Raw genomic sequence first — 259,820 nt, 5'->3', positions numbered from 1 at the left:
AAATGGAAGGTGTCGCTTAGTCCCGTGTGAATCTTATTATACACCTTCCCGTGTGAATCTTCCTATCTGTATGTAACCAGAATGGAATGTGTTTTTTAGCCTTGCTCTGCTGTTCACATGAATGTTTTATATCTGGAAAAGGAGTATATCAGCTGAAAAAAGTCTCCAGTTCGGTAGAGTCTGCTCCGGGTTGCGTTTAACCGCCAGCGTGGGTTGTTGGCAACCGCTCTACGAGAACTGACGGCTCCCAGTTCCGGTAACACGTAGAGTGAGTATAACCAGACCCGTTGTAAGTACGAGACTGGTTGTGGCGACACTGCGGGGAATAAACACTTATATTCTAGCAGACTCGCCTCTTGGCTGTTTGTTCTGTGTCAGACTACTTTCCTGCGAGCCTGGTCCTTGACCTTGAGAATTTTTTAAAACAGTGTGAGAGAGAGAGAGTGTGTGAGAGAGAGTGTGTGTGAGAGCGAGCGCGGGAGAGAGAGAGCGTGAGAGTGCGTGAGAGTGCGTGAGAGTGCGCGAGGAGAGCGAGCGCGCGAGAGAGAGTGTGTATATATGATCACCTCTCATTCATTTTAAATTTCAGTGAATACAGGCCCAACCTACTCAGCCTGGGCAGCACTTTAGTTCAGTGGTTAGCACTGTTGCCTCACAGCGCCAGGGACCCAGACTCGGTTCCAGCCTTGGGCAATTGTCCTGTGTGGAGTTTGCATATTCTCCTCGTCTCTACATGGGTTTCTTCCATGTGCTCCAGTTTCCTCCCACAGTCCAAAGATGTCCAAGTTAGGTGGATTAGCCATAGGATATGCAGGGTTACAGGGATAGGGTAGGGGGTGGGTCTGGGTGGGATGCTTTTCAGAGAGTTGGTGCAGACTTGATGGACCTGCTTGCACACTATAGGAATTCTATGTTAACCTTTCCACGTATCTGGGATCAGCTTAGTGAACCTTCTCTGGACTGCCTGCATTATAGCACTTCAGATTCCTCACAGCAGCTGGCAAGGTTCCACAAAGATCAATGAAATGGCTGGCCAGTGGATCTGAACCTTTGACAAAAGGAATGAGAGAGCAATATTGGCAGGAATCTTGGAAAATACTCTTCTTTGAGCAGTATCACTTGAAATTTTTATGTGCACCTACACAGGCACATTAGATTCAGTTCAAGGGCTTATCCAAAAGATTTCGCAGGGGATGGTGGTGTTGTGTAACATGATGAGTAATCCAGAAGCCCAGACTAAAGCTCTAGGGAACATGGGATCCAATCTTACCACAGTAGCTGGTGGAAATTAAACTTAATTCACTTTAAAAATCTGGAATTGAAAGCTCATTAATAATGACCATGAAACCACTGTCAATTGTGGTAAAAATTCATCTGGTTTACTAAATATCTTTTAAGGAAAGAAATCTGCAGTTTTTATCCAGTCTGGCCTAAGTGAAACTTTGATGGCACTATCCAAACCCACAACCTCTAACTTTTCACTGTACTCCTGTACTTGAGTACACATGACAATAAGCTTCACCTGCCAGTGGAAGCAACCTCCCTGCTTCTACCTTATCCATTCCTCCCTCATTCTTCTAAATTCCATTCCAATCCTTCCTGTTATCATTTATAATAAATCAGCAATGTGGTAGGAACAACATGCTTTGTGAAGCATAATGCATGAGGCTACTTCTAGAAAAAGTTTCATGCCGCTCTTTTAAGACCTTAAATTGGTGCAAAGAGGTAGACCTCTATGTTTTAAGAACAATACAAGAGGTAATTTCATACCTTGATACATCAATTCCAAAGAACAGAGGATTAAAACTAAGCTGTTAATCAGAGAGTCCAGCAATGAAGAATGTGCAGCTTCTGACTTGCAATGGACAAAGTTTAATTTCAGGAAATGCTATAAAATCCAGGGAAGAATGGAATGCAGTGGGGGGAAAAAATCAGCCTTGCTTAATGCTTTGAAGTCTGGAGATAACATTGTGGGATTTTTTTCTCACGAGCCAATCAACCTCACATTCCATCTGAAATGCAAGTTGAACATATAAACCTGGGTTAGTCTTTGGCTAAGGCAGCTTTAGTTTCGCAGCTTTGGTTCTTTTAGTAAAACCCAAATCAAAAGGTCATAGGTTCTATTCCACATCAGGACTCATGCACAAAAATCCAGATTGATTCTAGTCCAGTATGGATGGAGTGGCCCAATGTGGAGGCGTTGTCTTTTGGATGAGAAAATCTGTCTACCTTATGAGGTAGAGGTAAAAGATCCTGTGGCACTACTTTGAAGAGGAGCAGGTGAGTTCTACCTGGCATGATGGCCAAATATTTATCCTTTAATAAACACCAAAGAAACAGATTATCAAGTCAAATCACATTGCTGTTGGTGGGTGCTAGCTGTGCACAAATTTGCTACCATTTTTCCTACAACACAATAATGACTGCACCTCGAAAGTACAGGATTGTCTGTGAAGTGGTCGTCGACATCTTTGAAAAGGTGCTATATAAATTAAAGTCTTTCCTTTCTTTCTCTTTGGACAATGACCTCACCATGCTGGTAATTATTATAATGTAAAACCTGCAGTTTCAATCCACAAACCATTGATATTTGACATGAGCCTCCAGCCACCCTTCTTTAGCAAACTGCATCAATTTATCCCACATTCCTTGCTCTCTAATGTGTTTATCTAGCTTCTCATTAAAAACATTTGTCTTAACAATGTCATCTTGGTTCACATTATTGTCACTCAAACTGGGAAAGATTTTCTCCTGGAATTCACAATTGGGGTTATTACCTTAAACCCTCAAGTTTGGATTACCCCAAGATAGTAGCATTTTCTCTTATGTGTTCCCCAAAAAAACCCTCCTTAACAACTTCAACTTTTCTTTTCTGTAGAAAACTGCTTCAGTTTGTTCATGTATTCCAAATAAGTATAAGTGTTGTTTCTCAGTTCTGGCACCAACCTTGTAAATCTTATATACTTCCTCTTGTGTGCTTCTATATCCTTGTTATACCCCAAACATAGATTAACCAAGGTTGCAAGTTCAATATAATCTCTCTGCTTTTCAACTCTAACTCTCTAGAAATGAATTTCAGCTCTTGGTTTATTTACAAAAAGCCTAAATAAACAGTGTTCAGGTCACACTTTGAACATCCTTTCCATTTATCCTCACAGATCGCAGCCACGTTGCAATATTTTCTAAAATTATCTCCGATCATGAGCATATTCTTCCAGCCTCAAGATGGCAAGAGTTGCCTGTGACTTTCTGCGCTGCAATGTTGGCTAACAATATCCAGAAAACGAAATACTGACCACGGAAAAAACACATTCCAAAAAGTCATATCAGACTCGAAACATTAACCCTGCTTCTCTCCCTATGGATACTGCCAGTTTTGCTGAATTTCTCCAGCACTTTGTTTTTATTTCAAATATCCCAGCATCTACAGCTGCTAATTCATTGTCAGAGTGGAGTTTTTAAAACTTACCCGAGTCTCTGGGGTCAGTGCTTAAATCTACCACATTCTCCACTGTTTCATGTTTCGGGTTTGGATTGACTGCAGGAGTCTGGTCTAGCAGCATAGTGTCCAAGCAATTGTCTGCGTTGGTGGAACTGCAGTCTTTGGACAGCGAAGGATCTGGGCAGAGACATACATCATAGATCAGTCAATATGTGCATGATATTTGGAAATCGAGCTCTCTAAAAGCAGCTCAGGCTATCTCAGCTATAAAGAGAAGTATGCTATGTAGCTCCTTCTAGTCTGTTCTGCAATTCAATATGGTTGAACCTCCGCCTCAACTCCACTCTCCCCACCTCCTTTGCCTTCTCCCTCAGATCCCTAGGAGATCAAAAACTTTGACCCTGCCTTGAATATACTCAACAGAAGAGTAAGCACACAAAATAAATTACACAGTCAATGATAGGGCCTGGGGAGTGTTATAGAACAGACGTCAAGGAGTACAGGTTTATAGCTCCTTGAAAGTACAGTCACAGGTATACAAGGTGGTGAAGAAGGTTTTTGGCATGTTAGCTTTCATCGGTCAGAGCACTGAGTATAGCGGTTGGGGTGTCTTATTGCAGCTGTACATGACATTGGTGAGGTTGTATTTGGACTACGGGTTGCAGTTCTAGTCGCCCTAATATAGAAATTATTAAACTACAAAGAGTGCAGAAAAGATTTACTAAGATGCTACCTGGACTGGAAAGTTTGAGTTCTAAGGAGAGGTTTGATAGGCTGGGACATTTTTTTCACTGGAGTGTAGGAGACTGAGGGGTGACCTTCTGGAGGTCTGTAAAATCATGAGCAGCATAGATAATGTAGATAGCTAACAGCTTTTCCCCATGGCCGGGGAGTCTAAAACTAGAGGGGATGGGTTTAAGGTGAGAGGGGAGAGATGCAAAAAAAGTCCAGAGGAGCAATTTTTTTCACACAAAAGGTGGTGAATGTCTGGAACGGGCTGCCAGAGGTAGTGGTGGAGGAGAGTAACATTTTGTCATTTAGATAGGTACATGGATGGGATAGGTATAGAGGGAAATGGATCAAACATAGGCATATAGGACTAGTTTAAATTGTGAGAACTGGGCAGTATGGGGAAGTTGGGCCGAAGGGCCTTTTTCCATGCTTTAGATCTCTATGACACTAAATCAGAAAAATTATTTCTCGCTGTTTACAAATGTGTAAGCTTCAAAAGACAGTCAGTATGCAAAAAGGTTAAGGTGTTCCATTTTGTTTCTGGGGTGAGAAAGTTCCAAAGATTCATAACTCTCCGAGTGAGGAAATGTTTTCTAATTTCAGCCCTAAATAATTGGCCCCATTTCCTGAGGCTGTGTCCCCAAGTCCCAGGCTCCTAAGACAGGGGGAAACAAACTCACAACAAGCTTTTCAAAATCTTGTACAGTTTAATGAGATCATACTACTGAGGTCCAGAAGATATCAGATGTGGCTATTTAACCCCTCATCATAAGCCAAGCTCTAATTCCAGGAACCAATTTAGTGAATTTTCCGAATGTGATCGAGACCAAAACTGCACACTACTGCAAGTGTGGTCTCACCATCGTCCGATGTGATTATACCAAGATTATGTGCACGCACGTATATATGACTGAATGAATGAAAAGAGCTATTATAATCCACCTTTCACACCCTCAGCATTTCCCAAAATGCTTCAGAGCCAATGAAGTACTTTTTGAAATATGCACACACAAACAACAATGAGGTAAACAACACGTAATTCTTTTTTATTCATCGTGGCAAATGGGCATTGCTGCTGAGCCAATATTTGTTGCTCATCCCTCATTGCCCTTGAGAAGGTGGTGGTGAGCTGCTTTCTTGCACCACTGCGGTCTATGAATTGTAGGCAAATTCACAATGCTGTTGAGGAGGAGGATTTTGACTCTTTGACACTGAGGAACAGCAATATATTTCCAAGTCAGGATATTGAGTGATTTGGAGGGAACTTGCAAGTAGTGACAATCCCCATGTATGTATTACCACTTGTCCTTCTAGATGGTAGTGGTCATGTGCTTGGAAGATATGCTTAAGGAACTTGGTAAGTTTCTCCATCTTGTAGATGGCACATTCTGCTCTATCGAGCATTGATGATGGAGGGGGGGCGTGTACACTTTTGTGGATGTGTTGACAATCAAGTGGGCTGCTTTGTTCTGGATGGTATCAAGTTCTTGAGTGTTATTAGAGCTGCATTCATCTAGACAAATGGGGGGGTATTGTTTCACACTCCTGACATACACCTTGTATGATGGACAGACTTGGGGAAGTCAAGAGGTGAGTTATTCACTGGATATACTGGGGAGATAGAATTTTCATCTGATCTGTTCTTGCAACCACTGTATTTATGCGGCTATTCTGGTTCAGTTTCTGGTCAGTGATAATCTCCAGGGTGTTGCTAGTGGAGGACTTGCTGATGGCAAGGCCACTGAATGTCAAGGGTGATGGTGAGATGGTTTCTTATTGAGAGAGTCATTGCCTGGCATTTATGTGGTGCTAATGTTACTTGCCACTTGTCAGCCCCAAGTCTAGATCTTGTTGCATTTTGACACGTACTGTTTCAGCATTTGAGGAATCGCAAATGGTGCCAAACATTGTGCAATAATTAGAGAATGTGCCCACTTCTGACCTTATGATGGAGAGAAGCAGCTTAAGATTGAGGGTAGGACATTATTTCACTTGTCGGGGAAACCAGAAGTAGAGGCCATAATTGTAAAGACAGTCATTAATAATTTCAATGGGGAAGTCAAAAGGAATTTAATTTAGGGGCAGCACAGTGGCAGTGGTTAGCACTGCTGCCTCACAGCGCCAGAGACCCAGGTTCAATTCCCACCTCGGGCAACTGTCTGTGTGGAGTTTGCACATCCTTCCCCTGTCTGCGTGGGTTTCCTCCCAAAGTCCAAAGATGTGCAGGTTAGGTGAATTGGCCATGTTAAATTGTCCATCGTGTTAGATGAAGGGGTAAATGTAGGGGAATGGGTGTGGGTGAGTTGCACTTCCGAGGGTCGTTACGGATTTGTTGGGCCGAAGGGCCTGTTTCCACACTGTAAGTAAGTAAGTAATCTAATCTACCCAGCAATCGGAGGCAGCGAGGAACTTGCTACCATAGGGAGGAATAGAGTGCTCACGGGGAAGTCTGACGAGACAAAGAGACAGGAAGAATTAGAGGTTTACATGGATAAGGTAAGATAAAGTATGACTGGAGACAGCATGTGTGGAGGATAAACCACCAGATCTGGTGGCTTGACTTATCTCTCTGTACTGCATGCTCAGCATATTTGTGGGGAATGGTGGTGCACAGTTAACGTCATGGGACGAAACCAGGGGACAAGGAATCTTTGGAAACAAGGGTTCGTATTTCACTGGGCAGCTGGGTATATTGGGGAGACAGAATTTTCAGCCAGTTGGTCCGGTTGGAATCAGAAACATGTAACAATCTCCTTCTGATACCCAGCTTACTTGATACTTGTTTGAACAGTTCAAGGAGGCAGTTCACCACTTTATCAGGGATGATTAGGGATGAGCAATAAATGCTGCCCAGCCAGCAGCACCACACCTTGAGATGGAATTATTTAAAGATGCAATTGCTACTAAAAACAAAGCACGGATGTCACGAAGCGAACAATACTGCTGGGGGAGCCCTTCTTCTTCCGCTGTGGCACTTCAGCACCATTTAATCCCACTCTCAAACCCAACCTTTTAATTCCAAAGGCAGCCTTCCAAATCCCTAGACTGTGTACAGTCATATAGCACAGAAACAGACCCTTCAACTCCAACCAGCCTGTGCTGATCATGTTCCCAAATTAATCGAGTCCCACCTGACTGCATTTGATCCATATCCCTCCAAGCATTTCTTATTCACGTACTTATCTAAATGTCATTTAAACATTATAACTGTACCTGCATCCACCACTTCCTCTGGAATCATAGAATCCCTAAAGTGTGGAAACAGGCCCTTTGGCCCAACAAGTCCACATTGTCCCTCCGAAGAGGAATCCATCCAGACCCATTCCCCTACCCTATTATCCTATATTTACCCTTGTCTAATGCACTTAACCTACACACCCCTGAACACTATGGGCAATTTAGCAAATCCACCTAAGCTGCGCATCTTTGGATTGTGGAAGAAACCGGAGCACCCGGAGGAAACCCACGCAGACACAGGGAGAATGTGCAAACTCCACACAGACAGTCGCCAGGGGCTGGAATCGAATCCGGGTCCCTGGCGCTGTGAGGCAGTGAACGCCTCATCTTCCGCCTCGGAACACTTCAACCCCAGGGCATCAACGTGGACTTCACCAGTTTCCTCATTTCCCTCCCCCCCCACCCCCCCCACCTTACCTCAGTTCCAACCTTCCAGCTCAGCACTATCCTCATGACCTGTCCTACCTGCCAATCTCCCTTCCCACCTATCCGCTCCCCCCTCCCCTCTGACCTATCACCTCCATCCCCACCCCCATTCACCTATTGTATTCTTTTCCAGCACCACTGTGATCTAAACTCTGGTTCCCAGCATCTGCAGTCCTCACTTTTGCCTTAACCACCCTGTCTACACATGACGCAAACTTCAAAAGAATTGTGTACCTGAACCCTTAGGTCTCTCTGTTCCATACTTTGGAGTATGTTTTTGCACTACACCAACTTGTGCCTTTGGGGTCCAGTGAGTTCTCAGAGATTTTGACTCAAGCACTGGGAACCATTAAATCGTGTCCAAGGTTGTTGGAAATGGCACTGCCGGGACTGTTTACTTTGCATTATTCTTTGAAAAAGTATACACTCTTTCGAAGTCATTCTCGCAACAAATGTGCTTTCTGGGAGAGGGGGCATTTCAGTTTTGAAGGGCAGGTAGTTTAGAGCTCTCAGGGGGGCATCAACCAAGCCACGAATCCATTTTCTGACATAGCAATATAGAACATTACAAGACAAGGATAATATTTCAATTGATTCTTTAAATAGCACCACAACAGACTTAAAGTGGAATTAAAATCCAGCCAATTACAGGGAATTGGCTCCTGCAAGCACCAAACTGCTTGGGAAAATTCACACACCAAAGAAACACTACCCTTGTAGGTCGAATGGAAGAAGCAGTGAGGAGTCACAAGCTGCTTTGCTCCTGAACTTGCTGCTGAGCCTATTAACAGCAAATCAGAGAGGAACAGTCTGCAACTGGAGGCGCACTGAGGAAAGGCATCACAGAAGTCATTAGGTGTGTCAGTGTCTTTATTTGGAGGCTGGGAACTGAGGTTCCTGGAGGCGCTAGAGCTGGAGTGGGGAACGGAGAGCTTGCAGGGTACCAAACAGTCTAGAAGTTTACAGAGTGGAATCTGGGAATTTATGGAGAGGTGTCTGCGTATACGAGACAGACTGAGGTCATAGAGCTGCCGCTGGACAGGGCCACGCGGAGTTCCATCTGCTGGTCCCAGGAAGGAGTACAACCCCACCACCCTGTGGCCAACCACTTCAACTGCCCCAAGGACACAGGCCGCTTCCATCTTCAAATCAAAGCCATCTGCCAATGGGAGGAAGAATGCCTCAGGATCCTACAACCAAAAGGCATCAAAAATTGACTTCACCAGTTTCCAAATCCTCCATCCCCCCACCTCATCCCAGATCTAACCCTCCAATTCAGCATCGCTCTCTTGACCCGTCCTATCTTCCTTACCATCTCTCCTCTGCAACCTCCCCACCGAGCCATCACAATCACCTCCCACCTGCATCCAGCTACTGCCGCCCCACCTACCTACCCCTAGCCCTATCCCTACTCCCCTTTTTAATCTGAGTCCCCTTCCACATTCCTGATGAAGGGCTTTGCACAAAACGTTGACTCTCCTGTTCCTCAGATGCTGCCTGACCTGCTGTGCTTTTCCAGCACCACACTTTATGACTCTGACACTCCTACCTGGAGAAAGTGAGGACTGCAGATGCTGGCGAGTCAGTCAAAACAGGTGGGGCTATTGTAGGGTGGTTTGGGAAGGTCAGAGGCTGCTTTGGGTTGCAAGGAGGCGGCCAAGGGAAGGGGGAGGAAAACGGAGGAGGCTGCAAGATGTTTGAGAGGTCTGATTAGAACATCAAACTTTGGAGCAGGAGTAGGTCATTTGATAAGATTGTGGTTGATCTGGTCATGGTTTCAACTTCACTTTCCTCTCTCTCCCCTCATTTCCCCTTCCCCCACCTTACCTCAGTCCAGGCAGCATCCTGGTAAACCTCCTCTGAACCCTCTCCAAAGCATCCACATCTTTCCTATAATAGGGCGACCAGAACTGGACGCAGTATTCCAAGTGCGGTCTAACCAAAGTTTTATGGAGCTGCAACAAGATCTCACGATTCTGAAACTCAATCCCGCAGTTAATGAAAGCCAAAACACCATATGCTTTCTTAACAACTCTGTCCACTTGGGTGGCCACTTTAAGGGATTTATGTACCTGCACACCAAGATCCCTCTGTTCCTCCACACTGCCAAGAATCCTATCCTTAATCCTGTACTCAGCTTTCAAATTCGACCTTCCAAAATGCATCACCTCGCATTTATCCAGGTTGAACTCCATCTGCCACCTCTCAGCCCATCTCTGCATCCTGTCAATGTCCCGCTGCAGCCTACAACAGCCCTCTATATTGTCAACGACACCTCTAACTTTGTGTCGTCTGCAAACTTACTGACCCATCCTTCAATCCCCTCATCCAAGTCATTAATAAAAATTACAAATAGTAGAGGCCCAAGGACAGAGCCCTGTGGAACACCACTCACCAGGATGCTGCCTGAATTAGAGGGTATGAACTATAAGGAGAGGTTAGAAAGTCTAGGGTTTTCTTCTCTGGAGTGACAGAAGCTGAGGGGAGACCTGATAGAAGCTTATAAAATTATGAGCGGCATAGATAGGGTTGACAGTCAGAATAGCTTTCCCCCAGAGTTGAAAAACTAAGGGACGTGCATTTAAGAGGGGAAAGTTCAAACGAAATGTCAGGGGCAAGTGTTTTTTTTTTAAAACAGAGTGGTAGGAGCCTGTGGTGGTGACAGGGGCAGATATGATAGGGACATTTAATAAGCCTTTTTAATAAGAACACAAATAAGCAAGGAATGGAGAGATATGGACCATGGGCAGGAAAAAGGGTTTAGTTTAACTTTGCGTCATTTTCAGCACAACACTGTGGGCCAAAGGACCTGTTCCTGTCCTTGTTCTAAAGCACCCTAGCAAAACCCCAGGTGAGAGGTAAGATTAGCACTTTATCTGCGCTTTGGTCAATGTAATGCTTCCCAATACGTCACCAGCTCCATGAGCCTGGATCACGTCTCCGTCACAGGACGGAAGCTGCACCTTTCTGACTCAGATTAAGCCAGGTGGGTGAGCTACTAAACAACTCAACTAAAACCAGGGTAAGCTGATCATTACCATGCTGTCATGGGGACGGATGGTGCTGTGCAGAAACCAATTGCCACACTTGTGCAGTAAAACATTGACTATTGCAATTTTAAATAACTAATTGGCTTTGGAAGTCATAGGGTTATTCAATTTGGAATGGAGTCTGCTGAGAGTGTTATTTGCTTCTTCTGGGGCTCCGGTGTACGACGGGGAGTCAGAACAGGTCAGGGATAATGTGTGACCAACCTCCAGTGCCAGTCTCTTCAGTACAAAACCCATATGCATTTGTGGAGAGACAGAACCAACATGGTACTTTATAAAATAATGTCTCTCCACAGATGAGAGACTCAGTCATACAGCATAGAGACAGACCTTTTGGCCCAACTAGTCAATGCTGGCCATGTTCCCAAACCAAACTAATCCTACATGCCTGTGTATAGCCCATTCCCCATCAAATCTTGCCTATTGATGTACTTTTAAATGCCGCACCTGCAACGACATCCATCACTTCCTCTGGCAGTTCATTCCACACATGAACCACTGTGTAAAAACAAACTGCCCTCATGTCTTTAAAGCTTTCTCCACTCACTTTAAAAATATGTCCCCTAGTTTCGAACCTCTCCAACCTAGCGAAAATACCTTTGTTTTCACTTTATCTATCCCCCTTATAAACCTCAACTTCCTATACACCAGTGAACAAGTCCCAGACTACTTTTATAACTCAAACCCTGCATTCCTGCCAACATCCTGATAAATCTTTTCTGAACCCTCTCCTGCCTGGGAGACCAGAAGTGGACATGGTACTCCGGAAGAGGGCTCACCAACACCCTGTACAACCTCATCATGACATTCCAACACCTATACTTAAAAGGTTTGAGCAATGGAGGCAGACATGCTTCTTATACACCCTGTCTACCTATGATGCAAATTCCAAAGAATTACATACCTGAACCCAGAGGACTCTGTTCTACATCACTACCCAGAGCACTACCATTAATTGTATAAGTCCTGCCCTGGTTTGTGTTACCAAAATGCAAATTCTCTCATTTATCCAAAATAAACTCCACCTGCCACTTCTCAGGAATTTGATCAATTGGATCAATGGCAAGTGACAACAATGGCACAGTAGTATTATTGCTAGACTGTTAATCCAGAGACCCAAGTAATGTTTTTGGGACCATGTTCGAATCCCACTATGGGAAATGGTGTAATTTGAACTCTAAAATCTGGAATTAGAAGTCAAATGATGATCGTGAATCCATTGTTGATTGTTGGAAAAACCCATCTGGTTCACTAATATTTTTTCGGGAAGGAAATGGCTATCCATACCCGGTCTGGCCTGCAAGTGACTTCAGACTCATAGCAATGTGTTTGAATCTTTACTGTCCTCTGGGCAATTAGGGATGGGCAATAAACGTCAGCCTAGCCAGCACTGCTCTCATCCCATGAATGAATAAAAAAAGTGACAATAATAAAAATCAAGTTTACCAGGCGGCATTGGTGGCTCAGTAGTTAGCGCTGCTGCCTCACAGCGCCAGGGACCCAGGCTCAATTCCCACCTCCGTCAACTGTGTGTGGAGTTTGCACATTCTCCCAGTGTCTGTGTGGGCTTCCTCCCACAGTCCAAAGATGTGCAGGTTAGGTGAATTGGCCATGCTAAGTTGTGCATAGTGTTACGGGCATTAGTCAGGGGTAAATGTAGGGGAATGCGTCTAGGCGGATTGCTCTTTGGCAGGTCGGTGTGGACTTGAAGGGCCTGTTTCCACACTGTAGGGAATCTAATCTAATCAAGCTAATTGATCATTCAAAAAAACGTATCCAAAGCACTTGCAAATGGGGATCGTGAATATAAAATTGATCAAGTTCACTTTGTACTCTTAGATAACCATCTTCACTGTCTACTATACCCACCAACTTTGGCGTCATCTGCAAACTTACTAACCATGACTTCTTTATTCTCATTCAAATCATTTACGTAAATGACAAACAAAAAAAGTGGACCTAGTACTGATCCCAATGGAATATCACTGGTCATAGGCCTCCAATCTGAGAAACAACCCTCCACACCACCCTCTATCCCCTTCCCGTCAAGCCAATTGTGTGTCCAATTGGCAAACTCATCCTGAATCCTATGTGATCTAACTTTAAAACTTAGTCTACTATGATTTGTGACATTTAACTTATTAAAACATGGTATTCTTAGGGGCAAACAAAAACAAAAGCAATTCAGGATACTTAGGGGACTTGATTTGCCTTTGTGGAAATGTCTAGGACCAGAGGGCATCATCTCAACATAAGAGATCACCCATTTAAGTCTTCTCTTAAACAGTAAATTTATGGAAGTCTTTACCACAGGGGAGCTAGAGCCTGGAGCCTTGATAAATTTAAGGCTGAGATAGACTACTTACTGATTTAAAATTAAGTCTCTGGAAGTAAGACAGGAAAGTGGAATCAAGGATCATCAGATCAGCATTAATCTCAAATGAATGGTAGAGCAGACCTGAATGGCTTCAAGACCTATTTTTGCTCTACACATCTTACGGTCTAATTCAGCAAGTGAGGGTAGGATGCTTACTCCAAGGAATTTGCATTTGAAGAATCTGACGTGTTGTGCAAGAGCAGCATGGTGGCTCAGTGGTTAGCACTGCTGCCTCAAAAGCACCACAGACCCGGGTTTAATTCCAACAATCGGGCAACTGCCTGTGTGGAGTCTGCATTGTCCCAGCGTCTGCTTGGGTTTCCTCCGGGTGCTCCAGTTTCCTCCACGGTCCAAAAGACGTGCAGGTCAGGTCTTGGCCGTACTAAATTGCTCAGTGTTCAGGGGTGTGTAGGTTAAATGTAGAGTAATAGGGAAAGGGAATGGGTCTGGGTGGTTGACTCTTTGGAGATCGGTGTGGACTTGTTGGGTCAGATGGCCTGTTTCCACACTGTGGGGTTTCTATGATATAAAATCAATTGCCATACATGATTCTGGGGGTTAGGTGAGCAAAAAGGTATGGAGTGTTTGACCTGGTTTGATGGACTGACTGGCTTACTCCTGTACACAGGATTTTTTGGTTTAAGACTGATATTGACCAATATGGAGGAGAAAGTGAGGGCTGCAGATACTGGAGATCAGGTTGGGTGTTGCTGGGACAGCACGGCAGCACTCAAGGTACAGTAGAATCAACATCAGGAAGGGCTTATACCCGAAACGTCGATGCTCCTGATCTTCGGATGCTGCCTGACCTGCTGTGCTGTCCCAGCAACACACTCAATGCCCACAACCCTCCAGCTGCAGCAATGCATTTAACCCCGCCTACTGGAAATGCCCGCCACATTGGGCACGTTCCCCCGCCCACCGACACTTTACCGCCCGTCAGTCAACAACGCGCCCTTTCATTGGTTGTATGGGATATTCACTCATTCATCATCCCATGGATTGATTGGTCTCTCGAACTGCCCATCAAGCCGTTCACCACCTTGATTGGTCACCGGGGCTGTCATTTCTCTGACAGCCCATCCGTATTTGACCACCCTAGCTGTTCATCAATCCATCTGCTACCCGATTAGAGTACGGGCTGTCAATCAGACAACCCTCGTCCCCAATTGGCCATCTGGGCTGTCCATCTCCATTAGGGGCCGGTCAACCATCATGAACCCACCCTCAACACGTTCCCGGCTCTCCGCCGCTTCCCGGTCGCTCAGCAGCCGCGCTGACAATACCCCCCCGACAGGCCACCGCCAGCATTTCACCCTTACCTGAATGGCGCCCGGTCACCCTCCAGCGTCAGTGCGTCCCCGCTTGCAGCCGGGGAATGGACACCGCCCCCAACCGTTACTTTCCCCTCCCCTCACTTCCCTGGCTACCCGGCACACAGCGCGGCGGGCCCTCGCGCGCATGCGTGCCCCCTCAGCGCCTGTGGATGCTCCATCCAAACATGATGGGAGCAAGCACTCCCCCTAAGGTCGTAGCCGGTATTACATTCTCATTGAAAGGAAGAAAAAGACCCCAACATTACACCTTTTTAATAATATGTCATCTTGGTATCACTAGCCAAGCCAACATTTATTACCCACCCGTAATTACCTCGAAGAGCCAACACCATTGGATCTGGAGTCACATATAGCCCAGATTAGGTAAGAGAGATCACAGAACACAACCAGATTTTACCTGAAAGGAGCAGCGCGCAAAGCTTGTGATTTCAAATAAACCTGTTTATAGTATAAATTGGTACGATGTGACCTCTGACTTTGCGCCACCCCCAGTCCAAAACTAGCCCCTCACCTCAGATTAGGGAAGGACGAAAGATTTCCTTCCATACATAACATTAGTGAATCAGAGGAGAGTACGGAGACAAAAAGTGAATCAATTCTCCAGCATCAACTTAGTCTCCTTCAATTTGCATTCTATACTTAGAGTCATATACTGGAAATTATTGCTTTAAGGACTCCAGGTGTCCCTACTTCTGAGCCGGGGGGGTTAAATTGAAGTCCCACCTGTTTCGGAGGTATGTCGTGAGGTGACCCTTAGGATCGCACTTTTTCCTTACTTCTGGACTGAAAAAGGCTATTTAAAAAGAGGCAAATTTCTCATCTAGTCCGCTGGTACTTTTAAAGAAAGATCAGGCCATCCTCAAGGAGAATGTACAACCAATTTGTTGCTCCATTCATCTCCACAAAAACTGCTGGCCACAAGCTGGACAGTGGTTGCTGCTTTGGAATAGAGAACGGTCACCCTGTTTGTGTTAGTGACCTTTCTAAAGAACAGTTCAAGTGTACATCAAGGATCCTTATTTGGACTTTGACCCAGATTGGGTGAAAGGAACAATATCGGAGCAGTATTGCTTTAAAAAAAAACTCTAAAAACGTTTTATATTGCATTCATCAGGACACTTTGCATGACTACAAATTCAAGTGGCGAACCAATATTTATACTGCACAAGATTGTAGTGCTGATTGGTTGGCAAGTGGACTTTGATTAGTAGCAGTGCTACAGAGAATGCAGTAAATAGTATTGATTGACAATATTTTTAACAGCTTTGTTTAAATTTTGGGTGCATTCTTCATGGCATTGCTATGAACAATGCCAACCAATCAACATATTACTCAGTAGTATAAATAAATGTTTGTTTATTCTTTAAATTATTCTTATAAAACCTCCTGATGGGTACAAGATGAAAAGCTTCAAAGTCTCCATTTTCAAGTCGTCCTCAACTTCTGTACAACCAAAATGGCTATCAAAACACATTGAAGTCAAGCAAGTTCCTCCACTATTCTCTTATGTATAATGACAGACATGGGAGTATTTCAACATTTGCAGATGATACAAAAATAGAACTGTTGTGACTGTGAGAAGTCTAGAACTTCAAAATAACAGACAGGTTAGTGGAATGGGTGAAAAACAAAATGGGGCAAATGAAATTTGATGCAGAGAATTGTAAAACATGGCCATACGAAATAGAAACAGGAGTAAGCTGTCCAGTTTAAAATACAGCTTGATCCAATATTCAATAGGATTATGGCTGATCTGACATTCCTCATGTTCACTTCCCTCCACCTTTCCCCATAACCCGATCAAGATCTATCTCAGCCTTAAAGATACACAAGAACTCTGCCCCCATAGCTCTGTGGTAATGAGTTCCAACTCTCAACCCTCAAGAAATTCGTCATCTCAGTCTTAAACTGTTTTGGAAAATGTAGGGGGTGATGGACACTCAGGGGTATGTAGCACAAAACGGCCAAGTTTCTAATATTGACACTGGCTCTAATGCAACAAGGGGTACGTCGGGTTCCTACAAATTGATTGTGTTAGGGGTCGCTCCAGTCCGAGGTACAGACCAATGTTTCTGTGGCCAGCAGCGAAAAATCAGAATGGTGTGTTGCTTCCCTGGTGCCAGGATCAAGAATGTCTCAGAGGGTGCAGAATGTTCTCAAGGGGGAGAGGGACCATCAGGAGGTCATTGGTTCCAATGTTTACAACGACATAGGAAGGGAAAAGGTTGAGATTCTGAAGGGACATTACAGAGATTTAGGCAGGAATTTAAAAAGGAGGTCCTCGAGAGTAGTAATATGTGGATTATGTATGGTGCTACAAGCTAGTGAAGGCTGGAGTAGAAGAATAGAGCAGATGAATGCATGGCTGAGGAGCTGGCATACAGGAAAAGGATTCACATTTTTGGATCATTGAAAGCTGTTTCAGGGTAGACGTGGCCTGTGCAAGGACATATTGCACCTAAATTGGAAGGGGACTAATCTACTGGCAGGGAGATTTGCTACAGCTGCTCAGGAGGATTCAAACTAGTGAGGGGTGGGTGGGACTCAGATAGTGAGGAAAGATTTCAATCAGACTGGTACAATTGAGAACAAAAAGGCGAGTCAAACAGTCAGGGCAGGCAGGGACAAAGCAGAGAACGAGATAGGACTGACAAATTAAACTGCATTTATTTCAATGCAAGCAGCCTAACAGGGGAGGCAGATGAACTCAGGGCATGGTTAGGAAAATGGGACTGGGATATCATAGCAATTACAGAAACGTGGCTCGGGGATGGGCAGGACTGGCAGCTTAATGAACCAGGATACAAATACTATAGGAAGGACAGAAAGGGAGGAAAGAGTGGACAGGGAGTGGCATTTTTGATAAGAGATAACATTACAGCTGTACTTAGGGAGGATATTCCCAGAAATACATCCAGGAAAGTTATTTGGGTGGAACTGAGAAATAAGAAAGTGATGATCACCTACTGCAATTGTATTATAGACCCCCTAATAGTCAGAGGGAAATTGAGAAACAAATTTGTAAGGAGATCGCAGCTATCTGCAAGAATAATAGGGTGGTTATGGGAGACGATTTCCAAACATAGACTGGGACTGCCACATTGTAGGTCACCCCTCAGCCTCAGATGCTCCAGGGAAAACAGCCCTAGCCTATTCAACCTCTCCCTATAGCTCAAATCCTCCAATCCTGGCAACATGCTTGTAAATCTTTTCTGAACCCTTTCAAGTTTCACAACATCTTTCCGAAAGGAAGGAGACCAGAATTGCACACAATATTCCAAAAGTGGCCTAACCAATGTCCTGTACAGCCACAACATGACCTCCCAACTCCTCTACTCAATACACTGACCAATAAAGGAAAGCATACTAAATGCCACCTTCACGATCCTATCGACTTGCAATTCCACGTTAAAGGAGCTATGAACCTGCACTCCAAAGTTTCTTTGTTCAGCAACATTCCCTAGTGTAGAAGTCCTGCTAAGATTTGCTTTCCCAAAATACAGCACCTCACATTTATCTAAATTAAATTCAATTTGCCACTCCTCAGCTCATTGGCCTATCTGAGCTATGGGGAGCGTCAGAGGTTGAGGGGTGACCTTATAGAGGTTTACAAAATTATGAGGGGCACGGATAGGATAAATAGACAAACTCTTTTCCTTGGAGTGGGGAAGTCCAGAACTAGAGGGCATATGTTTAGGAAAGATACAAGAGACCTAAGCAGCAACTGTTTCACTCAGAGGGTGGTACGTGTATGGAATGAGCTGCCAGAGGAAGTGGTGGAGGCTGGTACAATTGCAGCATTTAAAAGGCATCTGGATGGGTTTATGAATAGGAAAGGTTTGGAGGGTTATGGACCAGGTGCTGGCAGATGGGACTAGATTGGGTTGGGATATCTGGTTAGCATGGACAAGTTGGACCGAAGGATCTGTTTCCATACTGTACATCTCTATGATGCCCCTTTATTCTAAGACTGTGCCCTCTGGTCCTAGACTGAGGGGAAACATCCTCAGCATTTACCTTGTCAAGCCCCTTAAAGAAAATCAAATTTTTTATGTTTGGGAGCAGACCATTCAGCCCATGGAGACCACTCCATGACCCTCCGAAGAGCATCCCAATCACACCCATCTCCCGACACTATCCCTGTAACCCTGAATTTCCCATGTCCAATCCACTTAACCTGCACATCCCTGGACTGAGAGGAAACCAGAACACCCAGAGGAAACCCACCAAAACATGGTCAGAACATGCAAACTGCACACAGACAGACACAGTCACATGGAATTGGTCCTTGGCACTGTGAGCAAGTAGTGCTAATCACAGCCACCATGCTACCCATAGAATCCTATATGTTCCCATGAGATCACCTCTCATTTCTTCTAAACTCGAGTGCAGTCCCAATAGCCTTTGCTCATAATACAATCCCTCAGGGATCATCCCAGTGAACCTTCTCTGAACTTCCTCCAATGAAATTATATCTTTCCTTTAGTGGGCAGCAGTTGTGCAGCGGATAGCACTGCTGCCTCACAGCGCTAGAGATCTGGGTTCAATCCCTGCCTCAGGCAACTGTGTGTGGAGTTTGCACGTTCTCCCAGTGTCTGCGTGGGTTACCTCCGGGTGTTCCAGTATGCTCCCACAGTCTAAAAATGTGCAGGTTAGGTGAATTGGCCATGCTAAATTGCCCGTAGTGATAGGTGAAGGGGTAAATGTGGGGGAATGGGTCTGGGTGGGTTGCTCTTCGGAGGTCGGTGTGGACTGGTTCGGCCGAAGGGGCCGTTTCCACACTGTGTAATCTAATCTAATCCTCAAACAAGGGGACAAAAACTGCTCACAGTACTCCCAATCTGGTCTCACCAGCACCTTGTACAGTTGCTGTAAGACTTCCCTACTCTTATACTTCACACCCCTTGAAATAAGAGCCAAAATTCTATTAGCCTTCCTCATTACCTGCTGGGATATAAACAAAGTGAAACAGTAGGTAAAGGTTACACAATTCTACAGTGTGCATAAATCACTGAAGATGGCAGGACAGTTAGAGAGTGTAGTTAAAATAAACTGAATCCCAGGCTCTATTATTAAGGGTATGGAGTACCAAAGGAACACAGGTTTGGAGAACTGTATTCAGTTCAGTGCCATACTGGGAAGGATGACAATGGCATTACCGTACAGTGTAGAAAGACTCCTGAGAATGGTTCTAGGGATGAAGAACTTCAGTAACTTGGATAAAATTGTGACAATTTTCTTTGAAATAAAAAAAGATTTTCTTGCTGTTCAAAATCACGAGGGGTCTGGACAATGTGATTAGGAAAAAATTAATCCCCTTAGTGGAAGGATCGAGAACAAGCAAGAATTGGGAAAAGTAGTGATGGAGACAAGGGAAAAAAAAAACAAAATGGTAGACGGAGATAAATTATTTCTGCTGGTTGGGTGTCTAAAATTAGGGGCAGTGTTTAAAAATTGCATAGAATTACAAATTAAATTTGGAAAACCTCTACACAGAAATGGTAGAAATCTGGAATCTTTGTACCATCTTCAAGATGCACTGTAGAAAGATGCTAAGGTTCCTTTGATAAAAACATTTCCAAGCACACTACCTCAGTCTAGAATGGTAAGGACAATAGATACATGGGAGCAAGATCCCCCTCAGCTTTACATCATGCTAACTTGGAAACATATTTTGTTCTTTCACAGTCACTGGCCCAAAATCCCAGATCTTGTCCTGTCTCTCGGTCAGAGAGACACAGACAGAGGTCAGAGTCACCTCTTCCCACCCCACCTCCTGCAAAAATGCCATCCCGTATTCCCAATTCCTCCGCCGTATCTGCTCTCAGGAGGACCAGTTCCACCACAGAACACACCAGATGGCCTCCTTTAGAGACCACAATTTCCCTTCCCACGTGGTTAAAGATGCCTTCCAACGCATCTCATCCACATCCCACACCTCTGCCCTCAGACCCCACCCCTCCAACCGTAACAAGGACAGAACGCCCCTGGTGCTCACCTTCCACCCTACCAACCTTCGCATAAACCAAATCATCCGCCGACATTTCAGCCACCTCCAAACAGACCCCACCACCAGGGATATATTTCCCTCCCCACCCCTTTCCGTCTTCTGCAAAGACCGTTCCCTCAGGTGACTACCTGGTCAGGTCCACGCCCCCATTCAACCCACCCTCCCATCCTGGCACCTTCCCCTGCCACCGCAGGAATTGCAAAACCTGCACCCACACCTCCTTCCTCACCTCCATCCAAGGCCCTAAAGGGGCCTTCCATATCCAAAGTTTTACCTACACATCCACCAATATCATTTATTGTATCAGTTGCTCCCGATGCCATCTGCTCTACATTGGGGAGACTGGATGCCTCCTAGCAGAGCGCTTTAGGGAACATCTCCGGGACACCCGCACCAATCAACCACACCGCCCTGTGGCCCAACATTTCAACTCCCCCTCCCACTCTGCCGAGGACATGGAGGTCCTGGGCCTCCTTCACCGCCACTCCCTCACCACCAGATGCCTGGAGGAAGAATGCCTCATCTTCCGCCTCGGAACATTTCAACTCCAGGGCATCAACGTGGACTTCAACAGTTTCCTCATTTCCCCTTCCCCACCTCACCTCACCGCAGTTCCCAACTTCTAGCTCAGCACTCCTACCTGTCTATCTTTTCCAACTATCCACTCCACCCCCCCCCCCGACCTATCACCTTCATCCCCTTCCTCACTCACCTATTGTACTCTATGCTACTTCCTCCGTACCCCCACCCTCCTCTCACTTATCTCTCCATGCTTCAGGCTCTCTGCCTGTATTCCTGATGAAGGGCTTTTGCCCGAAACGTCGATTTTACTGCTCCTCGGATGCTGCCTGAACTGCTGTGCTCTTCCAGCACCACTAATCCAGAATCTGGTTTCCAGCATCTGCAGTCATTGTTTTTACCAGAGTCATACAGTCACAGCATGGAAACAGACCTTTCAGTCCAACCAGTCCATGCCAACTATGATCCTAAACTAAACTAGACCCACGTACCTATTTGGCCCAAACCTTTCCTATTCATGTACTTCAAAACTGGTCATGGCCAGTAACTAGATCAACAACTGCATCAAGAGATAGATCTTAACTTTGAAGAAATCCTTCCTGCACAGTACAGCCAATAGCAATAATATTTGGCCTGGCTGGGGTATGTATGCATCACAGGAACACAGGATTACATTATTCATAATTACTCGATTATCCTTAAAGAGGGTAAGATTCATTGACATGTCCATATACAGAAGATGGCAATGGAAGGAGTCATGTTCCTATGTTTATTTATATTCCATAATTTCCAGTCAGTGTTTGAGTAGCAACCGAGCATGTAGTGTCATCAGTTACTTCTTGCCTCAGCTACTTGGGCTTTGCCTATAGTGTTCAGCTTGGTATTGAATAGATCAGTGAGCAACACACAATACTTTGAAAATCTAACATATAACATAACTGATCTAGATCAGTTTCAAAAATATAGTGAGACAGAGTCATAGAGTCAGAGATGTACAGCATGGAAACAGACCCTTCGTCCAACCCGTCCCACATGCCAGCAACCTGCCCATATCCCTCCAAACCCTTCTATTCATATACCCATCCAAATGCCTCAAATGTTGCAATTGTACCAGCCTCCACCACATCCTCGGGCAGCTCATTCCATACACGTACTACCCTCTGCATGAAAAGTTGCCCCTTAGGTCTCCTTTATATCTTTCCCCTTTCACCCTAAACCTATGTCCTCTAGTTCTGGACTCCCCAACCCCAGGGAAAAGACTTTGTCTATTTATCCTATCCATGCCCCTCAATTTTGTAAACCTCTATAAGGTCACTCCTCAGCCTCCGACACTCCAGGGAAAACAGCCCCAGCCTGTTCAGCCTCTCCTTATAGCTCAGATCCTCCAACCCTGGCAGCATCCTTTAAATCTTTTCTGAACCCTTTCAAGTTTCACAACATCTTTCCAATAGGAAGGAGACCAGAATTGCAAGCAATATTCCAACAGTGGCCTAACCAATGTCCTGTACAGCCGCAACATGACCTCCCAACTCCTGTACTCAATGCTCTGACCAATAAAGGAAAGCATACCAAACACCGCCTTCACTATCCTATCTTCTCGCGACTTCACTTTCAAGGATCTATGAACCTGCACTCCAAGGTCTCTTTGTTCAGCAACACTCCCTAGGATCTTACCATAAAGTATATAAGTCTTGCTAAGATTTGCTTTCCCAAAATGCAGCACTTCAGTTATCTGAATTAAACTCCATCTGCCATTTCTCAGCCCATTGGCCCATGTGGTCAAGATCCTGTTGTAATCTGAGGTAACCCTCTTCGCTGTCCACTACACCTCCAATGTTGGTGTCATCTGCAAACTTACTAACTGCACCTCTTATGCTCGCATCCAAATTATTTATGTAAATGACAAAGTAGAGGGCCCAGCACCGATCCTTGTGGCACTCCACTGGTCACAGGCCTCCAGTCTAAAAACAACCCTCCACCACCACCCTCGGTCTTCTACCTCTGAGCCAGTTCTGTATCCAAGTGGCTAGTTCTCCCTGTATTCCATGAGATCTAACCTTGCTAATCAGTCTCCCACGGGGAACCTTGTTGAACGCCTTACTGAAGTCCATATAGACCACATCTACTGCTCTGCCCTCATCAATCTTGTTACTTCTTCAAAAAAACTCCATCAAGTTTGTGAGACATGATTTCCCACACACAAAGCCATGTTGACTATCCCAAATCAGTCCTTGCCTTTCCAAATACATGTACATCCTGTCCCTCAGGATTCCCTCCAACAGCTTGCCCACCACTGAGGTCAGGCTCACCGGTCTATAGTTCCCTGGTTTGTCTTTACCCACCCTTCTTAAACAGTGGCATCACGTTTGCCAACCTCCAGTCTTCCGGTACCTCACCTGTGACTATCGATGGTGCAAATATCTCAGCAAGAGGCCCAGCAATCACTTCTCTAGCTTCCCACAGAGTTCTCGGGTACACCTGATCAGGTCCTGGGGATTTATCCACCTTTAACCGTTTCAAGACATCCAGCACTTCCTCCTCTGTAATCTGGACATTTTGCAAGATGTCACCATCTATTTCCCTACAGTCTATATCTTCCATATCCTTTTCCACAGTAAACACTGATGCAAAATATTCATTTAGTATCTTCCCCATTTTCTGTGGCTCCACACAAAGGCCACCTTACTGATCTTTGAGGGGCCCTATTCTCTCCCTAGTTACCCTTTTGTCCTTAATATATATTTGTAAAACCCCTTTGAATTCTCCTTAATTCTATTTGCCAAAGCTATGTCCCCATTTTGCCCTCCTGATTTCCCTCTTAAGGAGACTCCTACTTTCTTTATACTCGAAGGGTTCACTCGATCTATCCTGTCTGTACCTGACATATACTTCCTTTTTCTTAACCAAACCCTCAATTTCTTTAGTCATCCAGCATTCCATATAGTTACCAGCCTTCCCTTTCACCCTGACAAGAATATAATTTCTCTGAATTCTTGTTACCTCATTTCTGAAGGCTTCCCATTTTCTCGCTGTCCCTTTACCTGCAAACATCTGCCTCCAATCAGCTTTTAAAAGTTCTTGCCTAATACCAGCAAAATTGGCCTTTCTTCAATTTAGAACTTCAACTTTTAGATCTGGTCTATCCTTTTCCATCACTGTTTTAAAACAACTTAAGGCCTTTTATGAAGTCGATGGCCTCAGGAGTCTTAATGTTGGGACATCACTGGTCTCCAATGTTTAAAACTGTGATAGATCAAAGGGAATGGTCTCGGGCCCACCCCTTCAGGAGTTCCCATTCTCATGCTAGCCTAAATGAAGAATCTGGCAGATGAGAGTACATGGTAGGAAAACGTGAACTTGTCAACTTTGTCAGGAAGAACAGAAAAGTAAGATGTCCTTTAGAAGGAGATCGGCTGAAGAAGTGAGGTACAGGAAATCCTGGTGTCATGGAAAATGAATCTCAAAAGTTAAATCTGCAGACACATAACTGATTGTGAAGGCCATCAGAATGTTGTTTATTACAAGAGGAATGGAATATAAAAAAGGTAAGAAAGTTTATTGTAGCTGTAAAGGGCCTTGGTAACACTGTATCTGGGAGTACAGAGTAGAGTTTTGGCCTTCTTAGTTGAAAGACTGCAGTTCTGAGAAAGTTCACTTGACTCAACCTGAGATGAGCAGGATTAAACCTTTGAGGCTGCACCCATTGGAGTTAAGAATGAGGTGCAATTTTACTGAAATTGCAAAGATTGAGTGAACTGGATAGCTTCTGAGATGGAAGATGTATCTTCTTGGTGACTAGAGCAAGGGAACACAGTTTAATAATAAGATAAACAGAGGAGAAAAATGTCTTCTTTTAGAGGGTTGTTAGCCTGTGGGATTCTCTTTGTGAGAAACTAGTGGGACCAGTGGATCATTGAGTATATTCAAGGTCGAGTTGGGTTAATTTTTAATAGATAGGCAGCCAAGGGTTACAAGGTGGTGGTTCAGAGAGAATAGTACAGTTAAGACCCCAATCAGATCAGCCAAGCTTTTAAAATAGTGTGGTGGATTCAAAAGGCCAAAGAGCCTAATCCTTCTCCAAATTCTTCAGAAATTATAAAATCAGTGGTTAGAACTGTTGCCTCACTGCACCAGGCACGGATTCTATTCCGGCCTCGGAGGATTGTCTGTGCAGACATTCTCCTAGTGTCTGCGTGGGTTTACTCCAGGTGCTCCAGCTTTCTCCCACAATCCAAGGTTGTGCAGGTTAGGTGGATTGGCTATGCCAAATTGCCCAGGGACGTGTAGATTAAATGGATTGGCCTTGGGAAATGCGGGGTTTAAGGGTCAGGGTAGTATAGAATGAGCTGCTCTTCAGAGGGTTGGCCTGCTTCAACTCTGTAGGAATTCTGCGATTCTAAGTTCCCCAACAGACTGAAGACCAATGGGAACACTGTCGGGAGGAAGTCATCCTTTTGGATCAGTGGGGAAGCATGGAAAGGCACCCCTTGGAATATTGGAGATTTAGTGGAGGAATTGACTGGCTGATGGACTGATATCCATGGAGCTCCACATTAGGGTGCAAAGCAAGTGTTAAAGTGTTTCACCAAAGGTCAGGTTAATGGATATGGAGTGGAACAATTCCTACCTTCAGTCATTTTGGCTACTCCCTGCAGGCAGGTCAGCTGGTCACATTCATTGTGGTGTCTCTGAAAAGGAGAAATGTGTCAAAGCAGCTTAGCACCATCACTGCACAGAGGGAGCAGATCTTGTGTTTCCTTAGATACTCACATGAACCCAACCTCTGACACCTGTGGCTATTTCCCATTCACTAACCTGACTTCAATCCCCTTCGGTGTCGACAGTCTGACCCTACCCTCTTTGGACTCAAGGGCCATCTACAGGTTGGGAATTCTCGAGAGAGGAGGCAAAAATCAAGGCCACTTTGGAAGAGGCAGACAGAAGCGGAATGATCATGTTTCAGAGGAAAGGAACGATGGGCTCTCGTGCCTCACCAGCACCTAGTTACCCACATTCCCCTCCCCATAAAACTCCCATGCCTTCGTCTCCCACCTCCCCGAAACTGGAACACCTGTACCATTCACAATTCCCTCCTGTGTTCTATCCACCTGATCTATCTCTCCATCCATGCCATATATTCCCTCAACTCCCTCTCAAACGGCTCCATCCAGTGCTTTGCCCAAATGTCCATCTCATTTAGTGAACCGTCTCCTATGGGTGGACAGGGGTAAGCAGAATTATAGGAGATAGTGAAAAGATCCCACCATTCACTCCCAGCCAAGTTACAAGTGAATCACAAATCAGTGAACCGGTACTCACATCGTCCATCTGCTGTGACCCCTCACCGGAATCAGAGAGCTCAGGTCTCAGTTGTTCACTTGGCACAGGCTCAAGTTCGGATTCCCCTGTGACGTGAAAGGAAAGAAAACAAACGTAAGATGCAGAATGTGGACCCTTGGGTTTACAGCACAACCAAGTGTTGAAACGTGGCAACACGTGTTTCCAGGCACAGGAAGGTCAGTCAGGAACACACGAAGTGAATCAAATCTCGACTGCACAAGCCTGCGAGGGAGGAGGGTGGATCTTACATTATTTGGACTGTAGCGCTTTTTTTCCAAAACTTCCAGGGGAGTTCCACAGAACACTGTTGCCCTTCATTTTGTAAGGAGGTGGTTAGAGAGTTAGAATACTTCCAGATTGACAGGTCATTCAGCCCACATTAACCTTCTCCCACTTTAATTCACTTCATCCCCAAATCCTATTGTTTCCCCCTTCCCCAATATTGTTAAGGGTTGCATCATTTTATCACCCATCCCTAGCTTCCCTTCAGGTGATAGTGTGGAGTTGAGTTTTTTTTCAGTATTGCTGGGCCAAGATCCTAGAATTTCATTCTTAACAGCACAGTGTCCTATGGCACATGGACTTCAGCAATATAGTTTCAGGTCAGTAAGGAGCAGGGCTGGGAGGGAAACTATGTAGAATCCCAAGAGTATGGAAAGAAGTCATTCGACCCTCTATGGAGCACCTCAACCAGACCCAAACCTCTACCCTATTCCTGTAACCCTGCACTTCCTATGGTTAATCTGCACATCTTTGAAAAGTGGGATGAAACTGGATCACCTGGAAGAAACCCACACAGACACTGGGAGAGAATGTGCAATCTCCACATGGAGAGTTGCTGGAGAGTCATGGTCCCCTGATAAAAGGAAAAGGAACAGTGCTCCAAAAACTAGTGCTTCCAAATAAACCTGTTTGATTAGAACCTGGTGTTGTGCCATTTTTTAAAAACGTTGCTGGAGGGTGGAATAAAACCCAGATCACTGACACTGAGGCAACAGTGCTAACTACTGAGCCACTCTGCCACGCCATGACCTCAGGATGCCACAAACTATTTTACATAGTCAGCACTTGATTGAAATGTATTAATTACAGGGCAAACAGCAGTCAGTTTACATACAAGGTCTCTCAAATGGCAACAGCTAGTCTGTTTTACTATTGTTTAAGGGAGAAGTGTCAGCCAGGAAAATGGGCAGTATTCTCATAAGAAACAGCAGCAGACGACAGAGTTCTTTAAGCTTGCTAGGTCACTTAATAAAGATTGTAAAACCTCAGTAAGGACCTTAAAACTCAAAAAGGTTGTTCTGAGAAATTACCCTACACTCCTGGATAATTAATCTGAACTTCAAATGTATTTCCCAGTTGAGGCACATGGGTCTGGAATCAATGAGTTCCTGACCTATCCAATCTGCTGTTAATTCACTCATTTAAAAGCTTGACATGAAATGGGGGTTTAGGAGGTTGTAAGCCAAACAGCCGATTTAACAACAGGGTGTAAACTTTGTTCTGTTATTTAAAAATAAAACCTGTCTGGTTTTGCGAAGCTTGACAGCACTAACTCACTTTGCCGGCCATCCTGCCTTTAGCTATTGTAACCCCTACTATAAGGTATGTTAGAGTTCAAGTTCAGCAACTTGGTAGGCGGCACGGTGGCACAGTGGCACAGTGGTTAGCACTGCTGCCTCACAGCGCCAGAGACCCGGGTTCAATTCCCGCCTCAGACGACTGACTGTGTGGAGTTTGCATGTTCTCCCAGTGTCTGCATGGGTTTCCTCCGGGTGCTCCGGTTTCCTCCCACAGTCCAAAGATGTGCAGGGCCAGGTGAATTGGCCATACTAAATTGCCCGTAGTGTTAGGTAAGGGGTAAATGTAGGGGTATGGGTGGGTTGCGCTTCGGCGGGGCGGTGTGGACTTGTTGGGCCGAAGGGCCTGTTTCCACACAATCTAATCTAATCTAATCTAATCAAAATTTTGCACAGACACCAAGCCTGTGAGGGGCTCGGGGGAGGGAATCAGAAATTGGAGCAAGTAATTTGGCAGAATGCCTCATCGCCAGAACTTTCCGGTGAACACCATCCATTGCTTGGCTAGTGAGATTCTTCATCTCCGAGGCCTTTGCAAAAAGGAAGTCTGCGGAGAAATGCAGTGGTTTTTGTCAAGATTCACCCTGAACAGCTCCAGGATGCAGGACTCTGTGCTCTAAGAGCCATTTCTTTCAACACATACAGACAAACATCAGGGCAGCATGGTGGCTCAGTGGTTAGCACTACTGCCTCACAGTACCATGGACCAAGGTTCAATTCCAGCCTTTCGGCAACTGACTGGAGTTTGCACATTCTCCCTGTGTCTGTGTGGGTTCCCTCCGGGTGCTCCAGTTTCCTCCCACAGTCCAAAGATGTGCAGGTTAGGTGAATTGGCCACACTAAAATTGCCCATATAGTTTTCAGGGATGCGTAGGTCAGCTGCATTAGTCAGGGGAAATGTATCTTGAATCACAGAATCCCTATAGTGTGGAAACAGGCTATTTGGCCCAACAAATCCACACCGACCTTCTAAAGAGTAACCTGCACCGACGCACTCCTTTAGACTACAATTCCCCTGACTAATGCACCTAACCTACACGTCCCTGAACACTATGGGCAATTTAGCATAGCCAATTTACCTAATCTTTTGACTGTGGGGGGGGGGGGGAAAAACCAGAGCACCCAGAGGAAACCCATGCAGACACAGAATGTGCAAACTCCACAGTGTCTGCATGGGTTTCCTCTGGGTGCTCTGGTTTTTCCCCACCCCACAGTCAAAAGATGTACAGGTTAGGTAAATTGGCTATGCTAAATTGCCTATAGTGTTCAGGGAATATATCAGGGAATATTTGAAATCGATATACTTCAAATCTTAAATGACCGAGGTTCCACAGCCCAGTGAAGCACACAGAGTGAAGTTAGTCTCATATCTAGTCAGAGCACAGAAACAAACCTTTCAATCTAACCAGTCCACACCAGCCATAATCCCACCAGCTTAGGCATGGCCCATATCCCTCCAAACATTTCTTAGTCATGTACTTGCCCAAATATCTTTTAAATGTTGTAACTGTACTGGATCCACCACTTCCTCTGGAAGTTCATTCCACAGACAAACCACTAAATGTTGCCTATGACTTTTAAAAAAATTTTCTCCACTCACCTTAAAAAAAAAAAATACATGCCCCCTAGTTTTGAACTCCCTATCCTAGGGAAAGAACCATTGCTATTCATCTTATCTATACGCCACATGATTTTATAAACCTTTATGAGGTCACTCCTCAACCTCTTACACTTCAGCAAAAAAAAAGCCTCTGTTGATAACTCAAACCTTCCATTCCAGATAACATCTCCTCTGAACCCTCTCCAGCTAAAGAGGGCAACCAAAATTGGAGACAACTCCAGAAAAGGCCTCACCCGATGTTCTGTACAACCTCAATATGACATCCCAATTCCTCTGAGGCACAGTCAAGATTAGAGCAGTGCTTCATCAGCCTTTCATCAGGAATGGCCCTCCTATACTGAAGCATCTGAGCAATGGAAGGCAAGCATGCTAACCACCCTTTCTACCTGTAATGCAAACTTCAAAATCCAAGTGCTCTGCCTCTTACTCAGAGATTGCATTGTCATATTGCATCTGAACAATGTTAAGCCCAAGTTACATAGAACATAGAAGAATAGAACATAGAAGAATACAGCGCAGTACAGGCCCTTCGGCCCTCGATGTTGCGCCGATCCAAGCCCACCTAACCTACACTAGCCCACTATCCTCCATATGCCTATCCAATGCCCGCTTAAATGCCCATAATGAGGGAGAGTCCACCACTGCTACTGGCAGGGCATTCCATGAACTCACGACTCGCTGAGTAAAGAACCTACCCCTAACATCTGTCCTATACCTACCCCCCCTTAATTTAAAGCTATGCCCCCTTGTAATAGCTGACTCCATACGAGGAAAAAGATTCTCACTGTCGACCCTATCTAAACCCCTAATCATCTTATACACCTCTATCAAGTCACCCCTAAACCTTCTTTTCTCCAATGAAAACAACCCCAAGTGCCTCAGCCTTTCCTCATACGATCTTTCTACCATACCAGGCAACATCCTGGTAAACCTCCTCTGCACCCGTTCCAGTGCCTCCACATCCTTCCTATAGTATGGCGACCAAAACTGCACACAATACTCCAGATGTGGCCGCACCAGAGTCTTATACAACTGCAACATGACCTCAGTACTCCGGAACTCAATTCCTCTACAAATAAAAGCCAGTACACCATATGCCTTCTTCACCGCACTATTTACCTGGGTGGCAACTTTCAAAGATTTGTGTACATGGACACCAACATCCTTCTGCTCATCCACACTACCAAGTATCCGACCGTTAGCCCAGTACCCCATCTTATTATTACTCTTACCAAAGTGAATCACCTCACACATAGCTACATTGAACTCCATTTGCCAACTTTCTGCCCAGTTCTGCAGCTTATCTATATCCCGCTGTAACCTGCCACATCCTTCCTCACTGTCTACAACTCCTCCGACTTTCGTATCATCCGCAAACTTGCTCACCCAACTTTCTAACCCCTCCTCCAGGTCATTTATAAAAATGACAAACGGCAATGGTCCCAAAACAGATCCTTGCGGAACACCGCTAGTGACGGCACTCCAAGATGAACCTTTGCCATCAACTACTACCCTCTGTCTTCTTCCAGCCAGCCAACTCCTAATCCAAACCTCCAACTCACCCTCAATGCCATACCTCCATATTTTTTGCAGTAGTCTACCATGGGGAACCTTATCAAATGCCTTACTAAAATCCATATACACCACATCTACTGCTTTCCCCTCGTCCACCTCCTTAGTCACCTTCTCAAAGAATTCAATAAGGTTTGTGAGGCACGACCTGCCCTTCACAAAACCATGCTGACTATCCTTGATCACATTATTCCTATCCAGATGTTCATAAATCCTATCCCTTACAATTCTCTCTAAGATTTTGCCCACAACAGAAGTGAGACTCACCGGCCTATAGTTACTAGGGTTATCCCTACTCCCCTTCTTGAACAAGGGAACCACATTTGCTAGCCTCCAATCTTCTGGCACTACTCCTGTAGACAACGAGGACATAAAAATTAAGGCCAATGGCTCTGCAATCTCCTCCCTTGCTTCCCAGATAATCCTACGATAAATGCCATCAGGCCCAGGGGACTTATCTATTTTCACCCTTTCCAGAATTTCCAACACCTCTTCTCTACATACCTCAAAGCCATCCATTCTAATTAATTGTGACTCAGTACTCACATTGACAACAATGTCCTGTTCCTGATTGAATACTGACGAAAAGTATTCATTCAGTGTCTCCCCAATCTCTTCAGCCTCCACACGCAACTTCCCACTACTATCCTTGACTGGACCTATTCCTACCCTAGTCATTCTTTTATTCCTGACATACCTATAGAAAGCCTTAGGGTTTTCCCTAATCCTACCAACTAAGGACCTTTCATGTCCCCTCCTTGCTGCTCTTAGCTCTCTCTTCAGGTCCTTCCTGGCTACCTTATAACTCTCAATCACCCCAATTGAACCTTCACACCTCATCTTTACATAGGCCGCCCTCTTCCATTTAACAAGGGATTCCAATTCCTTATTAAACCACGGCTCCCTCACACGACCCTTTCCTCCCTGCCTGACGGGCACATACTTATCAAGGACACTCAATAGTTGCTCCTTGAACAAGCTCCACATATCAATTATCAATTACCTCGAATAGTGCAAGTTTCTTGGGAGCGTTCTTCACTGTAGTCCTCCTCTATAGCAGCTGGCTCTTCAGAAGACACAGTATCTCTGGCATCATCTGAAGAGAGTCGCTCTTGCATAGTCTTGAGATCCTCAGCATTGAGCATCATCTCAGCATCAATAACATCCTTGCACTCAATGGTGGGATGATACGAAGGGCTCCGCTCCACATCCAAAGAGGTTTCAGCCAGTTTGCCAGTGGACAGTTCCTCAGCGATCTCTTCAGTGGGACAACCTTGAGGCAATTTTTCAGGAGTCTCTTTGACATTATGGTCTTTGCTCACAGATTCCATGTTGGGACTATCAAAAGCTTGGTCCCAGAGTTCCTGATCCTCCACAGAAGCATCGTCATCGGTCCCTTCATCTGTCAAATCAGCTTCTTTTGATCTCCTGGTCTTCTGTTAAGATACAAAGCAACAAGCACTCAGAGGATTCAGTGAGGACACCCAATTCACTCTTCAATGCCTGTCACTGGATAGCCGGTGTGGCTTCAGTGACCTAATGATTAAAGAGTAATTTAAATTGGAGGTATGAGAGAGGATTGAAGGATTTGACAAGGCGGATGGGTGAAATATGATTTACTCTAATGGGAGTCCAGAATAAGAGGACATAAGTGCTAAAATTAGAGTCTTAGAGGGTATGTCAACAAGCACTTGGTCATACAAAGAACATTTACAGCTTAGGAACAAGCACTTCGGCCCTTCAAGCCTGTGTGGATCCAAATCCACTGTCTAAACTTATCGACCAATTCCTAATCATCTGTATCTCTCTGCTCCCCACCTACTCACGCATCTGTCCAGACGCACCTTAAATGAATCTACCGTGCCGGTCTCTACTATCTCTGCTGGCAATACGTTCCAGACACCTACTACCCTCTGTGTCAAGTACTTTCTGCACGTATCCCCCTTAAACATTTTGCCTCTCATTTTGAACGGGTGACCTCTCATTATTGAATCCCTGACCCTGGGAAAAAGCTTGTCTCTATCTACCCGGTCTATACCCTTCATGATTTTTTATAGACCTCAATCAGGTTCCCCCCTCAATCTCCTTTTTTCGAATGAAAACAATCCTAACTTCCTCAACTTCTTTTCGGAGCTAGCACCTTCCATCCCAGGCAATTACCTTCTCTGCACCCACATCCTTTAGGTAATGTGGTGACCAGAACCGTACACAGTATTCTAAATGTGGCTGAACCAGTGTCTTGTACAATTTTAACATGACCTTCCAGCTTTTATATTCAAGACCCCATCCGATGAAGGCAAGTATACCATATGCCTTCTTGACCACTCTATCCACCTGTGCAGCCACCTTCAGGGTACCTGAACCCCCAGATCTCTCTGCCCATCAACCTTTTCCAAGGCCGTTCTGTTTACAGTGTAGTTCACTCTAGAATTAGATCTTCCAAAATACATCACCTCACATTTGCCTGGATTGAACTCCATCTGCTACTTCTCCGCCCAACCCCCCAGTCTATATTCTCCTGTATTCTTTGACAATCCCCTATGCTTTCTGCTACTCCACCAATCTTTGTATCATCTGCAAACCTAACTGATAAGACCAATGCCCTCTTCCAGATCATTTATGTATATCACAAACAACAGTGGCCCCAGCACTGATCGCTGTAGAACACCACTGGTCACCTTTCTCCATCGAGAAACTCCCTTCAACTATTACTGTCTCCTGTTGCTCAACCAGTTCTATATCCACCTACCAGAACACCCTGCACACCATGTGACTTCACTTTTTCCATTAGCTTACCAAAGGGAACCTTATCAAACACCATACTAAAGTCCATGTAAGATGACAGTTACAGCCCTTCCTTTGTCTATCAACTTGGTCATTTCCAAAATTTCCTCAAAAGTCATCTATTAAGTTGGTAAGGCACGATCTCGCCCACACAAAACCATGTTGCCTATCACTGATAAGCCCATTCTCTTCCAAATGGAAAAAGATCCTATCCCTCAGTACCTTCTCCAGCAGCTTTCCCACCACTGATATCAGGCTTACCGGTCTGTATTTACCTGGAATATCCCTACTAAGCTTCTTGAAAAAGGGGGACAACATGCGCAACTCTCCAGTCCTCCAGCACTTCACCTGTGTTTAAGGATGCTACAAAGATATGTCAGGGCCTCAGCTATTTCCTCTCTCACCTCCGTCAGCAACTTATGATAGATCTCATCCAGTCCTGGGGATTCGTCCACCTTAATATCCTTTAGTCTACCTAACACATTCTCCCTCTTTATGTCAACAAGGTCCAGACTAAACAAACTTCTATCTCTAATCAACATTCATCATATCCCTTTCCTCCATGAACACTGATGCAAAGTATTCATTGAGAATCTCACCCATTCTTTCTATTTGTTCTTCTACCTTGCATTCATTGTTGGGAGGCCTGTAGTACAGCCCCAACACTAACTGCACCCTTATTTCTCAGTTCTATCCAGAATGCCTCACTGCACAAGCCCTCCATAGTGTCCTCCTTTAGCACAGCAATGATATTATCCCTGATCAGCAATGCAACTCCTCCTCCCACCCCCACCCCCCTACTTCCTCCCCACCTTTTGCTTCCCTCCCTGTCCTGTCTGAAGCATCTACATCCTGGAACATTTAGTTGCCAATCATGCCCTTCAACCAAGTCTCGGTGATTGCAATAACATCATACTCCCACGCATCAATCCAAGCCCTAAGTTCATTTGTCTTATCCACTATACTCCTTGCATTAAAGCATATGCACTTCAGACCACCAGTTCCTTTGTGTTCATCTGCTCTCTGCTTACTCTTCCCAAAGGGTCATGGAAATCTGGAACTCTCTTCTAAAAACCTGCTTGGGCAGTGATGGTGAAGGACCGGGTTGAGTGGGCCTTAAGTGAAAATTTCCAAATGTAGAGAGATACAGTTTTATTGGGTAAGGTGGTGAACCCAAGGAAGGTAGATAGATAGAAGATAGCCATGTTTTAAACTCCAGGCTTAAACAGGCTTGAATAGCCAATAGTTACTGCATTCATACAGAGAAGGACTCCTTAACAAAATTTAGCTGACCACTGACAACAAATCGATCCAAACTTAGTTAAAAATCACTTTTCTCATCGCCAGCCAATCACTATTAAAAGAAAAAAATTGCAGATGCTGGTGACCTGAAATAAAAGCTGGAAGCACTGGAGAAACTCAGGTCTGGTGGCTTCTGCGGAGAACGAAAGAGTTAATGTTTCAAATCCAGTAATCCAAAGAAGAGCCAAATATGTCTTACTTCCTTCCTCTTCTCTGAAACATAGTCACAGTATTAGAGTTGTACACCACAGAAACAGACCTTTCAGTCCAATTCATCCGTACTGACCAGATATTCTAGTCCCATACGGGCCAGCATTTGGCCCATATCCTTCTAAAACCTTCTTGTTCATAAACCCATCCAGATAACTTAAAATGTTTTAATTGTACCAGCCTCCACCACTTCCTCTGGCAGCTCATTCCATACATGCACCACATTCTGCGTGAAAAAGTTGCCCCTCAGGTCGCTTTTAAATCTTTCCCCTCACCTTAAACCCATGACCACTAGTTTTGGGTTCCCCTACCTGGAGAGAAAAAAAAAAGACATGTCTATTTACCTTATCCATGCTCCTCATGATTTTAGAAACCTCAAAAAGGTCACCCCTCAGTCTCTGACCTTCCAGGGAAACTAGCCCCAACCTATTCAGCCTCTTCCTATAGCTTAAACTCTCCAACTTCTGCAACATCCTAGTAAATATTTTCTGAGCCCTTTTAAGTTTCATAACATCTTTTCCACAACGGGGAGACCACAATTGAATGCAATATTCCAAAAGTGGCCTAACCAATGTCGTGCACAACCAGAACATGACATCCCAACTGCAATACTCGATGCACCAACCAATAAAGGCAAGTGTACCAAACACCTTCTTCAGTATCCTGTCTACCCACAATTCAACTTTCAAGGCAATATGAACCTAGGTCTCTTTGGTGAGCAATAGTGTCTTTGGTTAGTTCCACATCCACTTGAGGGGACAGACGAATTTATTGTCTTGCTAGATGGACACATCATGAGGCTTCATGGAATCAATCAGCAAACAAAATTCAACACCAAACCACACATGAAGATGCTGGAACAAGTGACAAAAAGCTTGATGAAACAGGTCAGTTTTAGGAACAGTCATAAAAAGGAGGAAGGAAAGGGAAAGATGATCTTAGGGCAGCAATTTCAAAGCCTGAGATACAGACACCATATCTTGATGGTGGCTAAGAGGGTTGTGTTTGGCTGAAGTTACGAAGGCAGTGAAAGTCCAGGCTAGGAAGGCATTTGATAAGAAGGATGAGCATTTCAAAAAACAAAATGTTGATGGCCTGAAGCCAATGCTGGTTGCTGTGCACAGGGACAACCAGGGGATGGAACTTAGTGAAAGCAAGGGCAAAGAGGAGAGATTTGGGCGAGTTCAAGTTTATGAAGGGTGCAGGGTAGCAGGCTGGCAAGGAAACAATTTGAATAAAACACATTGAAGGCTAAAAATAGCACGAAAGAGTTTCAACAGGAGGAAAGCTGAGGCGGAGTATCGAACTGCAATGACACACAAAGTAAAAAGGACAGTCTTTGTGATGAAACAAAAACAAATTGCTGGAAAAGCTCAGCTAATCTGGCAGCACACACAGAAATCAGAGTTAACATTTTGGGTCCAGTGATCTGAGGAAGGGTTACCAGACCCAAAAGGTTAATTCTGATTTCTCTTCACAGGTGCTGCCAGACCTGCTGAGATTTTGCAGCAGTTTCGGTTTCTGATTTCCAGCATCCACAGTTCTTTCAGTCTTTGTGGTGATTTCATCATAAGCTCAACTCAGAGACAAAGATGCCAGTTTGCAGACAGAGTCTTATTCTGCTTCAATGGCGAGGGAGTTATTGGTGGGGACTGAATGGAATATCTTTCATTGGACAAGCACATTTTTTAAAAATTCTTTCGTCAGATGTCATTGGTGTCCTTCCTTCATTGCCATTAAAAATGATTGGCTTCTAGGCCATTTCAGATGGCACACTCATGGGGATCTGGAGTCACATGTACCAGAGATCCAGATAAGCATGGCAAATGCCCAACTCTGAGTGAACCAAATGGGTTTTTACAACAATTGCTACATAAAGTCTCCATAATGGTTACCAGTCCTTTACATTCCAAATTCATTAGTTGAATTTAAATTCTACCAAGAGTATTTGTACCAATGTTCCTGTGATAGTAGGATTACTGGTTAGTTAATAGTTTGTCATAGACTTCGATAGACTCTTGCAGATACTAGTGGGCTATTTGAAGTCAAATCTTTACTTAGATACAGCCTTCCGTTACTAGCGAGCATGGTCTGGCACTAACCTTTAGTTAGCTAAAAATAGACACTATGGGGATCTAGCTAGTTAGTTGAACTGCAATATCTAATATGCTCAATGCAACATCAAATCTGTTCAATATAGTCTGGCATCAACCATTACTTAAATAACCATTAGCTTGCTAGGTTTAAAAAAAAGCAGCATTTTTCATTGTAGGCCACAGATTGGAGGTCATTTAAGAGATAATATTTATTAAAAATTTAAGTGCAGTAAGGACCTGAAATTTGGAAAACCCCACTATAGGGAATGGGTGGAGGGGATTAAAACAGGACAAACTGAATTGTTCTTACACTAGAAAGTCCAACACTAATCATTAGTTGAGCCCAAATGTTTAAACACAGTCTGCCAATGTCATAACGTCCCTCCTTTTCAGAGTCAGATTTGGCATCTGCTATTTGTTAGCTAGTCCTACATTGACTAGATGATATAGACTGGCACAAATCATGAGACATGGTCACACATTAATGAATGCAACACTTTGATGTTAATCAATAGGAGGTTTTGATAGTTTTGAGAAGGGATAGCATCACACCTGTAGGGAGGTAGGATATTCCCAGAAATGCATCCAGGGAAGTTATTTGGGTGGAACTGAGAAATAGGAAAGGATGATCACTTTAGTGGGATTGTATTATAGACCCCTTAATGTCAGAGGGAAATTGAGAAAGAAATTTGTAAGGAGATCTCAGTTATCTGTAAGAATAATAGGCTAGTTATGGTAGGGGATTTTAACTTTCCAAACATAAACTTTGACTGCCATAGTGTCAAGGGTTTAGATGGAGAGGAATTTCTAAAGTGTGTACAAGACAATTTTCTGATTCAGTATGTGGATGTACCTACTAGAGAAGGTGCAAAACTTGACTTACTCTTGGAAATAAGGCAGGGCAGGGGACTGAGGTGTCAGTGGGGGAGCACTTTGGGGCCAGCGACCATAATTCTATTAGCTTTAAAATAGTAATGGAAAAGAATAGACCAGATCTAAAAGTTGAAGTTCTAAATTGGAGAAAGGCCAATTTTGATGGTATTAGGCAAGAACTTTCAAAAACTGACCGTGGGCAGATGTTTGCAGGTAAAGGGACGGCTGAAAATGGGAAGCCTTTGGAAATGAGATAACAAGAATCCAGAGACAGTAAATTCCTGTTAGGGTGAAAGGAAAGGCTGGTAGGTGTAGTGAATGCTGGATGACTCAAGAAATGGAAGGTTTGGTTAAGAAAAAGAAGGAAGCATATGTCAGGTATAGAAAGGATAGATCGAGTGAATCCTTAGAAGAATATAAAGGGAGGAGGAGTATACTTAAGAGGGAAATCAGGAGGACAAAAAGGGAACATGAATTGGCAAATAGAATTAAGGAAATACATTAAAGACAAAAGGGTAACTGGGGAGAGAATAGGGCCCTTCAAAGATCAGCAAGGTGGCCTTTGTGTGGAGCTGCAGGAGATGGGGGGAGATACTATGTGAGTATTTTGCATCAGTGTTTTCTGTGGAAAAGGACACAGAAGATATAGAGTGTAGGGAAATAAATGGTGACATCTTGAAAAATGTCCATATTACGGAGGAGGAAGTGCTGGATGTCATGAAACACAAGAGTGGATAAATCCCCAGGACCTGATCAGGTGTACCCTAGAACTCTGTGGGAAGCTAGAGAAGGGATTGCTGAGCTTCTTACTAAGATATTTATATCATCGATAGTCCCAGGTGAGGTGCCGGAGGACTGGAGTTTGGCTAACGTGGTGCCACTGTTTAAGAAAGGTGGTAAGGACAAGCCAGGGAACTATAGACCAGTGAGCCTAACATTGCTGGTGGGCAAGTTGTCAGAGAGCATCCTGAGGGACGAGGCGTACATGTATTTGGAAAGGCAAGGATTAATTAGGAATAGTCAACATGGCTTTGTGTGTGGGAAATCATGTCCCATAAACTTGATGGAGTTTTTTGAAGTAGTAACAAAGATGATTGATGAGGGCAGAGCAGTAGATGTGATCTATATGGACTTCAGTAAGGCGTTCGACAAGGTTCCCCATGGGATACTGATTAGCAAGGTTAGATCTCATGGAACACAGGGAGGACTAGCCATTTGAATACAGAACTTGCTCAAAAAGGTAGAATTCAGACGGTGGTGGTAGAGGGCTGTTTTTCTGACTGGAGGCCTGTGACCAGTGGAGTGCCACATGGATTAGGTGCTGGACCCACTGCTTTCCATCATTTATATAAATGATTTGAATGTGAACATAAGAGGTATAGTTAGTAAATTTGCAGATGACACCAAAATTGGAGGCGTAGCGGACAGCGAAGAAGGTTACCTCAGATTACAATGGGATAATGATCAGATGGGCCAATGGACTGAGAAGTAGCAGATGGAGTTTAATTTAGCTAAATGTGAGGTGCTGCATTTTGGGAAAGCAAATCTTAGCAGGATTTATACACTTAATGGTAAGGTCCTCAGGAGTGTTGCTGAACAGAGACCTTGGAATGCAGGTTCATAGATCCTTGAAAGTAGAATTGCAGGTAGATAGGATAGTGAAGGCAGCGTTTGGTATGCTTTCTTTTATTAGTCAGAGTATTTAGTACAGGAGTTGGGAGGTTATGTTGCAGCTGTACAGGATATTGGTTAGGCCACTGTTGGAATATTGCATGCAATTCTGGTCTCCTTCCTATCGGAAAGATGTTGTGAAACTTGAAAGGGTTCAGAAAAGATTTACAAGGATGTTGCCAGGGTTGGACGATTTGAGCTATAGGGAGAGATTGAATAGATTAGATTACTTAGTGTGGAAACAGGCCCTTCGGCCCAACAAGTCCGCCGAAGCGTAAACCAACCAGACCCATTCTCCTACATTTACCCCTTCACTTAACACTACGGGCAATTTAGCACGGCCAATTCACCTAACCTGCACATTTTTGGATTTTGCGAGGAAACCGGAGCACCCGGAGGAAACCCACGCAGACACGGGGAGAAATGTGCAAACTCCACACAGAGAGTCGCCTGAGGCAGGAATTGAACCCGGGTCTCTGGCGCTGTGAGGCAGCAGTGCTAACCACTGTGCCACTGTGCCGCCCAATAGGCTAGGCTGTTTTCCCTGGAGCGTCAGAGGCTGAGGGGTGACCTCAGAAGTTTATAAAGTCATGAGGGGCATGAATAGTATAAATAGACAAAGTCTTTTCCCTAGGGGTGGAGGGAGGAAGTCCAGAACTAGAGGACATAGGTTTAAGAGTGAGAGGGGAAAGATATAAAAGAGACCTATGGGGCAACTTTCTCACGCAGAGGATGGTACATGTATGGAATAAGCTGCCAGAGGAAGTGGAGGAGGCTGGTACAATTGCAACATTTGAGGCATTTGGATGGGTATATGAATAGGAAGGGTTTGGAGGGATATGGGCAAGTGGCAGGTGGGACTAGATTGGGTTGGAATATCTGGTCGGCATGGACGGGTTGGACCGAAGGTCTGTTTCCATGCTGTACATCTCTATGACTATGACTCTAATAGTAAGGTTCCCTCCATCACTGACAGTCCAACACCAAGCTCTGAACAGATGCAGCATGATACTAACTGGTGCCATAATCCAGCTGGAACCAGTGTTTGGCTCGAATCCAACATTAATGATTCATTAAATATGGACTAATACAAACACGTAGAATCTGACATTAGCTAGTTTAGACACAGTGACATGCTAACTATCAGGTGAAGTACAACAATAACCATTCGTTATATATTGACTAATTGGCAGTGTCTGATACTGAACAACAGACACAATCTAATGTGTCCAACTGAACCACTGGTTAGACATATACCAACATTAACCATCTGGGTCCAGTATGGCACCAACCACTAGTTACAGTCTTACCACTACCCATAAAAGTAGATACAGTTCTGTCCTAGACATTACTTGGACACAGACTGACACTGACGATGGACAAAGTCTTTGACTAAGCCAGGATGATATGAACCATTATTTAGGCATGTACTGGCACGAATTAGACAATTGGGTCTAATGGATAGGTACAGATGGTCCTTTACTAATTAATGGGCCAATGCTAGACAGCGTCCAAATCTAATAGGACAGAGTCTAACACTAACCATTGATTAGGCACAGTCCTGCTCTAACCATTAGGTAAGTACAGCCAGAAATTAACCAACAATTTGTTATACATGGTCCGCGTACAAAATAGTTAGTATAAGTGCAGGGAATTGGGATTAACACACTTTTAGTGGTAGTTACGCCGGTGCAGAATTGATGGGCTGAATGGCCTTTTCTGCGCCGAATGAATCAATGTTCCAGTCTAACCAACAGTTAAAACACAGACCAACTGGAGGATATCCATCAACAGCCACCAGGAAACGTGCTCCAGTACCCACTTTCACACAAATCAGTAACAGGCTCCACTCTAAAAGCAACTGGAGGCCAGAATTTAATGTTACTGGTTATGGTTCTAAACTAGTGGGCATGGCCTGAACAATCCCTGACAAACTAATGGCCTAATCTAACTAGTTAACTGTCACACAACAGGCAGACACTCTTTGACACTAGTGGGCATTGTCAACTAGTTAATGTCAGACAATCCTTCACTCCTTGTGGGCAAGGACTGACTAACTTGTTGGCATTGTCAGACTAACCAGTATTCGTGTTGCAAAACCGACTAAAAGGCACTCACACTAGCATCAGGCTTAGCTTGAAATAAAGTAATGGTGCCCCACACTAACTAGTAGTCAATGGTATGACACGGAGCAGCTGGGAACACATGCCAGATAGCATTCCTGTAAAAAGGAAAATGGACTCAATATAACCTGAACCACCTGACATTCCCAGAGCAATCAGTGGGCATAGTCTGATGCCAACTGGCATTGACTAACCTGTGGGCATGTCTGACACTAACCAGCTGGTCCTTCAACACTATCTCTTAAGATCTGAAGCTATCCATATAGGAGTCCAATATTGACTGCTGACTGATGCTCACAAGCTGGCCTGGTACAACATTGGTGAGCATGGCACTGACCCTAACTATTTGGCACTCCTTGAGAAGCTGGCAAGTATGAGACAAGTAGGTGTACTCTGATGCTATCTACTGGCACTGCCACATTAATATTATTATTTGGAGATGCCAGTGTTGGACTGGGGTGTACAAAGTTAAAAATCACAACATCAGGTTATAGTCCAACAGGTTTAATTGGAACCACACTAGCTTTTGGAGTGACGCTCCTTCATCAGGTGATAGTGGAGGGCTCAATCCTAACAGAATTTATAGCAAACATTTAGTGATGTAACTGAAATTATACATTGAAAAATTGATTGTCTGTTAAACCTTTCATCTGTTAGAATACAGTGGTAGTTTCACTTCTTTCATATGTAAATCACAAAACCTTTTTTAAAAAGTTACATTCTCAGGTTAGCTGTTAACAATGGTGATAGCTAGACAATATGTTGAAGGTGTTGGCCCCCTGTGTTCTCTGTCTATGCCATGATGTTTAGATTGATTCTAATCCAAAAAGTGAGATAACGAAGTTTTACATGAATTCGTGCAGTTTTTGAGCAAAGTACAATGTAACCCTGCAAGTACAAATTCACCCCACAAAATATATGTATGTGAGTGCAGAGTGTCTTAAGTCTGTGAGGGGGTGCATTTGAGAGTGTGGGTGTCTGTGTGCGGGTATGTATAGGAGTGTGTGTGTGTGTGTGTGTGTGTGTGTGTGTGTGTGTGTGTGTGTGTGTGTGTGTGTGTGTGTGTGTATGTATGTATGTATAGGAGTATCTAAGTGTGTATAGTGCAATGGTGGTCACCTGTAATGTGACATGAACCCAAGGACCCGGCTGAGGCCCTCCCTATGGGTACCGAATATAGCTATCAGCCTCTGCTCGGCCACTTTTCGTTGCTGCCTGTCACACGTGCACTCCCTTACAGACTTAAGACACTCTGCACTCACTACACAAACTTTCTCACACTCTCAACCCCCAACCCAGACAGATGGACAGACACAAACACACAGACAAAGACCCACATGCACACATATTTTGTGAGGTGAATTTGTACTTGCAGGGTTACATTGTACTTTGCTCAAAAACTGCATGAATTCACGTAAAACTCCGTTATCTCACTTTTTGGATTAGAATCAATCTAAACATCATGGCATAGACAGAGAACACAGGGGGCCAACACCTTCAACATATTGTCTAGCTATCACCATTGTTAACAGCTAACCTGAGAATGTAACTTTTTCAAAAAGGTTTTGTGATTTACACATGAAAGAAGTGAAACTATCATGGTATTCTAACAGATGAAAGGCTTAATTTTTCAATGTATAATTTCAGTTACATCACTAAATTTTTGCTATAAATTCTGTGTGTTAGGATTGAGCCCTCCACTATCACCTGATGAAGGAGCGACGCTCCGAAAGCTAGTGTGGTTTCAATTAAACCTGTTGGACTATAACCTGGTGTTGTGTGATTTTTAACATTAATATTAGGCACAGTCTGACACTTCACTTTCACTCTCACACCAACTGGTGGGTACATTCTCTCACTACCCAAGTGAACACAGTTCTACAAAACTGGCACAGCCCAACACTAACTGGCTAAAACTAACTCAAGGCCATTAACCAGTCAGCTGTCCAACAAGCTATTGACATGATCCAGTATTCAGCAGATTGCAATCCCATGTTGACGAGTAAGCAAGATCTGACATTAACTTGCTGAAATTGGTCATTCGAGGGGTCAAAGACTACATTGCGGAAACAACCCAAAACTGAATAGATAGCATTTGCACATTAATTGGAGAGTGTGGTTTAGTGGGCAGCACAGTGGCTAGCGCTGCTACCACACAGTGCCAGAGATCCGGGTTCAATTCCCACCTCAGGTGACAGACTGTGTGGAGTCTTCCCAGTGTCTGTGCGGGTTTCCTCCGGGTGCTTCGGTTTCCTCCCACAGTCCAAGAATGTGCAGGTCAGGTGAATTGGCCATGCTCAATTGCCAGTGTTAGGTGAAGGGGTAAGTGTAGGGGAATGGGTCTGGGTGAGTTGCACTTCAGCGAGTCGGTGTGGACTTGTTGGGCTGAAGGGCCTGTTTCCACACTAAGTAATCTAATCTAATACAAATCACCCAACGGTAACTAGTTAAGACTCCCACACTATTGAGTGAGAATAATTCAACACTAACCAGACAGTACTCGACAGTCTGACAGTGAGGTCGTCCAGGTATTTAGTCCAATTTTAGTGGGAGCGTGTGGCACTATGTTTAATAATTAGTTTGGATTGCTGGTGTTGAACTGTCCCCTCTCTAGTTAGAGAGTATACAAACATATGCATATTACTTTGAGAGCGCTATCTATTTAGCTTCAGACAATACCAACTAGTAAGTCAGGGAGTGACACTAACTGGGCATTCTCATTCTAACTACTGTGCACAATATGATACTAACCAGCTGGCCCTGTTGCTTTAGCCAACAACACTAACCAGTCACTCCTTGGTTAACTACAGGGCATGTTCTAACATAAACTAGCTGGCATTCCCACTTTAACAGCGGAAGTTAAGCACAAAGCATCACACATTACAGTAACTAGTGAGCACAATCACAGTATTTTGTGATTTCCAAAGTAACTAGCTTTTTCCTCGCTGATTAACTAGCTGTCACACCCGAAATAATGAGTTATTACTCCCTGATCAACTAGTTGTCACTTCTAATGTGAAAGTTTAACTCACACAGTAACCGAGTGCAGTCTGACATTGTAACTCCATAGTAACTTATTGCTCGCTGATTAACCTGTTATACCCATGACTAGTTGTCATTCTGATTAACTCTCACAGTAACTAATTATTCCTTAATCAAGTATCACACCCAAGTAATTAGTTGTCACTCTCATAGAAACTTACTCCCATAACTAATTATCTCTATCAGTAATGAATAGTTATTATTCAGTGAATAACCAGCTGTAAGACCCACAGTAACTAGTCATTACTCAGTGATTAAGCAGTTGTCACTCCCATTGTAACCAGTTAACTTGCTATCACATTATCTAGTAATTACTCAGAGTAACCAATTATCAGGTTCACAATAACTAGTCATTATTCCATGATTGACCACTTGTCACTGACAGGAAGTAGTTATTAACTTTGTCACAGTAACTAGTCGTTACTGTAAATAACCAGTTGTCAGGCCCACAGTATGAAGTCACTCCCACTGGAACTAGTTATTAACCAGTGACACTCACTCACTAACATGATTAGCCAGTTGTCAGGCCCACAGTAACTAGACCACCCCAACAGTAAGTGGTTATTAACTCACTCCCACAGTAACTAGTCATTACTGCGATTAACCAGTTGTCAGGCCCACAGTAACTAGGTCACTGACAGTAACTGGTGATTATCTCCCTCAGTAAGTAAGGGAGACGCTCTGACAGTCCCTGGTTGTCACTAACTCGCCTTGCGCTCGGAGCTGGTGCCTGTGTCCGGGGCCACCCTCCTCCTGCCCGCGGGCTGGCGGAGCTGCTGCTGCTGCTGCTCACGGGCTCCCCGGAGCCGGGCTCGGGTCAGCACGGTGCGGGGCTGCGGCTGCTCCCGATCCCGCTCCCGCTCCCGGCTGTGCCCGGCCCCGGGCTGCCACTGCGCGGCGATGCGGTAAGAGTGGGAGCCCTTGTAGCTGACTCGGAGCACGGTGCGGGAGCGGAGCAGCCGCTCCAGCTGGCGCCGGGTGCGGCTCGGGGCCAGCCCGTGTCTCCGCTGCACCATCTTACAGATCCGTTCCAGGTCCGGCCGAGCCTTGCGGCTCCGCAGAGAGTCAATGGTGTCCAGGATCCACTGCCTGCACTCGGCCTCCGACATCCCCGGGGACGGACAGTCAGACAGAGAGAGAGAGACGGGGCTGCCTCCTCTCCGTCTCCCCCACACCCTTCACCGCCGTCTCACATAAAGGCGGAAGCGCCGCTCCCTGACAGCCGACCCGCCTGGAGCGGGCGGAGCTCCCCGCATGGGACAGTGTGGGGTAGGGGGTAGGAGGTGGAGGGGACAGATAACATCCTGTCCCGTGTTTTCCTATCTTCCTGGTGGTGGAATTTGAATAAAGATTCGTGCACTTTGTGTCTTTCACTGTGTCTCACACCTGCACAAAAATAAAGAAAAAAGAAAAAAAAAATAAAGATTCGTGCACTTTGTGTCTTTCACTGTGTCTCACACCTGCACACACACACACCATGGGTGCTGGGGGAAAAAATAAGCACTACCGCACTTAGGTGATAGTGTGGGGGTTAATATATAAAAAAAAGGAGAAAAAAATAAAGAGGAGAAAAAAAAACATCCTGTCCCAGAGCCCCGGCAGCAGCCAGCCGCCTCTTCCCCAGCACTGGGCAAATGTTCACCCCAAACAGGAGGAATATTAACCGCAGATGGCAAAATATCCGCCTCAAACGGAGGGATGTTAACTCCAAACACTGACCGGAAACAAGAAAACTATAAAACCCCCTAATATTGATCCTAAATCGGAGAAATATTAATTCCGGATATTGAACCCTAAATAGGCGAAGTACTAACCCCAAATATTTACCCTAAATGGGAAACCATTCTCTCAGCCGGGGGGGGGGGTGATTAACTCCAAATACAGACCCTAAATGACAAAGCATTCGAAACAAACAGGGGAAATGTTAACACCAATATAGACCCTAAATAGGAAACATTAGTCTCAAACTGGGATATATTAACCCCAAATATTGACCGAAATAATAAAACATTAGTCTTAAAAGGAGGAATATTAACCCTAAATAAGAAAATATTAATTTCAATATTAACTCCTAGATATTGACCCTACATAGGAAAACATAGGCATAGAGTCATACAGCATAGAAACAGACCCTTCAGTTCAAACAGTCCATTCCAATCATAATCCCATACTAAACCAGACCCACCTACCTGCTCTTGGCCCATAGTCTCGAATACTGGGAATGTTAACCCTAAATATTGATGATAACTAGCAGAAACATTCAAATAGAAATTGACTCAGTGATTAGTACTGCTGCCTCACAGTGCCATGGACCCAGGTTTGATTCCAGCCTCGGGCAACTGTCTGTGTAGAGTTTGGACATTCTCCCCGTGTCTGCATGGGTTTCCTCCAGGTGCTCTAGTCACCTCCCATAGTCGAAAGATGTGACTTGTCCATTCTAAATTGCCCATAATGTTAGGTGCATTAGTTAGAGGGAAATATGTTTGGGTGGGTTACTGATCAGAGGGTCGCTGTGGACTTGTTGGGCTGAAGGGCCTATTTACATACTGTAAGGAATCTAAAACAAAAATTAGGACCAGGAGTAGGCTAATCAGTCCTTCGAGCCTGCTCCGCCATTCAGTATGATCATGGCTGATCCTCTGTCTCACAGTCACATTCCCGCTTTCTCTCCACAACGCTTTATGTCTTTAAAATAGAAACATTTATTTATCTCTATTTGAATATATTCAATGACTTGACCTCCCCAGCCGTGTGTAGTAGAAAATTCCACAGGTTCATCACCCTGTGAATGAAAACAAGTTTCCACATCTCAGTCCTAAATGGCCTTCCCCAAGACAACATCACTTTTTCTAGACCCCTTAACCATGGGGAGCACCCTCCCCATATTTAGTAGGAGGGAACATTAACCCCAAACACATGAAATGTTAAAAGTGGCACCCCAAGCACAACTACTGAGCTCCAAATAGAAGAACCATTAGTTTCAGAAAAAGGAACCATTAACTGCAAAGATTGAACCTAAATGGGAGAAACATTAGTCTTGAATAGGGGGAAGCTATCAATCCCAAAATATTAATTCAGATTCTCTGTCCTCAGATGCTGCTAACTTTCTCCATTTCACTTTTCCACAGTATTTTCCTTTCAGTATTCTACTCCTAGTTGCCTGTTGTTGACCAGTGCTCCTCCTGTAATGACTTAACCTCCACCTTGTCATCTCAGAAATGCCCCTAAACTCAGTCCTTGGGCCATTCCCACACTTTAAACCTTGGGAATGGTATCCATTGAAATGAGGCTAGGTTCCAGGTCAATGGTAGGTTAAACCATGTGATTCCCTGACCACCACTGTGCAGTCTGGCAATAATTCAGGAATGAGTTATAACGTTACAAGATGATTAGGGGTTTAGATAGGGTCGACAGTGAGAATCTTTTTCCACGTATGGAGTCAGCTATTACAAGGGGGCATAGCTTTAAATTAAGGGGGGGGGGGGGGGGGGTAGGTATAGGACAGATGTTAGGGGTAGGTTCTTTACTCAGCGAGTCGTGAGTTCATGGAATGCCCTGCCAGTAGCAGTGGTGGACTCTCCCTCATTATGGGCATTTAAGTGGGCATTGGATAGGCATATGGAGGATAGTGGGCTAGTGTAGGTTAGGTGGGCTTGGATCGGCGCAACATCGAGGGCCGAAGGGCCTGTACTGCGCTGTATTCTTCTATGTTCTATGTTCTATAACCTTCCTCCACCTAATGTATCACTAGATAGATTGGTCATCTTTTTTGACACAAACCTTCGTGATAGTATGCAGGGATGACAGAGAAGTATGTACTGCTGCTGTTGTTTCCAATGTCTTGGATGATACCAGCTAGACACCACCCACGCCCTCCACCTCCTCCAGGATTTCCGCTTCCCCGGTCCCCAACGCCTCATCTTCATCATGGACATCCAGTCCCTGTACACCTCCATCCCCCATCACGAAGGACTCAAAGCACTCCGCTTCTTCCTTTCCCGCAGTACCACCCAGTACACTTCCACCGACACCCTCCTTCGACTGACCGAACTGGTCCTCACTCTGAACAACTTTTCTTTCCAATCCTCCCACTTTCTCCAAACAAAAGGAGTAGCCATGGGCACCCGCATGGGCCCCAGCTATGCCTGCCTCTTCGTAGGGTATGTGGAACAATCCATCTTCCGCAACTACACTGGCCCCACCCCCCATCTTTTCCTTCGCTACATTGATGACTGTATCGGCGCTACCTCGTGCTCCCACGAGGAGGTTGAACAGTTCATCCACTACACTAACACCTTCCACCCCAACCTCAAATTCACCTGGACAGTCTCGGACTCCTCCCTCCCCTTCCTAGACCTTTCTGTTTCTATCTCAGGCGACCGAATCAACACGGACATCTACTACAAACCAACCGACTCCCACAGCTACCTGGACTACACCTCCTCCCATCCTGCCCCCTGTAAAAACGCCATCCCATTCTCCCAATTCCTTCGTCTCCGCCGCATCTGCTCCCAGGAGGACCAGTTCAAAATACGTACAACACAGATGGCCTCCTTCTTCAAGGACCGCAATTTCCCCCCAACCTCCACTCCCGGCACCTTCCCTTGCAACCGCAGGAGGTGCAACACTTGCGCCCACACCTCCCCCCTCACTTCTCTCCAAGGCCCCAAAGGAAACTTCCATATCCGCCACAGATTCACCTGCACCTCCACCCACATCATCTACTGCATCCGCTGCAGCCGGTGTGGCCTCCTCTATATTGGGGAGACAGGCCGCCTACTTGCAGAGCGATTCAGAGAGCACCTCTGGGCCACCCGGACGAACCAACCCAACCAACCTGTAGCACAGCATTTCAACTCCCCCTCCCACTCCACCGAGGATATGCAGGTCATTGGACTCATCCACCGCCAAACCACAACAACCCGACGGTCGGAGGAGGAGCGTCTTATCTTCCGACTGGGAACCCTCCAACCGCAGGGGATGAACTTGGACTTCACCAGTTTCTTCATCCCCCCTCCCCCCACCTTGTCTCAGCCGGATCCCTCCAGCCCGGCACCGCCTTCCTGACCTGCAGTCTTCTTCTTGACCTCTCCGCCTCCATCCTACTCCGACCTATCACCCTCACCTTGACCTCTTTCCACCTATCACATTTCCAACGCCCCTCCTCCAAGTCCCTCCTCCCTACCTTTTATCTTCTCCTGCTGAACACTCTCTGCTCATTCCTGAAGAAGGGCCTGTGCCCGAAACGTCGAATCTCCTGTTCCCTGGATGCTGCCTGACCTGCTGTGCTGTTCCAGCAATAAAGTTTCAACTTTGATCTCCAGCATCTGCAGACCACACTTTCTCCTAGAACCATAAGACCCACTAGTGACCTCTGACTGATGCTGGTACAATACTAGTGATCATGACACTGACTAACTATTTGTCACTCCTTGACTAGATGGTGAATATGAGACAAGTAGGTGCGTTCTGATGCTGACAATTGGCACTCCAACACTAATATTAGGCACAGTCTGACACTTAACTGTCACTCTTACACCAACTGATGGGTACATTCCAACACTACCCTGGTGAACACAGTTCTACAAAACTGGCTAAAACTAACTCATGGCCATTAACTGGTCCGAAGTCCCACAAGCTGTACGCATGATCCAATATTTGGGCAGATTGCAATCCCACATTAACTAGTAAGCAAGTCTTACATTAACTAAGCGAAATTGGTAATTAGAGGGCTCAAAGACTAATTAGTGGGTACTGTCCTACACTGACTAGGTAGCACTTGCACATGAACTGGAGAGTGTGGTTCGAAACAAACTAGCCCAACAGTAACTAGTTAAGACTCCCATACCACCATATAAGAAGGACAGTTTGCACCTGAATTGCAAGCAGACCAATATCCTGGCAGAGAGATTTACTAGAGCTCCTAATGAGGCTTTAAACTAGATAAAGGGGGACATGGATGGGGAGCAAAGAGATAGTGAGAAAAGAGATCAGTCTGAGACTGGTGTAGTTGTGAAAAAGAGCAAGTCAAACAGTCAAGACAGGCAAGAGCAAGGCAGAGAATGAGATAGGACTGATAAACGAAACTGCGCTTATTTCAACGCAAGAGGCCTGACAGGTAAGACAGATGAATGCAGAACATTGTTGGGAACACGGAACTGGGATATTGTAGCTATTACAGAAATGTGGCTTGGGGAAGGGCAGGACTGACAGCCCAATGATCCAGGGTATAGAAAAAACGATGGTGAGTGATGTTTTTGGTTAGAGATAACATTATGACTGTGCTTATGGAGGATATTCCTGGGGATATGCCCAGGGATGATATTTGGGTGGAACTGAGAAATATGAAAAGGATGATCACCTTATTGGGATTGTGCTATAGTAGTCAGCAGGAAAGTGAGAAGCAAACTTGGAAGGAGATCTCAGAAACCTGTAAGAATGATAGGGTTGTCATTTTAACTTCCCAATCATAGACTGGGACTGCCAATGTGTTAAGGGCTTGGATGGACAGGAATTTGGTAAGTGTATACAAGAAAAGTTTCTTATTCAAAATGTGGATGTATCTACTAGAGAAGGAACAAAATTTGATCTTCTCTTGGGAAATAAAGCAGGGCAGGTGATTGAGATGTCAGTGGGGGAGCACTTTGGAGCCAATGACCATAAATCTGGTAGTTTTAAAATAGTGCTAGAAATGGATAGACCTGATCTAAAATGTAAAATTTTAAATTGGAGTAAGGCCAATTTTGACGCTATTATCCAAGAACTTTCCAAAATTGATTGGGAGAGGCTATTTGCATGAAAAAGACAGTTGGAAAGTGGTATGGAATAAGCTGCCAGAGGAAGTGGTGGAGGCTGGTACAATTACAACACTTAAAAGGCATCTCAGTGGATACATGAATAGGAAGTGTTTAGAGAGACATGGGCCAGACGTTGGCAAAAGGAATCAGATTAATTTAGGATATCTGGTTGGCATGGATGAGTGGTGAGGATTTCCTCTCTTCTTATCAGACTTTGTCATAGTATGTGGCTTCTTACTCTACTATGAGAATTCTTCCGCCGCCTTCGCCTCCGTGCCTACTTCTTCAACCAAGATTCTCGCCCACCCTCTGACGACCCCTTCTCCCGCCTCCAACACACCCCATCCACCTGGACACCCCGTGCTGGCCTCTTACCGGCTCTCGATCTCTTCATAGCCAACTGCCGCCGTGACATTAACATCCTTGAGCAAGGGCACAACATTTTGCAATCCTCCAGTCCTCTGGTACTAAACCTGTAGACAATGACGACTCAAATATCAAAGCCAAAGGCTCTACTATCTCCTCCCTAGCTTCCCAGAGAATCCTCGGATAGATCCCATCCGGCCCAGGGGACTTGTCTACTTTCACTCCTTCTAGCATTGATAACACTTGTCCCTCTAGTTGCTGTAAATGCTAACTGAATTGAAATTTCAATCTGAGACTGAGATGATTTTTATTAACTAAAGCTATATAGGGATAAGGATTGAGGGTGGGAAAAGGATGATTTGACTATGGGTTATCCATGATCTAAAAGAAGAGTGGAATGGCCTTGAGTGGCTGATTGGCCTCCTTCGCTTACTTGAGTTAAGGCACTGGAAATTCAACAAGCGACAACTGTTGAAGGAATCCGCCTCATAGATGAAGCAGCCCTCGGTGGTTACTTGGATAGAACCTACCTCCTGTGCAATCTTCTAACACTGAGACGGAACGTCATTGCCTGCAGCTTCTCCACCAAGCTGCTGTGTCATTATCTCTGGATCAAATCCTAAAATTCTCAACCTAATATCATCACCTCAAAGACTCAAGGAGTCACCAGTATCTCAGTGGCAGGTAATTAATGTCACTTTGCCATTGTCATCCCAATTCTGAGAATATTCATGGGTGGAGCAAATTGGTGCTTTTTCCTTCAATGGAGCATTACATTGAGAATATTATAAGTATCTGAATCATAGGAAATGCATAAAATATAACCAAGCAATAAAATAGGCCCTTTAGGAGCCAAGAAAGTACACTCTAAGTGAACCAAAGATACACTGTAACAAGTATAGATGGCCATAATTAGAGATTAACACAAGAACATAAGAACTAGTAGGCCATTCGGCCCCTCGAGCCTGCTCTGCCCTTCAATAAGATCATGGCTGATCTTTTCATGGACTCCGCTCCACTTACCGTCCGCTCCCCATAACCCTTAATTCCTTTACAGTTCGAAAACCTATCTATCTTTGCCTTAAAAACATTCAATGAAGTCGCCTCAGCTGCTTCACTGGGCAGGGAATTCCACAGATTCACAACCCTCTGGGTGAAGAAGTTCCTCCTCAATTCAGTCCTAAATCTGCTCCCCCTTATTTTGAGGCTGTGTCCCCTAGCTCTAATTTCACCCACCAGAAGAAACAACCTCCCTGCTTCTATCCTATCTATTCCATTCATAATTTTATATATTTCTATAATATCCCCCCCTCTTCTAAATTCCATTGAGTGTAGTCCCAGTCAACCCAAACTCTCCTCATAAGCCAGCCCTCTCAACTCCAGCATCAACCCAGTGAACCTCCTCTGCACTCCCTCCAGTGCCAGGAAATCCTTTCTCAAGTAAGGAGACCAAATCTGTACACAGCTGTGAGTTATTATTTTAGGTTTACATTAAATTAGGTTAGATTTCCTACTGTGTTGAAACAGGCCCTTCGGCCCAACTAGTCCACACCGACCCTCTGAAGAGCAACCCACCCAGACCCACCTCCCTCTGACTAATGCACCTAACACTATGGGCAATTTAACATGGCCAATTCACCTGACCTGCACATCTTTGGACTGTGGGAGGAAACCGGAGCACCCGGAGGAAACCCACGCAGGCATGAGGAGAATGTGCAAACTCCACACAGATAGTCGCCCGAGGCTTGAATCGAACCTGGGTCTCTGGCGCTGAGGTACAGGATGCTGAGACCTCAAAGGACATTGTCTGTATTCACAAGGGTGCTGCCTGTGGTATGACAAATTTAAAACCCACACAACAGGGGATCCAAGATGGCAGCGATCTAGGAAGATCACATTGCAGAGCTCAGCACCGCAGGACAAAGTCCCAGCCCGCCGTACCCAGACCACTGCAATATCCTGGGACTCAGGAGTCCCAGGAAATGGTTAGAGAGCAACTTACCTTGGTTTTCACCATCCAGGGATGCCGAAGAAGGGAGGAGGTACGTCCAAGGCCGGGCCTGCAGCCCAGTCTGTAGGATCCTCGGACTTAATTTCTTACCTGGTCCTGGTGAAGGAGCTCGCAAAATCTTGCGAGATGTTGGTCAAGCAGGTAGAGGAGAAGCTGGCCATGATCTCTATTATGCTACAGAAGCATGAACAGCAGCTGGGAGACTTGGAGAAAAGGACGGATGACGTAGAGGACAGAGTCACGGTGGTGGAAGCTAATATCGATTCATTCAAGGATAGGATCCAGGCCCTGGTGACACAGATCTGTAATTTGCTTGACCAGCTTGATGGCCTCAAGAACAGGGGCAGGAGAAAAAGTATTGACATCGTCGATCTGCCGGAGGGTAAGGAAAGTGACTGGCTGGTGGAACTTACTGAGGACTGGTTGCCAAAATTCCTTAACTTGCAGACTGGAATGTGAGGCTCGAAGATTGAGAAGATTCACCAGGTCATGGCGCAGAGGTCAAGTCTGGACCAGCGTCCTTGCCCTCTCTCGGTGCGGTTTCATCACTGTAGAGATAAGGAGAAAATCATGGAAAAGCTTCCAAAATCCAGGTGAAGGATCCAAAGGCCCTAGTTTACGAGGGCTCTAAGATCATGTTCTTCCAGGACTTTTCAGCGGCAGTGATCCGGAAAAGAAAATCCTATGATGGCATAAAGAGAAGACTGAAGGAGCTTGGGATCCAGTGCTCTCCGAGGTATCCAGTGGTGCTCCGATTCACCTTAGATGGATCTGTACATCTCTTTGACATGTCGGAGAAGGCAAGAGACTTTATGGACAAATTAACTTAATCTGAACAACTTTGTATGTACAAACAGTAATGTTGTTTGTGGATGTCTATGTTTCTCTTTACAAAAAAAAGAAGTCCAGTCAGGGCTTTCTTTTCCTTTTCTTTTATTGGTAATAATCCGGTCTAAACTATGCTCAGGGACAGTTAGGATGTGTACTTTCAATTTCTAAGTTAAGTTATACCAAAGGATGGGTGGCATACTTACCCTTTTTTTCAAAATTGTTTTGTTCACATGGTTATTTCATGGTGTATATTCTTTCTTTTCTGCTTTCATTTGTGGTGCGGCTCTAGCTAGAGACAGTAAAATGGTTGGGATGGCTCCATGCCTACTTACGGGCAGTTTATGCCAGGTTCAGGTATTTAAATGCCTTGGCGGCTGTATTGGCAGCGGGATGGGAAGTTGGGTCCTGGGATGTGTAGATGCCCCCTTTGGGCAGGGGGTGCATTCCCCTATTCAGCGCTACTGGTGTTTTATAGGTTGGTTTGTTTTTTGTTGTATATAGTCTTTGATAGCTTTATTGGTTTGTTAACTGTAGTGGGTTTAGTTTATGTAGTTTTAAAAAAATATTCAATGGATCATGTGACACTAAGGCTCAGCGATATGTAATTCGAGTTCCTCTTCTCTGGAATCTAAATGTTACCGCAGAAGGTTATGGCTAATGACTTGATTAAATGGTGTACCTGGAACATCAAGGGGAGTCACTTACCAATTAAGAAGAAGAAGGTACTTTTGTGTCTTAGAAAGGAAAACATGGATATTGGTTTGTTGTAGGAGACACACTTGGATGATAAGGAGCATTTGAAATTATAGCAGAATGGCTTTGTTCGGGTTTACTTTTCATCTTTTAACACCAGAAGTATGGGAGTGGCTATATTGGTCAGGAGGAATCTTCCTTTTAAGTTACTAGAGTTTGTTAAAGACACACATGGAAGGTTTGTAATTCTCAAAGCTCTGATAAACGGGGAAGAATATGGTGTTTTAAATGTCTCTTACCCTCTGGCCCATACCCTCAAATTTTTGGTAGATGTGTTCTAAAAACTGATCAGTCTTGAATCCCGGCATATCATTATAGGGGAAGATTTTAACTGTCTCATGGATCCCACAGTAGACAGGTTGCCAAAGGCCCCCTGATACCCTCGGTACAAACTAAGCAATTAGTGGATCTGCGTATGGAGTTAGGGTTGGTGGATGTCTGGAGGCGTCTCCACCCTACAGACGGGGATTTTACGTTTTTCTCAACTTCGCACAGATGTCACACCAGGATCGATTTTTTTCTGACCCCTGTGGCAACCCTGGAACTGGTAGCATCTTGTATGATTGGTTATTTACCATCTCTGATCATGCTCCAGTGTAAGATTAAGGACACTAAGTGGGCCTGAGGCACTGGATATCCTTTATCCTTAACGATAATAAGTTTATGGAGTACCTCTCTAAGTAATTTAGGGTGTTCCTAGACATTAACTCAGGCTTAGTTAGCAGTCCATCTGTCCTTTGGGAAACTGCCAAAGCCTGTGCGGGGGGTTAGTTATCGCCTACTCTGCCAGTTGGAAGAGGCAGAAGAGTGAGCAACAATGTCTCCTCAAAGCACGGTTGAAGGCAGCTGAGAAGGCTTACTTTGACAGGCCCTCGTTGGTCAAACTACAGAGGATTACGGTGCTATGGTCTGCATTGAAGTCCATGCTCATGCAGACAGTGAAGAAGGAACTTGCTTTTGCAAAGCAAAGGTTATATGAACATGGTGACAAGCCAGGCAAATACTTAGCATATCTCACTAGGAAAGGGAGCCACTGCGTCAATTAGGGAAGGGTCTGGGAACCTAACGTGATTCCAAAAAGATTAATGTGGCATTCCAGAGATCTTACTCTGAATTATACTAATCTTAGGGTTGTGAGGAGGGGCGGGCCAAGATGGAGTCCTTTTTGAAGGATCTGGAGCTCCTGGGTGTGACCCCCGAACAAGAGTCTTTTCGCAATGCCCCCTTATCAGAGCAAGAGGTGCAGGAGGTTGTGAAGCAGCTTCAGAGTGGAAAGGCGTCTGGTCCTGATGGATTTCCCAGCGAATTCTATAAGGAATTTATAAACATATTGTCAGGCCCGATGCTCAACACATTCAATGACTCGTACAGTCATCATTGTCTCCTGCCATCTCTAAGAGAGGCCAATATTTTGCTTATTCTTAATAAAGGGAAGGTCCTAAAGGACTGTGTTTCTTACAGGCCTATTTCACATTTAAATATGGACTTCAAAATCTTCTCTAAGACTCTTGTGTTAAGGCTGGAGACTGTTTTACCTTCTATTGTTAAAGAGGACTAGATGGGCTTCATAAAGAGCCATAAATCCTCCAATAATGTTAGGAGGCTGCTTAATGTAATTCAAGCGTGCCAACAACAGTCAATACAGGGATTGGTCATTTCCTTAGGTGCAGAGAAGGCATTTGACTGAGTTGAGCGGCTGTACCTTTTCTATACTCTAGAGCAATTTGGCTTGGGTGAAGCCTTTATAAGATGGGTAAAGGTTCTCTACAGTGACCCTCTCGCTGCTGTCATTCACCAATGGAGTATGATTAAGCAATTTTAATATTTTTAAGGGCAGCCGACAGGGCTGTCCCCTTTCACCATTGCTTTTAATGTTGGTGATTGAAGGAGGTCATTCATAGGGATCCTAATATATTAACTCCAAAAGTGGGCTCAAATTAAATAAGATTTCATTGTACGCGGACTATGTCCTCATTTTTTTTGTCAAATCTAACAGTTTTAGTGCCTCACCTGATATAATGTACCTGCTTGTTTGGCATTTTTTCGGGGTACAAGATTAATTTTTCAAAATCAGAGGCTATGCCTATGGGTGGTCTAATGAAGGTGCTTGGTCCTGAGGGTGAATATTGATTCCCATTTAAGTGATCACAGTGGGGTTTTATGCATTTGGGCATATCCATTACTCCAGTTCTTGATCAGTTGTTTCAAAATCAAACAAGACCTTAAAAGATGGGAGGCGCTTCCAGTCTCATGGTTAGGTCACATAGCGCTTATTAAGATGAATATTCTCCCCCGTTTGTTGTACTCTATACGGATGCTCCCCCTGATTACCGATAAGCAAACATTCAGGAGACTGAACGGCTGGCTCAGCTCATTTATTTGGCGTCGCAAGCTGCCCCTTATTAAATTAGCTAAACTGCAATTGCCTCACAGACTGGCAGGATGGGATCTCCTGGACATTAAAAACTATCAACTAAGCTCGCTTTTATCTTACGTGAGTGATTGGCCTTGTGGGGGACCCTCTTTCAATATGGTTAGATATCAAAACCTCTCAGGCAAGGTGACCCCTTAGTGGCTTGCTGGTTTTGGACAAATTGAGGGCAGTTAAGGAAGATTGCCATAACCCAATGGTTATCAATACTGTTAAAGCATGGAGGGCAATTTGGCAGGGGGAAAGCAACATTTATTTACATCTCTAGTGGGTATGCCCGGTTTTCAACCAGGGATGATGGATTCAGGATTCAAACATTGGGCAGCAAGGGGTGTGTCTTGCATGGGTGATTTATTTGAAGGAGACACAGTGATTTCCTTTGATCAGTTAGCACGGACATACGAGCTATCTAATAGGGATCTCTTTCACTTTTTTCAAATTAGGGATTTTATTAAAAAAAAGACTACACTTTTGACTGATCCCTACAAATCCGACATATAGAGGAGGGTACTCAGTGCTAAGAGTACATTTTCTATCAGCACTTTATATCATCAGTTGAGGGGGGCAGCCCCTCAGATGAGTTCGATTGATTCTGCAGGGTGTGGAGAGAGAGCTAGGTGTTGAGGTCTCCTCAGAGGCATGGGAAGATATTTGCGAAAACACAAAAAAGATATCAATTTGCAATGGGAACCATGCTTTACAGTTGAAGATTCTCCACAGAGTCCACTCGACTCCAGACCATTTGTCAAAATTTAAACCAAGGGTATCTTCAACATGCCCCAAGTATAAAGTTGGTACAGGCAATCTTAACCATTGTCTCTGGTCCTGAGATAGGCTTCAAACATACTGGGGTGCTGTGGTGGATGCAATAGAGGGGATTTTGGGTGGAGAAGGATCCAATCTCTCTGCTTCTTGGCTTGCCCATTGTGATCCCTGTAAATGCACATAAGAAAAAACTTTTCAATATCCTCACTTTCTGTGGAAGAAAGAATATCTTATTAGGTTGGATATCCGAAAATCCCTCAAGCCTGGCGGGTTGGCGGAAAATTATTAGGGAGCATATCCCCTTGGATTTTTCTCTCACGAGTATGGTACACCACAAAACTGAGAACTTTGATAAGACATGGCAGCCCCTTTTGGAATACCTGGACACAGATTTATCTGCCTAACTCATAAGGGATTTTATATAGCCATAACAATTGTGCTTTACAAGTCCAATATCCAGAGAGGGGAAACTGTGAACGTATGAATAGGTGAAAATTAATGCTCTCGATATTCGAGAGTTAGTGTTTTGTTTGGCTAGCTGTGTTATTATTATTTATTAGTTAGTTGTTAGTTATTATTTATTTAGTTAAGTAGCTGGATTTTTTATTATGTACATTTATATATATGTTTATACGTTTGTACATGAGGGTGGTTTGGTTTTTTAACTTTTTGGCGTTCTTTCTTTGAATTGTTTTGAATTGTATTGTTTTGTATTTGTTGTAACATTAAAAATCTATTTTTCAACAAAAATATACTTTTTAAAAATTGCACAACACCAGGTTAGAGTCCAGATTTATTTGGAAGCACTTGTTTTTAGAGCACTGCTCCTTCATCAGGTAGCTGTGGAGCAGGAGTGTTTCCTCCCAGTCCGGGAACACTTCAGCAGTCAGGGACATTCGGCCACGGATCTTCGGGTGTCCATCCTCCAAGCTGGACTTCAGGATACGCAACAATGCAGAGTGGCCGAGCAGAGGATGACAGCCAAGTTCGGAACCCATGAGAATGGCCTCAACTGGGACCTTGAGTTCATGTTGCACTACAGGTGACCCTACTACACTGTACACACTCTCACACACACACTCTTACATACTCACACACTCATGCAGACTCTCTCTCATACACATAATGTGTCTCATACACACACACACATGCACCCCCACACTTACACCCCTGCAACACACCCTCTCACAGGCTTATACTCCATTACACTCACACACACTTTACTAAGCATGCATACAGGTAGACACGCACTCTCTTATAGACACTCACAGTCACACACTCACACTCATGCACTCACATACAGATATAAGTCTATGGGGTGAATTTGCATTTGCAGAATTATATTTGCAGAGACATTCTATTTTACTCAAAAAACACACAATCTGCAGGCAGTCAATGCAGGCAGTTAATCCATGTAATATTTTATAAATTTCTACTTTGGAAATAGAACCAGTCTGACTCAAAATTGGGATACAAACAGACTCTAACCTCACACCTTTAATACATTGTCTGAGCTGAGATGTCTCTTGCTTTTTATAAAACCTTAAGTTATCTTGAGAATGTGACTTAAAACAAGTTCACAGGAATCCGATTCACTAGAGAGGAAGAAAAGGACAACCAACTTCCATTCCTAGGCGTGATGGTACAGAGAACACTGAACGGAGAATTCACCACAAAGGTATACAGGAAAGCCACACACACAGACCAAGTCCTGAACTACGAAAGCAACCACCCCAACACATACAAAAGAAGTTGCATCAAGACACTGTTCAAAAGGGCCACAACACACTGCAGTACACCAGAACTGCAAAAAGAGGAAGAAGAACGCCTATACAATGTATTCGCCAAAAACGGATACCCGCGCAATTTCATTAACAGATGCCTAAGGGAAAGACAATGGAATGAGGACATGCCGCAACCCAAAGGACTAGCCACATTACCATACATCAAGAGCATTTCCGAACTGACAGCCAGACTACTGCGACCACTAGGACTCATAACAGCACACAAACCAACAGCCACTCTCAGACAACAACTCACCAGAACGAAGGACCCAATACCCAGCATGAGCAAAACCCAATGTAGTGTACAAAATCCCATGCAAGGACTGCACAAAACACTACAGAGGACAAACAGGAAGACAGCTAACGATCCGCATCCATGAACACCAACTAGCCATGAAATGACACGACCAGCTATCCTTAGTAGCGACACACGCAGATGACAAGCAACATGAGTTCGACTGGGATAACACTACTATTATAGGACAAGCCAAACAGAGAACAGCCAGGGAATTCCTAGAGGCATGGCACTCATCCACAGATTCAATCAATAAGCACATCGACCCGGACCCAATATACCGACCACTGCAACGGACAGCTGGAACTGACAACCGGAAGCGGCAGATTCAAACCACTACAAATGCCGGAGGAAAGATCACAGAAGCGCTTCACAGGAGGCTCCCAAGCACTGACGATGTCACCTAGACAGGGGACGAAATGTCTGCAACACAAATTCCCAGCTCGGCGAACAGAACCACAACAACGAGCACCCGAGCTACAAATCTTCTCCCAAACTTTGAATCTGGGATTTACATATTAATGAACAAAAACCTGCAACCCATTCTAAAAGATGAAAGATTTAACAGTAATCTAGGTTTGTTCAATATATCATTTCAGCTATATGACACTGTAATCTTTTGCTATAAATTCTGTGTCTTATGGTCCTGCTCCACAACCACCTGATGAAGGAGCAGCGCTTCGAAGACTAATGTTTCCAAATAAACCTGTTGGACTATAACCTGGTGTTGTGTGATTTTTAACTTTGTACACCCCAGTCCAACATTGGCTCCTCCACATTGTGGTATAAATATAAAGAGATGTGAAAATTTGGGAGAGTTTTTGTTAATTGGGGTGTTTTAAGAAAGGCATTTCAAAGTATGAAATGAGAGGGAAAGATTGGCATCTTAAATGATTAAAGCAAGTTGAGGCAGGAATATTTACATAAAACAATAAGACAGCAGGTGAAAGGATTGTGAATGCACGATCAAAGTTAACAATTGAGATGGTGATCATGTCAGCAGTTATGAATATGTTAAGTGGACAACCATTTTTATGATTGTTTGTGATGTTGGCATCGCTGGCAAGGCCAATGTTTATTGCCCTTGGAAAGCAGCGAGGAGATGCCTTCTTCAATATAATCAAGAGCTTTCAGAAAATAGTTGAGAGTCAGCAACACCATTACAGCTTTGATGTGGAGTTGCCAGGGTTGGGCTGCGATGGACAAGGTCAAAAGTCACATCACACCAGGTTATAGGTCCAACAGGTTTATTTGAAATCACAAGCTTTCAGAGTATTCCCCCTTCATCAGGTGAAATGAAGAGAAGCACACAGGCACAGCCTTTATAATCAGAGAGATCAAAAGATCATACAAATGGTGTGAATGGAATATTGATAGGCCGAATAGGACTCTGTAGGTGATCAGACAGCGTGAGTAAAATGTCAACAGCTGAATAATAAGTGAAGGAATGACCCATAATCCGATTAATTGAGGCAGAGAGATAATTACAAAGAATTAAGAGAAAGGTGATGCTGGAGGCAAACTAAATGACTGGAATGATATGCTGGGTGTAAGAGTCACATGCCAAAGTAACAAGTAATCCAAAACTGTACAAATTAATTAAATTAGAGAGATCATAACAAATTATCAAGGTGATGGTGTCAAAACAGGACAGTAAGGAAGGTTTTATGGAACAGTTTGGTGGAATCACATATAGCACAACATGAACCCTGGACACACGTTTATGCCAGGTCAGGTAAAGATGGCCAATTTTCCTTCCCTTAAAGGCATTGTGAACTAGCTAGGATTTTTACTGCAATCTGGTAATTTAATGACCTCCATGACTGATACATTTTTTTTTAATTGCACATGAACAGAATTTAAATTCTCCAGGTACTGTGGTTGGACTTGAACTCACGTCTCCGGATCATTAGTCCAGAGCTCTGGATTACTGGTTCAGTAACACAACCAGAATAGTACTATACTCCCTTGAAGAGAAGGGACCTTGGAAAAGAGGAGACATTCTGGATGAGGCCTGCTGCTTATGGAACAATGGCTGCAAGGTAGTAACTTGTGGGCTTCTAATGCCACTCCAGTAATTCAGCATAAACATTGAAGCTGACACAGCAGTGAACTATGAAGGAAATTTCTATCAGATGAACATCAAGTGCAGGATGTTTGTCAGGCCTCTTCTGGAGTTCTATGTCCCATTCTGGTTGGCCTGCAATAGGAAGGATATTATTAACCTAGAGAGTGTTCAGAAGAGTGAAGAGTGTTCCCGACGTTGCCTGGAATGGAAGGTTTGAGTATAAGGAGGGGCTTGGTAGGCTGGGAGCTTTTTCACTGGAGTGTAAGACGTTGAGGGGTTACCTTATAGAGGTTTATAAAATCATGAGGGGTATTGGTAAGGTGTCTTTTCCCCGGGGTGTGGGGGAGGGGGGAGTCTCACTTTCTCACACTCACAACCCCCACCCCAGACAGACACACACACACAGACAGACAAAGACCCACATGCACACATATTTTGTGTGGTGAATTTGTACTTGCAGAGTTACATTGCACTTTGCTCAAAAACTGCATACATTCATGTAGAACTCTGAGCTCAAAAACTGCATGAATTTATGTAAAACTCCGTTATCTCACTTTTTAGATTAGAATCAATCTAAACATCAGGTCACAGACAGAGAACACAGGGGGCTAACACCTTCAACATATTGTCTAGCTATCACCATTGTTAACAGCTAACCCGAGAATGCAACTTTTAAAAAAAGGGTTTTGTGATTTACACATGAAAGAAGTGAAACTATCACTGTATTCTAACAGATGAAAGGCTTAACAGACAATCAATTTTTCAATGTATAATTTCAATTACATCACACTGCAAATTTTTGCTGTAAATTCTGTGTTACGATCGAGCCCTCCACAATCACCTGATGAAGGAGCATCGCTCCGAAAGCTAGTGTGCTTCCAATTAAACCTGTTGGACTATAACCTGGTGTTGTGTGATTTTTAAGTCCATATCTCAGTCTTCTCCTCTACAATATTCTCCTTTTTCTGAGTGAAAACTGGTGATAAATATTTGTTTAGCATCTCTCCGATCTCCATAGGGTGTAAACACAACTTCCCATTTCTGTCTTTTGATTGGCTCTATTCCTATCCTCATCATCCTTTTATTCCTCATATGCCGACAGAACGCGTTAGGGTTCTCCTTTATTCTACCTGCTAAAGACTACTCATGTCCCTTCCTTACTCTTCTTAACTGTCTTCTTTAAACTCATCCTAGCTAATCTATAACTATCGCCTCACCTGAACCATCTCGTCTCAACGTCACATAAGCCTCCATCTTCTGCTTAACAAGAGATACAATTTCTTTAATAAACCATGGTTCCCTCACTTTATCATTTCCTCCTTGCCTGACAGGGACAAACCTATCAAAGACATGCAACATCTGTTTCTTAAACCAGCTCTACATTTCGATTGTCCCCACCCCCTGAATTTTGCTACCCCATTCTATGCCTCCTAGGTCTTGCCCATTGCATTATAATTGCCCTTCCCCCATCTATAACTCTTGCCCTGTGGCATCTATCCCTTTTTATCGCTAAACTAAACATAACCGAATTATGGTCACTCTCCCCAAAGTGCTCACCTATCATTAAATCAAACACCTGGCCTGGTTCATAACCAAGCACCAGATCCAGTGTGGCCTCCCCTCTTGTCGGCCCTTTGACATATTGTGGTAGGAAACCCTCCTGCACACATTGGACAAAAACTGATCCAGGTGATATTATAGAGGTTTACAAAATTATGAGAGGCATGGATAGGATAAATAGACAATGTCTTTTTCCTGGGGTTGGGTAGTCCAGAACTAGAGGGCATAGGTTTAGGGTGAGAGGGGAAAGATATAAAAGAGACCTAAGTGGCAATTTTTTCATGCAGAGGGTGGTACGTGTATGGAATGAGCTGCCAGAGGATGTGGTGGAGGCTGGTACAATTGCAACATTTAAGAGGCATTTGGATGGGTATATGAATAGGAAGGGTTTGGAGGGATATGGGCCAGGTGCTGGCAGGTGGGACTAGATTGGGTTGGGATATCTGGTCAGCATGGACGGGTTGGACCAAAGGGTCTGTTTCCATGCTGTACATCTCTATGACTCTATGGCTAGAGTTAGAGCATTTTCAGTCAATGTTAAGGAAGTTAAAGTCCCCCATAATGACCACCTTGTTCCTTTCACTCCTGCCCAGAATAGTTTTGCTAATCCTCTCCTCCACATTCCTGGAATTTTGCGGAGGCCTATAAAAAACTCCCAGCAGTGTGACCTCTCCTCTCCTGTTTCTAACCTCAGCCAATACCATCTCAGTAGATTAGTGCTCTTCGAAGGTTCTTTCAGATACTGTTCTCCTGTCCTTGACTAATAAAGCCACACCACCCCCTCTTTTACTGCCTTCCCTGATCTTGATGTAGGTTTGTTCACTGAGCTGGAAGGTTCATTTTCAGACGTTTCATCACCATACTAGGTAACATTTTATGTGAGCCTCCGGACAAAGCACTGCTGTTGTTTCCTGATATCTATTTATATGTTTGGATTTCCTTGGGTTGATGATGTCATTTCCTGGGGTGATGTCATTTCCTGTTCTTTTTCTCAGGGGGTGGTAAATGGAGTACAAGTCAATGTGTTTGTTGATAGAGTTCCGGTTGGAATGCCATGTTTATAGGAATTCTTGTGCATGTCTCTGTTTGGCTTGTCCTAGGATGGATGTGTTGTCCCAATTGAAGTGGTGTTCTTCCTTATCTATATGTAAGGATACTAGTGAGAGAGGGTCATGTCATTTTGTGGCTAGTTGGTGTTCATGTATCCTGGTGGCTAATTTTCTGCTTGTTTGTCCAATGTAGTGTTTGTTACAGTCCTTGCACAGTATTTTGTAAATGACATTAGTTTTGCCCGTTGTCTGTATAGGGTCTTTCAAGTTCATTAGCTGCTGTTTTAGTGTGTTGGTGGGTTTGTGTGCTAGCATGATGCCAAGGGGTCTGAGTAGACCGGCAGTCATTTGCGATGTCTTTGATGTAGGGAAAAGTGGCTAGGGATTTTGGACACGTTTTGTCTGCTTGTTTGGGTTTGCTGCTGAGAAATTGGCAGAATGTGTTCATTGGATACCCATACAAATCTTCTCAAAACTTGCTTCCCTTATCTTAATGAAAGGTCTAAACCCTGGAAACTGCAACATCCATTCCTGACCCTGCTCTATCGATGTCTCAGAAACGGCCACAACATCAAAGTCCCAGGTAACTATCCATGTTGCAAGCTAGATTCTGGATACTCCTGGCGTTCAAGTAGATACACTTCAAACCAACTTGCTGGGTGCCAGCACACTCCTGTGACCATGAAATCCTATCCATGTCCTCCCTACTCCCATCCTGCTGCGTACTGGAAATACATCACAGGTTCCCATCCCCCAGCTGAGCTAGTTTAAACCCACCCGAATAGCACCAGCAAATTTCCCACAAAGGATATTAGTACCCCTCTGGTTCAAGTGAAGACCAACCTGTTTGTAGAGGTCCCACCTTCCCCAGAATGAGCCCCAATTATCCTTGTACCTGAAACCCTCGCTCCTGCACCATCCCTGCAGCCACGTGTTCAGCTGACATCTCTCCCTGTTCCTCGCCTCGCTATCACATGGCATGGGTAACAAACCAGAGATACAGCTCTGTTTGTTCTAGCTCTCAACTTCCACCCTAGCTCCCTGAAATCCTGCCCTACATCCCTATCCCTCCTTCTACCTATGTCGTTGGTACCAATGACCACAACTTGAGGCTGGTCACCCTCTCCCTTCAGGACTCCAAAGACACGATCTGAGACATCATGGACCCTGGCACCTGGCACCTGGCACCTGGGAGGGAACACACCAACTATGAGTCTGTTACGTTCCCAACAACCCTTCTATCTGACCCTCCAACTATTAAGTCCCCAATGACTAACACTCTCCTCCTTACCCCCCTTCTGTGAAACAGGGATAGACTCTGTGCCAGAGACCTGCACCCCACTGCATACCCCAAGTAAGTCATCCCCCCCAACAGTATCCAATACAGTATACTTGTTTTCCAAGGGAATGACCACAGAGGATCCCTGCACTGACTGCTTTCCCCCCTTTGAATAGTTATCCAGCTTTCTTCATGCCTTGGAGTAACTACTTCCCTGTAACTCTTATCTATCACAGCCTCTGCCTCCCGAATGATCCGAAGTTCATCCAGCTTTCGCTCCAGTTTCCTAACGTGGTCTTGGGGGAGCGAGAGTTCGGTGCACTACCTGCAGATGTACTTGGATGGGACACTGAAACATCCCTCACCTCAACCATCATGCAGGAGGAACATTCCTCTCCCTGGACTGCCATCCCTGCTAGTCCCCTTATCAGAAAGTAAAAAAGAAGAGAAATTTGCCTGATGTGTCCCTGGTGTATAAGGTCAGAGGAGGTGGTTGGGTGGGAGGCCCTACAAGGGTAGGGTCTCTGGTTTAGAAAACACTCAGTTGAGGGGAAAAACAAAGTCCCACCTTTCCCAGAAACCTCTGCTCTCTGAGGTAAGCTCTTAAAGATTTAAATTAGTGACTCACTTTTCCCAGCAGGTCCCTGGTCCAAGTTCCCACTCTTCCTGCTGCTGAAAACAGAAATGGAGGGCTCCGACGTTCGAGGTAAGCTTTTAAAGATTTCCGTTTTTGTTTCAGATCTCCAGCATCCAGAGTTCTTTGCAGGCTGTGTTTTGTGCCATTTTGAGGATGATTGCTTGACAAACTAATCGCTAAATAGATCACTAAAAAGAGACTCAAAGTTCAAGCTTTTTGTTCAGTACTCAGCAGTACAGGGACACAAGAAACGAAACTTTGAAAGGGAAAACCAACTTATACAACATGGGAAGAGGGTGCTGATTGGTTGGACCATGGCTGACAGGGAGATGAGAAGAAGGTCTAGGGGTTAGGAAGGCAACACCAATGAAGTGCTGTTGTCTGGTATTGAGCTCTTTTGTCCATGTTTGGACCAAGGTGACAATGAGGTCAGCAGCTGAATGGTCCTTCCAAAGCCCATATTGAATGCCAGTCAGTAGATTATTGTTAAACAAGTGCTGCTTGATAGTACTGTTGATGACCCCTTCTATTGTTCCACTGATGAAATGAGGAGACTGATAAGATGATCATTGGCCAGGGGAGCGACGTTGTAGCTCGACTAGCAGCTTAGCTAATTCTGGAGGACAAATCTTCCATACAATTGTCCGGAATGTTATCAGAGCTCATAACCAAGGCAACTTCCAGTGTATTAAGTCATTTACTGATATCACTTGGAGTGAAGATGATTGGCTGAAGGCTGGCATTTGTGAAGCCGGGCACCTGCAGAGGAGGCCAAGATGGAGTATCCACTTCTGGCTGAAGCTGGTTGCAAATGTTTCAGCTTTGTCTTTTGCTGTCGCAAAAGTCACATCAGACTTCGAACATTAACTTCCTTTCTCTCTCCTTGGTTGCTGCCAGATCAGCTGAGTATTTCTGGCATTTTCTGTTCCTATACCAAAACGTTGGTGTTAAATGTTTACTTGGTGCTGACTTCCATGTTTCTGCTTGAAAGCACCTGGATCTCATCTGACTCTGAAAAAAAGCAGATTAAATTTTGCCAAGATATTGATTTAAAGGTCTGTGATGGGTCTCTCTCTCGCTGTGTGGAATGGCAGTGTAGCCTGGAATATGTGCCTGTATTCCTCTACATCTCTCTCTATTAGCACTTTGAGGTTTTTTTGAGATGTTGGTAGTATTATTATTCAGTTGATTCAGTTTTTGTAGATCTTTGTTGCTTATTTTCATACTTTTAGCTTGATTGCATCATAAATATACGCCTCGTAGGTTGGCAGAACTGCTGGCAGGGGATTGGTTAGTTGACTGGGTGGCTGCTGTGTGATTGAGGCAATATTATGGCTTTTAGAGGTGTATTTTATCCTGTGTTTCTTAATGAGGAAAGGTTGAGATCAGAGGTACTGACTGGTCAGTTCCAAGTCAATAAAGTAAACAGCTTGGTATTTTTTAAAGTTGGAACAATAGAAGCAGCCCGAATGGGTGGGGTTAAACTCCCACAGACCCAGGATTTTGGTTTAACTTTAAGTAGTTGTTGGGGTTTGCAATCTGCTATGCATGTCTCCCTGCTACAGCAAAACACTTGGGTTCTCTCTTTCTCGGTGTCCCTTTCTCAGAGTTTTGGTATAGAATCCCACGGTGTACAAACAGGCCCTTCAACCCAACAAGTCTACATCAACCTTTTGAAGAGTATCTCACCCAAACCCCATTCCTCTATGCTACCCTATTACTCTACATTTAACCTGACTAATGCACCCAACATACACATTCCTGGACACTATGAACAATTTAGCATGGCCAATTCAACTAACCTGCATATCTTTGGATTATGGTAGGAAATCCACACAGACACGGGAAGAATGTGCAAACACACACACACAGTTGCTCAAGGCGGGAATTGAACCCAGGTCTCTGGCACTGTAAGGTAGCAGGGCTAACCACTGAGCCACTGTACCACCAGATGTTTTCTCTTGATGTTTTGTCCTCCTGGACTGGAGAATTGCCTGTGAGACAATTCATTTTACTGAATTTTCATTTGCCTAGGGTGTGTTTATGGGATGTTCTTCCAATTCTTCTTTCTTTGTTGTATTTTAACTATAGTGTAGAAATAAAATGTGTTTTGCTTCAAACCTGGTAGTTTGACCAGTTGAATTGCATGTGGTACATAACAACAACACTTGCCTTTTAAAAAAAGAAAACTTAGGGTCTAGGCTATCTTAATGTATTGAGAGGGTTTGTTCTGGTCCATAACATGTTGCAGAGTGATGCCAACAACATGGTTTGAGTCCAACAGTGTGGGTTCAATTCCTGCATCAGCTGAGGTTACCGTGAAGGATTCTCCTCCTCAACCCCCCCTGGCCTGAGGCATGGTGACCCTCGGAATAAACTCCCACAGTCATTGCTGTCTTATGAGACAGCAGAACTATGGCATCTTTACCTTTTTGGGTTGGTGATGGCCTTAAAAGAGCATTTGTGGTGCTTATTATTGCTGGGTGATTTAGCGTCAACCTTACTAATCAATTGCAATAAGCCTGTGCACCCAATGGAAGGATACAACCATCTTTAAAATTCCTCCATGGGCATCGCTGGCTAGGATTTTTGGCCCATCCTTAACTGCCCTCGAGCAGAGTCGCTCGTTAAGCCATTTCAGAGGGTAATTAAGGGTCAACAATATTGTTGTGAGTCTGGAGTCATATGTAAGCCAGACCAAGGAAGGGAGATGTAAAGATCACTTTATTTATATTTCTCTTATTTTGGACTGAACACTTAAAAAAAAAGGAATATTTCTTCTCTTTGTTTACTGCAAGAAAGACATGAAGATTTGGGAACTTGGGGAAGTTAGTGGTGATATCTTGGGGAGAGTCCATATCACAGTAGAGGAGGTGTTGGAGGTGGGCGGCACGGTGGCACAGTGGTTAGCACTGCTGCCTCACAGCGCCAGAGACCCGGGTTCATTTCCCGCCTCAGGCGACTGACTGTGTGGAGTTTGCACATTCTCCCCGTGTCTGCGTGGGTTTCCTCCGGGTGCTCCGGTTTCCTCCCGCAGTCACAAAGATGTGCGGGTCAGGTGAATTGGCCATGCTAAATTGCCCGTAGTGTTAGGTTAAAGGGGTAAATGTAGAGGTATGGGTGGGTTGCGCTTCGGCGGGTCGGTGTGGACTTGTTGGGCCGAAGGGCCTGTTTCCACACTGTAAGTAATCTAAACAAGGTCCCGATCGCAAGAGCATTTGTCAGTTTCCGGGAACTCAGTCTTGCACATGCGTTTAGGTTCTCGGCCATTTCTTTTCATGAATGACCCGGTAAAGTGACGGGAATACCCTGTACTGTAAAACACTTTTGCACAGGACTGTGTAACTCACCCTTACCTAAATAATATCCAGTTGCTGATGCTTGAGCTGCTTGTGTTTCTTTGTTTTTGCCAGTGTTTTCACATCTCCTTCAATACAGGCAAGTCGATTACACTTACCTCTTGGATGTAACACTTTTGCGGGAGCTTGAAATCTTCTTCAGATAATCCGAAATTCGGATAATCGATATTTGGAAAATTGAGGTCCGTCAGGAGACCAGTAACCTTGACATCTGTGATAGGTAAGTTTACTTGAGAAGATTCTGAGAGGTAAGATACTCATGCATTTGGAAAGACAGGGTTTGAATAGGAGTGGTCAGCATGGGGCTTTGTGCATGGGAAATCAAGCCTCACAAATTTGTTAAGAGTTCTTCGATAAAGTGACCCAGAGGATAGATGAAGGCAGGGCGGTAGATGTTTGTCTATATGGATTTCAGTAAGGCCTGTGATAAGGTTCCACATGGGTAGGCTGCTCTGGAATCCAAGGGGAGCTGGCAAATTGGATACACAATTGACCTGATGGTAGGAAGCAGTAGAGGAAGGATGCTCAGACTGGAGGCCTGTGACTAGTGGTGTACCTCAGAGATCGGTGCTGGGCCCATTGCTGTTTGTTATCTATATCAATGATTTGGATGAGAATGTACAAGGCATGATTAGTAGTTATGCTGATGGCACTAAAATAGGTGGTGTTGTGGACAGTGAGGAAGGTTCTCAGAAATTGCAGCAGGACTTGACCAGCTGGGGAAGTGGGCCGAGAAATGGCAAATGGAGTTTAATATAGATAAGTGTGAGGTTTTGCATTTTGGAAAGTCAAATCAAGGTAGGAGTTTCATGGTGAATGGTTGGGCCTTAAGGAGTGTAGTGGAACAGAGGGATTTCGGAGTTCAGGTGCATAGTATCTGAAAGTGGAGTCACAGGTAGAAAGGGCAGTGAAAAAGGTTTTTGGCCTTCATCAGTCAGGGCATTGATTATATAAGTTGGGGAGATATGTTGCAGTTGTACAGGATGTTGGTGAGACTGCACTTGGAGTATTGTTTTCAGTTTTGGTCACTTTGCTAAAAGAAGGATGTCATTAAACTATAAAAAGTGCAGAAGAAATTTACAAGGATGTTGCCAGGACTCGAGGTTCTGAATTATAGGGAGAGGTTGGACAGGGTAGGACATTTTTCTTTAGAGAAAGTGAGGACTGCAGATGTTGGAGACCAGAGTTGAAAAGTGTGGTGCTGGAAAAGCGCAGCAGGCCAGGCAGCATCCGAGGAGCAGGAGAATCAACGTTTCGGGCATAAGCCCTTCTTTAGGAATGAGGCTGGTGTGCCAAGTGGGCTGAGATAAAAGGTGGGGGGGGGGGGGGGGGGGGAATTTGGGGGAGGGGTGCTGGGAATACGATAGGTGGAAGGAGGTGAGGGTGAGGGTGATAAGCCGGAGAGGGGGTGGGGGCAGAGAGGTCGGGAAGAAGATTGCAGGTCAAGAGGGCGGTGCTGAATCCGGAGGTTGGGACTGAGATAAGGTGGGGGGAGGGGAAATGAGGAAGCTGGAGAAATCTACATTCATCCCGTGTGGTTAGAGGGTTCCTAGGGGGGAAGATGAGGCGCTCTTCCTCCAGGCGTCGTGTGGCCAGGGTCTGGCGATGGAGGCGGCCAAGGACCTGCATGTCCTTGGCGGAGTGGGAGGGGGAGTTAAAGTGTTCAGCCACAGGGCGGTTGGGTTGGTTGGTGCGGGTGTCCCAGAGGTGTTCCCTGAAACGTTCTGCAAGTAGGCAGCCTGTCTCCACAGTGTAGAGGAGACCACATCGGGTGCAGCGGATACAGTAAATGATGTGTGTGGAGGTGCAGGTGAATTTGCGACGGGTATGGAAGGATCCATTGGGGCCTGACTGGGCGACCATGGCTTGTATGGGGTCAGTTCAGCAGAAACCCAGCCAGTCTGCAAGGGAGGAAGCATCAAAACAAATCTCGCTGGATCTTTCTCTCTCTCTCTCTCTCTCTCTGTCTCTCATTTCTGGGCAGGGATATCAGGAATGCTTTCCACTCATCTTACTCTGCAAATTCCCTGTTGAAGGACAGATATAAGATCTCTGAAAATGATGAAAGGATAAATTCTGAAACCGTGTGTGTCAGTGTGCACACAACCTGTGGCAATAGCAAAGGAGTAAACATTGAAAGAGAGAAAACAACTCATTGAATGTTGTGGTGTTTTTGAACTATGCTTTCCTAAATTTCTGTCGCTATTTTCCCACCCACAATATTCATGCCTTGTCTGACTTTGTGCACCTATGTCTGAGAGGGGGAGATTTTTAAGAGGGTTGCATTTAAGTTGTAGAGAATTATAAGTTAGGAGATAATGAGAACTGTAGATGCTGGATAACTGTAGAGTGGATAAAGAGTCGAGTTGGAAAACACACAGCAGGTCAAGCAGTTGAAGGGGAGCTTACAACCTTACGGCTTTAACATAGAATTCGCCAGAGGAGAAGGGGAGTCAACGTTTCAGGTCAGAACCTTTCATCAAGATTGGGAGAGGGAAGGCGGGCTGCAAAATAAATAGAGGGAGGGGGTGGAGCTGGGGGAAAGGTGGGTCAGATGGCAATATGTGGATGCAGGTAGGAGGTGGTTGTGATTGGCCAGGAGGAAGGGTAGAGTGGATAGGTGGGAAAGAAGATAGACAGGTTAAGGGGCCAGGGTGGTGAGGGAGGTCTGGGCCTGGCCTGAGGTGGGGAGTGGGGAGATTTGGAAGATGGCAAATTCTATGTTGGCCGTATGGTTGTAAGCTTCCAAGCTGGAAGATGAGGTGGTCTTCCTCCAGTTTACATTTTGCCTTCTGTTGATGGTAGACAAGGCCCAGGATGTCATGGGGGGAGTCAGAGGAGGAGTTGAAATGGATGGCAACCAGGAGGTGACGTTGCTTGGAGCATATGGACCGTAAATGTACCTTGAACCAATTCCCGAGTTTGCGCTTGGTCTGTCCAATGTAGAGGAGGTCACATCGGGAGCAATGGATAGTTAGACGAAATGTACGTGAATCTCTGCCAGACTTAGAATAATTATTTGGGGCCTTGGACGGAGGTATGAGGGGAGGTGTGGGGGCAGGTAGGAGGGGAGGTGTAGGGGCAGGTATGAGGGGAGGTGTGAGGACAGGTATAAGGGGAGGTGTGGGGGCAGGTGTTGCACCACCTGCAGCCGCCAGGTGTGGAGGATGGGTTGTAGGGAGCTAATGAGGGAGTTGTGGAGGGAACGGTCCCTGCAGAAAATGGATAGGGAGCATGAGGCAGCGCCAACACAGTCAACAATGTAGAAGAGGAAAAGGTGGGGCATGGTACTGGTGTAGCTGTGGAAGATGGACTGAACCACACACCCTATGAAGAGGCAGGCATAGCTCAGACCCTGATGGGTACTCATGGCCACCCCTCTGGTTTGCATGAAGTGGGAAGATTGAAAGGAGAAGTTGTCAAGGGTGAGAACCAGTTCCACCAAGCGGATGAGATTAGTAGTTGAAGGGGACTGGTTGGGTCAGCAGGAGAGGAAGAAACAGAGGACCTTGAGGCCCTCCTCATGGGCGGATACAGGTGTCGAGAGACTGGATGTCCATGATGAAGATGAGGTGTTCGTGACCGGGAAACTGAAAGTCGTCAAGAAGATGGATGGTGTGGGTCGTGTCCTGAACGTAGGTGGAGAGTTCCTGGACCAAAGGGGACAGGACTGAGTCGAAATAAGAGGTGAGTTCCGTGGGGCAGGAGCAGGCGGAGATGATTAGTCAAACAGGGCAGTCAGTTTTTGAATTTTAGGGAGAAGATAGAACTGGGCGGTGGGGGCTTGGGGAACAATGAGGTTGGAGGCTGTGGATGGGAGATCTCCTGAGGCGATGAGATTGTGGATGGTCTGGGAGATAATGGTTTGGTATTGAGAGGTGGGGTCGTGATCGAGGTGGCGGTAGGAGGAAGGGTCAGCGAGTTGGCATGTGGCTTTGGCAAGGTAGAGGTTGGTGTGCCAAACTACCACAGCGCTTCCCTTGTCAGCTGATTTAAGGTTAAGGTTGGGGTTGGAGTTGAGGGAACGGAGAGCTGCGTGTTCAGATGGGGACAGGTTGGAGTAGGTGAGAGAGCTGGAGAGATTCAGGCAGTTGATGTCATAATGGCAGTTAGAGGTGAAGAGGTCAAGGGAAGGTCGGAGGGCAGGATGGGGTGTCCAGGAGGATGGAGATAGTTGGAAGCGGTAGAAGGGGTCTTTGGAGGGTGGGGGAGTTTCACATCTGAAGAAGTAGGCACAAGTCAGAGGTAGCAGAAAAAATGTTCAATATCTAGACGTGTGCAAAATTCATTGCTATGTGGGTGCAGTGGAATAAAGGTAAATCCTTTACGGTTAAAAATTCATATTTCCTAGTTATAATAATGTTCATAATTTTTTTTTCCTTCTTAAGCACAGAAACCTGTTGAACATTTCCTTTCACCCTAAATTAATAGTCAGGTGAATTAGGGACTTTGGAGGTGAATGAACGACTGGATGATTTTATTGCCATGTGTATTTTACATAGAGAGAAACAGGAAAATAGAGTGAAAATAACATGATCCGGCGTCATCTTGATGACTAGTTTGACCAATTCATATTTGTGGTGACTCTGGGAATAATGGGGCTTCATTTCTATCGTATTTCTCAATTGTGCCGTGGGTGGCACGGTGGCACAGTGGTTAGCACTGCTGCCTCACAGCGCCAGAGACCTGGGTTCAATTCCCGCCTCAGGCGACTGACTGTGTGGAGTTTGCACATTCTCCCCGTGTCTGCGTGGGTTTCCTCCGGGTGCTCCGGTTTCCTCCCACAGTCCAAAGATGTGCAGGTTAGGTGAATTGGCCATGCTAAATTGCCCGTAGTGTTAGGTAAGGGGTAAATGTAGGGGTATGGGTGGGTTGCGTTTCGGCGGGTCGGTGTGGACTTGTTGGGCCGAAGGGCCTATTTCCACGCTGTAATGTAATCTAATGTAATCTAATCTAAAGACGGATGAAATGATATTGATGAAATAATGGGCTTGTACAACAGTCATTGGTAGTTCCGTGGAGTGGAACCTTCATGGCACAGAACGACGTGGACACTGACAAAAAAGTTAGGAAAATCGGGTGAGATCAGCAGAAAGGAAATTCTCGACATCAAGCGCAAAGCATCTGATTCTCAGAGGCAAGTAAAGTTTCTGGCTGCTCATTTACTGCTCGCTTTGACTGCCTGCTAAGTAAATACAGCATAGAACATAGAACATTACAGAGGCCCTTCAGCTCTCGATGTCACGCCAACCTGTAAAACCAATCTGAAGCCCATCTAACCTACATTATTCCACTTTCACCCATATGCCTTTCCAATGACCATTTAAATGCCCTTAATGTTGATAAGTCTACTACTGTTGCAGGCAGGGTGTTCCATGCCCTTACTATTCTCTGAGTAAAGAACCTCCCTCTGACACCTGTCCTAGATCTATCACCCCTCAATTTAAAGTTATGTCCCCTCGTGCTAGCCATCACCATCTGAGGAAAAAGGTTCTCATTATCCACCCTCTCTAATCCTCTGGTCATTTTGTATGCCTCCATTAAGTCATCTCTTAACCTTCTTCTCTCTAATGAAAATAGCCTCAAGTCCCTCAGCCTTTCCTCATAAGACCTTCCTTCCATACCAGGCAACATCCTAGTAAATCTCCTCCACTCTTTCCAATGCTTCCACATCCTTCCTATAATGCAATGACCAGACCTGTACGCAATTTTACAAGTGCGGTCACACCAGAATTTTGTACAGCTGCAGCATGACCTCATTGCTCCAAAACTCAATCCCTCTATTAATAAAATCTAACACACTGTACTCCTTGTTAACAATCCTATCAACCTGGGTGGTAACTTTCAGGGATCTATGCACATGGACACCGAGATCTCTCTGCTCATCCACACTACCATCCACTATTGGCCCAGGAAACTGTATTCCTGTTACTCCTTCCAAAGTGAATCACCTCACAGTTTTCCGCATTAAACTTTATTTTCCACCTCTCAGCCTAGTTCTGCAGCTTATCTATGTCCCCCTGTAAACCCCAACATCCTTCCGCACTATCTATAACTCCACCAACTTTAGTGTCATCCACAAATTTACTAACCCATCCTTTGACGGCCTCATCCAGGTCATTAATGAAAATGACAAACAGCAGTGGACCCAAAACAAATCCTTGTGGTACACCACTACTAACTGAACTCCAGGATGAACATTTCCCATCAACCACAATCCTGTGTCTTCTTACAGCTAGCAAATTTCTGATCCAAGCCGCTAAATCACCCATGCTTCTGTATTTCCTGTAATAGCCTACCGTGGGGAACCTTATCAAATGTCTTACTGAAATTCATACACACCACATCAACCACTTTATTCTCAGCCACCTGTCTGGTCACCTTCTCAAAGAACTCAATAAGGTTTGTGAGGCACGACCTACTCTTCACAAAACTGTATTGACTATCCTTAATCAAATTATTCCATCCTAGGTGATTATAAATCATATCTCTTATAATCCTCTCCAACACTTTACCCACAACCAAAGTAAGGCTCACTGGTATATAATTACCAGGTTGTCTCTACTCTCCTTGAACAAGAGGACACAATTTGCTACCCTCCAGTCTTCTGGCACTATTCCTGTAGACAATGATGACATTAAGATCAAAGCCAAAGGCTCTGCAATCTCCTCCCTGGCTTCTCAGAGAATCCCAGGATCCCATGCAGCCGAGGGGACTTATCTATTTTCACATTTTCCAGAATTGCTAACACCTCCTCCTTATGAACTTCCATCCAGTCTAGTCTAATAGCCTGGATCTCAGTGTTCTCCTCGACAACACTGTCTTTTTCCTGTGTGAATACTGACAAAAAACTTCCCACTACTGTCCTTGACTGGCTCTAATCTTACTCTATCATTCTTTTGTTCCTGACACACCTGTAGAAAGCTTTAGGATTTTCCTTGATCCTACCCACCAACGACTTCTCATATGCTCCCTCCAGCTCTTCTTAGCTCTCACTTTAGGTCCTTCCTGGCTAAATTTTATTTCTCAAGCACCCTAGCTGAATCTTCATGCCTCATCCTTACATAAGCCCACATTTTCCTCTTGACAAGAGATTCAATTTCCTTAGTAAACCACAGCTCCCTTGCTTGACCACTTCCTCCCTGCCTGACAGGTACATACTTATCAAGGAAACACAGTAGCTATTCCTTGAACAAGCTCCACGTTTCAGTTTGCCCACCCCCTGCACTTTCCTTCCCCATCCTATGCATCCTAAACCTTACCTAATTGTAGCGGCGTGGAACACATTGCCTGCAACAGTAATAGATTCGCCAACTTTACGGGCATTTAAATGGTCATTGGAGACGCATTTGGACAAGAATGTAGGCTAGATGGGCTTCAGATTGGTTCCACAATTTGGCACAACATCGGGGCTGAAGGGCCTGTGCTGTGCTGTAATGTTCTATGTTCTATGCCTCATAATTGCCTTTCTCCCAGCTATAACTCTTGCCCTGTGGTATATACGTATCCCTTTCCATTGCTAAAGTAAACATAACCAAATTGTGGTCGCTATCACCAAAGAGCTCACCTACCTCCAAATCTAACACCTGGCCTGGTTCATTACCCAGTACCAAAACCAATGTGGCTTTGCCTCTTGTTGGCCTATGTTTATACTGTGTCAGGAAACCCTCCTGCACACATTGGAAACAGCTGACCCATCTAAAGTATTCGAAGTATAGCATTTCCAGTCAATATTTGGAAAGTTAAAGGCCTCCATAATAACTATCCTGTTACCTTCGTTCCCATTCAGAATTGTCTTTGTAATCCTTTCCTCTACATCGCTGGAACTTTTCGGAGACCTATAGAAAACTCCAAGCAGTGTGACCTCTCTTTTCCTGTTTTTAACCTCAGCCCATACTACCTCAGTAGACAAGTCCTTACCAAACATTCTTTCCGCCACCGTAATACTGTCCTTGACTAACAATGCCACACCTCCCTTTCTTTTACCTTCTTTGACCTTACTGAAACATCTAAACCCCAAACCTGCAACAACCATTCCTGTCCTTGCTCTATCCATGTCTCCAAAATAGTCTTCAAATATTGAATGTTTGAAGCGTTTCCTTTACCTGACAGTTTGCCATAGAATAATGGCAGGGTATAGGGCTGCACTGGACATTGTGGAGCCCTTAGACAGGGTTCAAAATTGGAATGAGGTTAAGGATGCATGAGCTGCCTGGCTCAGTTCTTAAACAGCTATAGATGTCTAAATGTATGTGCAATGAGTTGTCGGCCTCTATGCCCTGAGAAACAATGGTGTTTGGTTCCCCTCCTACCATTACCTACATGGTCAAGGGCAATAAATAGCATCACTTGACCTGGGGCACAGCTGAGTTTTTAAAATGAGGCTTTGGCAGTGGCTAGTACTTCAGCCTGAGGTAAGAGGAAAGATCAGAGAAACAGAGCACCGTCAGGCACAGTAATGAATTTCAGAAAGTGGTGTGAGAAAACCCACCAGGGTGCACCGAAAGAAAACCCTCCGAAGTGAATTTCTTGTAAAATTCACCGCATGGTTACCATCCCTGAGGTTAGTTTTCAATTCCAGATTTTCTCCCCCAGTTGTGTAGCATGGTGGCTCAGTAGTTAGCTCTGCTGCCTCACAGCACCAGGGACCCGGGTTCGATTTTAGCCTTGGGAGTCTGTGTGGAGTTTGCACATTCTCCCTGTGTCTGCGTGGGTTTCCTCCCACAATCCAAAGATGAGCAGGTCAGGTGAATTGGCCGTGCTAAATTGCCCATAGTGTTCAAGGATGATATAGTTCAAGGTAAATGTAAAGTAATTGGGTAGGGGAATGGGTTTGGGTGGGATACTGTTCGGAGGGTCAGTGTGGACTTGTTGGACTGAAGTGCCTTTCCACACTGTAGGGATTCTAATTCTAGTCGGTCAGGCAGCATCTGAGGAACAAGGGGAGAATCGGGCAAAAGCCCTTCATCAGGAGGTAGGAGGAGAACTTCTTTAAGGTGGGCATTCCAATGAAGGGCTTATGCCTGAAACATCGATCCTCCTGCTCCTCGCATGCCTCACCTCTTGTGCTTTTCCAGCACCATACATTTCGACTCTGATTTCTAGTATCTGCAGTCCTCACTTTCTTCATGCTAAATTGCCCATAGCGTCCAAGGATGTGTAGGTTAGGTGGGTTAGCCATAGGAAATGTAGGTTTGGGGTGAATGAGTGAGTGGGATGCTCTCGATGGGCTGAATGGCCTAATTTCGCATTGTATGACTGAATTCAAACTCCACCAGCTGCTGTGGTGTGGTTTGCCTAAGCATATGGATTAATAATTCGGTGATATTACCACTCAGCCACCATCTTTAGAGCTATGGGATTGAGTGGGTTTTTCACTTCCATACACACAATTAATAAACTTACTCTTGTTTACATTGTAATCTCTGTAATCTGACTCAATGACATCCCCAGATAAAGAGGCCAGGGTTTTGGGAGGCTAGGTGTGCTGTTCTCTACCTGAATCTATATGATGGTACTGGCAAAGGGCACATTGAGTATGAAAAGATCATTCATTATTCCTGCCTGTTTTATCAGTCGGATTTAGGACAGGGGAATTGGCCATTTAGGACTAAGGGGAGGAGAAATCTTTTCACTCATTGGTAGTAGGGTGATTTATGATGAAACTTCAATCATTTACTTCAGACTGAGATCAATGACGCTGTGGGATATGGAGAAAGTGCAGAGAAATTGGTTCGGCTACTTTTGGAATATTGCATGCAATCCTGGACTTCTTCCTATTGGAAAGATGTTGTGAAGCTTGAAAGGGTTCAGAAAGGATTTACAAGGATGTTGCCAGGGTTGGAGGATGAATAGGCTAGGGCTATTTTTTTTTTTTTAGATTAGATTACATTACAGTGTGGAAACAGGCCCTTCGGCCCAACAAGTCCACACCGACCCGCCGAAGCGAAACCCACCCATACCCCTACCCCTACATACCCCTTACCTAACACTACGGGCAATTTAGCATGGCCAATTCACCTGACCCTGCACATCTTTGGACTGTGGGAGGAAACCGGAGCACCCGGAGGAAACCCACGCAGACACGGGGAGAATGTGCAAACTCCACACAGTCAGTCGCCTGAGTCGGGAATTGAACCCGGGTCTCAGGCGCTGTGAGGCAGCAGTGCTAACCACTGTGCCACCGTGCCGCCCACAACCTGCCCATTTTCCCTGGAGTGTCGGAGGCTGAGGGGTGACCTTATAGAGGTTTACAAAATTATGAGGGGCATGGATGGGGTAATTAAATAAAGTCTTTTCCCTGGGGTGGTGGAGTCCTGTACTAGAGGGCATAGGTTTAGGGTGAGAGGGGAAAGATATAAAAGAGACCTAAGGGGCAACTTTTTCATGCAGAGGGTGGTGCGTGTATGGAAATGAGCTGCCAGAGGAAGTGGTGGAGGCTGGTACAATTACAACATTTTAAAGGCATCTGGATATGAATAGGAAGGGTTTGGAGGGATATGGGCAGGTTGCTGGCAGGTGGGACTATATTGGGTTGGAATATCTGGTCGACATGGACAAATTGGACCAAAGGGTCTGTTTCTGCTCTGTACATCTCTGTGACTCTCTGAATCTAAATGGAACTTAAAATTGAAGATCAACCAACATATGATTGAACAGCAGAGCAGTCTCGAGGGGCAGAATGGCCTTCTCCCACTCCTATGTTTCACATTTTTAATTCAATTTTTGTCTCTTACAACAGAAGAACCAACATCACTACGGTCTATCACTCTGTCTGCTGTTTATCCTCTCTGAAAATGAAAGGTACCAAGAAACATGATGTACCATCTCTACTAAGATTAGACTAGATTCCCTACAGTATAGAAACAAACCCTTCTGCCCAACAAGTCCACACTGACCCTCCGACGAGTAACTCATCCAGATCCATTCCCCTAACCTATATTTACACATGACTAATGCACTTAACATTATGGGCAATTTAGCAATTCACCTGACCTGCACATCTTTTGGATTGAGGGAGGAAACCGGAGCACCCGGAGGAAACCCGCAGAGCAAACTCCACACAGACAGTCAACTGAGGCAGGAATTGAACACAGGTCCCTGGGGCTGTGAGGCAGCAGTACTAACCACTCAGCCATCATGCTGTCCCAAAGCTCTTGACTGATATACTTCAGTTAAACTGATCTGGGCACTGAAATCACAATGTAAATGTAGGCTTTGACATTCAGCCTTTGTAAATCCAGATAGCTTCTCAAATTGGGTTTACAAAGCACTCAGTGTATAATGAACACCAAAGGCACCATTTACCTCACATAAACTGACAAAAAGTGCTTGTCTGTCCAATTTTGGGAGGTATGTGTGTGTGCATGCACATGTGTGGGACCAGCAAAACATGAAGCCCTCTACTAAATTTCTAGGCATGATCCTACCAATGCAATCCACCTTTGCACCAGCTACAACTGGATTGCAGCAGCTACAGACCTGTTGTGCAAAAATGCATTGCAGCCTGAAAAGCTTTGATGTTGTAATTGTCAGAAGCTTTTACTAGCTGCTGTTTTGGAAGCAATTCTCTACTTATATTTCTTGCATATTCCTCTATCATGTCTGAAAGCTCTAGATAATAGTGTCTGGAGCAGGATTCACAATCTTTGCTGTGGGGAGAGTGACTAGTCTTCGCTTGTCCTTTGTCTGTTTGTCTAATGTGAGTGAATTTGTACTTTCATTCTGCTATAATGAGCATTTTGTCAATGCGAATTCACTCTATCGCAATTGACAAAAGTGCGAACTTTTAAAACATGTGCTGGCTATAGCGCGATTGTATTGCCAACACTTTTTATGTTATTTGTATTGCGCGACTGTTGTGTACCATGGGCTCACACAGGAACAGGAGTATCGCGCTATACTAGTTAGGCCAAATGGCCCGTTTCCACACTGTAGGGATTCTATGACTTCCCAGTGAGCTGTGATGCCTGCTGTGGTGCAGAATGGCTCACAATCCGTGTAAAGTTCATCTCAATAATTTAATTTAGTTTTTTGAATAAGTAACAAAGAGGATTGATGAGGGCAGAGAGATGCATGTTGTCTATATGACATTTCAGTAAGGCATTTGATAAGATTCTTCATGGTAGGTTAGTTAGCAAGATTAGATCACTCAGAAAAAAGGGACTAGTAGCCATTGGATTAAAAACAGGCTTGAAGATAGAAGATGGTGGAGGGTTACTTTTCAGACTGGAGGCCTGTGACCAGTGGTGTGCCACAAGGATCAGTGCTGGGTCTGCTGCTTTACATCATTCATATAAATGATTTGGATGTGAGCATAGGAGGTATGGTTAGTTAGTTTGCAGATGACACCAAACTTTTGGTGTAGTGGACAGCCAAGAATGTTATCTCAGAGTACAATGGGACCTTGATCAGATGGGCCAAGAAGTGGCAGATGGAGTATAATTTAGATAAATGCGAGGTGCTGCATTTTGGAAAGGCAAATCAGGGCAGTACTTATACACTTAATGGTAAGGTCCTGGGGAGTGTTGCTGAACAGAGAGGTTCATAGTTCCTTGAAAGTAGAGTCGCAGGTAGACAGGATAGTGAAGAAGGCATTTGGTATACTTTCCTTTATTAGTCAGTGCATTGAGTATAGGAGGTGATGTTGTGGCTGTACAGGACATTGGTTAGGCCACTTTTGGAATACTGCATGAAATTCTGGTCTTCCTGCTATAGGAAGGAAGTTGTGAAACTTGAAAGGGTTCAGAAAAGATTTACAAGGATATTGCCAGGATTGGAAGATTTGATCTATAGGGAGAGGCTGGATAGACTCGAGCTATTTTCCCTGGAGTGTCAGAGTCTGAGGGGTCACTGTATAGAAGTTTATAAAACCATGAAGGTCATAGATAGGGTGAACAGCCAAGGTCTTTTCCCCAGGGTGGGGTGTCCAAAACTAAGGGACATAGGTTTAAAATGAGAGGGGCAAGCTTTAAAAGGACCTAAAGGGCAACTTTTTCATGCACAGGGCGGTACATGTATGGAAAGAGCTGACAGAGGATGTGGTAGGGGCTGGTCAATAACATCTTTTAAACAGCATTCTGGATGGGTATATGAATAAGAAGGATTTAGAGGAATATGGACAAGTGCTAGCAAATGGCACTACATTAATTTAGTATATCTGGTTGGTATGGACCTCCATAAGGTTCCCCCATCAGTCTCCTACACATCAAGAAAAAAATCCTAGCTTGTCCAACCTCTCCCTATAACCCAGACCATCGAGTCCAGACAATATCCTTGTAAATTTCTTCTGCACCTTTTCTAGTTTAATAACATTCTTCCTTTAACAAGGTGACCAAAACTGAAATCAATACTCCAAGTGCAGCCTGACTAACGTCCTGTATAACTAAAACATAACTTTCCAACTTCTGTACACAATGCCCTGACTGATGAAGGCCAGTGTGCCAAAAGCCTTCTTCACTGCCCTCCATTTTCAGAGAACCATGGACCTGAACTCCAAAGTCCCTCTGTTCCACTACACTCCTTAAGGCCCCACCATTCACCATGAAATTCTACATTAATTTGACTTTCCAAAATGCAAGACCTCACACTTATCTACATTAAACTCCTTTTGCCATTTCTTGGCCCACTTCCACAGCTGATCAAGGTCCTGCTGCAATTTTTGATCACTTTCCTCACTGTCCACAATACCGCCTATTTTAGTACCACCTGCAAACTTACTAATCATGCCTTGTGCATTCTCATCAAATCATTGATACAGATAACAAACAGTAATGGGTCCAGCACTGAACCCTGAGGCACTCCACTAGTCACAGGTCTCCAGTCCGACAAGCATTCTTCCATTATTACCCTCTGATTCCTACCATCAAGCTAATTGTGTGTCCAATTTACCATCTTACCCTGGATTCCATGCAATCTAACCTTCCAGAGCAGCCTACCATGTGGAACCTTATCACAGGCTTTACTGAAATCTATATACGTTACCTCTACTGCCTGGCCCTCATCAACCTTCCTGGTCACTTCATCATAGAACTCTAACAAATTTGTGAGGCATGACCTACCACCCACAAAACCATGTTGACTACTCCTAATCAAACCCTGTCTTTCCAAATACATGTATTTCTTATCTCTCAGAATCTTACCACAGATGTTAAGCTTACTGGCCATCATTCCTATGTTTTTCTTTTCAGCCCTACTTCAATAACGGCACATTCACTAAACTCCAGTCTTCTGGGACCTCACCCTTGCCAAACAATGATGGAAAAATATCAGCCAGAGCCCCCACAATTTCTTCTCCTCTTGCAGTGTTCCTGGATATGTCTGGTCAGGACCAGGAGATTTATCCACTTCATACATTCTAATACATCCAACACCTCCTCTACTGTGAAATGGACTGTCCCCAAGTTATCACCTCTAACTTCCTCAAGTTCCCAAGTCTTCACGTATTTCTCCACAGTAAACACAGAGGAGAAATATTCATTGAGAATGCTGCCCATCTCCTGGAAGATTACTATGAGTGCATCCACTATCTCTGTAGCTACTTCCTTTGTCGAGCTTCTTGAATGGAGCTGCACCCATCTAAGCAAGTATTCCAACACACTCATGACTTCTGCCTTGTAGATTGTTGACAGGCTTTTGGGAGTTGGGAGTGAGTTACTGGCTGCAGAATTCCTAGCCTCTGACACTTTCTTGTAGCCACTGTGTTTAGGTGGCTAATCCTCTTCAATTTCTGATCAACGGTAACCTCCATCATGTTGATAGCAGGGGTGATGGTTAGATTATTTCTTTTTGGTGATAGACATTGCCTGTCACTTGTGTGGCATGAATGTTATTTGCCACTTAACAACTCAAGCCTGCATATTATCTTGGTCCTGCTGTATTCAAGTGATGACTACTGCAGAGTCCCTATTAATCTCAGGTTGTATTCTATTGAATGAGATTTTTATGTAACAAATTAAGATCCAGAAGAATAAGAAATAAAAATTGCAAGAGGTCATTCGGTCCATTTGAGTCTGCTCTGCCATTCAACGCAATAATGGTTACCTTCAGAATCTAAACGAATCCAATGCTCTCACCCTTTGAAATCCTAGTTCTTGAGCCTGTGGAAAGAGCTTTCTTCAGTTCTCTCAGAATGTTGTCTTGAGGTCACATCTGTTGACATCACAACAGCAGAGGCTACGTTTTCTGAGAGGTTGATAATTGGGATGCAAATCAATATGTTTGTTAACAGAGTTCCAGTTTAAATGCCAGGCCTCTCGTAATTCCTGTGCATATCTTTGTTTAAGGAGAAAGTGAGGACTGCAGATGCTGGAATCAGAACTGAAAACGTGTTGCTGGAAAAGCGCAGCCGGTCAGGCAGCATCCAACGAACAGGAGAATCAACGTTTTGGGCATAAACCCTTCCATGTCTTTGTTTAGCCTGTCCCAGGATGGATGTATTGTCCCAGTTTATCTCTGTGTATAGGTACTGATGATAGTTGGTCATGTCTTTTGGTGGCTGGTTGGTTCACATGTACATGGAGGCTAGTTTCCTGCCCGTGTGCACAAACAAATCAATGGGACATCTACGGGATCACCAAAATCAGGACTCTTAGCAGAAGAAGTTATACAGTGGTTAGAACAAACAGCCCTTCCCACAATGCAATCCAAGCTTTGGGTCCGCTATGTGGATGATATCCTTGTCATCACGAAACACAACAAATTAGAAGAAACCCACAAACACATAAACAACATCCTTACCAGTATAAAGTTTACCGAAGAGGAAGAGAACAATAACAGAATCCCCTTCCTAGATGTCACAGTAGAATGAAAGGCAATGGAGAGCCTAAGACCAGCGTCTACAGTAAAGCCACACACACTGACCGGATACTTAACTACAGGAGCAATCATCCCACCACCCACATATGGAGCTGCATCAGGACATTATTTAAATGAGCCACAACACACTGCAGCACCCAGGAACTAAGAGAAGCTAAGGAAAAACACCTGTACAATGTATTCAGGATCGACGGGTACCCGATAAGCGCAATCTGCCAATTACTAAGCAACAGACTTAAACAAAAAGACAACATGCCTAGAGACTGTAACCACCCTGCCATACATTAAAGATATCTCCGAGATGACAACCAGACTACTCTGGCCCCTAACATTATGGTAACCCACAAACCTACCACCACACTGAAACAGCTCCTGATGAATTTATCAACAACTAGCAGAACGAATGTCATACATAACATACCTTGCACGGACTGAAATAAACATTATCTTGGACAGGCAGGAAACTAGCCACCGGATACATGAGCACCAACTAGTCACCAAAAGACATGACCAACTATCACTGGTATCCATACACAGAGAGGAAGAGGGTCACCAGTTTGACTGGGACAATACATCCATCCTGGGACAGGCTAAACAAAGATACGCATAGGAATTCCTTGATGCCTGGCATTCAAACTGGAACTCCATTAGCAAACATATCGATTTGGACCCCATTTACCAACCTCTCAGAAACAGAACCAGAAGTGATATCACCCACCACAACAGACCAAGACACATAAATAATAAGTGGGACAGAACACCAGCGCTTTATCGGAGGCTCACTGATGATGTTACCGAGCATGGTGACGAAATGTCTGAGAACAAACCGACCAGTTCAGTGAGCATCAACTTACAACCTGATCCACAACCTGAGCTACAAATGTTCTTTAAAATCACAATCTATGTTTGAATTTACCTTTTTGCCAAGGGGTGTGGGAAGTTACTATATTGGAACAGTTAATTAAGTTACTCTATCAAGTATTTGGTGATTTTTTTCCAATATTTGTTATTCTAAATCCTGTTTCCTTTTGTTTGTGTTTTAACTGTTGTGTTTTAATAAAATGTGCTTTGCTTAAAGCCAAATGGTTTGACCAGTTGCATCACAACTAGAACACCCACTTCACACCTACCTTTAAAATAAGAAAAAAGGTACGGTCTAGACTACTTTGTTAAAATATTTTGAGGGGGGGTCTGGCCTGGTCCATAACAGTAGATATTCAATTAGACATTTGCTATCTTTGTCTCATGAACACTAGCAGTGTGTTTTGCTTTACAAAGATCATTGTAAATGCGAACTTGCTACAACATGATTGACGAATTGGGGATATTGTTTCTAAAGTTTTAAAACATATATTGGTTATAATGCGATTCTGACCCCGTTAGTTTAAATGACGGTGCTATTATGTGATTTTCTTATAACATGGGATTGCATGAGAATGGAACTACTATGTTACAACAGAACTGACTGTACTCCTTCTAGATATCGTACAGATTGTAGATATTTAATCCTTCAGTTTTTGCATAATACTATTCATTAATTATGATATGCATCAAGGAATGTGCATCATTATGCAGCAACAGCATGACTTGTATTATTGCTGTTTGTTGTATATTGACCTTGCTGTGCAGAAATTGGTTACTACATTTTTCACAATACATCAGTGACTACACTTCAAAAGTGCTTTGGAATGCTCTTACCTTGTCAAAGGACTCTTTTTATAACACCTCACATGGAAAAACAAGAAAAAAGGCTAAAGGAAACCAAGGCTGCTCTTGGATCAGCTGAAAAAAAGCAGGAGAATTGGTTCAGACAATCTCCACTCTGAGTGAGATGGGACAGCTACTGCTAGAGAATCAAGCCTGTATCTTTGACAACTTGTGAGAATTTTGGGATTGGATGTAGCTTCAAATTTTTTCAGGGTATAGCACACAGCAAGCTTTCCCACAAGGTTGAAACCTCAAGTATTAATGGTAATATGCTGAGCTGGACTGAGAACTGGTTGAAGATCATAGGTCTGTTCTTCCAGAGGCTTTAAAACCCCTCTATGAGAACTGTGGAGGAGGGTTACAAAATCTGCTTCAACGAGTGGGGACTGTCTATTAATCCAAGACACAGTTGTTAAGAATATGTCAGAGCTCCATGGTGGCCATAGCTGCCTCAGGCTCCCAACCCACTTTGGGAAGCCCTGTCAGAGGCAGAAGTTAGTTATAAAGGGATTTGGATATATGAAAACCAATCAGTTATGTTCACCACAGGTGTTGGGGACCTTTGCTGTTTACTGTTTTAATAATTCATATCACAGCTTCCCAAAGTTGGGGGTGGGGTTTGGGCAGGACCCCAAGTGGAGCTATGAGCTCTGAGGTGGCCATGGCATCTGTGGAAGTCTGACCACACAGCCGTACCCTCACTCTAAGAGATTTTAAACTCCATTCTCTCAGTTCTCACTGAGGGGGTCTCAACAGTTTTGAAGTCCGGAAATGGGGTGACGGTAGGGAAAGATTATGGAAGCACTAATCCAGACAGTCATTAAAGGGTAGCACCCACAAGTTTGAGGGTCTGTGCTAGAGTCAGCATTGTGGAGGGTGTCTGAGTGTTGAATATATATTCGATCCTTTGGCAAAAGTCTCACAGTCAACAGAGAGAAAGAGTTAAAAGTAGGAGAGAGAGAGAGAGACAGAGAGATCAGCAAATTATATTGATTTCTAAAGGTACTTGAGCAATGCTGTAACAAGACAGCTGGTGTGACTTGGATGCAAGGGTGTATGACAATGTGTTTTAACTATTTTGTGCTTGTACTTGGCTTGGCCTCAATTAAAAAAATATGTACCATTTTAATCTCTTCCCATTGTGGATAACAGAGTGGATTCAGAAGGAGTCCAGAGGAGAATGAATGGATTAATCCCAAAGTTAAGGTAAAAGAGCTGAGATTCTGCACTTCAGAAAAGTACAGACGCAGGGTTTTAAAAGCATAACGTTATGGAGGTAACTATTTCAGTTTTCAGCAATATTTCAAAGGACACAAAAAAGACTTAGCAGATCTGTCAGTATCTGAGGAATGGAAAACAAGTTACCATTTCAGGTCAATGACCTTCCATCAGAATTAACCTATTTAAGATTACGTTTGTGTAAATTACCTTCTTTAAACTATATAAGTTATGAAAGGATACTAAACAAGGTTGGACATCAGGAGGTGAGCCCTTTTCCATTGAAGTAGTTGCATGGAGTAGATTACTAGCACGTGAAGTGAAAAATCAAACTGTTGGAAGTAGTTTACTCTCGGGTTGGACCAGTTTCTACTGGGGTGGATACTTATGTATTTGTTTAATTATAAGGCCCAGTACAGATTCCTGGGCTAGTTTTGATACTAAAGGAATGGAAGAGGAATTTTCCAAATTTTGGCTTGGGTTTTCTGGTTGGATTTTAATCTCTCCCAAATCACAGAGGTTCCGATGCTGCGAAGTGGTGTGGGAGAGGCTGGGTGCTGCAAGAGGGCCTTTTCCTTTCATTTATTGTCCTCAAGTACTCCTTCTCTTTGATTTATGTTTCAACTGCGAGTTGCTAAATCATTCCTTGTGGATATTTTGACTTTGCCAACCTTCTTTGTAGGTCAATTCTTGCAACACCTTGCGCACAGCCAATGAGTGTAATTCAAATGGGCAGTATTGCTGAACTCAAACAATCTGCTCTTTCATATACCCTCAGTTTTATCCTTTCACTCGTGTTTGCAAGTGATGTTAATATTCTGTTTGGCTGCAAGTCTAACCAATGGTCCTTTTTTCAGTGTTCATTTCTCAGTTGTCCCAAGGCATAGAATGTAACAAAAACAGAAATTGCTGGAAAAGCTCAGGAGATCTGGCAGCATCTATGGAAAGAAGTCAAAGTTAACATTTCGGGTCGAGTAACCCTGATGGTAGCTAGGAAAAAGCGTTTTTTTATACAGAAGATGGGATGGAGGGAAAGGGTAAAGCTTAAACAATAGGTGGAGATAGTGCCCATTCTCCCAATTCCTCTGTCTCCATTTCATCGATTGATGATGCTAACTTCAACAAGAGTCTCCGAAATGTTCAACTTCTTCCTCAACTGAGGATACCCCAGCACCATTATTGACACAGCCTTCCGGGTCCAATCCATCTCCCACACTTCGACCCTCATTACCTCTCTTCCCTCCCACAACAGTAGTCGGGTCCTCCTTATCCTTACCTACTACCCCCACCAGCATCCACATCCAGAGGATCCCTTGCCAGCCTTCCACAGGGACCATTCCCTCTGGGACACCTTGGGTCCTCTTCTCCTTTACTTCCAACAACTCCTCATGGCACCTTCCCCTGCAACGACAGAAGGTGTAACACTTGCATGTTTACTTTCTCCCTCCTCATTTTCCAACAGCCCAAACACACCTTCCAGGTGAAGCAGCACTTCACTGAATCTAGTCGACTGCATTTGCTGCTCACCGTGTGGTCTCCTCCATATTGGGGAAGCAAAGCATGGACTGGGTCACCGCTTCACAAACATTTATGTTCTACGTAAATATGGCCCTGAGCTTTCAATTGCCTGCCACTTCAACACACCACCTTGTTCCCGGGTCGACATCTCTGTCTCTGGCTTGCTGCAGTGCTCCACCGAAGCTCAGTGCAAGCTGGAAGTTCCCATGTTTCACTTGGGAACCCTACAGCCTTCTGGACTCAATAGCAAGTTCAACTATTTTAGGGCTTGAGGCAACTTCTCCCATGTCCTTACCCCAATCCCCACACACCAGGCCTGTTATCACAGGTTCTGCTATTATACATAGGGTGAAAGTGAGGACTGTAGATGCTGGAGATTAGAATGGTGTTGGAAATGCACAGCAGGTCAGGCAGCATCCAAGGAACAGGAAAAATGACGTTTTGGGCAGGAGCCCTTCATCACGAACGTCAATTTTCCTACTCCTCCGATGCTGCCTGACCTGCTGTGCATTTCCTGCTATTACACACAACCCATTGTTAGCCACTAATTGCCCCAACTAGCAGCTACTCATTCTCCCAGGCTGATCGCTATCCACTCCTTTGTCTGTCCAACTGTCTTCCTCTCTCTTTCGGTTCTATCTCCAGCTATCATTTACTCCTGACCCCCTTCCCTTATCCTATTTTTTGCATAAGAAACAATCTTTCTAGCTACAATCAGTTCTGAGGAAGGGTCAGTGGCCACAAAACTTTAACTCTGATTTCTCTCCACAGATGCTGCCAGACCGGTTGAGATTGTCCAGCAATTTGTGTTTGTTTCTGATTTCCAGCATCAGCAATTCTTTCAGTTTTTATTGAGCAAAAAAATTTATCTAACATGGTAAAGATCGTATGAGGAAAGGCTGAGGCACTTGGGGTTGTTTTCATTGGAGAAAAGAAGGTTTAGGGGTGACTTGATAGAGGTGTTCAAGATGATTAGGGGTTTAGATAGGGTCGACAGTGAGAATCTTTTTCCACGTATGGAGTCAGCTATTACAGGGGACATAGCTTTAAATTAAGGGGGGGTAGGTATAGGACAGATGTTAGGGGTAGGTTCTTTACTCAGCGAGTCGTGAGTTCATGGAATGCCCTGCCAGTAGCAGTGGTGGACTCTCCCTCATTATGGGCATTTAAGCGGGCATTGGATAGGCATATGGAGGATAGTGGGCTAGTGTAGGTTAGGTGGGCTTGGATCAGCGCAACATCGAGGGCCGAAGGGCCTGTACTGCGCTGTATTCTTCTATGTTCTATGGTACTGACTACATCAGTGAAAGCTGATGTCTCTATTTCCAAGACAATATCTCTTGCAGCTTTTAGAATTGGAAAAACGTTCCTGTAACATTGCATTCATTCATTTGAAGATTAAACATTGGCCAGGACCCTGCTGAGAACTCTTACCTTTTGATAAGGTAGTGACATGGAATCTTTTACCTTCACCAGGGGATTAATGAATCTGCATGAAAGCAAGTAGCAAGTAGGGCTCAAGATTGTTGGAAGCAAGAAGAAAGTCACATTATGAGGTGAGTACCCATTGTGCCTAAACACTATATTGCTACATAACCCACCCTGTTATCTGTTGCTCAGATTGAGACACTAAATGTGTTAAAAGAGTCTTTTAATTTACCAGTCTTGAATGAGCGCATAAAGGAATCAACTCCAGAGATGGTGCCCATCCAACAATACAGATTTGTTGCTGGGATGATCTTCTTTAGCATCAGGCAATAATTATGTTCAGCTTTTCAACAAATGACATACCTTTGGAGTACTGTGACATTACACAAACCTAATTTGATAACGCTTATTACATAAAATCATAAAACAAGAATATGATGATTTTTGCAACATTCTTCACAGGCGAGGGTTCTTGTTACTTTGAAGGAACTCAGACTAGACATCCAACGTGAACAACCCACAACTAAACATCGGCAAGGCCAGCAGGCTGAAGTATATGGATGTTTACAGAAGTATGACTTTCCATATAGCTGAAATGTTATTCTAATACAACTATGCAGAGAATACAATACCTTTGTTTGGCTGAGGAACAGTTTATCACAGATTATTAATCTGCAATGCTAAATGAATAATGTCTTAGAACAAACTTTAAGTAACAGCTGGTTCAGTCATCCTCTCATCCTATTTGTAGATGGGATTCATGACCTGTTCTAACACTAAGTTTCAGATACAGAGATTTATTTCTTCTTAAGAGATTACAATTTAAGAGCTGTCTATTTCTCATTTACACCTTTAGTTCAGTACATGAGTGAAGGTGAAATTTACAAGGGACAGCAATAGAGTCACTGCTCCTCTGAAAGAGGATCAGGCACTTGGGCCCAAAAATAAAAAAGTTAGTTTTTAATTCGGTTTACTATCACATTTACTCACATGAGTACAGTGAAAAGTTTACAAGTCACCACTTACAGCACCATCTTAGGTACAAAGGATACCCCTGTACAGAATCTTGGTACAAAACAGGAAAATAAAGAAAATAAAGTTAAGTAGTTAAACATTACAGTCTTTCTTACTAAAAAGTGGAAAAACAAAGAAACATAGTGAACAGTTCAACACCACAGTCCAAAAGCACCTCGCGATGCTGGGCGTGCACAAATCAAGGGCTCGATCTCAACTCCACCACTGCCCCGGACTGCCTGCCCTCGCTGCCTTGCAGACTGTTCCTGCTCCCGCCGGCTGTTATGAGCTGCCTTCTTCAGCTCTTGCCACTGGCTGCCCCAGGCTGCCTGTTCTCATTCTCACCACCGGCCACCTCAGGCTGCCTCCTCCTGCTCTTGCTCTCGCTGCCTTGTCTTGCGACATTGAGGTAGGAGAGAGAGGGAAAGAGCCAGTGTTGATATTTCCAAATGGCTTTTGTTGCTGGGCTCTTTATGTTAAATGGGGGTTTGGTACTAGGATACAAAATTGTTTATTCAACCCTTTGTTTAAAAAAAAACCTGTAATTCCATAGAATCTTGACAATCTCAGGAAGTCCCAAAGTGCTTTACAGCTGATGAAATACTTTTATTTTGAAGTGTAATGTTGCAATGTAATAAACATAGCAGCCAATTTACCCAAAGCAAGTTCCCACAAGCAGGAATGTGATAGTCAGGTAATCCGTACAGAAACATAAACATTGGCTGTGTCACTGTGGAGAACTCCACTATTCTGTTGAAATAATGCCAAGGGCCTGTCTGTCCCCACCAGTGGAATCTTAAAATAAAGCAAGCACTTCAACTTGGAGGTTACTGAAGAAATGTGAAAGCCACATAATTGGGCTGGCATGTACTGTGGCGAACACAATAGTACTACATCATCCATCTAATTCCGCGTTACTTAAATGTGAGATCCTAAAACAATACAGAAGCTAATCATTTCCCAGTCTTCAGTGAGTGCAGGGAATCAATTGCAGGGATGGTGCACAGTTAACAATACACCTGTGCATGCCAGCCCTGTAGCTGCTTGGAATGAGTGAGACAGGTGAGTAAACAGTTCAAGCTCCTAATTTAGTTACTCTGCAGTCAGATCAGGTATGGAAATGTAGTCCCTTCACTCGGAAATACATTTAAAAAAGAAAACTAAAGTTCTTTAATGTATAAGTAAAATATCTTTTAAAACACAGAACATATATAACATTCAGGCACAATGAGATACAAACGCTTATTGGAAGGCGGCAAAAAAAAGAGAAGTTTAGTGTGTCAATGGGAATAGTGACTGTCTGGAGAACCTCAGGATTTGCAGGAGCAGTCTGTGTAAGGGAAAGAGGGCCAGGCCCTTCGAAGTCACGGCAACGTAGGACTCCACCTGGTGGAATGCACAGACTCAACACAAAAGTTTTCAGTAAATACAACAGTTTGGGCTCCCCTCCAAACACTGCCTCCTTTCCTTTCCAGCCGTGTATCAAGTTTCCCAGTCATTTTACAGCTTTGTCTCATTCCCTTCTCTAGAAATCAGCAAATTCCTTTGAATATTTCTCTGTGAGAGATATGCGGATTGCCTCCTCTTCATACTCGTCAAAGTTACTCGTGTCCCCGGGGCCTCTAAACTTGGGTTTAAAAGGAGGCTCCTCCTGAGAAAAGGAACAGAAACTAAATTAAGTTGCTTTAGAGTTACAGAATCATTTTGACACGTATCCTGAGAGCTGCTCACCAAGTTTCTCTAGCATATTGCATTGCAGCGTCATGTCACAGCAAAAGGTCCCCCACTGTTCCAATGCTTGGACACTGCATATTGGCCGCAACATCACAATTTAAAACAAAAATTCTTGGGATGTTGCACAGACAGCATTTACTGCCCACCTCGAAATACTCAGATCAAGAGTGGCTCACTGGGCCATTTCAGAGGGTAGCTAAATGTCAGCCACATTGCTGTGGGCTTGATGTCACATGCAGGCCAGACCATGGAAGGATGGCAGATCTTCTCCCATAAAGGACATAAGTGAACCAGAACACTCCACAATCGCTGTCACAGTCACCATCCCCAAGATTTTAGTTCATATTTGTAAAAATATTTAATTGAATTTAAATTCCACCAGCTGCTGTGGTGGAATTTGAGATCATGTTCCAGAGAATTAGCCTGGATAACCAGTCAATGACATTATTGCTATGCCATCATCTCCCCCACCTTCCCACTGAGATGCAGCAAAACCCACAATCCATATTCTTTCCACCATAACAACCCTGACATTACAGCTCTGAATACAAACACTACTTGTTGCTCCCTTTCAACACAGAACCATCATTATCGCTTGAGCAGTACTGTAGCAAAGAAAACATTAGTCCTTCAGGTGCAGAATATAAATGTGACATTGGCTGCTTCTGGCTAGTTGAGGCTAACATGTAGGATAAATATGACAAATTGAAAATTCAATGCTAATTCTGCATTCTGAATATACAGGAGTTTATACTGGGACTTACTTCACTGAAACAAAGACCCAGTGCTGGCTGAGCCACATAAATGGGGTGTGTCTACATAGGGAGTTTATCCACACTTTATCATGCAGAACAGAAACTCCTATCCATTTTAAAAACAAGGGAACAGGCTCAATGTGCATTAGATACCCTCTTAAATAGAAACAAAAGCTTGTGCCTATATGTGTAGAGAAAAGAGTTTGAGGCTAATGGGTTGATGGGTATAGAGAGTGGTGAGAAGACTGAGTGGGAGAGATCACAAGAACATTTGTGTGTGTGTTGCTGTGGCTGAGCTGGTCACAGAAAGTCTCTCCTGGTACTACCCAGTAAACAGCTGCACCAAGTCCTCTCTTGGGAAATAGATTCTGACTGGCTGGAGTCACAGTACCTTTCTTTTGTAGATGGATAGCCAGTCTGTGTTGGCAAACCACTTATGGTTCTTGATGTCATTGACACCGTTTCGGAGATTACCAAACCGTTTGGTCAGATCAACCTGCAACAGGTTCCGGAGCAGATCTTTTAGGTCAGAGCTGAAATGAGATGGAAACCGCACCTGAAAAGAAACATTGATCTGTTACATAAGAGTGACTCAGGCTCATAAGACATGAGAGGTTCAGCAAAGTTTAAGTTTAGAGGTACAGCAAAGTTTAAGTTTAGAGGTAGAATTTCTGATTTGATAACTACACACAAATATACTATAAACTCAATAGATACAAAATTGCGTGCATCGTTTCTGCAACTTGGATATTTGTTTATGATGAGTACTGGGGAGTATCTTGTTGTGGTTGCGGATTCACAAACTACAATCTGCTTGGGGCCAGTGCTGCTTCAATGCCTTACCTTAACACTGTGTGTAGTTCCAAAGATTGGACATAAGCATAACAATGTGAGTATTTACTTTCAAGCCAGACTGTCGTTTATTATATAGAGGGGGTTGATGAGCTAATGGTAGCTCCCATCAGGGTGAGTTATCCAGTTTGGGGTAAATAGCATAGACCCAGTGGGCTGAACAGCCTCCTTCTGTATTGTGAACACTATGGCGAGAGCAGAGGATATTTTTTTGAAAAGGAGTGTGCAGCCTTCTCATTAGTTTCACGAAAACATACCACCTCACATTTATTCACATTGATGTTCATTTGCCATTACCTATTCTGCAAGCTTATAAAGATCTTTCTATGTTTTGGACAGTTCTTTTTCCAATTCTTCCAATCACATCTCCAATTTGGTACCACCCCTTGAACTTTGAAATTGGACATCCAAATCCCAATTCCAAACATTGATGTAACTGATGTATAGCTGTGGTCCTGGCACCAATCCTTATGGAACATTACTTCCTAGCTTCAAGCAGTCTGATTAATTCAACACAAGAGTGGACTACACAGTAGCTTATCAAAGGCTTTTGAAAATCTAAATATATTATGTTCACTGCATTACCTTTATCTACTCTTGCTGTTATTTCTTCAAATAATACGGTAAGATTAGTTAAGCATAATCTTCCTTTTAAAACTCTGTGCTGATTATCATAAGTTCTGTTTTTCAATGTTTTCCTATTACCTCTCTTCAGTAAGTGTAACATTATTTTTACTACCACTGATATGGAGTCATTACTGTATGCAGTTAGCTCAATGTATTAACACAGTTTCCTGGACTTGTTCCACCTCCCTTTTATAAGTATAGGAATCATGGCAATTATCTGTCAGCCCTCAAAAAAAAAATTTGTGTACATATGTAATGGTGCTTCTGCTAACTTTTCCTTAGTGTCTCCCAGTCTTAGCAAGGCATCTTCTATTACACCATGTGGGATTTGAGTTGTCTAAATCAAATATCCTAATGATTTTTATGAATGAGGTTGAGAATATATTAACAATTGATGCCAATTTACAGATAAGTCATTAAATTACTCTAAAAGAAAACACATTATGAATGCACAAACTCATCATACTCAGGTGAAAGACTGTAAAATTCAATCCCATCAAACAAAGCTCCCATATGTAAAAGGACAATGTTCATACTCCTTTTTCTCAGTCCTGAAGAGTAAGCATTCTGCAACATTTCCCCTAATAAGGGATTCAGCATTCAATGTTCTAACATACTGACAAGCAGCAGCAATTCATGCACACAACAGATACATGAGCAGAAATGTATTCCTGGACATGTGCCCAACCAGATGGACCTAACGCATTTTCTCACCTCTTGGAGGCAAAAAAATGACCCTTCAGGATAATGAAGTTCAGTTGACTATTAGGGTAACATCAGGTAGTCAGAGAGATTAAAGTGTCCGATTGTGTTTACCTCAAAGACCATTTCTTCCAATCGGGGTTATATAAGAATAAAATCATATTTATACTGTGCCAATCACATCCCCATAATGTCCCTAAGTACTTTGCTGCCAATGTTAGTCACTGCAGCCAACATGGCTCCACAAATAGCAATGAAATAACAGAGAAGTTAAATATACTTTAAACATAGTTTATGATCAAGGTGTAAATGTCAGCTAGGAGAACTACTCTGCTCTTCAAATCTTTTGGGTTCAAACACCACAAAATATTTAACTTCTACCTGAACAGACAAACAGGCTATTAGTTTAATGCTTCATTAGAAAATTGGTTCAAAAAACACTTAGGTAAGTATATGAAAAGGAAAGGTTTGGAGGGATATGGGCCAGGAGCAGGCAGGTGGGAGTAGTTTAGTTTGAGATTAAGCTAGCATGGAGTGGTTGGACCGAAGGGTCTGTTTCCATGCTGTATGACTCTATGAATCTATGGTGTGCCTGACATGAAATACTCCAAGGCACAAACTGTCCCTCACTATGACCATCTAACATTATTATCTTCCCTCCTTGTATATGATTTGTAATTAGGATATGACTGACTGTTGATTAGTCAAAGCCTCCAGTTGAGTCCTGAACAAAAACAGTGTCAATGTGGCTCAGATGATAGCTTTCTCCAATTAGAAGTTTTATACCAGAGCCCTAATCCATTGTCCAGACTTTTACTCCACATTGACACTGAAGGAGTTGTACATTATACCTTAGAAACATTAAGCCATGTAATATTCTACATGTCCCAGTAGTCTGAGTGAATATTAAGGATCACAAGATACTACTAAAAAAAAACGCAGAGTTCTGCCAGATTCTGGCCAACACTCCTCCTGTAAAACCATTTAACTCTGTCATCTTCTTGCTCTTTGTAAGATTTTGTGGTTGCCACATTTGCTCACATAACAGTCACTTGCGATTGTCAAGATGTTTCTATGATGGGAGGCGGTACTGGTTAAATTCAAATCTCTCTTTATTTAATCACACAGGATCAGAAAAACAATACTTCTTTGAGCTCAATGCTTACCTTCCCCGAGACTATTTTTTCATAAATCTGAATTGGCTGGTCTGCAAAAAATGGAGGATATCCAGCAGACATTTCATAGATTAGGACCCCTAACGCCCACCAATCCACAGCTTTGTTATAGCCCTGGAAGAACAAGAGACATGGATCAAAAGACAGATTCAGATCCATTTCTGTCAGGTTAGCTGAGCTTGTCGAAACAGTAATTTGGGTTTTACAATTGCTTCAATGAGGTATTTGTGGCAGAACAGTCAAAGAAAGCTGCTGGTTAAAACAATCCCTACTGGAAGAGTGCAAAGTGAGTGTAAGCTTTGACACATGATGGCAAAGCTATCTTTGTACATCAAGGTCCAATAATTCTCAGCTCTCTCGAGGGAGATGGTGGCCTCTTGGAAATGCCATTTGTATATTAGCTTTAAATTATTTCCAAATAGCTAGTCTAATACACCATTTAACCAGAAATCTGTAGCTGTCCCAGTACTTATCCAAATATATTTGACAGAGTCATTGTAGAACTCCTGTTGTTGCAGATCTGTGTAGACATCTGCCCACAGTGATCTAACAACTGAATCTCTAGATTTGTAAACCATAAAATTGCGTTGGTAACCTAACTGGGTAGTTTACGAAATGGTGACAGCATATTTAACGTGACAGCATTTCTAACATGCCAGCAAAATACTCCTATTGTGAACATTTAGGTATGTATACATTGACAACACTGAATACCAAAGAAACAAGGACAAGGGGAGAGAACATTTTGACACTAGATTTATAGGATATTAATAGATTGCATTTTTCATGAACTGGAAGGAGTTGAAAGGTGCTGCAGTCTGTAGGGAAAAAGCAGCAGTTTCATACCTTACTGAGGATGATCTCAGGAGCCAGGTATTCGGGAGTCCCACACAGTGTCCAAGTTCTACCCTTTACCCTCTTGGCAAATCCAAAATCTGTCACCTAGAGATGAACCAGATTTTAAAATCAATCGGAGATGAAACACATTGGAGAAATTGCATGTCTTTTTATCACTTTAATTCACCATTTTCATTTAACTTCAATTATTGTTTGATGAATTAGTCTATATAGGCTAGATGATCTTGAGTCTTCTCCTCTTTAAGGGGAACCATAAAAATCTGTAAGTTTTCATGTGCTGAGCCTCAGAATTTGAATTACCTATTTAACATAGGACCTGACTCCTCTGTTCTGTACAAGGTTCACACTTACTGTTTAACATTTGTTGCTTAACAGATATCTACATTAAATCCCACCTACCTCTCCTTAGCCATTTCTACTTCCTCTGTTCAAATGTCTTTTCTGCATGAAGGTTCCTTACATTTTTCACATAAGCAGAATCCTTTGCAACTGACAAATCTGATTAGTAATGTTTCCTCCCACCAAAACAACAAGTTAACACTATCAATGCAATCAATCCATACTATGAACACTACACAGGCATGAAGTGAAAATCAGTACCATTCTTCCACATCTATAATCTTGTAATCACAGCATCCAACTGTTTTCTGAGAAAAATAAGCTACAAATTGCTTACATCCTTTTTTTCAACCAAAACTATTTCCTGCATACACTTTAGCAAACTTTGGTGCTGGTTCATATGTTCGGACATTTTGTTTAAGTTTCATTTGTGGCCACATTAATAGATTTAAGTTACCTGGCCTTTCGGTGAATATTTGACCGAAATCCTTATTGCAAGGCTGCTAAAAGAGGTCTAAAGTTCTTCAAGTAGAGGGTGGTGATATGTAAGAGATGCTGTGAATTTGCCATCTTGGGCTCAAGAATGTTCAATCTATTTGTAAATAACCAAACACATTTTGGTTCCCATTTCAGAGATCAGGAATTGTTGGTGCTTGAACATTACTCCTTGGCCAGTGTCACTAGGTTAAGCATATTATGTGTCAGGAAATAGTGAGTTTCTTATGGGTAAGGCTGTTTACCATGCAGATATCCACATCAGTCAACTAAGGGATAAGACAAATGGAGTGCATACGTTTTAACCTGAATTAATATCCAGTTCACATAGAAAAAAAACAGTAAATAAGTACAGTATGCAGATACCTCAACATCATATGTTAGTTATTTTAAAGTATTATGAAAAGTAGTCCATTGGCTATGCCCATTCTGACTCTATGCCCAACACGTAACAGGATTGAGACATGAAATGGACATGATCATTGATCGGATTCCTAATATTGGTAGCTAAATGAAGAAGTTGCTGAAAAGAAAATTGGGAATCTGATTTCATCTGGAAAGTAGTGGATGCAAGTTTCAAATTGTAATTATGTTGTATGAATCACAGGCATCTAATCTTGGACTAAAGAATTCAGTTTGGTCACCTGACCTTAAAAACAGTAACTGATATATTTTGGAAAACTTCAGGAAAAGAATGAAGAGTGATTCTTCAGAATAGGCTCTCAAGTCTGGGAGGAACTGAATTGAATACTGCTGGAGAAAAAGATTAAAACATAAAATACTTCAAGGATAGTTGATGCTTTAACTCTTTTTCCTGATCATATCCTAATTCTTAATCAATTGACATTTTCAAAGAAAATTGACAGGAAAAGGAACTGAAGATTATTAACAAATCTATTTGGTTCACATTAGAATTCAGGAATGTGAAAGTAGTGGGCTTCATGGGATTAACAGTCTTTCAGCATTCCAGCCTTTTTTGCATTGGAAATGATGGACGTAGAGTTGGAGCTAGCGTACCTCTGTATTACTGAGTGGTACCTTAGTAAGGTAATAGCATATGCGGCATGGTGCTCAGTGCTTAGCACTGCTGCCTCACAGCACCAGGGACCCAGGTTCGATGGCAGCCTCGGCCAACTATCTGTGTGGAGTTTGCACATGCTGGTTTCGTCCAGTTGCTCTGGTTTCCTTCCACAATCCAAAGATGTGCAGGTTAGGTGAACTGGCCATGTTAAGTTGTCCAGTGTTCAGGGATGTGTAGGTTGAGTGCATTAGTCAGGGGGTAAACATAGGGGAATGGGTCTGGATAGGTTACTCTTTGGAGGGTCGGTGTGGACTTGTTGGGCCGAAGGGCCTGTTTCCACATGTGGGGATTCCATGATTTGCACGTCACACAGTGGAAAGACAGCAGGGACAATTGCAGGAAATGACGAGAAAGTATAATCTTTAGTTGCAGATGGAGAAAAACAACTTTGGTACAAAGTTGAGAGACAGTAGTAAAGTCAGGACTTAAGCAGCTTAGCAATAGAATTTCCTCAAATATAATTATTAATTGTAACTCTGCTTCAATCCACAGTGGAATTTATTTTCTCTTCAGTGATAGCATTGAGCCTTGGGCAGTGAAAGCAGGTATTCTCTAGAATGGGGGATAACTATGCAGCCCTTCCATTGCCCAATGTGTAATTATTGTTCCAAGTGCTTGCTCTGGATTGCCACAAATCCACATCCTTCAATCACCCTAACATTGCGCTAGTAGATCCAATATTATTTTTGCTGGTAAAACACTACTCCCTCACCTTTAAAAAAAACTCTTTCTAGTGCTGCACCTACTATATAGAACATTACCTCCTCCACCTAACCCTGTGCTCATACGCAAGTCATTTCACTTAACTGTGGCCAGTGCATATCTGTGGTATCCCCTGAATGGCTCCTCCCTGCCCCAAAATTGTGGTATTTGTTTGATGTACGAAGTAGTCACATAATCTGCCTGGAGTACGGCAGATACCCTTTTCTCAAGTACGCCCTCTAAGCCGGTACTTGATACTGAAAGATTTAGGCCATTCCTGGGGCAGTCCCCCATACCTGGATGTATCCATTCTGATCAATCAGTATATTTTCAGGCTTCAGGTCCCTGTAGACAAGGTCTAGTGAATGGAGGTATTCAAATGCGAGGACAATCTGTGCTGCATAAAATCGGGAGTGAGGTTCACTGGAAGGAAGAGATTTGTAATTAAATTCAGATTCAAAGGCAGAGAGATAACAAACACGTTATTCAATGTGGAGGAATTTCAGAAAGAAATGCAAAATTGGTTGTGCACTGGTGCCCAAACACCTTCACCTGAAAGAAAAGGGCTGGAAGACAGTAACAGAGGGCAAGAGAAAAGTGGTACACGCGAGGACATACAGAAATTTTATTTTGACCAGAAGCTCCTCCTTTGCAGCTGAAATAATCATCTAACAAGTGCCTGTTACAGAATGTCACAATTAAACAAGATCTGTCTGAATTGATAAAACAGCAAATCCCATTCATGATCTCTAACATGGAAACTACAGAGCACCTCAAACACAAAATTCATCAAAGATATGCTGTTTGTGCTTCAAGAAGAGCACAATCATCAACAATGAACTCTCCAGCTTTCAACAAGAGCATATTATTCCTACGCACCTATTAGCATTTAATCATACTGTCTGCCAAAGGAACTCTGTGACTTAGAATTGCTTTTCACAAGCTGTCTGGTGTTCATTGTTGCAGCATTGTGCCAGCTGGTGGAGCCCTCTGCATTTTCCTATTTCGTTCCATCAACTTGCACCCCATTATTTGCTAACTTCCAGCTTGCTCAACACCTGAGGCATTAGCAGGTAACATAGATTTTGTGCAAATTAATAAAGAAAGGTACAAGACTTGATTGTACAAAGGGAGGCACATGTGGCACAGTCAAAAGGGAGTTGACTTTTGAGTACTTGACTCTTGACTCTGAACCCCTGGCATCAGGTTAAACATGCACCAAGAGACGGCCTGCTAATTACCATCTACCACCCATCTCAGCTGATGAACTAGAACTCCTCCAGGTTGAACACCGAGAGTGGAAAGAGTACAGAATGTGATCTGGATGGGGAAACATTAAAACCAAGTCAGGGTTGGTAGCACCACAACTGATCACATTCCATGAGTCTCCAGTGACATATCTGCCTGACTGGCTTTGTGGCAAGCAGCATGGAGCCAAGAGGGAAAAACGTACGAGACCTCATCCTCACCAATCTATCTGTTGCAGAAGAATCTGTCCATGATAGTACTAGGAGGACATCGCCCTTACAAGTCAAAGTCTAGCCTTCACACTGAGCATACTATTCTGGAGTGTGGCAGCACCACCGCGCTAAACTGGAGATTTTCACAACACACTTAGCAGTTCAAAACTAGACATTCAGGGGGAGCTGTGGACAGCAGAATTGTATTCAATGTGGCATGTCCGCACTATACCATTAACATGAAGTCAGGAGATCAACCCCTGGAGAGTGCAGGAGAGCAAGTCAGGAGCAGCAACAGGCATACCTAGAAATGAGGTGCCAACCTGGTGAAGCTGCAACACAGGGCTACTTGCATTCTAAACAGCGGAAGCACCATGCAATGATGTTACCATCAGTGAATTCACCTACCATCAGCATCTTATGGGCTTTTATTAAACAGAAAATTAACTGGACAAGCTTAGATTAGATTACTTACAGTGTGGAAACAGGCCCTTCGGCCCAACAAGTCCACACCGACCCGCCGAAGCGTATACCACCCAGACCCATACTCCTACACTTACCGCTTCACCTAACACTACGGACAATTTTGCATGTTCAATTCACCTAACCTGCACATTTTTGGATTGTGGGAGGAAACCGGAGCACCCGGAGGAGAATGTGCACAGAGAGTCGCCTGAGGCGGGAATTGAACCCAGGTCTCTGGCGCTGTGAGGCAGCAGTGCTAACCACTGTGCCACCCGTATATCAATATTATATATCAATATTAAAGCTATAAAAACAGGACGGAGAATATCTATCCACAAGACACAATTTGGGAGTGTGGATGGAAGTGGCTCCAACAATAGTCAAGTTTAACATCACCCAGGTCAAAGGGGCTCATTTATACGCTATCCCAACCTCCAACGTAAACACTCAGTTCCTCACACTGATTGACAAAAACAGCAGGGTGCACAACGTCCAAGATTCACTGCAGCAATTCACCAAGGTTCCTTTAACAACATCTTCCAATCCCACAACCACCACTCTCTCAAAGGACTAGGGCAGTAGATGCATGGGATCAGGACTACTTACAAGTTCCCCTCCAATCTGCACACCATCCTCACTTTGAACTACTTCTCCAATTCCTTCACTATTTCTGGGTCAAGGTCCTGAACTTCCTTTGCAGTGGCATTGTGGATGTCCCTACACCACATGGACTTAAGCAGTCCAAGAAATTGGTTCACTAGCACGCACTGAAGGTTAACCGGCGATGGGCTATTTGCCAGCGATGCCCTCATCTTAAGAAAGAATAAAACATCATCCTGCCTTGCCCCTACTAATACACCAGTAAGGAGACATTGTAGCTCTGGCTCTGTATTAGTTCCAAAAACTCTTGTTTCAAACTGAGATGTCAAATGTGACTTTTCACAGACTAACATGTTTAACAACGCTCCTATGGGGCAAAACAAAGACAGAATAACATAGTTAACACAGATTGTTACTGTCTTCCAGCTAAGGGTTTGGCCATGTCTTCTATACTTTGTGCAGCCACGGTGTGTTTAACAGTGAGGCTTAATGCAATATTCAATCAGAATCCTTTGTCCTGAATATTTGTTGATCATTACTTCTTACAGCTTTAAGAGACTAACCTGAACCTTCCGCTTCTCCTTAAATGTGAAAACATTTCTCCACCTTGAATATATTCCATCACCATATACAAATTAGTGTTATCCTGGAAAGAAAGAAGAGAATGTAAGCACAAAAACAGTGGAGGAATTGTATTGTTTACCACTAATGATAAACAGAAAACATTGGTGTTATGAGCAGAAGGAAAATCTGTAAAAGGTAGTCCACAGGGTTGGCTGAAATGCTCCTTTTGCTTGTCAGAATTTGCTGTTGTTGATCTCTCACTCTCTAGCTCTTCAAGTGCTTTCCACCCCCTTGCAGAAGATGAAGTCTCTGACTTATTGGTTGAAAGCCTCAGCTTACAACAACTGGTGAGAGAAAATAAACTGGCTTCCTTCAGGCTTTTAGTACTTTATTTTTAAAACTGCAGAGAAAAGGAAATCATCTTCCCTTCCAGAGGTCCAAATGTTTCTGCCTATCTCATTCACACCCAACAGTGTGCAGCTACCTGTGAGCCAATTATGTTGTTGCTGGTAGGCAGAAGGCTTTTGTGATCAACAACTGGTCAGTCCTTCACAGGCAGCCAGCAGAATCACACTTTGTATACATTCCAATCATGCCAGTTTGACTTCCACAATCCTTTTTTAAAACTGTCAGCCCTTTACCCATTTCAGTCCACAATAACTAGTGGGCCTAGGTTTAAGGTGAAAGGGGAAACATTTAAATGGGACCTAAAGGGCAACTTTTTCATGAAGAGGGTGGTGCGGAATGAGCTGTCAGAGGAAGTGGTGGAGGCTGGTACAATTACAACATTTAAGAGGCATCTGGATGGGTATATGAATAGGAAGGGTTTAGAGGGAAATGGACTATATGCTGGCAAATGGGACTACATTAATTTAGGATATCTGGTCAGCATGATTGATTTGGACCAAAGGGTCTGTTTCTGTGCTGTACATCTCCATGACTCTATGACCTGTACTTTCAGCATACCTAACTGACAACCTTAAACAATAATCTTTCTTACAGTTTTAATAAAAGAGACATCTTTGCAACTGCTACTAAAACTGATCTTTAAAATCTTTAAAACTGATTTTTAGCCCATGGGTATGTGGATCTAACAGAATACCACCTCTTCTACTTCATTGGAAGTAGCAAGAGTGAATACACTAGATTGGCTGCCAAACTGATCACTGGTATGGCAGTAACGCATACTTGTTGATATATGTTGACACACTAAACAAGTATTGTGTCTTGTGCATTAAATCAAAAGAATTTGTCTCTTTGAGCAGTCTTTTAAGTTACTCTGCCCCTCCTTTGGCTCAGTGTTGGGGAGGTGACAGCATAGTGGTATGTCACGACACTGTTATGACACGGGGTAAACCTTGCAGCTCAGCGAGCAAACCTAGATCCAAAACCTCAACCTGAGCCACAAATCTTCTCAAAACTCACTAAGGTAAACCCCTCTGCTGACTTAAACAGAGAAGCTCACCCTGTACCATAATCTGTTAAATTTAACTTTAAATACTGACCTCCTATTTACAACTCCTTTCTCTTAAACCTATCTTTGACCTCTCACTCTATAATACTGGTCCGATAAAAACCCCGATTAAGTTTGTCGACTTTCCTTTGTAGCTTTTCCTCAGTAGATTTTTCTCGAGGTCGGTTTTGAAGTTTTGCTGCACAAACTTCTTCTAGACAGGTACCTTTCAGAGAGCTCTTCAGCTAGTCGTCTATATTTGTTGGTGTCCTTGGCAGTTCTCCATCTCTGTCACGTATGTTCACTGATTGTTATTACAATTGCATATCTTTTCCTTGAAGATTTTTGGCTGCCTGGTTGAATCTCTGTAACTTTAACTCTGATCCTAGATCTGTATTTGCATCTTTGCCAAAAACATCAGTTCTTCCTTGGCACATATTTCATCTGCCGAGCCAATTTTTCAAATGAAATAACATCTTTCTCATCAAAACGTAGCAGAGATTTGACGTATTTGTATATATCAGTACCTTCTCTTTTAATTTCCATGCTGTTAACTTGATTTTGCTGACTAAGTCGCAAATTCACAGTTCAAATCCTCTCTTTTTGCTCAGCTAAGAACTTTTTTTTTTCTTTCTAAACTGATAAATTTGGGAATCATCTTCAAACCCCAGAACCTCTTTAGCAATTTCAAGAGCCATTTTTCTCACTTTTAATTTAATCAACCACAAATAAACAAAATTAAACAAACTGTCTCACCTACGTTTTATTAAAGATCTAGGACACTAACCTGCAATTGTTTAAATCTACTGGGCTTTTTTGTATTCTATTTTATCTATTCAAAACTGGCCAAATCTCAGACTGGATATGTCTAAACCTGTTCAAATTGCAGATGAAAGCTCCCATATCCATAGCTGGGCTGTTAATCCAGAGACCCAACCCAGATAGTGCTCTGGGGATTCAGGTTTAAATCCTGCCATGGCAGGAGGTGGAATTTGAATTCAATATAATATTTGAAATTAAGATTCTGATGATGACCATGAATCCATTGTCAACTGTCGAAAAAACCCATTTGGTTCACAAATGTCTTTTAGGGAAGGAAACTGCCATTCTTACATGTGACTCCTGACCTGCAGCAATGTGGATGACTCTTAACTACACTCTGAGCAATTAGGGATGGGCAATAAATGCTGGTCTAGCCAGTGACACCCTCATCCTACCAATGAATAAAAAAAAATGCCTGATCATGCTACTCCAAAGTGCCTTGTAACTTGCAACATCAAAGCCTCCAATAAATACAGGCTGTTGTTGTATTAATAAAATAAAACAAAGTGGCATATTGGAATCCTTCTCAATCCTACTAAGGCTAAATGGAGAGTGATACTAAACTGTAACTATAATCCCATGACTAGTTAAGCTGTGACTGCATTTTAGAAAAATTAAATACTGTTTGTTTTGACTGTTTCAAAGCTGCCTTACTGGTTTCCCAACCATAGATCGAAAGTGTCTTATGGCTAAGTGATACAGTTCACAGAAAGCGAATTTTGCCTTCCCTGGGAAAAAAAAACATTAATAGACATCAAATTTGCAGTCGAATTAACTCTGGTCAGATTGGAATTATGTGCACTCAATACATAGCACCTGAAATACTCATATCAACTGTACATAAGCAGATGACTTCAAGACATCTATTGTATTCAAAGAGAACAATTCCCTTTTAAGAATTACTTTCTTTAAAGTCTTGGATGTGTAACTACACTGATAGCCTCAGCCTGTTACACACCCTGTATTACGCCTTTATATTTATTTTTCACATTCTACCTGGTATTCAATTTAGCTTCAGGATTGCACAACACATGAGAAGGTTAAAAAAAAGGCCTCTGTTTCAGTGCTTCATAATTCTGAACATTTTTTGAAATTTTCTCTCAACTTTCATTTTGGAGGACAACGCCAATCTATCTACGATCTATCCCCTTAATTGAAGTCCCTCATCCACTGAACCATTTTCATAACTATTTTCTGCACCGTCTCTAAAGTTTTCTCCTCCTTCCTAAAGTGCAGTGCCCAGAAGTGAATATAGTACGTCAACTGAAGGCGAACTAGTGTCTGGGAGAGGTTCATGGATGGAGGACTGGGAAAAAGAAACGTGGCTGTAAGAACTGCTCCTTTTTTAGAGATATTTTCAGTGTTGGAGCTGATTTCCATGAATTCTGGAAGCAGTAATTTACTGTTTTATAAGCTGTTATATTGTTTTGGAACTTTGGGAAAAAAAGATCAAAACAACGGCACTTTGAAAAGGAAGAAGAGGGACAAAGGCAATGACCACATGGGAAATGGTTCAAATGATCAGTAAACCTACAAAGCTGTCTGACCCAGCAGTCAAACCTGCACAGCTGACTGCCTCTGCTGTTTATTTAAGTGTCTCTGGACATTTGAGTTCATCTAAGAAAAATAAACAAACAAGAAAATTCACAGCCAATTGGAGCAATGTGTATTGTGGGAGCTCACAGCAGGGGGGCAGCTAAGTGGATAGTTCATAAAGTGTGGCTCTACTGTTTTATTTGTAACTCTACAATAGTGAGTAGAGTGGGCTTGATTTTGATTACATGTTTTTATTGAGGGTGGTCTCTTGATTAAACTTTAAAAATGTAAAAACATAGGTACTAAGTTAGCCAGGAGCAGTGTTTTTTGGGGAATGACTGGGCAATTTTCTGAGTGTGTAGGTTGTTAAAGTGCAAAGATGGTCTTTAGTAGAGTGATGTGCTCTTCCTGCTGGATGTGGGAGGTTAGGGAGAATTTCAATGTTACTGATGATTATGCCTGCAGCAAGTGTGTTTGGTTGCAAATCCTACCAGATTGCACGAATTGGTTGGAGCAGCAGATAGAGGTCATGAGGAATTTACGGGAGCTGGAGGGTGTGATGGATGGCAATTGCAGGAAGGGAGAAACCACAGATACAGTTTGGTCAATGGGTTATCTCCAGGAGAAGTAGGGGAGGAAGGAAGGTAGTGCAGGAATCTCCTGTGGTTATCCAAATCTCGAACAAGTAAGCTGTTTTGGAAAATATGGGAAGTGAAAGACTTTCAGGGGAATGTAGCACTAACAGCCAGGTTTCTCGAGCAAAAACTAATGTAATGATGAGTATGTCAGGTTCTAAGTGATCTATTGTGATAGGGGACTCTCCAGTCAGAGGCACAGACAGATATCGTTGCGGCCGACAGCGAAACATCAGAATAGCGTGTTACCCTTCCTGCTGTCAGGATCACGAATATTTCAGAAAGACCACAGAATATTCTCAAAGGGGACAGGGGCCAGCAGGAGGTTGTTGTACACATTGACATAGGAAGAGAAAAGGACAAGATTTTGAAGAGAGAATATAGGATGTTAGCAGGAATTTAAAAAGGAGACCCTTGAGGGTAGTAATATCTGGATTATTGCCGATGCCATGAGGGACAGAATTCACATGGATTTGGAAAGGCAAAGATCGATTAGGGATAGTCAACATGGCTTTATGCGTGGGAAATTGTGTCTCACTAACTTGATTTAGTTTTTTGAAGAAGTGAAGGCAGCATTTGGTATGCTTTCCTTTACTGTTCAGTGCATTGAGTATAGGAGTTGTGAGGTCATTTTGCAGCTCTACACATTATTGGTTCGGCCACTTTTGGAATAGTGTGTGTAATTCTGGTCTCCCTGCCACAGGAAGCATGTTGTGAAACTTGAAAGCATTCAGAAAAGATCTACATGGATGTTACCAGAGTTGGAGAGTTTGAGCATTAGAGAGAGGCTGGATAAGCTGAGACTAGAGGACTTAGGTTTAAGGTGAGCTAGAAAAGATTTAAAAGGGATATAAGGGTAAGCCTATTCACGCAGAGGATGGTGCATGTACGGACTGAGCTGCCAGAGGAAGCGGTGGAGGCTGATGGAATTACAACATTTAAAAGGCACCCGGATGGGTATATGAAGAGGAAGGGTTTAGAGGGATATGGATCAAATGCTGGTAACAGGGACTAGATTTATTTAGGATATCTGGTCAGCAGGGAAGAGTTGGACCGTCTGTTTCTGTGCTGTACGGCTCTCTGATTCTATTATAACTTGTTGCTTTCATACTCGGTGCTCTAATTATGATCCTAAATGTAGGATTTCTTCACTTGCCCGAACCACCTTCAACAATTTGTGTATATTTTCCATCATATGTCTCTGGTCTTGCACCACTTTAGAATTATACTTTTATAAAATATTGGTTCTCTTCAATCCTTTTACCAACATATCACTTTGTACTTCCCTGCATTAAATTTCATTTGCCATGTGTCCACCCAATCCCTCAGCCTTTTTTTGGGTTCTGCCCTCTTTAAATTTTTCCCTATGCCCTCTTGAAATCTATTATCACAGTCTTCATAGTATTCAATACGTCCACATTTTGTATCATCTGCAAATTTTATCAATGTGTCGTGTACACCCAATTGTTGACAATTAATATATATCAAGAAAAGCACTGTTGCAACAAACAACCCTGGGGGGTCCCACTGTAGGTCTTCTCCCTGTCCAAAAGTATCGTGTTCAGTGCTTCCTTCTGTCTCCTGTTGCTCAGTCAATTTCTTATTCATACTATCACTGTGCTTTTCACTCCATTAGCTTCAATTTTGCTGGCAAGCTGGTTAAGTTACAGTTATCAAATGCCTTTTGGACATCCACATACATATCAATTTCATTACCATCATCAATTCCCCTGGTTACTTCAACAAATTTGCAATCAGATTAGTTAAACACACATCAGTGTTGGCTTTCCTTATTTAACCCATACATGCCCAAATTGTTAAATTTGTTTGGAATCATTTTTCTCAAAAGCTTGCCTACTACTGTGTTTAAACTGACATGCCTGTTATTGCTAGGTTTATCACTATACCCTTTTTTAAACAAGGATGTAGCACTTGTCATCCTCCAGTCCTCTGGTACTACTCCTGAATCTATGGAGAAATGGATGATTATGGCCTGTGTCTCTACAATTTCCAATTTATTTTCCTTTGTACCTTTGGATACATTCCATTCAGTCCTGGAGGCATATTAACTCTAATTACAGCCACTATGTATCTAATACTGCCTTTATTAGTTGTTAACTCACCCATTATCACAACTACTTCCTCTTCCACTAGGACTTCTACAAGTGAACTATTCTCTTCCCAAGTTAGGTCTTCTCCAATTAAGTAGTTTTACCTAAATTTCTCCTTTTGCCTTTCCCACAACTAACTAAAATCTCATGATACTATGATCACTGTTCCCTAAATATTCATCTCCTGACACTTGGTCTACTGAACCCACCTCATTCCCTAGACTCAGTGATGTCTCCTCCCTCATTGAGTTGGAAAGATATTAATTCAGAAAGGGCCCCTTGAATACACTTCAGAAGTTCAAAGTTTGTGCGAAGATTTGTAGCTCGGGTGCTCGTTGCTGTGGTTCTGTTCGCCGAGCTGGAAGTTTTTGTTGCAAACGCTTCGTCCCCTGGCTAGGCGACATCATCAGTGCTTGGGAGCCTCCTGCGAAGCGCTTCTTTGATGTTTCCTCCGGTGTTTATAGTGGTCTGTCCCTGCCGCTTCCGGTTGTCAGTTTCAGCTGTCCGCTGTAGTGGTTGGTATATTGGGTCCAGGTCGATGTGTTTGTTGATGGAGTTTGTGGATGAATGCCATGCCTCTAGGAATTCCCTGGCTGTTCTCTGTCTGGCTTGCCCTATGATAGTAGTGTTGTCCCAGTCGAATTCATGTTGCTTGTTGTCTGTGTGTGTGGCTACTAAGGATAGCTGGTCGTGTCGTTTCGTGGCTAGTTGATGTTCATGTATGCGGATTCCTAGAGGCCAGGGAATTCCTAGAGGCATGGCATTCATCCACAAACTCCATCAACAAACACATCGACCTGGACCCAATATACCAACCACTACAGCGGACAGCTGAAACTGACAACCGGAAGCGGCAGGGACAGACCACTATAAACACCAGAGGAAACATCAAAGAAGCGCTTCGCAGGAGGCTCCCAAGCACTGATGATGTCGCCTAGCCAGGGGACGAAACGTTTGCAACAAAAACTTCCAGCTCGGCGAACAGAACCACAGCAACACTTCAGAAGGCCCTTCCCCTGCTCTGCTCTTTACACTGCTCTATAATTTTTGCACCTTTCTTTTTTCTTTTTATTGTCTCGTTCAGTATTTATCCTGGTTCTTTCTCTTACATATATAATGCAGAGAACAAACTGTATATTTGATCCTGTATCTACAGGATTTATTGTAGGGTCTGAATGCAACATAACTATTTATAATACTAACTTGCATGATTGTTCCTTCACATTTGGTTGGTCAAAGTTCAGAACTCTCTGCCTAACGTCATTCAACACAGAAACTGCAGCGGTTCAAGAAGGTGACCCATTACCATTTCCTCAAAGATTAACTAGAGATGGGAAACAAATGCTGTCCTTGTCAGCAATGTCCTCATTCCAAGAATGAATGTTTTTTGAAAAGAATAACAACAAGAGAAACGTTTCTGCTGTTCTGAGCTTCATGTAATGAACTTAGATTATAGGATCACCAAAATTCTTTACCTATTTCAATGCCCTCCTGTTCACTTCCCAACCATTAATGCATTGAAATTAATCTTTATTTTGAAACTTACTTTTTTTAAAATCCAAACTTTGCATGATATTCCCCCTTTTTTGATGTTATGCATGACACTTGCTTAGATCAGATCCACTGATGATTTGGCAAACAAGCAATAAAGCATTCCTTACACATAAAGTATTCCCAAAAGTAAAGATTCTCCTTTAATCTGTTTTATTCTAGATAATAACTTGGCATTGAAATTTCCTTTGATTCACATTTAGGCTTTTTAACCAGCTATTCAAGTTTATAAAATAGTTTACTTAGCCATCTATGGAATGATAGATTTGATGAGTCAATAGGTTTTTCTTATTCAAATCATTTTATGATCTGTTTAAAAAAATTTAAATTGTTCCATATATTTTTTTTTAAACAGTCCGTGGATCCTACTTACATCTGATTTCTTCAACTGCTAAACTGGAAGCCCACATATCCTTTTGATTGTCTCTTGAGAATGTCCACACCACACCTCTGGCTCATCCTCAACTCCTTGAATCAACCTTTCTATCTTCTCCTCAATATGCTAACCTATTGTTTTCTTGCAACATTTCATAGAGTTGTACGGTACAGAAACAGACCCTTCAGTCCAACTTGTCCAAGCTGCCCAGATATCCTAAATTAACCTCGTCCCATTTGCCCCTTCAGTCATGTACCAATCCAGATATCTTTTAAATGTTGTAATTGTACAAGCCTCCACCATTTCCTCTGGCAGCTCATTCCATACATGCACTACCTTTTGGGTGAAAACATTGCCCCTTAGATCCCTTCTAAATCTTTCCCCTCTCATCTTAAACCTATGCCCTCTAGTTTTGGACTCTCCCACCCTGGGAAATAGACCTTGGCTATTCACCCTACCCATGCCCCTCACGATTTTATAATACTACGTAAAGTTCCCCCTTCAGCCTTCAATGCTGCAGGGAAAACAGCCCCAGACTATTCAGCCTCTCCCTATATCACAAACCCTCTAATCTTTGCAACATCCTTGTAAATCTTTTCTGAATCCTTTCATGCTTACCACATCTTTTCCAAAGCAAGGAGACCAGAATTGAACCCAGTATTCCAAAAGTCGTCCTGTACAGCTGTAACATGACCTCCCAACTCATATATCCAATGTACTGATCATTGAAGGCAAGTGTACCAAATGGCTTCTTCACTACCATCTATCTGCTTTCAACAGAAAGAATTGTTCACATGATGCACAAGCAATTCTCCAAAAACACCACCTCTTCAACATTGGTTTTTCCTCATTTCTTTGTGCTGGGCTGTCTCATCATTGCAGGATCAACACAGAAGCTAGTTGGACACTTTAATGCAGTACTATGGGAATGTGAAATTGCTGAAGGTGCTTTCTTGCAGATGAGGCATTAAGCAGAGATCCGGTTTGTCTAATCTGATGACAAAGCAGGAACGTGCCAGATCAATGTGCTTTTAGAAGAAAAGCAGGAAATTCCGCAAGTGTCCTTGGGAACATTCCTCTGCCAACACCACTCTATCTTTTCATTCAATTAAAATCAGAATTTAGGAACAGAGTAAGGTCAACCACTCAACGAGATCATGACTGATCTGTGACCTAACAGACTTTGCCCCATATCCATTAATACCTTTGATTTTGTTTTAAACATTCTCAGAATTACAATCACTAACTAATCCAGTATAATTCACCATTTGTGGGAAAAAAAAATCCAAGCTTCTAATACTCTGTACTATTTTAAGGATAGTTTAAAAAAAGTCTGAAAAACATTGTGATCAGGTTCAAACAACATTTATAGGAAGCGATGTCACTTCAACTACATGTGCATTGAGTTATCTACAAAATTATTGCTAAGGTGTTTTATGAGTTGAATTTTATGACAGAGAGAAAGAGCAAGAGACAGAGTTTGAAATTAGTGGGAAGAAATCTTCAGAAGCAGGTGTCAAAGAGGAAACATCTTACAAGGCTGTTACTAGACATGCATCTAGACAACCCATGTAGATAGGATAGTGAAGAAGGTGTTTGGTATGCTTTCCTTTATTGGTCAGAGTATTGAGTACAGGAGTTACGAGGTCATGTTGCGGCTCTACAGTCAGAGGGGCATTGGGTTACTCTTCGGAACTTATTGGGCAGAAGAGCCTGCTTCCACACTGTAGGGGATCTAATCTAATCTAATCTAATCTACAGGACATTGGTTAGGCCACTTTTGGAATATTGCGTGCAATTCTGGTCTCCTTCCTATTGGAAAGGTGTTGTGAAACTCAAAAGGGTTCAGAAAAGATTTACAAGGATGTTGCCAGGGTTGGAGGATTTGAGCTATAGGGAGAGGTTGAATAGGCTGGGGCTGTTTTCCCTGGAGCATCAGAGGCTGAGGAGTGACCTTATAGAGGTTTATAAAATTATGAGGGGCATGGATAGGATAAATGGACACAGTCTTTTTCCTGGGGTTGGGGAGTCCAGAACTAGAGGGCATAGGTTTAGGGTGAGAGGGGAGAGATTTAAAAGAGACCTAAGAGGCAACTTTTTCATTCAGAGTACGTGTATGGAATGAGCTGCTAAAGGAAGGTGGAGGCTAGGACAATTGCAACATTTAAAATGGGTATATGAATAGGAAGGGTTTGGAGGGATATGGGCCAGGTGCTGGCAAGCGGGACTAGATTGGGTTGATATATCTGGTCGGCATGGACGAGTTGGACCGAAGAGTCTGTTTCTGTGCTATACATCTCTATGACTCTACGTTAAGCAGTAATAGCGAACTAAGTTAGCAGTTTGTTTTCAGTGTCTTCGAGAGAGAAGAAAATAGCATTGAGTAAATGCCCAGATGTTTGTCAAATGGAATTGGAATACAGCCATTCCAGCTGAGCAAGAAGCTTTATAGTGGAGACATGGGCGACTCCTCACTGAAGTTTGATTCTATGAAAAATTATTGCTGGATTAAAATGGATGAATTTTGATGACTCAAATGTGAGCTGGGCCTATAGGGAATCCCCTGGCAACACCATGTATTTGGGCACTCAGCATGTTGCTAAAACTGAACCCAAGTGCATGAATTGCTGAGTTCATAAGTTCAATGAATACTGATTCGTACAATGGTGGCAGGTCTTTTATATAGTGCTACAATGCAGATATCTATGGTTTTCCTTGAGTGGTACTCTAGTGAATAAACTAGCAATGTCAAATGAGCACATGGACACTTACATTGATATGCAAACCCTGTGTGGTCTTTGCAAATGTGAAAGGAAACCTTAAAAAAGTGTGGAAACCTTCTGAAAATTGATTGCAGGAATCTAGCTCATCATTTGAGCAGCTCATGTTGTGCAGAACCAGTCATACACGAGACAGGATGTAAAGGGACATCACTTTATTGGTTCCATGAGAAACATGTCTTAAATGAAATAACATCTAACCTACAACATCTCGATACATAGATGATATGTTTGCTATACTTGAATCTGTAGCTAGATGTATGACAAATGAGGACATTCTCAATGGGCTCCATCCTGTATTCAAATTTATCCTTGAAATGTGGCAGCCAAATGAGCTCTCTTTTCTTGATGTCCTAAGTGAGAAATCACCTTGGGGGTACTCTACTAGTGTCTACCACTAACCTACTTTCTTGGTCAAAACACATGTTGGGATTCTTATAGTTCCATGTGGTCCAAGATTGGCCTTAATGGCAATCTTTGAAATAGGCACCGAGCCACTTGTTCACGATGAAAGCTTGATGTTGTAGCCACCCTGCAGGATAATAACTAGCCTGATCAGATAACTTTTCACACAAAATATGACCAGGCCAATGGCTAGCACATTTGGTCCTGGTAAGTGCCCAGTAAACCTTAGATTGCCCTGGAAGTGCAAGATATCTGAGAAGTTTGAGCAAAAGGTTGCCACTAACAAAATGCTTCCCATCAAGCAAACAGGTTCTGCCTATCACACAAATGAATAAGGTGGGATATAAATTTCAGTATTGGTGTGATATTAGACCATATGTTCCAAAGACTAGCAGATGTTATCAAATAATACACCACTTTGGCTGTTCACAAAAAGCAATGTACTACATCTATCCAGTCCATGCTTGGAAAACTCTCAACACAGTGTCTAACATTAGGTGCAATTCTGCAATTAGACGGCATTTGCTACATAATCCTGAGTGCAAAGAGAATTATGCTGACAACCAGTTCAGGATTGCTCGTTGTGCTCTCCCTATGGTGCATGTGTGAGCACTGGAAGCTGCAAACATAGGGCCCTGTTCTTTCTGTATGCAACGAACATGTACATACACTACGTCTGTTTCAACATAAGAGAAAAGGTAACAGTCACTCTCCGGTTTTCTTCTGAGAGTAAAGCTTTGACCAATTAGGGTCAACCTATCTTGTTTAGGATGTCAACGAAGTCTGGCAAATAACTGTCTGTCACCATTAACTGGGACATTCTCCATGACAACACATGGACCAATCAGAATCCACTTGCAAATGCCTCTCATAAGGCATAAATTTGCTTTCCCTTTGCTTTGTTAATTCTTGTGAATTATCCTTAGGAGCACAAAATGAAAAAATTAAAATATGTAAATACTCATTCTGTACTACCAAATGACTATTTGTTTCAATCGTTCTTATATAACACAATGTAATACATTTTTTGTGTGCAATGTACTTTATGTTATAAGTACATTGGTTGCATTTTGTGAAGATGTTCAGTGATTGACCTCCGTGATAAACTAAAAAAGAAAATAAATAAAATTATGGTCTATTAAGCCATAAATCACTTTGGGATCAAAATGTTTCAGTTTTACCATTAGTTGGGATAACAACAGCTTTGATCAAATCACCCACAATTCTTTCATGTTCTCGATGATACCACCCTGTTATGATAGCAGCTGGTAGTAATTCTAGATGTCAGATCCCAGAACGTAACCTGTCTTGATAGACCATAACAAAGATCTTAACACGTGCATCAAAGCAAAGTTTCAAGCTATTCTGCAACGTATCCATTACAGAGACTCGATCCTAGAGAAACATTAGTTGTATTGCAGATTTTGAAAGATCATTATGCAGCTGACACTTTCCAGTTTCTTTCCCTTGGACAGTTGAGATCACTTTGTTTTTTTTTACCATTTCCCTGGCATATCCCTCTCGATTCTAAGATCGCTATCTGAACTCTTCTGTCTTGGATGCTTCACAGATTACAAAACTACTTATGATAAGGCTGTGCCAACGTATCCAGAACTAAGGGTCCACAGCATGATCCCACAGGGCAAAGATGCTCCAAGTAATTGCAAACCAACAACAGATCAAGAATAGATTCTTAGGAATGCCTAAAGGGTTTCAGGGCATTTAAGAAAATGGTCTAAGCTGGAGTAGATACTGAAGTGAGGGTCTGGGGAAATGCAGTGGACTGATTCTGCAGTGGATTAAGAAAGAAGGAAAGACAGGCATGAAACATGTAAGTGAGAGAAAGAGACAAAGAGAGAGAGAGATGTGCACAGACACAAAAGACTAAGTGTCAGTTCTGTCATTCACTTCAGGGAAAAACCTATACTATGACCATACAACTTGTCCATTTAAACAAGAGCTCATTTCTTGACATCACATTATACCAGAACAGGATTTCAAAATTGTAAATAGTGGAGGAGGAATTCCATAGTAGCAGTAACGTCATTGTTTTAGCATATTGATAAAATTACAAGTTAGAACTCTCCACATCGCTCTCTTTGCAGTTGAAGCTTACAGCAGCACCTCTTGTCGAAGCCAACAGGAAACATCTTCCATGTAGAATGAAGCAGCTTCCTTTCCAGGCTTTTCTCAATAATTAAGAAATCACCATCAAGTCTATGGCAGCATTTATGACTTTGGTTTTGTTTGAATATTAATTAGAGAGGAATAGGTAGCACCTTTCACAGATGAGCTCACTGCACTCTTTGGTGTGGCCCATCCTAAATTGATCCCCACCTTCGCTGAGTTCTCATTTGCAACTCCGTGTAGTTATTAACATACAACAGCAGCCACACCCCAGTAAAGAACTTCAATAGGTAGGGTACAACAGCTCTTCTACCCTCGTTGATTTAATGAATTGTTGATCCTGGTGTCCAAAGACAGATTCTAGTGGACTAGGTGTCTGAGCCTAAGCTGAAGTCCATTGGTCTTGAAGATGATCAGTAGTGGTGTTGTGGAATATGTAAAATTTGACAAGAAAGGGAACGATGTCCTCGCCACCCTCAGCATCTACATTCATCTCCAGCCACCTAGACTTGTCCAAGATTTGTTGGGACGAGAGAGTAAGGTCAATGATGCACAAGTTTCCTTCACAATAATCCAACTTACATGTACGTCATCTTTTGTAATGCATTATCTGATAGGATAATGTTGTCAGTGTTAGAAATGCAGACTCCTTTAAGGGCCAACCACAACATAGCCAGAGCTGATGCTCATTGGACTTTGTATTAGGGTGCTGGGCTCTTAGGGTCTTGTGGTGATGGTGATCCTAACGGAGTTAGGAGGCCTGGGTTCAGGTCCCACCTGCTCCAATGGTTTGCAATAACATCTCCGAACTGGCTTATTAGAAAATGTCTATAACAGAGATGGCTTGGTTCTAGCCTAGTGGTGATTTGATTTCTGGACAAGGAAACTGGTTTATAGAGTCATGCAGCAAGGAAACAGACCCTTCGGTCTAACCAGTCCAAGCAGACAATGTTCCCAAACTAAACTAGTCCCACCTGCCTGTTCTTGGTCCATATCCCTCCAAATATTTCTTAATCATTTATACATTTTTCAAATTTTGAAACTGTACCCGCATCCACCACTTCCTCTGGAAGCTCACTGTACTCCACACGAAGCACTCTATAAAAAGAATTTCCCCTCACCCTTTTTAAATCTTGCTCCTCTCTCCATAAAAATGTTCCCCATAGACTTGAAATTCTCCACCTCAGGGAAAGGACTCCTGCCATTCACCCTATCCATACTTACGATTTTATTAACCTCTATAAGGACACCCCTCAACATCCTGTCCCTAGATCAATTCTGAAGAATCATCGTACCGAACTCAAAATGTTAACACTGTTTCTCTCTCCACAGGGGCTGACAGACCCGCTGAGATTTTCCAGCACTTTCTCTTAGGATTTCAGATCTCCAGAATCTAAAGTAGTTTACTTCCATTCCCAGACAATTAACCATGGCCTAACAATCACCTGTCCATTGTGTTCCCTTCTCCCTGTTGCTCAGAGCAGGGTTGGGGTTAAAGGAGAACTAAAAGGTGTGAGATTTTCAGAAAGAGGTGACTGAGATCGAGACATAAGGTGCTGAGGATGAGAATTCAATCAGCTCAGAGGTAGAGGAGAATGACCGATCGCTTGTTATTGGGCATTTGGTGCTCATTACCAGTGAAGAGAGCTGAGAAAGCACCACTTGCAACTAGTTAATTGCAATAGGTATCTATGTGAAGTGCAGGAGGATGAAACTTTACCAATGTAATGCCCCTATAACAGAGGCATGTAACACTTATCGAATGCCTCCAGGCTTTCGAGCCAGACATTAAATGCAAGGACGACAGCAGAGCAATTATTCAGAGAAACCAAATCCATGATTTGGTATTTTATTGTCAACATCATTGAAGCAGTTTAACTGCTTGCCCCTTGTGGTAGACTTGACACATTAGCAGCACTATTCCCATTAATCAGTGCAGGAGACAGTCAGGAAACAGTGTGGTTTGAAATTGTAACTCGGTCACTGCTCTTTGTCCATCAAACAGATTTAGGCCTACTCTACCATTCAACAAGATCACGGCTGATCAGATTTTAACTTCAACTCTATATGCCTGCATTATCCTCAATAAGCTTTAATCAAAATCAGACGTGTGAGGCCAGTAACAGAAGTGTGAGGCAAGTTTTTTTTTAATGCAGAGGGTGGTAGGTGCTTTGAATGTGCTACGAGGAGAGGCGAGAGAAGCAGATACATTAGTAATGTTTAAGAGGCATTTAGACAGACGCATGATCAGGCAGGAAATACAGGAATACAGACCATGTGCAGGCAGATAGATTAGTTGAATGGAATCATGGTTGGCACAGACATGGTGGGCCGAAGGACCTGTTCCTGTGCTGTGCTGTGCTGTACTGCTTTATGTTCTAAAGTCATGCAAAAATTGAGGTGAAATGATATGACAATTTCTTTGGGTTTCTGAAGATTTTTTCATGAATACTGTAGTCAACAGACACAGAGTTACATCAAATTTACATCATAGAAATAGGCCATTCTGAACCAGGACGTGCAGGTTCAAATCCCACCTGTTCCCAAGGTATGTTGCAGCATGTTTGAACATCTCCTATCGAGAGCGGAGATAGTGACGTCGCGCTAATGTTGCTGTACTGGAGGTGCATCACCATCCAGAGAGCCAGGCTAATGCTTATTTGAGAGCTTGAATCAAGGCAATAGTGGCTCGGTGGTTAGCACTGCTGCCTCACAGAGCCAGGGGCCCGAGCTCAACTCGAACCTCAGGCGACTGTCTGTGCGGAGCCTGCACACTCTCCCCGCATCTGCGTGGGCCTCTATCTGTGCTCCGGCTTCCTCCCACAGTCCAATGACGTGCAGGCTAGGTGAACTGGCCATGCCAAATTGCCCACAGTGTTAAGGGATGTGTAGGTTAGGTGCATTAGTCAGGGGTAAATATAGGGTGGGGAACGGGTCACTCCTCAGAGGGTCAGTGTGGCCGAAGGGATTTTGAACTCAATTAATAAATCTGTAATTTAAGCCAGTCTCGGCAATGGCGGCCATGCCAGCTATCATTGAAGTCTTTTATAGAAACCTATCTGATTCACTAATGTAGAGAGAGAAAATCTGCCCTCCTTACCTGGTTTGGCCTGCACGTGATTCCAGACCCACAGCAATGTCACTTACTCTTAAGTGCCGTCTGAAATGGTCTCAAGGACGAATAGGCAGGGGCAACATGCAGATGCCAGTGATGCCTACATCCCCAACAAAGTCATACAGATCTACATTACAGAGAAAGGCCTTCTGGCCCATCCAGTCTGTGCCAGTCAAAAACAGCCACCTAATTCTAACCCCATCACTTTGCTCACAGTCTTGTATGCCTTGGCATCGCAAGCGCACATCTAAATACTTCTTAAATGTTGAGGTTTCTGCCTCTACCACCTTTACAGGCAGGGAGTTCCAGATTCCCACCAACCTCTCTGTGTAAATGCTTTTCCTCACATCTACTCTAAACATCCCACCTCTTAATTTAACTCTATGCTGACTGGTCATTGATCACTCACCAAGGGGTACAGTTCCTCCCTGTCTATCCTATCATGGGTATGTTAAACACGATGACCATGCCTACGAAATGTAATAGATATTCCGATATCCGTCCCACTTATCTTAAGATAAATGTCTAGCAATTTGTTAAATTCCCAGGCTATCATACCTTGAGAATAGGGCTTTCTATTTCAGAGCCAGGAGGCCTGTGTTCAAATCTCAACTGAGTGCAATAACATCTCTGAACAGGCTGAATAGAAAACCTCTCTCCTGAAAGAGTAAACAAAGTAAGATGCCTATTGTGTTTGGGTTAAACTATAGATTTGTCATGAAATTCTTGTAAATCTCGCTAACTTAACATTTGAACATCAGTCTGTTAAATGTGGTAGCAGAAGATTAATCTCAAATCTCTTCAGATGGAAGATCAGGAAAGCAGATGACATTGCGATGTGATGTCTGTATTGACTATCGGAAGATACCATTAACCGAGTTGCAAGTGTTCTTTTAGCCTGGGAATTTAACAAATTGCTAGACATTTATCTTAAGATAAGTGGGACAGAGATTAGAATATCTATCTTTTACATTCTGTAGGCATGGTGATTGAGTTTAGCATATCCATGATGATAAATGATAAGGACAAATGCACAATCGCGGACTAAGTTGGGGAAAATAGGATGGTAAAGCAAGAGGGTAAAGCAAAAGTTATAGCACAGTAAAGAATTAATAATATATTCAAAAGCTGATGGTGGAGATCCACCTGTTTTGTCACACAGGTGGATCTGTATGGAAAAGATTCGACCTGATGGGATCTGCAAGGCCAAGGATAGGTTGGCAGCTAGGGCCTTTGAGGAATATATTTCAGGGAAAGAAAGATTATGGTAATTTTGCTATGTCTGGCAAAATAACTTTGAATATCCTTTTAGCCATTTCAACAACCTTTTCTTGAAACTGTAACTCTATAAATATCTTCAACCTGCTGGAGAGAAAGTATTCTTACAGTCCCAATGGAAGGACCAGAAATAGAGAGAATATAGAACAGTGCAGCACAGTGCAGATCCTTTGGCCCTTAATGTTGGGCCAACCTTTTATCCTAATCTAAGATTAAACTAACCTACATGTTCACATTTTACTATCATTCATGTGTGTATCCAAGAATCACTTCAATGTCCCTAATGCAACTGACTCACCTATCACCGTTGGCAGTGCATTCCACACATCCACGCCTTTGTGAAAAGAACCTACTTCTGACATCTCCCCTTTTCCTTCCTTCAATCACCTTAAAATTAAGCCTTGTGATAGCCATTTCTGCCCTGGGGAAAAGTCTTTGACTTTTTGCTCTATCTATGCCTCTCATCATCTTGTAGACCTCTATTGAGTCACCTCTCATTCTTCTTTGCTCCAATGAGAAAAGCCCCAGCTCCCTCAACCTTTCTTCATAAGACAGCCCTCCACTTCAGGCAGTATCCTGGTAAATCTCCTGTGTACCCTCTCTAAACCTTCCATATCCTTCCTATAATGAGGTGACCAGAAGTGAACGCAATATTCCAAGTGTGGTCTAACCAGGGCTCTGTAGAACTGCAGCATAACCTTGCGGCACTTAAACTCACTCCCCCTGCTAATGAAAGCCAACACCCCATTCGCCTAACAACCCTATCAACTTGGGCGGCAACTTTGAAGATCTATGGACATGGACCCCAAGATCCCTCTGCTCCTCCACACTGCCATGGATCCGGTCTTGAACTCTGTATTCAAATTTTACTTTCCAAAATGAATCACTTCACACTTTTCCAGATTGAACTCCATCTGCAACTTCTCAGCCCAGTTCTGCATCCTGTCAATGTCCCATTGCAACCAACAACAGCCCTTCACACTATCCACAACTGCACCAACCTTCATGTCATTGACAAACTTACTAACCCACCCTTCCACTTCCTCATCAAAGCCATTTATAAAAATCATGAAGGGCAGAGGTACCAGAACAGATCCCTGCAGAACACCACTGGTCACTGAGTTCCAAGCTGAATACCTTCCATCTACCACCATCCTTTGTCTTTGATGGGGCAATCAATTCTGTATCCAGACAGCCAAATTTCCCTGTATCCCGTGCCTTCTTACGTTCTGAATGAGCGTCCCAGGGGGAACCTTATCAAACACCTTACTAAAATCCATGTACACCACATCCACTGCTCTACTTTCATTAATTTGTTTTGTCACAGGCTCAGAGAATTCAATAAGGCTTGTGATGCATGACCTGCCCCTCATAAAGCCATGCTGACTATCTCTAATCAAACAATGGTTTTCCAAGTAATCATAAATTCTGTCTCTCAGAATCCTCTCCAATAATTGTCCAACAACAAATGTAAGACTGAGTGGACTGCAATTCCCAAGATTATCCCTATTTCCTTTCTTGAACAAGGGATTAACATTTGCCACCCTCCAATCATCTGGCACTGCTCCAGTAGACAGTGAGGACGCAAAGATCATTGCCAAAGGCGCAGCAATCTCTTCCCTCACCTTGGGTATTTCCTGTCTGACCAAGGGAACCTACGTATCTTTATGTTTTTCAAAATTTTCATCACGTCCTCCTTCTTAACATCCACCTATTCGAGCATATCAGTTTGTTTCACACTGTCTTCACAAATGTCAAGGTCCATGTCAGTAGTGAATACTGAAGCAAAGTATTCAATTAAGGACCTCTCCTAACTCCTCTGATTCTAGGTACACGTTCCCTCCACTATCCCTGATCAGCCCTACCTTCACTCTGGTCATCCTGCTGTTCTTCACATAAGTGTAGAATGCCTTTGGATTTTCCTTAATTCTACCCGCCAAAGCTTTTTTCATGCTCCCTTCTAGCTCTCCTAAGTCCATTCTTCAGTTCCTTCCTGGCTACCTTGTAACCCTCTAGATCCCTGTGTGATCCTTGCCTCCTCAACCTGAACTAAACTTTCTTCCTCTTGACTAGATGTTCCACATCCCTTGTCACCCAAGGTTCCTTCAACCTACTATCCCTTCCTTGCCTCAGTGGGACAAACCTGTCCAGCACTATCAGCAAGTGCTTCCTAAACAACCTCCACAAACTGCATTTCCCTGGAACATCTGTTCCCAATTCAGGCATCCCAGTTCCTGCCAAATAGCATTGTAATTCCCCCTCCCACAACAAACACTTTCCCATGCCATCTGCTACTATCTATCCCCATGACTATAGTAAAGGTCCAGGGAGTTGTGATTACTATCACCGAAATGCTCTCCCACCGAGAGATCTCACACCTGGCCTGTTCGTTGCCAAGCACCAGATCCGATATGGCCTCCCCTCTAGTCGGCCCACCGACATATTAAGTCAGAAATCCTGCCTGGACACACCTGATAAAAACTGCTCCATCCAAACAATTTGAACTATGGAGGTACCAATCAATATTAGGAAAGTTAATATTAGGATGAACTACGGATCATTCGGGAGGCTGAGGGGGTAATTGAGAGGAGTTACCGGGAGTTGGTCACTCCTAAGGCTCAGGACAAGGATAAATGGGTTACAGTTAGGGGGAGGAAAGGGGACAGTCAGACAGTGCAGAGATCCCCTGTGGACATTCCCCTCAGCAATAAGTATACCGTTTTGGATACTGCTGGGGGGAATGACCTACCAGAGGAAAGCCATAGCAGTCAGTTCTCTGACACTGAGCCTGACACTGTGGCAAAGAAGGGAAGGGGGCAGAATAGAAAAGTACTGGTGGTATGGGACTCGATAGTTAGGGGAATCGACAGGAGATTTTGTGGTCAGGATCGGGATTCCCGGAAGATATGTTGCCTCCCTGGTGCCAGGGTCCGGGACGTCTCCGATCGGGTGTATAAGGTTCTAAAAGGGGAGGGCGAACAGCCAGAAATCTTGTTACATATTGGCACTAATGATATAGCCAGGAAAAGGATCGAAGATATAAAAAGTGATTTCAAGGAGTTAGGATGGAAGCTGCAAAGCAGGACGAACAGAGTAGTGTTCTCTAGTTTACTACTGGTGCCACGAGATAGCGAGGCGAGGAACGGGGAGCAGGCGCAGCTTAATACGTGGCTGCGCAGCTGGTGTAGGAGGGAGGGCTTTAGATATGTAGATAATTGGGATGCCTTCTGGGGAAGGTGGGACCTGTACAAGAAGGACGGGTTGCATCTGAACTGGAAGGGGACCAATGTTGTGGGTGGAAGGTTTGCTCGAGCAGTTCGAGAGGGTTTAAACTAGTATGTCAGGGGGGTGGGAACCTGAGCTGTATACCGGAGATGAGAGTTGATGCAGATGAGGCAGTAGCAAGAGGTAGACCAGCTAGTGGGAAGGATTTTCCTGGCAAGGAACCAAGGTATCAGTTAAAGTGTGTTTGCTTTAACGCAAGGAATATCAGGAATAAAAGTGACGAATTTAGAGCATGGATCAGTACCTGGTGCTATGATGTTGTGGCCATAACAGAGACATGGGTTTCTCAGGGGCAGGAATGGTTGTTGAATGTTCCAGGGTTTAGAGCATTTAAAAAGAATAGGGAGGGGGGAAAAAAGAGGAGGGGGTGTAGAACTACTAATCAGAGACGGTATCACAGCTACAGAAGCTTCCATTGTCGAGGAAGATCTGCCTACCGAGTCAGTATGGGTGGAAATTAGGAACAGTAAGGGAGCAGTCACCTCTTTAGGGGTTTACTACAGGCCCCCCAATAGCAGGAGGGAGATGGAAGAAAGCATAGCTCGGCAGATTTTGGAAAAGTGTGGACGTAGTAGGATTGTTGTAATGGGTGACTTTAACTTTCCCAATATTGATTGGAACCTCCTTTGAGCAGAAGATTTGAATGGAGCTGTTTTTGTAAGGAGTGTTCAGGAGGGTTTCCTAACTCAGTACGTTGACAAGCCGAGGGGTGGAGAGGCCATTCTAGACTTGGTGCTCGGCAATGAGCCAGGGCAGGTATCAGATCTTGTGGTGGGAGAGCATTTTTGGTGATAGTGACCACAACTGCCTCACATTCTACATAACTATGGAGAAGGAGAGGATTAGGCAAAATGGGAGGATATTTAATTGGGGAAGCGGAAACTATGATGTGATTAGACATGAGTTAGGAAGCATGGATTGGGAGCAATTGTTCCATGGTAAAGGCACTATAGACATGTGGAGACTGTTTAAGGAACAGTTGTTGCAAGTGATGAATAAATATGTCCCTCTGAGACAGGCAAGAAGTGGTAAGATAAAGGAACCTTGGATGACGAGAGCGGTGGAGCTTCTCGTCAAAAGGAAAAAGGCAGCTTACGTAAGGTGGAGGAGGCTAGGGTCAAGCTCAGCTCTAGAGGATTACAGGCAGGCAAGGAAGGAGCTTAAAAATGGTCTGAGGAGAGCCAGGAGGGGGCACGAGAAAGGCTTGGCAGAACGGATTAGGGAGAACACAAAGGCATTTTACACTTATGTGAGGAATAAGAGAATGGTCAAAGAGAGAGTAGGGCCAATCAGGGATAGCATAGGGATTTGTGTGTGGAGTCTGAGGAGGTAGGGGAAGCCCTAAATGAGTTTTTTGCTTCTGTCTTTATGAAAGAAACGAACTTTGTAGTGAATGAAACCTTTGAAGAGCAGGTGTGCATGCTGAAATGGATAGAGATAGAGGAAGCTGATGTGCTGAAAATTTTGTCAAACATTAAGATTGACAAGTCGCCAGGCCCAGACCAGATTTGTCCTCGGCTGCTTTGGGAAACGAGAAATGCAATTGCTTCGCCACTTGCGAAGATCTTTTCATCTTCGCTCTCCACTGGAGTCATACCTGAGGACTGGAGAGAGGCAAATGTAATTCCTCTCTTCAAGAAAGGAAATAGGGAAATCCCCGGCAATTACAGACCAGTAAGTCTCACGTCTGTCGTCTGCAAGGTGTTAGAAAGGATTCTGAGGGATAGGACTTAGGACCATCTGGAAGAGCATGGCTTAATGAAATGCAGTCAACACGGCTTTGTGAGGGGCAGGTCATGCCTCACAAACCTTATCGAGTTCTTTGAGGATGTGACTAGAAACGTTGATGAGGGTCGAGCTGTGGATGTAGTGTATATGGACTTTAGCAAGGCATTTGATAAGGTTCCCCATGGTAGGCTCATTCAGAAGGTCAGGAGGAATGGGATTCAGGGGAACATAGCTGTCTGGATACGGAATTGGCTGGCCAACAGAAGACAGCGAGTGGTAGTAGAAGGAAAATATTCTGCCTGGAAGTCTGTGGTGAGTGGTGTTCCCACAGGGCTCTGTCCTTGGGCCTCTGTTGTTTATAATTTTTATTAATGACTTGGATGAGGGGATTGAAGGATGGGTCAGCAAGTTTGCAGATGACACAAAATTGGAGGTGTCGTTGACAGTATACAGGGCTGTTGTAGGCTGCAGCGGGACATTGACAGGATGCAGAGATGGGCTGAGAGGTGGCAGATGGAGTTCAACTTGGATAAATGCGAGGTGATGCATTTTGGAAGGTCGAATTTGAAAGCTGAGTACAGGACTAAGGATAGGATTCTTGGTAGTATGGAGGAACAGAGGGATCTTGGGGTGCAGGTACAAAGATCCCTTAAAATGGTCACCCAAGTGGACAGGGTTGTTAAGAAAGCATATGGTGTTTTGGCTTTCATTAACAAGTCATGAGATCTTGTTGCAGCTCTATAAAACTTTGGTTAGACCACACTTGGAATACTGCGTCCAGTTCTGGTCGCCCTACTATAAGAAAGATGTGGATGCTTTGGAGCGGGTTCAGAGGAGGTTTACCAGGATGCTGCCTGGACTGGAGGGCCTATCTTATAAGGAGAGGTTGACTGAGCTCAGACTTTTTTCATTGGAGAAAAGAAGGAGAAGAGGGGACCTAATTGAGGTATACAAGGTAATGAGAGGCATAGATAGAATTGATAGCCAGAGACTATATCCCAGGGCAGAAATGACTAACACGAGAGGTCATAGTTTTAAGCTGGTTGGAGGAAAGTATAGAGGGGATGTCAGAGGCGGGTTCTTTACACAGAGAGTTGTGAGAGCATGGAATGCGTTGCCAGCAGCAGTTGTGGAGGCAGGGTCATTGGGGGCATTTAAGAGACTCCTCGACATGCATATGGTCACAGAAATTTGAGGGTGCATACATGAGGATCAGTGGTCGGCACAACATCGTGGGCTGAAGGGCCTGTTCTGTGCTGTACTGTTCTATGTTCTAAAGTCACCCATGAAACAACCCTGTTACTTCTGCACCTTTCCAAAATCTACCTCCCAATCTGCTCTTCTGTCTCTCTGTTGCATCTGGGGGCCTGTGGAAAACTCCAAACAAAGTGACTGCTCCGTTCCTGTTTCTGACTTCTACCCAAGCTGACGCTGCAGAGAAAGCCTGCACGATGACTTCCCCCATCTCTTTTACCTCCCACACTACTCTCTGAAAACTCTGGAAATGGCAGAGTGTTTGTGGGTTAAAAGATTGTTTCTGGTATATTTCAGCAAAAATTGAAGATGGACTTGGAGATGTTCTCTTGGGCATACTAATGGAAAATGTTCAGGCACCTTTATGACCCATGACAATGGCTTTTTCTGGGGTAGGCACCAATTACTTTGAAGAAAATGTTATCACTCAAATTAGAAAGGAATTCAAAATTTTCAGATAAATTCCTAGCGCTTTGAAATGTGAATCAAGCAAGACGGATCAAATTTAATTCCACATCAATGTCAATCCTATTGTATTCTATCTTATCAGATCTGGACAGAAAGATGAGGCTGCTATCAAGGATAAGATTGGACAAGTGAGGAATCTCAACAGACAACTTAATTGGTTGGGCACACAGACCAAATCAATTACACGTTTTGATGTGCTGGAACTTAGTCTGGCTGTGAAAAATCCAAAGGTAGAGAATATTTTGAGAACAAATAAAATTTTAAATGAAATTGCATGCTGAATTTCTCAGCTTTGGGCCATCCTGAGAATATGACTTTAATATATTTATTAATCATTTTTAATAATGAACAGTAGGTTTGGTGATAATCCTCAGGGAGAAAACAGAAAGGTTATCACTTAGCAAAGAAATAAAAAGAGTGGTGAAGAGCACATTAGCTACTGAAACTCTGGCTTTCATTTATGCTGTTGACATGCTGTTCTGTTGTTGAAGATCCTGGAAGAAATGCTATATGTAAAAGTTGCAAACAACAATAATACAAAAACAATATTATATGTCTTTTGTGGGATAATGTACATTCTACAAAGATATGAGAAAAGACTTAGCACAGATAAAATTAGCTTAAAGGAGAGGAAAGGAATCTCTAAGCTTAGGGGTGTGGATACTAGTCATCAATTATTAAATTGTTTCGCTTAGAAGAATGCCTCTGAAGAAAAACTGTTGAATATTCTAGAAGAAGGATATAGCGGGAAACAGTATACGTAATGGTGGGAAATTTGAAAGAGTGTCTTTTTTTTAAGGTGGAAACATTTATTTTCTTCTTCTTAAAAGTAGTAGTAGAAATGCGGGTTCCTTTAAGGGTCAGGCAGAACACCAGAGTTGATTGACAGTAAGGTGAAGGCAAAGTCGCCACAGACATACAACTGGTTTAACAGGAGGGTCACCACGTCTCAGGCTAGGAGTGAGGCTCAGAAAAGGTAACCTCAATCAGTATGAAAATTTAAACCACACCATTGGCTTTACTCTGCATCACAAACCAGCCATTCAGTCAACTGAGCTAACCGCTCAGTGAGTCGTCCTCACCAGAGCTGGTGTGACACGCACCACACGGTACTAAGACAAATACATCCAAGTGGAACTGGTAATATGAATAGAATGCTTGGGACTTGCTTGTCAAAGTGACACTTCTATGGAGAGTTTGTATCTAGGGTGCACTCTCATAGCATTCAGAGGAGGGGATGTCAGAACACTAAAAACCTTAGCTTAAGGGTTCTGATATCAATTTTGAGTTCTGGAAGAAACTTGATCAGCATCACTGCACCTGGCAGATCCAAATTAAAGAAAACATATAGCCTACTTCAAAAACACATCAGAAACAGAGAACACGCTGTACCAACAATCCTTGCAGTGTTCTGTCCTATTCCACTGTACCTGAAGAAGGTGCTCAGAAAGCTTGTGTGATTTCAAATAAACCTGTTGAACTTCTGTTGTGTGACTTCTGACTTTGTCCTTTTTGCAGCAGAACATCAGCCTCAGCGGTTACCCTTGCACTCACCGTAATCTTATTGAACAACATGGAAAATGACATTGTATTTTTATTTCTAATAATGACCAGGAGCTACAGGAGGAAATAGACATGTTGCTGCTCTGTTTATCACAGGAAATTATCTCCCACGCCACATGTTTCAAGTTTCCCAACACAAATGAGAACTAGGAATGTGAGCTCGAGTGGCACTGAACACTCACCTTGAACGAGAATACTAGCCGCACCAGAAAAGGGAACCTGACAGCCTGAAGAATCTTTTTCTCATTCAGTGTGTGCTCAATCTGTTTCAGCTTGACTACCTGGGTAGGAAAGACAAGTACTAAATCAGCTGAAAACACAACTGCTTTTTAACATAGTTTAGATCAGAGTGGTGCTGGAAAAGCACAGCAGGTCAGGCAGCATCCGAGGAGCAGGAAAATCAATGTTTCGGGCAAAAGGCCTTCATCAGGAATGAAGGGCTTTTGCCCAAAACGTCGATTTTCCAGCTCCTCGGATGCTGCCTGATCTGCTGTGCTTTTCCAGCACCACTCTGATCTAAACTCTGGTTTCCAGCATCTGCAGTCCTCACGTTTGTCTTGCTTTTTTAACATATCAAGACTGATGTATCAAGTTCATGAAAGAAAACATGTTCCTCTTATCAATCTATTACACCTCTTTATCCATCAGTCAACAGTGGTTGGGAGCTGTTCAAATGGCTAAAGTCTTATATATGTGACTGTACTTGACTTAACAAATTCACATGACTTGTTGCAAGATCTTAATTTATGCTGCTTCTATTAAGGACCAAACTCTAGTCACACCAAACCTTGGTTGTCTCAATATTTATAAAGTCAAGCACTTCAATTACATAGTCAATAACATCCTGCTGTCTGATACGCGTCTTCCTTCCTCAGAGAGGGGTTTCCATTATTGAAGCAACTACTTTACTGCTTCCCATTGTGGTCAATGCAACTTAGAAAGAAAGTGGAGGGCAAATCCTTTTTTTTAAAAACAGCAAGTGGTTAGGGTCTAGAATGCACTGCCTCAGAGAATGGTGCAGGCAGCTTCAATCGAGGTTTTCAAAAGAGAATTGGATAATTATCTGAAGAGAAATAAGTAAGGGAAAAATGCAGGGGAGTGCAACTAGGTAAGTTGTTCTTGCATTGAGCCAGTAAAGTTATGAGAGGTTACTGTGTTGTAACCATTCTGTGATATTATGAAAACAAAATCTGCTGTTGTGCGAGTCTGCTAGGCTGTGAGCGAGTGGTTGGGTGCAAACATGCAGTGTGCAGTTGGGTGTTGCATAATTTGAAGAGATGTATCACCTGTGGCTCAGTGAGTTGCATGCCCCCCCCCCCCCCCCCCTTGGAGTCAGAATAATGTGAGTTCAAGTCCCAGTCCAAGACATGGCCACAAAAATCAAGGCTGCCATTCCAGTGCTCTGTGGCATGCTGCACTCTCAGAGGTGCCATCTTTTAGATGAAACTTTGAACCTTGAAGTTCCACCAACACTATTTTGACGAGAAGCAGTTGAGTTATTCCATGTGTCCTGGCCAATAATTATCCTTCAACTAATATTACAAAACACGTTACTGTGCTCCAGTCTGAATCTTGGTTGAATAGTATTCATGTGTGGGTACATGTAGTGTGTTTACATATACATGTTCATTTACATGTGCATGCCTTTAAATATATGTAATGCGTACGAGGGGGTGAATAGAACTTATTGTTGGCTTGGTTCTTGGATGCAATGGCAGGAATAATATTCAGGCTATCAGCTGACAGGGTAAATCTAGCAGCAATGTCTGGCATTCATGCATGCTCCGTTAAACACAGAAATTCACATATTGCTGTCAAATACCCTGGTCCATCACAGAGTGCAGCATTGATGCAGTCCTTGTTGATACAATTCAGCATTAAAATCACTGACATGGGGAACACTGCCTCAGAGTAATCCATCCTTATCCATCAGTTCTGTCTCTGAAGATCATTGAAAAAAATTAAGGATAGTGCGTTTATCAGTCAGTGAATTTTAAAACTGTACAGTAAGTAACTATGATTGCTTAACAACCACCCTGTCCCTGAAAAATCAATGTTACCAATGTAGAGTCCTTCAGAAGGAAACTCAGGCTGCAGATTTAAATTTTTTTTTTAAAAATTTACTTTTTGTGTTTTATTCCTTTATGTCTCTAATCCAAACTATATCTTGCTTCCTGGTACATGATGTTTATTTGCTGTTTTTTGTTTCTACACTGGTTCTGCTGCTTTCCATCATTTGTCAAATGATATGGTTAGTACGTTTGTAGATGACACTAAAATTGGTGGTGTAGTGGACAGTGAAGGAGCTGGAAATGTGTTGCTGGAAAAGCGCAGCAGGTCAGACAGCATCCAGGAACAGGAGAATCGACGTTTCGGGTATAAGCCCTTCTTCAGGAATGGGGAAAGTTTGTCCAGCAGACTAAGATAAAAGGTAGTGAGGAGGGACTTGGGGGAGGGGCGTCGGAAATGTGATAGGTGGAAAGAGGTCAAGGTGAGGGTGATAGGTCAGACTGGGGTGGGGGCGGAGAGGTCGGGAAGAAGATCTCAGGTTAGGAAGGCGGTGCTGAATTTGATGGATTTGACTGAGACAGGGTGGGGGGAGGGGAAATGAGGAAACTGGTGAAATCCGAGTTCATCCCTTGTGGTTGGAGGGTTCCTAGCCGGAAGATGAGGCGTTCTTCCTCCAACCGTCGTTTTGTTGTGGTCTGACGATGGAGGAGTCCAAAGACCTGCATATCCTTGGTGGAGTGGGAGGGGGAATTGAAATGTTGAGCTACAGGGTGGTTGGGTTGGTTGGTCCGGGTGTCCCAGAGGTGTTCTCTGAAACGCTCCGCAAGTAGCCGGCCTGTCTCCCCAATATAGAGGAGGCCACATCGGGTGCAGAGGATGCAATAGATGATATGTGTGGAGGTGCAGGTGAATCTGTGGCGGATATGGAAGTTTCCTTTGGGGCCTTGGAGGGAGGTGAGGGGGGAGGTGTGGGCGCAAGTCTTGCACTTCCTGCGGTTGCAGGGGAAGGTGCCGGGAGTGGAGGTTGGGTTGGTGGGGGGTGTGGATCTGACGAGGGAGTCACGGAGGGAGTGGTCTTTACGGAATGCTGATAGGGGAGGGGAGGGAAATATATCCTTGATGGTGGGGTCCGTTTGGAGGTAGCGGAAATGACGGCGGATGATGCGCTGTACATGGAGATTGGTGGGGTGGTAGGTGAGGACCAGTGGGGTTCTGTCCTGGTGGCGGTTGGAGGGGCGGGGTTCAAGGGCGGAGGAGCGGGAAGTGGAAGAGATGCGGTGGAGGGCATTGTCGACCACGTCGGGGGGGAAATTGCGGTCCTTGAAGAAGGAGGCCATCTGGGTTGTGCGTTTTTGGAACTGGTCCTCCTGGGAGCAGATAAGGCGGAGTCGAAGGAATTGGGAGAATGGGATGGCGTTTTTACAGGGGGCAGGATGGGAGGAGGTGTAGTCCAGGTAGCTGTGGGAGTCGGTCGGTTTGTAGTAGATGTCCGTGTTGATTCGGTCGCCTGAGATAGAAATAGAAAGGTCGAGGAAGGGGAGGGAGAAATCTGAGACTGTCCAGGTGAATTTGAGGTCGAGGTGGAAAGTGTTGGTGAAGTGGATGAACTGTTCAACGTCCTCGTGGGAGCACGAGGCGGCTCCGATACAGTCATCGATGTAGCGGAGGAAAAGGTGGGGGGTGGGGCCAGTGTAGTTGCGGAAGATGGATTGTTCCACATATCCTACGAAGAGGCAGGCATAGCTGGGGCCCATGCGGGTGCCCATGGCTACTCCTTTCGTTTGGAGAAAGTGGGAGGATTGGAAAGAGAAGTTGTTCAGGGTGAGGACCAGTTCAGTCAGTCAAAGGAGGGTGTCAGTGGAAGGGTACTGGTCGGTACGGCGGGAAAGAAAGAAGCGGAGGGCTTTGAGTCCTTCGTGATGGGGGATGGAGGTGTACAGGGACTGGATGTGAACAGTGAAGGTCATCTCAGAGTACAACTGGACCTGGATCAATGGACCAGTACGCCGAGGAGTGGCAGATGAAGTTTAATTTAAATAAATGCGAGGTATTGCATTTTAGAACATAGAACAATACAGCACAGAACAGGCCCTTCGGCCCACGATGTTGTGCCGAACATTTGTCCTAGCTTAAGCACCCATCCATGTACCTATCCAATTGCCGCTCAAAGGTCACCAAAGATTCTGACTCTACCACTCCCACAGGCACGCATTCCATGCCCCCACCACTCTCTGGGTAAGAACCTACCCCTGACATCCCCCCTATACCTTCCACCCTTCACCTTAAATTTATGTCCCCTTGTAACACTCTGTTGTACCCAGGGAAAAAGTTTCTGACTGTCTACTCTATCTATTCCTCTGATCATCTTATAAACCTCTATCAAGTCACCCCTCATCCTTCGCCGTTCCAATGAGAAAAGGCCTAGCACGCTCAACCTATCCTCGTACGACCTACTTTCCATTCCAGGCAACATCCTGGTAAATCTTCTCTGCACCCTCTCCAAAGCTTCCAAATCTTTCTTAAAGTGAGGCGACCAGAACTGCACACAGTACTCCAAATGTGGCCTAACCAAAGTCCTGCACAGTTGCAACATCACTTCACGACTCTTGAATTCAATCCCTCTGCTAATGAATGCTAATTTGCCTTTTGGGAAGGCAAATTAGGACTGGACTTATACAGTTAATGGTAAGGCTCTGGGGAATTTTGTGAACAAAGACACCTAGGGTTGCAGTTCATAGTCCTTGAAAGTGGAGTCACAAGTAGACAGGGTAATGAAGGAGGAGTTTGGCACGCTTGCCTTCATTAGTCAATGCTCTGAGTATAGGAGTTAGGATGTTACTTTGCAGCTGTACAGGACACTGGTAAGGCCACTTTGAGAACAGATTAGATTCCTTACAGAATGGAAACAGGCCCTTCGGCCCAACAAGTCCACACTGACCCTCTGAAGAGTAAACCACCCAGACCCTATATTTACCCCTAACTAATGCACCTAGCACTATGGGCAATTTAGCATGGCCAATTCACCTGACCTGCACATCTTTGCAATTGTGGGAGGAAACTGGAGGACCCGGAGGAAACCCACGCAGACACGGGGACAATGTGCAAACTCCACACAGACAGTTGCCCGAGGCTGGAATCAAACCCGGGTCCCTGGTGCTGTGAGGCAGCAGTGCTAACCACTGAGTCATTGTACTGCATTCAATTCTGGTCTCCGTGCTGTAGGAAAGATATTGTTAAACATCAGTGGGCTCAGAAAAGATCTACAAAGATGCTGCTGAGATTGGAAGATTTAAGTTACATCAGAGGCTGAATAGACTGAGGCTTTTTCCCCTGGAGTTTCAGAGCCAGAGGGGTGACCTTATAAAGGTTTATAAAATTATGAGGGGCATAGATAGGATGAATAGCCAAGGTCTTTTTCCCGGGGTAGAGGAATCCAAAACTAGAGGGCATAGGTTGAAGGTGAAAGGGGAAAGATGTGAAAGGGGCCTGACGGGCAACCTTTTCATGCAGAGGGTAGTGTGTGAATGGAACAAGCTGCCAGAGGAGGTAGTGGAGGCAGGTACATTTACAACAGTTAAAGGACATCTGGATAAGTACATGAGTAGGAAGGGTTTAGAGGGATATGAGCCAAATGTTGGCAAATGGGACTCGATAAGTTTAGGGTATCCGGTTGACATGGACGAGTTAGGCTGAAGGATCTGATTCCGTGTTGTAAAACTCTGTGACTCGAGGTGAGAATACCTCAATCTGAAAGAAAAGCCTCACCATTACTTGTCCGATTCCATGCAAAGAAATCCCCACTAATACATCACCATCAAGGCCTTCATCTCCTAACATTTCAATTATAAGGTCCAGGTTAAAACATAGACAACACAAGATGACAATGGACAGCCAGCACTGAGTTAAATGGGATGTTCTAATGAAAGAGGACAGATTGTACTTGCACAATAATAATACTTGTGGATGGAGTTGCAGGCCATGATTTAATTATAGGATTCATGGGATCTTTAAATACCTGAACACTGAGAATATTGTCCTACATTGATAGTTTACTGTTCTGACTGTTCATGTACTCCAGTCCTTAATGGTGTCTGACATTAACAATAGATTCAGTGTAGATTCCCCAGCTTACTTATGGAATTCTGGATATAAATTGCATTTATAGCAAATACTTACATCTTAAAAAAGAATATTTAGGTGTGTATGATAATGGGAACTAGCGAACATTGTGACGATTCAGTCTGAAATCACCCAAAACCACCTTGAGCAGCTAAAATCTGTCTGTGGTGCTTGGATTCTCTTTAAAGTAAGTGCGCAAAACAAGAGAAATCAAGTCCTTTCACCTTGTGTTTGTCCAGTATCTTCATCGCATAGTGTTCATTTGTAACTTTGTGCTTCACCAACATCACTCTACCAAAGGACCCTGTGCCCAGTGTTTTTGATCTCTCAAAGTCATCCAGACATGCTGTGTTCTGCAAGAGAAGGAAAGTCAGTGAGCCGTCAGAAGTCTAATGGCCAATTGGCCTGTTTATTTTGAACATTCCAATTCTGTTCTACATATGATGCCTCTCACACAGAGTTCTCTTGTTTTAGAATATGTTATTCAGAAGCAATGCTGGCTTTTGAAAAAATATTCTTTCATAGTATATGGGTGTTGCTGGCATTGCCAGCATTTGCTGTCCATCTCCTAGTTGCTCTTGAAATGAGTAGTTTGCCATTTCCAAAAAACAATTAAGAGTCAATCACAATGCTCAGTGTCTGGAGTCTTAAGACTTGAAACAAATACATAAAATGCTTTAAATGCTCCCAACTATAAATTTGTGCTTTATGAACTTTTCAAATTTAAATTTTTTAAAGAAACATCTTTCATTTATAAAGCACCTGATACTGTTCTAAAATCCTTCAAGGCCAATAAACTGAGAGAAGTTCAATTATACCTTCATTGGTTTCAGTTGCATTGGCATCACAGACTACTGTCCAGGGTCTGCCAACATTTCTATGGGTAGCTAAACAGGGCATGGGCTGCTGAGATGATAGTGCTGATAATTAAACTTTTCAATGGAATCAATCTAAAAATAGGTCTTTAGTTGGGGCTGTGAATATTTTCTTTAGCAGTTTGTTCCATTGAGGGATTGTTCTTGGGAAGACAGACTTGTTCCTACAGTGTATTGGAAATTTGTGTGTTAATAGATGTTAATAACAAACAGTTAATAGATGAGTGAATAACTGATTGGTTAGCTTTTGGTGATGGCATCATATAGAAGAATGTCAGCCAGAAAAAACACTGTGAGAAGTTCCTCCTTTTTGAGTACTGTTATAGGTTTTTTCTTTATGTTCATTTGAACATGCAGACCAAGAAGGTTTTGGTCCCTATTTGAAAGATAGTACTTTGTACAATGGAGTAAGATTTGTGTAGTGTTATCAGGTATTATCAGAGCTGTAGTATCATCCTAGACTTGTTCCAAAAAAATCAAGAGTGCAGTTTTGAGCTTGCTACTCCTGACTTGCTTTCTATAAACTGAGTCAGAGACCAATGACGTAAATGTCATTTTAATTCAGCGTTAGCTTGGTAGAGGCCAGTTACAACAGAGAGGTATGTTAAACTTCAATAATTAACAGTTAATATTCATGCCTCAAGTTAATTCTATGTTAGAATACAAAGTTTAGTTTGTCTGATCAGAGCAGGCAGTAACAATAAAAATGTTCAATGAGAGTCATTGGTAGACTCTGGTTTTGATGATGACATCTACTGAGAGTGCAGTATCTGTCATGAATCTTCAAGAGTCTAAGCAGGCCAATTCTTGACCTCAGATCTTTGGCAGCTTCATGATAATGTGGATTCAAATTGCAGAATTTGCTTCCTTTAATTTTCTTTTCTCCTGCCTCTGTACATTATCATTAAAGTTTTTGGACTCAAAGCATGATGCAGTTTAATGAACAAGTTGCCTTTGCTTTGAATAACTGGTCACAAGCTTACCTCAGCCAATAATGTCAACACTGCTGTGCTTCAAGGAGAACTTCAGTGTGTCTTTGTAGCATTTCCTATATCCTCCTCTGCCATTTGACAGATGAGTAAAGAGGAAGTGGCAGTGGAGATGCTTTTCAGCTGTCTGGACATGGTGTCTCGTCCATTGTAGTTGACTTTCCAGAGTTTTGCCTAAATGCATTCAGATGCTTAAACTCTGTCTCCTGCCTTTTTAAATTTTAATTTAAGAATTTATATCAACATCCTCAATTAATTTTGATTCTTCCTGTTAACTGATAGATACAATTCTCCTGCTATACCAGCTGGTGTTGATGTGCATCAACGCGAGTCATTAATTTCAGCTCATTGTTTCAGAAAAACAGAAAATAGGGGTAGGCCTTTCAGCCATTTGAGTTTGCACCACCATTCGATATGATCGTGGCTGATCAGCTAACTCTAAGCTGCTCCTGCCCTCTCCCCATATCCTTTAGCCCCAAGAACTATCTCTACCTTCTTCTTGAACACTTTGTTTTTGTTCATTCATGCAACGTGGGCATCACTGGCTGGGTCAGCATTTATTGCCTGTCCCAATTTGCCCTTGAGAAGGTAATGGTAAGCTGTCTTCTTGAACCACTGTAGTCCATGTGCTATAGGTAGACCAACAATGCTCTTAGGGAGGGAATTTCAGGATTTTGACTGACAGTGTAGGAATGGCAATATAATTCCAAGTCATGGTGAGCGGCTTGGAGGGTAACTTGCATGGGGTGGTGTTCCCACGTATCTGCTGCCCTTGTTCTTCCCGATGTGTTTTTGGAAGGTGCTGTCTAAAGTCCTTGGATGAATGTCTGCAGTGTGCCTTGCAGACAGTACACACTGCTGCTGCTAAATTGGTGGAGGAGGAGGGAATGAATGGAATGCCAATCAAGTAGGTTGCTTTGTCCTGGATGGTGTCCAGCTTATTGAATGTTATTGGAGCTGCACCCACTCAGTCAAGTAGGGAGTATTCCATCACACTCCTGACTTGTGCATTGCAGATGGCGGACAGGCTTTTGTTGAGTCAGGAGGTGAGTTACTTATCGTAATATTCCTAGCCTCTGACCCAATCCTGTGGCCACTGCGTTTATGTAGCAAGTCCAGTTGAGTTTCTAGTCAATGGTAACACCGCCCTTCCCCCCCCATCCCCATTCCCCTCCCCCCTCCCCTCGCACCACCACCACCACCACCACAGGTTATTGATAGTGGGGGATTCAGTGATGGTAACACCATTGAATATCAAAGGGCAATAGATAGATTGTGTGGCATTAATGTTATTTGCCACTGGTCAGCCCAAACCTGGATATTGTCCAGATTTTGTGGCATGTGAACATGCCTGCTTCAGTATGTCAGGAGTCACGAATGGTGCTGAACATTGTGCAATCATTGGCGAACATCCCCACTTCTGGCCTCACGATGGAGGGAAGGTCAAAGAACAAAGAGAACAAAGAACAAAAGAAGATTACAGCACAGGAACAGGCCCTTTGGTTCTCCAAGCTTGCGTTGATTCAGATCCTCTATCTAAACCTGTCGCCTATTTTCTAAGGGTCTGTATCCCTTTGTTTCCTGCCCATTCACGTATCTGTCCACATACATCTTAAATGATGCTATTGTGCCTGCTCTACCACTCCACTGGCAATGCATTCTAGGCATATCTCTCCTGAACTTATCCCCTCTCACTTTGAACTTGTGACCCCCACTCTGGGAAAAAGCTTCTTGCTATACACCCTGTCTATACCTCATGATTTTCAATCAGGTCCCCCCACAGCCTGTCTTTCTAATGAAAATAATCCTAATTTACTCAACCTCTCTGGAAAGCTCCATATCAGGCAACATCCTGGTGAACCTCCTCTGCACTTTCTCCAAAGCATCCACATCCTTTTGGTAATGTGGCAATTAGAAACATACTCAGTATTCCAAATGTGGCCAAACCAAAATCTTATACAACTGTAACATGACCTGCCAACTCTTGTACTCAATGCCCCATCCGATGAAGGAAAGCATGCCGTATGCCTTCTTGACCACTCCATTGACATGCTTTACCACCTTCAAGGAACAAAGGACCTGAACACTCAGATTTCTCTGTACATCAATTTCCCCAGGACTTTTCCATTTACTATGTAAAAACAATGACTGCAGATGCTGGAAACCAGATTCTGGATTAGTGGTGCTGGAAGAGCACAGCGGTTCAGGCAGCATCCAAGGAGCAGCGAAATCGACGTTTCGGGCAAAAGCCCTTCATCAGGAATAAAGGCAGTGAGCCTGAAGCGTGGAGAGATAAGCTAGAGGAGGGTGGGGGTGGGGAGAAAGTAGCATAGAGTACAATGGGTGAGTGGGGGAGGGGATGAAGGTGATAGGTCAGGGAGGAGAGGGTGAAGTGGATAGGTGGAAAAGGAGATAGGCAGGTAGGACAAGTCCGGACAAGTCATGGGGACAGTGCTGAGCTGGAAGTTTTGGAACTAGGGTGAGCTGGGGGAAGGGGAAATAAGGAAACTGTTGAAGTCCACATTGATGCCCTGGGGTTGAAGTGTTCCGAGGCGGAAGATGAGGCTTTCTTCCTCCAGGCGTCTATTGGTGAGGGAGCGGCGGTGAAGGAGGCCCAAGACCTTCATGTCCTCGACAGAGTGGGAGGAGGAGTTGAAATGTTGGGCCACGGGGCGGTGTAGTTGATTGGTGTGGGTGTACCGGAGATGTTCCCTAAAGCGCTCTGCTAGGAGGCACCCAGTCTCCCCAATGTAGAGGAGACCGCATCGGGAGCAACGGATACAATAAATGATATTAGTGGATGTGCAGGTAAAACTTTGATGGATGTGGAAGGCCCCTTTAGGGCCTTGGATGGAGGTGTGGGTGCAGGTTTTACAGTTCCTGCGGTGGCAGGGGAAATTGCTAGGATGGGAGGGTGGAAGGCGGAAGGCGGAAAGGGGTCGGGAGGGAAATATATCCCTGGTGGTGGGGTCTTTTTGGAGGTGGCGGAAATGTCGGCGGATGATTTGGTTTATGCAAAGGTTGGTAGCGTGGAAGGTGAGCACCAGGGGCGTTCTGTCCTTGTTACGGTTGGAGGGGTGGGGTCTGAGGGCGGAGGTGCGGGATGTGGATGAGATGCATTGGAGGGCATCCTTAACCACGTGGGAAGGGAAATTGCGGTCTCTAAAGAAGGAGGCCATCTGGTGTGTTCTGTGGTGGAACTGGTCCTCCTGGGAGCAGTTACAGCGGAGGCGGAGGAATTGGGAATACGGGATGGCATTTTTGCAAGAGGTGGGGTGGGAAGAGGTGTAATCCAGGTAGCTGTGGGAGTCGGTGGGTTTGTAAAACATGTCAGTGTCAAGTCGGTCGTCACTAATGGAGATGGAGAGGTCCAGGAAGGGGAGGGAGGTGTCAGAGATGGTCCAGGTAAATTTAAGGTCAGGGTGGACTAGTCTGCTCTTGAATTGGATCTTCCAAAATGCATCACCTCATATTTGTCCAGATTGAACTCTATCTGTCATTTCTGTCTCCAATCTATCTATATTCTGCTGTATTCTCTGACGGTCCCCTTCACTATTTGCTACTCCTCCAATCTTAGTATCATCTGCAAACTTGCTAATCAGACCACCTGTACTTTCCACTAAATCATTTATGTATATCACAAACAACAGTGGTCTCAACATGGATCCCTGTGGAACACCACTGGGCATAGGTCTCCATTTTGAGAAAGTCACTTCCACTACTAGTCTCCTGTTGCCCAGCCAGTTCTCTATCCATCTAGCTAGTATACCCGGGACCCCATGCGACTTCACCTTCTCCATCGGTCTACCATGGGGAATCTTATCAAACGCCTTACTGAAGTCCATGTATATGACATCTACAGCCCTTCCCTTATCAATCAATTTTGTCACTTCCTCTAAGAATTCTATTAAGTTGGTAAGACATGACCCTCCCTGCACAAAACCATTTTGCCTAACAATGATAAGCCCATTTTCTTCCAAATGGGAATAGATCCAATCCCTCAGTATCTTCTCCAGCAGCTTCCCTACCACTGATGTCAGGCTCACCGGTCTATAATTACCTGGATTATCCTTGCTACCCTTCTTAAATGAGGGGCCAACATTAGCAAGTCTCCAGTCCTTCGGGACCTCACCCATGTTCAGGGATGCTGCAAAAATATCTGTTAAGGCTCCAGCTATTTCCTCTCTTGCTTCCCTCAGTAACCTGGGATGGATCCCATCCGGACCTGGGGACTGATCCACCTGAATGCCTTTTAGAATATCAACACTTCCTCCCTCCTTATGCTGACTTGACCTAGAGTAATCAAACATCTATCCCTAACCTTAACATCCATCATGTCCCTCTCCTTGGTGAATACCGATACAAAGTACTCATTAAGAATCTCACCCATTTCCTCTGACTCCATGCATAACTTTCCCCCTTTGTCCTTGAGTGGGCTAACCCTTTCCCTTGTTACCCTTTTGCTCCTTATATACGAATAAAAGGCTTTGGAATTTTTCTTAACCCTGTTTGCTAAAGATATTTCATGACCCCTTTTAGCCCTCTTAATTCTTCATTTCGGATTGGTCCTACATTCCCAATAGGCAGAAGTGGGTACTGCAGATGCTGGAGATTAGAGTCAAGATTAGACTGGTGCTGGAAAAGCACCAGGAATCCTGATCAAGGGCTTTTGCCCGAAACATTGATTTTCCTGCTCCTCGGATGCTTCCTGACATGCTGTGCTTTTCCAGCACTACTCTAATCTTGACTACATTCCCGATATGCTTCAGTCACCTACACCTTATGTATGCTTCCTTTTACTTCTTAGCTAGTCTCACAATTTCATCTGTCATCCATGTTTCCCTCGTCTTGCCATTTCTATCCCTCATTTGCACAGGGACATGTCTCTCCTGCACTCTAATCAACCTCTCTTTAAAAGCCTCCCACATATCAAATGTGGATTTACCTTCAAACCACAGCTCGCAATCTACATTCCCCAGGTCCTGCTGTATTTTGGGATTCTTGGCACTCTTATTTAGCACTATGTTTAGCACTCTATATTTAGCACTCTTTCTTTGGATCCACTCTTGTCTTTGTCCATGAGTATTCTAAAACTTACAGAATTGTGATCACTATTCCCAAAGTAAGCTCCTTCTGAAACTTCAACCACCTGGCCAGACTCATGCCCCAACACCAGGTCCACTGTGGCCCCTTCCCGACATGGACTTGGACATGCTGCTCTAGAAAACCCTCATGGATGCTCCTTACAAATTCTGCTCCATCTAGACCTCTAACACTAAGTGAATCCCAGTCAATGTTGGGAAAATTAAAATCTTCTATCACAACCACCCTGTTGCTCCTACATCTTTCCATAATCTGTTTACATATTTGTACCTGCATTTCACACTCGCTGTTGGAGGCCTGTGGTACAGCCCCAACATTGTTATTGCACCCTTCCTATTTCTGAGCTCTGCCCATATTACCTCACTCTCAAGTGGTGCCCTCCTTCAGCACAGCGGTGATATCCTCTTGACCAGTAATGCAACTCCTCTATCCTTTCACCTCCCTCTCTATCCTGTCTGAAGCATTGACATCCTGGGATATTTAGTTGACTTCTCTCAACCAAGTCTCAGTAATAGCACTAACATCATACTCCCAGGTACTAATCCAAGCCCTAAGTTCACCTGTCTTACCTACTACACTTCTTGCATTAAAACAAACGCATCTCAGATCACCAGTCCCTTTGTGTTCATCATCTGCTCCCTGCCTACTATTCCCAATAGTCATGCTGAATTCCTTATCTAGTTCCTTACAGGCTTTAGACCTCCTTACTGTCCACTAACCTCCTCAGCTGGTTCCCATCTCCCTGACACATTAGTTTAGGTCATTAACAAAGCAGCTGAAATGATTGGGCCTAGGACACTGCACTGTGCAACTCTTGCAGAGATGTCCTGGAGTTGAGATGACTAACCTCTAACAACTAGAACTATCTTCCAATATGCCAGATATGACTCAACCAGCGGAGTGTTTGCCCCCAATATTCATTGATTCCAGTTTTGCTAGGGCTCCTTTATGCCGCACTTGGTCAAATGTGGCCTTGATATCAAGAGCTGTCACTCCGACCTCACGCAGTTTCTTCACCTCACAGTAGTAGGGGCCTGGAGCGCACTACCTGCATTAGTAGTAGACTCGCCAACTTTAAGGGCATTTAAAGTGGTCATTGGATAAACATATGGATGAAAATGGAATAGTGTAGGATAGATAGGCTTTAGATTCTAGCGATCAACACAACATCGAGGACCGAAGGGCCTATACTGCGCTGTAATGTTCTATCCTCTAATATAACTTTCTTGTTATTTAAAAAGTGTTTCCATGATAGATATTCTACAGTGGTACATCCTCTGTCCATAATCAGTAGATAGGCCCTGAAATAGCACCACAGAGGCCAATATCTTGTCACCAAGTCACTCTTTATTCACACACGCTTAGTACTTTACACTGATCTGGCCCCCTCACAGTCAGCTGAACCCCTGACACTCTGTTTATTTCTTTTCGATGTGGGGCAGCTGGTCCAGGGACAGTCCCCTTCCTCTCAGACACAGTCAAGGAGGAGAGTCCTTGCACACACACTGATCCAGCTCCTTCAGTGCCAGCTCTCAGGGTGAACAGAAGCTCTGGCACTCCTGTTTTTTTTTAAACCCCCACACTACCGCCTAACTGCGGTAGTGCTTATTTTTGACACTCCTGTTTATTTAATTTTTTAATTTTTTTTACGCCCTTTTTATTATTTTTTATTTTTTTTAAGATAGGCAAACACTCGAGTGGCTAGTGAGAGAGATAGATTTTTTTTTTCTTTTTTTTCTTTATCGAAGGGCAATGCACATTACTGCTTTTTTTTAAACCCCCACACTACCACCTAAGTGCAGTAGTGCTTATTTTTGACACTCCTGTTTATTTATTTTTTTTTCTCCCTGCCGCGCTCACCTCTCCCTGAACAACTCCAGGGTATCCCCTGTTAATTTTTTTTTCTCTAACCCCCACACTACCACCTAAGTGCGGTAGTGCTTATTTTTGACACTCCTGTTTATTTATTTTTTTTTTTTGAAGGGGGAGGGTAGGGACTAAATCAAAATAGACGAACTCCTGTTTATTTTTTTTCCCCCCACACTACCACCTAAGTGCGGTAGTGCTTATTTTTTTTTCCCCAGCACCCATGGTGACACTCCTGTTCTTTTTTTTTTCTTTTTTCCTTTTTTTTCTTTTTTTTTGTGTGCAGGTGTGAGACACAGTGAAAGACACAACGTGCACGAATCTTTATTCAATTTCCACCACCAGGAAGATAGGAAAACACCTGGGTGGTCAGTGACAAACACTGCCCTTCACATCAAAGGGCAGTTCTGTGTAATCAAAACAGTGAAGGGGGAGGGTAGGGACTAAATCAAAATAGACAAACTCCTGTTTATTTTTTTTTGTAGTGCTTATTTGACACTCCTGTTTATTATTTTTTCTTTTTTAAACCCTTTTTTTGTTTTTTTTTTGTTTTTTTCCTTTTTTTTATATTAACCCCCACACGACCACCTAAGTGCGGTAGTGCTTATTTTTGACACTCCTGTTTATTTTTTTTAATTTTTATTTACAGTGAAAGACACAAAGTGCACGAAGGGTCCCTGTTTATTTTTTTTCTTTTCTTCCTCCTTTTATTTTTTTAATTTTTTTTTCTTTTTTTAATATTTTTTTTGAAGAATAGATGTTTTTTTTATTTCTTTTTTTTTTAAATTTAACCCCCACACTACCACCTAAGTGCGGTAGTGCTTATTTTATCCCCAGCACCCATGGTGTGTGTGTGTGTGCAGGTGTGAGACACAGTGGAAGACACAAAGTGCACAAATCTTTATTCAATTTCCACCACCAGGAAGACAGGAAAACACCCGGGTGGCCAGTGACAAACACTGCCCTTCACATCAAAGGGCAGTGCTGTGTGATCAAAACAGTGAAGGGGGAGGGTAGGGACTAAATCAAAATAGACGAACTCCTGTTTACTTTTTTTTGTAGTGCTTATTTGACACTCCTGTTTACTTTTTTTTCTTTTTTAAACCTTTTTTTGTTTTTTTTCCTTTTTTTTATATTAACCCCCACACTACCACCTAAGTGCGGTAGTGCTTATTTTTGACACTCCTGTTTATATCTGTCAACCAGAGCTCCCTGACTGGTTAATAGCCCCAATCAGGGAACCTGTATTCTATGAGGTCCACCTGTCTGACCTTGTTACAATCACTACAGGCCCAAAGCAGAGACAAAGGAGGGTTTGGTGGCAGCAATCTACCTCAAGGAACTCTTACCACATAGTGGTAGAGATGAAAAATACCATAAAGTAACAGGAGTGTTCCTCTGGGAAAATAAGGAACTCGAGGAGCTTCTTGCAGTAGTACAATACTATATGTTGATCACAAATAAGAAAAACGTTAAAATCAGGTGTGCTATATGCAATGTAACAGAAGATTAATTTGTACATGATTAAAAATTCTGAAAAGTGCATGTATTTCTGGTCCACAATTCCTCGTCATTACTTTCCTTTAGCAACTACCATAACAGAACAATATATTCATACTTCACATTCAAGTTAAAAATCATACAGCACCAGGTTATAGTCCAATAAATTTAATTGGAAGCACTAGCTTTCGGAGCGCTGCTCCTTCATCAGGTGGTTGTGGAGGACATAATTGTAAGACACAGAATTTATAACAAAAGTTTACAGTGTGATGTAACTGAAATTATACATTGAAAAATATCTTGATTGTTTGTTGAGTCTTTCATCTGTTCGAATACCATGATAGTTTCACTTCTTTCATGTGTAAATCACAAAACCTTTCTTAAAAGTTACATTCTCAGGTAAACTGTAACAACTGGTGTTAGCCAGACAATATGTTGAAAGTGTTAGCCCCCTGTGGTTCTCTGTCTGTGCCATAATGTTTAGACTGATTCTAATCTAAAAAGTGAAATAAGAGTTTTACATGAATTCATGTAGTTTTTGAGCAAAGTACAATGTAACTCCGCAAGTTGTACTTTGCTCAAAACCTTCATGAATTCATGTAAAACTCTGTTATCAATTAAACCTGTTGTACTATAACCTGGTGTTGTGATTTTTAACTCTGTGCATACCAGTCCAACACTGGCATCTCCAAATCATGACTACATTCAAGTTGTGATGCGAATAGTTACAAACTTTGGCCACCAGGTGGCAATACAGGGCACATTTCATAATATTCCCAACTTCGCCACTATGCTGTGTTCAACAATATTATTACTGTCATCGACTAATGATAGAAAAACACCACAGTTACAAAACTCTTCTGGCACTTCATTCCGGCCTCTGTGACATGTTTATTTGTTGCTGACACTTTCTTTAGCTATAAGTTGTCTGATCTATGTATTCAATCTTCTCTAATTTCTGTTCCGTCATATTTTTCAAAGTACTCCTGATTTTTTAGGTCACTTCTAACCTGCTTATTAACTCATACATACCCTGCTGTGTATTTCTTAGGCTCATTATACTTTCTATTCTTATCCTGTACAATAACCTTAAAATAGAAAAAGGTAGTGCTTTATATCTCAATTCCAAATTAGTTTTCTGTACAACTTTCCCTTTACCTCTGAAATCAGCTCTTTGACAACAACAGTCTAAAAATACAAACAATTCAAACACTTCAGGTTACAAAGAAATAAAAGCAATTTGAATTTACGTAGAACCTTTGTCATCCTTAGCTCTTCTGTAATTAAACACAACAAGACACACAAAATACAAATGTAAATGTTTGTCAATTAACCTGTTCTAGTGATGTAGATTAATGCAGAAACTCTGGGCAGTTCACAAGAATAATTTTGAGTTGTTCACGTCCATCCCATGGGCACATATACCATGCTACACTTTACTGTTCTCATTTGAAAGACAGAACCTCTGACACTGCAAGTCTCCCATGGTGATATACTGATGTCTCAGCCTAGTACATGTGCATATACCCTGGAGTGGTGTTTGGACTCAAAATCTGCTAACTCATGGGATGACAGCGCTACCACTGAGCCAAGCTGAGATTTCCATAGCAGCAACAATTCTGATCAATTACTGACCATGGAATCCAATACAGCTTCTGCTTGTGTAGCCTACCTGACATGCTGTAATGATGTCTGTATCTCAACTAATAGGCTTGATGGTCTCCTTCCCTTATGATTTTCCTTGAAACTGTCTTTTCAATATCCAGGTTGTTAAATGTCAACGTTTATTGTATACGGATTTGGCTGAAGCCCTCTATCCTGATCAAATTGTGGTGTAGTCTATAATATTTAGTACTTATCATTAATAATTACTGCTATCCTTATTAATATAACTAATGCACTTTTGTTGGTTCATGCAATCTTTCTGTTACACTTCTGAAGTTTTCGATCATAACTCCTATGTCTCATTACAGGTCTATCTTCTTTTAAGTTTCAGCTCATAGTCAGACTCAACTACTTATCATGTTTCTAAGGTGCTAACAAAATGTATATTCTTCCTAGATGTTTTCATATACTCTATGAACTAGTGCTTGGTTAGTTGGCTACGATTAGTTGGCTACTGTCTTGCTTTTAAAATCTGGCCTATCCCTCTGAGGGAATACAGACCTGTGAGGAGCACACGGGAAACTACATTCACCACTCAAGTACAAAGATAAGGTTCAACCCCTGGAGTGGTGCAGGGAAGATTGCACTGTCAAGAGAACTCAATTATGTAGAAACTGAAAGGTTGGGCTTCAAAGGAGGTGACTGAATAAAAACCTTTATTTCGATTTTATAAGACATTAAATGGAATGGGAAACCTCAACTGTGAGCATTGTTTCAAATCAAATAACTGCAAGACAGTGGAACAAAGGGATAAGCTTGTGAAAGACAAGCTCAGGATTGATAGTGGGAAATGTACCTGTGACTATGAGACCCACAGGATGTACGTCTTCTAAAATGGAGGAAAGTCAAAATAATGGAAAGTATGTTCCACTTGAAAACAATTAGGTGCACAAATAGGTGATATACTTGAGAACTGAGCTTTGGGTCAGAAATTAGAACATAGAACATTACGGCGCAGTACAGGCCCTTTGGCCCTCAATGTTGCGCTGCCCTGTGAAACCAATCTGAAGCCCATCCAACCTACACTTTCCATTCTCGTACATTTACCTATCCAATGACTATTTAAACACCTGTAAATTTGGCGAGTCTACAAATGTTGCAGGTAGAGCGTTCAAAGCCCGTACTACTCTCTGAGTAAAGAAACTACCTCTGGCATCTGTCCTAGATCTATCACCCCTCAATTTGAAGCTATGTCCCCTCATGCTAGCCATCACCATCCGAGGAAAAAGGCTCTCACTGTCCACTCGATCTAATCCTCTGATTATCTTAGATGTCTCAATTAAGCCACCTTTCAACCTTCTTTTCTCTAATGCAAATAGCCTCAAGTCCCTCAGCCTTTCCTTGCAAGACATTTCCCTCCATACCAGGCAACATCCTAGTAATCTCCTCTGAACCCTTTCCAAAGCTTCCACATCCTTCCTATAATGCGGTGACCAGAACTGCATGCAATACGCCAAGTGTGGCCACACCAGAGTTTTATGCAACTACAGCTTGACCTCATGGTTCCGAAACTCGATCCCTTTACCAATAAAAGCTAACACACCATATGCCTTCTTAACAGCCCTATCAACCTGGGTGGTAACTTTCAGGGATCTATGTACATCTCTCTGCTCATCTACACTACCAAGAATCTTACCATTCGCCCAGTACTCTGCATTCCTGTTACTCCTACTAATGTGGATCACCTCATACTTTTCTGCACCATTCGCCACCTCTCAGCCCATTTCTGCAGCTTGTCTATATCCGAGGTAACCTTCAACATACTTCGGCACTATCCACAACTGTACCGACTTTAGTGTTGTCCACAAATTTACTAACTCACCCTTCTACACCCTCATCCAGGTCATCTATAAAAATTACGAACAGCAGTGGACCCAAAACAGATCCTTGAAAGGTTGTGGATTGAAAGCTTGATGCTATAATCCAGACAAATGCACCAGTGGAATACTGAGTGAGATCATTTGAGATGTTGTTTTTATCAATTTGTGTGAATTGTGAAGAACTCAGGCCATTGTTTAAGGAGGAAGATCAACCAACATCTACAGAAAGAAAAGCAGGTTGACTGATGATTCATTTATTGCAATTTATGGAATGCCAATCAAGTAATTGATTGTGTAAGGCACTTCACTATATTTAAACATGTGTTAAAGAATACAAGTCTCAACAAATATACTAAATGGCGTGCATGTTTTGGTGGCAGAGGGTGAATTTTCCAAATGGTTATGCAATGAATAGCTACAAAGTGGGAGTAACCATTTGGAAAATGGGTGCAGACCAGTTGTTTCCAACTACTTAACACATTCGAAATTTTTCAGTTGACTTGTCTATTGGGTCAACGCTGGGATCCAGCTCCAATTGTATAATTTAGATATTATCTATTGTGCCATGACATAATAATCTACTTACTTGCCAATTGTAAATAGTTCCTGGGCAAATTGGGGACAGGAATGTGACTTCTGAGTTCCTTCCTTTGTTGTTTCCCATTTCCACTAAGTTGGTAAGCAGGCTTTGCCCCAAGTTTCTGGGAATGTAACATTTTAAGTACAGCCATAATATTGGGAAAGTAGGTTTCCCAGTGGGAATTCTCCTGTATTTACCTTTGGAGAGATGCCAGACCAAACAAGCTCCAACAAAGGTACGCTATATCAATGTCTTTCATATTACATTTATAGGCAGAGATAAATTTATCTAGCTCTGTTCAACTACCTAAATTTGTTTGCTTGTCAGTCCATCCCTTCTGTTTCTTATTTCTGATATTTAACTTCTGAAACGTTGACTCCAAATGGCTACTGCATATCAAATCCATCTCATTTGGATAAAGCATGCCAACCTGATAACATTGTGTTGATTGCCTGCAGTAGTTATCGGCTGTTAACTTCTGAGGGAGCTTACAATGCCAGCACAATACGGCAAGGAGCTATTGCTTCCTACATTGTTGAAGCCAATCCTGTAATAGGAGGCAGATCAGCAGATTAACAGTTGGGCAGATGGTAACTTGCAAGACTAACACTGGAACAAAAAATTGTATGTTCCTACTGAGCTTCAGCACAGTCACTCTCCTAACTTGACTGTCACCAGATGTTAGCTTTAGCAATTCTGCAGCCATTGAGTTTTTTTGGTGCGTTAATTTACTTCAAAATCATAGTGGGCTGATCAATTTACTTTATTTTCAAATGGTGGGGAGAAATTCCAACATATTTCATTTTCCCTTCTTCAAAGGAACTTCCCATTGACCGATTAAAGTAGAAGACCTACCCAGATCACAAACAATTCTATGGCCTGTCTTGTTGACCTGCTCAAAAGGATCATACAACACAATCTTTATTCAAAGCAACACCCAGCTTGACAAACAGAAACACGCCCACAAAGGCAGTAACCTTTGCCTTAAATACCAAGACAGTAAATGTACAAATATTTATCTCTCTACTGAACTGGCGAAACGCACCCTGGTGTCCATTAGTTTCTTTGATCTCCTACAAAAAGGACAAATAATAAAATTCACCTGTTATTGTCTATGTGCTGAAGAAACAAATTCCTAAGCACTTTTAATTTCTCAAATCACAATTCCTCATTCAATAGAAACAGACTAACACTTGAAGCAAACAAATGTTTTAAAAATGCTGATAACAAAAGGTTAGATTTGCTGTAAGCAGTGGATTGCACTTTAGTGACTATTTACTGACTAAGCCTGCTCACTACTACCAAACAGCACATTCCTTAAACTAGGTCATCAGCACACAGTGTACTTTCAAAGCTGAGCTACACATTATCACTGACTGTTTTGTATTTTTAATCACTATCAATAAATGTCCATGGTTATTGATTACTTGTAGTGCTGAATCTAGATTGTGGACTTTGATATTTACTGCAGTTCTGCTGCAATGGTATTATAGCCCGTTGACTGAGGCAAGATTAGCACATGGCAGACTTGAAAATGCTTTGTATCATTTACTGGAAATGAAAGATATTGGGGTAGAAAATATTGGAAAAACAAGCAGGAGAAGCTCAAGGCCAGTAAAGTAGGCAGACTCCCTGAGAGCAAGTGAGCATTCTGGTTATTATTCTTAGATCCAGGAAAAGGAAAATACGTCCTAAAATATCTGCAGCACTATTCACCTATCACTTTACCAAGTTAGCTTAAAATGTAAACAGTGGTGGTGCTGGAAAAGTATACAAGGTTCAGATGACTATTGCTCAAGTACTCCCTGCTGGAATCCAACTAATGGTAGCAATTTCTGTTTGTAATGTCCCCATCTTCAGTAAATTATAAGAAATTGGTTGTGATGATTGTGATGAACTACATTATTTTGAATTTCCAGGAAATCTCCCATTGGATTTCTAACAGTAATGTGGTGCTTTGTACATTATAAGGCATAATCTACTACTCCAGTCCTGCAAATTTTATTTGTTGTTAAGCAAACACTTGATATATTCAGAGTTTGATTCTTGTGCCTTTGACTATTGTGGGTCATAATTTATACTTCTCTAGGTTTAATGTGGAATTAGCCACATGAGGTTGTAGACATTATGATTCCATGTATTCTTGACTCTGCAGGGTTTCTCATCATCTCCTACCTCACCATCTTTGTTTCTTTAGAGTGAAACGGAAATTTGTGGAATGGCAAAAAAAAAAGCACCAAAAGGTAGGGTGAATACTTGATGTATTTTCTTAATGCAACTAATAGAGAAGACTACATTAAATTAAACCCTCCTCCATTCACTCTGAATTTGTGATATTGGCTTAGGTGCAATGCCTATCAGAGCCGACTGTTCTCAAAAATTTTCTTCTCCTTATTTAAGAAAATATAAAATATATCCTCACCCCTCCCTATACACCTCTGAGGATTTATGAGTCTTACTGAGGAAGCTGTTAGTATAGGACTGCTCTAGGAGGTTTTAGCCACCATGAAATCTCCAATGAGCAGCAGTTGACCAGGTGGGCATTGGCACGAACATAAGAACAGGAGCAGACTACTTGGTCACTTGAGTATGTTCGACCATTTAATGAGATCAGGGCTGATCTACGGTCTAACCTTGCTCCACATTATATTGCCTCAAACTGCCCTCTGGGGCCCAATGCAAGTATCAGTACCCCTCAGCAAAAAGAGGAAAATAAATTCCTTGCCACACGTTTTGCCTTCAATTGCTCTAAAACAGCAATTGCAAAAAAAAAAAACAAAGGCCATTCTGGTAAGGGTTGGACCGAAGGGTCTGTTTCCATGCTGTAAATCTCTGTGACTCTATGGTGTTTAGTGCTGCTTCTCCTGCCTCTTATGGGGAGGGATTGTTGGCATGTCAAACTCCCCAAGCCATCTGCCAAGATCTCAATGCATTATTCAAAGAATAGTGTCACCATTTGTGTCCTGGTCAAAATTTACCCTCAAGTGAACATCATCAAAAATGAAACCTGGTCTTGTATTAAGAAATTGCTTGTCGAGTTTCACAACATCACAGTAGTGACTGCACTGTCTGCATAAATGCAAAATCCTTCCTCCTCTTTAACAAATATAATTCCCCAAAGCTGTCCACCAAGGCACAAGTCAGGAGTGAGATGGAATACGCCTTGGTTGCTGGATGAGTGCAGTCCCAACAATACTTAAGAAACAGGACAAAAAGCAGCTGACTTGATGGGCATCACATCTACAAGCATCCATTGCCTCTGCCACTGATGCTCAGTAGCAGCAGCATGTACTATGCAAGATGCATTGCAGAGATCTGCCAAAGATCCTTAGACAGCACCTTCCAAACCCAGGATCACTTCCATCTAGAAGGACAGTGACAGCAAAAGTTTGGGAGCACCACCATTTGTAAATTCCTCTCCCCTAAGTCACTCGCCACCCTGAGTTGGAAATACATTGCTGTTCCTTCACTGTTGCTAGGTCAAAATGCTGGAATTCCTGTCTAATGGCTTGTGGGTTAACCTACAGCACATGAAGTCCAGCAGTTCAAGAAGGCAGCTCACCATGTTCTCAAGGGCATTAGGGATCGGCAACAAATGTTGGTCAGTCAGCAACACCTACGTCCCATGAGTGAGCAAAAATGGGCAAACTACCACAATCCATCAGCAATCGATCTCTAAGAGCCCACTGCCAGCATAAGAATAGCAAAAGACCAAAGGAGTAGCAAGCACTTTGACTCTTGTTTTCTCCTTTGAACTTTCAAATCAAACTGACCCATGTTCTACTTTCTTTTTAGGTGGTCCTTCATATTGGAGATAATTTCTTCCACTCTGATATTGTGGTTCCAAGGCGACTAAATAGATAAACTGTGCAAATCTTGCAGTCTTTGATGAAGAGATGCCCACAAGTTGGTGTGGTTCATGAATTTTTAATGGAGATTTTATGGACTTCCTTGAAGTGTCTCCTCTGCCCTGCTAGTGACCGCATGCTGTGTCAAAGGTCAGAACAGAGACTTTAGTTTGGAAGTCTTGTGTCAGACAAGACAATGATGTGGCCTCCTTGATGCAGCTGATTGAGCAGAACCATTGGCTGATAATGAGGAATTTGACCTGGGAGGACACACTGATAGTGGATCACCTATCCTGTAAGTGAATTTGCAGGTTTTTACAGAGGCATCACTGGTGATATTTTGTGAGAGACTTGAGGTATCTAGTGCATACTGTTCACACCTCCATGCATGCAGGCATTTCATGGCAGAAGGCCAAGATATCACTCCAAGTTCTCCAGTGCAATGCGGGTTGTTGGACCTATTGTGCAAAGGGCTCTCTCTCTGGGATATGGTCAGATAGGTGGACGAAGTTCCATCCTGCTACACTTTCACAAAAATAACAACGTGCAAGGAATTTCTAGGTCAACAGTTTTGAAATCATACAAACATCTCAGAAATATTGCTAACTTTCTGGGCTACTGACACTCTTAGATGAAGTTCTTTGAAATTCTGCCAAGAGGGAATGGTATTAAGTTCCTGTTGAATTACAGCACAGACCAACAGACGTTTAGGGGAAGCAATCAGTCAGATTAGAGGCCATGTATAGCAAGTACATTCTGCCACATTTTTCCTTATCAATGCTGCACTCCCAAAGGAAACATCTCAGTCCAATTTAATTGGATTATTTTACGCTAATGAACTTGTGGATTACATGACCTACCTATTTCAGGCTCTCTTGAAAGAAATCTATGACTTACCTGCGGTGGGGACTCCCATTTTTCTAAGAACTCCTCTCTCGCTTTCTCTAAGAAATCTTTCACTGTAATAAAAGAACAGAAATATATTACTCCTGACATTTGGACAACTATCGCAATTCACAAAGCTTCTAGCCTGTGGGACGAACAATTTAAATGCAGGATTTAAAAAGTCAGTGAATTGAATTGTGGGTTGGCTCGCTTTTGAATTTTAGAATTGACAATTAGTCTCTGTCTTTAATGTCACAATATGGTTCAGGCCAAGAAGACTGACTAAACATAACCTAACGCAGATTGCTTTGCTGTTAAGCAAAGATTGTCATAGTTACAGAGCCTGACAATGTGTTAGATTATGGTGATGTTTCAGTGCGTTGGTGTGAATGACTAATAATACCAATTTCCAATATACACTGAGCCGTTGAACTAAAGCAACAATTTTGAATTTGAAACCACCCCACCTGTACTTTATGTTATGAAGGAACATCTGTTTACAAAGGAGGGTGTAAATTTGGAGATTTGCAAAATACTTTACCAATTCCACTGGCAAACCACAGATATAATCTAATTTCAGCACAAGCTGAACTGCATTGTGAACAGTAGCTCAGACACAGTCTTGACAAAGCAGCATTGCTTAACCCAACATCTCAAGCAGGGTAACACAGGACTTAAAAAAATGGTGACTTATGAACGATTTAGCTTTTGAAATCATGTAGATACTTTATTTTTTTCTTCTACAAAGAGGATTTAAGATGTTTTCGGGAATCTTTGCACAATACCCCAAAAGGAACAGGACCACACCCTGAAAGGTCAGCCTGTAGAAATTTCAGTTAGCAACAGACAACTGCGCTCATTAGTGACAAAGTCATCCAACGTTTAATGCTTCATTCTGAAGTTAACTCAGTCACCTCATCTCACAACAATTTAACATCTAACCGATTGCACCTTGGGTATACGCATGCTCAAAACAGCTTAACCAGCCGCATAAATGGTGTAGCCTTATTCCTGGGATGTTGGTCATTGACATGGGCAGACAAGACTATCTGCCTACTGGAGAAGACAAATTGGCCTCTGTCCATAATGTAAATTTTTTATGCATCAGAACAGGAAGCCAAGGATCTCCCATTTTGGACATTCAGTTGTACAAATTGCAAAGCAAACTGTTATCTTTCTGGGCTACTTGTTTGCACTCAAACTCCAGCTGTATCTCAAACACAGGGGACACAGACATTTCAGTTAAGTCTCCAACGAAACACATTCATGGCATCCCCCTATAAATATAATCATGGTATCTAAAACAACTTACTAAACTAAACAATTCACCTTGATTTACAGAGGGAACCCAAGATAGAGCATTCTTAAATGGGCATTACAGCAGCTTTTTTGAGATTTGGTTCCAAATTGATTTGTAACTCAGCACAGGGGAGCTTTGAGACACTATATGACAAAACTTTATCATAAAGAATGAAGAATAACAACTTTCAATTTTGTACAGCCAGTTAAATACTCAATAAACCAAAGTGATAAATAAATATTGCAAAGAAATAAAACAAAAATTCACTGGCATCAAGTAGGAAAGTTCTGCAGCCAAGTCCTACAAAACAGTAATGAGAAACACCACTAATCTTCTTCTAAAGGCAAATGCATGTTAAATGTTAGATGTCTGCAGAACTCTATCATTCATTACAGGACCACTAACTTCTTCCGCAGTCCATGAAGCTCCCTTCAAGATCACGGCTCACTGACATCCAATAGGTTCTGCCAGCTGCATGCAGCACTATAAATATTCAACTTGCTAAACAACCTTGACAAAGTGTTGCACTGTACAAAAACATAAGAGATTTGTAACATTAAAAGTCCATAATTTGGAAAGGAAGGTTCAGGTATTCCCAGGCACTCATCTTTATCACAGCTAAAGGCTAAAGATAAATACGCAAAGAGTAACCAGCACCAGGACTTTGAAATGATCAGAAAGTGTGAGAGTAGCATATTACATCTGCCATTACATCAGTAGGAGAATCAAACTTTGAGCTTCTGCTTACAAAGCGGAAGGTGGTATTGTTGATTTAAAAAAACAGCTGAGCTGCCCTGATAGTTCAGATAGTTAATCTAGGTCAGAAAAGATGTGGTCTGTGATGAGTTAACTGATATTGGGTACAAAAGGAGTGCAAAAACAATTCTCAGCTCACTTCTGATAAGGGTAGAGAAAACAAGCCAGGGTTTCCTGTCCTGAATGCTATTCAATATTCTCTCCCAGAATGTGAACGCATATGTTAAAGGATATAATTAGGCCTGACAATGATGCTTTGTGGTCATACAGTGGTTTATCGACATCCAATGCGTAGGGTCACATGATTTTCTTTAGTGAGCCGATTGATCCAATCTGGAAATTCATCCATATTTGTCAAAGTCTCCCAATTAGTTTGCTGTGTAAGCCGCATTGCATGCCTATTCTAAATTAGCTAGATTGTCATGGTGGCATATTCGGGTAGACAATCATTAGCACAAACAAGCTTCTCATTATTCATTACTTTTGGATCACCCTACCTCTAACTCTGGTATGCAAAGTTATTTTGAGCACAATATAAAGACTTCCATGTTTGAAACCAGAAAACCAATCAAATGATGCCTTGAAGGGCCAAGGCTTCAGGAATTAGATTACTGGGCCAAGACACACTTGACAGGTGGATCTGGTTCAACTTTTAATGAAGTGCAGGCATGTCAAACTTAAAATAACCCAACATAACTTGTTCCACACAACAAGGGCAATCATCAACTTATAAGTGTGGTTTTGAATAACCTTTTGAAAGTCACTAGGAACATTAAGAGGAATAAAATTAGCAATAAAACTCACCATGAACTCTGAGTGTTTTGCTACTTTATGCCTAACTTTAATATGGACACATGTCACACCCTATCCACCAGGTGGAGATATGAAGCATTGTAACAGCTAACTGTTTCTACAACCCATCCATGGATACAGATGTAGGAGAGGGTGTTCCCATGCTCCGCATTCAATTGAAGTCTTTCAGCAGCTATTATTCCAAGGCAGATTTTCCATTAGCATCATTGACAACTCTTTTGTTTCCCAAACAGAAGGTTGTTGGCTCAAGTCTCACTCCAGAAAACAAATATGTAATCAATGTAGTGGTGAGTGGGTGCTATGTTACTAAGAGCCCAGTACATCAATGCAAAAGATAAGGCTGAAGCATTTGCAGCAATCTTCAGACAGAAGTGCCAAATGGATGATACATCCTGGCCTCCTCCACTGGTTCCCAGCATCACAGATGCACAAACTTCAGCCAACTTGATTCAATCCATGGGATATCAAAAAACGGTAAGAGACACTGGATACTGCAAATGCTACAGGCCTTGACAACATTCCAGTAATCGTGAAGAATTGTCAATGAGAAGTTGCCGCTCTGCTAGCCAAGTTACAACACTGGCATCTACTTAACAATATGGAAAGTTGCCTAGGTATGTCCTGTACATAAAAAGCAGGACAAATCCAACCTGCCAATTACCACCACATCAGTCTACTCTCGATTTTTAAAAGCCAAAGAACTGCGGGTGCTCAAAATCATAAATAAAACAAAAATAGCTGGAAAAGCTCAGCAGGTCTGGTAGTATCTGTGGAGTGAAAGTAGAATTAACATTTTGGACCCAGTGACCCTTCTTCAGAACTGATTAATTGGCATATATGCTAATGAAGGAATGAGGTTGGTGGAGAAGGAGTAAAAGATAGGTGGGCATGGAACCCAGAGACAGAGAGAGAAAACAGTTGGGCACACAAAGGCATGGGTAAAGGTCAGACTGGGAGAATGAATAGTTACTAATGAGGTAGCAGCACCTGTGAATGACAAGGTCTGGTGTGTCAGGGTTGGGGTAGGATATGGGAGAAGGTGCTCAAGCAATAAAATTGTTTAATTCAATATTAAGTCCAGAAGGCTGCACAGTTCCCCAGCTGAAAACAAGATGCTGTTGTTCTAGACTGAGGTTGGTTGGAGCACTGCAGCAAGCCCGAGACAAAGATGCTGACCACGGAACATGGTGGTGCGTTGAAATGGCAGACAACTGGAAGTTCAGGGGTTTTTTTGCAGAGGCCGTCCAATTTGCATTTTGTCTCCCCAAAGTAGGGGAGACCACATTATGAGCAGTGAATGCAGTTGACTAGACTGAGTGAAGTGCAGGTAAAGCACTGCTTCACTGAAGGTGTATCTGGGACCTTGGATAGTGAAGAGGAAGGAAATAATGAGTAGGCCTTACACCTTCTGCAATTACATGGGAAGGTGCCATGGGGACGTGAGGTAATGTTGGGAGTGGAGGAGGAGTGGACTAAGGTGTTCTGGATGGAATGGTCCCTGTGAAAGTTCGACAATGGAGGGGAGGGGAATATGTGCCTGTTGGTGCATTCCAACTGGAGGTGATGGAAATGGCAGCTAATGATCCTTTGGATGTGGATGCTGGCGGTGGAATGGCCAGTGAGGATTAGGGGGACCCAATCGCTGTTGTGGGAGAGAAGAGAGGGAGTTAGGGTAGAAGTTCAGGAGATTGGTCAGATGCGGCTAAGAGCCCTGTCAATCACGGTGGCAGGGAATCCTTGGTTGCGGAAGGAGGTGGATATTTTGGAGGCCAAGTTAAAGTTGACATCATCAGTACAGATGGAGGAACTGGGAGGTTGGAATAGAGTCTTTACAGGAAGTAGGCTATGAGAGTGTACAGTCAAGTAACTATGAGAGTCAGTGGATTTAGTTTGGATATTACTGCCAACCTATCCCCAAAAATAAACAGAGATGTTGAAGAAGGAAAGGATGGAATCTGAGATGGATCAGGTGAAATGAGAGTGGGGTGGAAATTAGAAGAAGTGAAATAGACAAACTTTTCCAATTCTAGACAAGAGAAGGAAGCAACAAAGATGATGTTATTAATGTATCGGAGAAAGAGTTGTAGACGGGGGCCAGAGTAGGGATAAAACAAGCAATGCTCCATGTACCCCATACAGAGCCAGACATACCTGGGGCCTATGTGAGTACCCACAGCCACCCCTCTGACCTGAAGAAGATGAGAGGTGTAGTAGAAGTTGTTGTTCAGAGTAAGGAAGTGCTCAAACAGATGGAAGAGGGTGGTGGCGGATGGGGACAGTTCGGGTCTTTTTCCAGGAAGAAGCAAAGAGCCCTGAAACCATCGTGATGGGAGACGGATGTGTAAAGGGATTGCACGTCCATGGTAAAGAGAAGGCAGCTGGAGCCTGTGAAATGAAGCATCAGATGAATTACTTCAGAGGAAGTGGGAAGGGACTGGACAAGGGAAGAAAAAAACTGAATTGAGGTAGGAAAGTTCAGTGGGGCAGGAGGAGGTAGAAATAATGGGTCTGCCTGGGCAGTCCTGTTTGTGGATTCTGGGAAGGAGGTAGAAGCAGATTTTGCAGGGGTTGGGAGACTATGGGGTTTGGGGTGGGGGAGGTCACCAGATGAAATAAGATTAGTGACCACTGTGGACACAGCAGCCTGGTGTTCCATGGTGGGATCATGGTCCAGGGAGAGATAGGAGGAAGTATCTGACAGGTGGCGCTCAAACTTCACAATGTAGAGGTCAGTAAAACAGCACTACCCTTCTTGGCTGGCTTGATTGCGAAGTCATAGTTGGATCTGAGAGTAGAGTGCAGTCAGTTCAGACGGAGATAAGCTGGAATGGGTAAGGTGGGGAGAGGGGTGGCTGCTGAGAAATTGAGACTGTGTCGACAGTTCTCGATGAACAGGTCGAGTGCAGGTAAAGACACAGGTGGAGGAAGTGTTGAATGTTGTTGAAGGTAGGAGAATGTTGTTGGAGGTAGTCTTCTCACTATCAAGCAGCACCTGCTCAGCAATAACCTGCTCACTGACTCCCAGTTTGGGTTCTGCCTGGGTCACTTAGCTGCTGACCTGATTACAGATTGGTTCAAACACAGATAAAACAACTGAGGTGAGAGTGACAGCCCTTGACATTAAGGTTGCATTTGACAATGTGGCATGAAGGAGCCCTGGCAAAACTGGAATCACTGGGTATTGGGGGCAAACTCTCCACTGGTTGGAGTCATACCTGGCACATAAGATGACACCATAGCTGTTGGAGTCAGTCACCTCAGCTACAGGGCATCGCTGTAGGAGTTACTTAGGGTAGTGTCCTATGCCCAACCATTTTCAGCTGCTTCATCAATGACCTTCCTTTCATCATAAGGTCAGGAGTGAGGATATTCACCAATAATTGCACAATGTTCAGCAACATTCACAACTCCTCAGATACTGAAGAAGTTCCTGTCCAAATGCAACAAAATTGGGACTATATCCAGGCTTGGGTTAACAAGTGCTAGGCAATGATAATCTCCAATAAGAGATGATTTAAACCACTGCTCCTTGTCATTCAATGGCGTACCATCACTTAATCCCCCACTATCACCATCACAGGGTTACCATTGAGCAGAAATTTAACTGGACTCACCACATAAACAGTGGCTACAAGAACAAGTCAGAAACTAGGAATACTGCAGCAACTAACTAACCTCCTGACCCCCCAAAGTCTGGACCACCTACAGGGTGTGAGATGAGCTATCTCCATTTGCCTGGATGGGTACAGCTCAAACAACACTCAAGAAGCCTGACTGGCATCACATCCACACGCATCTACTCTCTCCACCCCGAATGTTTTGGAGGTGCAGTTTGTTCGATCTACAAGATTCAGTGCAGAAATTCACCAAAGATCCTGAGAAAACACTGTCCAAATTCACGACCATTTCTATCCAGAAGAACAAGGGTCAGATACTTGGGAACACCACCACCTGCAAGTTCCCCTCCCAACTGCTAACCTGCTTTGAAAATGCATTGTTGTTTCTTCACTCTCATGGGGTCAAAATTCTGCTATTCTCTCCCTAAGGGCATGGTGGGTCTACCTATAGCGTATGAGCTGCAGTGGTTCAAGAAGGGAGCTCACTAACACCTTCTCAAGGGCAACTAGGGACAGGGAATAAAATGCTGGCCAGCCAGTGAAGCTCATATCCCAAGAGTGAATAAAAACAAGAGTCCAATGAGACGATAGCAACAGATTGATCATTCAGCCCATTGAGTCTGCTCCACACCGTTTTGGGTAATATCTTCTTCAACTCCATCCTCCTGCCTTTGCCCCGTCACCCTTGATCCTGAGACCTGATCCAAAACCCCAACTCCGTAATCCTGAGGTTTGGTACAGATCCATTGCAAATAAAGTGGCAGGTTTTTCGATTTCCAAAGCCAAAGGGGCAAATTGAGTCACTGGGGAAAAAAAAATCACATCGTTTTTCAATAGAGGCTTACAAAAGCCAGAAACTCTTAACACATCCAAGAAAGGGAAACATCAAGGAGGCACCATTGCTGAAATATTGTATTGTGGCCCAGTACGTTGGTTAATAAACTTCCTTCCAATTAGAACATAGAACAGTACAGCACAGTACAGGCCCTTCAGCCCACAATGTTGTGCCATGCATTTATCTTAATCTAAGATCAACCTAACCTACACACCTCTCAATTTATTGCCATCCATGTGCTTGTCCAGCAGTCGCTTAAATGTCCCTAATGTCTCTGACTCTACCTCTACCACTGGCAGTGCATTCCATGCACCCATCATTCTCTGCATAAAGAACCTCCCTCTGACATGTCCCTTAAACCTTCCTCCAATCACCTTAAAATTATGACCCTTCGTGACAGCCATTTCTGCCCTTGGGTAAAGTCTCCAGCTACCTACTCTATCTATGCCTGTCATTACCTTCCACACCTCTATCAGGTCACCTGTCTTCCAAATGTCTCCTACTTTTCATCAAGCCAACAGAGAAGGAAAAGTGAATCACTGCTTTATCATTATCCCTCACATTAGTCAAATTAAAAGAGAATGACCTTCATTTATTTAGCTTGTTTAAAGTTAAGACATGCATGCATTCAGACACGCAAGTAACACCCACTCCCTTTCTTACGCACATCATTGAGGCAAAGCTATACTGCAGTCAGACTGAATATGCAAGGATGAGAAAGGAATTGTTTCTGCCCTTACTGCATGTAGTCTTCCTGCAGGAGCCACTTTTGAACAGTGTGCAGTGTTTATTCAGTAAAACAGCGGGGATCATAGTGACAACCACAGCAAATCACTAGAGAGGTCATTGGGCATCTAAAATTAGAACATTTGAACTGAAATCCATCCAAAGGCTTTGACTCGATAAACACTTCCCAGCACACAGCGACAGAAGATATTAAAACTCTACCGATCTCACACCGCCCACTTGAGAATTAACACAAACCTGGGAAAGCAGCCATCACACTGATTCCAAAGCTGCCCTGAGTTCATTAAATAGGCAAATCATGTACTTACAGGCAAAAGTGAGTGGTTTAGAAATTTAGTTCCTACAGGATATAGAGTGAGCTTGTGCTTGGAGGCATTCAGTCTGTGAAAAAACAGCTTCTACTCTCCTTAACAGTCCAGTTACAAAACTGGTGCGAAGGCAACTGAACGCCCGATGAAACAGTTCTTCAGGATTGGGGTACAAACAGGTATATGTTTACACTGAGCATATTATAACATTTCCATTCAATTTGCACACTTCATCCGCAGGATGTCATCTTTTAATGCTTTACAGTAAGGAGGCAACATAAAGGGGAAATGGAGAATTCACTACATGATCGAAGAGGAATGACATTTAAAACCGAAAGAATGAGGATACTGCAAATCAGAAACAAAATAGAAATTGCTGGAAAAAGTCAGTAGGTCTGACAGCATAGAATCATAGAATCTCTACAGTGTGGAAACAGGTCCTTCAGCCCAACAAGTCCACACTGACCCTCCGAAGAGTATCCCACCCAAATCCATTCCCCATTACTCTACATTTACCCCTGACTAATGCACCTAACCTACACATCCCTGAACACCATGAGCAATTTAGCATGGCCAATTCAGCTAACCTGCACATCTTTGGATTCTAAATCCCAGACTGAGACCTGGTTTGAAAGTTCATATTTTGTCTGATTTGATTTTACCAAGGTTGGGACTGTGAAGATTTTGAAGCAAAAGGTAAAGTTATATTCCATTAATCCCAAAAGCATCCCATTACAATTCCCAAACAACCCAGAGAATCTGTGGAGAGAAATCAGAGTTAACATTTCGGGTCCTTCCTCAGAATGTATGAGAGGAGTGACATTAAGATGTGTTTCAAAGAAGTAAGGGGAGCTGGCATTATGGAGATTAAAGTGTGATACTGGAAAAGCACAGCAGGTCAGGCAGTATCTGAGGAGCAGGAGAGTCGATATTTTGGGCAAAAGCCCATTCCTGATGAAGGGCTTTTGCCTGAAATGTTGACTCTCTTGCTCTTTGGATGCTGCCTGACCTGCTAAGCTTTTCCAGCACCACACTTTCGGCTCCAATCTCCAGCATCTGCAATCCTCACTTTTGCCATTATGGAAACTAGACAAGCAGGAGGCTGGGAGAACACAGCAAGTCAGGCAGCATCAGGAGGTGGAGACGTTGACATTTCAGCTGTAACCCTTCTTCAGGACTAGGGGTTGGGTGCAATGGGAGCTGCAGAAAAAGTGGGTTGGGGGGGGGAAGGTGGTGAGGTGGGGACAGGTGAAGAAAGGTTGACGGTTCAACTTGATTGGTTGATGTGAGGGATAAATCCGGTAGGTGGCTGAGAGGAAGGGAGGGGGAGAGGCTGAGAAGGGAAGTTATTTGAAATTGCAGAAATCAATGTTGAGTCCTTCAGGCTACAGGCGGCCCAGGAAGATGAGGTATTGTTCCTCCAATTCGTTGTGACAATGGAGGAGACCAAGGATGGTCAGGTCGGAAAGGGAGTGGGGAGGAGATTAAAATGGGCGGTGACTGGGAGGTCCGATCGGCCCCTGCGGGCCTGACTGAGATGCTCAGTGAAACGTTCTCTTAGTTTATGTTTGGTCTTCCCGATGTAGAGAAGACCACATCAGGAGCACTGGATATAGTAAACTAGGTTGGAGGACAGACAGGTGAACCTCTGTCTCACCTGGAAGGACGTGCAGTCCTTATACATGTCCATATCACACAAGGAATTGCCTTCAGGCCCTTAGCTTCTTCCTCTCCATCAGTCACTATTCAGTACCTTGCCAAATTAATTCTCACCCTTAATAAATTTGTTTAACTCCTCCCGTTTCCTCCAAATCCAAGGGGTGGCCATGGGTACTCAGCTACGCTGGCCTCTTTGTTCGCTACATCGAGCAGTCCCTCGTCAATACATACACAGACACTGTGCCTCAACTCTTCCACCGTTACATCAATGATTGCATTGGTGCAGTGTCCTGCACCCAGGCTGAACTGGGGCAGTTCATCGACTTCGCCCACAACTTCCACTCCGTCCTCAAATTTACTTGGTCCATCTTGGACACCTCCCTTCCCTTTCTTGACCTCTCTATTTCCATCTCTGGTGACAGTCTCCAGATGGACATTTACTATAAACCCATACTCACAACTACCTGGATAACACCTCCCCCCACCTAATATCATCCATCCCATTCTCCCAATTCTTCTACCTCCGCTGCATCTCTTCAGACAAGGAGACATTCCACCTCCAAGCATCCCAGAGGTCCACCTATTTTGAATAACATCCAGACAGCCCTCCACTGCACTACCTCCATTTCCTATTCCACTGCTCTAAAGCCCCAACCCTCTAAATGCAATAAAGACAGAGTCCCCCTGTCCTCCCCTACCACCCCACCAGTCTCCGGATCCAAAGCATCATCCTTAAACACTTCTGCCAACTCCAAGTAGACCCCACCCCAAGGACATCTTCCCCTCCCCACCTCTCTCTGCTTTCCGCAAGAACTGTTCCCTTCACCAAGCTTGGTTTGCGCTACTCTCCCCACCAACCCTGCCCCGGGTACCTTGCCCTGATACCATGAAAGATGCAAAAACTGCCAGCACGGGCCCTCCTCACGTCCATCCAGGGCCCCAAACAGTCCTTCCAGGTGAGACAGAGGTTCACCTGGCTCTCCTCCAAGCTAGTTTACCGTCTTCAGTGCTCCTGATGTGATCTTCTCTACATCGAGGAAGACAAATGGTCAGCCATGATCATACTGAATGGTAGACCAGACTTGAAGGGCTGGATGGCCTACTCCTGCTCCTATTTTCTATGTTTATGTTTCAGTGCCTTTTTTTGAATGCCTATCCACAACATATGTTGCTCTCTAACAGGAGTGGCAGCACGGTGTCTCAGTGGTTAGCACTGCTGCCTCACAGCACCAGGTTCCCAGGTTTGATTCCAGCCTCGGGTGACTGTCTGTGTGGAGTTTGAACATTCTCCCAGTGTCTACGTGGGTTTCCTCTGAGTGCTCAGGTTTCCTCCCACAGTCCAAAGATGTGCAGGGTAGGTGAATTGGCCATGCTAAATTGCCCATAGTCAGAGGGAAATGGGTCTGGGTGGGTTACTCTTCGGAGGGTCGGTGTGGACTTGTTGGGCCAAAGGGCCTGTTTCCACGCTGTAGGGAATCTAATCTAATCTTTACCACTCAGGGCAGAGTGAAGCTACGATACAGCAGCTGTCTTCTGCTCTGAAACTGCAAAATCTCTCTTTTATTTGTTCAAGAAGTCTCATGGCCAAATTGTAGAGCATAGGTTATCCATAAGTTGTAGCTATGGTAATTCTGGTGGTAAAAATAAACATTACTGTTCGACTTGCTCATCATTACTGTTCAAGCAGTCCTTAGAGACAACTCACAGGAAAAACCACAGCTCTATTTTGACATCTTGACAAAGTGCACACTCAGAGCACAGCGAGCTCAGCTGGCATCACTCCTTGCAAAGCCTTTGACTTATTAAGTTCAGAGTCCTGAAATGGCAGATTAAACTTTAATAACCTGCTTTACCTCCATTATTTATTCCTCTCAAAATGTTCAAAGCCTGCATCTGGAATCTTTGAAAGCCTTGCCTGTAACCTTAGTCAGAAGCTAACACCATGGTCCATGGATGGTGATGATCCTGTCTTATCCTTGAAGACTTTATAGTTCTTCTTTTCCAGAGCAGTTATTTAGAGGGACAAAATTAGCAAGTGACAACACCCTTTTATTTATTATATCTTCGACATGTTTCACTTAAAGAATTATATGACTCAGTACATTTTAATTTCCTTCCCAAATTAAACAATCTGAGGCAGTGTTTTGGTTGATTGGTAACCAGGGTTGGGTCGGTTGTGTGAAGTAAATACAACACTGCTGCTTAGGCAGAGCTCCACCTGACAGCATGTAAGACTAGATAACTGAACCAAAGCATATTTTGGATTAGTGCTGCTGGAAGAGCACAGCAGTTCAGGCAGCATCCGAGGAGCAGCAAAATCGATTTTGCTGCTCCTCGGATGCTGCCTGAACTGCTGTGCTCTTCCAGCACCACTAATCCAAAATCTGGTTTCCAGCATCTGCAGTCATTGTTTTTACCTACCTGAACCAAAACATAGTTCTATGATTCCGGTTGCTCAAGGAAATCTGTGCACAACTAACCCTTTACAGTGATTCCATAAATCAAATGCTGTCTTTTAGCATTTCTTTTTTCTGAATCCAGAAACAGGAGAAGTCGAAAGAAATGGGGTGGGCCATTTAGGACTGAGATGAGGAGAAATTTCTTCACCCAGTGTGTACTGAGCCTGTGGAATTCTCTGTTACAGAGCAGTGGGGGCTAAAATATTGAATGGTTTCAAGAAAGAATTAGGTTTCTTGCTTCGGGCTAAAGGGATAAAAGGATATGAGGAGAAGGCAGAACAGGTTACTCAGTTGAATGTTCAGCTGTGACCATACTGAATGGCAGAGCAAGTTCAAAAGTCCAAATGGCCTATGCCTGCTCCTATGGTTCTATTGCGTTTTGCAGGGAACATATTTGGCCATTTAAAGAATTATTTATTTTGTTATGGTGACTGAAAGTACTAATTTTAACATGGGACTAATACCCAGTGTTCTGGGTATTACAATCCACCTCTTTGCCTATTAAATCAGAAATCTGTGATGTTGTTAAAAGTTCCTCTTAATACTTTGTTGTAATCACTCAGATAGGCAACACAGCATCATTAGGGCAATAGATCAGACAACACAGCGCTGCTCAATATCTCACTCTATGCCTTAGGATATACTTCTAGAATCAAACAGTTCAGAAGAGGCACTTTAACCCATTGAGTCTGTACCACCAAAACTATACTAGCTTTGAATGTTATGACATGTCAAGTGCTCATCCAAGCAGTTTGTGAGGTTTCCTGTCTCAACCATTCTCGCAGGCAGTGCATTCCAGTTCCTCATCATTCTTTGTGTTCAACTATTTTTCCTCAAATCCCCTCTAAACCCCCTATCTTTCACTTTAAAATGATACCCCTTTGTATTTGACCCTTTGACTATGAGGAACAGCTGCTTTCTAGTCACCATGACCATGCCCCTCAACCCCAAGGTACTAACTGCACCATCCAGCAAAACATGGCCAATCGGAATGTTTTCCCTGCAAAGAAATTCTGGGCATCCATCTGCACGTATTCATCTCCCAAAGGCACATCTGGCAGATCACAGAGACAACAAATGGGATCTTAACATCTGATTTTAACCATTAACCCTCACTTTCTGAACTGGAATACAGTGTATAAACTCTGCATTGCTTGCCAGTATAGACAAATGGACAAATAGTTCATTTCAGTGCTGAGAAAGTCAAGACACTAAATCAGTCAAAAATGTGATGGCACCCACCTTCTCTAACCCTAACCAATTAGGGGTGCCCTTGGTACATCTGAGTTTTGCCAGGATATAAAATTAATGATGGCACTTAGAAACGTTTGGGGATGAAATGGGAATGTTCAGCACTATGTGCAAGATCCTAATGGGATTTGACAAAATCATTTCCCCTTGTGGGAGACGGTAGAAGAAGGGTGTCTCCCATTTAAGCAGAGCAGAGGAGAACGTTTTTCTCTCAGAGGATTGGGAATTTTTGGAACTCTTCATCTGACAGCAGCAAAGGCAAGTCATTGAATATTTGTAAGACTAAGTTACATTGAGTCTTAACCAATAAAGGAAGAGAAGGTATCAGGATTTTGGAGGAAAGTGTAGTTGAGGCTAGAACTAGATCAGCCATAACTGTCAAATGGTCACACAGGCTTGAGAGACTGGACGGTCTATTCTTGCTCCTAAATGTCATGCTTGTATGTACCCGTCATGATCTTCACTGTTGGACAAAGCCAGGGAATGGAATATTCTAGCATTCTTCAGCAGCTGAAGAGACAAACCACCTTCAGTTTGGGTTGAAATGGACAAGGCTGTCAGTTCATACACAGCCCACTCATTATGATTCTAAAATAAGGCATTCAGTCTGACACAGCAGGTACAGCACCAGAATTCCTAATGCTTAAGCTACACTATGTTAATACCATGATTGGGGCCTCATTAAACTCTCAACTTTGTTTGCAGAAGTTAAATTTTCTTTTATTCATTCATGGGATGACTGCATCACTGACCAGGCAAGCTTTTACTTCCCATTCCCAATTGCTCAGAGTCAGTTAAGAGTCAACCACATTGCTGGCAGTCACATATGGGCCGGACCAGGTAAGGACAGCAAATTTCCCTCCAGTGAAGACATAAGTAAACCCGACAGGTTTTTAACCACAATTGACAATTGTATGGTTGTCAGTCGGCCAACTTAATAATTAATTCAAATTTTACACCTGCTATGGTAAGATTAAAAGCATGAATCAAGAGCATTAACTTGGGGTTCTGGATTACACTGCCATCAAAACATTTCAAACTCCTAGTGTTACTCAATGAATGAGACTTACCTGGAGAACACATGAATAATGTGCGATTTTTCCACTTTTAACCTAATTTACTTTATCTGGAAATACATACAAACAACTTCCTCAGCGCAGTCATCTTTGTCTGCACCCTTTAGCTAAGATGTAAAATTTAAGATGCAAAATCTTCTTCTTCCCTCAGGATGACTTGCTTCTGGTCTGTTTTGAGGGATTCCGAGAAAAGGCCACTATGGGATCTGCAAACTTTGACACATGTGGTGCTTGGATAGCTGGCTAGCTTTAACGTTTGGACGCTTGGGGACTCCCTCTGATGCTTTCATTTCACCTCTGCATGCTCCTGACTAAGCTGATCAACGTATGGTCAGTGCTTTCTAGACTGAACCTTCACAAGCCAGGGTCTCTCATGAGTCAATGTTGATGTTTCACATCTTCAGAGATGATTCTTCTGCGAGATTCTTTGGTGACTGAGTTTCAGGTAGAACAGTTCATAGAATCATAAAACAGAATGCCTGCAGTAAAGAAACCGTTCAGCCCTTTGGGTCTGCACTGATCCTCCGAAGAGCATCTCACCCAGACCCTGTAATCCCGCAGTCTGGTGTCAGGTATACAAGTGAGATGTCCTGCTCCTGCTCTGGTTTTGAGGGATTTGCACCTGAAAGCTGAGAAAGTTGGCTTGGGAGGGAATGTTGCTGTTGGGCCACCTTTGTCATTGGATTTGAAAAATGTTGTGAAGATGCCACCAATGGTACTTCTTTCATGCTTTGTGGAGTTTGCTATAAGTTGTTCGTCTCCAAAATACAGACTTGAGGCATGAAACACATTTCATAATTCATAATTCATAAGTTCATGTGCCAAAGTGCCACATGTTTGAAAGATCATTCAAAGTGAGTTTTGAGAAGATTTGTAGCTCAGGTTGAGGTTCTGGATGTTGATTTGCTTGCTGAGCTGGAAGGTTCATTTTCAGACGTTTCATCACCATACTAGGTAACACCTTCAGTGAGTTTCGTCTGGAGGCTCAATGAAGATGTTACCTAGTATGGTGATGAAATGTCTGAAAATGAACTTTCTAGCTCAGCGAGCAAACCTACATCCATCATTCAAATTAATAAAGCCAAACAATATTCAGTTCAGGAAATGGAGTGACTAACTTAAACTTTCTAAATCAACTTTACAGTTAAATATTGCAATTTGACAGCTAAAGCAAACACAACAATCACAGAATAAATCATAAATGATTAGTCTTCATCAGGATCTCATTGTAAACTTCAATAATTAAGTGACAAGCTGCTGTCCAAGTATTTCATTGCAATTGCTTCACTAGTCACTGTATTGTGCAGGTTGTCTTTCCTGTATGAAAGTGGCACAGGCAGCTTATGCTTTGCTTATTACAGCTAACGAACATTTTATAATTTGACCTTCCCATCAATTTTGCAAGGGCCTGAATCCTGAGATTTCAGTTGATAGTTCTGCCTCAGCACAGCCACCTCCTAAGGATAAGGTCCATGCCCTTGAACAAGAACAATGTTCGCATGGAAACCTTCACTTCACAGAGGCATGACTGATCTCAGTACAGTAAAGCATTCTTGAAAACCAAAACTAAGATGTTCAACTAAGATGTTCAACAAAGATCACTGGAGAAGAGACTGATGAGGAGAAAAGTTGAGCACTCTTGAGTTCAGGAACAGTCACCTAATAAAAGTACAGACACAAGGTGAAATCACTCCAGAAAACACTGGGGGATTATGGTGTTGCATCAAGCAAATAAGTGTCAAACCAGAGCTTTACGTAAAATCATGCGAGAGACTCCATGGTCAGTGGTAGAGTTTAAATCTACCTTTTCCTCTTTCACATTTTGGACAGACTATAATAATAAGCTCTCCAAAAATAACTCACTGCTTCTGGTCAGGAGATGCCACAGCAATAAGTGTGGAAATTTGACTACTGAATGTTGTGCTAAAGTTCCATACAAAGCTCAGCAGCTATCAAATGTGCGGCAATGCACCAAATTCAATAAGCTCTGCCCAATCTATTTTTAAGCACAGGTAATGTTATGAAATTTTTCTCTGGCATATCAAAAACCAGAAGCCCAAACTTACAATAAGTAATATTGAAATATCCTACAGTTTACATCATACAAGTCATTAACAAACATTTTGCAGAATGTATAGCATAATTGGCAAATTAATTTCCTGCAATTTTCAGTAACCTTGTCCTTGCCTTCCTCTCTAGTCTTTTTCAGACCGATATCCCAATGCAACCCTCCGACTCACTAATATTGACCAACTTCTCAATCCCAGTTCTAGCATCAATGGCTACTCTTGCCAATTTTTTCCTCCATTATGTTCATCTTTCTAAGCTCTGGAACTTTGTTCTTGAACCTTTCTGTCATTTCTCTTCCTTTAGGAAGATCATTAAGGTCTCCATCTTTGACCAAGTCTCTGGTCAGTGGGCAGCATGGTGGCACTGCTGCCTCACAGCGCCAGAGACCTGGGTTCAATTCCCACCTCAGGCAACTGTCTGTGGAGTTTGCACATTCTCCCTGTGTCTGCGTGGGTTTCCTCCGGGTGCTCCGGTTTCCTCCCACAATCCAAAAATGTGCAGGTTAGGTGAATTGGCCATGCTAAATTGCCCATAGTGTTAGGTGAAGGGGTAAATGTAGGGGAATGGGTCTGGGTGGGTTGCTCTTTGGAGGGTCGGTGTGGACTTGTTGGGCCGAAGGGCCTGTTTCCACACTGTAATCTAATCAGATGATCTGAACCTTATTTTAATTCCAATTTTCCATGTGATTCACGTATCTCTCAAACACAAAAAAAAACCCGATCAACTTTCGCCTTGAATCCCTAAATGATTAAGCATCCACAGTGTCGTGGGATACAAATGCTAAAAACACAACCCTCCAAGTGAGGAGAGTCCTCTTCAGCTCACTTTGAAATGGTGACTGCATGCCCTTTGTTCTAGACTCTTCATGTATGGGTAAAGGCCTTTCAACATTCACCATGTCAAGCCATCTCAGAATCTTGTGATTCAGTGAGAAAACTCTATATTCTAAACAACCAATTAACGTGCTGCACATAACTGCATAATCACCTTTATGTGTAATACACTACTTCTGGACTTATGCAAGTCTCTCCAAATTCAGTATGAAATTCTATCATAATGTGATCATTCTCCCCCATGTGATCCTTTACCATGAGATTAATCCTGTCTTATTACACAAAGCAAATCCAAACTTAGTCTCTTTCCTAGTTGATTCTGTGACATGCTATTTTAGGAAATTGCTTCAAATTCATCCTACAAACTTGCCCTCCAAACTACAAACATGTGCACAAGGAACAACAGCAAACCACTCACTCCTTCAAGACTGTTCTGCCATTCAATAAGATCATGCCTGATCTCCCCAGCTGCTGCACGCCCCCCACCCCCAACCAAAACACACACTTATCTATCCATCCTGGAGTCTCCCTGCCTCCATTCCTGATGAAGGGCTTTTGCCCGAAACGTCGATTTTCCTGCTCCTCGGATGCTGCCTGACCTGCTGTGCTTTTCCAGCCCCACTCTGATCTAAACTCTGGTTTCCAGCATCTGCAGTTCTCACTTTTGCCAAGATCATGGCTGATCTTACTTGAACGTCAACTTTGCATTCCTGCGTTTCCCAATAATTTTTCATCACCTTTTTAATCAATAATTTCTCTCTGCCAATAATTTTTCATCTCCTTTTTAATCAATTTCTCTCTGCCTTAAAAAAATACTGCCTTTGAGGAAGAGAAATCTAAACACTCACAACCCTCTGAGAAAAATAAGTTTCCACGTCTGTTGGCACAGCTGTGATTTTAAATGATGACCCCTCGTTCTCAATTATCCCACAAGAGGAAGCATCCTTTTATCATCCACCTGGGTCAAGTTCCCTCAGGATCTTATATGTTTAATTAAGTCACTCCTGATTCTTCTAAACTCAGGAGAATATAAGCCTAACCTGTCTAGCCTTTCCTCATAACTGCTCTGTGCTTACAATGCACTAACATCCTTCTCCAAGCATGGTGACCATCACTGTGCACAATATTCCAGATGCAGTATTACCAATGTTCTGTATAAGTGATGCATAACCTCCCCATTCTTGCATTCAGTCCCCCTCATAATACAACATAACATTTTATTAGCTTTCCTGATTACTTGTTGTACCTACATACTAACCTTCTGTGATACATTCACTGGGACATTCATCTCTCTCTGTAACCTCTCACCACTTAGGTAAAACACTTTTTTATTCTTTATGCCAAAATGGACAATTTCCTACTTTCCCACGCTGTGCTCCATTTGCCAGACCTTTGCCAAAGGAATTAACATATTCCTTTGTAAGTTCCTTTTGTCCTCTTCACAATTCTCTTTTCTAATTATCTTGTTCATCTGCAAATTTAGCTACCATACCTTTAATACCTCATCCAAATCATTTAGATAAACTGGAAAGAGTTCAGGCCTCAGTAGCAACCCCAATGTCATAACAATTGTGACACCCTGCCAGCTTGAAAAAGACCACACTGCTTTTTGTTAGCAAGCAAATCTTCAACCCACGCTAATACGTTACCCCACATCTGAACCTGTATTTTTGCAATAACCTGATCAAATGCCTTCTGGAAATCTAAATACAATACATCCACTGGTTTACCAGTAGTTACTCATTCAAAGAAATTCAATAAATTAATTAAACATGGTTTCCCTTTGACAAAACCATTTTCAATCTGCCTGATGACTTTGAGTATATCCAAATGCCCTGTTATGTCTTATAATAACAGCTCCAACCATTTCCCCTATGATAGATATTAAGCTAAATGGCCTTAGTTTCATGCTTTCTGACCCCTTTTTAAATAAACTACTTTTGCCAATTGGGTTTGTCTAGTTTATACGAAGATTCAAGTCCTGCACAATTATTACACTCCTTTTGTCACAAGCTCTTCTAATTTCTTGATCAATGCTCTAACCAACAGTTTGGTTACTATACAGAAGTTCCACCAGTGTATTGTGGTTCCTATTATTTCTTATCTTCATTCACGCTGACTGTTTTTCCTGCTGTTTTGAGCTAAAATCATAGAACATGACAGCGCAGAACAGGACCTTCAGCTCTTGATGTTGTGCTGACCTGTGAAATTAATCTGATGCCCATCTAACCTACAGCACTCCATTATTATCCATATGTAAGTCCAATGCCTATTTAAATGCCCTTAATGTCGGCAAGTCTACTGCTGTTGCAAGCAATGTGTTCCACACCCCTACTACTCTCTGAGTAAAGAGCCTACCCCTCATGTCTGTCCTAAATCTATCATCCCTCAATTTAAAGCTATGTCCCCTCTTGTTAGCCTTCACCATCCAAGGAAAAAGGCTCTGTCACCCTATCTAACCCTCTGATTACCTTATACGTCTGTATTAAGCCACCTCTCAACTTTATTCTCTCCAATGAAAACAGCCTCAGTTCCCTGAACCTTTTCTCAGAAACCCTTCCTTGCATACCAGGCAACATCCCAGTAAATCTCCTCTGAACCCTTTTCAAAACTTCCACATCCTTCCTATAATGTGGTGGCCAGAACTGTATGCAATATTCCAGGTGCAGCCTTACCAGTGTCTTGTACAGCTGAAGCATGACCTTGTGGCTCCGAAACTCAATTCCCCTACCAATAAATGCCAACACACTATATGCCAACTTAACAACCCTATCAACCTGGGTGGCAACCTTCAGGGGTTTATGCACCTGGACACTGAGATCTCTCTGTTCATCTACACTGCCAAGAATCTTACCATGAGCCCAGTACTCTGCTTTCCTGTCACTTCTTCCGAAGTGAACTACCTAACACTTTTCTGCATTAACCATTTGCCACTTCTCAGCCCAGCTCTGCATCTTATCTAAGTCCCACTGTAACCCACAATATCCTTCGGCACTATCCACAACTCTGCCTAGCTTAGTGTCATTCGCAAATTTACTAAGCCATCCTTCTACATCTACAACCATAATCAGATCATTTTTAAAAATGACAAACTGCAGTGGCTCCAAAACAGATCCTTGCAGCTCACTGGTAATTGAGCTCCAGGATGAACATTTCCCATCAACCACCACCCTCTGTCTTCTCTCAGCTAGACAATTTCTGATTTAAATAGCTAAATCACCTTCAATACTGAAACTCCATATTTCATGCAATAGCCTACTGTGTGGCACCTTATCGAATGCTTTACTGATGTCCATATACACCCCATCAACTGCTTTACCTTCATCCACCTGTTTTGTCACCTTCTCGAAGAACTCAATAAGGTTAATATGGCACAACCTACCCTTCACAAAATTGTGTTGACTATCCCTAATCAAATTATTCCTTTCCAGATGTTTATAAATCCCATCTCTTATAATCTTTTCCAACACCTTACCCACAACCGAAGTTAGGGTCACCGGCCTAAATTTACCAGGGTTGTCCTGACTCCCCTTCTTAAACAAGGGAACAACATTTGCTACCCTCCAGTCTTCTGTACTACTCCTATAGACAACGATGACATACAGATAAAGCCAAAGGCTCTGCGATCTCCTCTCTGGTTTCCCAAAGAATCAGAGGATAAATCCCACCTGGCCCAGGAGTCTTATCTATTTTCAGGTCTTCCAAAATTGCTAAAACTTCCTCTTTGTCAACCACAACCCCATCTAATCTAGTAGCCTGTATCGCCGTATTCTCACTAACATCACCCTTTTCCAATGTGAATACTGACAAAAAGTATTCAATAAGCACTTCCCCTATGTCCTCAGATTCCATACTCAACTTCCCGCTACTATCTTTGATTGGCCCTAATCTTATCCTCGCCATTCTTTTATTCCTGATATACCTATAGAAGGCCTTCGGGTTTTCCTTGATCCTATCCACCAACAACTTCTCATGTGCCCTTCTGGCTCTTCTTAGTCCTCTCTTTAGATCTTCTCTGGTTAACTTATAACTCTCAAGCCCCCTAACTGAGCCTTCACGCCTCATCCTCACATAAGCCTTCTTCTTCCTCTTGACAAGAGCTTCAACTTCTTTCGTAAACCATGGCTCCCTCTCTCGACAACTACCTCCCTGCCTGATAGGTATATACTTATCAAGGACCCGCAGTAGCTGTTCCCTTCCCTAATAACTCCTTCTAGGGTTTGGTTACAAATTATATTTGATAATACCGGTGAAGCACCTAGAACATGTTACGATGTTAAAAAGACATTGTAGAAATATTGCTGTTGAAAATGGATACCTTGCTGAAAGTGAAACTTGCCAATGTAACAGCATTACCTGCATTTCAAAAGCTAATCTCAGTGATGGTGACCATGAAACTAGCATCAATTGCTCTAAAACCCATGAGGTTCAGTAAAGTCCTTCAGGAAAGGTAATCTGCCTTTCTTACCAAGTCAAGGCTACACGACTCACAATGATGCTGACTTTAAAGTGACCTTGTGAATCATAAGGACATGAGTTGGAATAGGCAACAAATTGCCAGTAATGTCTGTACCTTATGAAAAAACTGAAGAAAAAAAAAATCTTGGAATCAAGTTTTGGTTCATGCAGTGCTTTTGAACAATTGGAGATGTGTGATAAGGCATTACCATAAGTGCATGCCATTCCTTTCTGCGTTATCACCTCAGGTCCGCACAGTCGCATAGCTTACAAATCAAGATCTTGATTAAAATTAGGTTAAAAGTTGGATTAAAACTAACATCTTTTTACTTATCACCAAAGTGATGCTTGGTATCTTGCCAGTGAAAGTGTGCGCTGAACTAACCCATCTTGAAGGATATCTTGCAAGGTTTATAGTCAGGTAATTTTCCATTTTATTCTACGGATCAGTTAAAGGGAGAAACATGCGAGTGCTAGAATTAGCATCTTTTTGAAAGGGGAGCACCAAACGTGGTATCGTCACAATCTCATTCTTTTGCATCATGTTTCAACATGAATTACACAGTTCATTCAGACACAGCAAAAGGATTCACTAAATATGCTTCAACAAAAAGCGCTTCTTCTTGTAACACAATCTGACAGTGAAATGGGGTTGTGTACTTTTCAGAATACATCACAATTACAGCATTCGCTATTGCAAGCTACCTCAGAATCTAGTGTTTCAATGAGAAACTCAGGCAGGTGTCGGGTCAGAGTCTGGGTGGTGTAATTGGTCTGGTCAACATGGAGTTGGGTGTGTCTGAGCCCTGTATGGGGTTGGTTGAATATTTACTCAGCAGTTAGGCTAGGTAGTAACGTAGCTTTTCCTGACTTGAATTCTCTGATTTAAATGGAGACTTTAGGAAAGGTCCCAGTGTAGACAGATTACCCAGCAAAATTCTTCAATTTCTTGGGCAATTCCTTTGGAATCTGGCACAGTGGGATTCCACAGGTTCCCCACGCATAACTCCCATCCATGTCAGAATAAAAAAATTCTGGCCAGTGGAAAAACAGGGCCTATTTTGTTTATTTCTGGGTGAAACAAACTGTTCATCTCTGCACTAATTTTCAACTCTCGCTGTGTCCAAAACAAAAACTCAGTATGACTATGTGACTGAACTCTACATGATGCAGATTCTGATGTGCAAGAGATGTGCTAATTATATAATGGCTAAATTTCTGATTTATGCCAACAGCAGAGCTTCTTAGCAAGGACCCTTCTGGGGCCATAGCTATTACCACAGCATTTAGAAATTTCACAAGTGCTGTTTAATGAATTCTATCAGAGCCTGCACTTTGGTGAATGCTGATACCTTGACCAGTATTCACACAGAGCCTGGAAATTAACCTGCACAGCAAGGTGCAGGATTTCTACATCAGAGCAAAAAGATATCTTCCATACTAAGTGAGTATTGAGGATAGATGTGGAGCATAGAGGTGGCATGGGCAATGAGGGGAATACGGTGGTATGTAAAGTGCCCAGGATGTGACGTTTGTGTGGAAAACAGTGCCATTTAATAATATAAATTATGTATTAAAATAATTGCAGCTTGGAATTGCCTGAGCCATGAAAATACAGGCCATGGTTTTGATTTGAGACAAGTGAAGACATGACAGATCCTAATGTCCAAGTAATTTGCACAAACAGCACCCCACTGGGTGTGCTAGCACAACTTACTAACCATGCTGAATAAATCAGGAACAACAGATACAACTGTAAACAGAATTAGGCTTTGAATTAATTTCAAAGAGAGTCTAATACTCATACATCGAAAATATGCTTCAGTCAGGCATACTGCACTCAATGTTAGGCATCTAAAATGTGAGATGGAATGTTAAGATTGAGTCACCCCATCTGACTCTCCTCCTGATCCTTACTCTGTCGGACAACATTACAAAATGAAGAAAAACCTACATAAAGGGATTTTTTGCTAAATACTTTTCCACAATTTCCACTAGAGAATCAGGAGCCTGACTGACCTTATATAGGAGATCTGTAAGAACTCAGATTAACCAGATTGATGCAAAGAAACCAAATAAACAAATGATGTGAGGAAGCCACAAAGATTCTAGAGTATCTGCAAACAATCTCTGGTTGGAATATATGATTATACTTGCAGAAATTGTATCAATTTCTCAAGGAATATGAACTGTTCTAATTGGGGAGAGATACTTTTGTTGGCAGCTCCTAACATTTCTTGCATTATTACTAATTTTCAAGTACTTTGACAATATCAGCAACAGCAGACTTTGTTGCCACCTGACAGCCACCTCTAATCTTTACATTGGTAAAATGAAAGGCATTTGCTTGGCTCAAAATAAATTGAACAACAGTTTTAATAATCACGTAAAGTGTCTAGGATGAATATTAAATAAAATATGCAAATGGGCCAAGATTAATAATATTGTGAGCAACTGAAAGACTAATTTCAAGTACCAATATTCTAAATACAGACAAACTTGAAACAGCTTGTAGTAATAAATTGGTGCTTTGAAGTTTAATCTCAGGAATTCATGATGGTGTGACAACATGTGCCTTTTGAGTATTTTATAGCCAATTGGTACTTGGGCTATGCTCAAGGCACATGTTATTTTCATCGCTCTCCACTAAGGAATTAAACTAAGAGATTCATATTCAATGTTAGAAGGAATCTTCCACTTTTTCACAAATTACTAATCATCAAATATCTACTGTGTGAAGTTTTGGAAAACTGAACTCGCACGGTCTCATGTGGCTTCAAATATTTTGCATAAATCTGATTTTTTTAAAAATAGCTTGATGAAACTGTGTCTCTGGGAAACCAGTAAGAGGATCCCATTCTTCTCTGGTAAAGTTGTCATGCATTCAGTAGTACATAGCATCATTATGATACTGAAGGAATCCATTTGGCCTCTTGAGACCGATCCAGCTCTACTCAGTTCCACTTCCCTACTCTATCCCTATAGATTTGCAAGTTTATTTCCTTTAAGTGCTTATTCAATTTCCTTCTGAAATCACTCACCTTCTCTGCTTTCAACTCCTCAAAGGCAGTGATTCCCAGTCATTACAACTAGCATGTAAAAATTCTTCCTCACATTCCCCTTAAACCTCTTGCCCAAAACCATAATGGTCCTTTTAGCTAAAGAGAATGGTTTTTCTTTATCTACCTTATCTAAACCTATCATAACCTTGTATACCTTAATCAGATTTCCCCTTCAACACCTTTTGATCCATACAGATCAGCACCAACTTTACCAACTTATCTATAGCTAAATTCTCTCATCTTTAGAATTATTCTTGGAAATCTCCTCTACACCTTCTCTTTCATATCCTTTCTAAATTGTAGTAGCCAGAACTCCACACAATATTCCCATTGTGAATAATTCATGTAATTAATTTAATGTAATTTCCCTGCTTCTGTATTGAACACCTTACCTTAGATTCCCTACAGTGTGGAAAGAGGCCCTTTGGCCCAACCAGTCCACACCGATCCTCCGAAGAGTAACCCACCCAGACCCATTTCCCTTCTGATTAATGCACCTAACACTACGGGCAATTTAGCATGGCCAATTCACCTGACCTGCACATCTTTGGACTATGGGAGGAAACCGGAGCACCCGGAGGAAACCCACGCAGACACAGGGAGAATGTGCAAACTGCACACAAACAGTCACCTGAGGCTGGAATCTAACCTGGGACCCTGGTGCTGTGAGGCAGCAGTGCTAACCACTGTGCCACTGTGTGCCCCACCTTTATCTATGATTTCCATAAAATCATGCCCTTTGGGACCTATCTCATTCTCGTGAACCCCAAGTTGGCTCCTCCTTTGCAGACTCTTTTGGGTGAAGTTTTCATTCTATCTTCCTATCCCACCTGCTAAAATACATTAATTTGCACTTCTCAGTAGTAAATTACATTTGCTGCTGCTCTGCCCTTTCTACTCGCCTTTTTTTTGTTTATTCATTCAGAGGATTGGGGCTTTGCTGGCTGCACCAGCATTTATGGCTCATCCGTTAGCTGCCCTTTAGAAGGTGAACAGATGAACTGTCTGTTTGAACTGTTGTAATTGATTCTTGGTATGGAGGTGCTGGTGTTGGACTGGGGTGGACAATGTTAAAAATCACACAACACTAGGTTATAGTCCAATAGGTTTATTTGGAAGTACTAGCTTTCAGAGTGCTGATCCCAGCCACCTGATGAAGGAGCAGTGCTCCAAAATCTAGTATTTCCAAATAAACCTGTTGGACTATAGCCTAGTGTTGTATAATTAATTTAGTGTAAGTACACCCACAGTGCTATTCCTAGGTTGATGCTGGGTGGTCTGTCCAGTTCCATTCCTTTGAGACTTTCCACTCATTTGATACAACTGCTTCCTATGGCAGTTAAGACTGGTATACCATTACACCATTGTCTCCCTTCTCCTGTTAATGTCAACTAGTAGTATCATCACTGTTTTCCACACCTTGTAGCTTGGTATCATTGACAAATTTTGAAATTTTACTCTGCACTCCAGACTCCCACATACACAGGGTCTTACGTCACGCTTGCCAGCACCTCGAACCAGATCTTTGGCTATCCTACTGCCAGCTGTCTCCAGTTACCTCACAATACAAAAAGTCCTTTGAGTATGTGACCAGTTTCCATCCTGCAGAGTTACACAAACCAACAAATGCCACCTCAGTTTGATTAGTGCCAACAAACTTGGGAATTCTGTCTTGGAGGAGAGAACTGCTACATGCATGATTTAGTCTTACAGACATTGGTACTTCATAAGCCCGTTATTTGGAGCAGTCATAGTTCTCAAAGTAAAACTTAGCATACTTAGCCTTCCAAGTGACTCACCCTCAACACAACAAGTGCAGCATGTGATAATCACTTTTGACAGGAGTCTTTCTCTGGTAGGACTAGGACTGAGAAATGGCTCACATTCTGCAACCACAAACAATAATGAGCAATACACAGCAAAGATGGAAATGTTTAAGTCCCCTTCCTTGGCATGTTGTCCATGTTTCACAGCCATACAGCAATCTGCTGAGAACACCATCCTTATAAGCTATAATCTTGGTCCTAATGTTCAACTCAATCACAGAATCACACAGCATGGAAACAGATCCTTTGGTCAACTTGTCGGTGCTGACCAGATATCCTAAACTGATCATATTCCTATTTGCCAACATTTGGCCAATATCCCTCTAAACCCTTCTTATTCATGTATCCATCTAGCTGCCTTTTAAATGTTGTAATCAGACCAGCCTCAGCAGCTCATTCCATACACGCAACACCCTCTGCATGAAAAAGTTGCCCCTCAGGTTCCCTTTAAGTCTTTTCCCTCTTGCCTTAAATGTATGCCCTCTAGTTTTAGACTAGCCTACCCTGAGAAAAAAGACCTTAGTTATTCACCCTATCCATGTCCTTCATGATTTTATAAACCTCTATTAGGTCATCTCTCAGTCTCTGACACTCCAGGGAAAAAAGCCCCAGTCTATTCAGCCTCTCCCTATAGCTCAAGCCCTCCAATCCCACTAATATCCTTGTAACTCTTTTCTGGATCTTTTCAAGTTTAACAACATCCTTCCTATTGTGGGGAGACTGAAATTGAAAGCAACATTCCAAACGTGGCCTTACCAATGTCCTGTACAGGCACAACATGACATCCCAACTCCTTGACTCAATGCACTGACCAATGAAGGCAAGCATACCAAACGCCTTCTTTATCACCCTGTCGATAAAGCATACCAAACGCTACTTTGAAGGAACCCCTTGTGCTCTTTGAATCAACCAAAGCGGGTAGTTGATTTTCTTACGATAGATTAAGTAAGGAAAGACAGCATTCATTGCTGGAGGGGTTAATGGAAAAGCACCATTAATTGTCACTAAGAGTATGGAGAGAGTTCAGAAATGCTTTGCACTGACGATATGCAATCATCGAGTGCTCTGTCAAACAAAACGTTTTAAGCAAAGACTCAGTGCATTTGGGTAAGAGTAATTCAGTCATAATCTACATGCAAAATATACAGGCCATGGTTAGGAAGCAAAGCAGTAGGTTTCATTTTGCTTAGATCTAGCACTGACATATGTTGCCTCCTCCTGAACTTAAATATCTATGGCTTTTTGTATGAAAGGTGTCGCAGCCCTGGCAGAAGTTATTTCAACACCATGTGCAAACATTTTGAAGCTCTAACAAGAGACCAAGCTGCTTTAGTCACAGAAGTTGTGCGCGTAGAATGAAAGAATATCAACCCTGGAAAGGGTCTAGTTTCATTGCCATTTCTGGCGCTCTTAAAGTGTCTTATATACAATCTAACTTCTGATATGTAAATCAATTGCAAGAAATATGCAAGTAAATTCAACTATGTAGATTTAATCCGCACTCATTGACCTAAATAAATATTATGCTCTATAGTGGCAGACCATTCGTTTTTGCTCACTGCTAACCCTATTTTGCTCTTTGGTAACAGTGAATGAATCAAAATGTTTACAACCTTAGTGTAATATTTTATCCAACATGAACTATCAACCATCTACTAACTTCATCACGAATATCAGTTGCATAAAAATTGTTTAATTGCACATAGGTGGTGGCCTTGACAGATAATTTACTTGAATTCCTACAAACAAACAGGAGACTGAATGGTTGAGGAAGTATATGCTTATAAGTGCAACTGTAAATAAATATAATTGTCCGCCAAGATAGGCTCCAGTTTTATCCTTCACAAATGGCTTTCTGTATAAAAACAACTAAAACTATTAAGTTTTGACTTTATAATATTGCATGATTGTACCCCTGCCTTAGCTCATCTACGCTGAAATAATCACTTAAAGTTTTTACTAAACTAATGTAAGAGAGTTTTTGGTTTCAAGATCCATGCATTTCAAGTGATATTTGTACAGAAAAGATTGTTGGAAGTAGCCCTTTCCACATGGAAACAAGTGAATGGGAATTACCACAAAGTGTACCAATATTTAAGGCCCTAATGGGGACAGCTCCAGTCTAATTTGGCTCAGAGTTATCGTGTCCGATAATCGAGGCTGGAACAGTTCAGCAATCCTACATGAGCGGCACGGTGGCACATTGGTTCGCACTGCTGCCTCACAGCTCCAGAGACCCGGGTTCAATTCCCGCCTCAGGCGACTCTCTGTGTGGAGTTTACACGTTCTCCCCGTGTCTGCGTGGGTTTCCTCCGGGTGCTCCTGTTTCCTCCCACAATCCAAAGACGTGCAGGTTAGGTGAATTGGCTATGTTAAATTGCCGGTAGCGTTAGGTGAAAGGGTAAATGTAGGGGAATGGGTCTGGGTGGGTTGCGTTTCAGCAGGTCGGTGTGGATTTGTTGGGCTGAAGGGTCTGTTTCCACACTAAGTAATCTAATCTACCTGTCACAGCTTTTGTGATCCTCCTGTAAGGTACAAGAGTAATTTTGATTTCCCAGCACTGTCCAGGCTTGGGGTTACTTGTCTAATCCTGAATGATGGCTCTCATCTCTGTTGAAGCCAAATGGCAGAATAAAGGGAGAAAACATCAGAATTATTTTTCACTCTGATAGGAATGAATATCCCCAGAGTCTGCTTATGCATAAGGTGACAATTTGGTGCAATTAATACACAGCATTAGCATGTTGTGGATCTTCAATAGACAATAAATTGAAAAATAATAATGTAAGTACAACAGCTTCAACTCGTGTATTCTATTTGGCAGTGGTCTGTGCAAATGACATACCACCAGCGATGCAACCTTGAATACAGTTCTGATTATGTTTGGTCAGCGACTTTCATCAGGATGGCTTGCACGACTGAATCACTAATCTGCCATTGCTTTTGAGGTACTCATCACTAACCTACCGAGAATGATAATAATTAGAGGCTCTCAACTTGTGAATGGAATATAAATTTTTGTCTTTTTTGATTTTGACCCAGTATCAGCGAAGCAAAAATCATACGGTTCCTTAGTCATGATGGTATGTAGCTTGAATGGGAACTTGCATGTAGTGGAGTTTCCATGTATCTGCTCTCCATATTCTTCTAGGCAGCAGAGGTTGTACATTTAGAGTGTGTTAAAGACACCTTTGAGATTGGTTACAGTCTATGTGGTTTACACTGCAGATATAGTGAGTGGCAATGGAAACAGTGAATACTTAAGGTGGGGGAAATAGGGTGTCAATCAAGTGGGTATTTGCCATTTGGTGTTGAGTTTCTTGATTGTTGCTGGAGCTGCACTCACCCAGACCAGTGGGGAGTATTCGATCACACTCCTGATTGATACTTTGTAGTTGGTGGACAAGCTTTGGGTAGTCAGGAGGTGAGTCACCAACTGCAGCCTCTGACCTATTCTTGTAGCACAATATTTATATGACTGCTTCAGTTAACTTTCTATCAATTGTGGACCCAGAATAGTGATGGTGGTGAATTCAGTTAGGACATTGAAGGTTAAGGGGTTGGACTATCTTGCTGGAGATGGTCACTGCCTGACACTTGTGTGGAACTGAACATTTTGGAACTTGATATACAAACCTGAAACTACGGCTTTAATGTTTCAGTAAGAATAAAATTGTGAAAATGCAAAACAGCAACTGAATTATTAATTACAGTAGGAATATCAGGGAAATGAAATATGTGTTTGGAGCTGCATTCCAGCAGAACATCAACAACTTGTGTTATTGTGCAAGCCTTGGAAATTTGGAGATTAAGTTTTAGAACATGCTTCTTCAGCAGCGCAAAGGCAAACTTTTTGGTGCACTGAATTTTAGCTTCTCAGTGACTGGTTGAGATCACATTGAGTGATATTGCATAAGGTTTTAAAATAATAATTGCTTACAGCTTTTCACTCCCCGAAAACTGTGAAATCACTTTGGCCTCTGGTGCTGTTTATCTCTTGCACAAAATATCACAAGATGCAGCAGGCTGGGTCAGTGAACAGGCTATGATGTAACTATAAAGTGCCTATAACAAATAACTTCTTGTACATATTGAGTGGTTTTAATGTAGCGAAAACCCCAATGTTTACAGGTCTAAATCAAATCCTGCTCCAGTAATGACTCAATGTAATCGTTTACCATTTCTACAATCCTGGGAGAAAGGGAGAATTGCAGCTGCTGGAGATCAGAGTCGAGAGTGCGGTGCTGGAAAAGCACAGCAGGTCAGACAGCATCTGAGGAGCAGGGAAATCAATGTTTCTGGCATAAGCCCTTCATCAGGAAAGGTGATGAAGGGCTTATGGCCAAAACACCAATTTCCCTGCTCCTTGAATGCTGCCTGACTTGCTGTGCCTTTCCAGCACCACAATTTCCACAATCCTGAATACTCTGCTATTTCTGCCTTCCTTAAATTCTGGTCTTGTGCATGTGTGCAATTTTAATTGCTCCACCACTGGATTTTGGGCTTCAACTGCCTAGGCGCAACCTTTGTACTGTCCCAAATTGTCTCTGTTTCTCTCTCTTCCTTTAACATGCTTCTTAAAAGACCTCACCCGATGTGGCCTCCTCTATATTGGGGAGACAGGCCGCCTACTTGCGGAACGTTTCAGAGAACACCTCTGGGACACCCGCACCAACCAACCCAACCCGTGGCTGAACACTTTAACTCCCCTTCCCACTCCGCCAAGGACATGCAGGTCCTTGGCCTCCTCCATCGCCAGACCATGGCAACACGATGCCTGGAGGAAGAGCGCCTCATCTCCTGCTTAGGAACCCTCCAACCACAAGGGATGAATGCAGATTTCTCCACCTTCCTCATTTCCCCTCTCCCCACCTTTTCTCAGTCCCAACCCTCAGACTCAGCACCGCCTTCTTGACCTGCAATCTTCTTCCCAACCTCTCCGCCCCAACCCCTCTCCGGCCTATCACCCTTACCTTAACCTCCTTCCACCTATCGCATTCCCAACTCCCCTCCCCCAAGTCCCTCCTCCCTACCTTTTATCTTAGCCTGCTTGGCACACCCTCCTCATTCCTGAAGAAGGGCTTATGCCCGAAACGTCGATTCACCTGGTCCTTTGATGCTGCCTGACCGGCTGCGCTTTTCCAGCAACACATTTTTCAGCTCTGATCTCCAGCATCTGCAGTCCTCACTTTCTCTTAAAAGACCTCTCTCAATACCTTTGATGGCCTAGCCTAACAATGTCCTATTTGAATGCTAGATGTATATAATGACATCCTTGTACAGTACCCTGCAACATTTCATTATGTTAACAGCACTTAAATAGATGCAATAATTGGTATTTCAGAAAAGAAGAGGGGGTAAAAATAGGACAAATCAGTATCGCAGCCAAACTCCTGACCTGCTGCACACAATATTCCCAGTGAGAAGTGACACACTTCCTGATATCACTTTACATCGGAGTCTTACATTCATTGATACTTCAAACACCCTTGTTATTCCGAGCAGTCACACTTCTCAAAGTAAAGGTTAGCAGACTTAACTTTCTACATGACACACCCATAACACAGCAGCCATACATGTGATAATTGCTCTTGACCAGGCATGAGAAATGGCTGCCAGTGTGCAAGCTCAAACAAGTTTCTTTACCTCCCACCAAACCCCTCCCTCCCAAACACTCTGACTGCTCCAATGTGCTGAAAACATCACCAATCTTAAGTTCATATGCTTTATGATAAACAGAAGGAAATTATGCAACAACTTCTTAAATTGTAGGCTAACTGATTATCCAGGGATACTACTCTGCCATAGTGAACCCTGAAGCAAAGCCTTTGTATTCTGTACTATTGAAATGGAGCCTAGGTACAGGTTGGTTCACATTCAGTTACTGACAATCTCCAAATGGAGCATCCATTCATGTACCTGGATCTTGTCTATGCTGAGAGATACTGACTAGCAGTTTAATTAAATTCTGTTGATAGCTAGCAAATACGTATGGTACTTTAAGGGTTTCATTCTTGCTCTCTTTCATATACGACATCATAGTACAGGTGCTGGTCTTCACCACACAGTGGTGCCTGGACGTTAAAGTCAGCCAATATTTTGCATGGGTAGCTCACAGTACTCATATGCAAAATTTTTTCTAGTAATCTGGGAGTGAGATATTAATCTTCCTATCAACTGAAATAGAGACTGACAGAGTTTTTGTTTTTTTTTTAAATTCTACCACCCACTAGCTGCCAAACTAAATTTCACAGCAGTCCTTGAACTGAGTGATTAGAGCTTCTGTAGAGAAAGGACCGCTGCCTTGTTTTACATAAGGGTTTTACATTGATTGTCAGTCTTAAGTTGAAGTTTCCACATCTGATAATGTGGTGTGTATGCTGGCACTAGTCATACTGCTGCTTATTCAACGATACTTGAAAGCCTGCTCTGCAATAGGTCTGGCTAACTTTTACACAGTCAGGGGTCGCATGCATTGAAACCAACTCACCCGATCTCTTCACAATTCCTACCCTCATCCTTAAAAGGTTCAAACTTCAGCTACCCACTTTAGAGGAGCCATTGATTTACTGACTCCAGACCACAACTTGGCAAATTGGATTCAAAATTGGATAAGTGGTAGGAGAGAGAGGGTGGTATTAGAAAGATGTTTGCATGAAGAGGTTGGTGTCCATGGCATACCACAGAGATCAGTGCTAGGTTCCTTATCATTCCTAATTTAAAATATATAGATAAAAATTTCTTTTTTTTAGGGGGGGGGGATGACACAAAAATTAGCCTTGTGGCTAATAGTGTGGAAGGTCTTAGATCACAAAAAGATATAGGTAGGTTGATCAGGGGGGCAGATCAATGACAGATAGAATTTAACACTGAAAGGGTGAGGTGATATATTTTGGAAGAAGTAACATGACAAAGGAGCAATGCCAGGAGCATGGACTTCTGGAGGCAGCAGGCTCAGTGCTTGGATTCTCAGCAGTGGCAGAGCCTGGAGTGGGGACTCCCAATAATGGTAGGCCTGGAATTTGGGCTTTTGGCAATGGCAGTGCCTGTAATGGAGACCCTGTCAATGGTATGTCCACAGCCTGGACTCTTGACGGTGTTGGGAAGGTGGCGGTAGCAGCACAGCCAGGGTTTCCAGGGGCATCAGCGCCATTGTTGTTCCCAGAATAGGACTCCTTGTGGACCGGAATACCTTGCAGAAGCTGTGGAGCTGTGCTTGTGAGTCCAACTTGAACAGAAGATGAATCTTATTTAAGTAATTTTTTAATCCTTATTGTAACTCAAAATGATGCTGATTGTGGGAACAAAACACTTTTCACTATATCTTCAAGATGTATGTGACAATAAATGAATTATTCAGTCATTCAAAGAATGGCAGGTCACTAGTAAGCTCAGAAGAACAGAGGAATCTTGTCCACAGATCCCTGATGATAGGACAGATTATAGTGTGGTTAAGGCTACATACTGGACATTTGCCTTTATCAGTTGTGATGTAGATTTAAAGAACAGAGAGGTTATGTTGGACCAGTACAAAACTTTGGCTAGGCTGGAGTACTGTATGCAATTCTAGTTATTTTATATGATTTGATTTGCTTTATTATTGTCAACATGTACCTAGGTACAGAGAAAAGTCTTCTTTTGCATTCAATATAGACAGATCATTCCATACAAAGATTGAACACAGTGAGGAATGCAAAGTTATGGTTGCAAAGAAGGCACATGAAAAACAAGATCAACTATAGATTTGAAATTTGAGAAATCCATTTAGATGTCTAATAACAGTGGGAAAGAAGCTGTGGGGACGCCTTTGCATCTTCTGCCTGACGGAAGAGGTTGGAAGAGATTATAACTGGGATGGGAGGGGCCTTTGATGATATTGGCTGCCTTTCTGAGGCAGCAAGAAGTGTAGATGGATTCAATGGATGGAAGGTTGTCTTGCGTGATGGACTGGGCTGTGTTCATGACTGTCTTTAGTTTCTTACGGTCCTTAGCACAGCAAGTGCCATACCAAGCTGTGATGCTTTCTATGGTATATCTGTAGATGTTAATGAGAGCCCTTATGGTCATGCGAAATTTCCTTCGCTTCCTGAGGAAGTGACATTGTTGCGCCTTCTTGAACACTGCATCAACATGGGTGGTTCAGGAGAGACTGTTGGCGATTGTCACTCTTGAATCACAGTGTGGAAGTAACTAGAAACTTGATGCTTTCAACAACCTCTACCTCAGCTCCATGGATGTAGATACCATCCTGTTTCCTTCCTGAAGATGATGATCAGCTTTTTCGTCTTGCTGACGTTGAGGAAGAGATTGTTATCTTTACACCATGCCATCAAGCACTCAATCTCTTTCCTGTATTCTGCCTTGTCATTGTCTGATATCCGGCCTACAATGGTGGTTTAGTCGTCAATTTTGAAATTCTCCATGTACACAGAGAGTCTGTAATATGTGGATGTAGCAGATAGAACAATAATGATACTGGCAACAACTGGAAATAGGGTATCTATCTGAGTAAAACCTCAAATGTGGTTGTAAAGTAAATAACACGTGGAAAGGTTCAGAGACATTTATTTTCCTTTTAAAAAGAAAATGCATAAATTAGAGGCGAAGGGCAGGAGGTTTCGAAGGGATCTGAAGAAAACTATTTTCAGCCAGAGGGAAGTGGGAACCTTCAAGCATTGCCTGGGAGGGTGGTGGAGGCAGGAAACCTTGCATTCTTTAAAAAAGTACATGGACGCGCATTTGAAATGTCATAACATATAAGGCTATGTGCTAAGTGCTGGAAAGTGGGATTAGTGCAGATAGGTTGGAGTAGACTCTACGACCCTGTGTTGGTGAGCTGTCTGTCAGCACCTCACGAGTAACTGCAGCTCATGGAAGACACTCAAATGAGGCCCGAGCACACATGCTGTTTGTCCTCTTGTTTTGCCAAAGGCTGGATTGTGCAATCATTCATTTTATTTTCTCTAATGGTGTTACGCCAGTCAAGTAAAGTGAGCCCATGATCTTCCATCGGACAGGCTGAGGCGTCACAAGCATGTTTCTGCTGCTCAGTAAAGTGCGAAGAGTCAGGGGGATTCGAGGAGATGGCTGAAGGCGTAAGTGGAAAGATAGGTTTACAAAAGGCATACTTAAAAGTGGGAAAGATGTGGAGGTATTGAGGAGGAAGTTGCAGAAATGGGGGCTTTGAAAACTTTGATGGTTCAGGATAGGGAGGTTGGTTTGAAGACTCAGTGTTGGATGAAGTGTTGCAAGTTATGGGGGGAGTTTGGAGTGGGGAAATAAAGCTAGGTGGTGGTGGGGGTGCTTATCTGAACTGGAGGCATAGTATTTTAATATTCTGTACAGAAAGGATCAAATGTGGATCAGGAAGGGGTGCTGGGCGTGGGGGAAATACTGCAACTGCAGTTTGTGGATATCCAGGAGCAGATGGTTGAAGGAAGGAAGAAATCAGTGAGGATCGCAACAGAACATTTGAAATGCAGGTGATGTAGGATAAAGCTTCGGTATCAAGGGGCGGAATTTGTGGTGGGAGCTTGGGCTACAGGCTTCGGTCTTTCTGATTTACTCAGCTGAAAGAAGTTGTGACTCATTCTCAAAGACTTGATTATAGAACTCCCAGAAATCTGTGGGTGGATAACCATCTGGGTGGATATAAAGAAGCTATTTCTCTAGCGACTCACGCCAGAATAAGAGGTATAATTTCAACATTGAAGTTTGGCTATACACCACTGAAAGATGGGAGCACCTTTACAATAAAGAGCAAGTTCGCATCTACCCCATACTCCCCTCTTACCACTGCCAGCCTGGGATTTTGTCTTGAAAACGGGAATTGACCCAAGACTGGAGGATTGCCAAGGGTTATGGTGTGAGGGGACAGTTCAGCCATGATCAAACTGAATAGTTGAATAGATTTGAGGGGCTGAATGTCCCCACCCTTATGACAATGTGCTCAGCTTTTCCTTTAGCGACAGAGCCCTATATGATTCTAAAGACGAGACTGCGTCAATTCCCAAGATCTGGAAGCTACAAAGTTCAATTTAGCAACAGATTCCCAATATTTCGACTGGAGGCAAATCTATACAGGTGCCCCTACTGGAGACATGTTGGTTACTGCATTCTGAGGTTGCCCTTTGGCAGGCCCTATTAAATCTGGAGCTGAGTTTCTCTTCCTATCAGGTGTATCTAATACCCTTAGCAAGGTTGGATGTAGTATTGCAGGCTGATATTTAAGACAGCTAAGGGCTGACACAGTCAGGAAGTTGGTTATGGAGAAATATCTGTAGCACCATACCAAGTAAGGTCCATGAAAGGGTGCATAGGAAAATGGTTCCAAGGTTGGTGTGATTTTAGTTAGCTTTAAGATGCCGGAGTTCTTCTCTTTGGAGTAAGGGAGGTCTTTGAGAGATTTGATAGAATCAAATTTGGATAACGACTTAGATAAAGCTGGTTTAGATAAAGAAAGGCTGTTCCAAATTGCTAATGCTACAAGGACCTTGGGACACAGATTTATGGTTTTGAGCAATAGATGAAAGGGGGACAGTGGGAAAGAACCTGCTCATGCAGTGATCTTAAGCTTGCTGTCTATATATATAATGTTACGACTCAGAGGGTCAAACCCCTTTGCTATTTCAAACTAACATCCCAGAAAAGCTCGCCCCGCCTTGTAATCTACTAAAAGACTGAGTGAGTGAAAGATTTCCACTGTTTAAAGAAAAAAATAACAATTTAGTTTTCTAACTCTAACAGTGAACACAAAATAAAAACTATTAACAAATTGAAGCTCCCTTTTTCTTAACTAATCACTATCTGACCCCAACTCTATAAAATGCTGCACCAATAACACAATTATGAAACACTAAATCAACTTAATCTCTCAAAGTCTCTCACGCTGCCTTCCTTCCAGTCTTCTGAATCTATTTCTTTCTTCCGTCCATCTGATTATGCTGTCTTCTCCCTGGGTCAACTTTTTACTTTTTACTGTTTTTATTGAAAAAGGTACCTTTGATAGACAGTGCCTTCTGAGAGATTTTGTTTTGACAGCCACTTTCAGATGACGTGCTCTAAGGTTCGATGGGCAGTAAGCTCTCAACAATTTCAAAACACCCTTCCTTTTCATATCCCAAGACTCATACCCCCTCACTGGTCCGATGAGGTTAATACAATCAAAATTCAAATTGAATTTTTTTTTGGTATACTGGGCATAACTTAAATTAATTGGTTAAATTCAAATCTGGTGCCTTAACATCAAAATACAACCCCAGGCTAATTGTTCCATATCATCAATTCTCAGTACTCTCTGCACCTGTCAACCACTTGCTGTCAAAAATCGCTCAGCTCAGAAAAGCACTTTCTATCTTAAAGGGTCATACATTCTTTTTGACTTCATAACAATAAGGGAGACATAAATGAGTTCAAAGGGGAAGTTAGATGGGCGCTCAAGGGAAGTATACTTTAGGGCCACAGAGATATAGCGGGAAAACTGGACTAATTGGATTGCTCCACACGGATCTGTAATGGACTCATTAGTGGAATGATGGTCTAGTGGAATTATTGCGAGATTATTAATCCAGAAGCTCAGCTGATGTTCTGGGGACCTAGGTTCAAACCCATCTGGTTCACTCATGTCCTTCAGAGAAGGAAATCTGCCGTCACCACCTAGTCTCGCCTACATCTGACTCCAGAGTCACAACTATGTTGTTGACTCTCAACTGTCCTCTGCAATGTCCCAGCAAACAGTTACATCAATTGCTAGGAAGAATCAACTAAGAAATGAAACTGGACTGACTACCTGACATCGAGCTAGACACCTGATATGACAGCAAAACCAGTTCTTTTGACCCTGCAAAGTCCTCCTTATTAACATTTAGGAGCTAATGTCAAAATTGGGAAAACTATCTCACAGACAAAGAAACAGTTGACATTGCTTGTAAGGTATGACTCAGTGAGTATGGCTATGTCACCATGATCACCATCCCTGGATATGTTCCATCCCATTACAGGACAGGTCCCAGCAGAGGTGGAGCCACAGTGTTGTACACAGTTGGGAGGGAGTTGCCTGGGAAACCTCAACGATGACCCCAGTCTCATGGCTCAGGGCAAACAAAGGCAAGGAAACACTTGATTACCACGTACCATCCTCCGTCAGCTGATAAATTGGTATTCTTCCATGTTGAAGAACATGTGGAAGCAGCACTAAGGGTGACAAGGATGCAAAATGTACTCAGGGTGGGGGAATTTCACTGTCCTCCACAAGAGAGGGTTGACAGTAGTACTACTATTGATCAAGCTGGTTAGGTACAAAAGAGCAGAGCTGCTAGACTAGGTGTGCAGCAGGAGATTCGGGGAACAAGAAGAGGGAGAGCCATACTTGACCTCATTCTTACGAATCTGCCTGCTAGAAATGCATCTATTCATATTAATATTGGTAAGAATGACCGCTGCACAGTCATTATGGAGATGGAGTCCTGCCTTCATATTGAGAATAATCTCTATCTTGTTTGCGTGGCACTAATCACCATGCCAAATGGAGCAGACTTTGAACAGATCTAGCAACTCAAGACTGGGCATCAATGAGGTGCTGTGGGCCATCAACAGCAGAAGAATTATACTCCAACACACTGAAATTTCATGGCCTGGCATATCACCCACTCAACCATTACCATCAACCCAGAGGATTAGATTAGATTAGATTAGATTAGATTACTTATGGCCCAACAAGTCTATACCGACCCGCTGAAGCGCAATCCACCCAGACCCATTCCCCTACATTTACTCCTGCCCCTAACACTACCGGCAATTTAACATGGCCAATTCACCTAAACTGCACATTTTTGAACTGTGGGAGGAAACAGGAGCACCCGGAGGAAACCCACGCAGACACAGGGAGAATGTGAAAACTCCACACAGTCTGAGGCGGGTCTCTGGCATTGTGAGGCAGCAGTGCTAACCACTGTGCCACCGTGCCGCCCACAGGATTAACCCTGTTTCAATGGAAAGTGCAGTAAGCCATGCCAGGAGCAATGTCAGGCATACCTAAAAATGAGGCATCAACCTGATGAGCTACCAGACAGGACTACTTGCATGTCAAACGGTATAAATAGCAAGTGATAGACAGAGCTAAGCAATCCCACAACTAACAGATCAGACCTAAGTTCTTAGTCCTGCATGGTAGTAGACAATTAAACAACTCCCTCAGTGAGGAGTCTCCGCAAATATCCCTATCCTCACTAATGGAAGAGTCCATCACAACAGTGCAAAAGATAGTTCTTGCAAATGCTACTGCACTTTCAGACAGAGGTGCGAAGTGGGCGATCTGCCTTGGCCTCCTTCAGTTGGTCCCCAGCATCACAGATGCAAATTTTCAACCAATCCAATTCACTCTACTTAATATCAAGAAATGGTTGGAGCCACTGGCTATAGCACCTGACAACATTCCAGCAATAGTACTGAAGACTTCAGAACTTGCCACACCTCTAGCCAAGCTGTTTCAGTGCAGTTACAATGCTGGCATCTACCTGACAATGAGGACAATTCCCCAGTTACATCCTATGCACAAAAAAAGGATAAATCCAACCCAGCTAATTACCACTCCATCAGTCTACTCTCGATCTTAAGTAAAGTGATGGAAGAGGTCATCAACTAAGCAGCACGTGCTTAGCAACAATAACTGACACTCAGTTTGGGTTCTTCCAGGGACATTCAGCTCCCAAGCTCAATGTGTGTTGGCTTAAACTTGGAGAAAAAGAGCTGAATTCCACAAATAAGGTGACAGCCCTTGACATCAAGACTGCACTTGACTAAGTGTGCATCAAAAAGCACTAGCAAAACTGGAATCAATGGGAATCAGGGGGAATTGGAGGAAAGCTCTCATCTGGTTAGTCATTCATGACACCTGGAAATGGTCATAGTTGTTGGAGGTCAGTAATTGCAGTTCCAGGATATCTCTGCACGAGTTCCTCATGGTAATGTCCTCAGCCCAACCATCTTCAGCTGCTTCAATGACCTTCCCTCTATCATAAAGTCAGAAGTGGGATGTTTGCTGATGATTGCACAACGTTCAGCATCATTCATGATTCCTCAGGTGCTAAAACAGTTCATGTTCAAATGCAGTATCCAGGCTTGGTCTGACAAGTAGCAAGTAACATTTGCATCACAAAAATGCCAGGCAATTCCAATAAGAGACGCTCTTACCACTGCTCCTTGACATTCAATGGCATTACAATCATTGAATCCTCTATCAACATCCTGTGGGTTATCCCCAGCCAGAAACTCAACTGGACTAGTCAGATAAATACAGTGGCTACAAGTGGTCAGAGGTTAGAAATACTGCAGTGAGTAACTCCCCTCCTGACTCCCCAAAGCCTGTCCAACATCTACAAGGCACAAATCAGAAGTACAACACAATACTCCCCACTTGTCTGGATTGTTGTAACTCCAACAACACTCAAGAAGCTTGACAACGAGGGAGAGAATAGGGCTCCTTAACAATCAACGAGGCCACCCATGTTTGGAATCACAGGAGATGGGAGAGATGCGTAAATGAATATTTTGTGTTAGCTTTTACTTCAGAGAAAGACATGGAGGCTAGGGAACTTGGAGAAACAAATACTGATGTCTTGAAAACAGATAACATTACAGTAGTGATAGTGATGGAAATCTTAAACAACAACAGGTGTATAAATCTCCAGGACCTGATGATGTGGGGATGATGTGGGGAGTTCGGGAAGAAATTGCAGGGCCCCTAGCTGAGATATCTATCATCTACAGCCATGGGTGAGGTACCAGAACATAGGAGGGTGGCTAATGTTGTACATTTATTTAAGAAACGCTGTAAGGAGAAGCTTCAGAACGATAGACCAGTGAGTCTGACATCAATGATGTGTAAGATATTGGAGGGGATTCTGAGATATAGGACCTACATGCATTTGGAAAGAGAAGGATTGATTACAAGTAGTCAGCATAGCTTTGTGCATGGGAAATTGTATCTCACAAATTTGATTGCACTTTTTGACAACCAAAACTATTCAAGAGCAGTAGACATTATCTACATGGACTTTAGTGTAGCCTTTGACAAGATTCCGCATGGTAGACTGATTAGTAAAGTTAGATCACATAGGGATCAAGGAGAGCTTGTCAATTGGATACAAAATTGGCTTGCTGGTAGAAGATAAAGGGTGGACGGTTGTTTTTCAGACTGGAGGCCTGTGGTCAGCGATGTTCCGCAGGGATCAGTACTGGGTCCACTTTTATTTGTCATTTATGTAAATAATTTGGATGAGAATATGGAAAACGTGATTAGTAAAATTGCGGATGTCGCCAAAGTTAGTGACATCGTTGACAGTGAAGAAGATTACAAAGAGATCTTGATCAATTGGGCCAATGGGCTGAGGAGTGGCAGATGGAGTCTAATTTAGATAAATGAGAGGTATTGCCTTTTGGTAAAACAAACAAGGGCAAGATTTATACAGTTAATGGTAGGGCTTTGCTGTCAAACAAAGAGACCTAAAGGTTCAGTGACATAATTCTCTGAAAGTTGTGTCGCAGCGAGATAGCAGGCTTTCCTTCATTGATCAGAACACTGAATACAGGAATTGGGATGTCATGTGAGGATGTACAGAATGTTGGTGAGGCCACTTTAGGAGTACTGTGCACAATTCTGGTTACCCTGCCTTTGGAAAGTGTTTAGAAAAGACTTACTTGGATGATGCCCGGAATGGAGAGTTTAAGTTATAAGGAGAGGCTCGATTGGCTGACAGCTGTTTCACTGGAGCATAGGAGATGGTGGGGTGACCTTGTAGAGGTTTATAAAATCATGACGAGCATAGATAAGGTGAGTAGCAAAGGTCTTTTCCCCAGGCTGAGGGAATTCAAAACTGGCGGCATATTTTTCAGGTGAAAGGAGATAGATTCAAAAGGGACCTGAGGAGCAACGTTTTCACACAGACGGAGGTTCATATGTGGAATAAACTGCCAGAGGAAGTGGTAGATGCAGGTAGTTACAACATTTAAAAGACATTTGGACAGGTGCATGGATAGGAAAGGTTTAGAGGGATATGAGCTAAAATGCAGACAAGAGGGACTAGTTTAGTTTGGGGAACTTGGTCGGCTGAAGGGTTTGTTTCCATTCTGTATGACTCTATGACCATCCAGGATAAACAGCCTGTTTGATTAGCACCACATTCACAACCATCCACTCCCTCCACCACCAACACTCAATATCTTTAGACAGCATCTACAGAACCCATGACCATTTCCATCTAGAAGGACAGGGGCAGCAGATACATGGGAACACCACCATCTACAAGTTCCCTTCCAAGTCACTCACCATCCTGACTTGGAATTGTATCACTGTTCTGTCAGCTTCACTGAGTCAAAATCCTGGAACTCCCTCCCTAACAGCATTGTGTGTCTACTTATAGCACATAGACTGCAGCAGTTTAAGGTGGCAGCTTCATATCACCTTCCCAAGGGCAATTAGGGTCTTGCCACGTCCATTGAGAGAACTTTTTTAAATGGGCAAGATAGCCTCCTTCTGTGGCCTTATGATTTTATGCCATTAAACTCTGGTAACTTCTAAGCTTTTTTAGACTAACAGCTAATAAGGAGCTAAATGGTTGCCATGCAAATCTACATTCTGGGATATCACAAGTCCTTAAGATGTGATCACTGCAAAACCAGATTTCAAAGATTTCAGTCACAAAAATCATGCATATGTTCACATTCATCAGAAGTGCTTACAAGTTTCAGACTATGCTTAAGTTTACAAGTCTTAAGACTGGAATTGAAAAAAATGTTAACCTTCAATGAATTGATGGAACAGATTAGATTAAATTTGCTACAGTGTGGAAACAGGCTCTTCGGCCCAACAAGCCCGTCAACCCTCTGGAGAGTAGCCCACCCAGACCCATTTCCCCCTGACTAATGCACCTAACACTACCAGCAATTCAGAATGGCCAATTCACCTGACCTGCACATCTTTGGACACAAATGCAACATGACGAACCTACTTCGGTAAAGGAAATAGACTCAAACACTGCAGTCATTTAACATCACATAATGTTTCACCCTACTCAGCACACATTGGATTGTGTTTGAAAAGAAAGGACGTTTAAAAAACAAAGATATCGTAAGTACAAAATAAGGATTTACACTTTCCAAGAATAATTTATTTTATAAATTACATACTTTTGTGCGGATCCTCAGTATGAGTGGAACTGGCACAAAACAATGCAAGTTTGTGAAACCCTATCACAAACCGCTGTCCATTATTCTTCACTACTCAAACTTAAACAAACAAGCACTCGGAGGGGCTACTGTCATAGCTGGCCTCTTAGAATTGGTACATTTGAACATTAAGTATGAGGCACCATCACATATATTACACTGCTGAATTCAGTGATTTTAGGCAGAAACACAGATAAGTACAATGACGCAGGCAGAGAAGCAGTGAAATATAAATTGGCACAGTCCTTGGGAGTTTAACATACCATTTATCCTCAAGTACTGGAGAAGACTCTTTAAACAAATACAAAAGCTCCGTTCACAGGATCTGGGAAACTGCTCTTACACAAACACGGAATGCCAAGAGTGAACAACTGGAACACAGTGTGACACACAAATTGCTCAGCTGCACCCTTGCTTACCATCCCAACCGTCTTCAGCCATCCTGCTTTCCTGACTTGCCTTGAGTGAGTGAGGTACCCTATCGTCAGCTCTTCTATAGTGTCCAGTGGGCTGCTCTGCAGCTGGCTCAGAGGCTGAGCCACACTAGTGCAAACATTTCTTTAAGGTACACAGCTTGAGCACCCACTCCATGATTCACACCTGGAAATCAGTGCAGTTTAGTTACCGTCAGAGATACTTCCGAGATCAACCACTTCAAACTTTTCGAAAACAAACAAGTCAGGCCATGAAGGGAGGGGAGCTGGCAACAGTTAACAACACTTCAGTAAATAGTTGCACTCTCTCTTAAGGGTATACGGAGATACTACATCACGGCCAATATAACATGCTCAGCAAAGACAACAAGCTGTTACAACACTGGGGCCCCTGCCTTCAGCAGTCGGGGCAATACAAATCAGCTCACGTGATAGTGACCCAAGGACGTCAACCTTTCACTCCACTAGCTGTGCTGGATATTCACATGGCAACATTGATAGAGTTACTATATTTACATTGGACTTCCTGGCTTTGCATAGCCACTGCAGGCTGCCTGAAGCAAAGAAAAGAGCGAGCGAGGGTGGTCTTGTAACAACCAGTTTCACTAAACCTCTTATTACAAGGGCATTCATTCAGTCCAGATAGTCGGAAGCAGTTTCTGAACACCACTAAAATGTCTTCATTAGCAAACTTGCTTTCTACTAAAATGGCTTTGCAATCCTGCTGCAGTACTGAAAACTTGGAATTACAAAAGGTGCTGTAACAGTGAAATCATGCTGCAACATTTTTCACCATGGCAGTAAGTTGTATTCTGTACTGAACTCGTGCTTACCTGCTCTGCCAGTGTTTGATGGGACACTGTGGAGTGTGCTTTACCTTGAATTTAATTACGTGCTTTACATCACGAACATTTGGTGTGGACAGTGCAGTGGGAGCTTTACCCTGTGTCTGCCTCAGGTTTGCTTGATGGGACATTGTACACAGTGCTATGCTTTGTACCTTGCATCCTTCATTAAGTTGAGATCCAAATCTCTGTTGCTCTGTATCCTAAAATGAAATGTTCCATTCACACACAAGCCATGTGTGCTAGGCATATAGTGACTCCCTTCCTTCCAACACCCTATTTTTAAAATTATCATCTTTGTTTTCAACTGTTTCCATAATTCTGTCTTTGTAACCCACTCCAGTCCCACAGTCTTCATAGATCTGTGCTCCTTCAACAGCACCTATCTCCCCATCCTTGAAATTCCATCTCTCCACTACGAGTTTGGTGGCATTTTCAGCTGCCTGAACCTCAAGCTCTGGCATTCTCATCCAAAATCTTTAAGGTCCTATTTCCTTCATTGATCAAGCTTTGAGATGTTTGGATCACTGATAGTCACAGCTGAGGTGCAGAAAAACTGGAGGTTGGCTAACGTGGTGCCACTATTTAAGAAAGGTGGTAAGGTTAACCAGAGAGCTCTAGACCGGTGAGCCTGACATTGGTAGTGGGCAAGTTGTTGGAGGGAAACCCGAGGGACAGGATGAGAGTTCATGTTGTGGCTGTACAGGACTTTGGTTAGGCCATTTTTGGAATAGTGTGTGCAATTCTGGCCTCCCTCTTATCGGAAGGATGTTGTGAAACTTGAAAGGGTTCAGAAAAGATTTACAAGGATTTGCCAGGGTTGGAGGATTTGAGCTATAGGGAGAGGCTGAATAGGCTGGGGCTATTTTCCCTGGAGTGTCGGAGGCTGAGGGGTGACCTTATAGAGGTTTATAAAATCACGAGGGACATGGAAAGGATAAAGAGAAAAGGACTTTTCCCTGCGGTGGAGAAGTTCAGAACTAGAGGGCATAGGTTTAGGGTGAGAGGGGAAAGATAGAAAAGGGACCGAAGGGGCAACTTTTTTATAGAGTGTGGTGCATATTTGGAATGAACTGCCAGAGGAAGTGGTGGAGGCTGGTACAATTGCAGCATCTAAAAGCATCTGGATGGGTATATGAATAGGAAGGGTTTAGAGGTATATGGGCCAAGTGCTGGCTAATGGGTCAGATTAGATTAGGATATCTGGTCGACATGGACGAGTTGGAGTGAAGAGTCTGTTTCCATTATGTACATCTATATGACTCTTATTTGATTCATAGAATAGATTCATAGAATCCCCAGAGCGTGGAAACAGGCCTTATGGCCCAGCAAATCCACACTGACCCTCCGCAGAGTATCCCACCCAGACCTTTTTACTCTACATTTTTTCCTGACTAATGCACCTAACCTACACATCCCTGAACACTATGGGCAATTTAGTGTAGGCAATCTGCCTAACCTGCACGTTTGGATTGTGGGAGGAAATCAAAGCATCCAGAGAAAATCCTTGCAGACATGAGGAGAATGTGGAAACTCCACACAGACAGTTGCCTGTAGGTGGGATCGAACCTGGATCCTGGTGCTATGAGGCAGCAGTGCTAACCACTGAGCCACCGTGCCATCATGCTTGGAAAGGCCAAGACTAATTAGGGATAGTTTGTATGGCTTTGTACGTGGGAAATCATGTCTTACCAACTTGATTGAGTTTTTTGAAGAAGTAACGAAGAGGATTGATGACGGCAGGGTGGTGGACATGATCTATACAGACTTCAGTAAGACATTCAACAAATCATATGGAATGAGAAGTAGCCATTTGGATACAGAACTGGCTCAAAGGTAGAAGACAGAGGATGGTGGTGGTGGAGGATTGCTTTTCAGACTGGAAGTTTGTGACCAGTGATGTGCAACAAAGATTGGTGCTGGGTTCACTGCCTTTTGTCATTTATATAAATGATTTGGATGTAAACATGGCAGGTGTAGTTAGTAGGTTTGCAGATGACACCAAAATTGGAGGTATAGGAGACAGCGAAGAAGGTTACCTCAGATTACAACAGGATCTTGATCAGATGGGCCAACGGGCTGAGAAGTGGCAGATGGAGTTACAGATAAATGTGCGATACTGCATTTTGGGAAAGCAAATCTTAGCAGGACTTATACACTTAATGGTAAGGTCCTAGGGTGTGTCGCTGAATAAAGAGACCTTGGAGTGCAGGTTCATAGTTCCTTGAAAGTGGAGACACAGGTAGACAGGTTAGTGAAGAAGGCGTTTGGTATGCTTTCCTTTATTGGTCAGAGCATTGAGTGAAGAAGGCGTTGGGAGATCATGCTACGGCTGTACAGGACATTGGTTAGGCTACGGTTGGAATATTGCATGCAATTTTTATCTCCTTCCTAGTGGAAGGGTATTGTGAAATCTGAAAGGGTTCAGAAAAGAATTACAAGGATGTTGCCAGGGTTGGAGGATTTGAGCTATAGGGAGAGGCTGAATAGGCTGGGCCTGTTTTCCCTGGAGCATTGGAGGCTGAGTTTTATAAAATCATGAGGAGCATAGAAAGGATAATTGGACAAGATCTTTTCCCTGGGGTGGGGGAGTCCAGAACTAGACTGCATAGGTTTAAGGTGAGAGGGGTAAAATTTAAAAGGGACCTAAGGGCAACTTTTTCCACGCAGAGGATAGTGTGTGTATGAAATGAGCTGCCAGAGCAAGTGTTGAAGGCTGGTACAATGACAACATTTAAACAGCATCTGGATGGGTAAATGAATAGGAAGAGTTTTGAGGGATGTGGGCCAAGTGCAGGCAAATGGCACTAGATTAGGTGAGGATATCTGGTTGGCATGGATGAGTTGGACCAAAGGGTCTGTTTCTGTGCTGTACATGTCTATGACTCTATGACTCTTTTGGTCACCTGTCCTACAGTTTCCTTTTGAGGCTTAGTGGCAAACTGAGATTTACAAAATTCCTGGAACTACAATTCTGGTTCTCATCCCCTGCTGCATTAGTTCGCCACTCCCTCCCACCCCTCCCCTCAGAAGAGCATTAGCAAATGTCCCCCCACCAGGATATTGGTACCCTGCTGGTTCAGGTGAAGATCATCTGAAGTATTCTGACAGTTTTAGTCCCCTTATTTAGCAAAAAAAATCCTTCATTGGAGGCAATTCAGAGAATGTTCACCATAATGATTCCTGGTATGGGCGGAGTGTCTTATGAGAAAAGGCGAAACGGGTTGGCAGTTTACTCATTGTAATATAGGATCATGAGAGGTGATCACGTTGAAATAGATAGAATTCATAAGGAACTTGATAGGATAAATACTGAGAAGATGTCTCTGAATAAAAAAGGTGCCAGCTTAAGACTGAGGTGAGGAGGAATTTCTTCTCTCAGAAAGTTGAATCTTTGGAACTCTTTACAGCCCAAACCACCTCCTCCTGCTTTTCCTATTTCAATATCACTGAGATGGCACCGGCATGGTAGGTAGTATTCAGGCTCCAGGCCAGCAGTATTGCTTTCTCTTTTTTTTTTCTTTTCTTCTTCTTCGAGGCCAGAGCAGTGGCAAGTGTCAGCGACATGGACCAAGGCTCCTAGTTGCGGGGGTGGAGCCTGGACGCGCAGCAGCGGCGATACCCAGAACATGGACAACCGGTGACAGTGCCCAGAGCATGGACTTTTGGCTGTGTTAGCAAGGTGGCGGCAGCAGCAGAGCTGGGGTCTCCTTGGCATCAGGGTTGTCATTGCTGTTCCAAGAGCAGGACTCCTTGAGGACCGGGAATCCTTGCAGAAGCCCTGAAGCCGTGCTTGAGCTCCCAGTTTAATCAGAAGATAGAGTCATAGAGATGTACAGCACAGAAACAGACCCTTCGGTCTAACCCGTCCATGCCGACCAGTTATCCCAACCCAATCTAGTCCCACCTGCCAGCACCTGGCCCACATCCCTCCAAACCCTTCCTATTCATATACCCATCCAAATGCCTTTTAAATGTTGCAATTGTACCAGCCTCCACCACTTCCTCTGGCAGCTCATTCCATACACGCACCACTCTCTGCGTGAAAAGGTTGCCCCTTAGGTCCCTTTTATATCTTTCCCCTCTCACCCTAAAACTATGCCCTCTAGTTCTGGACTCCCCCAACCCAGGGAAAAGACTTTGTTTACTTATCCCTCATAATTTTGTAAACCTCTATAAAGTCACCCCTCAGCCTCCGATGCTCCAGGGAAAACAGCCCCAGCCTGTTCAGCCTCTCCCTATAGCTCAAATCCTCCAATCCTGGTAACATCCTTGCAAATCTATTCGGAACCCTTTCAAGTTTCACAACATCTTTCCGATAGGAAGGAGACCAGAATTACACGCAATATTCCAACAGTGTCATTGTACCAGCCTTCAACACTTGCTCTGGCAGCTCATTCCATACATACACCAGCCTCTGCGTGGAAAAAGTTGCCCTTAGGTCCCTTTTAAATTTTGCCCCTCTCACCTTAATCCTATGCAGTCTAGTTCTGGACGTCCCCATCCCAGGGAAAAGATCTTGTCCAATTGGAAGCTGGGTCAGCTTCCAATGTTCTTGTGAAAATAATCCAAGTTTGTCCAACTTCTCCTTCTTACGAAAACACTCCAAACTGGGCAACATCCTGTTAAATCTCTTCACACCTACTCCAAAACGTCCACATTCTTCTCATTACGTGGTGATCAGAACTGCACACAATACTCCAAGTATGACCTAACTACACTTATACAGCTGAAACAAGACATGGCAACTTTTGCACTCAGTGCCCTGACTGATGAAGGCAAGCATGCCGTACACCTTCTTTACCACCCTATTCGCTTGTGTTGCCACATCCAGGCAGCTATGTACTTGCACTCCTCTGTATCTCAATGCACCTAAATTTACTGTATACTTACCTTTTGCATTAGACCTCCCAAAATGCATTACATCACACTTAATTGGATTAAACTCCATCTGACACTTCTCCAATCCATCCTTTCTATATCCTGCTGTACCTTTGATGGTAGACAAGGAGGCTGGAAAAACACAGCAAGCCAGGCAGCATCAGGAGGTGGAGAAGTCAATGTTTCAGGTATAACCCTTCTTCAGGACTAGGGGTGGGGTAAGGGGAGCTATAGGTGAGAGACAGGGTTTTGGGTGGGGAGAGGGGCAGAGTGCTGAGGTAGTGATAGGTGAACACAGGTAGAAGGTACAGCCTGGTTGGTCGATGGGAGGAATGAATCCAGTTGGTAGCTGGAAGGAAGGATCGGTCAGAGGAAGGGAGAGGGGTGGCTGTAAAGAGAGTCGTGGAATGGGAAGTGAGGTTATCTGAAATTGGAGAATTCAAAGTTGGGTCCTCCAGACTGTAGGCCGCCCAGGCGGAAGATGAGGTGTTGTTCCACCAATCTGCAGTCTGATTCACTGTGGCAAAAGAGGAAGCGGAGGATGGTCATTGTTAGAAAGGGAGTGGGAAGGGGAGTTAAAATGGGCGGTGACTGGGAGGTCAGGTTGGCCCTGGTGGGTCCAGCTGACATGCTCGGCAAAACACGCTCTTAGTTTATGTTGGGTCTCCCTGATGTAGAGAGGACCATATCGGGAGCACCAGATATAGTAAACTAGGTTGGAGGAGAGGCAGGTGAACTTCTGTCTCACCTGGCAAGACTGCTTGGGGCCCTGGATGGAGGTGAGGGGGTGGTGTGCTGGCAGGTTTTGCATCTTTTATGGCTCCAGGGGAAGATACTGTGCATTCAGGGGGTTGATAGGGAGAGTGGCAGAAACCAAGGATTGGCGAAGGGAACAATCCTTATGGAATGAAACTCTAATACAAGTAAATTATTTTTATCCTTATTGTAACTTAAAAATGACTTTGGATTGTGGTGACAAAACAGTTTTCACTCTATCTTCAAGATGTATGGGACAACGAATAAATCTTTTATTCATCCCTCGCTCCCTCCCTCATGGTCTTATGTGTGGTTGAATTGCAGCTCGAAGCTCTCTCTCAACCTGAATTGAAAATATTTTTGCTTTGGATGGTAATACATCTGAATTCTCTTAATTTCAAACCAGGCAGACTTTTAATTCGCTGGATCCAAATTAGTAACCTTTGAAGGACAGTATCTCTCCATTGTGCTAGTTGTGGTCTCTGACTAGGAAGTCCTGTGCAAGTGATGTGCTTTGTCACATAATAACAGTTTGTACATAGTCGATCACTGCTCTTTTTTGCATTGTATTCATTCTCCCAAAGGTGGGTAGACACTTACTACTGCTAGGCAAAACTGAGGACTGCAGATGCTGGAAATCAGCGTCTAGATTAGAGTGGTACTATTATTCTTAATGTTCTGCACCTAAGTATTAGCATTGTGTCTGGAGATTTTCTGATACTTTGGATCAGTGATGAAGGTTATTGTAAAGGGAAGGTGTTTCTCTGTGTCTCTTCCAGCATCAACATTACGCAGCCTGGGTCAGTGGTACTGATTAGACACATAGTAGAGCAACCTCTACTCTGCCCCTACACAGGTTGAGCAGTACAGCATTTTAAACGTAGCACCATGTCTCAGGGGCTCTTATCTTATGACTTTTGTGAGATACCTTGCCGAACATGCTCTGGAAGTCCAAATACAACACAGTTCTCCTCTATCCACTCTGGCTGAGACTTCCTTGAAAAGCTCTGACGAATTAGTCAGACATGATTTCCTATCGTCACATAACTTGTTTGGTTTGCCAACCCAGAAACACTGAGAAGAAGTGTTAAACTTTAGGCAGCCATCATAAAAACTAGGATGAGGTACTAAATTACATGTAAAATTTGACATAATGACTCTCTCATCTCCTAATTAGCTGGTGCAACTTTAGCAAAACCATCTCATTGCATTTGTGGATGTGTTTGTACCAAAGTTACTGTGGTTAACTGATTGAACGTTTCCCACTTTAAAGAAAATTCTTGATGGCTACATAGTGGGTAAGCTCACTTCAACATTACATGAATTCAACAGCTTAAGTTGCTCCACAGCTAGTGGCAGACTTGAAACTAGCTGTATGCACACTGGCATTCCAGAAGCATCCCAAGTTCTTTTAATAATATGGGAACATGCACCTCAATTTTCGAGTTCTACCTGTGTCTTTCCCATCTGCATTTAAACGAGTCAGATTAAACTGACTGGCCAGTATGACTTCCTGCTGGTGATTTTTCATTATAAACCAGTTAGTCCCTAATGTAATTGGGGAAAAAAAAACACCCAGTTACCAATCACATGGCTGACAATCTGACAAAATCCAAGTATTACACGTGGAGTGTGCAAAATATGTACGTAAGTTCCATAAAAAGATATACCAAATCCTTATTACCTGAAAAGGAAGTCTTCAGCACACTAGAAATTATGTTGTTCAGTTTACAGGCTGAATCAAATAGTTTAGAGATACATTTGCAAACTATAGGAAGAGCTATAGGTACAATGATGTACACTTTATACTTTAACCCTTCCATTGTCCCAAACACCTTACCATGTATAGTTCAACAAAATGGACGAGAAACCAAAGGAGGAGATACTGTGGCAGATCAGAAAAGCAGGTTTAAAAAGAGCAGACACTAAAAGGTAGGACATGTGGAGGTTCACCACTTCAAATCTTTAACAATGACCAGCACACAAATGAGTATTATTGATCCAGGAATACATGTCTTGTGAACAGATGACAAAACTAAAGTTTAGCTCATTTTTCAGTTCATATCAGATTGTTCTACAGTTTTACAAAAACTAGAGCACCAAATTTGATGAAATGTAGATTAGAAGATGTGTTATTAATTCTAGACCTCACTGTGGTTTCATGAACATTTAGACTTGATAAAACTGCATGAATGTGACAGTGAACGGCAGCTGGCTGTCTATCAGCAAACTCTGCAAGCCTGCAGCAAAAATATTCAACTTTTTTTGGATGATTGTACATCCGAATTCTCGCAACTCCAAACTAGATAGACTTTTAATTTGCGATGGCACAAGTGTGAAATGAACAAATGGCCATCCTGCAGCGCAAGACTGCTGCAGTTTGCATCCACTAAGTATACTGTACAGCTCTTCCACTCTGCCTGCCTTATATCATTCTGAAATTAAACCCCCACTGCTACAAACAGTATCCACGCATCTGATGGCTCAGACTCGTCACTCTGACAATTCCCAAATCATTCCGTACTGCTGCACAAAAGAATCCTGACTAAAGCTGCACCCATCAAAAGATGATTTAGCATCCACAGTAATTAAACGCTGCTAGTGAGCTGAAAGCTGAGGAGAATAGGATGAGCACTCCTCAGGCATTCTCAATTTACTTACTTTAATAAACACTCCTGAATACTCACCAGCAGGTTTTCCTGCCCCCAGAACCACACGATTCTTCTATATTAACATGACAAATGTATTCAAGAGGAATGATCTTGCCTCCACCTGAGAAAGTAACAGAACACTGTAGGACTGTGGAACTTGCTCTCGTAACTTCTTAAATGGCACCAGTTACTGGCTTCAACATGGAGGTTTTTTAGAAATCCCAATCTATTGAAACATGGAAAAACTACTCACAGGCCTCACTTACAGTTGAATCTCACCGTTCAAATTCCAAACTTGCGCCCTTTCTTGTGCTCTGTAGCCCGAAGTAACGATTACTTATAATGGGTAGTCAATGTAATTTTGTTGGCAAGTCCAAACAGCGATGAGATGAGTGACTAGTTCAGTTGTTTTAGAGGTAGTGCTTGCAGCTGGAAAACGTGGACCAAACCGTGGAACATAAGAAATTGGAGTTGGTCATTTAGCCTCTGCAGCCTTGTCCACCATTCAATAATCATAGCTGATCACTACCTCCACCTATATCACTGTCCCTGTATCCCTCAATCCCTTCTGCATCTAAAAATCTATCCAGCTGTGTCTTAAATATACTCAATAACTAAGTAATCACTGCTATCTCGGTAAACTGCTGGTTTTTTTATTTGAATAGAGCCTTGGGACCTTTTAAATCCACCTTAATAAAAACATGGGTCATCTAGTTTTAGTTTCTCAATGTAATAGGATCTCAAATGTCAGTACTGCACTGCAGAGTCAACCTTGATTCTGTACTTTGGGTCCTGAGTGACTGGCTGACTCACAGGCAACTAAGCTGAGACTGTCAGTCAGACCGTGATGGGTAAGATGACAGTCTGGTAGACTATGAGAAAACGATTGAATCTATGCAAAATGCTACTGCCAACATATTGCTTCATCATCGCTGTGAAAACTGTCTGATGCAGGAGTTCTACCATTTAAAAATAACACTTCAGTCAAGATGCAAATGATCATGGAATTTGCCAAGATATCAAACTCTAAACTGAATGCAGGTGCAACTGAAGCAATAGCGTTCTGCAGTATAATCTGTGAGCACGTGGACACAGCACTGCAATATCAACGCTTACTTCTATAGAGTTGCTGCTCTCCATGGGTTTTGGTGACTGAGAGCTTGAAACATGAGAGGATTCCATGCAGCAAAGGAACACTACATTGCAAATTTCACAACAGCAACAATTCTCTTTGAATCCACAATTCTAGCGGTTGCACTAATCAATTTTGAAAAATAAATCTGTTTACTTAAAAAGAATAATGTGTATCATTCATGACCTCTACACTGCAACATGCTGTTTAAACTACAAACTGTGTCTGAAGTTCATGAATGACCTCCCATGTGTAGATGAATTTCAGCAAGGTCTGGTTGCTCATAACATCTTCACAAAAACACACATTGCAACTTTGTTAATTTAGGCTAAGCAGATATTCAAGAAAATGTTTTCAAATGGCAAAATGTTGACTTTGTGTTTCCATAATTGCCATAGAAAGGTCATGTCTGATGATGACTTTCTCAGTGTCTCAGCTGCAAATGGCATCACTACTACCAAGTGTGGAACATAGTGAGACAAATTGAGAATGTCCCAGGTTCAATGTCATGTTAGTGACATCAGCATGTTTGAGTTGCAGGATTTGAGACACACAAGTGATAAAATTCAGTAAGGTTCCTGTTCCCACTTAAAGTCATAGTTATACAGAATGGAAACAGACCCTTCAGTCCAACTCATCCATGCCAACCAGATATCCAAAACTGATCTAGTCCCACTTGTGCCTAGAATCCCTACAGTGTGGAAACAGGCCCTTCAGCCCAACAAGTCCACATCGACCCTCCAAAGACTAACCCACCCAGACCCATTCCCCTACATTTACCCCAGACTAATGCATCTAACCTCCACATCCCTGGACACTACCTAAACTGCACATCTTTGGATTGTGGGAGGAAACCGGAGCACCTGGAAGAAACCCACGCAGACACACGGAGAATCTGCAAACTCCACATAGACAGCCACCCAGGGCAGGAATCGAACCCTGGTCCCTGGCATTATGAGGCAACTGTGCTAAGCACTGAGCTGCCATGCCACCCCGTGCCAGAATTTGGCTCATGTCCCTCTAACCCCGTTCTATTCAAGTACCCATCCAGATGTCTTTCAAATATTGTAATTGTACCAGCCTCCACCACCTCCTCTGGCACAACTCCATACACGCACCACTCTTTCCCTTCTCACCTTAAACCTATGCCCTCTAATTTTGGACTCCCCCTACCCTCTGGGAAAAATACTTTGTCTATTCACCCTATCTGTGCCCCTCATGATTTTATAAACCTCAGGTCACTCTTCAGCCTCCAATGGTTGGACTATTTTCTCTGTTCCTCCTCTCCTTATAGTTCAAATCCTCCAATCCCAGCAACATTCTTGCAAATATTTTCGGAACCCTTTCGAGAACAATATCTTTCCTATAGCAGGGGACCAGAATTGGATGCAGTATTCTAAATGTGCCCTCACCACTGTCCTATACAGCAGCAACATGACATCCCAACTCCTACACACAATGCATTGACCAATAAAAGCAAGCATACCAAACACCTTCTTCGCTACCTTGTCTACCTGCGACTCCACTTTTAAGGAACTATGCACCTGCACCCCTAGGTCTCTTTGTTCATCAACACTCACCAGGGCGTTATCATTAACTGTACAAGCCCTGCCCTAGTTTGCCTTACCAAAATACAACATTTTACATTTATCTAAATTAAATGTCATCTGCACTCCTCAGTCCACTGGCCCATCTGATCAGTGTCCCATTGTACTCAGAGATAGCCTTCTTCACTACACACACCACCAATTTTGGTGCCATGTCAAAACTTACTAACAATACCTCCTATGTGTGTTCAACAACATCTACAGTGACTGATGAAGAATAAACACATGGGCATGAGCATTGCTGGTGTCCCCCATGGATCTTTACACAAGATGAATTCGTGCCCATAGAAAAGAAAGGCAATTAAAATGGGATGGAGGGAAGGACAGAGTGACTACACCAGTCATCATGACTACAAGGGTCATAAACATAAACACAAGACATTTAAACCTGCTTCACAGCCCTTTTATACTCTTGAAATGTTGAGAGCATGGCAGCCAATTTGCACAGAGCAACTTCATACAATGCGATAATGATCAGATTTTCTGCTTTGGTGAAATTGATTGTAGGATAATCATTGGTCAAAACACCAGGGATTAACTCCCCTCCTCTTCTTTTAAATAGTGCCCCAGAATCAACGACATACACATGAGTGGGGGGATAGGACTGCTCCTTAAACTTTCATCTGAAAGACAGCAACAGCACTTCTTCCAATGCAGCATTCCTTCAGAAATACAGTGGATGGCAAGCTTTTTTTGGTTTACATGCTCAAGGTTTGAGGATTAGAACCAGAGTCCCTAAACTTCTTAGTTAAAGCCTGGAGTGCTATCAACCGAGTCAAAACTGACGCCAAAGCAAAATTTGACCTTGAGATTGCTAGTTGTTTCATCACATACATCAGAACCCCATGAAAGTGATTAGTATCACCACACAATCAGAACTGGCAATACACATGGCAATTCTCAGCAGCAACACTATGCATTTAACACCATTTTAAAGGGCTGTTCGGTCAAGCCCAGATCAGCACTCCTATTTGGTTTTGCTGTCTTTTGGATATTATGGCTGAGCCACTGTGGTGTTCATCGGTTTTACAACAAAGCTGGAACATTACTGTCACACATACAAAGTAATTGCATTTGCAGAACTTAAAAGGTCATAACTTACCAAATTATAGCATCTCTTAAAGAAAACAAACCTAAGATCCAAGGCTGATGTTAAGTCAATGGCCACAGAACACCATGTTGTGGATATTTAAACATCTATCATGTTAATTTTGCTGAAGATAACTAATCAAGTGAGAACCTATGCATTTTCTAGCTATGATTTAAAGAAACTAGGGGACACATTTAAAACAAAAGGGCGGCACAGGGCTCACTGGTTAGCACTGCTGCCTCACAACCCCAGGGACCTGGGTTCAATTCCAACCTTGGGTGACTGTCTGCTTGGAGTTTGCATGTTCTCCTCATCTCTGCGTGGGTTTCCTCCAGGAGCTCTGGTTTCCTCCCACAGTCAGGTTAGGCGAATTGGCCATGCTAAATTGCCCATGATGTTCAGGATAATCATTGTGTAGGTTAGGTGCATTAGTCAGGGAAAATGTAGAGTACCAGGGTAGGGAAATGGGTCTGGGTGGGTTACTCTTCGGAGGGTCAGTGCAGATTTGTTGGCCCCTATTTCTACACTGTGGGGATTCTATTCTTTCAAAAAAAACTAATGTTCATTGAAGCACTTAATGAAGAACCAGTTTCTGGAGGCTCTTGCAGCATAGTGGGAGTGTCCTTAACTCTGGATCAGAAGGCCTGGAATCAGACACATCGATCCAGAGGTATGGCTTAATGCTGTATGGCTACAGAATTACAGAATCCCGACAGAATGGAAACAGGCCTTCGCCCAGCAAGTCCCCACCAAGCCTCTGAAGAGCAACCCATCCAGACCCATTCCCTTACCCTATTACTCTACATTTACCCCTGAATAATGCACCTAACCTACACATCCCTGAACACAACCGGCAATTTAGCATGGCCTATTCACCTAGCCTGCACATCTTTGGACTGTGGGAGGAAACCAGAGCACTTGGAGGAAATCCATGCAGACACGAGGAGAATGTGCAAACTCCACACAGATGGTTGCCAGAGTCTGGAATCGAACCTGGGTCCCTGGCGCTATGAGGCAACCACTGAGCCACCCAAAGACTGATTTAACTGACTAAAGAAAATAACTGGTTTCTGCACCCAGTGTGGAGGCAGGCAGGGGTGGCACATTAAAGGACCTTCCCATAGACCTGATTGTGGTTGCCAGCAGGCAATGGAGGGAGTTGTGATTCCTGTCTCTTCTCAGCTGTCATGCTCATGCCTGGGTATCCTTGGAGAGGGAGCATGCAGTGTCCACCACAACTGTCAAAGCCTTATGACAGATGTGGACACTGCAGAGGCTGGAGTGCACTACCTTCCCTTCTGACACCATTTAAATTTAGCTCCCTCTCTCCCTCCTGGTAGGCAGTGCTTGTATGTGTTTGTTTAATTGGGTGCTTTGAAGATATGTTTCTCAAAACAAAAAAAAAATGGTTTCTTCACCTTGTGTGGAGAGGGTGAGCGGGTCATGGTAGTGCCCCTACCTGTCACCCTAGGTCAAGTCTTACTGCTTTAAAAAAACTGGTTTCTACCTGGCTGGGAGGTCGATCTGTAGAAGAGAATAATGGTCTACATTTGTTTGGACTAAAAAGTGTGAATAAATGAATACATAAAACAAACAAGCACCTGCTCCACCTTCACAAGATGAAGGTTAACATGTAGAATGAAATAACGAGACATGAGGATTTTCACGTCCTGCTACAAAAAAACCCAAGTTAGATTAGGAGCTAGTGCAAGCGGTTCAATTTCACAAGTACAACCAAATTAAAATGAATGAGGCGACAGAGAAAGGGAAAAAACCTTGGCCCAAGGGAAGGAAAGTTCTGGGTTTAACGAGGAATGTTTTCCCAGATAAATCAAATATTGGACAGACAAAAGCTTCCTAGAGATTTAAAGAACTTGGCATAGAAGAGGGAAGTATGCTTTGTGGAGGCAACTGTTGAAATAGAGACGTGGGAATCCCCATATGGGCAGAATCTTAATAAATACCTACTACCAATAGTGGCTACTTGTTAGATGTGTTTAAAAAAAACATTAAAAGAACATGCTTCAAATTAATTTTAACTACATTTTCAAAAATGGACTTTAAATACAAATTTCTGCTGTTCAATTCTATGTCCTGATAAGGTCCAAGCTGAAAATGTGTTGCTGGAAAAGCGCAGCAGGTCAGGCAGCATCCAAGGAACAGGAGAATCGACGTTTCGGGCATAAGCCCTTCTTCAGGAATGAGGAAAGTGTGTCCAGCAGGCTAAGATAAAAGGTAGGGAGGAGGGACTTGGGAGAGGGGCGTTGGAATTGCGATAGGTGGAGGGAGGTCAAGGTGAGAGTGATAGGCCGGAGTGGAGTGGGGGAGGAGAGGTCAGGAAGAAGATTGCAGGTTAGGAAGGAGGTGCTGAGTTCGAGGGATTTGACTGAGACAAGGTGGGGGGAGGGGAAATGAGGAAACTGGAGATATCTGAGTTCATCCCTTGTGGTTGGAGGGTTCCCAGGCAGAAGATGAGGCGCTCTTCCTCCAACCGTCGTGTTGCCATGGTCTGGCGATGGAGGAGTCCAAGGACCTGCATGTCCTTGGTGGAGTGGGAGGGGGAGTTAAAGTGTTGGGCTACGGGGTGGTTGGGTTGGTTGGTCCGGGTGTCCCAGAGGTGTTCTCTGAAATGTTCCGCAAGTAGGCGGCCTGTCTCCCCAATATAAAAAAGGCCACATCGGGTGCAGTGGATGCAAAAGATGATGTGTGTGGAGGTGCAGTTAATTTGTGGCGGATATGGAAGTGTCCCTTGGGGCCTTGGAGGGAAGTAAGGGGGGAGGTGTGGGCGAAAGTTTTGCATTTCTTGCGGTTGCAGGGGAAGGTGCCGGGAGTGGAGGTTGGGTTGGTTGGTTGGTCCCTCCGTGACTCCCTCGTCAGGTCCACATCCCCCACCAACCCAACCTCCACTCCCTGCACCTTCCCCTGCAACCGCAAGAAATGCAAAACTTGCGTCCACACCTCCCCCCTTACTTCCCTCCAAGGCCCCAAGGGACACTTCCATATCTGCCACAAATTCACCTGCACCTCCACACACATCATCTTTTGCATCCGCTGCACCCGATGTGGCCTCTTTTATATTGGGGAGACAGGCTGCCTACTTGCGGAACGTTTCAGAGAACACCTCTGGGACACCCGGACCAACCAACCCAACCACCCCGTAGCCCAACACTTTAACTCCCCCTCCCACTCCACCAAGGACATGCAGGTCCTTGGACTCCTCCATCGCCAGACCATGGCAACACGATGATTGGAGGAAAGCGTCTCATCTTCTGCCTGGGAACCCTCCAACCACAAGGGATGAACTCAGATTTCTCCAGTTTCCTCATTTCTCCTCCCCCCACCTTGTCTCAGTCAAATCCCTTGAACTCAGCACCGCCTTCCTAACCTGCAATCTTCTTCCTGACCTCTCCTCCCCCACTCCACTCCGGCCTATCACCCTCACTTTCACCTCCCTCCACCTATCGCAATTCCAACGCCCCTCCCCCAAATCCCTCCTCTCTACCTTTTATCTTAGCCTGCTGGACACACTTTCCTCATTCCTGAAGAAGGGCTTATGCCCGAAACGTCGATTCTCCTGTTCCTTGGATGCTGCCTGACCTGCTGCGCTTTTCCAGCAACACATTTTCAGCTCTGATCTCCAGCATCTGCAATCCTCACTTTCTCCTGATAAAGTCCAAACCATTCTCAAACATATAAATTAGTTTAGTGCATTTTCTTCACCAGGAGGAATTGTTGGCCTTTGGTCTTGAGTAACTGTTAATTAGGCTGCCATGTCAATTTCTGTATTTGCAACTGTTTATGTGGTGAGGGCACTGTCAGCTGACATTAGCGGTTTTATTTAAATTCATAAAATATTAAATGGATTAGGTTAGGTAAACTTAAGAATTCATTGACATCACCATAACTGCAATTCAAAAGTAATTAATTGTTTTACATGTTTGGAGACATTTCTCTGAGATAAGATGCTTTAAATGCAAGTGGTATTTTGTCATTATGGAAGAACTTCAGCAAAACGGGATGACAAAACAGAACATAAATTTAAACTCAAAGGGTACAAAATGTTTGGAATAATCTGGCACGTTTGCAAAATGCCATGAGAACAGAGTTAAGGGAACTGAATTTACTGTCACAAATTAATTTTTTTTTAATCAACTGGACTTCTCACATCCTATTAACTTAAAATTCAAAAGCCCCACTTCTGAATTTCAGCACATGATTCAGATTGACAATTTAATGCAGAACTAAGTATCTGCTGCATTGGTGGAGATGCCATTTTTGGATGACTGATCAGATGCATGCGAAGGATCACATGGCACTATATCACCCAGAGGTTAAGAATTCTGTTTTGATTACGAGCATTGCCACCATACCAGTCTAAATGAACATAAAATTCATTAACACTCAATTTCCATTCTGCCGGTCCCAGTCCTGGTGTTGTCTAAATTTTGACATGAATTCAGGAGCTGAACTCCAGAGTGGATGAGAGTAGCTGCCTTCGACATCAAAGCAACATTTCACCAAGTACGACACCAAGACGTTTAAACAAGAGGTTAATGAAAATCAAACAGAAAACTCCCCAGTAGCTCAAGTCAAGCTTCATGCATAGGAAAATGGCTTTGACTCTTGAGATTCACCATTACAATCCCAGGATAATACTGGTGATTCCTCATTGAACAATAACAATGTATATTAATACAGCACTTTTAACCAAACAGAATGCCTCATGACACTTCATAGAAGTATCATAACATGTAAAATATGACATATAATCTGCCCTGCTTGTAGTTACTCTGACAAGGAGATCATGCTATTTCATTCACACTTGTCCATCTTGCACTGTCCTCACAAATCCACTGTGAGGATTTGTGCAACAACACTTTCATACCCAGAATCCAACTACACATCCACTTTGCTCTCTAGAGAATATCGCTATACAAACTGAGCACAAAAGTAATGTTAAGACATTATGACCAAAAGCTTGGTCTGAAGGAGGGTTTTTCAAGGAAAAGTGAGATAGAGAAGTTTATTGAAGCAAATCCATAGTTCAGGGTATGAAGCATTAGTACTGATGGAGGGATAATTTAAATTGCAGATACTCAAGAGGACCGAATTTGAGTAGTGCAGATATTGGAGGGTGTGGAATTGGAGGAGATAGGGTCAGACGAGGCATGGAGTGATTTGACACATAAGAATTTTAAAACTGAGCTGTGGTTTTACCAGGAACCAATGCAGTTCCAGCCATGCAGGATGATTCTCAGTTTAACCATCCTCATCCACTTCATCAATAACCTTCACCCAGTCATAAGATCAGGGGCCACTTAATTATGTTTTTACAGTGCTCCTCTCCATTTGTAACTCCTTGGCAATGGCACAATTCACGTCAGCCCAGAGTAGGCCTTAGGTAACAATCAAGCTTGGATGAAGTGCAAGGCAATGGTCACGTGAAACCAGAGAAAATCCATCCATCTCTTGAGCTCCATTAGCACTTTCATTACTGAGCTTAGCAGCATCTTGATGTAACTACTGATGAGGAAGCTGAATTAAACCAATTTAACAAAAAAAGGATCAGGATATGTGCTAAGTCCTCTAATTCTCTGCTTAGCTCCAGACCTTTTGAAGTCATTCCATTGACAATACTCAATTCAATAGTGTGATGGAATTCTCACTATTTTCATGGATGGGTACTAGAAGTCTCATACCATTCAAGGTTAGAGTAGTTCACTTGATCGAGTCCACCAGCAGCATGGGCACAAATATTTCCTTCTTCCACTACTGGCACATGTACAACCTACACAGGTACTGCAACTCATCAAGATTGCGTTGATAGGATCTTAGACCATTCACCCCTTAATAAAGGGCAAGGTAAGCAACGCTTATGGGGGCAAACTTGCAACTTGTATCATTAATGCTGCAATAGCCTCGGTAAATACTGTATCTTGAAATTCTAAACAGGCTGCACCAACATTGTGCAAACCATTAAACACAAACAGTGCAGCGCTCAAGGAGAAGGTCTACCAGTTTCTCAGGGAAACTACAGATGGGCAATAAATGCATCCTATAAGATTACATTTTTTAAAAACTGAAAGATGACCGAAGAGTTTGCTTCCTTGTTGTATGGGCGTCACTCAATGAACAGTCAAATTCTCCTATAATCAGGATCATGGTTTATGCCTGAACTAACATTACTGCAACAGGTCAATAGATCATTTATTTTGTGGCTTCTATGAGGGGCCTTTCTCTACCCAAAATGGGTGCCACGTTTGCTCAGATGACAATGACTATTGTTTTGATATAATTTATTAGATACAACAAACGTAAGGATATTTTGAGGATGTGAAATAAACATAAGCTGTTTCTTTATTTACAATGCAGATTTCCAATGTATGAAATTTGACCACACACTCTGTATGATCCCTGGGGCAGAAACATTCTTCCTATAATTAGGTGGCCAGAACAGAATACAATACCCAACCGGTTGGTGTGATCACTATCAATACAGGAACAATGCAGTCTCTTCTGATTGATTGCTGTAATTGCAGCTGAAAATGTGTTGCTAGAAAAGCGCAGCAGGTCAGGCAGCATCCAAGGAACAGGAGAATCGACGTTTCGAGCATAAGCCCTTCTTCAGGAAAGAAGGGCTAATGCCCGAAACGACGATTCTCCTGTTCCTTGGATGCTGCCTGACCTGCTGCGCTTTTCCAGCAACACATTTTCAGCTCTGATCTCCAGCATCTGCAGCCCTCACTTTCTGCTGTAATTGCAGCGCCTGGACGCTGGTTCTAACTGCAGTAAAGTACCATGTTGATGCTTTTTCCACTGTAACTCATATCTCAGCCCTGATCTCATAGTATACCACAGAGTCATAGACAAAAACAGACTCTTTGATCCAACTCATCCATGCTGATCAGATATCCTAACTTAATCTAATCCCATTTGCCAGCACTTGGCTCATATCCCGCTAAACCCTTCCTATTCATATACCCATCCAGATGCCTTTTGGGGGCATGGATAGGGTAAATAGACAAAGTGGTAAAAAGAATGACTGCAGATGCAGGATACCAGAGTCTAGATTAGAGTAGTGATGGAAAAGCACAGCAGTTCAGGCAGCATCCGAGGAGCAGTAAAATCGATGTTTCGAGCAAAAGCCCTTCATCAGGAATACAGGAATACCAGCACCACTCTAATCTAAATAGACAAAGTCTTTTCCCTGGGGTTGGGGAGTCCAGAACTAGAGGGCATATGTTTAGGGTGAGAGGGGAACAGGTATAAAAGAGACCTAAGGGGCAACTTTTTCACACAGAGGGTGGTACGAGTTTGGAATGAGCTGCCAGAGGAAGTGGTGGAGGCTGGTACAATTGCAACATTTAAGAAGGATATGGATGGGTATATGAATAGGAAAGGCTTGGAGGGATATGGACTGGGTGCTGGCAGGTGGGACTAGATTGGTTTGGGATATCTGGTCGGCATGGACGGGTTGGACCAAAGGGTCTGTTTCCATGTTGTACATCTCTATGGCTCTAAATGCCATAATTGTACCGACCTCCACCACTTCCTCTGGCAGCTCAATCCATACACGCACTACCCTGTGTGGAAAAGGTTGCCTCATAGGTCCCTTTTAAATATTTCCCCTCTCACCTTAAACCTATGCCCTCTACGTCTGGACACTCCCACCCCCAGTGAAAAGACCAAGCCCCTCACGATGTTATAAAATTCTTTAAAGTCACCCCTCAGCCTCCAATGCTCTAGGGAAAACAGTCCCAGCCTTTTCAACCTCTCCCTATAGCTCAAATCCTTCAACACTGGCAATATACTTGAAAGGGTTCGGAAAAGATTTTCAAGTTTCACAACATCCTTCTGATAACAGGGAGACCAGAACTGCATACACTATTCCAAAAGTGGCCTAACCAATGTCCTGTACAGCCGCAACATGATCTCCCAAATCCAATACTCAATGCTCTGACCAATAAAGGAAAACATACCAAATGCCTTCTTCACCGTCCTATCTACCTGCGATTCCACTTTCAAGGAACTATTAACCTGCATTCCAAGGTCTCTTTGTTCAGCAACACTCCCCAGGACCTTACCATCAAGTGTAAAGTCCTGCTCTGATTTGCCTTTCCAAAATGCAGCACCTCACATTTATCTAAACTAAACTCCATCTGCCACTCCTCAACCCATTGATCCATCTGATCAAGATCCCGTTATAATCTGAGGTAACCTTCTTTACTGTCTCCTACACCTCCAATTTTGGTGTCATCTGCAAACTTACTAACTATACATCCTATGTTCACATCCAAATCATTTATATAAATGACGAAAAGCAGAGGACCCAGCGCCAATTCTTGTGGCACTCCACTGGTCACAGGCCTCCAGTCTGAAAGGCAACCTTCCACTACCACCCTCTGATTTCTACCTTCGAGCCAGTTCTGTATCCAAATGGCTAGTTCTCCCTGTATTCCATGAGATGTGGCTTTGGGTCTACCATGAGGAACCTTGTCGAACGCCTTACTGAAGTCCATATAGATCATATCTACCACTCTGCTCTCATCAATCCTCTTTGTTACTTCTTCAAAAAACTCAATCAAGTTCATAAGACATGATTTCTCATGCACAAAGCCATGCTGACCATCAGTCCTTGCCTTTCAAATACATGTACATGCTGTCGTTCAGGATTCTCTCCAACAACTTGCCCACTTCGGTTGGCAGGCTCACCAGTCTATAGTTTCTTGCTTTTCCTTACCATCTTTTTTAAATAGTGGTACCATGTTAGCTAACTTCCACACTTCCGGCACTTCACCTGTGACTATCAATGAAACAAATATCTTTGCATGGGGCCCAGCAATCACTTCCCTAGTTTCCCATAGAGTTCTGGCATACAGCTGATCAGGTCCTGGGGATTGATCCACTTTTATCCATTTTAAGACATCCATCACGTCCTCTTCTGTAATATATGGACATTTTTCAAGATGTCACCATCTATATCCCTATATTCAAGTCCTTCTCCACAGTAAACACTGATACAAAATTCTTTGGTAACTCCCCCATCTCCTGTGGTTCCATACATAGTCTGCTTTGCTGATCTTTGAGGGGTCTCATTCTCTCTCTAGTTATGATTTGGAGGGGCCAGTGTTGGACTGGGGTGGGCAAAGTTAAAAATCACGCAACACCAGGTTGTAGTCCAACAGGTTTATTTGGAATCACTAGCTTTCAAAGCGCTGCTTCTTCATCAGGTGTTTGTAGAGTAGAACCATAAGACACAGAAATTATTGCAACAGGATTGCAGTGTCATGGAATGTAATATTAAAAAAACTTAGCTTACGTCTTTCATCGTTCAGAATGACCATGTTAGTTTCGATTCTTCATATGTAAATCCCAGAACGTTTTTATAGTTGGATTTGCAAGATAGCTTTTAACAATAGGTGTCATCTCAGTTCAGAGAATGCACTCAAAGTGTGAAGTTAAAGTCTGTCTGTGCCCTAATTATCCTTTTGCCAATATATTTATAGAATCCCTTTGGATTCTCCTTAACCCGATTTGCCAAAGCTATCTCATGTATCCTTTTTTCCCTCCTGATTTCCCTCCTAAGTATACTTCTACTGCCTTTATACCCTAAGGATTCACTCTATCTCTGCTGTCTATACCTAACATATGCTTGCTTCTTTTTCTTCACCAAAACCTCAATTTCTCTAGTCATTCAGCATTCCCTACATCTACCAGCCTTTCCTTTCACCCTAACAGGAATATACTGTCTCTGGACTCTCGTTATCTCATTTTTGAAGGCTTCCCATTTTCCAGCTGTCCCTTTACCTGCCTTATTTCCCAAGAGGAAATCAAGTTTTGCATCTTCTTTAGTAGGTACATACTGAATCAGCAAATTGTCTTGTACACACTTAACAAATTCCTCTCCATCTAAACCCTGAACACTATGGCTGTCCCAGCCTATGGAAAGTTAAATCCTATATCATAACCACCCTATTATTCTTATAGATAACTGGGATCTCCTTACAAACCGGTTTCTCAATTTCCTGCTGATTATTGGGAGATCTATAATACAATCCCAATAAGGTGACCATACCTTTCTTATTTCTCAGTTCCACCCAAATAATTTCCCTGGATGTATTCCCAGGAATGTTCTATTTTATTTGTATATCCTCATTTAATTCTTTGCTCCCATTCTCCTACTTTTCACTTGTTCTCTTGAATTACTTTAGGCACCTTAAGAGTAAGAACCCTCTGAATCTAGCTGCATTCTTCTGCATTAATTACACTGTCTCTTACAACAGCTTACACTCATTTAGCACCACTCATGTAACAGACCATTCAATCTCCACTTCAAAGATGGGAAGCACAGTGGACACAGAGGAGGAATTATAGAGAAGTTAGGGTGAGTAAGATAAGGCATGGACAATGAGAAAAATGTTGAAATAGATAGGCAACAAACAAAGAAACTTCAGAGCTCCAGCAAACCAACTAATCTGGCTGAAGAACCAGTTGTAACTGCAATTTTACCCCACTGCACCTCCCCAGTAGCATTCACAATCTTGTTCCCTCTCGTTTGAGGGCTTTTCTGCAAAACTAAAATCACACAACACCAGGTTATAGTCCAACAGGTTTATTTGGAAGCACTAGCTTTCGGAGCGCTGCTCCTTCAGCAGGTGATTATGGAGAATAAGATTGTAAGACAGAATTTATAGCAAAAGTTTACAGTGTGATGTAACTGAAATTATATATTGAAATATAAATATATATTTCTGAAAAATATTTCAATTTTTATTCAGGTGTCTGCTTTCTGACAAATTTTGTTTGATTTTTCATACATTGTATATCTCTCACGGATGAAGTCATAGAAACCCTCTGTGGTTTCCCTTGGTCCATTCATTCACATGCTCATTTGGCACTCCTTCCATACACATACTCATTGTTATGTCCTACTTGTCCTGCAGTTGTGTCATAATATGTCCCAAGCGACTGATTAAAACTTCTTTATAATTCATTGTGTCTTTTTCTTCCACCATCTCCAACTTCACTGGAAACAATAAATCTCTTTCTATATAAAGATGCAGTCAGTTTCTCATTTTCTCTAAAGTTCCCCTGGGAGGAGTCACCTCTGCTTTCTCTCCCTGTGCATCTGGATATATTCACTGGCACTCAATTTCTTTCTATTGTTGCACACACACCGATTCTCTCCCTCATATTGGCTTTTCTGGGTGCATTCAAGTCTCTTCTTCTGGCTCCCTATGACATTCCTCCCTATGACATTCCACACACTGGTTCAGTTTGCTGATTTATCCACAAATTTCATATTTTTATACACCTAGAGTTTCTCTTAGACATCTTACTTGACTTGTACTTCTTTTTTCAACACATCCCCTTCCACCCAGGTCAAATAGTGCTTAGAGGCCTGGTATTTATGCTAGCAAGCCATTGAAACTGCAGAGATACTGTCTGACAATGAAGTTGTCATAGAGACCATCTTGTTAAGGCTGCAAACTTACAGGAACTGGAAACTGCTGAGTATTAGGAAGAAAGGAAAATACTAAGCCGTTTGAATATTTATACTTTTCTTTTTATTTCTAAGTTAAAAATCACATAATACCAGGTTAAAGTCCAACAGGTTTATTTGGACGCACTAGGTTTCGAAGCGCTGTTTCTTCATCAGGTAGTTGTGAAGCAGTACCATAAGACACAGAATTTATAGCAAGAGAAAATCTAGCAGCTGAAACCTAGATTGTTAAGTCTTTCATCTTTTAGAATGGGTTTGCTGGTTTCAGATCATTAATATGCAAATTCCATATTAAGTCACAAACAAAGTTTTATAACAAAAGGTGACATCTCAGCTCAGACAAAGCCTTGAAGGTGTGAAGTTAGAGTCTGTCTGCATCCCAATCTTGTTTCAGACTGCTTCTACTTCCAAAGTGGAACTTACAAAATAGTACATGGATTGACCGCCTGCAGATTCTGCACTTTTTGAGCAAATTAGAATGTATCTGCAAATATAATTCTGCAAATACAAATTCAGCCCATAAACTTTTGTGCATGTGCAAGAGCAAGAGAGAGAGATAGTGAGTGCGTGCGAGCTTGGTAAAGTGTGTGTGTGAGAGTGCGATGGGGTATAAACCTATGAGAGGGTGTGTGCATGGGTGTATGTGTATGCATATGAGAGAGGGTCTGCATGAGTGTGAGAGTATGCAAGTCTGTGTGTGAGTGAGTGTGTGAGAGAGAGAGAGAGAGACAGAGAGAGAGAGAGAGAGAGAGAGACAGAGAGAGAGAGAGAGAGAGAGAGAGAGAGAGAGAGAGAGAGAGAAAGAAAGAAAAAGAGCGAGAGCAAGAGCAAAAATAATGCAGTGGGGTCACCTGTAGTGTGACATGAGCCCAGTGTCCCAATTGAGGCCATCCTCATGGATATCGAACTTGGCCATCAGTCTCTGCCTAGCCACTTTCATTGTGGACTGTCCCAAAGTCAGTCTTGGAAGATGGTCACCCTAAGGTCCAAGGTTGAATATCCCTGACCGCTGAAGTGTTCTCTGACTGGGAGGGAGCACCCCTGCCTAGTGATTGTTGTACGGTGTCCATTCATCTGTTGTCAGAGTGTCTGCTTGGTCTCGCCAACGTGCCATACCTCAGGGTATCCTTGTCTGCAGCGTACAAGATAGACAATGCAGGCCGAGTTACAGGAGTACCTGCTGCGTACATGGTAGGTGGTGTACCCACATGTAATGATGGTATCTGTGTCGACACTCTGACACATCTTGCAGTGGTTGCCATAGCAGGCTTGTACAGTGTTGTGATCGATGTTGTCCTGAAGGCTGGGCAGTTTGCTGCAAACAATGATCTGCTTAAGGTTTGTTGGTTGTTTAAAGGCGAGAAGTGGAGGTGTAGGGAAGGTCTTGGTGAGGTGCTCATCCTCAACAATAACGTGTTGCAGGCTACGAAGAACCTGTGCATGAAAATATTGGCATATTGGGGTGTAAATTTGGTCCCCATGGCTACTCTGTGTATCTGGATGGATAACTAGTTGTGATCAAGGATGCCAACATTTTCATGCACAGGTTCGAACAAGACTTCTTCTCTGCACAGGACCTCCAACTTGTTCTAGGATTTACACAGAGTTTGCACATTCTCCCTGTGTCTGCGTGGGTTTCCTATGGGTGCTCCGGTTTCCTCCCACAATCCAAAGATGTGCAGTTCAGGTGAATTGACCACGCTAAATTGCCCATAGTGTTGGGTAGCTTAGTCAGGGGTAAATATAGGGTAGGGGTCGGAGTGAGTTACTCTTCGGAGGTCGGTGTGGATTTGTTGGGCTGAAGGGCCTGTTTCCATACTGTAGGGAATCTAATAAATACTAAAGAACCGAAACCAGCAAACCCATTCTAAAAGATGGAAGACTTAACAAACTAGGTTTCTTCAATACATCATTTCAGCTGCATAACATTGTAATCTTTTGCTATAAATTCTGTGTCTTATGGTCCTGCTTCACAACCACCTGATGATGCAGCAGCACCTCAAAAGTTAGTGTTCCAAATAAACCTATTGGACTATAACCTGGTGCTGTGTAATTTTTAAATTCGTCCACCCCAGTCCAACACCAGTTCATCCAATTGCGGCATGGTGGTTCAGTGGTTAGCACTGCTGCCTCACAGCACCAGGGACCTGGGTTCAATTCCAGCCTCGGGCGACTGTCTGATTTACTCCAGGTGCTCCGGTTTCCTTCCTCAAAGATGTGCAGGTTAGGTGAATTGGCCATGCTAAATTGCCCATAGGATAGGTTAGGTGCATTAGTCACGGGTAAATGTCGGGCAGGGGAATGGATCCTGGGTGGGTTTTCCTTCAGAGGGTCGGTGTGGTCTTGTTGGGCCAAATGGTCTGTTTCCACAGTGTGGCAATTCTAAGAAATCATAAATATTCAAGTGAGAAGGCAGGGCTGCGAGAGACCAGAATGACATGACATCGTGGAGGGAACCAAAAATGAAGTATGCTCGATAAGTATCACAAGCAGAGGGTGCTGAGCAGTTCCACAGGATCCGTGACAACAAGAACATACAAAAAGCTATTGGGAAGCTGAAGTACTTTTTCCATCAACAAAAACCATGCTTTTGTCAGAATAGAAAACTGAATTCTATGGGAAGAAAGGAAGGGCTGCTGTTACAGAGCAGCTGAATTTCCAATTACAAACAAATATTTTCAACACAGTCCAATGCAGCCCGAGACACTCATTGTCCATGTTCAGTAAACAGTAGCACATTGGAAGACATGAAACCAAAATAAATATGGAAAATCCTGTTTTAAAAAGTCTAAAAATAAATCAGACACACAGCAAAGCCTTAGATCGCAAATCAGTGGTGTCATTACAGAGAGGCTTAAAGCCTTCACCTGCTGGTTTCACACTTCAGCCTCAGGCACCCAACACTGGGGGTGGGTCACTGGCTTCTCCTAAAGGCAGTTAAAAAATGCAGCAAAACCGGTGGGAACCAACTACCAACAGGCTCAAGGTTTTACTGCTGAAAAAAAAACTAAACCTTAACAAGCTAGGAATGTGCCAGTCAAAATAAATGTGCGGTTTCACTTGTGACTCAGAATTGCAACAATGAAAAAATGTAGCAGTAAACTGGCACTTCTGGGACATATAATTAGTAAGAAATATTTTGCGGCTTAAACATTTTACAATAACTATATTAAGCACAAGTTCATTACAGAAACTAAATGCTAGGTATTTACATTAGGGGTGGTTCCACCTGTCTGTCACAACCTTGCTCTTTAGACACTCAAATCTGCTTTTGAAACCAGCTCAGGGTGATTATTTTAGCTTGTTTCAAGGGTCCTGTATAGACTGAGCTCAACTCATAGACTAATTCAACTGATCTTTGTAGTGGACACAAAAACACATTGAGGAAGAGATGTCTAATTCTGCACATTCATTTTGCTTGCCACCACCTCCAGTCACCCACTCCACCCCAATCTGTGCTCTCACCTTGGGGCCATTGATTATTTCAGATTTTTGCCCTGTTGCCTGTTTGGTCAAGCCTAAACCTTATGACAAACTAGATCCTACTGATATTAAATGGAAACAGTACTGTACTTGGAGCCAGTTTTTTATAACTTGCAGCACACAAGGACAGTGGAAGCAGTGGATCCAAAAAGAATGATGGGTGACCGTGAGAGGTTAAAAAGTACAAAAGTACAATATGGGACTCTCCTAATAGACAGGAAATCGTCTTGATGTTTTCAGCAACTATTTCCCCAGAGGTGCCCTCGGAAATTTTAATTAAACAACTTTGCATTAAGAACAGACTGTAAAGCTCTTGCAGCTTGTTTGGAATGGCAAACCATTGTCTTCACAGATTACGTAAAACTGGACTTATCCTTCCTGGAAGTGAAGGCTCCAAAACTGACTACGCTGTAGGAATAAATTCACAATATGGACTTCAGTGGTTGGAAGTGCCACCAAAACATCAAAGGCAACTCGGGATGGTGTTGCTAATGACATTCATAATTCCTAACAATGGATAATTGTTAAGATAAAACACATTTATAAAGATATAAGGTACTAAGCAGGATGCATACTAACAAAGCAGCATAATCTGTGAAGAGCAATCACGATCATATAACAAGATCACCAATGGAAAATAATGAAAGGCTTTCCTGATGAAGGGCTCATGCCCGAAACGTTGATTCTCCTGCTCCTCGGATGCTGCCTGACTGGTTGTGCTTTTCCAGCACCATGCTCTTCAACTCTGATCTCCAGCACCTGAAGTCCTCACTTTCCCACACCAATGGAAAATGCAAATCTCAGTTTGTCAAGGCTCAATTTGACTCACTAGTCACAGCAACTAGAGTCAAAAAGATATACAGCATGGAAACAGATCCTTTGATCCAACTCGTCCATGCCAACCAGATATCCTAAATTATTCTAATCTCATTTACCAGCACTTGACCCATATCCCTTTAAATCCTTTCTATACATATACCCATCCAGATGCCTTTTCAATGTTCTAACTGTACCAGCCTCCACCACTTCCTCTGGCAGCTCATTCCACACAGGCATCACCCTTTGCCTGAAACAAATTTGCCTCTTAGGTCCCTTTTAAATCCTTCCCTTCTCACCCTCTACCGAGGAAAAGGACTTGTCTATTTACTCTATTCATGCACCTCGTGATTTTATAAACCTCTAAAGACACCCCTCAGCCTCCAACGCTCCAAGGAAAACAGCCCCAGCCTATTCGGCTCTCCCTACAGCTCAAACCTTCCAACCTTGACAACATCTTGGCAAATGTTTTTCTGAACCCCTTAAGGTTTCACAACATTCTTCCTGTAGGAGGGAGACCATAATTATAGCTGAAAATGTGTTGCTGGAAAAGCGCAGCAGGTCAGGCAGCATCCAAGGAGCAGGAGAATCGACGTTTCGGGCATGAGCCCTTCTTCAGGACTGAGGAATGTGTGCCAAGCAGGCTAAGATAAAAGGTAGGGAGGAGGGACTTGGGGGAGGGGCATTGGAAATGCAATAGGTGGAAGGAGGTTAAGGTGAGGGTGATAGGCCGGAGTGGGGGGGGGAGGCGGGGGCAGAGAGGTCAGGAAGAAGATTGCAGGTTAGGAAGGAGGTGCTGAGTTCGAGGGTTGGGACTGAGACAAGGTGGGGGGAGGGGAAATGAGGAAACTGGAGAAATCTGAGTTCATCCCTTGTGGTTGGAGGGTTCCTAGGCGGAAGATGAGGCGCTCTTCCTTCAACCGTCATGTTGCTATGGTCTGGCGATGGAGGAGTCCAAGGACCTGCATGTCCTTGGTGGAGTGGGAGAGGGAGTTGAAGTGTTGAGCCATGAGGTGGTTGGGTTGGTTGGCCCGGGTGTTCCAGAAGTGTTCTCTGAAATGTTCCGCAAGTAGGCGCCCTGTCTCCCCAATATAGAGGAGGCCACATTGGGTGCAGCGGATGCAATAAATGATGTGTGTGGAGGTGCAGGTGAATTTGTGGCGGATATGGAAGGATCCCTTGGGGCCTTGGAGGAAAGTGAGGGGGGAGGTGTGGGCACAAGTTTTGCATTTCTTGTGGTTGTGGGGAAGGTGCCTGGAGTGGAGTTGGGTTGGTGGGGGGTGTGGACCTGATGAGGGAGTCACGGAGGGAGTGGTCTTTTTGGAACACTGATAGGGGATGGGAGGGAAATATATCGCTGGTGGTGGGGTCCGTTTGGAGGTGGCGGAAATGAGGACAGATGATACGAGGTATATGGAGGTTGGTGGGGTGGTAGGTGAGGACCAGTGGGGTTCTGTCCTGGTGGCGGCTGGAGGGGCGGGACTCAAGGGCGGAGGAGCGGGAAGTGGATGAGATGCGGTGGAGAGCATCGTCGACCACGTCTGGGGGGGAATTACAGTCTTTGAAGAAAGAGGCCATCTGGGTTGTTCGATATTGGATCTGGTCCTCCTGGGAGCAGATGCGACGGAATCGAAGGGATTGGGAATATGGGATGGGGTTCTTACAGGGGGCAGGGTGGGAAGAGGTGTAGTCTAGGTAGCTGTGGGAGTCGGTCGGTTTATACTATATGTCCGTGTTGATTCGGTCACCCGAGTTAGAAATGGAGAGGTCTAGGAAGGGGAGGGAGGAGTCTGAGATGGTCCAAGTTAATTTGAGGTTGAGGTGGAAGGTGTTAGTAAAGTGGATGAACTGTTCAACCTCCGACCAGAATTATACACAATATTCCAAAAGTCCTGCACAGCTGCAGCATGACCTCCCAACTCCTGTACTCAATGCTTTGACCAATAAAGGAAAGCATACCAAACATCATCTTCACTATCCCATCTACCTGCAACTCTACTTTCAAGGAACAATGAACCTGCACTCCAAGGTCTCTTTGTTCAGCAACATTCCCCAGGACCTTACCATTAAATGTATAAGTCCTGCCCTGATTTGGATTTTCAAAATGCAGCACTTCACATTTATCTAAATTAATGTGGGGCGGCACAGTGGTTATGGGGTGGCACGATGGCTTAGTGGTTAGCACTGTTGCCTCACAGCACCAGGGTCCCAGGTTCGATTCCAGCCTCGGGCGACCGTCTGCGTGGTGTTTGTACATTCTCCCTTTGTCTGCGTGGGTTTCCTCCGAGCGCTCCGGTTTCCTCCCATGGTACAAAGATGTGTGGGTCAGGTGAATTGGCCGTGCTAAATTGCCCCAATGTGTTAGGTGCATTAGTCAGAGGGAAATGGGTCTGGGTGGGTTACTCGTCGGAGGGTCAGTGTGGACTGGTTGGGTCGAAGGGCCTGTTTCACACTGCCGCTCCTCGGTCCATTGGCCCACCTGATCAAGATCCTGTTGTACTCCAAGGTAACCTTTTACACCACCAATTTTGGTGTCATCTGCAAACTTAGTAACTATACCTATGTTCATGTCCAAATCATTTATATAAATGACGAAAAGCAGTGGACCCAGCACCAATTCATGTGGCACACCACTGGTCACAGACCTCCAGTCTGAAAAGCAACCCTCCACCATCCTCTGTCTTCGACCTTCGAGCCAGTTCTGTATCCAAATGGTTAGTTCTCCCTGAATACCGTGTGATCTAACCTTGCTAACCAGTCTATCATGAGGAATCTTGACCAATGCCTTATCGAAGTCCATATGGATCATGCCTTATTGAAGTCCATATGGATCTGCCCTCATCAATCCTATTCACTAATTCTTCAAAAAACTCCATCAAGTTAGTGAGACATGATTTCCCATACACAAAGCCATGTTGACTATCCCTAATCACTCCTTACCTCTGCAAATACATGTACATTCTGCCCCTCAGGATTCCCTCCAACAACTTGCCCAGCACTGTTGTCAGGCTCACTGGTCCATAGTTCCCAGCTTTTCCTTACCAGCTTTCTTAAATAGTGACACCATGTTAGCCAACCCCCAGTCTTCCAGCACTTCACCTGTGACTACTGATGATTCAAATATCTCAGCAAGGGGCCCAGCAATCACTTCCCTAGCTTCCGACAAAGTTCTAGGGTACACCCATCAGACCCTGGGGTTTATCCAACTTTACGCCAATGTTTACGTTACAAACAAGCCTCCTGTTACCTGACGACTCCTCAAAAATTATCAACCTATTCTTCCTTTTCTTTTGAGGATAATCAAAAGCTACTCGTTCACTTCAATTTGACAGAGGGCTCAATTGCTAAATTCTGGTCATATTTCTAATAATAGAGTTAATTTTAACCTAAATTCACCATTAGGGAACTAATTGGATTTTCTACCTGGCCAGTGTTTTACTACCATTATTAGCAAGTCATAGAGTCATAGAGATGTACAGCACAGAACCAGACCCTTCAGTCCAACTCGTCCATTCCGACCAGATATCCTAATCTAATCTAGTTCCATTTGCTAGCATTAGGCTCATATCCCTCTAAACTCTTCCTATTCATATTCCCATCCAGATGCCTTTTAAATGCTGCAATTGTACCAGCCTTCACCATTTCCTCTGGCAGCTCCTTCCATGCACACAGCACCCTCTGCTTGAAAAAGTTAGTGAATAAAATGTATGCACTAGCTGATGGAATTAAGTCTTGGACAGTCTGCCACAGTTTTAGACATCTAAATCTCTCAGAGACTACAAGGGGACACTTCAACAAATCAGAGAGATTGAGCAAAGATCGAGGGAGAAAAAGACAACATGATGATTATTTGTGCAATTGCTAGAGGAGTTGTGCTGTGTTTTGCTAACAGTCCAGAGATTTTGAATTTGAAGACTTCGTCAAATAAAAAGCTTGCTAGAAATTAACATTGCTTGAACTAAAAAGCAACATAGTGTGCCCTCTCACACACAGTTTCTGCTTATATTACATAAAGTAGGTATGATCATTTATTCAAGTAATTTGATACAGGCCCAACAGGAACCGCACTGGAGCATTTGGACAACAAATCTGGGAGCATGAAAAATGGTGAGGAAAAACTCAAGCGACTTCAATAGCATGTAGGCAAGTCTTCAGAGGCCAAATGCAGTTCCAAATGGAAAAAATGTGAATTGAAACATTTTTGAAAAAATTCAAACCCGATGATGAGAAAGATATAGTACCTCTACCAAAGGTAACTGAGCAAAGGGAAGAGAAGACTGAGGATTAACTCAGGGGATTAAAAGACTCAGAAGTACTAAGACATTTTCAGGATTAGGAAAAAATCTAAAGGGGTTTCAAAACTGAGGGATTTTTAATTAAATACTGCAAGCTTGTTTTCGCTTGTTGACAATTCCAACACATTTATTTAGAACAAGAAATAGAAATTCCTGGGGAAACTCAACAGGTCATGGCAGCATCTGTGGGGAGAAAGCAGAGTTAACATTTCGAGTTCAAAGATCTTTAAACACATGAATTCTACAAAGGGGCCAATGAACTCAAAATATTAACTCTGCTTTTTCTCCACAGATGCTGACAGACCTGAGTTTCTCCAGCAATTCCTGTTTTTGTTTCAGATTTCTAATATCCATAGTTCTTTGGTTTATTTTACTGACAGATTTATTTAATACCTTTGATGTAACAAAATATCTAAAGTTTCTTCAAAGTATCATTTTACAACAAATCTGATTGGCAGCATAAGGCATGGACTCAGAGTTATCATTAATGGAATGGAAGAAGTAATGAAAAATGTATTTCCATACATAAGGTTAATAGAATGAGGAAATTGTGCTTTACCATAATTGGCTATTGAGGCCTATACTTAAAATGGAACTGGCTGAGAATCAAGATGGTGAATAAAACATAAACTAAGATTTGAAAACTTGATAACTCCACTTGGCTAGCACATAGAAAAGCATGATGGGCTGACTGCCCTCCTGTGCCGTAACTTCTTTATATCTCTACAGCTGTACAGGAATAGATCATTGCAGCATATCTGGCCACTTCCAAGTTCAACAAAGGTGCCATACATGACCGTATTTCTCCTGTCTTTTCTCCAGGTCATCTATCAAGGTCCATTTGAAACTGTTGACATTACCTGTCATTGAAGGAGTTTGTCATAAGTGGTTTGCTATTATGATATTCAACACTGCCTGTGCAAATTTATTTCATCTGTTGACCTCTTTTATTAGCTTAAGTTTTATGTCACCTTGTTGTGAAAGTATCAAACAAACTTATCTACTTATGTGTATATCAATCCACTGCCCTGCGGCCGACCACTTCAGTTCCCCGTCACTCCACCAAGGAAATGCAAGCCTTGGGCCTCCTCCACTGCCAAATCCAAGCCACCCGAAGACTGGAGAAAGAACGCCTCTACTTCCACCTTGGGACCCTTCAACCACATGGCATCAACATCAACTTCACTAGTTTTCAAATCTCTTCTTCCACAACCTTATTCCAGATCCAACCCTCCAACTTGACACAACTCTGTTGAACTGTCCTACTTGTCCATTTTCCTTCCCACCTATCCACTCCACCCTCCCCACTGACCTATCACAATCACCCCCACCTGTATCTGCCTATCGCCTTCCCAGTTACCTTCCCTTCTGGCCCACTCCCAACCTCCTATTTACCTCTTAGAATCTCTTTTCCACCCTTCCGCCCACCACATTCCTGATGAAGGGCTAATATCGAAAATGTCGACTCTCAAGCTCCTTGGATGCTGCCTGACCTGCTGAGCTTTTCCAGCACCACATTTTTCGACTCTGATCTCCAGCATCAGCATCTCTCATATCTACATAAGCCTACTGAGGCTTTCTTCAGTAAGGTGTATGCCTTTCAAAGGATCGATTTAACTAGCAGCATTGCATCCTCTCCACTACCAGAATGTCTCAGGTGCAATATGGTGATTAGTAGAAATTATGAACAGGAAATACCTATGATGTAGAGGTGACAGTGCTTGACTGGGTTGGACAAAGTCAGAAGTTAAGCAAGACCAGGTTAAAGTTCAACAGTTTTATTTAAAATCACAAACTTGCAGAGCACTGCTCCATCGTCAGGTGAAGTCCTCAGAAATACATAAAAGGTGAAACCTGAGGCAACTCATTTACCCCCTTCCTTGCCTCAACAGCTTAGTTCACCTGACTCAGCCAGTTTCAGGGCACATGAGAAGCAAACAACATTGTGTTTTTATCAGCCATGTGGGACTACTGGCCTAACCCTAACTATCGCAGGTAACAATGCATTAAAAAAGTGAAATCAAAATATGTATCATCCATACTACACATTCCCCATGCCTTCCAAGTAGTTTACATAAAGAACTCAAATTTGAGTATGTTCACTCCCTCTTGCTAGCTGACATATTTATTTCATTATTGCCTCTCTCAGATGTTGTTAGGCTGTGATTGTTATCTTCTAATTTATAAATAATTACATTTGTCAGTATTACCTCCAAGTAATACTCCTCTCCAAAGGCTTGCTAAAGATGATATTAAAATGGGTCTCACAGGACTATATCTATCCCTTCAACACTTTTAAAAACCTCAAATCATGTTGTCTGTAAGTAAGAGTTCTCCAAAGTAAAATAAATTCTTACTTTTGTAGCGTGCTCTCAAAATGTAATATTTGCTCTCATCCTGTTCATTCTTTACATCTATTTACTAAACCATAATATATTTTATTGTGAGATACAATGAGAACTGGACAGAATATTCCAAGTATGGAAATCCCAAAGCCAAATGAAGACTAAGTACATTTTGACAAGGGCTCATGCCCGAAACGTTGATTCTCCTGCTCCTTGGATGCTGCCTGACCTGCTGCGCTTTTCCAGCAACACATTTTCAACATTTGTATACTATAAATGAATTTGAAATCTCCTGATGTCAAGCGCTGGTGCTGCATTTGCCCATATTAAATGGCATTTGCTATTTGAGTAAACCTGTTGAAAATAGTACAAATCACTAATTCAAATATGTTGATTTAGTCTCAATTTATAGTAATCGCATGTATTTGTATCACCCATAAGCTTCATGGTCAAAAGTTCCTCCCTCTTTTAACATCTGTTTGCACATTAACATCCCTTCCTCCTTAATATTTTCTCATTCTCACCTAGAACTATTACTACTCCATTGGAAAATAAACTCCGATTCCCCTATTGGCTGTAACTATTTTGCTTTTGTCTTGGGGAGTACTTTCTCAGATGCCACAAGTCACCTGGCAGCTTCCTTAACTCATTTAGTGGGTTCACTGGGATCAATTGCTAGCAACATCCCATAAAAAAAAGTTCACCACCACAAAATCAATGTAAAAAGTAACAATATTCGTTTGAAATCTCAACCTTGATATCTTAAAGGACCTAACTGCTATCTTAACTGCCTGATTGTTCTGCATGCATTTCTAAAGCCTTTCAGATTATGCTTCCTGTTGCCATGCAATTGTAATTAATTCAATTTTACATCAGCCCCTTCACCAACCATACTTTCCCGTATTACGTCAATCCTTTAAAGCATCTGTAAACTTACTGGTACTCCTTATTTGCCATGTCTTCCACATATTTCACCTTCTACTGACAATGGTTCCTTTTTCTTCCGTTGCACTTGCTTCTTTCTCAAAAGAATATGGGTGCTGGGTAATGTCAGCAATGCATTCTATCACTTGAACACCTCCTTTCCAACGAGTCACTGTTTTGCTTTCTTAGTTTCCTCTTCACCTCCTCAAATTCCACCTTCCTAAAGTAGAGTTTGGACTCCACCCTTTCCCAATCATGATGTGGTCTGTCCTACCAGATGTTTTCAATCATAATAGTCTTTGCATCGCTCATTGCTGCACATCATGACTCACTTGGGATACAGGCTTGTTTCCCATTTTTGATACATATCTCAATCACTGAGAATACCCTCCATCATTCAAAGTTTGTGAGAAGATTTGTAGCTCGGGTGCTCGTTGTTGTGGTTCTGTTCGCCGAACTGGGAATTTGTGTTGCAGACATTTCGTCCCCTGTCTAGGTGACATCCTCAGTGCTTGGGAGCCTCCTGTGAAGCTCCCAAGCACTGAGGATGTCACCTAGACAGGGGACAAAACGTCTGCAATACAAATTCCCAGCTCAGTGAACAGAACCACAACAACGAGTACCTGAGCTACAAACCTTCTAGAAGCGCTTCACAGGAGGCTCCCAAGCACTGAGGATGTCACCTAGACAGGGGACAAAACGTCTGCAATACAAATTCCCAGCTCAGCGAACAGAACCACAACAACCTTCCATCATGTTGTGTGGCACTGTGTTAAATGGGTAAGAATTTGAACAGATCCAGCAACTCAAAACAAGACATCCACGAGGTGTTGTGGGTCATCAATAACAGCAGAATTCCTAAAAATTAGGTCTCAAGCTGGTGAAGCTACCAAACAGGACTACTCACACACCAAATGGCATAAACAGTAAGTGGTAGACAGAGCTAAGCAATCCCACAATCAACGGACCAGATCTATGTTCTATAATCATGCTATATAAAATCACGAATGGTGATGGACAATTAAACAATTCACTGGAGGGGTTAGCTCCATAAATATCACTTTCCTCAATGATAGAAGAGCCCAACACATTAATGCAACAATAAGGCATAAGTACTTGGAACAACCTTCAACATGAAGTGCCAAGTGAATGATATATCTTGGTCACCTCCAGTAGACCCCAGCATCTCAGATGCCAATATTCAGCTCTGACAATATTCCAGCAATAGTACCAAAGCCTGGAATCATTGGTTATCAGCAGGAAAACTCTTTGCTGATTGTTGTCATACCTGGAACATAGCAAAATGGCTGTGACTGTTGAAGTCAGTCATTGCAGCTCTAGATGGATGTGTTGGACCAAAGGGTCTGTTTCTGCGCTGTACCTCTCTATGACTCTACAACCAAAGGAGTTCCTCAGCATAGTGTCCTCAGCCCAATCATCATCTTCTGCTTCTTGAATGACTTCCCATATCATTAGGAGATGTTCACTGATGATTCCATAATGTTCAGTGAGTCCTCAGATACTGAAGTCCATGCTCACATGCAACAAAATCTGGATAATATCCAAGCAAGGCAAGTAATATTCATGTCACACAAATGCCTAGCAATGATCATTTCCAATAAGGGAGACAATATAGTCACTGTCCCTTGACACTCAATGGCTTTACCAACATCGAATCCCCCACTATCAAAATCTTGAGGGTTACTATTGCCCAGAAACAGAACAGGATTCACTACATTAATACATTAGCCTCTAACCTGCTTTTGTAGCCAGAAATCCCCTGCAGTGACTCAGCTCTTGACTCCCCAAAGCCTGTCCACTATCTCCAAGGCACAAGTCAGGAGTGTGATGGAATATTCCCCATTTGCCTGGATGAGTGTAGCTCCTGAAAAACTCAAGAAGCCTGACACAATTCAGAACAAAGCAGCCCATTTGATTGGCATCACATCCCTGAGCATCCATACCTTCCAGCGCCAATGCTCAGTAGCAGTAGTGCGTACAATCTACAAGATGCTCTGCAGAGGTTCATGAAAGATCATTGGAGAATACGTTCTAAACCCGCAACCACTTTCATCCAGAAGGACAAGGGCAGCAGATACATGGGAACATCATTACCTGCAAGTTCTCCCCCAAGTCACTCACAATCCTGACTTGGAAGTATATCACTATTCCTTCTTTGGATCAAAATCCTGGAATACTCCATCTAAGGACATAGATGGGTCTACCTACAAAACATGGACTGCAATGGTTCAAGCCGGCAGCTCACCATCTTCTTCTTAAGGACAACGATGGGCAGGCAATAAATGTTAGCCAACCAATGGCATCCATGAGTGAACTAAAAAAAAAGATGTTTTTAATTTCTTTGTAACCCTTTGGGGTTACCATTAATAAATTGAAGTAACCCACAACAACTGTTCGAAACTCATGCAACTATTTCAAATATTAATTCCAGGTTCAATCTAATTTCACCAGGCAGCCATGACAAATTCTAATACATGCCAATTATATTTATTAATCATCTCTAGTCAATCTAGATTTCTTGATCCAATTATCTGTGATGCATTCCTTCTACAGTCGGCAAACATTATAACATTCAAGGAAAAGACACTTCCTAGGGTATGCTTAATAGGACTGTTCCAAAATATTAAATTCAACATTGCTTAGGTGGGTGGGACTTGTAAGGTTCTTAATATATCACTGATAACAGTTCAGAGATCATTGAAGAGGGGTTTCAGGGTGAGTTCGTTCGAGAAGACAGAAGCAAGTTCCATACAGAAATAAACTGTTAAGCTGTACTGCAGAAATGGTAACTGATCTACACTCAGTCCACACAGCTTAGAATTCAGTGAGAAAGCATGAACAATTGAATGACTCTGAATGAATGAACAAACGAAGGAATGAATGATTTATTGTCACACACATCTAGGGAGATACAGTGTTCCATCATCACAGTCTGGCACCAATTTGAGATGCAAAAGAATAAAAAGAAAAAAACTTAAACAGAGTTCACGTTCATCGGTCAGGGTCCCAAACACGACTGCAGGACTTCTGCAAGGTTCCCTCTCTGAGCACCAACATTGCTGCAGTCAATGACCCACCACCGACAAAACATTTCAGGCTTCCAGCCTACTGCAAACAAGAGTTCCCGCTCTGCCACTGCCGCAGCCGGCACTCCGCCACCATGCCAGGATTTCACACACCCGGCCTATGAAGCCGGGAGTCACTGCTGACACCGCTCCGGCCAACTCGACTCCAGTGAAACATCCACAAAGAAAACTCTGAAAATCCTGAGGTGGTCCTCAGTTAATAGGTGGTTAAAGTATTGAGGTGAGGGTTCTACAGAAATCCTAGGAGCCATGGGAGCTAATATATCAGTGCAGCTGTAAAAGAGGATGAAAAAACCGCACAGGCTACGTTTGCTTTGTGCACGCTGCTGTCTGACCTAGCTGTAAACCTGCACAGCCACTGCTTTTGCAGTTTAAGTTCAAATATTTCTGAACATCGGAGTGCATCTTAGAAAAATGAATAAATGGTGAAATTCACAGCTGACCTTAACACAGAACATAGAACATTACAGCGCAGTACCTCAATGCTGAGCCAACCTGTGAAACCCATCTAACCCACAGTATTCCATTTTCATCCATATGTTTATGCAATGACCATTTAAATGCTCTTAAAGTTGACAAGTCTCCTACTGTTGCAGGCAGTGCATTCTACACCCCTACTACTGAGTGAAGAAACTACCTCTGACATTTGCCCTATATCTATCACCCCTCAACTTAAAGCTATGTCCCTTTGTGCTAGCCATCACCATCTGAGGAAAAAGGCTCTCACTGTCCACCCTATCAAATCCTCTGATTGTCTTATATGTCTCAATTAAGTCACCTCTCAACCTTCTTCTCTCTAATGAAAACAACCTCAAGTCCCTCAGCTTTTCTTCATAAGAACTTGCCTCCATACCAGGCAACATCCTAGTAAATCTCCTCTGAACCTTTTCCAATGCTTCCACATCCTTCCTATAATGCGATTGTACACAACAGTCCAAGTGTGGCCACACCAGAGTTTTGTACAGCTGCAACATGACCTCATGACTCTGAAACTCAATCCCTCTACCAATAAAAGCTAACACACCATGTGCCTTCTTAACAACCCTATTAACCTGGGTGGCAACTTTCTGGGATTTATGTACATGGACACAGATCTCTCTGCTCATCCACACTATCAAGGATCTTCCCCTGTATTCTGTATTCTTGTCGCTCCTTCCAAGTGAATCACCTCACACTTTTCCACATTAAACTCCATTTGCCACCTCTCAGCTCAGCTCTGCAGCTTACTTATGTCCCTCTGTAACTTGCAACATCTTTCGGCACTATCCACAACTCCACCAACCTTAGTGTCATCCGCAAATTTACTAACCCATCCTTCTACACCCTCAACCAGTTCATTTATAAAAATGACAAACAGCAGTAGCCCAAAATAGATCCTTGTGGTACACAACTAGTACATGAACTCCAGGATGAATATTTCCCATCAACTACTATCCTTTGTCTTCTTTCAGCTAGCCAACGTCTGATTCAAACCGTCAAATCACCCTCAATGATCTGCCTCTGTATTTTCTGCAATACAGACCTTGTAGAAACTAGTGTGGGAGAGCTCACTGCAGGGGAGCAGCTAAGTAAATAGCTTTTAAGTGTAGCCTTACTATTCATTTGTTTGTAATTCTACAATTAGTGGAGTGGGTTATTTTATGATTGCATGTTTTATTGAGATCTGTCTCTTGATTAAATTCGAAAATATAAACCATGGGTACTAAGTTAGCCCATAGCAGTGTTTTTTCGAGTAGTAAGACTGTGCTATTTTCTGGGTATGTAGATTAAGATGCAAATATGGCCTTTAGTAAAGAGATGTGCTCTTCCTGTCAGATGTGGGAGATTAGGGAGAGTTTCCATGTTACTAATGATTATATCTGCACGAAATGTATTTGACTGAGAATCCTATCGGATCACATGGATCGGTTGGAGCTGCAGTTAGAAGCAATCAGGAATTTACAGAAGCTAGGGGATCTAATGGATGGCAGTTATAGGAAGGGAGAGAAACTGCAGATACAGACAGGTGGATGGGTTATCTCCAGGAAAGGTAGGAGAGGGAGGCAGGTCATGCAGGAGTATCCTGTGGCTATGCCCATCTCAAACAAGAATGTAGTTTTGGCAAATGTAGAGGGTGATGGACTCTCAGGGGAATGTAGCGCGGACAGCCAGGTTCTGGGACCGAGACGGGCTCTAATGTAACAAGCAGTACTTCAGGTTCCAAGTGATTGATTGTGACAGGAGACTCTTTAATCAGAGGCATAGACAGATGTTTCAGCAGCTGACAGCGAGAAATCAGAATGATGTGTCGTCTCCCTCATATCTTGGAGAGGGTGCAGAATATTCTCAAAGGGGAGAGGGACCAGCAGGAGGTCGTTGTACACATTGTTTTCTTATTCTGAGGAGAGAATATAGCAGGATAGGCAGGCATTTAAAAAGGAGGTCCCTGAAGATAGTAATATCTGGATTACTCCTGCTTCCACGAACTAGTATGGGCAGGAATAGGAGGATACAGCAGATGAATGCATGGCTGAGGCGTTTGTGTAGAGGACAAGTGTTCACATTTTTGGATCTTTTGAATCTCGTCTGGGGTAGAAGTGACCTGTATAAGAAGATTCGATTGCACCTGAATTGGAAGGGGACTAACATACTGATAAGCTGCTCAGGAGGATTTAAACTAGTAAGGTGGAGGGGTGGGACCCAGGGAGATAGTAAGGAAATAGATCTGGTGCAGTTGGAAAAAGAAACAAGGCAAACAGTCAGGGCTGACAGGAACAAAGCAGAGAACAAGATAGGACTGATAAATTGGTGTGCATTTATTTCAATGCAAGAGGCTTAACAGGTAAGGCAGATGAACTCAGGACATGGTTGGGAATATGGGACTGGAATATCAGAGCAATTACAGAGATGTGGCTCAGGGATGGACATTGTAATGAAAGTGTGAGGGGTTGAAAGCTAGCAAGGCACAGAGAGTCCAGAACAAGGTAACAATGTAACGCTTGGTCAGAACAGCCACCACTGGCTGGGTTGCTCTGAGAAAACAAAATTCAAATTTGGCCAATCAATTTAAATTATGCCACAAGATACCAAACTCCAATCAAGTTTGAATTTAGTATTTGGACAATATTAAAACCAGTTAAACCATCCGATGTTTTGGGGGCATGAAACCAGAAAAAATATTGAACAGCTGGGGGCAGAACTGCCAAAAGACCAACAGATGTAGGCTGCTCATAAGAACTCTCTGATAGGTACCAGTCTGGAGAAGGAGATTTCACAGAGAAAAAAGCATTGACACCGACCTGGAGAGCAAATCTACAGAGGAAAATACAAAGAGAAGATTTGACAGCTGGCTGGTTTTGAAATTTGAATTTTTCTGTAAATCTTAATTGGGGGTTTTATCGGACCAGTATTGTAGAGGGGAAGGTAAAAGATAGGTTTAGATAAATGAGTTGTAAATAGTTGTTAGTTAATTATTCTCTGTTAGACTTTTTAAAAATTAAAGTTGTTAATTTTTACTTTAAATAGTGACTTTTGGGATAGTTCTTTGCCTCTCGAATTTTAACAGATTACAGCATGGGGTGAATCTTTTCTATATGTCGGCTTTAAATTAGTGGGGGTGAGGTGGGGGTGGGTGGGTTTATTGTGTGATGTAACAACAGGACTGGCAACTTAATGTTCCAGAAAACATAGGAAGGATAGAGAGGGGGGCAAGAGAGGAGGAGCAGTGATGTTTTTGATAAGGGATAACATTACGGCTGTACTTAGGGAGGATATTCCTGGGAATATGTCCAGGGAAGTTATTTGGGTGGCATTGAGAAAGGATGATCACCTTATTGGGATTGTACTATAGACAGACATTGTGGTGCTGGATATTAACAGCAGGTCAGGCAGCATCTGAGGAGCAGGAGAATAAACCTTTTGGGCATAAACCCTTCCATCAAGAATGAAGCTTGTGGGCCGGGGGAGCTGAGAGATAAATGGGAGGTGGGGTGGGGCTAGGGGAAGGTAGCTGGGAATGCAACAGATAGATGAAGACGTGGGAGAAGATGATAGGTTGGATTAGAGGGTGGAGTGGATAGATGGGAAAGAGGATGGGCAGGTCATGAGGGCGGTGCTGAGTTGGAGGCTTGGGACTGGGATAAGATAGGGGGAGGGGAAATGAGGAAACTGGTGAAATGCTGGAGGGCATCATTGGCCACGTGGGAGGGGAAATTGTGGCCTTTGAAGAAGGAGGCCATCTGGGATTTTCTAAGGTGGAATTGGTCATCCTGGGAACAGGTGTGGCGGAGGCAGAGAAGTTGGGAATAAGGGACGGCATTTTTACAGGAAGCAGGGTGGGAGGAGCTGTAGTCCAGGTAGCTGTGGGAGTTCGTGGGTTTGTTATACGTGTCTGTGGTTAGTCAGTTGCTGGAGAGGGAGAGATCCAGGAAGGGGAGGGGAAGTGTCCGAGATGGTCCAGGTGAATTTGAGGTCAGGGTGAAAGGTGTTAGTGAAGTGATGAACTGTTCGACCTCCTTGTGGGAGCACGAGATAGCACTAATATAGTCATCGATGTAGTGGAGGAAAAGGTGGGGGATGGTAGCAGTGTAGCTGCAGAAAATGGACTGTTCCACGTACCCGACAAAGAGGCAGTCGTAGTTGGGGACCATGCGGGTGCCCATGGATATCCCTTTGATTTGGAGGAAGTGGGAGGATCAGAAGGAGAAGTTGTTAAGGGTGAGGACGAGTTCAGCCAGGCGGATGAGTGTGTTAATGGAAGGGTATTGGCTGGGACGGCTTGAGGGGAAGAAATGGAGGGCCCATACTGTGCCCACACCTCCCCCCTCACCTCCATCCAAAGGATCCTTCCACATCCAACAGAAATTTACTTGTACCTCCACAAATGTCATCTACTGTATCCGTTGAACCCGATGTGGTCTCCTCTACATAGGGGAGACAGGACCCCAACTTGCAGATAGTTTCAGAGAACATCTCTGGGGCACCTGCACACCGTGGCTGAACACTTCAACTCTCCCTCCCACTCCACCAAGGACATGCAGGTCCTGGGCCTCCTTCATCGCCAAACCCTAACCACCCAACACCTGCAGGAGGAATGCCTCATCTTCCGCCTTGGGATCCTGCAACCACATGAGACTATTGTGGATTTATCAATTTCCTCATTTCTCTCCCCCCACCTTATCCAAGTCTCAAGCCTCCAAACTCAGCACAGCCCTCTTGACCTGTCTATCGTCTTTCCCATCTATCCATTCCACCCTCTACTCCAACATATCACCATCTCCCACGTCTTCATCTATCTATTGCATTCCCAGCTACCTTTCCCCCAGCCCCACCCCTTCCCATTTATCTCTCAGTACCCCAGCCCACAAGCCTCATTCTTCATGCCCAACAGGTCGATTCTCTTGCTCCTCAGATACTGCCTGACCTGCTGTGCCTTTCCAGCACCACACTTGAGACTCTGATCTCCAGTATCTGCAGTCCTCACTTTCTCCTTGTACTACAGACCCCCCAGTAGTCAGCGGGAAATTGAGAGACACATTTGTGAGGAAATCTCAGTTTCTGTAAGAACAATAGGGTGGTTATGGTAGAGGATTTTAACTTTCGAAACAATAGCGTTAAGGGCTTGGATGGAAAGGAATTTGTTAAGTGTGCAAAAGAAAACGTGCTGATTCAGTATGTGGATGTACCTACTACAGAAGGAGCAAAACTTGACCTACTCTTGAAAATAAGGCAGGGCAGGTGACTGAGGTGTTAGTGGGGGAGCACTTTGGGCCAGTGACTATAATTCCTTTAGTTTTAAAATAGTGATGAAAAAGGATGGACCTGCTGAAGGGAAGATATTTAAACTGGAAAGAGTGCAAAGAAGATTTACGAGGATATTGCCAGGACAAGTAGGCCTGAGTTAGAGGGATAGGACCCTATTCCTTGGAACATAGGAGTTTGAGGCGTGTCGTCATTGAGATGTATAAAATCATGAGGGGCATAGATAGGATGAATGCATTTAGTCTTTTTCCCAGGGATGGGAATTGAAAATTAGACGGCATAGGTTTACGGTGAGAGAGGAAATAGTTTAAGGACGACATGAGGAACAACTTCTTCAGGCAGAGAGTTGTGCGTTTATGGAATGGGCTACCAGAGAAAGTGGTTCAGGCAGGTACAGTAGCAACATTGAAAAAACAACATGGATAGAAGGGGTTTAGAAGGATATGCACCCAATGCGGGCAATTGGAACTAGCTGAATGGGCGCCATGGTCAGCATGGACCAGTTGGGCCAAAGGGACTGTTTCCATCCTGTACTACTCCATGATTCCATGACCAGATCAAAAAGTCAAAAGTTCTAAATTAGAGGAAGGCCAATTTTGACGCTATTAGGCATGAACTTTCAAAAGTTGATTGGGGGTGGATGTTTGCTGGAAAATGGGAAGTCTTCAAAAATGAGATAATGAGAGTCCAGAAGCAGTATGTTCCTGTCAGGGTGAAAGGCAAGACTGGTTTGTGTAGGGAATGCAAGATGACTACAGAAATTGAAGTTTTGGTCAAAAATAAGGAAGCAAGCATATGTCAGGTACAGACAGCAGAGATTGAGTGAATCCTGAGAAGAGTATAAAGGCAACAGGTGTATACTTAAGAGGAAAATCAGGAGGGCAAGAACAGGACATGAGATAGCTTTGGGAAATAGGGTTAAGGGGAATCCAAAGGGGTTTTATAAACATATTAAGGATAAAAGGGTAACTAGAGACATAATTGGGTCCCTTAAAGATCAGCAAGGCTGAAATGCCATTTGTTTCTACACAACACCTACACTAAACTGGTATGCTGTTGACTAGAAGAAAAATCAAAACTAATCATGCATGCACTGCACCCAAGACAAAACTCTAACCACTTTAACCAAGAGAACTATTCTAAACATGCATTTTACCAGGGTTACATATTGCCATGGATGGCGCGAGAGATGTTGCCACAATGAATGCATTTGAATATTGACGTATGTGTTTCCTACCCTTGGAGTGAGTCGGTTAGAGACAACACAGTTAGAGACAAAAAAAACTGCAGATGCTGGAATCCAAGGTAGACAAGCAGGAGGCTGGAAGAACACAGCAAGCCAGGCAGCATCAGGAGGTGGAGAAGTCAACGTTTCATGTGTAACTCTCCTTCAGGGGTGGGTGTAAGGAGAACTGCAGATAAAGGTGGGTGGGGTGGTGGTGGTGAAGTAGGAATAGGTGAACATAGGTAGAGGGTATGACCTCACCCCCTCGTCCACCCTTTATCTGCAACTCCCCTTACACCCACACCCAGTTTTGACAAAGGGTTAAACCCGAAATTTTGACTTCTCTGCCTCCTGATGCTACCTGGCTTGCTGTATTCTTCCAGCCTTCTGATTATCTACCATAGATAATACAGTAACAAGCCCTGTGTATTTAAAAGGGCAAACATTAGTTTATTTTTCCCACCCTGGTGGTTACCAAGAAAGCTACGTCTCATTATCTCTCTCACTCACACGCTACGTCTCATCTCTCTCACTCTCACACACGCACGCACACACACACGTTAAAACCCCCAGTGAAATGTATATTGTTAAATTGAATTCAATAAATCTTACACCAGGAAAATATTACAAGAGCTAGTGAACAATTATTAACGCCAACTAATGCTCTCTAGAAGCTTGTCGCCTTTTCTTGTTCTCACCCTCCAAATGACTTCGGTCTTGCACAACATGGCGAGATCTATAATGCAGTCCGGATAAGAAGTGTTACTTCATCAAAGTTGCTCATATCCAAAGAAGAAATAAAATGTTTTAGAACATTAACACCTCCCATACCAAATAAAATTATTGTGATCATACAGTTCGTGCATATTACAGTACAAATACACAGCACAGATATCACCTGAGGTAGGCCCAGTGTGTCATTTTAAGCTGCTGGAGGAGCTAACTAATGTAACTATTATGCCACTATTTATTCAATGGAATCCACTGTTGTTTTGGGAATGTTATTCAACTGTTGTTAGGGGGAAGCAATGGCCTTGTGATATTATTGCTAGACTATTAACCAGGAGACGGAGGTAATATTTTGGGGACCTGGGTTCAAAACCTGCCATGACAGATGTGTAATTTGAATTCAATTTTAAAAAATCTGGAATGAAAAATCTAATGATGACCATGAAATTATTGCTGATTGTCAGGAAGATCTATCTTGTTCATTGATGTCCTTTAAGGAAGGAAACTGCCAACATTCCCTGGCCTGGCCTACATGTGGCTCCAGACCCACAGCATCGTGGTTGACAATCAACTGCTCTCTAGACAGAGATGGGCAATGAATGCTGGCCAGCCAGCAATGCCCCCATCCTGAGAATAATTTTTAAATTCTAACAGGCTCACCATTTTCCGATATTTGCTGTTTCATTTGCATGTTTAGTAGCTAACTCCCCGACCAGGAACAGCTGTACAGCCTTCCATTACGGAGTTCACACTCCAGTGTTGTTAAAATGAGGAGTTCTTTGCTGAGACCGCCTTTTTTTGCAGAATGGCAAAAGCCACCCAAGCTGGATTAAGAAAGAATTTGAATTGACTGTAGTGACTCATCACTTCTCTCAACAGTGACTCTAAACACTTTATAATGAAGTGAATTATAATTTAAATATAGCCCTGTTGTTCTATTTAACCCCAGCTGAATTTCGAAAGGCGGAACTGCACCAACACAAAAATTGCCTCCTTCCACCTCTGCAACATTATCTGATTCAGCCTTTACTTTACCTCATCTATTGCTGAAACTCATCCATACCTTTGCTACTTCTAGATTTGAGAGTTCCAATCACAGCTTCTCACAGCCTACCTTCCTTCTTGCTAGAGAGTCCTTCTACGTGCTAACCTTTATTGGCATCTGGCAATACAACCTTGCTTTTTAATCCCTCCATGATCTCAGCTCACCCTCATGGCTGTAATCTCCTCCAACTCTTAAATCTGCATTCCTTTAAGTCTGGCACCGTGAGCATCCCTGACCTTAATCATTCCATGACCAGTGTCCTAAGATCTTAAATTCATTCTTTAATTCTGTCTTTTTTGTCCCTTTAAGACACTCCTTCAAACTTAGATTAGATTAGATTAGATTAGATTAGATTACAGTGTGGAAACAGGCCCTTTGGCCCAACAAGTCCACACCGACCCGCCGAAGCGAAACCCACCCATACCCCTACATTTACCCCTTACCTAACACTACGGGCAATTTAGTATGGCCAATTCACCTGACCCTGCACATCTTTGGACTGTGGGAGGAAACCAGAGCACCCGGAGGAAACCCACGCAGACACGGAGAGAACGTGCAAACTCCACACAGTCAGTCGCCTGAGGCGGGAATTGAACCCGGGTCTCTGGCGCTGTGAGGCAGCAGTGCTAACCACTGTGCCACCGTGCCGCACCGTTACTTCCTTAACCCAAGCTTTTGGTCATCTTGCAAAGTGCCTCAGTGTCAAGCTTTATTTGATAACACTCTAGTGCAGTGCCTTTGGATGTTTTATAACACGAGAGGTGCCATAAAAAAGCTTGCTGCTGCTGTCTCAGTTATTTTGAAGATACTGTACTGATGCCCAGAAACGTGAATTTATTGCACAGGGTCATCTCTGAATTCTGATAAAAATAACGCTGACGAGTCCTCACCATCTGACGACTCTGGGGAAGCGTGCCAAATGTTGATGATTGCACCCCTGGAACTTGGGCTAAAGGGAAACTGGATGAGAATGGCTCAATTCTCGAAGTCAAAAATCATACAACGCCAGGTTATAGTCTAACAGGTTTATTTGAAACCACAAGCTTTTAGAGCCTCGCCCATTCTTCAGGTACCTGGAGGAGGAACGGGACTCTGAAAGCTTGTGATTTCAAATAAACCTGTTGGACTGTAACCCGGTGTCATGTGCTTTTTAATTTTGTCCACCCCAGTCCAACACCAGCACATCCACGTTAATCTTTGAAGAAAAAGGCATTGCAACAGCAGTGATTTGAAGAAATTTGTGTCTGAAATTAGCGCCATACATATTGAATTTACCACTTAATACATCAATGAGAACTTTCTTTTGTTAATTAAAGGGAAATGTACAACTTTTATTGAATGTGACTGGCCTGTTAATTCAAGCTTTATTTAGATCATAGAATCCCTACAGAGTAAAAATAGGCCATTCAGCCCATCGAGTCAGCACCGACTTTCTGAAGAGCATGCCACCCAGACCCATTCCCCAAACCTATCCAAATAGCCCTGCATTCCCCATGGCTAATTCATTTATCCTAGATATCCCTGGACACTACAGGCAATTTAGCATGGCCAATCCACTTAACCTGCACATCTTTGGAAGAAACCCAGTTAGACACACAGTCGTCCAAGGCTGGAAGTGAATCCGGGACTCTGGTTCTGTGAGGCAACAGTGCTAACCACTGAGCCACCATGCTGCTGCAAGGAGTTGCATTTGATTGTTAATGGAAAAGCTATGAAAGGCAAAATCTTGACCACTTTCATATCCCCACTGGGGATGTTTGATAAGTTTGGTTCTTTTGGTTTGTGATCTCCACAGGGATTCTAACATATTCACAGATGGATCACGACTGTGAGTGTTGACATGCAGTTATCACAGCACAGAATGAGGCTACTTTGCCCATTCTGTCTGTACTGACTTTCTGAAGGCGCAACGGCTTTCTCCCCTTGTGTTATAGAGTCAGTTAGCGCAGAAAAGCCCTTCGGCCCATCGAGTCTGCACCAACAATAACTACCACTAAAGGCACACTAGACCCAATTTCCTGCACTTGTCCCATATCCTTGAATGTGATGATATTTCAAGTGCTTATCAAAATATTTTTTAAAGGTTTAAGGTTTCCAGCCTCTCTACCTTCCCAGGCATTGCATTCCAGAATCCCACCATCCTCTGAGTGAAAAAGCTTTTTTTTAAAATCTCCTCGCCCTAAAACTGTATAACATGCAAAACTTTGCCTGTATAGCACACAAAACAATACTTTCACTGTATCATAATATACATGACAATAATAAATTAAGTCAAACTGTGCCCCCTTGTGATTAACCCTCCAACCAAAAGGAAAAGCTGCTCCCTACTCACTGTCCATACGCCTTATGGTCTTATACATCTCAATCGTGCCCCCCCCAGCCTTCTCTGTTCTACAGAAAATAATCCAAGCCTATCTGGTCTCTTCTTATAGTGCAATTGCTTCATCCCAAGCAACATCTTGGTGAACCTCCTCTGCACCCTCTCTAGCGCTGTCACATCCTTCCTGTTTGGCCACGGCTGGATTACTGCGAGCAGTTCTGGTCACATAGTATTCCAGCTGTGGCCTAACCAATACTCTGTACAAGTCAGTTACCTCCTTGCTGTTATATTCAATGCCATGACTGATGAAAGCAAGTGTCCTATATACCTTCTTTACTATCCTATTCACATGCTCAGCCCAATTCAGGAATCTATGAATAATTACACCAAGTTCTCTCTGTTCGTCGGAGCTACCGAATATCCTGCCATTCATTGAATCATTCTGCACATTCTTCCTTTTCTGATAATAATTCATTTCCCTCTTGAATGCCTGAAATGAAATTCCCTCCACTTAACATGATTATTTGTTATTACAATTTTGGTTACTGAATATTTTTCTATTTGGAACTGAATTGGTTTTCCTAACATTAATATTAAGGTGATTGGTCTATAGACCAAGGATATGTCTCCCATCTTAAATTTAGAAATAGACTTAGCTAATACAGCTTTTTAATTGAACCAATTATTGAATATATTTAATGACGCCTCTACTATTTCTGCACTAGTTACGTCAGCGTATTCATCCATGGCCTCTCATATATATTTAGATGGATTCAATAATCCAGGAGAAAATGGAACCAGGATTTTCCACCAGGAAAATGGATCCCAATGCTCCCATGATCCATCAAACAGCCTGGAAGGGTAGCTAAACTTGTCTAAGTCAGTGTTATAGTTTTAACCATGCCTGTCCATTCATTTTCCATTAGTACAGAAAGCACAATGAATTTAAAGAGCAGGGAGTCATAAAAAGCTGGCATGACCATTCCCATCAATAAACACAAATTTTCACCAATGGTCACAGAATAGTAAAAGTGGCCGATTTCCCACTGGTCCAGCACAATGTTAGCAATGGCAGTGGCCTGTGATGTTACCCAACTGCGATCAGCGCAGGTAGCACAGAACAATAATGCAATTTAGTGGTTTAATTTTTAGTTTAGTGGTTTAGTTCTGTGTTGGTCAAACCCACAGAACCATCAGGGAAATCTGTGTTCTGTTTATGGACATCATTGTATGGTTTTCTCCAGGGCATGGAACATGTGCTAGTGAGTTAACTTGGTTTAGTGGTGCACAGGAATCAGGGCATTCAATTTCATTTCCCCAGAAACGTTAACAGCAAACTCAATAGAATAAACATGGTATTGTCCTCAGTCATAGCATTGTTCCTCTAAAGTGATTTGCTACCCCACATAGAAAGGTCTTTGAATCGATTAAAAAAAAAAGCTTCATAACATAATAGCATAAATCTCTTGAAAAGAGCCCAGAATCTCTCTCGCATTAAATTCTGACAATACTCTGTAAAAGACTAAAATGGTTAACAACTAGCTTATAGTTTCAACTGCCCTCAATATTCCAAAAGTGACCTAACCAATGTCCTATACAGCATGACCTCCCAACTTCTATACTCAACGCTCTGACCAATAAAGGAAAACATACGAAACACCTTTTTCACTATCCTATCTACCTGAGACTCCACTTTCAAAGAGCTATGAACCTGCACTCCAAGGTCTCTTTGTACAGCAACACTCCCCAGGACCTTACCATTAAGTGTATAAGTCCTGCCCTGATTTGCCTTTCCAAATTTATCTAAATTAAACTCCATCTGCCACTCCTTAGCCCATTGGCCCATCTGATCAAGATCCGGTTGCAATCTGAGGTAACCTTCTTTATTGTCCACTACACCTCCAACTTTGGTGTCATCTGCAAACTTACTAACTATACATCCTATGTTCACATCCAAATCATGTATATAAATGATGAAAAGCAGTGGAGCCAGCACTGATCCTTGTGGCACTCCACTGGTCACAGGCCTCCAGTCTGAAAAGCAACCCTCCATCTCTACCCTCTGTCTTCTATCTTTGAGCCAGTTCTGTCTCCAAATGGCTAGTTCCCCATGTATTCCATGTGATCTAACTTGTTAACCAGTTTACCATGAGGAACCTTGTTTAATGCCTTAATGAAGTCCATATAGATAACTTCTACCATTCTGCCTTCATCAATCCTCCTCGTTACTTCTTCAAAAAATTCAATCAACCTTGTGAGACATGATTTCCCATGCACAAAGCCATGTTGACTATCCCGAATCAGTCCTTGCCTTTCCAAATACATGCAAATCCTGTCCCTCAGAATTCCCTCCAGTCCTTCTAACTTGCCCATCACCAATGTCAGGCTCACCAATCTATATGTCCCTGGCTTTTCCTTACCACCTTTCTTGAATAATGGCATCATGTTAGCCAACTCCAGTCTTCCGGCAGCTCACCTGTGCCTATCAATGATCCAAATATCTCAGCAAGGGGTCCAGCAATCATTTCCCTTGCTTCCCAAAGAGTCCTAGCATACACCTGATCAAGTCCTGGGGATGTCTCCACTTTTATGTGTTTTAAGACACCAGCACCACCTCCTTTCTAACATGGACATTTTTAGTCAATTGCTCAGTGCAGGGATAATCGTAATGGCAGCTAAAAGAATATCTTTGGTGGGAATAAAAAGCTAGATCGCTCACGTTTCAAACTATCTGGACATTAAGGAAGACCCTTCCATCTTCTGACACCATTCAGTTTCACACTTAATACTATTTCTAGAGCTTTTAACAGGTAAAGCTAGTGAAGAGCAAGATAAGGATATTATTTTAAAGATCAAATTGAAGCTGAACATAACTGAAGCCACCACAATTCAGGATTTAACTAAATATATCACTAAATATATCAACTAAATTGAATGAATTGTATTGTAAGTTACAATCCAGAAGCAGACCATTCGGTTCAAATATTCTATGCCTGTGCTCTTGCTCCCCACAAGCATTCTCCCACCTTATTTTATTTCATCCTATCAGCATATCCAATTTCCCTCAAGTACTTATTGAGATTCCCTGTATATACATTTATGCTGCACTGCAAAACTGCTCTATGTAGCAAGTTCACATTCCCATCAATCTCTGGATAAAAGTTTTCCTGGCCTTTTCACTAGATTTATGAGTGACTATCATACTTAAGGTCTCTCGTTTATGATTGCCACATATGATCAACTTTTCTATATCTACTCTATTGAACTGCTTAATGATTTTTCTGTTCTAAAGAAGGAGTCCCAGCATGTTTGGTCTTGAGTGAGGATAGCATCCTAAGTTCTTCGTATTATTTTCCTGCACCATCACAAGCTCTTCTATCATTTTTTGCAACACCAGACTGTTTCCAGCATGGGATAAGATTTTCCAAGGCTCTAACCACCATTTAACTACAGAGTAATCAGTCGTTAAAGACAGAAACTTCACGAGGGCAATACTTTCTTGGTGACTTTATCCTACCAGAAGCTACAAGGAAGACCAAAAGAAATTTTGACTTTTTATGTGTCTGTGAATTTTACAAACATGAAGGTGAGAGACGTTAGTGTTGACAAAAACAGAAAAGAACCATGAATGCGTAGATTCTTCTAAAAGACAATTAATAAAATGCTACATAGTTGTCCTGTTTGCAAAATTGAAGTCCGATGTTAAAGGGACAACAACAGATTGGATGCAAATTTGGTGGACAGACAGAAAGTTGATAATTATGAACTTTTGTTTTTCAAACTGAAAGGTAATGTACAATAGCACTCCCCAAGGCTCTAATATCAAGGGGAATTGCTTATTACTACACAAATTAATAATCTGGCTTTGGGAATACATGGTGCAATTTTAAAGATTGAAGGCGGCACATAATTTGGAAATGCGTGAATCGTGGAACTGGATAGAAGTGGATAAGCATCGTAAGACATAAACTAGTAAAATGGGCAAACACAAAACAAAAGTGTGAAGTGGTGCCATGTTGGGATGGAGGAGGAGATGAGGACTTTCCAAAATGGGACAATTTTACAGGGGTATCCAGGAACAGCGAAAGCTGAAGATTCACAAGCATAAATGTTTGAAGGTGGCAGGAGAAATCGATAAAGCTATTAAAATAAAGGGCTTTGATAGAATTAATGAATAGAAACAGTATTCTCGAGTGGTTATTTGGTAACAAAGGGGCACAGATTTAAGATAATTGGTAGAAGAACCAATGGGGATAGGAGGAGATTTTGTTTAGTTATCTGTTTTTAAAGAACCAAGTTATAATCTGGAATACACTATCTATCTAGAAGAGTGATGGATGCAGATTCAGTAGGGACTTGCAAAAATCAAATAAAAAACATATTTTAAATGGAAACACCGGCAGAACTCTAGGAAAACAGAAGGGGAATGGAACTATTTGGATAACTTGTCAAAGATGCAATGTGCCAAATGGCTTCCTTCAATGACTTATGATTGTATATTTTTCAATATAAACACTCATTGCAGCATTAAACACTCCCAAGGTCAGGAATATTCATATAAAATAAATATTTCACCATTTTACTCCAACCTCGAAACTGCACCATGCTCTGGGTCGAAACGCATTACAAACCAAGTACAGACTGCCCAGGGACATTTTATGTTGGGATCCCAGTGTCTAACAAGACAAGTGTAGAGAGTTTCGCTCCATTACTGGCAGCTGGATCCAAATCAAAGTCCCATGGATGACAGGCCAGCATGTACTAACCCTGCCCCCTACTTTTTCCACGAGAAACTGAAGCAACAAATTACAGAGTGCTCTCGAACTCACAGGAAGCAGTTGAGCAAACTGGGAAACTGACTGCTGTTCTGAATTCGACCCAGCTGTCTTGGTGGTAACAGCAACACATAAAACCTGGCATTAGAGAGAGCTATTTAGCCCTGATATACATTCAAGTGAGAATAAGGTGGGTGATGAGCTGATCGAGTCCGCTGTACAAAGAGCTGCAGCACCTGCGCTCGATCCTAAAGTATAAGATTGCCTGTGGATTTTCAAAGTACTGCACAGTAGATCAAGCAAATGGCTTTTCACAGTGTTCTTAATTCAGACACTTCATTACAGCTCATGCCCTTCAGCTACGAGCAAATATTCAGGTACACTGGAATTAAGAAATGATACCACATTGAGCATTTAATTAACAGTAGCAGGGGAATTCAGTCAAGCATTAAATTGATCTAAAAAAGGAAACCTTTTAATACATAAATAGACACTTACTGTGCAAGTTCCAGGCTAAACAGTACTCCGACTCCTGTCGGCTATCACTTTCTGAACCTGTCTCAAAGTCCTGTTGAGAGCCCCTACTACTCCTGTTAAATATTCTTACGGCCAAGTTCTCAAGTTTTTGCAAGGCAGAGGACATCTTCGAACCTTTGTGATCAGTAGATTGTTGACAGGTCACCTCTGAACACTGATTCATGATTTTAAAACATAGATCCGTAGGATTCTTCTTTCTTTGGCTCTTGGCATTAGCAGTTAAGCAGCAGAGAGAAAGGGAGCTAATTTTACCAGCGAGACTCGAACAACATCCTGGCTTCACTCAGCAAGGCAACTAATGCACAGGCTGGCTGAGCAGTCTGCAGCAAACCGCACACCTTCCTATCATACACATTAAAGAGCAGCAGCCCACAGCAGCACTGATACTGATACACGCTGCTTCCAGCTGGTTACTCAACAAAAGCAAGAACACAATAAAAACAACTTCCTTCTCGCTGCAGACCAGTGATTCGATAGCTTCAGGCATGTCGCTCTTTCGGTAAACCTTTGGAAATTCAGGCAAAACACGTTCAGTGTAGAGTTTCTGCTGCCTGTTTAACACAATAACCGAAACAGGCAGCTGTGAGACAACAAAGAGTAAAGCATGTAATATGAGTCTGAAGGCACACTTAGCAAACATGTCAATCTGCATTCAGTGCACACCTTTCAAATATAGTCAGTCATACTCGAAAGCCTCTTGCCCACCCCCATCAATATATTAGATCTAGCCAAGAGCAATATACTCAGTGACAGCCCAGCAAGCGGACACAAGGACACGAGACTAGCACTGATACCATTTCCAACATCTAAAAAAACTACACTAACTTGCACTGTATCAGCAGCCATTCAGTTCCACAATAATGCAAGACCACTCACATATATAATGAAGCAGTTAAGGCACAAGCCGCTTCAGATCAATAGACAAAGCATTATTTAGAAAGTAGTGATGATGACAATAAAAAAAATTCTGTAAATGGAAATCCTGCTTTTCATGGCTAGTCCAGTTCCAGTGGTACATTGGACTAATTCTGGGCGCACATGGCAAAATGGAGCTTGTTAAGGAGTACAATACCCCCAGCTCCCCCTTTGGCCCAGTGATTAT

General features: G+C 43.1%; 2 protein-coding genes across 8 annotated transcripts in view; both read right to left on the bottom strand.

Moving 5' to 3' along the window:
- The window catches only part of LOC148136410 (sterile alpha motif domain-containing protein 1-like), a 65,277-nt gene extending 18,488 nt beyond the window's left edge, over positions 1 to 46,789 (bottom strand). For 2 of the 4 annotated variants that reach the window (XM_087983237.1, XM_087983238.1), the window contains exons 1-5: positions 46,055 to 46,788; positions 32,247 to 32,679; positions 26,450 to 26,535; positions 25,758 to 25,818; positions 3,470 to 3,619 (exon numbers count right to left, since the gene is read on the bottom strand). In XM_087983237.1, the coding sequence (XP_087839363.1) occupies positions 3,470 to 3,619; positions 25,758 to 25,818; positions 26,450 to 26,535; positions 32,247 to 32,679; positions 46,055 to 46,453 (1,129 nt within the window). In that variant the 5' untranslated portion in view covers positions 46,454 to 46,788. Of the gene's footprint in view, positions 1 to 3,469; positions 3,620 to 25,757; positions 25,819 to 26,449; positions 26,536 to 32,246; positions 32,680 to 46,054 lie in introns of all 4 variants that reach the window. The other 2 variants (XM_087983235.1, XM_087983236.1) reach the window with 2 other exon arrangements.
- A 47,180-nt stretch (positions 46,790 to 93,969) lies between these two features.
- LOC122552173 (cAMP-dependent protein kinase catalytic subunit alpha-like) lies at positions 93,970 to 259,243 on the bottom strand. Of its 4 annotated transcripts, none has more exons than XM_043694712.2 (10): positions 258,680 to 259,242; positions 158,199 to 158,260; positions 139,280 to 139,408; positions 133,109 to 133,207; positions 106,439 to 106,521; positions 103,647 to 103,773; positions 100,722 to 100,817; positions 99,867 to 99,989; positions 96,911 to 97,075; positions 93,970 to 95,681 (listed from the first exon to the last, which is right to left on the bottom strand). In XM_043694712.2, the coding sequence occupies exons 1-10, from the start codon at positions 258,879 to 258,881 to the stop codon at positions 95,556 to 95,558; spliced, it is 1,212 nt and encodes a 403-aa protein (XP_043550647.1). In that variant the 5' UTR covers positions 258,882 to 259,242; the 3' UTR covers positions 93,970 to 95,555. The 4 variants fall into 4 exon arrangements, with proteins under 4 accessions (XP_043550647.1, XP_043550650.1, XP_043550651.1 ...); XM_043694715.2 differs by lacking the exon at positions 258,680 to 259,242 and adding an exon at positions 239,255 to 239,336; XM_043694716.2 differs by lacking the exon at positions 258,680 to 259,242 and adding an exon at positions 202,899 to 203,037.
- Between the last annotated feature and the right edge of the window lie 577 nt (positions 259,244 to 259,820).

This window comes from Chiloscyllium plagiosum, unplaced genomic scaffold (genome assembly GCF_037043375.1).
Source record: "Chiloscyllium plagiosum isolate Xiang-an unplaced genomic scaffold, Cpla_swu_hap1 HiC_scaffold_45, whole genome shotgun sequence".
In the NCBI taxonomy this organism is placed as follows: Eukaryota; Metazoa; Chordata; class Chondrichthyes; order Orectolobiformes; family Hemiscylliidae; genus Chiloscyllium; species Chiloscyllium plagiosum.
Note: the sequence above shows the minus strand (reverse complement) of the source record. Positions and strands in the feature narration are given on the sequence as shown.

Coding starts and splice junctions, on each gene's coding strand:
- LOC122552173 (XM_043694712.2), bottom strand. CDS start 258,881: ATGAATCAGTGTTCAGAGGTGACCTGTCAACAATCTACTGATCACAAA. Junction 139,409..158,198: donor AATGGGAGTCCCCACCGCAG/GTAAGTCATAGA, acceptor CTTCTCTTGCAG/AACACAGCATGTCTGGATGA. Junction 100,818..103,646: donor ATCAGAATGGATACATCCAG/GTATGGGGGACT, acceptor GTTCATCTCTAG/GTGACAGATTTTGGATTTGC.